Here is a 288358-nt window from a genome sequence, read left to right on the forward strand (position 1 = left end):
TCACAAATTTATTCCTCACAGTGCTGGTAAAAGGTATCCCTGGGACCCTCCTGGGGTAGGTGGGCAGGTCTTAAAATGGTGAATCCATTCCAGCATTCCAATCTCACTAAACCTTTGAATTTCCTCATCTACAGCAGGCCAGGGTAAGTCAGGAGTCTCATGCATCAGGCATTGTAGGCCATCTTTTGGTCCATGTTTCAGTCACCTACCTGAACAAGCTATTAAAGTCCTTTCTAATCCCTAAAGCTATACTGAATCCAGAATCTCTGCTCAGTGGGCCCATATCAATAAATTCAGCCTGATACAACTTTATATTCCTTCTACCATTATCCCATAACCTTAATATCCATTCCCACACGTATTTCTCTGGTTTCTATCTATATGAATTGAAAAACTCCTGCAGTTCTTTTAGACTACAGCATACTTTCTCATGGATCACATTTTAGACTTTAACTTTGGGGGCTTGTTGTGACTTTAGTTAAGGTCTAGAAGAGAAGTACAGTGGTGGAGGTTGGTAAGAATAATTAGAAATGTCTGGCAAGCAAATAACCTCAGGGAATTCCCATGCAGATTAATCCCTTCAAGTGGGGGTTGGATGGAGGACTCCTTAAGGCAGGGTGGAGGTTGGGTTATGGTTTCCTCAGTGAAGAAAGGAGGTGGAAACTCCTTGGTGTAGGCTGGAGATTGGGAAGTTCAGACTTGAGGTTGGGTGGGGTGCTGGCTGTCTGAAGTAGAGATGGCAATTGCTCTTGAATGTTGATACAACTTCTTTTAAGGCCTTCAAGTGATTGTGTGAAATGTCACTCACTGCTGATGACAATCTCCTCAGCTGACTGCAGATGTAACCAGCCGTTTCTGCAATCAATTCACTGAAGTCTAAAGTCCATGAAATACCCTTGTATTACAATTAGTCCATTGTTTGCTTGACCAAACAACTGGAACCATTGCCTGGCCTAACCATCATAGCCCCTTTTCATGCCATTCAGTTTTCCAAGGATCTTTTTCCTCAGCATGTCTCTGCATAAATTGAAAACATTTATATTTTCTTAGTTATTCTTTACATGGCAAACTATATCTCCCACTTGAGCATTTTAATTGCTTTTCTTTGGACCATCTTAATTCTTTTATTGTGGCAAAAAAGAATTACTTATAATAGGGAATAATATTTTACTTTGTCTGTAACTTTCTTCATTATGTTGACCATTGCAAGAAATCATGTTGAGAGTATTCTGAAGTCTTTTTTTCTTTCCTTTAGTTATAACACCAACATATTAAAAAGCATAGTATGTCTTATTTTCCCTGAAATTTACTTTGCCTTTGTGCACCAGGAAGTTCACCTGCTTTGTTCAGCCTCACTAAATCTTTCCATATTTTATCACAAGCTTAACATTCCTTTGCCCACTAAAACTTTGAAATCTCGGGGAGTTCAAATGTACTAACTTCTACAACATTTCTGAAAAACCAGACAGACACCTATAAGGAAACCCAGGCAATCTGCTTATACTTTTTCACTGAGAAATACCTTTGTTCCCTGTCCTTATACCAGTTCTCAATACAGGGGGAAAAAATCATTATTCTCTGCTTATAATTAAGTTACAGTCAGAGAGGAAAGCTCATTTATAACAATTATGAACTTCCTTTATCATCACCCTTTATTAGTACAGAAACTAATTTTCAAGAGTAAATTCTTTGTTCCAAGATATAGTCACAATAGGAGGATTTTATTTAAAGATAAATGTTAGCAGATAAGACATTTTATATCTTTTATTTTCCAACTACAGGTTTATAGTGTCGTTAAAGTCATTATCAAAAATTTTTATGATCAAATATAGAATCTGTGCTTACTAAAATGTATGTATCATAAACACTAGAGATGGTAATACCTGAACTAAGCTATCTGAGAAGCTGCAGAAGAAAAATTTATGTTTATAGAACTAAATGATGACATTTCTCGTTAAGTTTTAAGAAATACTAATCATACCATATGATTTGGAAAGATGGGAAGACAAATATATTAATAGAATACAATTTAAAAGACGATACTTTCATTTCTTGCATTTCAGCATCATATACTTTAATTTTTCATAACAAAAGTAAGAAAAGGATTATAAACTAATAGAAATACCATGTTACTTGTAAGTAAAATGTCTCATTAATGTGCGTGAGTCTAAGTGAGAAGGAACCCTGCATTTCTGTTTTAGAATTCAAATCCTTGAAAAAAGCTAGGCTCTATTGCAGAATTAGCACTTAATACTGACAGTAATAATATACTATCAAAATATATACAAATGGCAGCTATGTAATCTGTATTTTTAACAAGTTAAATACATGCATCTCTCAATTTAATCTCCTGATGAACTTCCTCCAATGTCAATATTAAGGAATTCTTTAATTTTGTCATATAAAACCAGCACCAAAGCACCCCCTGTACCACGAAGGATATTGGAGAAGGCACCACGAAAAAATGCACCAATTCCCTCATGCTGGTATATCTTCACAAAGCAGTCGAAGGTTCCTTTATATTGTCGTTCAGCCTCACCACTCTATATGAAGAAAGACAAACAGTTTGCTGTCATTTTACTATTTTTCTTAAGGTAGTCTTCATTCAGTCTTAAGAATAGGTAAGATTAACAGTGTATTAGGTTAATGGACATATGTTGAATATTGTACCCAATGTTCAGAGAATATTCATTATTTTCAGTAACCCTTCAAAACTAACCACACCCTAGGCTTAACAAATTTTAAAAGATGGCACCACATAGACCATGACTTATCCACGGACTACAGTGCAACTGAGAAATCAACTGCAAAAAAGGTAACTAAAAAAATCATATGATTGGATATTAATAAAAAGCTTGAGTAAATATTAAAAACAAAGGATAACCAAAAATATTCCTGTGTGAGAGATGCAGTTTGAGCAGCACTTATAAGAAAATGACCTTGAAACATCAGAAAAGGCAGAAAATAAGCAACTTAAACATTTTCAGAAAAAGAATAAACCTAAAAGAAAGTAGTAGGAATTAACCAGAATAAATAGGAGAAATAAAGGAAACTGAAAATAAACACAATAGCATAAAAAGTAAAAAGTTAGTTATTTGAAGTATTTTACTGGAAAATTTTTGGAATATTGTTTAGGAAAAAAGAGAAAATGTCCCCAAAGTATTAGAAATCACAAAGGTAACCTAACTGTAGATGACCCAGAGATTAACGTGCAAGAGGATATTATGGACAACTTTATAATGTCCAGATAGCTTTTTATGTGAGTTCTACTAAACAGTTATTTAATTCTATCATACAGAAATTACTCTAGAGAAGAGAAAAAGTGGGAAGAATCCCCAGCACATTTTATGAGGCCTCATAATGAGGTGGCCTCTGGGTGAGAGGCTGTTCGTCTCTTCATAGATAACCTAAGCTGTATGTGTCCTGAATTGTGGGTGTGGAACAGTGACAGGCTGCAGCCCTGCCCTTGGTGACCATGGCAACGACTCCAGTCCCAGGAGGCAATTTAGCAATGCAAACTCTCTAAATATTCAGGGAAAATGCATACCAAATTTGCTAAAAGCTTATCTAGAAGGTATGGAGTCCATGCTAAAAGCTTACTTAGGATATGGAAGATAATATGCTAATTCAAGCCTATTGAGTACTGAAACAAAGAACCATTTGGCCCTTCCTCTGTATAAAAGGAACTCAAAAATCTTGTTCGGGGCTCAGATTTTAGAGTGAGAAGCTCTGAGCCCGGTCGGCTGTAAATCAATCATTTTTCCTTCCCAAAAATTATTCCTGAGTCCTGGCCTTACTATACACAAATAATTGAACCTCTCAACTTCTATAATAGCAAAGCCCTGATACCAAAACCAGACTAGGGCAAAAAAGGAATGTAAAATGACAAGTCAATGTCACTGAAACAGGGATGCAAAGATCCTAAACAAAACCTAGAAAATAAAATCCATCAAAGGATACAAAATATAATAAGTATATCATGGTCAAGATGGACCCAGGGATAAAGGTTGGTTTATCAACATAAAACAGATGAATAGTATATGCTACATTCACCTTAAAAGAGAAACAAAGACATGACCACCTCAATATACACAGGGAAAACATCACTGGCATTCATGATTAAAATATGCTGTAGCCAGAGAGAAATGACATGGTAAAGGGTAATACAGTAACCCATTACAAACATTTAAGTTACACAACATTGAAGGCATTCCCTGTAATTTCAGGAATACAACACTGTCAGATATTACTTCTAAAATATAATAATCAAAGGTCTTAGCTAGTGAAGAAAGGTAAGAAAAGGATGTAAAGGTGAAAGAATGAGTAAGGAAGAAAAAAAAACTCCTGATAACATTTTATAATCATTCCTCACACCTTGGATTTGAATAACTAATAAAAAAGTTTAATTTCGAATAGTTTATTTCCAACAAAATGTTTTTAAACTATTCTTCCTACTGCCAAAATTGAAGTGAAATCCTAATGTAACTGTGCGACTAGTCTGAACGTATGCAAGCATTTGCATTTACTTTTTTTTTTTTAAGATTTTTTATTTATCCCACCCCCCCACCCCCGTGTCTGTTTTCTGTGTCCATTCTCTGTGTATTCTTCTGTGATCACTTCTATCCTTATCAGCGGCACCGGGAATCTGTTTCTTTTTGTTGTGTCATCTTGTGTCAGCTCTCCGTTTGTGCGGTGCCATCCTAGAGCAGGCTGCACTTTCTTTTGCACTGGGCGGCTCTCCTTATGGGGCGCACTCCTTGCGCGTGGGGCTCCCCTATGCGGGGGATACTCCTGCATGGCAGGGCACTCCTTGCGCCCATCAGCACTGTGCATGGGCCAGTTCCACATGAGTCAAGGAGGCCTGGGGTTTGAATTGCGGACCTCCCATGTGGTAAGCCCTATCCATTGGGCCAAGTCTGCTTCCCCATTTACTCGGTTTTAAAATGTCATTCTGTCAAGGTTTTATGGTAATCCATACATGCCTTTACAGTGGACGTAAATTAACATTACATTTCAATACTGAAAATCAGGAGGGACAATAAGAGAAAGGGAGCTGAGATCCTGCTTTCTGAATTTCTTCTAAAGCAATCATAACTTTTTAAATGTCATTGAGACTATTAATAACTGCAAGGTTGGTCAATCAGGTATTATTTCTCCTTTGCACCCAACTGTTTGAAAAAGAAAATGCAGTTATGTTGGTTTTAAGGAGCATGTTCTTTTTTAGCATTAAAAAGGCCTAAATGTTTCTTCTTATTCTGGAGAATGTAACTTTTTTAGAAAGACACATTTTTAGGCTTTAATGGTGATCCAAACCTCAGGTTTTAGCACCCTTTAAGACTGCTTTAGAAAGGGAACATAGACAGGTTTATAAGAAAAGAGAAAGACATAATAAATATTCACTGGATTTCATGTTAACTGCTCTAGGCTTGAGGAAAAATGTATAATGACATGACAAATTTACTGAAATACTATATTGGTATTGTCATTACCAATTCATACTATATTGCTACCTAACCTGGTGGATAACAGTAATGTAATAATCTTTCTCAAGACTCAAAATATTATGTATTATTTAATAATCTACTACATGCCTAAAATTGTGCTAGGTATTACAGTAGGAAACATTTAGCTTTAGTCCTATCCAGAAGGATTTTATAATTATATTTTGATTCACGAAAGGATTCACTGTCATTGGCATATTTCTAGGCTCAAAATATGTTATTTTTAAATTTTATTGATTCCATAAATAATCCATGATCACTGTAAAAACAAATGAGCAAATACAGATTAAAAAGCCCCCATAATCTTCCCTTCTTCAATTTTTTCTTTAGATTATTTGATCTGATTTCTCTAAAGATGGTTAAAAACAAATTTTAGTTTTATTACTTTTCCTTTTCTTCAACAGTTGTTTTATAATTTTTTTGGTAGTCTAATTCATATTTTTAACTTTTCCTTAAATTCTTTTACTTTCAGTTAAAGATTTCCACTTATTTTTAGTTGAATTTATAGCCTCAATTTTTACATTATTATGATTTTGTAAGGAATATGGTTTTCCTCTATTTTATTCAGGATAAGAGTTTGAACTCAGGAAGGCAAATTCCAATGCCTCTTTTACTCCCAACTCAATTATCTTCTTGTCAGCTTTACTATACCTGTGCATGAATTCAAAATAATCTGTATCCAAGTGTGCTTAGAAATCCAATTAACATAGGCCCTTTAGACTTTGAATGTTCTGAAAGGATGTGTATTCAAGGTTGCATCCAAATGGAATGTGGGCGATATGTTAATTCAAGCTTACCTGGAATGTGGGGAATACGTTAATTCAAAACCTATCTGGTACTTAGACAAACACTTAACAAAGAAAGTAATTTTATTTCATAAAAGCACCATTTAAATCCCCACCCTTACATCTTTTATGTATAAAAGGGAACCCAAAATTCTATTTGGGGCTCAGTTTTTATCAGGACAGGAGTATGGCGAGTCCGGCCAGTTGAAATAAATCATCTTCCTTCTCAGAGTTCTCTTGTCCTGGCCTTCGATACTGTGTACATCCAACTTCTCTGCTACTACAACTTCTATGTTTCTGTTTTTGGTAATGGCTTAAATCTTATTTACAGAAAAGTTACAATAGTAAAAAGAACTTCTCCATAACCTTTACCCATTGTTTCAGTTTGATTGCTCAAGCAAATACCATGCAATGGATTGACTTAAACAATAAGAATTTAATGGCTCACAGATTTGATGTTTTAAAAAAAATCCAAAACAAGGCATCATCAAAGCGATGCTTTCTCCCTAAAGATTGTGGTGGTCTGGGGCTGGCTGCTGGTGATCCTTGGTTCTTAGCTTGTCCCATGGTGTAGTAGTTCAGTAGTATTTATGAATTCCAAAACTAGATATTGGATTATGTTTGTAAACTGGACTGTTTGCACATTAGGCTGTATTGGATTCAGAGGTTTCACTTTTACTTGATTAAATAATGATTAAGGTTTTGACTGGGCCACATCAGTAGGAAGTTAGTCCCCATCCCCTTGGTGGGCATGGACTCAAGATAAAATTACATGGCAGAGCAGAGAAGCTGATGCTGGAGTTTTAATGTGGAACCTGGGGAAGTAAACACACAAAGTAGGAGGACACAAGGGAATTTTGAGCTGGAGCCTGGGAAGTAAACACACAGGAGAAGAACACAGAGGAATACAGACAGCCCCACAGACATGGCAGAGGACCCAGGAAGAGAGAAAGTCTACAGCTGACATTGTGGAGAGAAGCATGCCTGAGGCCAGAGAGAATTGAGCCCCAGGGAGAGAGACGAAGTGTAGAGAGCCGGATGGCCTACAGATGATACTGGAAGAAGCAGGGACCACAGAGTCATAAAAGTAAGAGGAAGGCTGAATGATGGCAGCTAGCTTGTTCCAACATGTGACAACAGACTTTAGTGAGGGAAGTCACTTATACTTTATGGCCTGGTAACTGTAAGCTTCTACCCAAATAAATACCCTTTATAAAAGCTAACAGATTTCTGATATTTTGCATCAGCACCCTTTTGGCTGACTAATATACATGGCAAGGCACATGACTTCTGGCTTCTCTCTTCTCTCATTGTTCTGTTGGTTTCAGCTTTTGGCAGAGTTCCCTCTGTGGTTTTCTTTTTCTCTGCCTGAATTTCATTCAGCTTATAAAGGACTCCAGTAATAGGATAAAGAACCACCCTGAATGAAGTGGCCATACCTCTTTAACTGAAGGTACCTCATCAAAAGGTCCTACTTACAATGGGTTCACACCTGCAGGAATGTATTAAGTTCAAGGGAATATTTTTTTTTGGGTACATACAGCTTCAAACCATCATATTCCACCACTGGAACCCCCAAAAGGTACATTCTTCTAACATGCAAATACATTCATTGCATAACATCTCAAAAGCCTTAAGTAATTTCTGTAACAAAGTTAAGTACAGAGTCTCATCAAAATCTGTTATGGGTGTGGTCTGTCCTGGGGCATAATGTCTCTCTATCTGTGGGTCTGTGAAACCTAAAAAACAAGTTATCTGCTCCCTATATGCAATGGAGGACATAGCATAAAATAAACATTCCCATTCCAGAAGTCAACAGGCCACAGGTCTCAAACAATTCTGAAACACAGCAGGGCAGACTCCATTAGATTCAAGGTCTGAGAGTTCTAGAGTTTGATGTTTTGCCCTCTGGGTCTGATGCAATGGCAGTGCTATCCTCTTCAAGTACTTAGGCAGCAGAGTGCTCTTCCTGAACTCTGGGGCTTTACCTCTACGTGTGTAGGGTACTGGGATGGTGGCCAAGCTCTCTGCAAACCCTGGGGCACAGCACTACTCTCTCCAAGCACTGGAGTGGCAGCCAATCTTTTCTCAAACACTGGGACACAAGCCCCACCAACTTGGAGCACTGGGATAGCAACACTTTTCCAGAACAATGGGGTGGAAGACCTGCCGTCTCTGAGTACCAGGGCAGACTTGCCCTATCCAGATATATGGGTGGGCCCTCTTTGTTAGCCCAAAGAAGTTTCTTGGGCCCAGACCTTTGCATCCACGGTTCTGCCCTTGAAATGATTCTTCCTTCAGTTCATCCCTCATCATCTCTTTCAGTCCAGGCTAGCAGTGGTACCGTTCATGTAAATCTTGCAAAAAACTTGTCAGCTTTGCATGTAGCTCACAGGGATCCAATGCATCAGACAGAAGGATTTTCCATAGCTTTTTCCTGCATAATTGCACTTGAAGTCCTCACTTGGATTCATTTTCAGTTAAACCCTCACATCAAGCCTCATTCTCCAGGGACTCCACGTCTGAAGCTCAGGGAAGTTCCAGAAGAGCCATTTCTGGCTCTAGTCTCACAGTATACTATCTGGATAGCCTCAGAATTTTCCAGTCAATTTCTGGTTTCTTTGTGCTTAAGAGTTAATTTTTTAGTTTATCCCTTTCCTTTTGCATTTCACTATAAGCTGCCAAGGAGAAACCAGACTGTACTTTTCCACACTTAGCTTGGAAATCTCCTCAGCTAAATGTCCAAGTTCATCACTTTAAAAGTTCTGCCTTCTAACCGACATCAGAATTCAATTTCACCAAGCTTTCTGCCACTTAAAAAAAAAAAAAGGATTACATTTCCTCCATTTTCCAATAATACATTCAACATTTCTTTCTAAAGCCTCATCGAAAGTACCTTTACCATCCATAGTTCCACCAAGAGCCTCTGCACAGCAATCTAGGATTTTTCTCTTAGACAGTTCACAATTCTTCCTGCCTCTACCATTACTCAATTCAAAGCAGTTTCCACATTTTTGGTATTTGCAACAGCTAAACCCTACTCTTACTGGTACCAAAATCTGTTTTGGTTTCCTATGCTGCTCAAGGTTATACAATGCAAAGGGAGAACTTAAATAATGGGAATTTATTAGCTCATAGTTTTGAGCTAAGATAGATAGACGTCCAAATAAAGGCATCATCAAGATGATGCTTTCTCCCTAAAGACTGTGGCATACTGGGGTTGGATGCCAGTGACCCTTTGTTTCGTAGCTTGTTACATGGCAAGGTACATGGCAGCACCCCTTGGTTGCTCCCTTCTTTTCTGGATTCTGTTGTTAGTCAGCTTCTGGCTGCTTACTCCGTGGCTTTCTTTGTTGGTCTGAATTTTATTCTGCTTATAAAGGACTCCAGTAATAGGATTAAGATCTATCCTGGATGGGTTGGGCCACACCATAGCCTCATCGAAAGGTCCTACTTACAATGGGTTACACCCACAAGAACAGATTAAGTTTAAGAACATGTTTTTCTTACACATCGCTCCAGACCACCACACCCATATTCAGTTAACATCTTATTGAAATTGTTTTATCATTTTCATCTCTCCCTCTCTCTCTATATGTAACACATACACATATATAGAAACACTCATTATCCCAATTTATCTTCTGAACCATTTTCAGAGTAAATTGTAGATACCATGCCTCTTTTCTTTCAACATTTTAGCGTGCTTTTTCTAAGAATAAGGACATTCTCCTACATACCCATAACACAGCTATCAAAATCAGGAAATTTAACAGTGACACAAGATCATTATCTAATTAACAATTTACATGTAAATTAATTTTACATTCTGATAAATTTCTCAATATATTAAAATTGAGATAGCTACAACAGATCCAGAGGAAATATAATGTAAAAGAGAGAAATTTAAGGGTAGTCTGTGAGTAAAATAAGGGGCTAGATACCCTTTACCCTTTTGGGTGGCCCTACTACGTTCTCCAAAGACCATTATGAAGGCATATAAAATAGCTTTGTTTTGAGCATTAAATGAGTTAAAGTGCAAAATGCTCAGGAGAGTATCTGGCACACAGTAAGCACTCTATTACTTCTCTAGTTTTCCAGCTTCATTATTTTTGCATGCCCTCATGAAATGTATGCTTCTGTTATACTGAACTGCTTCTCAAACCATACATACCTCTCAGCATGTTTTCTTCCATCTTAGAATGCATTCTCATTGTCTGAAGAAAGTCCATTCATTAAGATTTGGCTCTCCAAGAGGATATAATTTAGGCATTTGGGTACCGTTTCTCTGTGCATTCCTGGCACCATTAGCTGTATATGTATGTATTCAGTGTTAGACAGAAGTACAGGTTCTATCTTACTTTGTGTCACCATAGCTTGGCATAAATGAAGTACTAAAATTATTTCCTGAATCATGTAGCAAGTAACAGCAATGGAGATTGAATGAAGTGAAATTTTGGTTTGTGGGTTTATATTTAGAACTTAGATAATTATAAACAATCTGTCATTCTTTTGAGTTCACAATTATATACTTTTATTAAAATATACTACAACACATTGTCACATATATCAATGGCTTATTCTAATTAATCTATCATCTCAGTTAAGATAGACATATTTCTCCAATCCTGCCTGCTATCCCCTTCCATTCTCCAACCAATGTATGCTATCAAAGTGGAAGGTATTTCTGTATATTCTGATGATGGATGAGGAAGAAGCTTTGCTTTTTGATGGCTGTTTTTGGATAGGAAAGAATATAAGACAAAACATATCACATACTTATTTTAGCTAGATAAAACAAATGACCAAAATTTCTCTAAAATTTGAATGATACCTGGACATCAGATAAGTTAAAACACTCAATCAAGCTTATAAATAATAATATAAAATACCTGCATCATCATACGTCTTCTAACTGTGTCAAAGGGATAAGAGAGTATTCCAGAGCATGTAGTCACAACTTGAGCAATTAAAAAGGAGACAAGAAATGGGGTTTCCTTTGGTTTTGGTAATAAACCCTAGAAAAGAAAAATTTGTCAAGTAACCATACAATTTACAAAATGTTTTAATTTCTTAAGACAAAGGATAAGATAATTGTTATAAATATATAAAAGAGGGCTCAACTAGATTTAAAATGAAATAAAAACTGTTGCATTGAATGCAATTAAAAATTACAGGAGATAAATAAGAAAGGGGAATGCCATACATGACTACACTTCAGAAGTATATCTGCTATTACAAGGAATTTATTAATAATGGCACCTAAGATTAGGAGTTGCCCTGGATGGTGCTTCAGGGGCAATCACTGGACACTGTAAATCCTCCCAGGGCCCACTGGATGGAACGTGGGAGAGTATGGGCTATGATGTGGACCATTGACCATGAGGTGCAGAGATGTCCAGAGATGTACTTACCAAATGCAATGGATGTGTCATGACGATGGGAGTGAGTGTTGCTGGGGGGGGGGGAGTGGTGGGGTGGGGGTGGTGGGGTTGAATGGGACCTCATATTTTTTGAATGTAATATTTTTACAAAATGAATAAAATAAAAAATAAATAATGGCACCTAAAACTAAGGATAAGGGGAGCCAGTGGCCCAAAACAGTTTTTCCACGGCTCTTCTTCAGAGTTGAAAAAAATGGAAATAATGCAGCTCATTATCATCAACAGATGATATTCATCAGTTTAAAGCTCTAAGCCAACAAAGAACTACATTCCTAAATTTCACAACTACTGTAGATGACAACAGAGAAAACTCAAGGTAAAGTACACATAAATTTTTCTGTAATTAAACAAATGTAATTTCCATTACCACACCTAAAAAGTACACTACAAATAATATATCCTGGGAAGCAGACTTGGCCCAAAGGATAGGGCATCCGCCTACCACATGGGAGGTCCGCAGTTCAAACCCTGGGTCTCCTTGACCTGTGTGGAGCCGGCCCATGCAAGGTGTTGATGTGCACAAGGAGTGCTGTGCCATAGGGGTGCCTCCTGCGTAGGAGTGCACCCCGTAATGAGAGTTGCTCACTGCGAAAGAAAGTGCAGCCTGCCCAGGAATGGCGCCGCACACACGGAGAGCTGATGCAACAAAAAGAAACACAGAACCCCGGTGCCGCTGATAAGGATAGAAGTGGTCACAGAAGAACATACAGCAAATGGACACACAGAGCAGACAACTGGGGGGGGGGGGGGGAGGGAAGAGAAATAAATAAAAAAATAAATCTTAACAAAAAAAAAAAAAGCAATATATCCAGACCACACTAAAAATGACATTCAATTACATTTATGCTAATGAGGGAGGGCAATGAGACTATATAAACCTATTGTCAATTTTTTCTTGTTTTTATCTTACTTATTAACATACAATACAGATAAAAATGTCATTGTTTCTTTCTGGAAGCTTTAAGACATAGCGATTCCAGCACAGGCTTTGCCTATCACTTAATTAGCAAATTATTTAACTCTTTTTAGGTTATTTATCTTTAAATCAGATATATTAAAGCCATCTCAGAACACTATAAGAATGTAAAGCACTTAAAAGTTTCTTAAAACTGGTAACAGCTCAAAAAAATTTAACCACTATTATAATCTTTCCTGACCCTTATATAAGTACTAATAAGATCTGAAATGCCGAGGCAAACTGCAAAATAACTTAGAGAATACAAAATCTAACAGTTTCCAATAGATAATTGAGTTATGACAACATTTATTTAAAGTACCTTTCATATTTCCCCAAATGACAAGTGTAAATTACTCTTTGCATGTAAAGAAATGATAATAAAGTTAATGTAAAATCAGAAAAATTGTTAGATGATGTCTTGCTACATGGCCAAAGATTTGATCATGTCTTCCATTTACAAAGTGATACATAGTGAATATTTCTGTGTGAAACCATAAAAACCTAATATTTGGAAACATGCTTTATATCTAAAGTCAGAACCTTAATAAATTTATAATTTAATTAGGTGAAGACAAAGTAATGATTAAACAGAATTCCATAGTGTCTCTATTTCATTAATTTACCTAATTTTAAAAGTAAACCTATCTTTTGAATGAAAATGAACCATTTATTTAATAAAGCAAGTTAAAACCACAAAATTACCTTGATTGTATCATAAGCTCCAAAATAAGAGGCTCGATACACAATAATGCCCTGAACTGAAACACCAAATCCTTGGTATAAACCAACAATTCCATCGGCTTTTACTATTTTGATAATACAGTCACCTAAACCTTTGAATTGTCGCTCTGCAGGACCTAAAATAAAACCATTTAACATTCATTAGCAACATTATATATCAGATAAACACTTTAATAAAAATAAAAAATTTTATAGATTTAAATATTTCTGAACTGCAAATGAGAAATTGACACACAAATCAAAATCCTCCCATTCATTTAAAGGTTATTAAGATTTCAAGTAGTACCTTAGAATAATTCAACGGAAAATATTACTCTCTTATGAAAAGATTCTGATTCATGCAATCTGACTTAAAATATTTCAATAAAATTCCCAGAAGTTACTAGTTGGGGTTCAGAAAATACTCAGGAATGAAAAACTCCAGAACTAGCTTCAGCTGGGAGGCAAAAAGTAAAACGCCAAACTAGTAATGTTAGGGTAAATATTTTTAGATGAAGAATCATATTTTTCTATTTTTTTCCCTTGACTTAGAATTCTTAGATAACATTTTAAACTCTTTTACATAGGATGTAGTCTTTCCAACAAAAACTAAATTCTCTTAACTTTGAGAGAAAAAAATAAAACTACAGAATTTAAAACATGATACATTGAATTATTTTCACTTTCTTAGTAATTCAAATATTTGGACTTCTAGTTAAATATGACAGATGGAATTTTTTTTATCTTTGCTCAAACTGCCCACCTCTTCTCATTTTCTCTGATCACTTACCTAAACTTGGTGCCGCTCTTTTCTCTTAAATTTGTTTTCAAAGCATTTATCACTAAATGACAGTATATTTTAGTCATTTGTTTATTTACCATGTTGTATTCTTTCCTAGACTGTAAGGTACACGGGCATGAATGAGCTCCATGTCTAATATGCTTTACAAATATTACACACACACATTCAATAATTGTTGAATGAATTGCTGCTACCTGAAGAAATCTTTATTAAAATGATAGTAAAGGAGAGCAGGTGTAGCTCAGTGGTAGAGACCTGTTTCCCACGTATGAGGTCCCAGGCTTAATCCCTGGTGCCTCCTTTAAAAAAAAAAAAGAGTAAAAGAATAATACAGGGTTAAAGCCACACAGAAAAAGAAGAGTACATCACAGAAAATGAAATTCTTAAATTTTTGCAAGATGTAAAAGGTAGAAGAGTGATAATTCACTTAGTAAAGCAGAGGATAATGAGACCTATTTTCTTGCAAAGGGGATATTGTTGAGAAAAAAGCCCCTTTGCTCCCAATAACGCCGGAGAGACTTAGAAATTAGACGAAATTCTACTCCTTGGGGTAAAAGCAGAGGAGCAGCTGGATACTCAAGTCCCATCATCAGACAACTGACTTACTCTACCATTCTCAGAACTGGACACCAGGCGTCAAACTGAATAAGGCCAATCTCCATAATTATATCAAACTATATCACTGTGAAATGTCAGACTTTCAGGGACAGACAGGAACACAAAAGAAAAAAAAAATGCCACAGAAAAATGCCTCAGGAGGAAGAAAGATCCAATTTCTTAAGAGTTACATGAGAAATTAGAAGCCAGAGTAATGCTTTCAAAATTATGAAGGAAAATGACTTTAAACTCAAATTTCTATACACTGCCAAACATTAAACAAGTAAGAATAAAACAGAGACATTTTCAGACATGCAAATCTCAATTTATCTCCTATCCACTTTCTCAGAAAGTTCACAAGGAACACACTCTATCAAAAGGAATCCCTAGGATCAGAACTATAAAACTAGAGAGCAGCTTTAGCTGAGAAAGGAGTTAAGTACATGGAGAGATCTATGAGTTGGCTCTCCAGGAAAAAATGGAACTAAGTTATAAATAGTCTCTGTGTTTGCCGTTTTCTTAGAACAATGTTGACTATCCCTGCTGTCTTATAAGAAAAAAAAAAGTAATTTACTTTAGGTCCTACGATTCTTCCATTTGGTTGAGAATAAAATATTTATTCTATCTACTAACAATGTTGTTCCAGCGTAACTACAATAAATAACACATGGTTCAAAACACAAAGAAGGTAGAGATGGTAATTCTAAAAACCCCTTACCTTTTCCAATGTCAACACCTAATCGAGTTCGGGCAAAATCTAGCGGATATACTACACATAAGGATGTTGCCCCAGCAGCTCCACCAGAAGCCAGGTTTGCCAAAAACCACCTCCAGAACTGAAACATATTAATTAAAAAGTAGTTATTAAACAACAGAATCTGACTGTTTAAAACAGCTGATAATTAAAAAAAATATATTTTATTTCCCCCTTTCCCCTCTTTCTCCCCCCACCCTGTTGTTTTTGCTGTCTGTATCCATTCGCTGTGTGATCTTCTGTATCTATTTCTCTTTTTGGACTTCTCTTCTTCTTTCGCCGGTAGGATTCATGGTGATTTGATCCTGGGGAAACCTCTGATGTGGAGAGAAGTTCCCTATTAACTTTACCATCTTGGTTCCTGGTTTCTGCTACACTTCATTCACCTTGACTCTCCTCTTTGTCTCTCTATTGTTGCGTCATCATCTTGCTCCGTGACTGCCATGTGGGCCCTGGCTTACCACATGGGCTCTGGCTTGCTGCACAGGAGCCCAGGGATTGAACCTGGGTCCTCCCATATGGTAGGCTGAAGCCCTATCACTTGAGCCACATCTGCTTCCCAAATTCTTATTTCTATAAAGGTTAAAAAACCGATTTACAAACTTCTTTCATAAAATAAACACCTACTATAATACACATTATTCTTTCTCTAAAAATGGATATTAGGGAATAATTTAAGAGGGAAGAAATGAAATCTGTAGCTTTATATAGATTTTAAAATTCAAGGATGTTATCAAATATTAAAACCCAACTTCCTTTTATCAAATATTTTCACTAATATACTTTGTTATATTTCTCAATGGATACTGAACAAACTTCAATAACCATATAGAGAAAAGTTTTTATATGTATACGGAGAGAAACCCAAAATACTTCTCTTCACGTCCATTTAGCCTTTGTTTCCCACCAGACAGTACTGTACGTGCTGACATAAACACTGAAATTCCAGGACACTTTAATGGCCTCCAGTAAAAGCAGGCAAAGTTAGCAAAAGAGGCCACAAAGGATAATCATCTCTTTAAACTACAAGAATTTTGTGTTTTGTTTTTAAAATGATTTATTTATTTATTTCCCTCCCCTTCCCGCCCACTCCGGTTGTCTGTTCTGTGTCTATTTGCTGCGTCTTCTTTGTCCACTTCTGTTGTCAGCGGCATGGGAATCTGTTTCTTTTTTTTTGGCTGCATCACTTTGTGTCAGCTCTCTGTGTGGGCGGCACCATTTTGAGGCAGGCTGCACTTTCTTTCACGCTGGGCAGCTCTCCTTATGGGGCGCACTCCTTGCGCGTGGGGCTCCCCTACGCGGTGGACACCCCTGCGTGGCAGGGCACTCCTTGGGCACATCAGCCCTGCGCATGGGCCAGCTGCACACGGGTCAAGGTGGACACCCCTGCATGGCAGGGCACTCCTTGGGCACATCAGCCCTGCGCATGGGCCAGCTGCACACGGGTCAGGGAGGCCCGGGGCTTGAACCGTGGACCTCCCATGTGGTAGATGGACACCCTAACCACAGGGCCAAGTCTGCCGCCTAGAATTTTGTGTTAATAATAGTGTTAGCTTTGACTGATATGTCAGGCATATATGTACATTTTAGTGGTACCCTTTCATAATACCCAAATTCATTCTGTGATTTTACTAGAATTAAGTTAGAACAGCTCAAAAATATATTTATGTTCAAATGCTGACATGAAAATTGGCAGAAATTAATTATATTACTTGAATGGCATGTGAGTTAGGCCTTTTTTGTTCATGTGGTTAAGGAAACATAAATCTTTTTGATAACATTTAAAATGTGCCCTGTCTCAGGTCTAGCAGGCTGCTTTTGAAAACCTAGGGGTTATGAGAGAATAAATTATATAAATTGGAGTTGTTATGGAAAACCCAAGTTACATGGTTACCATAACCATTAAATACAAAAAGTGTTCTGGACAAGCTCAGCTGCTTGCACTACTGCCTGGCTCTTGCTTTTAATAATAGTTTTCAGTCTCAGATAGCTTTGGAACTTTCCATTTTCTCCTGTTGTGGAATGCCCTTCCAATCTTTAAAAAAAAAAATTATTGCTTCATTCTCTAATTCAAATTCTACCTCTTCCACACACTCTTCTCTGATCTCCAATCCATTCTAAACTATATGTAATCATACCGTCTTCCCAAATCCTTCATCTCTGTCAAAGAATTAAAGGTGAATCACATGACCAATATGTAAAATACATCAACACGTTCCAGACTCTCATCTTTAATAGCATGTCAATTGCTTTCTTTCAATTTATAATTATTTGTGTAAATTTTACCTCCTGACTATATATATCCTGTGGTCATGATTTTTAAAATTTATAACAGCTTTAGTAGGACACCATCACATACAATTCACCATGTAAAATGTACAATTTGATGGATTTTAGTATATAATAGATTTGTGTAACCATCACCATACTTTTAGAGTATTTTTTATCACCACAATAAAAGAAAAACCCCATACCCATTAGTAGTTACTTCCCACCCTTTCCTGTCTACCCTATCTGCAAGGCCTAATAACCATTAATCTACTTTCTGTTTTCTATATATTTGCCTATTCTCTATATTAAATATAAATAGAAGGGGAATGGATGTAGCTCAAGTGGTTGAATGCCTGTGGCCCATATACGTGGTCCTGGGTTTGATCCCTAGTACCTCCTAAAAACAAACATTAAAATCCAACTCTCATTGGAGAGTAGCTGTAGTTCACTGGTTGAGTACCTGATTCCCAGGTATGAGGTCCTGAGTTCAATCCCCGGTGCCTCCTTAAAAAAAACAAAAAAAAACAAAAAACAAAAAACACACACACACACACATATATCCACACAACATTTTCTGACTGGCTTCTTTCCTGTAGCATAAATATTTCAATGTTCATCCATGTTGTATTACATATCAGTAGTTCATTCATTTTTATTACTGAGTAATACTTCATTATATGGACATACCATGTTTTATTTATCTACTCATTTGTTGATGGACATTTGGGTTATTTCAGTTTTTGGAGGCCAGGATTCTTAATTCATCCTCTTAATATCAGGGACCAATATACGAGGCCTTGCTCAGAATAACACATTCAATAATTAATTAAGTATACTGGAAATGCCAAATACTGTTCCTAGACTCCCAAGCTCCTTTTAAGTGAAAGTCATATATTCTACTATGTAAGCACCCATACTTCTTAATCATACAGTGGTATTAGATAAGGAGATTACATCTGACCCAAGGGTAGGCTATCCATAGACTAGCAGATAGGTGATCTGTATGTAAGCTGGTAGAAAAAGATAGGCTGAGCCAGAGTCTCTTTCTTGTGATTCTGACTTTAGAGAAACTTCATAAATGTAAAAATTATTAGATAACTTTTTTAGGTCTCAGACTACTTTGAGACTGTTGAAAGCTCTCCACCAAATAATCACACAAATAAAAACACACTCTGAGTGTGTGTAAGGTATTCTTAAAGCATCAGTGGATCCCAGGTTAAGAACTTCTGACTCAAGAAAGACCAGAAGGGACCACCAAGATACAAATACTGAAGTTACAAGGAATAGGAAAATATAGGTAAGTAAAAGAGGTGGGTAATAATGAGAAAACAGAGCAAACACAGCAAAAAAAAAAAAAAAAAAAAAAAAAAAGTACATTATGAGACAATAAGATAGAGAGAGATAAAGAGAAATCAGGTGACATGGAAAAGAAAGACTGTCACAGGAAGTGGATATGGCTCAAATGATAGAGCATCTGCCTACCATACAGAAGGTCCAGGGTTCGGCACCCAGGGTATCCTGGCCCATGTGGTGAGCTGGCCCTGTGCAGGGCTACCGTGTACAAGGAGCGCTGTGCCCCGTAGGGGTGCTCCCCGTGCATGGAGTGCATCCCACAAGGAGAGCTGCCCTGCATGAAAAAAAAAGTGCAGCTCACCCAGGAGTGGCACCGCACACATGGAGAGCTGATATAGCAAGATGATGCAACAAAGAGACACAGATTCCCAGTACTGCCTGACAAGAATGCAAGCCGACACAGAAGAACACACAGAGAATGGATATAGAGAGCAGACAAGGGGGAGGGTACAGAGAGAAGGTGAGAGAAATGAAATAAAAATAAGTCTTTTAAAAAAAAAAAAGGACTGTCAGTATAGTTTGATCCCTAGAGTTGTCATTGCTTCAATTTCCAGTGCTAGTGTACCATTATAACAAATTTCATTTTTCCTGAGGTAATCTGAGTCAATCTCTGCTTCTTATTTGCAAATACGATGAACCAAACTTGAAATGCAACACAAAGGTTTATAAAGTAGGGTTTAAGTTCTATTTCCTTTCCAGGTAAAAGAAAGAAGAGAGATAAATGACTTTTTAGGTGGAAGAACACATAATTTTTCATTCAAACCAGGGCACTTCTAATAATGAAAATGGAAGCTGTTCAAAAATGACACAGGCAGACACAACATGTATAAATGGTTAACCTACTGAATGAAGGAAGGGTGGAAGGAAAGGGGGAAAGGAAAGATCTGTCCATGTTGACTGATGGATGATCTTCCAAGTATCTGTGTAAATAATACTTTTCCCTCCACAATTAAGCTTGTGACCCAGGAGAAGTAGTAGTGGCAGTATGAAATTTTTATGAATCCCAAAAAGAGAACTAATCTAGTCCTGTGGGTGTGATAACATTTGATTGCATTAAATTTCGTTGAGGGCCCTTTTATTAGATTACTTAGTAAGACTGCTTTAGGCTTTTGATTGAGTCAGTGAGATGGGGACTCAGACTGAATCTCCACCCTCTTGTGGGTCTTATATAAACAGAAACACAGAGGGACAGAGGAAAGGGAAGCTGGCATATTTGATTCTGAAATGAGAAGGAGGACTTCAGGAAAATAGAAGCCCATTACAGGCTCAAAGAAGCTGGGTCCACAGAACAGCTCATAGAGGTGAGCCTGAAGGAGAAGCCATCTAGCTTTGCCATGTGCTGGGACAAGAGAATCAACAGCAGCTGACTTTGGTGAGAAAGCACCTCCCATGGTGCCCTGATCTGGACTTTTCACAGCCTTGGGACTGTAAGCTTTTACCCCAAATAAATCCCCTTTATAAAAACCAACCTGTTGGTGGCAGACTTGGCCCAGTGTTTAGGGCGTCCGTCTACCACATGGGAGGTCTGCAGTTCAAACCCTGGGCCTCCTTGACCCATGTTCAGCTGGCCCATGCACAGTGCTGATGTGTGCAAGGAGTGCCCTGCCATGCAGGGGTGTCCCCTGCGTAGGGAAGTCACATGGGCAAGGAGTGCGCCCCGTAAGGAGAGCCGCCCAGCGTGAAAGAAAGTGCAGCCTGCCCAGGAATGGTGCCGCACACACGGAGAGCTGACACAACAAGATGATGCAACAAAAAGAAACACAGATTCCCGTGCCGCTGACAACAGAAGTGGACAAAGAAGACGCAGCAAATAGACACAGAGAACAGACAACCGGGGTGGGGGGGTGGGGGAAGGGGAGAGAAATAAATAAATCTTTAAAAAAAAACAAACAAAAAAAACCCAACAACCTGTGATGATTAGGCTATTGTGACAACTCGGCCAGGTAACTGTGTCCAGTTGTTGGGTCAAGCAAGCACTGGGCTAACTGTAATACAAGGTCATTTATGGACCTTAGTCACCATTGCCTTTTCTGCAGTGGTAAATCATAGACAGCTGGTTATAATTACATCAATCAGGGAGATTAACATCAGCAATGAGTGAAGCTTAACCCAATCAGCTGAATCCCTTAAAAGGGAAAGTGATTCCAGCATTGAGAGAGAATTTCCCAGCTCATCTTTGGACAGCCAACATACCCCAGAACTTGTCAAGAACCTTCATTAGACTTTCACTGCAGTCCCTGGTTGTGGCCTGCCTGCAGAACCTGGACTTGTGCATCCCCACAGCTGCGTGAGAGACTCTTATAGAATCATATACTATTCCTCTGGCAAACTGAAACAGTGGTACAGCAATATAAATTAGTTTGTTATTATAAGTTAGTAATTTTAAGTCTAATGATATTTAAAAGGAGAGGGCATGGGGAAGAATCAGGAAGGGAAAGAGGCTGAATCTGAGGATGTGAGAAAGGATATGAGTTTGGACCTGGGAAAATTACATGGACAAGTGTTACAAATTCTAAGTCTCACTTTTCTTATCTGTATATTTGGGATAAAAATAACTACCTCAAAGATAGAGGTGAAAATTCAATATATGGTAGGCATGCACCTCTTCTGCCACAGTCATTTTAAAAAACTTTTTATTTTTAGATAATTGCAGATTCACATGCAATTTTAAGAATAACAGAGATCCTGTGAACCCTTCAACCCAATTTCCCTAATGGTTAACAACACTACAGGGAAGGGACATTGATAAAAACCTGCTGTATTTGGATTTCATCAGTTTTACATACACTTATCTGTGTATGCATTTAGTTCTATCAGTCAACAGTTCCACACCTGGCAATTTTCCATTTCTATAATCTATCATATGAAGACTGTTTTATGAATGGACTCAAACAGCACATATTCTATCCAAATGCTAAGCAAACTTAGCATCCAAAAATTGCTGCATGAATAAAAAGTTCATTCCTTTTTATTCTCGAGTATTCCATGGTGTGATGTATGACAGTTTAACTATTCATCTGTTGAAGGACATCTGAACTGTTTCCAGATTTTTCCTACAAAAAAAGCTGCCATCATTGTATACATTTGTTTTTGTGTGAACATATTCCAAAAGTGCAATTGCTGGACTGTACGGTAAGCACGTGTTTAGTGTGAAAGAAACTGCTGTTCTCTTCCAGAGTGGCAGTATCATTTTGCATTTCCACCAGCAATGTAAGAGTGATTCAATTTCTCTGCATTCTTGCAAATGTTTGGTTTTCACTATTTTTTATTTTAGCCATTTTGATAGGTGTGTAGTGGATTAATGCTTTTCAAACTCACATACTATATTTTTCTATCTTCCTTGCATCTTTTAAGAACGGGTAAGAAACTACACATACTTTTTTAGTTTTTTTTTTTTTTTATGGTTTTGGGGGGATGGGGAGGGAGAGATGAGAAAAAATTCTGATGTCCAAGGGCAGAAATAAAGAGATTAATATTTAAACTTAGTAAATAAATTTAAGTATTATACTATTAAGTATTACAGTACTATTAACTATTTAAGTATTACAATGTTATGATGGAATATCTTTACATTCCAAAAACAAAAACCATGTTCATTATAGGTATAGGTAAAATGTTTTTGATTGAGGATCTACTAATTTGGAACTTATTACAGATTTCTGGCAAGGATCATTGTAAACTTTTATAAAACTTTTATAGTTGTGGCATTTACACTGTTAGGAACAGATGTTAGTAACATAAATATTCTGATTAATTCAAAAGTTAATTGCTCCATTTGGCTTAGATGTATAGGAATGATCTTTTTGAGGAAGTGGAGTGTTAAGTTTGCAGTAAAGATTAACTCAGCAGGCCTGAACTGCCCAAACCCTAAGCATGCTGTAGCAGTTTGATATGGTTATGGATTTCAAAAATAGATATTGGATTATGTTTGTAATCTGGTCTGTACCTGGGCATGATTAAGTTATGATTAGGGCTTTGATTGGGCCACATCATCAGGGCACTGACTAATACAGAATTTGGTACCAAGGAGTTGGGGAAGTGCTTTTGCAATTATCAAAATGCTGGAACAGTTTTATAAATGGGTAAGGGGTATTTTTGGAGTAATTAAGAGATGCTTGGAAGAAAAGACCTACGGTACTTTGAAGAGACTGATGATAGCAATATGGATGCTAAAGAGACTTTTTATGATGCCTTAGAAATAAATGATGAAACTATTATTGGAAACTGGAGGAAAGGCAATCTGCATTTTAAAGTTGCAGAGAACTTAGCAAGATTAACTCCTGGTGTTTTATGGAAGGCAGAATCTGAAATTGGTGAGCCTGGGCATTTAGCTGAAGAAGTTTCCAAAGTAAACCTGGACATGTGGCTTAGCTTCTGCTTACATTTTATAGCAAAATGCTAGATGAGAGAGAGATACTGAGGACTGAACTGTCAGGCACAAAGAAAACAGAAACTAATCCTGGAAATTCCAAGTCTCTGGAAATCGAGCTCCCAAATGAAAGTGCCCCACTGGAGGACTTAACTCAACTTGGAACCTGTAAATCAAGATTGAAGATGCAGTTATCTTGGAAAGACTTGTGTAAAGTCTTACTGTCTGATGGCATGGACCCCTGCTTCTTGCATGCTAAACCAACAAGGTTTCAGAACTGGATGAACGAAATCACCATCAGCCTGGAATAAAAGGGACATGGAAAGGAGAGAATGAAGGACAAACAGCTTTAAGAGGAAAACCATGGAAGTTGAGACATGGAATTAAGACATCCCTTGTGCCAAGAGGGAACCCCACCCATGTTTACAGAGAGGGTGGAGCACATTCCCCAAGGATTATGGCAGTTAAGGTTGGCACCCCACAGGTCTGAGAGGGGTGGACCTGTCCCACATGGATTAGGGAAGGCCAGGTAGTCAACTCATTGATCTGAGAGGGTTGAGCCTACATGCCAAAGGTTAGGGAAGGCCAGGTTGTCAACTCTTTGCACTGAGAGGGTTGAGCCTGTCTGCCAAAGTTTAGGGGGAATGTTGTCTTCACATCACTGTACTAGGGGGGTTAAGACTCTAACCCAAAGATTGGGTAAGGTGTGGCAATCACCCCAATATTCTTGGAGGGAGAAGTCTGGAGCTTGGTCGACACCCAGCTGCTTGATGAGGCTGGAATCAAGAAACTGGCCATTGGGCAAGAATTTGTAAAGGGTGGTTTCCCAAAGGCTCCACGGAGAAGAAACTATCATCTTCAGAATGACTCTCAAACTGAAATTGAATGGAGTTTGCCCTGCAGGTTTACTGAACTGTAGAGAACCTGTGACTCATGTTTCCCTCCCAATTTCTCCTTACTGTAATGAAAATGTTTATCCTTTCTGTCCATTAGTGTATTGGAAACAGATATTGTTCTCTAAGTTTCAGAGGTCTACAGCAGATAGGACTTTGCCCCAAGACAAACTGCATTTCTTTAAATTGATTGTGATATGATTTAGTACTTGCATTGTTACTGATTAATGTTTTTTTTCAAATACTGTAATGCCTTTTTGGAATTCAGAGGGTGGAATGTAGCAGTTTGATCTGGTTATGAATTCCAAAAATAGATATTGGATTATGTTTGTAATCCGGTCTGTACCTAGGCATGATTAAGTTATGACTAGGGCTTTGATTGGGCGACATCATTAGGGATGAGTTCCTACCCCTTAGGTGGGTGGGGACTCACAGATAAAGGGCATGGCAAAGGACAGAGGTGAGGGTTTTTGATGTTGCAGTTTGATACTGAAGCCTTAAGCTGGAGCACTGAGAAGTAAGCACACAGAGGAAAAAGCAGCAAGCTCCAGGAAAAGAGGAAATCTGAGCACAGGAAGGAAGCCCTGGGAAGAGAGGAATGCGGAACCTAGAGAGAAGCAAGACCCTGGAAGAGAGGAACCTAGGAAGCCTGAACTCTTGCAGACATCAGCAGCCATCTTGCTACAACACGTGAAAATAGACTTTGGTTAGGGAAGTAAGTTATGCTTTACGGCCTGGTATCTGTAAGCTCCTACCCTGAATAAATACCCTTTATAAAAACCAATTTCTGGTACTTTGCATCAGTACCCCTTTGGCTGACTAATACACATCCCTAAGATCTTCAGGACTGTCCTTGCTCAGTTCCTGAGAGATAACGTCTGAATCTTTGGAATATTCTGCCTGGTAAGTATCTTTGTATACCTAAGGAAGTAGGCCTCACCAAATAGTTTATGGTAATATGTGACTTATGATAAATGCCTGTTTTTGTATACCTGCAGCTCTGGGACATACTGTTTAAGTTTGACTGCTTGTGGAGCTAGAGTCTAAGCAGCTAAGATAAGTCATGTGGGCCCTCCATGCCTATATGACTGACCACCCAATAAAAACTCTGTATATCAAGACTCAGCAGGTAAGCTTCCGTCGTTGGCAATACTTTGTACAAGTTGTCACACAAAGTTACTGGAAGAAATAAGTGCTGTCCATGTGACCCCACTGGGAGAGGACAACTGAAAGCTTACGCCTGGTTTCTCCTTGACTCCATACTATATGTCTTTCCTCTTTGCCAATTTTAATTTGTATAAACCATTACTGTATGTTTAACAGATTTTCTATTTTATGTGAGAGTCCCTCCAGCGAATCACCAAAATTGATGGTAGTCTTGGGGACCAATGATCCAGCGAGAAAGTTCTGAGTCAAGGAAAGTTCAAATTAATACAGTGATCAGCTGAAGACGACAGGAACATTTTACTGCATTTTTAACGATGGCACTTAAACACTAAAACATTTAAAGTGATAAACACTTTAAGTGTTATCTTATGTAAACTTCACAATAAAACTATGAAGTAGTTATTACTATGTTCAATTTTCAGGTAGTAAACTGGGGATTGGTGAAGCACAGTGACTTCTGGAAACTCAGAGAGTTAAATAAGCAGAATGCCAGGATTCAAATCCATATCTTCTAATTCCAAGCCTAAAGAATATTCTTAGTTATCTTTTTACCAACTACCACATATAAGACAAAGTATTCAATAAACATTTGTTAAAAAAAATACATCGTCGAAAAAAAGGGAATAAGGAGTACAAAGGGAAATAAAACTCAACTGCAACAAAGAACTGTTTCACAGACAGTTACTGCTAATACAGCTTGGAAGTTTTATTTGAGGAGAAGATGAGGCAAAAAAAAGGGGGTGAGGGGAATAGAGTTTGTAAAGGTGAGAGGGAGACTTGAGAGTAATATAGGTGGTATAGTTAGTATACATGGAGGTAGTAAAATAAACGGTGTTCAGGACAAATATATAGTTCACATAAGCTGGAAATTTTGAAATTGAGATTTTGTATTCAATGGGGAAAAAAGCACTTGCAATTAATTCTTTTTTTTTTTTTTTAAAAATATGGAACGCTTCACGAATTTGCGTGTCATCCTTGCGCAGGGGCCATGCTAATCTTCTCTGTATCGTTCCAATTTTAGTATATGTGCTGCCGAAGCGAGCACATTGCAATTAATTCTTGAAAAAAAAATCACTTTTGCAATGAAAAAAAATCATTTCCTAAAAATATGTTTTGTTTGATCTTTCTATTTAATGTATGCTAAATACATGCTGAGTCATAAGGAAGAAACAGAGTTTACTCCTTTAGAGAATAAATTAACCTTGATAGTAGGAAATACATTATCTTTTGACTGCCTTTTTGCTTAAGGAAAGCAGATAATATGTCGAATTTTCTCGTTCAGGAGAAGAAATGACTCTTAAGTTGTAAATTACACCAAATTTAATATTTATTCAGAAAGAAAGACTTGAGACAAAAGATACCCCAGTTATTAAAGTTGTATTAAGAGGCTTAGAGAAACTTTAAAAATTAATATAATTCTGTGTTTTTTCATATACAATTCCTATACAATAATACATACTATGTTAACAGTTAATATGTTCTGTTTTAATTATTTTTTTCTACCACTTGAGCTTCTCCTCCCCAGGACAAATCCAATTATTTTTTAGAAAATTTTAGATGCATGAAAACATAATTACCTGCTTTTCTTTATTGACTCCAGACATGAAAATTTGTTTGTATTTGTCCTTAAAAGCAAAGTTTAGAGCTTGCGTTGGAAAATACCGGATAACATTTGCCAAATTGCCACGCCAATAGCTGAAGAAACCTGTGAAAGAAACTTTACTAATTATAAATCAATATTGCATTATTAGTAAATAATTCCCATAGTTTTAACAAATCTAGCTATTTGAACTAATTCTAAAATTTGTGTGTCTCTATTGTAGAAAAAAGCAGTGTTGACTTCATTTCAATTTTGTTAATTTCCAATAAAAAGCCTTGAATACCTAAAAACCTATGGAAAGCATTATCACTTGAATTTAGGGCTGTTTACCGCAGAAAAACAGAATTCACTAGTACTAGTCAGAGAAACTAGTAAAGTCTCATTCCTAAACCACGATGTATCATTTACTATGATAATAAGGCTGTTAGAAGTGAGTATGCTGGAAAGAAGAAATATATCCAGTTACTGGTTTATAAATATACTCCTGAGAATAAGAAAGGGGTAAAAAGTCTAAAATACCCTTATCTTAATATTCTGGAACAATTATGAATGGGGGTTTCGAATTTAGCTTCAAAAGGGAACCACTCAAGGTAATCTCTAAAGGCCTAATGGAGAAACCAGAGGTAACTTTTGCTACCAATAATCTACCTACTTCAAAGGTCTGACCAACCCAAGTGCCTTCTAGATTCTCTGTAAGCACTCTAATAATTTAGAGCTGCCCTAGATTACAGTAGGCTAGCTTGCCAGTAGCCTTGTTCTCACTATATTTTGAAATCATCAATTGGTTTGACCCTGCTACTCTGAATAGGATACCTCTAGCCTTAGCTTGGAGAATACCAATCAGTCTCTTCATTTTGGCTATTAGACATAAGTGGTAAAGTTGGAATTCAAACCCAAGCAGTGTGACTTAACAATTTAGTCCCTTAACTACAATACTTTTCTGTAACTATTTTAATCACATGAATATTTTCTGTACTAAGAAAGATTAACTTTTTAAAAATTAAGTCTTAAACCTGAGAAATGTAAGTAAATTATAAAGGAATATTTCTTGCTAGTAATCCAGGGTCACACTGAATTACTGAGGGAGGCTGGTGAATCTAATTTTTGGAGGTATTTTCACTGATTTTTAAGTTGGTAGTTAATGAAAACATTTAAAACATAGTTAATCATTTTTATCTTCTCAGAGATCAGATCTCTAGATGAAAAAGAGTACAGGAAGTGAAATATGACTATGTAAATTATGTTGAAAATAAAATTTGATTTTCTTGACCACAGTTCATAGTAACACAACGACAGTTTCTTGAAGGATAAAGTTGATCTCTGAAGGAAAAATATTTTGGCAAGAGACTTGCCCTTCTTATCAAGTGGGATTCAAATAGAAATCTTACATGGAAGGAGAGAAACATCATTTGTTTAAAACAAACAGTTTAGAAATAGTTCTATATATCAGAAAGGTATTAAGAGTTATCATTTTACACATGACTCTAAGCCACTTGGAAATGATGTAGCTGGCTGAGTATATGACATCTAGGTTTTAAACTGTGAGCTATTAGATATAATTCTGTAATTATGATTATAGTATTGAATCACTATTTCACAAAATGAATGTCATATATAAAGGAATACAAAGGTTTGTAATTTTGGGAAGCGGACTTGGCCCAGTGGATAAGGCACCTGCCTACCACATGGGAGGTCCGTGGTTCAAACCCCGGGCCTCTTTGACCCGTGTGGAGCTGGCCCATGCACAGTGCTGATGTGCGCAAGGAGTGCCTGTGCCACGCAGAGGTGTCCCTGTGTAGGGGAGTCCCATGTGCAAGGAGTGCACCCCGTAAGGAGAGCCGTCCAGCGTGAATGAAAGTGCAGCCTGACCAAGAATGGCGCCGCACACACAGAGAGCTGACGCAGAAAGATGACGCAACAAAGAGAAACACAGATTCCCCTGCCGCTGACAACAATAGAAACAGACAAAGAACATACAGCAAATGGGCACAGAGAACAGACAACTGGGCAGAAGGGAAGAGAAATAAATAAAATAAATCTTAAAAAAAAAAAAAAGGTTTATAATTTTGAATTATGTATTAAATATAAATGGAAGGTTTTGATGAAAAAGTTATCTGGTAATTACCACAAGACCATAACAGAGTTCGAGATCTGTGACTAAAGGAGCCTGTTAGCTAAGAATGCGTTCCTTTTAGCAAAATTGCATTTGCATTAGGAAAAAAAAAAGTAAATTCTTACTTTAACAAGAATTTGTTAAACAAGAAACAAGAAAAACTGCCCATCTTAATGGGTTATATCTAAAAAAAAAAAAAAAATCTCACACACACAAAGTATTTCCTAGAATCCATGAACTTCTGGAAGCTATGGATCCCAGGTTAAGAATTATGTTCTAACTTCTTTTTCCATAGATCATACTAAACATTTTTGCTTATTCCCTTCTTTGGCTCTTACTGCTGGAACATGCTGCTAGAAACTCTAACCTTGCTGCTACAAGTATAAAGGGGAGGATTTCCAAAGTGGAACTCTGAATGCATTTCTTTCTCACTATTATTGGGGATCGTGTTTCAGGGTTTTATTTAATTATAGTTTAGGTACACAATGCACTATAGTTAAACTATTCTTTTAAAATAAATGACATAACTTTGCAATTCTTCTACCATATTACGCTTATTTGAAAGACAAACCCCAAATAGAAATTAAAGGAGAGATATAGATTCTTCATTTTAAAACCTTGCATTGGTTACCTACTACATAACCATACATATTCTACCTGCTGAAGACAGCAGTAGGAACAAAGGTCTTGATCTTACGGAGCTAACATTTTTGAAGGGTTTTGTCCAGAGAGATAGATAAGGAACAAATAAATGTCAGGTAGTTAAATGAACGAGGAAGAAAAAATACTATATGGAGACAGAGAATGATAAAGGGCTATTTTAGATAGGGTGATAAAGGAAAGCTTATATGATTATGTGACATAACAAAATCGAGCATTTATTTGAACAGGTGAATATAGTTTTCTAGGAAATTTTAAATATTTAAATAGTCTCGTCTTAGGTCCGATTAGATCATCCTTTCTATACTGCAATGTCTTGTGACCAGTGAAATAATTCTAGGTGTAAATGTTATTGACTACATCATTTTCTTGTGGTTCATTTGTTATTAGTAGTAGTATCCTCAATTTGGTTTTTATAAGAGAAACTTATAAATTTTTTTCCCATGCTTTGAGGGCTTAATTAAAGCTTGATAATACAATCTATAAATACATTTAATTGGGAAATAGTTTAAACTATGTTTGCTATATAATAATTAAGAAAGGGTGCCTTTATCATTCCCTCTAGTGTTAACTCCCACTCTTTTCTCAGGATATCTGTGTCCTTTATATGAGACTCACATAAGGCCCAAGCATAGGTGCCAATGCTGATCCATACATTAAATGTTTACTTTCCCAATTTAGATACAATAATTATAAATTATGCTTAATATTTTCATTCCATAACCCAAAGTACTGTCTTCAAGGTAGAACCTAAAAAACTTCACTGTTTTAGCCTTCAGAAAAACAATTTTGGAAAAATTCAAATTAAAGATAGCTGATGAACTCATGGTCAGGGACTCCTAAAAGAAAAAAAGGCGCTCTGGATGGCTCTTATAAATGAAGACTGCAAATGATCTTAATGGAAGGAAAGGTTCCTAAAAGAAACCCTTAAGGTAAAGGGACCTCACAGATAAGAACTTTAAGGACCTATGTTTACAATATACTAAATAAAACAGCCTTCATTAAAAATGTTTATGTATACATATTTTCCTTAGTGAAAAACGTAGGATTTATTTTAGCAGCGATTTTTTCCCCCTCTTCTGTATATTTTCTAATTTTCTATACTAAACACTTCATTATTTGTGTAATGAGTTTAAACAGTATTAAAAGTATATGCACAAAACTGGAAGGTCATAAATCTTCAAAGAGTAAATCTTTAAGATTAGTATTAGGCTAACTATAGAATGAGCCGAGAAAAGCTTATAAAAATACCAAGGACACTCAGACATTTAAAGCTATGTTCAGAGCAAGAATGAAAGTATCTACACTTAGGGTGGAGGGAAAGCAGAGATAGCATAGTGAAAGAGCATTTAGTTGTACCTTCGTAATTTATGTCTCAGACTCATTCCCTATTACCTAAAGAATGGAAAAGGTGTCAGTAAAATTAGAGAAATTATGAAAAATAAGGGAATCTTTGGAAAACTTGAGACAGGTATATGTCTTAACTTCCAAAAAAGGTAAAGAAGACAAATTCCAGAAAATATAATTTCAGAGTCTGATTGCCCAGTTAAGTTACAAAATGATCTGGAATGGTGATTCTCAACCCTATCAGACTCAAGTCCTCAACATAAATAAATATTTTACAATGTCCCCTTTACTACCCAGAAAAAAAATTCAAAGACAATTATCTCTCGCAACTCTTGAAGTCATTATAATGCCCTCACATATAAAAGTAATGAAAAGAATTTATAATAAGCTATATACTTTAAAAAAATTAAAATTTAAGATTGCATTCCTCTATCTTCATGGTACACAAAAATTTCTTTCGCGTATTTTTAAAAATGCCCCTAGAGGGCAATGTTATCCCTGTTGAGAATTATTGATCACTTAGCATAGGATATACCAGGATGCATTCCTAACAGCACCTTGTACATAAGAATAGGCAACACAAAAGTTCTGATTGTGTTGCTAGAACAAAGGAAAGTTCTGCTTGTGATAATCTTGTCTTAGAAGATAAGGAAAGCAGGGATTAGAATACTATTTACAATGATATCAGTTTACAAGAGCCTTCTTGAATATGTTTAGGTTTAAATATTGCAAAAAAAAAACCACCCCAAAACAACCTGCCCCATTTAAATAATAAAATAAATTAGCATTGGTCAGCACAATTTGACCATAAAAAGTGTTTTGACTCTTACATTTAACTTTACACAACAAAATTTATAAAGTATAAGAGCAAATAATAAAGAGGCCTCTACTTCTTTAAGAAGGCCTCAGAATATAAACCAAGGGAGAGGTTCCTTCTTTTCCTGTTAAAAAAACTTGCTGGAATTGGAAACTTGCTCTGATAAAGGGAATGGGAGTGGGTTGAAGTGGGCTACTCACTGTGAAAGATCTGAGCTCAGCTCCCAGATTGCCATTCTAAATTCACGATATAGATAATGCCTTAAAATTCTACCCCTAACCCCATAAACTCCATCCAACAGGTCAGGAAGAGTTGTAACCACATCCCTAGGAAGAGAGTGCTTCTTGTATGGGAGACTAACTTGCCCTAGGCCTATGAGAGGAAGAAAAAAGGGCACTGAAGTTCAAGTCACTTTATTTTTGTTCAGAATGCACAATGAATAGGCTATTTCCTTGTTAAAGCTCACACAGTTTCAAAAATTGAATCCAACCATATGGTGGATTTTTTATAAACTTTTCCTTCTAGCTAACGTAGAGGACATTTGCTACACGAGAGAATTTAATGATTCACAAAATACTTTCAGTATCTATTTCTTCAAATAATTTATACATTAATGGAAAAAATTCCACCAAGAACAAAATAAAATTTTAAATAAATCAGTTAACAGGGCAGTTCTAAGCCATATTGGAGACTGAGGCAAAAAGAAAAATCCTGTCTTTACATAAAATTTTGATATTTTTGTTCAGCATGGATTTTGCATCAATTTTGAATTTTAAAAATACTACACATAAATATTATTTATCTTGATCACTAAGTGTTCTGTTGCACCCTTAAATTTTGTACATTGGTCAGTGCCTCACCCACCTTACTAGAGTCAAACAAGCCCTGATCTTTAATAGTTCTCAAAAATAAGTAGAACCTCTTCTTACTGCATAGGTCCTCGAGTACTGGGAAGATCCAATGCTTTCATATTTGTATTTATCTTAGGAAAACACTCTTTCAACAGACTTTAACTACAGCACCTGTTATCAAACATCAGCGTGTCTAATGGCATCTCCCTCAATCCTGGCAGGTCAACCACTTTCCTTCTGAGCCAGGCACAGGTGCACAAAGGTGTTTTAAGTGCTGCTGCGGCAGAGTAAGTTTCCTTGTACCAGGACTGGTCACATGTAGGCCTTCTGTCCTGGGAAAGCAGAGTCCCTTAGACTAGTTAAGAAACTTAATTCTCAAACGTGAAAAAACACACGGCACTAAAAGACATGGCCTTGGTGCCAACAATACTCTTCCTGTGAACCCCCGCCCCCAATCCTCCATCCCTGGGAAGCTAGTGGGGAGCTGGGAGAGGTTGGCGCGGTGCCCACCCCTTCTTACGCACCCTGCTCGCGGGGTATCCGCACCAAACAGTCCACCATGCCTTTGTACTGTGCTTCCGGGCTTATCTGCTTGGACGATGCCTGCACCTGCAGCAGCAGCTTCACCCGCTCGATGGGCGCAACCGCGGTCTTGGATACCGCTGCTGCGACCCCGCCAGCCATCAAGTCCTTCGCAAAGGACTTGGGGTCAAACAGCTTTTCTGCCACTTTCTTCTCTGGCTTCTTCTTCGCAGGGTGCATAGTAAAAGGGGTCCAGATGAACGCGTGAAAGACGACCAAGATAAGGACTAAACCACTAATGCGTCGCACAGGCGGGAAAGCCGCGCTCTGAACTCTGGGAGACCAATGCGCAAGGGCAGAAGGGGAATGAGGAGCTGCGCAGGCGCCTCCAACGGCCTCCCGCCACCCGCTCACAGCACGTGACTTCCGACACGTGTCTCCTCGGCGCGTGCGTGCTCTGTCAGATCTCCGAGCGGTGGGTGTGGGGCCTTTTGCTCAGTGCTAGGAGTTCTGAGCGGGAAAATTGCAGGAAAGAACGCGAGAGAGTTCTGCACAAGGGAACTATACTAAGCAAAAGAAACAAGGACAGAATAATTGCATTACGCCAACAGCGTGAGACTATTTAGACTTAGTTTCCAGTATTACCCCTATACTCTCCCTTTGAAATATCTTTATTTCTTTCATTTAGCAAGTGTCGTTCGTCTGGTTAGTTTCTCGTCTGGCTTTGCTCATTACATCCACATAGCACAATTTAACATGTCCCTCATTCTGTTATATTTTATTTAAATTGGTAGTTCTGTCCACAGTAGTGATTCTCAACTCAGACTGCACATTGAAACGAGGGGGTGGGTAGGGTGGGGGCGGTATGGAGGGGGAAGTCGCGGTTTTAAAAAACTGTTTGGGCTTAGGCTCTAGGGTGTAGGCCCTGATCCACTTAAATCAATCTGTCAGCGAGGCCTGGCATCATTTTTATTTTATTTTTAAAAAGATTATTTATTTCTTTCCCCTCCCCGGCCCCAGGTGTCTGTTCTGTGTCCACTAGCTGTACATTCCTCCCGGTGCATTTCTGTCGTCAGCGACAGGGGAATCTGTGTTTCCCCCTGGGGCGTCATCCTGCTGTGTCAGCTCTCCAATGCGTGCTGTCCCTTCCTGGGCAGGCTGGACCCTCCTTCGTGCTGGGCGGCTCTCCTTCGGGGCGCACCCCTGGTGCGTGGGGCTCCCCCCTCGCTGGGGACACCCCTGCGTGGCAGGGCACTCCCTGGGGGCATCAGCGCTGTGTGGGGGCCAGCTCCACATGGGTCAAGGAGGCCCGGGGTTTGAACTGGGGACCCCCCCCATGCGGTAGATAGATGCCCCAACCACTGGGCCAAGTCCACTTCCAGTGGCATCAGTTTTAAATTCCCTAGGTAATTCAAGTGTGCAGGGTTGAGAATCAATGACCCATTCCAGACCCAGCAGTTCTCTTACTTTTTCCTCTCCTTCCCCTTTTCACTCCTAAAAATTAGTGAAGCTACAACGTTTCTATCTTAAACATCCATATTTTTGTATCAGAAATTAAGAGATTGAAATAAAGTATTAATTAAAATCACAAGCCCTTTACGTGAGAACATAAACAATTTTTAAATTAAAAATTATTTTTGAAAAAAAAATGTACTGAGAGGAGTGGCATTCTGTATTTTTGAAAATCTTTTTGACTTAAAAGACAGCTGGAGTTACATAACTGCTTTTGCATATAACCTAATGCTGTATCACAAGTCTGCAGCTTATCCAAAACTCCACTATACATTCATAAGGGGATGAGAGTGAAAAGGCAGATAACGTCTTTGCATCATTAAGAAAATAGTTATGACCTCACAGATTTCCTGAAAGCATCTTGGATTCACCTAGGGATCATCCCAGACTACACTTTGAGAACCCAGTTCAGAGACTCGTAAGATTCATGTTTGATTTATTTTGGCAAGAAAACTCTGTAGATGCATTACTATTCAGTACATATTTTGTGTTTGTCTATATTTTCTATCTAGCCTTTTTCATTTAATATATCCTGGAGATTCTTGTATAGTAGCACTTAATATATATCACTGAATCCTTTTAACAGCTTGTTTGCTGGTTTTTAATAAATGGAGACTTCAACTTATCTCATACTCTATAGGACCTACAGAACGTCAGCCTTGAAACATCTAAAAAAATGTAAATTTGTAGGTTGAGTTATTGGCATTTTTTGAAATTTGAGATTATAATTTTTTCCTTCTTAGGCATATTGTAGCACTTGTAAAACTTTTTGCTGCTTGTAAAAAAATCATTTAGGCCAGAAGTATTCCACACTCGGAATCTTGTTAATGGTTTTTTTTTTTTTTTGTTTCTTTTTAGGTACAAGGACCAGAGATTGAAACCTGGACCTGGTATGGGGGAAACCGGGGCTCAACCACTGAGCCACATCAGTTCCCCTGAGTTATTTTTTTTTTTTTGTTTGCTTGCTTGTTGTTTTGTTTTTATTAGGCACCGGAGACTGTACCCTCACATAACACAAGCTGTCAAGTCCTATTGCTTCCACATATTTTGTGCTACCTTCCTCTTCATAGTCATTTATTCAAATATTAATTTTTCAGTCTGAGTCTCTCCATTTTTTTCCCCCTTAGGAGACTGAACCCAGGACCTCATATGTGGCAAGCAGGTGCTTAGCCACTGAGCTACACCTACTCCCCATAAGTCCATTTTACAGCTGCTACCAGATTAATCTTTCTGAAGCTATTAATCATTATTTCTAAATGTAAAAAACTCAGTACATTGACTTAAAAATCTTTTGTAAAATCCTTTGCAAGTTCAAGAAATGATTTTTTTTTCCTGCAAAAATCTAAAAATGAAAGATTCAGTTAACTTTAAGGGATTTTGAAGTATTAACAAGAACTCAAGGGAGAACTATAAGAAGGGGAGGGGAGCAGGGAATTACTTAAGTCACACTCCAGGCAAAACTGAAATTTTCAGGGGCCAGTAGAAGTAAGAGAAACCATCTCTAGTCTTAAGGGGGAATGTAAATATTTTAGAGGATAGAAAAGTAGATGTCCTGATGCACCCCAGGACATTTTTCTCTTCCTTCCCTCTGTCTCCCATTTAAGCATATTTGACTCAGATAGTTGACAATGTTTATGGCATATCCATTTCTGATATAGAGCTCATTTCCAACATGTATTCATTTATAGAAGACAGGCAAAAATTAAAGTATCTACTTAGAAATGTAGCTTTTTAACTTTATTAAGAACTCTGAATCTACTCTTTTCATTAGATGGGAGCTGCAAATATTTATTTTAATCTGCATTGTATTTTATTTACTGATGTAGGGAAGAAAAATTTTCCCTATTTCTATGTGGATATTAAATGTAGTCTTAGGGCCTTTGCAGTGTTCACTCTCCTTGTCTTAGAATTCAGCATGTTTACTCACTCATTTCAGGTTTGTAGTCACCTTAATGAGTCTTTCCCTGGTTACCCTATCTAAAACACCATCCTACTTCCCATACTTCACATCTCATTTTTTCTTGTTTTAATATTTGTTTGTCTTACCATTCATAAAACATTTATTATTTATCTTTTTGAGTGTGTGTGGTCTGTCTTTCCCTCTGTAACATAAATTCTTTGAGGGCAGGGATTTAGAACTGTATCCTCAACACCCAGGACAGTGCTTGGCACAGAGTAGAAATTCAATAAATATTTGATAGATGAATGCACGAAAAGGAAACACAACTACAAACAAACCTCCAGAACGTCTTTATTAAAAATAATCAATATAGTATAAAAATATCTTCAAATATATAGAGTACAGAAATACAATCTGCCAAATTAAACTATTTCACACAGTTTGTTGTATAAAGTTTAAATAACATTTAACTTATTTAAAATATCCAGAGCAAATATGCTTGTTTTAAAAAGTGTTTAGTGATGAATGAATTTTCCAAACATCTTTCTAACATTTTATACAGTAGCAAGTATAATTCAGCTAGCTTCTTAGTTTTCAACCAACAGATATTTAATTTTATAAATAATAATGATAAATGGTGGTGGTAGTAGCACTTAACATTTTTATAGCACTTAAAATGTGCCCGTCACTATTTAGAAGGAACTCACATATATAACAACTAATGTTATTTACAATATTATTTTCAAGAATGTTCAAAGAAGAAGACAAACCTAGTAAATTAGTTTCATAGTTTTTCCCATTTGTATTAGAAATACAGAAAAAAACAGATATTGCAAATTTACTATCTTACCAGCATGCATTTATCATCAACAGTCCCTTGACACAGAGAAGAAACATTTCCTTGCTAGGTACAGTTCTTTAACTTCACCAAAAAAAAGATACACAAAGGAGAGAGAGGGAGATGGAAAGAGAGGGTAAAGTGTAATTTTTTGGGGTATGTTTTGGGGCTAAAATATAATAAAGCAAATACTTGATATTTTTAAAAAATGCTAGTTATATAGTCTTTCACATTAATAATAGCCTAAGGTGAAAAGGAACATTTGTTGGGTGCTAATAAAACCCAACTTAAGAATATTTCTATATCTGCTAAAGCATACCCCTGGGTATCTGCACTGTTACTTTGTCCCTCTTTATTTAATAAAGAGGCATATAGGCATATTATCCCATAATTAGATTGGCTTACTTTCAGATGTGACTCTGAACATACTTGGAAAAGCAGGAAGCTAAGCTTACTTAAAATGCCAACTTTAATATCCTGTTAGAGATGGAAATCAAGATGTTTAGTTTTCTTAAAAATGCAGTATTCTGCAACATGGACATTATAGTACACATCTGCAATCGAGTAAATGATTTTTCCTTTTATAAGAGCAGCAGTCTGCTTTGTTTTTTGATTTCAACTCATTTATTTGAGCAGTGGTTTTCTTACAGGAAAGAAGTCTGATACTAAATTTAAATTATAAGAAATAGTCTTTTATGATAAAATTACAAATCTTAGGTGAACAATAGCTACATTTATTAATAATTCATAAATAATTCCCAGTATTAAAAATAGCTCACTTTTTTTTGGGGAAATGTATCTGGAAAGTTAAGATATTTCATAAATTTTTAAAGTGCCTTAATATAATATATGTACACAAACAATCATAAGACAGAGTTAAGAGTCTAAATTTAACTCAATATTGAAATCGTAAGGGAAGGACAGTTTAAGCCATTTTTTACATTTCAAGAACTGAGGTTTCTTGCATTGATTCCAATGTCAGAATTAAGGCCCATAAGTTGCTAATGGACCGTTATTTTGCATTTAAATGCCTGGGTGAAAATCTTTTAAGCTGGCATGGATAACAGTGTTTCTTTTATGACCTAATGGTTCAAATGGTACACCCATTATGCTTTGCAATTAGTCCTGACTAAGTCAGAGAGCTCATATTTGAGGCAGCAAAAATGATTTTAGATGTGCTGGTATAACTTGTCTTCAAAAGCTTAAGTCCTTTGGAGTAATGAAAATGTTCTAAAATTAACTGAGGTGATGACAGCACAATTCTGTGAAGAAAATAAGAACCACTGGCTATACAATTTTAATGAATTGTATAAAATATGGGACTGCATAACATGGACTCCAGTGGTGGACGATGGACTGTGGTTAACAGAACGAATATGAGAACATTCTCTCGTAAACTATAACAAATATATAATACTATTATAGGGTGTTAATAATCAGGTGGGTTGGGGGAAAAATACAAAAATGTAAGATATGAGCTATAGTTAGTAGTAATATTTTGACAATGCTATTTCATAGTTTGTAACAAATGTTTCACAACAATACAAGGTGTTGTTGGGGTGATGTATGGGAGCCCTGTATGACGTTATGCATGTTTGTTTTGTAAGTTCACAACTTTTACTATATGCTTATTCTTTATGTATGTTCATGTATGAATGATATACTTTAAAAAAATTTTATAAAAATGAATTTAAAAAAGCTTAAATCCTGAAGAAGGAAAAAAACCCAGGATCATAGTTCTCTGGGAGCATCTGATCCTCCACGAGGAGTTAATAGGTTATGTTAATTAAAAATGCAGTATTTATTATGTTCTTCCTATCTTTCAATCCCCCAAATTTTCACAGTCAAAGGAAATTCTCATCCCGTTTTCTTGCCCTTCTAAGGGCCAAGTAAACTATGATCATTAAAATATCCCCCTATGGGAAAACCCAATACATAGTCACCTATATTTGTAAGATAAAAATTAGGATTTACAAAATAAGTCACTATAGGATTTCTTTTGTCAGCCTTTTCTATGTTTTTAACATGATTTGGTTTTTTAAAAAAATTTACATACAACTTTCCTAGAATTAACTAACTGTATAAAATGTGTATATACCTGAAGGTATTTCAACAAAAAGAGAAACAATGAAAGTTCATGGACAAATAGCGTAAAAAATACATCTTCATCAAAATAGAACTTACCTAAAAGAGTAAAGGAAATCAAATAAATTTAAAAAACATTTAATTTTTATCCCTCCTTTCCTTCCCCATATTGAGGTATCTACTGAAATACGTAAATTAAGAAAGAGTATTTGATCTGGTAAATAATCAGTACTTGGACATTATACATTTAGGTGCTATCAATAGGTAAGAGGGGGAAAAGGCACATTTTACCTAGAAAGGGCTTAGAAACCTCAGTGTAATCATATCTTTTTGTATATGGACACTCTGAGCTCAGAGAGGTAAAAAGATTTGCTCATGGTCATAGTGCTAATTCATTACAGAACCTGATTACCTCCTTCCAATTTAATGATTCATTCACCAGATATCAATATTAGTATTCAGAAAAACACACAATTGAATATTTTTCCAAAATAAACATTTCCTATGTTAATTCTACAAGTAACACTTCACATTATTTCAATATAGTCAATAAATTAAGGATCTATACCAAAAACAGAAATAAGTTAACAATTTCCACATCATATATTTTTAACAAGTATCTTTTCAAGTCTCACAATGCCACATAAGATTTAGTGCATCAACTCCAACAAAATTGAAATGGGAAAGGGATGGTGGGAAGACGGCAGAGTAGGAAGCCCCACAAATCAATCCCTTTACCACAACAATTAAACAGGCAGGGACTGTCTGAGTCAACTATTTGGAAACGTTCGAGTCCTGGAGAACCCTGTATAGCATCCAGGGGAGAGTGGGAGGCAGAAGCCAGAAAATTACAGTAAGTATGAGTAAATTGGTCTCTCTGTACCAGTTACTATTGAGCAGAATGGGGTCTGGTCCCTCATGTAGCTTGCAAGTGCCAGAGAGGGACATAAAAATCCAGTTCTCCAAGATCTGGGGTGAGGCACAGATTGCATATCACTGCTTTTTATTAGCTACTTCAGATCACTGTGGACCTGGCTCTGAGGGCATCCATTATTCTAACCGGCCAGGGCAAAGGTGGTGGGGGAGACCTAAAGATGGTAGTCTTCCTCAGAACTGAGGAGGACAGTTTAAAAGGCTGCATTTATGGAGCAGGTGCAGAAGAAATAAAGTGCATTTTGGGAAGCCATTGAAGAAGTTCCTTGCACCCTTCCTGGATGCCTTTATTCCCTCCTAAGGGAAGTTTTGAGCTGATGGAATCTCTCATTGTGGATCCCTGGCCTTGTTGCAGCTGGGCCAGAATGACATAGGAAACTCCTCTCTAGCATGAACCCCACTCCCAGAATTTGTTCTCCAGGCAAAAGCAGTTCAAGATGATGAAAGCAGTGTAAGAAAAACTGAGTTGGATGGCCCAAGGTAAAGGCTTACCTGCTCTAAGTCCTGCAATGGGATACCCCAAGAGGGAAAATGTATGTTTTCTGGGAAGTAGAGAAGACATTCAAATTCCCCCTTAGGGGAACTTCCAAGGCCACTAGCAAGCACAATGCCAGGGCAAGATACAGGTCGAAAAAGATAGGGAGTACCCTGCATTTTGCAATTGCCTAGCATTGACAATATGAGGGCTGAGCTCTAACAGAGAGCAATAGCCAATGCAAAACCAATTTGCAAGGATGGTGAAAGATGTTTCTATTTAGGTTTGCTTGGTTTTATTAGTTCCTGACACTCAGGAAAATTTCTGTCATATCACGAGCTGGATATAAACTCAAGAAAAAGACATCTCAGGGAATAAATCCAAGAGTTAACATGTTAAAATATTAAAGTGCACAACTAACGATTACAAGACAAAGAATAACAAAACAATGACCTATCCAAAGGAAGAGGATAAAAATCCAGAAACTACCAATGAAGAAGACCAGACTGTGGACGTACTAGAAAGACTTAAAAAAAAAAAAGGTCTTCAATATGTTCGAGGTGATGAAAGAAAATACAGAGAAAGTACTAAAGGATATCAGGAAAACAGTGAATGAACAATATGACAAACTCAATAAAGAGACAATTTTTAAAAAGGGACCAAATAGAATAAATAGAGTTTAAGACCACAATAACTGAAATGAAAATATCTAGGAGGGTTTCAACAGCAGGTTGGAAATAGCAGACAAAAGAAAAGTAAATGTGAAAACAAGACAATTGAAATGAGACAGGCTGAGGAGCAGAAAGAAAAAGCAAAAATAGCCTAAAAGACCTCTAGGACACCATCAAGCATACCAATATATACATTATGGGAGTCCCAGAAGGATAAAAAAGAGAGAAAGAGACGTAAAGAATATTCAAAGAAATAATGACAAGAAACATCCTAAAACTTAGCAAAAGATGTGAATATGCAAATCCAAGAAGCCCAGAGAACAACAAACAGGATAAACCTGAAGAAAATTATGCCCAGTCATGTACTTATCAAATTGTCAAATGCAAAGTACAATGAGAGAGTTCCGATAAGATTAAGTGTTAACTCATCATCAGAAACCACGGAGGCAAGAAAAATGTGGGTTGAAATACTTAAAATGCTAAAGGAAGACAATTGCCAACCAAGAATTTTATATCTAGTGATACTGTCTTTCAAAAATAAGGGAGAGATGAACACATTCCCAGATAAACAAAAAATGAAGGAGTTCATCACCACTAGACCTGCCCTACAGGCAATGCTAAAGGGAGTTCTTCAGAGCAAAAGGAAAGGACACTAGACAGGGTTTCAGAGTGTCATAAGGAAATAAAGAGCTCTGGTAAAGATAACAATTTGGATAGTTATAAATGCCAGTCCTATTGCATTGTATTTTTTGGTATGCAACTCTGCTTCTTACTTCCTACAAGTGCAAAAAGGCAAATGCATAAAAAATAATGATAAATCCATGATTTTGGACATAACAGTATACAAAGATATAATTTGTAAGCAGTACAAAAAAAGGTGAGGGGTTGGAGAGGTACAGGAACAATTTATACATGGTATTGAAGTCAAGCTGGTATCAAATCAAGTATGAATGCTAAGTATTTAGGATGTTAAATTTTAACCCCATTGTTACTAGGAGAAAAATACATGAAAAATATATCCAGGTAGAAATGAGAAGGGACTCAATATGGTACAAAACAAAAATCAAATAAATATGGAAGTAGGCATTACCAGAAAAATTGAGGGACAAAAAAGGTATTCTACTTACAATGACTAAAGAGTAAAAGGGCTGAAGAAAGTTCAGCATTATCATCAGTAACTTTAAATGTAAATGGATTAGTTTCCAGTCAAAAAGCAGAGATCGGGAGAACAGGTAAAAAAGCATGACCTAACTATAACTGTTTACAAGAGACTCAAATTCAAAGACATAAATAGGTTGAAAGTGAAAGGATAGAAAAAAATATACCATGCAAGCAGTAACCAAAAGAGAGCTGCGGTAGCTATACTAATATCAGATAAAATACACTTTATGTCAAAAACTGTCACGAAGAACAAAGATGTACTGATAAAAAAGATCAATTCAACAAGGTGTTAACAATGATAAATATATATGCCTAACAGCAGAGTCCCAAAATATAATGAAGAAAATACGAACAGATTTAAAGGGAGAAATAGACAGTTCTACATTAGTAGTAGGAGACTAAAGCACCACTATCAATAATGGATGGAACATCTAGATGGGAGATCAATAAGGAAACACAAACTTAAATGGTACTCTAGAACAACTAGAACACACATATTTAGAACACTTCATCCAACAACAACAGAATACATGTTTTTCTCCAGTACAAATGGATCATTCTCCAGGATAGATTATATTGTAGGTCACAAAAAGTCTCAGTAAATTTAAAAAAAATTGAAATCATTCAATATATCTTCTCCAATCACAATGGAATGAAGCTAGAAATCAGCAACAGAAGAAATAGAAATTTCACAGATATGTGTAATTAAACAATGTACTCTTAAACAAACACTGAGTAAAAGGGGAAATCACAAGGGAAATTAGGAAATACCTTGAGGTGAATGAAAATGAAAATACAAGATACCAAAACTTATGGAATGCAGCAAAGGAAGTTCTGGGAGGGACATTTATAATAGCTCTAAATGCCTATATTTGAAAAGAAGAAAGGTTTCTTCTTTTTGACACCTAACCTCAAAACTGGAAGAACTAGAAAAGGAATAGGAAATTAAACCCAAAATGAGCAGAGGGAAGCAAACAACAAAGATTAGAGTGGAGATAAATGAAATAGAGAACAAAAAAACAAGAGAGAATCAACAAAACCAAAAGATGATTCTTTGAAAAGATTGATAAAATTGACAAACCTTTAGCTAGATTGATGAAGAAAAAAAGAGAACACAAATAATTGAAATTAGAAGTGTAAAGGGGACATTACTACTGACCCCACTGAAATAAAAAGGACTATAAGAGGATACTATGAACAACTGTACAGCAACAATTTAGATAACCTAGATGAAATGGATAAATCCCTAGAAACACACAAACTACCTACACTGACTCAAGAAATAAAAGATATCAACAATTGAATAATTCGGAAAGAGTTTCAATCAGTAAACAAAAATCTCCCAACAAAGAAACACCAAGGAACAGATGGCTTCACAGGGGAATTTTACTAAGCATTCCAAGAATTAACCTCAATCCTTCTTGAACGCTCCCAAAAAATTCAACAGGAGGGAACACTTCCTAATTTGTTTTATGAGGTCAACATCATCCTCAGACTAAAGCTGGAGTAAGAAATCACAAGAAAAGAAAAATACAGATCATTATCTCTTATGAATATAGATTCAAAAGTCCTTAACAGAATACTAACAAGCCATATCCAGCAGCACATTAAAAAAATTATATACCATTATCAAATGGGATTTATCCCAGATATATAATGGTGGTTCAACATAAGAAAATAAATTAATGTTATATATCACATTACCAGAATGAAGGTAAGAAAACGACAACACATCATCATCTCAATTGATGCTCAAAAGGCAGTTAACAAAATACATTATCTGTTTTTGATAAAACATTTAGAAAACTATGAAAAGAAGGGAATTTCCTCATGGTGACTGTGCATCCTTATCTTGTCCCTCTAAGAAAAGCCCCTAGAGCTAACAAATGATTTCAGCAAAGTGGCAGAGTACAAGAATAACACCCCAAAACCAGTAGTGTTTCTATTTACTGGTAAGGAATAATCTGAATAGGAAATTAAGAAAAAAAATCAATTTACTATACCATCTAAAAGAATCAAATATCTAGGGATAAATCTAAATAAAGAGGTAAAGGACTTGTACAGGGAAAACTACAAAACAATGTTGAGAGAAATAAAAGAAGATGTAAATAAATGGAAGAATATTCTGTGTTCAATGACTGAAAGACTAAATATTTTTAGGTTTCAATCCTATCCAAAGCAATTTACGGATTCAATACAATCCCAATAAAATTTCAATAGCATTCTTTGCAGAAATGGAAAAGCCAATTATCACACTTATATGTAAGAGTAAGAGACCCCAAATAGCCAACACCATCTTGAGGAGGAAGAATAAAGTTGGAGGACTCCCACTTCCTGATTTTAAAACTTATTACGAAGCCACAGTAATTTAAACATTATGGTACAGGAACAAGTACAGACATATAGACCAATGGTATCCAATTGAGAGCTCAGAAATCAATCCTGACATTTATGGCCAGCTGACTTGACAAGGGGGCAAAGACCACTTAATTTGGAAAGAATAGTTTCTTCAACAAATGGTAATCCACATGCAAAAGAGAGAACATAGTTCCCTATCTCTTAACATATATAAAAATCAACTGAAAATGGATCAAGACCTAAATAAAAGAGACAGAATTATGTAACTCCTAGAAGAAAATGTAGAGAAACACCTTCAGGACTTTGTGTCAGGCAATGGTTTTTACACTCAAAGCACACGCTATACCAGAAAAACACAGATAAATGGGACCTAATAAAAATTAAAAACTTTCGTTCTGCAAAGGACTTTATCAGTAAAGTAAAAAGACAACCTACATAATGGGAGAAAATATTTGGAAATCACATATGCAATAAGGGTTTAATATCCAGAATGTGTGAAGAAATCCTACAACTTCACAACTAAAGACAAACAACCCAATTAAAAAACTGGCAAAAGATTTGAATTGACATTTCTATAAAGAAGATGTACAAACGGTTCAACCTCTTTAGCCATTAGGGAAATGGAAACCAACACCACAATGAGATATCATTTTACACTCACTTGAATGGTTACTATTAAAAAAAAAACCAAAATTATAAGTGTTGGAGAGGAGGTGGAGAAATAGGAACACTCATTCATTGCTGGTGGCAATATAAAATGGTGCAACCATTGTGTTGGCAGTTATTCAGAAAGATAAGTATAGAATTACCATATTACCTGGCAATCTCACTTCTAGGAATATACCTAAAAGAACTGAAAGCAGAGACTAGAATAGGTATTTGCACACCAATGTTCATAGTGGCATTATCCACAACTGCACAAAGGTGGAAGCAACCCAACTGTTCCTCAACTGATGAACAGATAAAGAAAATGTGGTATACATAAACAGTACAATATGATACAGCTCTGAAAAGTTACATGCAACACGGATGCAACCTCAGGGACATCATGTTGAATTTAATAAGCTAGACACAAAAGAATAAATATTATATGATCTCATTGATATGAAATAATTAGCATAAGCAAACTCATTGAATCTGGAATATAGCTTACCTGGGAATGTGGTGAGACTAGAATACAGGAAGTTAAAGCTTAAAAATACATAGAGTTTCTATTTAGGATTTATGGAAAATTCTGGTAATGGATGGTAGTGACAGCACAATAGCACAACATTGCTAACATAATTAACAGTAGTGAATTATAGATTTGAATGTGGTTAAAAGGAAAAAATTTAGGTAGTATTATGTTACTAGAATAAAAATTTTTTAAAAATCCATGGAACTGCACAAAACAGTAAACCCTAATTTAAACCATGTAATATAATTAATAGTGCAATTATAAAAATTGTAGCAAATGTACCACACCAATGTAAGGTGTTAATAATAGGGTGGTATATGGGAACCCTCTATCTGGTGCACGCTTTTTCTGTAAATCCACAACTTTCCTAATAAATAAAAAAAGGAACACATGAGCTACATTAAAAAATAAATAAGTCTAATGAGAAAAAAATATTCAATAGCATTTATCTTATTATTTAATAATAATAAGATTATTTAATAATGAACTGTGGAAAGAAGCTAAAACTTAACCCTTTTGTGATCGTTTTCATCAAGTCTAACACTTTTCGATGCTCCATGTTTGGTGTTGCTGTGTATTAAGAAAACACAGTTACAAAGTTAATCCAAAGAACAGTTTAAAAGCCAATTCAATGGCAATTTCTGTGACTGAGTCATGGAAACAGACATAAAGTTCTTGAGGTTTGGGATGAAGAAAGAGTCTCCTGTAGAGAGAAGAACACAGTTCAGAAATTCAAAATATAAAAACACAGAAATACCAAAAAACCTCTTCTATTTACTTTACTTTGTTTCTGAAGAATCAGTGATAAATTGAGAAAACACTAATCTAAATTTATAGTAGAGGGACTAGAGCTAGATTTATTTCTGAATAAATCTGTACATGCCTTAGGTCATTATTTTTATTGTTCTGAAGTATAAAAATTCTGTTTTATCAATAAGTATTAACGTATCTGTTTTTTTAATAATATTCAATTTAGTCATTATTACAATAAGGACAACAGTATTAGTTATTGTAAGTGAATTAGTTATTAAATATTTTGTTGTTTTAGTTTCATTTTAAAGGTTAATTATCAAAATGTTAAATGTATGATAGCACTTTTTGAGATAGTATTTAATTGGTTTTAATTTTGTTTTTTAAAGAGTTAAAATTTTAAACTACTTAATCAATATTAATGTATATAAATCAAACTATTTAGATTTGGGGGTCGTTCTTTCTGACTTCCTTAAATTTCTCTATTTTACATAGATCTGCATCCTCATAATCCAATACCTTTGGATTCTTTCTATTCCAACTGCTGCAAATGTAGTTGAGGCTCCACTGCCCATCTGTGTGTGGCCTATCTCTACAGCCTGTGTTCACACCTTTCCATTTGCTGCTATCAGATTCATCTTCTAATAGCACAGCTCTAATCACACTACATGGGGTTGGAATTGAACTTATGCTGATGTTCCCAGGCCTGGTTGGTTACACATAATAATTACAAGGAAGCTTACTAAGAGTACAGATGGCCACGCCCATAGGTTTTGATTCAGTAGGTCTGCAGTGGGGCCAAGCATCTCTGACTTAAGCAAATTACTCAGGTGATTCTCAATTTGATGGACCTGCACACAAACCTACTGCTTTGAATAACATTTGTAAAGCAATTTTCATACAGCTTAGTTCTTCATGGTAGGTATCCAATAATATTAGTCTTACCTAATTCTGGGCTCCTTCCCTAACCAATTCTTTACCCCAACTCAAAGAACCTTCAGTGGTTCAATATTTCCCTCAAAATTCAATTCCTTTGTCAGCCACTGAAGGCTCTCTTCCTAACTGAGCTTTCCAATTTGATCTTTCACCTTATTCTCTTACATCACAGTCCTCTTCAATCCTGGCAAACCAGTCTACTCACTGCCATATCTTATGATTTCCTTTGTTTGGGTCTTTGTTCATCTCATCCTCTTTTCCCAGAATGTTTTATCCAAATCTAACCTATTTGCTAAGGTCCGGCTCCAATGAAATTGCCAGCTGAATTTCTTTGAAATTTCAGCTTAGATTCCAGAACCCTCTCCCCAGAAGTCCTATAAAATTTTACTTGTTTAAATAACACTTATCACATATGGCTTTGTATTATAGATATTTCAGCATATTTCGTATTTCTTTTGCTAGCTGTAAGATGCTTGGAGGCCAGACTGAGTTTTTATCTTCTGTTTTTGCCACACCACCCACCCACCACCATATTTGCCAAGCACAGCTTCATTTAGTAAATTATCACACAATAAGCAAGTGACTGTTATGGCCCAGGCACCTGTTACAGGCACGAGTGGAGGACATGACATATACAATTCCTGACCTCAAGAAATTGACATTCTAGTAAGGAGAGGGAAAAAAATTAAAGAGTAATATAATAGAGAATAATTGGGTAGCCACTTTAATGGGGGAAACAGATCTGAGGAGATGATCTGTTAGTCCTGGTCTGAACATCAAGGAGCCAGATATGCAAAGAGTAAAAGGCAGAACATCCCAGGGAGAAGGAACAGGAGAAACGAGATTCCACTGGTGGCAGTGTAGGGGGTGCATAATGAATGGAGACAGAGTGGCAGGAGACAGAGACGTGGGCAGGGACAAGATAGGCAAGGGTCTGGTATTGAGGGGAGGAAGGAAAGAGGCAAAGAAAGGAGAGAAGAAAACAAGAAATGAGGGAATTAGGCAAGAAAGGAAGGAAATCAGAACAAAATTTTGGAATTACTGTTTTTTAGTGTATCACCAATGTCATTTTGTAAGATATGTGGCCAAACTTTTTTTTTTTTCCTGATAGGAAAATACTTGGGAGGGATTTAAATGGGGATATTTAACAAGTAAAAGAAAAAATTTAAATTTGTCCAAATATTATAGGTAGATTAGTAATTCATGCTCAAATTTTAAAATATTTGTTTCCTTCACCATATTTACTTTTCTAACATTTTACTTCAGTTTCAAATACATTTTTCCTCACTTACCCTACTACCCAGTAAGCCATAACTGGTGGTGCTTTTTTCTGATCCGTCCAGTTTTCAGGTGAGCACTCAAATAACACACCATGTTCTTTCACAGGGTTAAGAGAGGACACTGAATTTGCAGAATCTGAATGATCTCCCTTATTTAGTGATTTCTTTTTCTGTAAATTAATGGATATTATTGTATTAAGACATATTAATAGTATCATTTAAAATTGTTTTCACATACAGATTTGAATTTACTGGTTCTCATAATTATATGCATACAATGATATTCTTCTCCTTACCTGTCTACTTTTCCTCAATACTAAGTTTAAATTCCACCCTCTGGAAGAGACTTCATAGGTAAAGTGTTCCTTGACTCCACCAGGGAATACTTTGTTTACAGCCCTATCTTAGTACTTACGTTATATTACATTACATTATTAGTTTATTGGTCTGTTTTTCCAGTAGAATCTGAGTTTTCCCAGGGCAGAGACAAGGTACTAGTTGTCTTTGCATTTTCTGAAAGAAACAGTGTCTGGCACATAGTAATTGCTTAATAAATGTGTATTCAATGACTGGATCATTCTGTGATATATTTAAAGTATTTTGTATCTTCTTTCCATGCATAATCTCTAACTTTCCCATTAATTAAAGTGTTAGCAAAATAATGACTCATTTGTAATGATAAAGAATAAGTGAATAAATTCCCATTGTTTAAGCCAAACCATTTCACGGTATTTTCTTTAAGCAGTCTAGGAAACTAAAATACCATCATTAAAACAATCTAGTTGATATTTTAATTGTATACGGCAAGACTACTTAAGCAGCAGACACAATTTTAAATGGATTGAAAAGCAAGCAGGCAACCAATCAAGTGATTAAAACATTTATAATACTATTTTTATCTATTGCTCTACCTTAACCCAATTGTGTTCTTAAAATACCTTACAGTTTTTGTGGAATACTTGAATTATCAAAGTTATTATATCTACCCAACTTGCTGATATTACTGAACAATAGCTGAATCATAAATATCAAATATGGGAGGTTAATTATATGACAAACTACTGTATTCTACTTTTGCTATAGAAAAACTAGGGTCTTCCATTTCCTGAGACAGAAATCCAGGACCTCAAATTTAAATAAGAAACAAAGGTTTGAAGATAAATATTGTGTGTATAATCCTTTTGGAACCCAAGCTGGATTAGGTAATTGTTTAAAAAATTTAAACGGTAACAATAACTGCTGAAACATATTGATTAGAGATCTAGAGAGAGTGTTTAGAGATCTGGAAATGAAACTGGCAGAAAACTATAATTATAGTAGTGTTGTACCTCTTCCACCAATGTCTGTTGGAAAACAGCACGAATGGAAAGACAACACTGATGGAAATTCTTTATTAGTTGAGTGTGGATAGAGCCGCTTAGCTGTGCCACCTCTTCATGGGTAGGAGTAATAAAGATTCCTTGCACTGTTTCTAAGGCAACATAGTGGAAAAGTGTATTCTCAGGACCAGATGTCAATCTTGAAAAGACAAAATAAAAAGAGAAATTTAAGTAAACTGAAAAAATATTGTTTCATTTTGCAGACTTCTTATAGGCCTTTATCTATAATATATTATTAGTAATATAATCACAGAAGAGGAACTGGGCCAAACATTTATTGCCCTCTTCCTCCTTTACTGAACAGGCTAGGGTTATTATTAATTCCCTTAACAGTGGCAAACACTACATGTTGTGAAAGTATAAATAAACAATTCATTTGTAAGTCACTCTTCCCTTTGCTACACAACCCAAATTGGCTAAACCTCTCTTTTTTCAGGGTTGGTAATTAGTAACTCAGCCCATGTCTGGCCCAGATATCTAGAAACCATAACAAAGTATCTGTTTAGGTGGACCACATATAAAAACAAACCAAGCCAAACACACTTAAGATAGTAGCAGTAAAGTCTTTTACCACCATAGGCACACTGATGATATTAAACAAAGACAAAATTATTATTACCAAGTACAAAGTTGGATTAATATTCTATAATACCAAGGCAATTACTGGTAGCATCCTACCACTTAACATTATAATCTTCCTTCTCTCCTATTTTTTTCTGTTCATGTTCTCTTAACTATTTTCATTTCTCCTTTTTCCCTCTTCCCCATCCTTTCCTTCCCCATTCAGGCCTTAGAACTTTAAAACCTATAAATACTGCTCATTTCTATCAGTAGTAAACAGAGCTAAAGAACAACAATAATAGTAGCAACAAAATAACAATAATAATAGTTACCACATACTGAATTTGTGCCAGGATAGGAGCTTAGCCTTAATTCTCATAACCTTGGAAGGTATTAAATACTACTATCCTCATTTTAACCTTAAGGAAAACAACTTTCAGAGGACAGTAAATGACTTATGAGGACTTTTTCTTTCTATTATTGACTTCTGATTGGCAATTTTTAAATATATGGATAGCAGTTCCCCATCTATATCTCAAATACTCAAGTTGCTCCATTCTAATGCTTCTATAATTAAGGCTGTCATACTAAAATTTTCTTTCAGTTGATTTTTTTGGCTATAAGCACAGAGACAAGACAAATGCATATTTCAGCTCTTAGCCTAGATATTGCTTCAATCTCCCATGCTAGTTAAATTCCTGATAAACTATTAGCTGGGCAGCATGATTAGAAAAAATTTCTCCTTCTTATCAGTGATTTGTGGCCATGGGTTCTCTTTCAAGGCCAGGGATAGGGAAGGAAGAAGAATATCTACAAATTCTTCTTAAATTTCTCCATGGGGAGGCTGGCACTAAAGGATTCCTTAACTGCAGGTATTTTAATAAACAGTATTTAATAAAAGCTTAAATAATCAAGATGAAAGAAATTATGATTATTGAAAAAGGAAAATAATATGAAATATTCACTTTAATCTGAAGATCTTCAAATTCAAGAAAAAGTACAAAAGAAATTATTCTGTAAAAAGGAGCCATTAGTAAAATTCATTTTTGGGGTTTAGAATTAACATTTTTGTAATCTTTTAAAATTTTTTTCCAAAAAATAAACTACATCACAATGAGCAAGTTTGAATCTCAAAACCCATAAACTGTTCTGCCCGAGCTGGGTGGGTTTGACAAGCTTGTCAAAAATCACTTTATCCTCAGATATAAGGGTCTGTTTCTGAACCATCAATTCAGTTTCATTGGTCTATTTGTCTGTCTCTATGCCAGCACCATGCTGTTTTTACCACTGTAGCTAAGGTAATATGATTTAAGGTCTGGAGGTGAGAGTCCTCCAATGACATGCTTCCTTTTCAAGGTGTTTCTGGCTATTTGGTACACCTTACCCTTCCAACTAAATTTGATAATCATGTTTTCCATTTATTTAAAAAATGCAGGTGCAATTTTTTAAATGGGATTGTATCGAATCTGTCTATCAATTTGGGTAGAATTGACATCTTAATGATATTTTAGTCTTCCAGTGTGTGAGCATGGAATGTTCTTCCAATTACTTAGGTCTTTTAAAAAAAGATTTATTTTACTTTTATTTTTCTTTATCACTCTCCCCCGTTCCCCTAGATGGTTCTCTTGTTTGTTTACTCATTGTTTGCTCACCTTCTCCAGGAGGCACTGCGAACTGAACCTGGGACCTCCCATATGAGAGCCGAGTGTCCAACAGCCTGAGCCACATGCATTCCCAATGGGCTGTGGCATCTGTTGGCTTGTGGTAGCATCTAGCTCATTGCAGTGGGGTGAGGGTGTCATTTAGCTTATTTGTGTAGGGGCATTATCTCCTTGTCCCCTCCCATGTGGTAAGTAGGTGGCCAAGTGATTAAGCCACGTCTGCTTCCCAGGTCTTTTTAAAATTTTTTTAACAAGAATTGTAGTTTTCTGAATACAGGTGCTTTACATGTTGGTTAAGTTTATTCCTAAATATTTTATTCTTTTAGTCACTATTGTAAATGGAATTTTCCCCGGACTTTCTCCTCAGATCACACATTACTAGAGTATCTTAAAGTCTATTTCATGTGATGTAAGTATAGCTTCTCCAGCTTTTTTTTTTTTTTTTTACTGTACATGTGGAATATCTTTTTCCAGGCTTTCACTCTCAATCTATTAGTATCCTTGGGTCTACGGTGAGTCTCTTACAGACAGCATATAGGTGGCTCATATTTTCTTTTCACAGTCTGTGTCTTTTGATTGGGGAGTTTAATCCATTAACATTCAATGTGATTACTGTAAAGGCAGTTCTTATTTCACCCATTTTGACCTTTGGGTTTTGTCATATTTTATTTTCACCACTCTTTTGAGACTTTGTTACTTTTACTGATATCATCTTCATTTCAAGATTCTCTTCCAAGACTCTCTCTCCTGTCTTTTCTTTTTCAGACTATAGCACACCCTTTAGTATTTCCTGCAAGGCTAGTCTCATGGTTACAAACTCTTTTGGTGTCTGCTTATCTGTGAATATTCTAAACTCACCCTCATTTTTGAAAGACAGTCTTGCTGGACATAAGATTCTTGGCTGGAAGTTTTTCTCTTGCAGTATCTTAAATATATCATACTAGCTTGGGCAGAACAGTCCATTCAATAAATGGTGCTGAGAGAACTGGATAGCCATAGCCAAAAGAAGGAAAAGAAGACTCCTAATTCCCATTTTATGCAAAAATTAACTCAAAATAGATCAAATATAAAAGCAAGAACCATAAAGCTTCTAAAATAAAATGTAGAAAAATATCTTCAAGATCTGGTAAGTCAGTGGTGGATTCTTAAAGGAGATAAGAGGAGGACTGAGATGGACTACTGATGCTTAACGTATGTAGAAGTTTTAATTAACTTTACTATAAAAGCATGGAAATATATAGCTTTGATGATAATACATTACAGTGAGTATTATAAATGGGAATGTGGCTGGAAAGCATAGTCTAGGGATGTAAATGTCATTAGAAAGAAAGCTAAAGAATAATCTAGGGACTGAATAACACAGTAAACCCAGAGGTGGATGAGAATTGTGGTTGATGGTACAGGATGCAAGAGTGTCCTTTGTGAGCTAGAGCAGATGTACATCACTATTGCAGGGTGATGGGAATGTGGAGAAGCATAGGAAAAATACAACTGGAATGACTTATGGACTGTTGTTAACAGTAATGTAATATTCATGCATCCATGCCCAAGATGTACTGTGTTGATAATGGGGGAGTATGGTGAAAGTTTTATGGTGAAAGTGTGCCAAATGTACACTATGAACTTGGTAATAGTCTGAAGATATTATCTAATAATCTGCAAAAAAACTTCCACCATGGTTTGGTGTGTTGAGAGAGGGATGTTATATGGGTATTCTGCACATGTGTTTAAGTTCCCAACTTCTATAATAAAAATATTTTTAAGAAATAATAATAGTGTGGGCTTGGAGGAAAATATACCAAATGTAAGATATGGACTATAGTAAGATTTTGAAGATATTCTTTCATAATTTGTAACAAATATCTTACAACAAATGCAAGGTGGGTGGTGGATTTATGTATGGGACCCCGGTATGATGTTATTCATGTTTGCTTTGTAAGTTCACAACTTTTACTATGTACTTATTGTTTATGCATGTTCATGTATATATAATAATAATAATAGTAATAATAGTATAATAATAATGTGGGTTTGGGGAAAATACACCAAATATAAGATACTTTAGTTAGTAATTGAGGGTACTCTTTCATCATTAGTTAAAAATGTTTTACAACAATGCAAGGTATTGGTGGTAGGGTGAGGTAGAGAGTCGTATATGATGTTATGTATGTTTGTTTTGTAAGTTCACAACTATTACTGTACACTTTTGCTTACATATGTTTATGTAAGAGTGATACACTTCAATAAACAAAATAAAAAAACCCTCGTAAACTCAGAGTACAGTAATGGAAAGTCTTAAAGTTTTCAAACAAGGAATTATCCATTGTAAAGACAAAAGATCTGAACAAAAAAGGAGATAAAATCAGATTGGTTCTTCAGAAAGGTCACTCCTGTAATGGCTGAGAACATGCTTTGTACATATGAGACTGTTCCAGTAAAACCAGGTGGGAGAAATGGGAGCCTGAACTCAGGTAGTATCAATAGGGGTTAGATGGATTCAAGAACTATTAGATGGTGGCGGACTTGGCCCAGTGGTTAGGGCGTCCGTCTACCACATGGGAGGTCTGTGGTTCAAACCCTGGGCCTCCCTGACCTGGAGAGCTGACAACACAATATGATGCAACAAAAAGAAACACAGATTCCCATGCTGCTGACAACAGAAGTAGACAAAGAACACGCAGCAAAATAGACAAAGAGAACAGACAACTGGGAACAGACAACCAGGGTGGGGGGGGAGGGAAGAGAAATAAATAAATAAAAATAAATCTTAAAAAAAAAAAGAACTATTAGATATAGAATGGATAGAACTTGGTTACTGATTGAAATGTTTTAATATACTGTATATTTATATTTTAAAAGAAGATGTACATACAAAAACATTACTTATTGTTTTATGTTTTTAAAGTTAAGCACATAGGATGAATATTGGTCTATGTCAATAATGAGAATAAATATAATACACATCATTAGCTTTTTTTTTTTTTCCCCAAGGAGGTACCAGGAAATGAAGATGGGACCTCATACGTGGGATGTAGGTGCTCAACCATTGGGCTATATCCATTCCCCAAGGATTATGATCTTGTTGTTATTGTTCTTTAGGAGGTACGGGGATTGAACCTGGAACCTCATACATGGGAAGGAGGCACTCAAACCACTGAGCTACAGCTGTTCCTTTAGCATCTTTTTAACAGAAGAGCCTATAATTTACACATGTGAATTTATATGTTTAAACCATTGATCTTGAGAAAAGAGTTCTTCTTATTAGAGATTAGGCCAAAATAACACACATTTAAAAATTAATATATGGAGGTAATAAAAACTGCAGAGCATTAGCTTTTGTTAAATGGAAGGTTATGGGTCTATAAAAGGTTTGATTCAAATTTGTTTAAAAAACGTTAAATATTTTAAAAATTCACATCAGATATATTACATAGTAGATTTTAAAATATGAGACCTTTGTGAAGTCTAGTTACCTTGCTTTTGTCACCTCAAAAAATAAAAATAAAAAAAATAAAAAATAAAAAATAGTTTCCAGACATATATATTTGACCTTCTTGTAAAATGTTTCAATAATTAAGAAGGTAGTAGCTCTGCACTGCTTGTGTGTGTGAATTTCTATTCATGCATGTCCACTTGTTGAAATAAAAGTGTACATTAATTGATCCCATACATGACTTCCTATTTAATTAAATACCAGGCATGGCTCAGGCAGAGTTGCTTGTCACACAAAATAGTAGCACAGCAAGAAGTAACTATATAGCATTTCATATGTTAACAGTTATAGACAGTTTATGGTGCTAAACATGTTTCCCTCATCTAGTTCTTTTTAACTTAGGATTCCCTATTTTGTGGTTTTACCCATTTTCTTAAAAGAGGGTGTTTATGATCAGTTACTTGGAACCAGACTTGAAGAGGGAGATATGCATGGAGTAAATTTATTAGGGAGTACTCTTATCATCCTTATATCTTAAAACACCTCTGTGTGGAGAAATTAAGGAAGACAGAGAAGTTGAACTGCACTGAAGTTGCGAGAGGTTTTGGTGGATCCTGGGAACTTCGAAGTGTGGATTGTCTTTCAGAGTTGTCCTGAATTTAGGCCAGGTGCTGAGCCTTTGTCTTCTCTTACCTATCCATCACTTGTAAAAGAGGTGTGTGTGGCCTTGGCTGAATCTGCAAACTTCCATGGAGGGCAAGTCCAGGAGAGGAATTTGGCCAGAGCTGGTGGAATGAGTACCCTGGGCTCAGGGGTATCGGGGAAGCACACGATAGCATCCACCAGAAGGTCTAACAATAATAAACTTTAAAATAAAAATTACGTTAGGGAAGTGGACTTGGCCCAGGGGTTAGGGCATCCTACCACATGGGAGGTCCACGGTTCAAACCCCGGGCCTCCTTGACCCTTGTGCAGCTGGACTATGCACAGTGCTGATGCACGCAAGGAGTGCCATGCTATGCAGGGGTGTCCCCCGCGTAGGGGAGCCCCACGCGCAAGGAGTGCACCCCATAAGGAGAGCCGCCCAGCATGAAAGAAAGTTCAGCCTGCCCAGGAATGGCACTTCACACACAGGGGGCTGACACAACAAGATGATGCAACAAAAAGAAACACAGATTCCCGTGCCGCTGACAACAACAGAAGCGGACAAAGACGACGCAGCAAATAGACACAGAGAACAGACAACTGGTGTGGGAGGGAAGGGGAGAGAAATAAATAAATAAATAAAATTAAAAAAAAAAATTACGTTGGACACACAAAGGACTGTTTACCTGTGGAAGTGAGATAAATGAGGGCTTTCATATTTTGAAATATTATTTTGTATTTTTAAATTTTTTATAATATGAATATATTATTTTCCTAAATGTGTAATGAAAACCATTAGAGAAATAGAATAAACATTACCTTTAATATGTAAGAGATATCAGAATTACAGATGTTGAATAAAATCTCTTGTGTTTTGGAATTATACTTTCTCACTATAAATCTTTCTCAAAGGCACAGAATCTAAATGAAAAAGCATACTCTAAGGAAGTTTCTTACTTCATTTTATTATATATTTCCAATTCTTTTTCTGAAAGGTCCTTTTTCAAGTTCCCCAAATGAAATGGATTTGGAAGAGTAGACTTCTTTTTAGTGATCTGAAAAATACAGTTAAGGAGAGAAGTTTAGATTTAAGAACGGAATCAAACACATACAAAAAAGATTAAAACTCAAAGTTTTTCTAAAAGAACTACGCACTACGTTGCCATGTTTCCTTTAAAACATTAAAGGAAATGAGAGAGTGATATTTCCCTCGGAAACATCCACCAAAGTCATTATGAGCCATCAGCAAGTTCTGTTATTATTTAAATGTAATCAGGGGCTGTATTTTTTTCATCTTTGTATCTCCTTTGTATAGCATGGTCCTTTGTGCATAGTAGGTACTCAACCAACATTTGTTGAGTGGTTGAATCTGAGAGGTTATTTAATTTCCCTTAGGAACTATTCATATTTTTGTCATTCTTAAATTTATCCAAATCCTCATAGACTACAAATATTTTCTACAATTTCACCAATTGGGATAATGAGTTCAGTACCATTGTGAATACTTCTTAAACACCTCCCGCTTTTGGTTCCAAGAGTTCTCTATTGTTTGGGATTAGGAGATCAAGCCTATGGGCATTTATGCCATGCCACTCAGAATCTCCTATTGCATTTGTGTGCCTCTCAGACTTCCTTTTCCATGCCTCCTCTAACATCTCCATCCATCCAAATGATAAGTTCCAACATATTTTGAAAGACAGTGGCATCTTTTAAATAAGTCCAAGGTCTGCCACAGTGACTACTGTGATAATCATCCAGCTATGTTACAGTACTTTCATGAGGAAAAAGTACTGAAAAACAACATAAATAAATAGTCTGAAAAAAAGTTACATTCTGTTTATATTAGAGTCACATCTTGAATCCTTAAATATAGAGACCAGACCTTCATAGATGCAGATAAAAAAAATAGTTATCTATAACAAATAGGATAACATACATGTGCATACACACACACATTTAAGTTTCTGACGAACATTTCATGGGCTATTTAGCCAAATCAGCCCGTCAAATACCCGACAGTTAGGATTTTTCCTATCATCACATTGAGTAGAGTAGAAATTGATGAGCATAGAAAGCAGGATTAAAGAGTTTCTCTACTTGTAAGTACTGTTAGGCAGATATTCCTGGATGTCAAGGTGCTCCTGCTTTAGTATTTATTTCTTTCTAAAGGCTCTTTTTGGTTTTCAATCATTAGTTTGTCAACAGTGATTTAAATAAGTACCAGTTCAAAGGAAGAATGATCTATCATTAAACTTTCTCTTGCAGTTATAAAATAAGGACTGCAGTGAGAGCTTAGTTTCCAGGATGCACACAGCTGAATCAACACACACCTTAAGCAAGGCCCCACTTTCTTCTGAGCCATCAGAGCTCTGAGATTCCCTCTGTTTTCGTACCACATCAGGCGTAGCGTGGAGGCTGAGGCCAACACCTTCTCCACCTTCAGAACCATTGTCAGATCCTCCGCTGCTTCTGGAAGGACTAGGTTTTCGTGTCTTTAAGGAATAATCGCCAAAAAGGGTTCTTCTGCATGTTGGAGAATTTGGTACTTTGGAAGTGCCTTGTAGCCTACTGAGAATAGGTGAAACTGTCAGACTGTCTGGTTTGTCAAGTGATCCAGCAAGGAACCAGTCAGCACAAGACAAAAAGGGGCATGGAGGAGATGCTAGCCGTTCATCTATGCGGGAATGTATTCCTTCCATTTGGTGAAGAGTAGTTTTGACCTGATCCACATATATACAGTCTGGTCCAGGATTCCCAATAGCTTTGGATGCACAGCCGCCAGCTTCTAATAGTACACATAACATATAATGTCTCTATAGTAAAAAAATTATTAATACAGCTTTACTAAGAAAATATTTACATAAAATATAGATAGTAAAAGTAAAGACACAGAGACATAAGGTATAATTATACGATGATTAGAAACTCCTCCCTCCCTTTCCTCTCTTGGTTATTCTCAATGCTTCTTAATCAATCTTGAAAGGAAAGCTCATATTGTCTTTTCCTGATATACCATCAACCACTCCTTTTGGTACATGGGACTCCCTAACTAGACTAATTCAGAAAGCCTCAATTATTGGAAGTCCTTTCTTTATAGTAACATATTTATTCTGTTTCTGATTCTATATCTTTTTCACTTCTCCTTCTATTTCCTAAAGCAAATCAGAGGATAAAACTTCTACAGAAATTACAGCAAAGTATCTTAAAACCTTGTTAAACTCTATTTTCTAGATTTCATTAATATTCTTCTATGAGTATTAAATAGGCAAAAGGAAAAGGAATAGGGGTGTAAAATATTTTCTTCAATATTAGTATTTGACATGCTCAAAAATTTTAAATGACCATAGTTTTTGAGTATTTATTTAAGACAGTCAATCAATGGCAGGGAAAAAAAACCACCAACCGACCAACCAACCAAAAAACCCAAGGGGGAAAAAAATCCAAGGTAAACTCACCAAGCCAACAATCAGTAAAAAATATCTCCCTACAGGTTCCTGAAAGACTTCAGTGCTTGAGTCTGCAGAAGGTTGGAGGTGATGTTGAGGAAACACTTCTCTCCATATTACCAACTGACCAATTCTTTGTTTTGCTGCTAAAGGCAGAAGGCAATAGTGGCGACAGTATACAGCAATATCAATAAGATCATCCTTAGGCAAATGACTGCATATCAAATAACCCTTGAATCAAACCACAAGAAGCAAAAGTCAAATAATGACATAAAACAATGATTCCATAATATATTTCTAAGAGTTTTATATAGACACTTCTTCAGTTGGTTTAAATTATTCTACTTTTGAATGGAAGAAAGTAAACATAACAAAGATAAATAATTTCTCCAAGTCAAACTAGAGATTAAGTATTAATAACTTTAGGGACCGAACAGATAGATTCTAGTGTAAAGCAAAATCACTTTTGAGTAGTATTAATCTGTTTGGCAAAATTAGGAAAGAATTGAACTCTGAGGAAGGGAAGAGGGCAACTGAACAAGGTAGGGAGAGATTGACTTTTCATTGTCTATTCTTCTGTACTTTCTGATTCTTTTTTAAAGATGTGTTTAATATGGAATTTTAAAATGTTTTTCAAAAGCAAAAAAGTGAAAACACTTTAATCTTCAATTTACTTTACATTGAAGTTAACTATTTAATGTTAGAAGATTTACTAAAAAGATGCATGGTTATCTTTGAAGATAAGATTGAAAGCTCACTTCTGCAAAAGAAATTCAAGAAACTACTGCTCTTTTCTCTTATATACTTGGTTTTTTGAATATTGCTTCTTCTTTACAAACTTACAAGTGGTTTAGAATGTAATGACATCAGAAATATTTATTGCATTTGTATATATGTAAGTACAAATTTTGTTTTAAGATATTAATTATACAGTATCTATATTCAGAGGCAAAGAGATAAATATGTATTTCACTTTTGTAAAAGTTTGAGAAAATGTAATTTGGGCCTGTTCATAAAAATTTATAAAATTTTTTAGCCAACTTACCTTGTAAAATAGAGATGACCCCAAAATCGTATACAGCCGCCTCATGTCATAGTAATCTTCAGACTGGGGGGAAAAAACCCACAGTGGACTTAAATATTTTGGTTTTCTATGATTTAAAAAATCTTAGTTTAGCTAAAACAGTTAAAGTAGAAATTATATTCATTAGTAACTAAATTTTTCATAGTGCCTTTAGAAAGCAACATACCAGAGTAGTAGTGTGAAATATATATGTAAATATATTTATTTTTGACTGCAAAAAACCTTATTTTTGATTCTTATAAGATGCAGTTGATTAGAGACACCCAAGAATAGAAAATATACGATTTGTTACCCCAAGAAGGATTTCTTGAAACGAAGTTATTAACGCAAAAAACTTCTATTGTATATCATCTAAAATACCCAATATTACCATATACTATTTTGAGAGTACAAATTGGTACAACCTTATTTGGAAGCAACTGAGCTGTATGCCAAAAAAATCGGATACACAAATCCTTTGAATAATGCCACTTCTAGAAATCTCCAGAAAATCAGGAGTTTTGTATAAATTATTCATAGGATTATTTGTAATATGGGAAAAAGGATATAAAGTTTAGTTCAATAAGGGAGAAATGGTTAACTAAATGAGATTTATTTATACCATAGCATATCTACAGCTGTTAAAAAATTAAGGTTGATCTATACGCACAGATGTAAAAGTTTTTAGGACATAGTGCTCAGCAAAGAACGTAAGATGTGAACATAGTATTTACTATGATCTGATTTTTTTAAAAAAAGCAACTCACTACCCACCCATCGCCCCCCAAAAAAACCAACTATACACATGTATGTATATGTATGATTCTATTGGTTTGTTTGTGGTTATGTATATGCAGAGAAAAAGGTCTGGAAGGATATATTCCAAACTCTAAGAGCAGTTATAGCTGGGGATGGAATTGGGAGAGAAGGATGAGGAGGGAGGGCATTTACGTTTAGTAAATATGCTTGCATTTTCACTGAGTATATATGTATTTCTTTTATAACTTAAAAAACAACAATAAAATGTAAAGAAACCTAAAAACTGTAAATGACCTAAATATCCTTCAATTGGGGAAAGATAAAAGGTGACACATCCATACAATGGAATACTACTCAGCAATAAAAAGGATCAGGCTACTGACACACACTATCAAGGATGAATCTCAAATGCTTTATGCAAAATGAAAGAAGTCAGACACAAAAAGCTGTCTACTGTATGATTCTACTTATATTACATTCCAGAAATGGCAAAAATCATGGGGACAGAAAACAGATCAGTGGTTGCCAGGACCTGACTAGTAAAGAGACAGGAGATGGGCTGACTATAAAGGTGCTGAGGAGAATTTACTAAATGTAAATATGGCTTAATTTTTTAAAAACTAAAGAAAAGCACACAAAATTAAATCTAATTTTACAAAAGTTTAGAAACGAACAGATCTCATTGTACTAGTGTCCTAGGGCTGCTGTAAAAATGGGTAGCTTAAAACAACAGAAATATGCTCCCTCACAGGTCTGGAGGCTTGCAGTCTGGAATCAAGGCATCGGCAGCGTGCTTTCTCTGATGGCTCTAGGAAGAATCCTTCCTTGCTTCTTTCTAGTTTCTGGTGGTGGCTGGCAATCCTTGGTGTTCCTTGACTTGTAGCAGCATAACTCCAGTCTGCCTATGTCCTTACATGGCCTTCTCTCCTGTGCCTCTTCTCCTCTTCTTATAAGGCCATCAGTCACATTGGATTAGGACACCCCTACACCACCCCCACTAACTCAGGACAACCTCCTCTTAACTTGACGACATCTGCAAAGACCCTATTTCCACATAAGGTCACATTTCATAGGTACCTTATGAATGTGCTGCTATGAATATCCTGTACAGATTTTTGTGTGGACATATGCTTTCATTTCTTTTGGGTTGAAGGATAGGAATAGAATTGCACAGTCACATGGTAGGTATATGTTTAATTTCTTAAGAAACAATCAAACTGTCTTCCAAACCTGTATCATTTTATATTTCCAAATTATTAATTTTTATTTTTTATGGATAGTGTTTTTGATGTCATATCTAGGAATCCCAATAGATCTTTTTCTTTTCTTGTTTTTTAACTAAAGTTTTATTGAAGTGTATCATTCATACATGAACATACATAAACAATAATTGTATATTAAAGTTGTGAACTTACAAAACAAACATGAATATCATAATACAGGGCGCCCTTACATCACTTCAACACCACCAGCTTGCATTGCTGTGGAACGTTTGTTACAAACTATAAAATGGAATCGTCAAAATATTACTACTAACTACAGCTCATATCTTATAGTTGTTCTATTTTCCCCCAGTCTACCCAATTATTAACACATTGTATCAGCATTATACATTTCTTAGAGTTCATGAGTGAACGTTCTCGTATTTCTTCTATTAAAGCACAGTCCATCTTCTACCACTGGATTCCCTGTGTTATAATGCCCCATGTTTCATACAATCCATTCAAATTGTACACCCAATGGTTCTCATTTTCATCAGAGAGTTGTGCTGTTATCACCTTACTCAATTTTAGAATATTTTCATGACTCTAAGAGGAAAAATCCTATACCCCTTCATAACCCTTACAGTTGTCTCTTAGAAGTAATATCTTCTTTGCCACTGCTGCAAAAATATCGTCCATAGGTTACATTAGTTGTAATTTTCATATTTATGACCTATTCTTAACACTTTGTAAAAGAACATTCTTATATTTAAAGTATCAGCCACAATCTCCATCAACCACCAAAAGCATTACATTTTACATGCTCTAGATTATTTTTTAGTTTCCTTTCAATCAACATTTATATCCACTGACCAGGGAAGCAGACTTGGACCAATGGATAGGGCGTCTGCCAACCACATGGGAGGTCTGCAGTTCAAACCCCGGGCCTCCTTGATCCATGTGGAGCTGGCCCTTGTGCAGTGCTGATGTGTGCAAGGAGTGCCGTGCCACACAGGGGTGTCCCCCACGTAGGGGAGCCCCATGCGCAGGGAGTGCACCCGTAAAGAGAGCTGCCCAGTGTGAAAGAAAGTGCTGCCTACTCAAAAATTGTGCTGCACACATGGAGAGCTGACATAAGATGATGCAACAAAAAGAAACACAGATTCCTGGTGCCTCTGACAAGGATAGAAGTGGTCACAAAAGAACACATAGCAAATGGACACAGAGCAGACAACTGGGGGGTGAGCACTGAGAAGGGGAGAGAAATAAATTAAAAAAAATTTTTTTTTAAATCTTAAAAAAAATCTTGTATCCACAGACCACCCCTTTCAAAAACCACATTCTCATATATAAATCAGTAGTGTCATACTCACTATAATGTGTTACCATCTCTATTCATTTCTACACTTCTACAATAAACCTTATTAAAAATTCTACATACATTGAACATCAGATCCCATTTTTAACCCACTTTCTACTTCTTAGTAATCCATCCTTCAGTGAATTTACTCATTATATTTAGTTCATATCAGTGAGAACATACAATAATGGTCCTTTTGTTCCTGGCTTATTTCATTTAACATAATATCCTCAAAGTTCATCCATGTTGTCATATACATCCTGATTTCATTTCTTCTTACAGCCGATTAGTATTCCATTGTATGTATATTCCACATTTTGTTCACCCACTCATTAGTTGATGAACACTTGGGCTGGTTTTATATTTTAGTAATTGTGAATAATGCTGCTATGAACATCGGTTTGCAAATGTCAGTTCGTATCCTTGCTTTCAGTTTTTCTGAATATATTCTTAGTAACAGGACTGCTGGGTCACATGGCAGTTTTATATTCAGCTTCTTGAGACATTGGCAAACTGTCTTCCATGGATGCTGCATCATTCTACATTCCCACCAACAGTGAAGGAGTGTTCCTATTTCTCCACATCCTCTTCTAGCACTTGTAGTTTTCTGGTTTTTTTGTTTTTGTTTTTTTTGATGATGGCCATTCTACGAGGTGTGAGATGGTATCTCTCACTGTAGTTTTCATATGCATTTCCTTAATAGGTAGTGATGTTGAACATTTTTTCCTGTGCTTTTTGGCATCTGTATTTCCTCTTCGGAGAAATGTGTATTCAAATCTTTTAAATTGGGCTGCTTGCCTGTCTATCGTTGAGATATATGACCTCTTTATATAACATGGATATCAAGCTCTTGTTGGAAACATGGTTTACAAATGTTTTCTCCCATTGAGATAGGCTGCTTTTTTACTTTCTTGACAAAGTCTTTGGAAAAACACAATGTTTAATTTTGAGGAGATCCCATTTTTCCTTTTACTGCTGTGTTTTGGGTATAAGGTTTAAGAAACTACCGCTTACCAAAAGATCTTGAAGACATTTTCTAGAAGTTTTAGGACTGTAGCTTTTATATTTAGGTTCTTGATATGTTTTCGGTTAATTTTTCTATAAGGTGTGGGATAGAGGTCCTCTTTCTTTCTTTTGCATATGGATATCCAGTTCTCCGAGCACCATTTGTTGAATAAACTGTTCTGGCCCAGCTGGGTGGGCTTGACAGCATTGTTAAAAATCACTTGATTGTAGTAGATATGAAGGTTTTTTTCTAAGCTCTCAATTCAGTTCCATTGGTCAGTATGTCTATCTTTATGCTGGTACCATGCTGTTTTTCCCACTGTAGCTAAGCAATATGCTTCAAAGTCAGGAAGTGAGTGTCCTCTAACTTTGTTCTTTTTTTTCTCTTTTCACCATTTTTTAAAAAAGATACATAGATCACACAAAATATCACATTAAAAAATATAAGAGGTTCCCATATATCCCACTCCCCACAGTCCCCACTCCTCCCACATCAACTTCCTTCATTAGTGTGGTACATTCATTACATTTGATGAATATATTTTGGAGTACTGCTACATAGCATGGATTATAGTTTACATATCCATTCCATTCAGTGGGTTGTGGAAGAATATATAATGTCCTGCATCTGTCCCTGCAGTATCATTCAGGACAACTCCAAGTCCTGGAAATGTCACCATATCATACCTCTTTTTCCCACTGCCCGACTTCAGCAACTCCCGTAGCCACTGTCTCCACATCAATGATAAAATGTCTACCATTGCTAGAGTCACAATAATTCTATAGTAGAATACCAATAAGTCCACTCTTATACATATTTTATTCCTTCATCCTGAAGACCCTGGGATGGCAATGTCCACTCCACCTCTAAACTGAGAGGAAGCTTGGATCCCACATGGCTGAAGGATGTGGTTCTCCTGCTTGCAGTTGTAGACTCTCTTGGTTCCTTGGTGTGGTGGCTGATCATCCTCACCTCCTTGTTACCTGACTTGGGTAAGTCCAATGAACTGGAGAGCAGGTGCTACAACTCTGCTGAGGCTCAGGACCCAGCTAGTATATGGACAGTCCAGAGATTTAAGTCTCTTGAGCATATACCAACCCCAGTACCAACCACGAGTTCATTAAAAGTGACAGAAGAGGCATGTATAGAGAAGTTACATCTGAGTCCAATTCCATCACATTCAGGAGCACAAATTGCAAAGTAGGGCTCACTGGCAAGGCACTGAACTCCAAGGCACTGAACTCCAGAGTCATGTCTCCGCAGCCCTCAGGAGCACCACTACCTGGGGTTGTATCTACTTTGGCTGACTCTGAGATCCTGTTGAGATGTGCATAAGTGCTACCCCTCTGATGACCTCCTGACTCATTTTGAAGTGTCTTTTTAAAGACGTTTTTGGCTACTCATGATCCCTTATCCTTCCAAATAAATTTGGTAATTGGCTTTTCCATTTCTGAAAAAAGGTTGTTAGGATTTTTATTGGGATTGCACTGAATCTGTAAATCAGTTTGGGTGAAATTGACATCTTAATCATATTTAGTCTTCTAATCCATGTACATGGAATGTCCTTCCATTTATTTAGGTCTTCTTTGGTTTCCTTTAGCTTTGTACTTACTTGAATATAGGTCCTTTATGTCCTTGTTTAAGTTTACTCTCAAATATTTCACTCTTTTAGTTGCTATTATAAATGGAACTTTTTAATTGGAAGTTTTTTTCTGACATAATCCTCAGATTGCTCATCAGTAATGTATAGAAATGCTACTTATTTTGCGTATTAATTTTGTATCCCATCACTTTGCTGAATTCATCTGTTAGGTCTAGTAGCTTTTTTGGTGGATTTTTCAGGATTATCTAGATATAGGATCATATCATTAGAATAGTGACAGTTTTACTTCTTCCTTTCTTATTTGGGTGCCTTTTATATGTCTAACTTTTAGCACAATTCTGAAAAACAGTGGTGACAGTGGGCATCCTTATCTTTTTCCTGACCTCAGGGGGAAACCTTTCAATGTTTTACTGTTGAGGACAATGCTAACTGTAGGTTTTTTATATATGCATGGTAGGATTTTAAGAAATCTTCCCTTTATTCCTACCTTTTGGAGTGTTTTTATAAAGAAAGGATGCTGTATTTTGACAAACACCTTTTCTGCATCAATAAAGAGGATCATGTGATTTTTCCTCTTAAATTTATTAATGTGGTTTATTACACTGATTTCCTTGTTTTGAGCCATCCTTGCATACCTGGGATAAAACCCACTTGACCATGGTGTATTATCTTTTAATGTGCTTTTGGATTTGGTTTGCTAGTATTTTGTTGAGGATTTTTGCACCTAGATTAGAGAAATTGGTCTGTAGTATCTTCATGTAGTTTTGGTATTATGGCGATGTTTGCTTCATAGAAAGAGTTTTACAGTGTTCCTTCCTGTTCAATATTTTGGAAGAGCTTGAGTAAGATTGGTATTAGATCGTCTTTGAATGATTGGTAGAATTCACCTGTGAAGGCATGCAGTCTTGTGCTTTCACCTTTGGGAGGTTTCTTATGACTGTTTTGATCCCTTCACTTGTGATTGGTTTGTTGAGGTCTTCTTTTTCTTCTAGGGTCAGAGTAGGTATTTTTCATGTGTTTCTAGGAATTTTTCCATCTCAGATACATTGTCTAGTTTGTTGGTGTACAGTTGTTCATAGGATCCTCTTATGAGCTCTCTTATTTCTGTGGGGTTAGTGGTAATGTACCCCCTCTCATTTCTGATTTTATTTATTTGCATCTTTCTCTTTTTTTACTTTGTTGTCCAGCTAAGGAATTGTAGATTCTGTTAATCTTTTCAAAGAAGCAACGTTTGGTTTTGTTGACTATGGATTTTATGTTCTCAGTTTCATTTATTTCTGCTGATTTTTATTATTCCTTTTCTTCAGCATGATTTGAGATTAGTTTGCTGTTTTTTTTTCTAGTTCCTCCAGGTGTGCAGTTAGTCCTTTGATTTTAGCTCTTTCTTTTTCTTTTAATGTAAGAATTGAGGACTATAAATTTCCTCTCACACTATCTCTGCCAAACCCCCTAAGGCTGATATGCTTTTGTGTTCTCATTTTCATTCATCTCAAGGTATTTTTCTTGAAACTTCTTCTTTGACCTACTGATTATTTAAGAGTGTTGTCTAATTTCCATATATCTGTGAATTTTCCATTTTTCCATCCATTCTTGATTTCCAGCTTCATTCAATTATTGTCAGAGAAAATGTTTTGTGTAATTTCAATATTCTACACTTATAGAGATTTATGTTGTTACCCAACATATAACCAATCCTGGAGAAGGATCCATGAATAATTGAAAAGAATGTATATACTGCTGTTTTGGGGCATATACTCTATAAATATTTCTTACGTCTAGTTCATTTATCATTTTATTCATGCTCTCAGTTTCCTTATTGATCCTCTGTCCATATGTTCTAGCTAATCCTGAGAGTGGTGTATTGAAGTCTCCAACTATACTTTAGAGATGTTTATTTCTTCCTTCAGTTTTGTCAGTGTGTGCCTCATGTATCTTGGGGCATCCAGGTTAGGTGCATAAATATTATAGCTTTTTTTCTTGGTAAATTGACCCTTCTTAAATTTATAATTAATATTAATAGAAAATGACCTGTTTCATCTCCTATAACAGTTTTACATATAGTTTGTCTGATATTAGTTTTGCTACTCCAGATCATTTTTGATTGCTATTTGCCTGGCATATCATTTTCCATCCTTTCTCTTTCAATCTGGTTGTGTGCTTACATCTGAGGTGAGTCTCTTAGAGGCAGTATATAGATGGCTCATGTTTTTTTATCCATTATGTCAGTCTATGTTTTTTTGATTGGGTTACTCAATCCATTAACATTCAATGTTATTACTTTAAAAGCATTACTTCTTCCATTTTATCTTTGGCTTTCTGTTGTCATATACTACTACTGTCTTTTTATCCTTCATTTCCATACTCTTCTCTAACTCTCTTGCCCTTGTATTTTTGCTTTCAGGCTATAGCACTCCCTTTAGTATCTCTTGTAATTCTGGTCTTTTGATAACATACTCTCAGTTTTTATCTGTGAAGACTTTAAACTTACCCTCATTTTTTTTCAAAGGCCCTTGTTTTTTTTTAAAAAATATGTAAAAAAGAAGTTCTCCTTTTACAAGTTCAAATAAAGACTAATATATGAGGGTATACAATTGGCATATTTGCAAACTGTATCTACCCCAAAACTCACTGCAGACACAATCTATAATTACATTCATCTTCATATTTACTTGATAACTACTGCCAAATAAATAAAAGATGAACTCCCACCATTTTCTTTCAGTGTATATATCATACAGTTTCAAAACAAAGGCAATTTTTTTCAACCCCAAACCAAAAGTCATCCAAGTACCAATTCACTTTTTATTCAAAAATACAGAAGACTAATTATAAGGGATCTCATTTAGACTTGGCCAGTTACATGTGCTTCTATATTAATGAAATTCAGCTAATTTTAAAGTTTGGCTACCAAGATAAGAGTATTCTGATTTAAAATTGACCTTAAAATAGTGGATACTAATATATATATACCCGTTTAGATATTTTTAAAAGTCATCAAACTTTATATAGTGTAATTACAAAAGCGTGTGTGCCTCACCTTTCATTCAATAAATATTTATTTTAATATAGGTCACAAAGTTCATTTAACTAACTAGAATTCTACATCTATTTCCTGCTTGCTACTGGGGTTCGGTCTCAAGTTTAACTTTGTATCAAAAGCAGTAGCTTAGAATTTATTTCATTAGATTAATCGCAAGAGTTACTAGGAAGTTTTAAAATTATTTCACTGTTTATAAATAAAATTCACCAGATAGTCGAGACCAGTGGTTCCTTGCATTAGAATTACCTGGGGAGCACTTTAAAAAAATACAGATTTTAGGCTCCAATTCATAATTACTGAGTAAAAATGCCCAAGAGTAGCTGTATTTTTTTTCACAAGTTCCCGAGGTGATAATGATATGTAGCCTAGGGAGGAATCCTCTGACCTAGACCAGTGGCTCTCAACCTTTTGGGTACTTCAATAATACTTGAGGAAACTTTAAGAACAAGCAAACAAATAAAAAAGAGATTTGATTCAGCAGATTTAGAATGATGTCCAGGATTTTAAATACTCATTGCAGCTGGTCCACAAACCACCATGAGACACAATGCACAGACTTAGACTTTATCATGTTAAAAATGAGTACATTCAGCTCTCTTGAGATTCAGAGCCCAAATGGCACACAGAAAGTCCAAAGATTTAAGTCTTTGGGACATAAAACTATCAACTATAGTACTAACTATAGGTTCAAATAGAAGGGGCAGAAGAGCCATGTATAGGGAAACTACAACTGAATCCAACTATGTCACACTGGGGAGCATAAATTCCACAGTAGGGCCCACTGGCAGGGTACCAAACTCCTGACCTGTCAGCCCTCTCTATAGTGTCTGGTTGTCTCCAGAACCCTCAGGGGCCTACTTTTTGAGGCAATATTTACTGAGGCAGTCAATGAGATCCTGCTGGGAAGTGTATAAACATAATCTCTGGAATGACCTCCCGACTCACTTTGAAGTCTCTTAGCCATATACACTCATTTGTCGTTACCCTTTCTCCCTTTTGGTAAGGGTCTTTTTCCAGTTGCATTGCCAGTTGCTAGGGTAGTTCATCACAGGAGTTGTAATACCTACTCTTCAGTTCACTAGACTCACCCAGGACAACCATACCAAGGAACACAGAGTCTGTAACTGTAAGCAAGATAGTCCCATCCATCTGCCCCATGGGATCCAAGCCCCCTCTCAGTTAGAGGCAGAGTGATCATCACGATCCCTGAATCCTCAGGACTGGGGAATGAATGAAGAACTAGAGTATACTTACTGTTACTATACAATAGACTGTTATTCTAGCAATGGAAGAACTTTTTGACTGATGTGGAGGCAGTGGCCTTTGGAGGTTCTGAGGGGAGGGAGAGGGAAAAATAGATGAATATGGGGGTATTTTTGGGATACTGGGATTGTCCTGAATGATGTTTCAATGACAGATACAGGCCATTATATATCTTGTCACAACTTACAAAATTGTGTGGGAGAGAGTGTAAACTACAATGTAAACTATAATCCACACTTAGTGGCAATGCTCCAAAATATGTTCATCAATTTTAACAAATGTACCACACTAATGAAGGATGCTGTTAATGTGGGAAAGTGTGGGAGGGGTAGGGAGTGGGGCATATGGGAATCCCCTACATTTTTAATGTAACATTTATGTAATCTAAGTATCTTTAAAAAATTTTTTTTCAAAGTATATTAAAAAAACAAAAAAAAACAGTCAAATCCCACGATTGAGGGGAAGGTAATGTATTTATGTGCTGTGTTCGGCTAAGAAATAGGCCACATTTGAGCAAAAAGGAGGCTCCCAGAAGGCAACTCTTAGGTACCCAATATACTAGGCTAAGTTTCAATTTCAAGAGTGAAGATTCATACGCGCAGTCATCAATATCAAGGGCCCGTCAACAGACTGTCCTCCTTCGTTAGTCATTGCCCCTGTACTCAGGGGATTCTTGCTGATCAGTTGGAGAATGTGGCAGAACTTCCCAGGATGGGAATTTGATATTCCTTTGGTTATTGTGTGAATCTCCACCCACTGTGACTGCCCCATGAACATCTGCACTCATCTATATGCCTTATATGTATGCCCAGGTGAGCTTCCTACCATGTATCTCCCCATCATTGACACCCTACACCAATGATCCTTCCCTGTCACGGTTGTAACCCTTCTGTGATCTGAAAATTCTTAAAAACCAAAGCCAGGTGGCGGACTTGGCCCAGTGGTTAGGGCGTCCGTCTACCACATGGGAAGTCTCCGGTTCAAACCCCAGGCTTCCTTGACCCATGTGCAGCCGGCCCATGCGCAGTGTTGATGGCGCAAGGAGTGCCGTGCCACGCAGGGGTGTCCCCCGTGTAGGGGAGCCCCACACACAAGGAGTGCACCCCGTAAGGACAGCTGCCCAGCGTGAAAGACCCAGCGCGAAAGAAAGTGCAGCCTGCCCAGGAATGGTGCCGCACACACAGAGAGCTGACACAACAAGATGACGCAACAAAAAGAAACACAGATTCCCGTGCCGCTGACAACAGAAGCAGACAAAGAAGACGTAGCAAATAGACACAGAGAACAGACAACCAGGGTCGGGGGGGGGGGGGAAGGGGAGAGAAATAAATAAAAATCTGTAATAAAAAAAAGTAAAATTTATTTAAAAAAAACCGAAGCCAATAAAATAGCCAAATACAATAAGAATATGAAATAATAATAATAGTTTTAAAAATAAATAAAATACAAAAAAAATTTTAAAAATAAAAATACAAAAATTTGGGATAACAAAAATAATGAAATATTAAAATTTTTAAAACATTTTGCCTTTCATCACTGTAAGATCTGTTGTCCTATATGTACAGTGACATTTTCTTCCTTTTATTCCCCCAGCATCTTACTTTTTTTTTCATTTTGTCTTCAAAGAAGTTTTAGAACAGAAAACAGACTTTTACAGAAAAGTCAAGGACTGAATACAGGGGACTCGGGGATGAGCCTCCCTGGCACTATGGGATTACTATCAAACACCAACTAGCAATGCAATTGGAAAAAGACCTTGACCAAAAGGGTGAAAAGGTAAAGACAAATGAGTTTATATGGCTAAGAGACTTCAAAGTGACTCGGGAGTCACTGCAGAGGTTATGCTTATTACATCTCAGCAGCATCTCATTGACTGCCACAATAAATATTGCCTCAAAGAGTGGAGCTCCTGAAGACTCTGGAGACATCCAGACACTATAGGAAGGGGTGAGAGCTCAGGAGTTTGGTACCCTGTCAGTGGCCCTACTTTGAAATTCATGCTCCCCAGTGTGACAGAGTTGGACTCAGTTGTGGCTTCCTACACATGGTTCTTCTGTCCTTCTATGTGAACCTATAATTAGTACTAGAGTTGACAGGTTTATGTCCAAGAGACTTAAATCTCTGGGCTGTCCATGTGCCAGCTGGGCCCTGAATCTCAATGGAGTTGCAACACCTACTTTCCAGTTCATTGGTCTCAAACAGGACAACTAACAAGGAGGTAATGATGACAACTACCATACCAGGGAACTGAGAGAGTCTACAACTGCAAGCAAGAGAGTCCCATCCATCAGGCCTATGGGATCACAGCCCCATCTCAATTAGAGGTAGAGTGGACATGGACATCACCATTCCAGAATCCTCAGGATTGGGGTATGAACTATGAACTAAAGTAGACTTATTGGTATTCCACTCTAGACTTATTGTGATTCTAGCAATGGAAGAAATTATATAATTGACGTGGAGGTAGTGACTACTTAGAGGTTTCAAGGGCATGGAGAGGGGAAAACAGGTGTAATTCCGGGGGGGAGTGGGGGGCGGGGAGGGGGGTATTTTCGGGACTTGGGAATTGTCCTGAATGACACTGCAACAACAGATGCAGGCCATTATATATCTTGCCATAACCTACAGAATTGGGTGAGAGAGAGTGGAAACTACAATGTAAACTTTTTTATTTTTTTAATTTTTATTTATTTCTCTCCCCTTCCCCCCGACCCAGTTGTCTGTTCTCTGTGTCTTTTTTGTCTGCTTCTGTTGTTGTCAGCAGCAAGGGAATCTGTGTTTCTTTTTGTTGCATCATCTTGCTGTGTCTGCTCTCCATGTGTGCCGCGCCATTCCTGGGCAGGCTGCACTTTCTTTAGCGCTGGGTGGCTCTCCTCACGGGGCACGCTCCTTGCACGTGGGGCTCCCCTACACGGGGGACACCCTTGCATGGCACGGCATTCCTTGCACACATCAGCACTGCACATGGGCCAGCTGCACACGGGTCAAGGAGGCCCAGGGTTTGAACCGTGGACCTCCCATGTGGTAGACGGACGCCCTAACCACTGGGCGAAGTCTGCTTCCCTACAATGTAAACTTTAACCCACACTTAGTGGCAACGATCCAAAATGTGTCCATCAATTGCAATGAATGTACCACACTAATGAGGGAGGTTGTTAATGTGGGAAAGTGTGGGAGATGTGGGGAGCGGGGCATGTAGGAATCTCCTATATTTTTTATGTAACCCTTATGTAATCTAAGTATCTTTAAAAAAAAAGAAGAGTACATTAGCAATTTAGGTGACCTTGTCTTGCAGGCCCTAAGGAATCCTGCCCTGGGCAGTTTTATCAAGTGTTTGAAGGCAACACTTAGCCTTTTTAAGTAAATGTATTTATATTCTTAAATACAAGATTAAAATCATGGGGATTGTCAGACCATTTTCATTCATTAAAGGAAAATGCTCTTTCAAACAAATCATAAACCTTTAAACAGACCAGTTTTTTAGCACTCAACTGAAATCTAATGCTTTCTCAATCATTAGCCTGATACGAGATAGAGGTAGTGATTCCAGCTTATCAAAAATGTAATGTAGATTAAAAAAGATACAGATTCTAATCTTAACTCTTTATAAATTCTGCATATTCCCTGTGCAATAGAAATTGGGGACCGGTGAATATTAAATAATACTGAAACAGTGAATAATGTGCTTTGAGTTTTAAACAATGAAATTTCCTATCTCCCTCACATAATAGGTTGCTACATTTGATACTGGGGGGAAAAGTTCTAGAAAACATTAAAGGTATCATGCTGTCTGAAGAAGCTATTTACAAATTTTCTATCATTCCTGTCATTATCTAGAAAGTTGGTAGTTGGTATAGATCATTCCACTTCTGAATTTTTAGAAAGCACTCAAAAAGTAACTACCTGAAGGCCACACAGCAAATCAGAGGAGAGAAAGATAGTGCATAGGCCTTCACACTGGAAAACTGGGTCCATCACCTTATCTGTGTGTCATGAATGTTACTAAGTATTATAAATATTTAAGTGTGTATGAGGATGTGACAGCTCCACAAGCCCAGGCAAACTTCAGGAGCATATGTAATCTACTCTGAATGGAGAAGCTACAAAAGAACTAAATAACAACAAGAAAGGTGAATTGTGGTTTCAGAGTCCAAGAAGCAGATAGAGCATATGGTTAGTGAAATCTGTCTGGCATCTTGCTCCCTTATTCTACATCTGAGATGCTGTCATTTCATATCTACCCACCTTCCCTTAATGTTCTTCACAAGGGTTTGTACCATCTCTGTTCCAGTGGCATATGTGATTAAATACTTGTTTTTTTTTTAAACCAAGCAATGAAAAGGCAATTGCCAAAAACCAGCATTGTAGTACCGGAAAAGCAAGTCAACTCCTAAAATGAGAAACTGGAAATTTAAAAATATAGACCTGTTAAGAAGTTAAAAATTTCATACTAATTATTAACAATGTAGAGTGTAGGCTATTATAACAATCAAACCATTTTCCAGTTGATAAATGATTCAAGACCAAAATAATGAAATTTAAAATTAAAACAAGTTGAAAAAAATTACAATTAGTAGCAAAACCAAGTAATGTCATGTCTGCTACTTAGAAAAGAGGCTTGTTGGATGGTTGAAATGTAGATATAGAGACCCAGCAATGCTGAGAAATGGGTTTCAAAATGTAACACAATTGGGGAGCAGGTGTAGCTCAGTGGCTAAGGACCTCCTTTGCATGTACAAGACCCCGGGTTCAATCCTCGGTACTACCTTAAAAAAAAAAAGTCACACCATGTGTATAAGGTACTACTTTAACATCGCTGTACACTTGAGTCATCTCATGTCCAAAAAATATGGGGTAGGGAAAGGAAACAGTCAACTTTTCATGTCTTTTTAGTTGGTTTGGCAGTTAATTGCTTTTCTCTTTCAATTTCCTTTCTTGTTGCTGCTCTTTTTCCAACCCTCCTTCCTGCCTCTTCTGCTGCAGTTTGGATACCCTTCTTTTTTTTTTTTTTTTTTTTAAGCTTTGATGTCTTTTCATGAAGCATCAGCATCTCTTTTCTTATATTCACCAACTTGTATGATAGTACCTAACTTCAGGGAACAAAGCATTAAGAGCCAACATAGAATGACATTCTTTAAATTTTGAAACCTCTTGTTCCGGTGTGTCTAATAATACAATCTGGTTGTGAGTTCCTAGAGGGCTTGTTTTATCTCTGCAGATCCAGCAAATAGTGGGAAAGCAGTCCTTCTGCCCGTTGCTCCACAGCTTAGTCTTCTACAGTCCTCTATTAACCCTTCACCTGGAGAACTGTTGCTTACGCCCAGTGGCATCTTCCCAGTCCCCAGGCTGTGAAGGGGCCCTGTCAGGACCCCAGCTGGGGGTGGCAGCCAGGGGCATTCATGTCCACTCCGCTGAGAACAAGGAAGGGACAGGCCGCTGGACTGTCCGAAGCTCACCCTTAGTTCTGAAGGACAGTTTTGAAGAAGTCTTGGCTGGCAGTTTCTCTTATTCCTTAAATACATCATACCACTTTCTTCTTCCTTCCATGGTTTTTAATGAGAGGTCAGCATTTGATCTACCAAGGTTCCCCTGTATGTGATGCATTACTTTTCTCTTGCTGCTTTCAGAATCCTTCCTTTATCTCTGGTATTTTTTGTTCTGAGTATAGGTGTCTTGGGATTGGTCTGTTAGGTTTTACTCTGTTTTGGGTGTATTCTCTTTCTTGGATATTGATATTTATTTCTTTCATAAGGACTGGGAAGCTTTTGGTCATTATTTCCTCAAATATTCTTTCTGCCCCTTTCCCTTTATCTTCCCCTTCTGGGACACCAATAACACATGCATTTGTATTTTTGTGTTGTCATTTAATTTGCTGAGACCCTGCTCCATTTCTTCCATTCTTTTCTCTTTCTGCTCTATCTTTTCAAGTTCAGATGTTTTGTCCTTGATTTCACAAATTCTGTTCTCCATCAATTCAAACCTGTTGCTACATATATCTAATGCATTTTAATCTCAGCCATTGTGTCTTTCATTGCCAATAAGCTCTTTACTTTTCTTCATAGGCATTCAAGTAGTTTTTCATGCTCACCCTGTGTCTTCTTTTTTTTTTAAAGATTTATTTTATTTCTGTCCGTCTCCCCCCCCCCCACCCCCCATTGTCTGTTCTCTGTGTCCATTTGCTGCACATTCTTGTCCACTTCTGTTGTTGTCAGTGGCACGGGAATCTGTGACCCTGTGTCTTCTCAATATTCTTTATCTCTTTAGTCATATTTTCTTTTAATTCAGTCAATTGTTTTAGGAGATTTGTGTGATTATCATTGATTAGTTGTCTTAATTCCTATGTCATGTCATGATATTTGGTTAGTTTCTTTGGCTGGGCTATCTCTTCCTGTTTCCTAGTATGGCTTGTAATTTTTTGCTGATGTCTAAAAGGCATCTGATTATGTTGGTGAATTTATTCTGATGGTTGATTTCTCTCCCTTGCCTAGTGATTTTGTTTCATGGCTCTTTGATTTTTTGGTTCAACATATTCTAAGTCTTTAAAATTGCCCAGTTAAAATGATCAAAATAAGGTCAGGGCCTCAATAATGGGGTACAGACTAGATCAAGGGGACAAGAAGCACCTAAAAGTGTTTTTTCTCCTTTCAGTTTCCTGACCAGCCAGTCAGCAGATGGTGTTCAATGGCAAGGAGGGGACTTTCAATCTCCACTTGCCTGTGTTTCTGGTCTAGCCGGGGACAAGATTCAAAGTGCACTCTGCTGGTCAAACCACTGAAGAGAAAACACTCTCCTCTGCTGCACCCCCCTCTTCCCAGGGAGGAAGATTTCTGTTCCTCTCAGTTGGTTGCCTTGAGTCACTGGTTTTATCGAGGCTGTCTGCCTTGAGGTGGGTGATGGTTACCATTCTTGGCTGCAGCATCTAGTAACTCAAGGTTTTTGTTTCACCTTCTTTGTCTCTCTGGCCCTTTCCCTCCTGGGGGTGCACAGCACTCTCCTGGTCTGCCGAGCCCCAACGCAGGTCCCCTGGGCAGCTTTTTGCCCTTCCTTCAATTTTTTTGTGAAAGAGTTGAGCTCTGCCTACCTAATCAGATGCCATCTTCCTGGAAGTCCTCCCAATAGATCCTTTCCTAATCATAGAAAAGTATTGTTAATTTTATTGCTCATCAAAAGTACATTGTGTAAAAGCAGGAATCAGATTTTCAACTTAACCTATTGGATGTAAGTTTCTAAAACCCCAATATTTTAACACTTTAGATCTAAACTGCTCCTATTGATTAGTATCAACCTAAATATTCTGTCAGCGAAAAAATTGACTATCTATGAATAATTTACCATGCTTAAATTTCTGTTATTCTTACAAACAAAATACTCTTCTACTGACTCAGGATCTTAGTTAAGAAACAGCTATTCTCTTAAACCAATATCCTCTCCTCAATTTCACCATTAATTTTCTTGAGAATGATCTTCCCTCACTGTTCTACTTATTCATTTTTTAAAAAAAGATATTTTATCACTGGAAATTTTAAGTATATATAAAAATAGAACAGTATAATTAGCCCCCATGTACCTATTTTCAACCAACTTCAACTAATACTAGTGCATGTCTTATCCTATTTCACCTCTACTCTTCACCTTTTCCCCTCTCACCAACTACATTATTTCAAAACCAACCCCATATATTATATAATTTTATCTGTACAAACCTCAAAATACATCTCTAAAATAGAAGGATTCTTAAAAATATATAACCATAATACCATTTCCACAGGCAAAGGCAAAGAATTATTATCATTTAGTAGCCACTCATCAGTGTTTATATTTCCTGGATTGTCTCAGATGGTTTTTTTAAATTGTTTGTTTGAATCAGAATCCAAATAAGGTCCATATACTGCAATTGGTTGATATGTCTCTTAAGTGTCTTGTAACCAATGGATTCTTCTCCACTTCTTCCACTTCACTATATTCGCCTCACCCCCACTTATCTTTCTAATGTACTGTTGGAGAAACTGTCCTGTAAGTGTCTCTCAGTCTGGATTTTGCTGATTGCATCATCCTCCATCATGGAATCATTTAACATGTCCTTTCTTCCCTGTATTTCCTATAAATTGGTAGTTGGATCCTGAGGTCTAATCAAGTATATATTACATAGGTGCTTTGTGTACTTCCAGCTGAAGGCACAAACTATGTGGTTGTCTCTTTCTCTTTTTTTTTAAAAGATTTATCTCTCTCCCTTTCCCTGCTCCCCACTCCCCCCAAGTTGTCTGCTCTCTGTGTCCATTCGCTGTGTGTTCTTCCATGTCTGCTTGTATTCTTGTCAGTGGCATTGGGAGTCAGTGTCTCTTTTTGTTGTGTCATCTTGCTGCGTCAGCTCTCCATCTGTGTGGTTCCACCCTGGGCAGGCTGCACATTTTTCATGCTGGGCAGCTCTCCTTATGGGGCGCACTCCTTGCGTGTGGGGCTTCCCTACATGGGGGACACCCCTGCGTGGCACGGCACTCCTGTGCACAGCAGCACTGCATGTGGGCCAGCTCATCACATGGGTCAGAAGACCCTGGGTTTGAACCCTGGACCTCCCATGTGATAGGCGGACACGCTATCCGTTGAGCCAAATCCACTTCCCTCTCTTTTTATGATATTAACAGATGATGATCATTGCATAGATCTATTAATTCGTTCGGGGAGGGGGGGATTGCAAAATGGTGATATTCCAATCCTGTTATTCTCTCCTCATGTGTGAGGTAGAATACTTCTATAAAGAGAAATTCTCTTATCTCTGTTTGGTAATGTTGAGATATTGTTCAGATAGGAAAGGCAAAATACATCTTTGATTCCCCCGCCCCCCCCCCCCCCTTGTTATCAGTTTTCACAATAACCAGTTAGTTTCTTAGCATCCTCCATTGACTGAAGAGTTTATTTTCAATTATTATTAGTTTTAAGTGTCATTATGAACTCATGGACTTAAAACATATCTGATATGTTTCAATCCATTGCTGTTCTTATTCTTTTCGATGCTCAAGTGGTGGCCTCTTCAAGTTATCTCCTAACAATCTGACTCCTACTATAGCTCTAATATTTTTGAAACTTCTAGACTTCTGATAGGACAAGATGTTCCTAGGCTTAAGTTAAACATTTCTAGCCCTAATCTGTAATCAGCCATTTCTCTTGGGGAGTCCTGATTCCTTTTAGTGACAAATGTTATTTAGAATCCATGGCCTGGGTGCTAAGAGTGCTCATTTCTACAGGGATAGTCATTATTTCAGTGGGCTAGAAAATTTACATATTTTAAGCAAAAAAACCCAAAAAAACAAAAATGGATACTTCTAATTTGATTCAGACCTACAAAGTTTTTACTTCACTTAATCAATCTTACAACTTTATCTCCTTTCTCTAAAAAGTCCAGTTCATAATGACACCAATGAATTAATATTTTTTTATCCTGAATTAAATATTTTTTATCCTGTAATAGACATTGTGTAACAAACATTTTCAACCAAGGAGAAAAATCTTAAGGCAAGCAAAACAGATTTTGTCTTATGTAGTAACAAACAAAACAGAAACCTAATTTTGTATATTTAAGTATTATTCATTTAACTTGTAGACAATCAGAATAAAGATTGACTTATAAAATAAGAAATCAATATTGATCCTTTCCTAAACTCCATTCCTTCTCTTACCAGTTCTGCAAAATCTGAGGCCTCCAAATCACTCAATGCTGTGTCTAACTCCATCTATGTAAAAAAAAAAAAAAAAAAAAAAAAGAGAGAAAACAAACGTTTGACATACTTTACTTTTTAGTAATGGCTATATAAAAAGTCTTTAATAACTATTTGAAGGATTGAATTAGTTTCTTTCTCCTTCATGTTTCTTGAGAATTATTACAAATGGAACATTGTTTTTAAGCTTTGCAATTATATAAAAAAATATTTATTTAACAAAGAGGCATTTTTCAATTAAACTTCAACTGTTTTGAAATGGGTTTTCATCCTGTATTCAAAGCACAATAATTTATGAGGTTAAAAATTGCTTTTCCAGTTTTTGATTTTTAAAAATCCCCCTTTTAAAGTTAAAAACTCATGAAACTCCCTAGCGGAAAATAAAAATCAGTCTTAATATAGTCAACCTATTTCCAGTTTTTACTTTTGTTTTTCCATCTCCTGCATCTTTCTCAACAACTAGATTCTTGGAAAATATTAACATTCTTCCCTGTATCTCTCCTAGACACAATGTTTTGTATAAAAGGCTGTCAGTGTTTATTCATGGATTAAAACATGAAGGCAAGTGGTCCCCTGGAATCTGGCACAGTTTAACTATCCTACAGAGTTATTAGAAAAATATCTTACTTTGGATTTGGCTTTTGTTTCTATGGAAATTACCCAAACTCTTTCATATATTATCTTCGTTCTTCCCTGAAGCAATTCAAAATTTTAAAACACAATAAATTTAATGTTCAATTTAATCTTTTATGCATATATAAGTTGAAAACTATTAACAATTGAAGCTTTTGAAACTTTAGCACACATGCTGCTTACTTGTGGAAAAGAATTTCCCTCTTTTTTTTTTTTTTAAAGGCCAAGGCATTCTCTACAGGACTATGTTTCACAATCAGTGTCTTACTGAGATGACAAAAGCTTTTGAAACAGCTTTTCAATAGTTTTCACACAGTAAGACTTATTACTCACTTGTGGTCTACATTTTCCACTATCTAGCAAATACTGCATGTTCTCCTTTTGTGACTACAGTTTCTCTTGTGAAAAATTACAAACAGAAATGACTCATTCATGATTTTTGATCTCCAAAACTATTTAACAAGTTGCTTATACTTGCTACTAAATTCTATGACTAATGTACAAGCTTATTATAATTGTCCCTTCACGTTTCTTTAGAGAAAAAGTAAAGTATCTTTTCTCTTAATTATCTCAGTGTACTCTAGGAAAAATGGTTAAAAAGAACAATGACAAACAAAAGGGCAAATTCTCAAATACCTGGAGAAAGACTCCATCAAATACTAAACTCAGAGTAAATTAGCTTTTTTTCCAAGTTAAAGGTAACTATTTCCACCTAAAATTCACCTCACACACACGTTTTTAACTTTAAATTTCTTAAGGCATAAAATTCCTTAACCTTTCCATTTGAAGAAATACAGTCAATAAATCCTACTATCTATAGTACAATAGCAAACTGCTAAAAAAGAAAAAGTATGTAAGTTCTGCTAAAACAAAAGCAACCACTTTAAGGATTATGATGTTATTCAAATATATATTTGCTAAAAAGATCTTTAAACCACTTCATAGAAGGTATATGTTTCTCTTTCCAAAAATATTGTTCTTAAATCTCCTAACCAGGCTACAAAATGAAGAAACCATCTAAGTTATTGTTTCCTGTGTGTTAGTCTTACCTACTCAACTAGACGGAGAATTCAGAGGAATTTTTTGGATTCCACAAAATGTAACACAAATCTCAGTACCTGGTACAATGAAGACTTATCTCCACTCAGTAGTGGTTAAAATGAACAAGGATAAAAGCAACTACAGCTTTGGTGAGATAAGTAACAGGTGTAATCTGAGGTAACTAATTAAAAATATATACCAGAATTCAGACAGTATTCTTTTAGGTTAAAATAAAGAAAAGCATAGAATCTTTTTAATTAAATATATGCTAAATTTAAGAAAAATTCCCTATAAAAAAGAAATCTGAATACAAGAGTTGGTTTTCATTATGGAATTCATAAAACCAAAAATAGGCTATATTTTAAACAATTGAAACTTATTAGGGGGAAGATAATACTTAATCTTTTTTTTTTTTTTTTTTTTTAAAGATTTATTTATTTATTAAATTTCTCCCCCTCCCCTGGTTGTCTGTTCTTGGTGTCTATTTGCTGCGTCTTGTTTCTTTGTCCGCTTCTGTTGTCGTCAGCGGCACGGAAAGTGTGGGCGGCGCCATTCCTGGGCAGGCTGCTCTTTCTTTTCACGCTGGGCGGCTTTCCTCACGGGCGCACTCCTTGCGCGTGGGGCTCCCCCACGCGGGGGACACCCTTGCGTGGCACGGCACTCCTTGCGCACATCAGCACTGCGCATGGCCAGCTGCACACGGGTCAAGGAGGTCCGGGGTTTGAACCGCGGACCTCCCATATGGTAGACGGACGCCCTAACCACTGGGCCAAAGTCCGTTTCCCAATACTTAATCTTAAATGTACCCAAAGTTTGAAGGTGTTGCCCCTAGCAGTATCAAGTTTATCTATTAACACAGAGAGAGGAGTCTACGTATTTTTAGGGAAGAAGTTTCTTTAATGGAGAGATTCTGAGACAGGAAGAAGAACTTGGGCAACTAACTACAAGACCAGAATGACAGGTCTCATGACATGGTGTGTCTTCTGGCTCACAAAGTGGGCTCTGTGACTTGTGGAGGGTAAAAGGACCCAGAATGGGCATGAGACAGGGTTTAGAGCCAGGGGTCTTTTTATTTTAAAGTTATTTAATTACTATCTATATTGAATGCTTGTATTTTCTTAAGAAAACTCTGGTGAGGGTAGAATTAACATCACATACTTTTTAGTTTTTACACGATTTAGGAAAATGTTAAACCAGGGACCTGAGGTTATCAAAAGATACACCATCGGACAATTGGCAGATGTAAGGACAAAATAAAAATAGCAGAAGGTGGGAAGTGCACCTGGCTCAGTGGATAGGGTGACCGTCTACCACATGGGAAGTCCACGGTTCAAACCCCGGGCCTCCTTGACCCGTGTGGAGCAGGCCCATGTGCAGTGCTGATGCGAGCAAGGAGTGCCATGCTACGCAGGGGTGCCCCCTGCATAGGGGGGCCCCATGCGCAAGGGGTGCGCCCCATAAGGACAGCTGCCCAGTGCGAAAGAAAGCGCAGCCTGCCCAGGAATGGCATCACACATACGGAGAGTTGACGCAGCAAAATGACGCAACAAAAAGACACACAGATTCCTTGCCGCTGATAACAACAGAAGCGGACAAAAAGAACACGCAGCAAATGGACACACAACAGACAACTGGGATGCAGGGGTCGGGGGGGGGGGGGAGAAGTGGAGAAAAATAAATAAAATAAATCTTTAAAAAAAAATAGCAGAAGGTAATGATTCCTTTTAACATGCTTTAACAATATCTAGCACCTTTCATATAATTACACAGCAATACTACAACCATAGCTATTAAATCCCAGGAATGACTGTAAGTACTTCATGTGTAAAAACTCATAAAACCATGAATCAGTTACTATTACTATTCATTTTACAGATGTGGAAACTGAGCAAAGAGATTGACATGAATTTAAATCATTAAATGGTCAAAAAGGCATTTATTTGATTGTATATTATAGAATTTCATGAAGAGTAGAATCTTGATGTGCGTTTTTACTATGACACAGCCTGTGTTTCTTCATGGGTAAGGAATTGTGGCACAGTGCTTCATTTGGTACTAATGCAAATGCTGAGGCTAAATAGAATATATGTTAATATACATTAATGAAAATATCTGAAATGATCTTGTCAATCACACAACTGTAAATTTATACTGGGTATACAGATATGACTAAAATCATATTATTAATCCTCAACCATCATGAAATATGACTCTTGGTAAGATTTCTATGGGACAAACCAATAACTAATTATAAATGCTCATATAAAGAAAGATTTTGTTAATATCAGTGTAGTATTTTAATTAGGAATATTGTTTCTTCCCATCATTCTATACAATTTAATCTGTATATAAGCATAATCCCAACTTGTTGACTTTGAGTTATAAAGTCAAAGTCAAAAAATTAAAAAATAAGCCGCACCATGTAATTATGATTTCTGAAAAATATTCCAAGTTTGTACAAAACTTAAATGTTAAAGAAAGATGAAAGCTGATTTCTGTTTAGAAAGAATCATCGACCTTTCTAAGCTCACTGCACTGGAATTCCCTCTTCATCAACCAATTGCCTAATTCTTACCCATAATCCAAAAAATAACAAAAAGCCTATGAGAAAAAGAGAGAAGATAAAGGATTATAAGGCAACCTGTGCTGATTTTTATTTCTGAGACCTAAAACTACCTTGATTTCCTGTGGAAGCGTGAGCCACCGAACTCCAGGAAGATTGTCCAAAAGCACTGCACTGGAGGCATCATACTGCTGTGTGCTGGGGCTAGCTCCTGAATGTAGTTTAGTTGGCTGAAGTGTTCTTTGAAAGAACAAGTTGAAAAAATGATCCAAACGTGGAATATTTTCAACATGGCAGAATGCACTGAAGAAATAAGAACTGTAAGTTAGAACAACATATGGAACTGGTGGTCATTTTTGTATGTTCCTAAGAGGACAGGATCTTACCCACCTACACGCGCGCTCTTTCCCATTCCTCTCCTTTAATAAGATCCATTACTATAATATTACTTATGGAGTGTGTTAAGAAATTTACCATGACAGCAAACCTGAGAGGTGCCAAGGGCTGGATCACAGAAGAACATAATAGACTGGATGGAAAAATGTAAGCAAACGCAAGAAACTTGAATATTTGAATTTAGCTTTAAACAACATTGAAAAAATAGAAAATTTGGAAGGATTTGAAGGGCTGATAAAACCTGACAATAAATTTCATTGGAAAGAGCAGCAGCATTAAAACCCTGCAGCACCTAACCCTGCAATATCATTTAGGACAACTCAAAATCCCAAAAATGCCTCTACATCACATCTCTTCTTCCCTCTCCCTGCCCTCAGCAACTACTGTGGTACTGGGGGAGAGTGTGAACTACAGGTAAACTATTATCTGTGTAGGGCAGCAGTGCCCCCAAATGTGTTCCTCGAGTGCGATGAGTGTACCACAATGATGCGGAGGTTGTTGGTGTGGGAGGAGCGGGATGGGGGAGTGAGGGGTATACAGGAACCTTGTATTTTTTCATGTAACATTTTTTATGTGATGTATATATCTTAAAAAAAAATACAATTTATAAAAATGATGTAGTGGGGGTGGGGAGTGGGTTATATGGGAAAATAAATAAATAAACAAACAAATAAATAAATAAAACAAAAAACCTGCAGCACAATATTCATCTGAAGGAGCTCTTTTTCATGGGTAACCCATGTGCTGACTTAGAAGACAATCAGCAGTTGGTGGTGGCAACTCTTCAACAATGAAAAGTACTCTTATTTTAATAATGCAAAAAATACAGAAAAATGAAAATGAGCAACCACGTTAATTCCTGATTTTTTCATGGCATTGTTAGGGAACGTGTTGTTTCAGAGAACAGAATAGTCCGAAGAATTAAAACGAAGGGAAGGGGAAGGGGGAGGGGAGGGAAGGGAGGGAGGAAGGGAGGGAGGGAGGGAGGGAGGAAGGAAGGAAAAGAAAGAAAAGAAAGAAAATAAAGAAATTTACCCTGTCCATATTTTTTACCCTAAAATCTCTCCACTGTGTTGAGGAGAGGGTACTATGAAAGAACCACAGGGAAACGGACTTGGCCCAGTGGTTAGGGCGTCCGTCTACCACATGGGAGGTCCGTGGTTCAAACCCCGGGCCTCCTTGACCCGTGTGGAGCTGGCCATGCGCAGTGCTGATGCGCGCAAGGAGTGCCCCCCCACGCAGGGGTGTCCCCCACGTAGGGGAGCCCCACGGGGAAGGAGTGCGCCCCATAAGGAGAGCCGCCCAGCGCGAAAGAAAGTGCAGCCTGCCCAGGAATGGCGCCGCCCACACTTCCCGTGCCGCTGACGACAACAGAAGCAGACAAAGAAACAAGACCCAGCAAAATGGACACAGAGAAGAGACAACTGGGGGGGGGGGGGGGGAATTAAATAAATAAATAAATCTTTAAAAAAAAAAAAAAAAAAAAAAAAAGAACCACAGGGCTATCATGAGTGGCATGTCTATACCAGAAAGGGCTAGAGTACCCTTTTGGCAAAACAAACAAACAACAACAAAAACAAACAAAAAAAACCCACAATGCATTTGCTTTTACCTCTATCTCCAAACATTTACAACTCCCAATATTGTTCAAGCAATGTGAGTTAATAAGGAGATTTTGAGTTTTATAATAGAACAGATTTGGGTTTGAACCTTACCATTGCTCTTATTAGATAAAGACAAATCATCTAATCTCTCTGAACTTTGGTTTCCAACTCTGTATAGATGGGGATAATATACTCTAAGTCACAAGCAAAGTACCTAGTATGTAACTAGTATTAAGTACTGCAATCTTGGAAATCTCATTGCATAACCCAAGAAATGGTACCCAAGAATAATCATCACTGATTCATTCAACAAATATCTGAGCATCTATTATGTTCCAGGCACTGTTCTCATGCCTAGGTAAAAGACAAGGTCTCTGCTGTCATAGAGTTTAAAATCTAGTGGAGAAAGACAACAAAAAAACCCAAAAAACAAGACTTCATAAAAAGGACTATGCAGAGAAAAGGACAATATGAATGGATGGTGTGACAGATCAGATGGTTTGGGAAGTTTCTGATATTTGAGATCTAAGAGTTAAGATGATCCGAGAGATGCACACCCCAGGAAAGAGTGCAGAAGTCCTAGCATGGTGTGGTGGTTTGAAGCTGTGTATGTACCCCAGAAAAAAATGTTCTTAAATCTAATCTATCTCACAGGTGTGAACCCACTGTAACTAGAACCTTTTGATTAGTCCATGTCAGTTAAGGTGTGGCCCATCTCATTCAGAAAGGGTCTTAATACATTCCTTGATTCCTTATAAGAATATGAAATTAAGATGGAGAGAGAGAGTGCAAGCATGAACCATGGAAGCAAGAAGCTGAAATCAATGAAACCCAGAAGAGAAGGGAGAGACCAGGAGCCGCCCCCATGTGCCTTGCCATGGGACAGAGGAGGCCAAGGTCTTCAGGAAGAAAGCAGCACCTAGATGATGCCTTGATTTGGACATTTTACTGGCCTTAAAACCCTGAGTAAGTAAATTCTCATTGTTTAAAACCTGCCCCATTTCATGGTGTCTGCTTTGAGCCGCTAGCAAACAGACTTTAGGAGACTGGAGTGCTGCAATTGCAAATACCAAAAAAGGTGGAAAAGGCTTTGAAATTGGGTAATGGGGAGAGGCTGGAAAAACTGTGAGCTGTTTGTGAGAAAAGGCATAGACTGCTTTGAAGAGACTGTAGAAATAAGGATGCTAAAGGTTCTTCTGATGAGGCTTAGAAGAAAAAGATAAATGTGTTATTGGAAACAGGAGGACAGGTGATTATCATGTTCATGTGGCAGAGAACCTGGTGAAATGGGGTTCTTTTTTTTTTTTTTTTGAAATTGGATTCTGATGTCAGATGGAAGGAATGAACTTAGCTATGAAGCTGAGGAGATTTCAAAGCTATATGTGGAAAGTGCAGACTCTTTTCTACTTGGCAGCTTACAGTGAAATGTGAGAGGAAAGGGATAAACTGAGAACTGAACTACAGGACACAAATAAACCAGAAATTGATGGTTTGGAAAATTCTGAGTTTCTGGAAAGTGAGTTCCCAGAGAATAGTGCCCAAAATGAGGGTTTAACTGAACATGGACCCAGTCAGTCATCTCAGTGAAGTGAGGATGAGAAGTGCAGTTATCTAGGAAGGAACTGTGGAAAGCCGTACCACAGTTCTGATGGTTTGGACCCCTATGTACTACATAAAAAAAACACCAAGTTTTTTCGCGAGCTATATGAATGGAACCACTGCCAGCCTGGACAGAAAACAGACAGGCTGAAAGAAAAATCACTTCAAGGGCAGAATCATGGAAGATGAGGTTTGGACCAAAGACATCTTCTTGGGCCAAGAAAGTGGGCCCACCCATGTGTGCCAAAAGTATGAGTCTCTAAAAGTGGACATAATGGACAAAGGGTATGGGGAAAGGCAGGAAGAGATGAGAGGTGGAGGCGTCTTCGGGGGGACATGGAGCTGCCCTGGATGGTGCTTCAGAGGTAATCACCGGACATTGTAAATCCTCACAGGGCCTACATGATGGAATAGAGGAGAGTATGGGCCATGATGTTAACCAATGTATATGAGGTGCAGAGGTGCCCAAAGATGTACTTACCAAATCCAATGGATGTGTCATGATGATGGGAACGAGTGTTGTTGGGGGGAGGGAGAGGGGGGGTGGGGGGGTGGGGTTGAATGGGACCTCACATATATATTTTTAATGTAATATTATTACAAAGTCAATAAAAAATAAAAAAAATTAAAAAAACAAAAAAACAAAACAAAACAAAACAAAACAAAACAAAAAAAAAAAAGTATGAGTCTGCCCCAGTGCTTGGAGAGGGTGGGCCTTCCACTCTGTTTGTTCAAGAAGACTGCTACCACCCACTGTTCTTAAAGACTGGATCCTGGGCCCTGGAGATTGCGAAGAGTCTGGATGCCACCCCAATGTCCTAAGAAGGTAGAGTCTTCACCCTAGTGTTTGGGGAGAGCATGGGCTTGGAAGGAATGCATTTGCTCATCTATCAGGCCGGGAGAGCAAAACATTGTTGCATAGATGACTCGCTGATCTTGAAATCTAATGGAGTATGGCTGGCAGGGTTTTGGAGTTTGTTTGGGATCCTTCCAATATCTCCTATGGGAATGGGAATGTTCATCCTATGCCAGGCCCTCCATTGTATGTCAGAAGTGGATGACTTGTTCTCTAGGTTTCAGAGATCCACAGATGGAAGGGAGCTGTGCCTCAGGACAGACCACACCTTTAACCAATTTTGATGAGACTTTGTACTAAGCATTGCTTCTGAAATGACTTAAGGCTTTTGGGATATTGTGATGGAATGAATGTATTTTGTATGCAGAAAGAACATGTCTTTTGGGGGGACAGAGGGTGGAGTGTGGTGGTTTGAAGCTATATGCAACTGACAAAAACATGTTCTTAAGTCTAATCTTTTCCTGTAGGTATAAACCAGCATAAGTGGGACCTTTTGATGAGGCTATTTCAGTTAAGGTGTGACCCACCTTATTTGGAATGGGTCTTAATCCTTATTACTGGAGTCCTTTATAAAAGAATGAAATTCAGAGGGAGAGAGAGAAAGATACAGAAGCAAGAAGCTGAAATCAAGGAAACCCAGAAGAGAAGGTAGAGACCAAGAGATGTAGACATGTGCCTTGCCATGTGACACCAGAGCCAAAGATCACTGAGGTCTTCGGGGAGAAAGTATCACCTTAATGATGACTTGATTTGGACATTTTTCCAGTCTCAAATCCATGAGTGAATAAATTCCCACTGTTTAAACACAACCCAGTTCATGGTATTTACTTTGAGAAGTCTAGGAAACTAAAACATTTGTATGACAATTTGAAACTTTTTGTGGATCCCCAAAAGATCATTTTCTTGAAGCTAATACATTCCTATGGGTGTGGGACCCTTTGATTGGATGGACTGGATTCCGTTGTGGTGTCTTTGATTAGATTGCTTCAGTGAGGCATGTTCAGGGTGGGTCTTGGTCCTTTTGCTGCAGTCCTTTATAAATGGAGAACTGAAAACAGACACACAGAAAAAAGTGGAAGAGACAGAGAAACACACAAGAGACTGAGAGAGAGGCCTGGAGGAGAGATGAGAGACGAGCCATATGCCTGATTGCCCACAGCTGGGCTCAGGGACAGATTCATTTTTCATGCCTTCATTTGAGCAGAGCTGCATTATGCCCTGCCATGTGCCTGATTGCCCACAGTTACAAATTGGTGAGACAGCATCTCTGATGTTATCTGCTTCTGACAGCATCTCTATGCTGTCTTGATTTGGACATTTTCACAGCCTCAGAACTGTAGGCTTTTAATCTAATAAACTCCCATTATAAAAGCCAAACTATTTCTGGTATAATGTTCCCCTAACTTTTATCAAACTAAAACAAGGTGGGAACAAGCTTCGCCAGTGTGCCTGCAGTACAGTACAGAGAGATGGGAATGATTTGAGATCCGAAGTCAAAAAGGTAGGTAGGAGCCAGATGACAATGTAGAAAGAAAGATCACTCTTTGAATTAGAAGTGGCAAGAACAGAGGCCAAGAGACCAGGTAGGAGGCCACTGTAGTAGTGAGAGATGAAGGTGGCCAGATAGGGTGAAAATAAAGTTGGAGAGAAATGGATGAATATGAGATAAATTTTGGAGACAGCCTGATCAGGGCTTGCTGATAGATTGGGTTGGAAATGGTGAAGGAAACTGTTATACCTTTAATTTGATCAGAACACTAAATTCTGTGCTTGTATAATATGTGGTTCAAGGAACTAATAAAGAAGAAAAAAGAAACTATACAGGAAACTGTATTGATTCCAACCGGGTATTCCTGCATTATTTTTCAATGTATCTATTTTAGCAGGGTATATAATTAAGTCTTTGGACTATTTGGTCTGCCCTAAATTTTTCACAATAGGTCTATTTCTTTTTTCCTGATTAACATTTTTTTCTTTATTCGTAAATTCCAGATTACATAAAAGTTACCTAGAAAATGAATAGAGGGAAGCAGACTTGGCCCAATGGATAGGGCATCTGTCTACCACATGGAAGGTCCACAGTTCAAACCCCGGGCCTCCTTGACCTGTGTGGAGCTGGCCCATGCACAGTGCTGATGCGCACAAGGAGTGCTCTGCCACGCAGGGGTGTCCCCCACGTAGGGGAGTCCCACATGCAAGGAATGTGCCCCATAAGGAGAGCCGCCCAGCACGAAAGAAAGTGCAGCCTGCCCAGAAATGGCGCCGCACACATGGAAAGCTGATGCAGCAAGACGACGCAACAAAAAGAGACACAGATTCCCGTGCTGCTGACAACAATAAAAGCGGACAAAAGAACATGCAGCAAATGGACACAGAGAACAGACAACTGGGGCGGGGAGAAGGGGAGAGAAATAAATAAAAATAAATCTTAAAAAAAAAGAAAAAAAAATGAATAGAAAATTCTCCCCTCCTATCTTCCCCTATTAATAACATCTTAGTGTGGCACATTTGTTACAATTGATGAACAAATACTGAAGTCACAATGGACCTTTAATATCTTTCATAATCAGAAAAAAACCCTGTTATTAAACATTGACTATTAACAATACCTTGGATTTGAACTGCTTTTTTCCCCTAAGAACTCAAAGGGTCTTTACATTTATTATCTTAGTTTGCTCTTCAAATACCTCTTTTTTTTCAAAAACGTATTTTTTTTAAAAATCTATGATGGTTTTTTTTTTTAAAGATTTATTTATTTCTCTCCCCTTCCCCCCGCCCCTGCCCTGGTTGTCTATTCTCTGTCTTGCTGAAATCTTCTTTGTCTACTTCTGTTGTTGTCAGCGGCACAGGAATCTGTGTTGTGTCATCTTGTTGTGTCATCTCCATGTGGGTGGCGCCATTCTTGGGCAGGTTGCACTTTCTTTCCCACTGGGTGGCTCTCCTTACAGGGCGCACTCCTTGCGCGTGGGGTTCCCCTCCGCGGGGGACACCCCTGCGTGGCAGGGCACTCCTTGCGTGCATCAGCACTGTGCATGGGCCAGCTCCACATGGGTCAAGGAGGCCTGGGGTTTGAACCGCGGACCTCCCATGTGGTAGACGGATGCCCTAACCACTGGGCCAAGTCCGCTTCCCTCAAATACCTCTTGAACAAGTTGAAAATATTTAAATTTCCTGCCATTTAGGAATACTTCCAGATCCATGGGAGCTAAATTCTGTGACAAAATTCAGAGAAATTAAAAGTCCTTCTTGCACCCTACCCTATCCCACTGGAATCTGCAGAGCAATTCTAATTGATTGTTTTTGTATATGAAATTCACTGAAGGAATTTAATCCTTTGATAATTTCTGGTTTTATGGAAACAAAGTTTCAACCAGGGCAAAATGTAGCAAGGTTTGCTCATCTAGTAAAAATTTAAGGATGTAGTTTGTAACCAATCCTTACTCTACATTGGTTAAACATTTCCTTCTCAGTAAAATGTAAAACACTGTTTATGGAAGCTCGGCCTTTTGTAGCCCACTTACACATTTGACAAGTGTTGGTAACTAACCTTGTTTTAGGAGGAAGTGTCTCCTAAGAGGCATCTCTATGGGGAATACTGCAGATTAGACAATTTTCTCACCTGGCACAATCACAAAAAATTCCTTCATAGTGCTTTGAGAAGAGCAACAACAAAGACCTACTACAGTTGTACAGACAGCTGATCCATCGTGATATGCAAATATGTACTCAATATACTTAAGAGTATATTGTTATACTCTTAAGGGTTTGAAAGCAAAATGTACCTTTGAGGTAATGGGGTTTACAAAAATCCCACTAAGAGAAAAATCTGTTTTCCATCCAAAATTTTGTTTGCTCAACTGTTGAACAGTTACCGCAAATTTCTTCCTTCAGATAAAGAATGATGCCTTGCATTACATGGTGAAGTTAAAGAAGCATGATGTAAAAGAAAATACACTGGCCCAAGGGTGTGAAAAAAGACAACAAATGGAAGGATATACAAGAAATTAAGTAGTCAATACTTTCTGTACTGTCTTTTATCATTATTTTCTTACAATGATAGTATATAAATATTTTTACTCAAAAGATATTAAGAAAGAAGCATTACAATTTTAGGATAGTGAGTTTGCTAATGGTCATGAGCAGAGAAAAACACAAAAACTTTTAAAAAATATCCTTACTCTTTTCTGTATCTTTTATGAAGAACTGCTCTCACATTTTCACCTATAGAAATATGTCAAATCAGAATACAGCTGTGGTTATATTACTATTTCAATAAAGTAACATATAAGTCCAAAAAAAAATGATGGATTGAATAAAAAAGAGCTGTAAAATGAAAGCACAGATGGGAAAATAGGAAAAAAAAAACAAACACAAAAAATGAACAAATGACTCTCTTGCCAAGCAAGGACTAGGATGAAGTGGAAAAGGAGATTTAGAATCAGATACTTGAAGCTTGCAGTTCAATTACAAGAGGCACTTACCTTTCTAAAGAACCATACATAAATCTTAAGGTTTGGGCAACATCTTCTATCCTATTCCGTAGGTGAGGAAGAGGGATCCTAAAAAAACCAAAACCATATTTATTTATTTATAACACAATCTAAAGATATATATTTAAAAGAAGAACATCTTTACATTTTATATGTAAAGAATGTGAAAAGTACATTTGTCAACTGTGAGTACAGCTGTCTAAAAATATGTTTACTGCATTAGCAATTAATATGTCCAGATTTGGGGTGTTGTAGCATGGGTCAAACAGGGACTTTTTATGTGACCATTTATAGGTCAGTTATTTAACTCTTTTTAATGCTCAGTTTCCTCATTTGTAAAATGGGGACAATAATCACTAAATACTTCTCAGGTTGATTAAATGAAATTATTGCATATGAAGTACTTAGTTCCTTACTACAGCTCACACAAAAATGCTAAATTTTTGACACTTTCCAGTATTATCCAGATCTCAACTGAACCAAAAACTCTTATGTGTCTTTGTGACAAAAAGTCATCCTTAAGTAAAATGGAGAAAGGGAAGAAAATAGGCCATGGATTTTTATTTTCTCACTGAAGTCTTACAAAAATCCTACAAAGTAGGTCTTTTTAATTCCTATTATATCGATGGGTAAACTTAAGTCCAAGAAAAAGTAACCTGTGCAAGGCCACAAAGGGAATAGAGCCTGCCAGTGCATATGCATCTTCTTAGCTCCAAATTTACTCTCTTCACTACCCCTTCTTCCTCCCCGTTTAGCTGTGCTCTTTTCACTGTGGCCATCACGGAATGTGCCCCACACTATCCTCTCCAGGCAGCAGTTTTCTAACCTTGCCTGTAAAAGGCGAAGTGGTGAAGAGGAAAACACAGACCTGGTAGTATAAGACAGACAAGGGGAAAGTCCCAGGGCTGCCAATTCAGAAACAATAAGCACAATGTTGGGGACGCAGGCAGATAAACTGACACTGAGGAGTGCTTCTGTGTGACTTCTCAGTACTCCATTACCCAGGTGAACAAAAAAGAATAATAGTACTTACCTCTCATGGTTATGGGAAATGAGATGGTCTAAAGAAAAGAATCTGGAACAGAGTGGTTGGTGTGAGCATTAAGAGAGCTGTGTACAGAGGTGGCTGGTTAGGGCTTATACTTGACACGAAACTTGGGATAGTGAACAAGGAGGATCTTCAAATTCATTCTAATTTATCAAGCCAAGTTCTCTAGGACAGGAATGACATAAATATTGTGGGAACGCCCCTCCAGTAATAAAGATGGAGAAACTGGCTAGAGTATTCCCTCTGTGGCACAACCTTAGAATTCACCAATGAGATTCCTTTTTTGGCTTCAGGATAAAACCTCTCCTGGAAACTGTCTCTCTCTGCCTAATTTGGCTGGTGGCAGAGTGTGGTTGAGCAGCCCCTGCTCAGTTCTGTGGCTGGACCTTCTTGTCCCTTCTCTAACTGCCTATGCAGCCTTTATCTTACCATTATATTTTCTATTTCTACTCTTTTGTCTTTTGGTTATTACAAAAATTTTAGACAAATGATTTACCCTGCCTCTACATCCTAAAATACCTTATTTCGGATGTTCTCCAGTTCTTATAACCCATATTTGAAAAAAAAAAACCTACCAAAAGCACAAGTTCTTCAGAATTCCACCCACTGGCATATAGCAACTTCACTATCATACCTTTTTAAATTAAAAACCACACATTTGTTGGGTAAAGACAGCCACCATCTAGTATATGTCATAGCACCATTGTTCCTTCACGTTAAAATTTGAACTCTATTTTTATGATACATCTTATCTCCTTCTGTCCAAAATTAAAGTCACCCTCAAAAAATAATCATTTTGATATTTTTCACTACATCCTTCTTTGGAGTTCTTGTTCATGGTGCTAAAACATGTCCACAAATTCTTTGATACTCCTCTCTTTAGGTGGAACTTAAATGCCCTTCGAGTATGGGCTGGATTTAGTAACTTGCTTCTAACAAACAGTATACTCTGGAACTGACAATTTGTCACTTTGAAGACTGGGTCATAGAAGGCATTATAGTTTCCTCCTTATTCTTTCTTTTGGGTCAGTTGCCCTGTGGGGAAGCTGGCTGACATGTTGTGAGGACACTCCAGCATCTCTATGGGAAGGAACTAAAGCCAACTGAAAAGTCAGTGAAGAACTGAGACCCCCTGACACCAGCCAGGTAGGTAAGCCAAATCAGAAGCAGATCCTCCAGTTCAGTCTTCAGCTGTCTGCAAGTCAAGAAGACCCAAAGCCCAGATCACCCAGCTAGATCGTTCCTGAATTCCTGGCCCACAAAATCTCCCATGGGATAATAGTTTTCTGTTTTAAACCCCAAGTTTTGGGGTAATCCAATATGCAGTAATGGACAGTTAATATGCTGCTGTATAATGAAAGAAATCTGGTAAACAGAATCATTTGTAGTAGAAGATAGTGATTATTTGTGTTCAAATTGAAATTTGGCTAGATACTGGATTTTTTGGTCTAACTTTCTCTTCCTTGGTAAGATTAATGAAGCATGAAAAGAAAATTGATCTGAATTGGTATTCTCTAAAGTTGTACTAGTTGCTTTTCAAGCAGTGAAGAGTCTACATTACATGATTTAACAATCATAAGAACTAGTCTAACAGTTGTTAAATCCATCTCCCTAGGGCTATTCTCTATATTCAAGCACCATCCCCAACCTGCCCACCCACCTCCCCTCCACCTCAGTTTTTAATGTACTACTATGTTAGGGAAACAATGTAAAAAAAAAAAAAGGAATCAGACAGACTGTCCATTCAATTTCCAACTTGGCTACCTGTTGATTATGTGATCTTTGGAAAGTTATTTAACCCTGTGTTGGTTTTAATTTTCTCATCAGTAAAATAGGGCCAGTAATTGCTAAATATATCTTAGAATGATTTTCAAGATTAAATGAGATAAATGAATGTAGAGTAGTACTTAATCTCTGGGCTCAGGGTCAGCTCATTAAAACTGTCAATCATGCTCACACCTCCAATTACTGAAACAAGATAAATTTCAAAATACTTGCAAAGAAGAGGGAGACCATGCTAATCTACAGATGTACTATTAGAGAAGTCACTTCAGAGTTAAATATTCATTATTTCCTCAAATGTGCTTAACATCAGGACAAAATAACCCTCTCCTGACCCTTAATCATCAAATTTTCTAAAAGTAAAAAACTGTAAGAGCTGGAAAGCAAGCTATGATATCGTCCAAAGTTTGAGCGGAGGACAAGCTCATCTCTCAGCTACTTCTGCACGGGCCATCTCAGAGGAAAACGTGTGGACAGCCCCACCCTTCCTAATTGGTCCAGGTAGGTCTTCTTGTACTTTTCTGCAGTATTTATACCAAATGAACAAAGGTAGCTTTTTCATAGTGTACCAGACCTTTAAATCCTAAAACTCTTTAAGGAGTTTGACCTTTGATGAAAATGTCATAATTTTAATGAAACAGACTTGGTTAAGAATATTTTAGAAATGGTTTTAAAAAAAAATCTCAACTTACTCTTCTGCTGGTAGGCCAATTAACAACAACTTATCAGATTCTTTCCAATAAGCCACATGAACTTGTTTCCCATTTAAAAGAAGGGATGAGCTAAGAATAAAATAAGGGCAAAATAAGGTTAAAATATTCTTAAATGTCATGAAATTATAAAAAGCCATTCATAAAAGATTATATATGGTATGATCTAAGAGCCATATATTTAATAAGCAAATTTCTTGGTACATATCTAATTGCTACACAGAGAATGCAAGGAATTATATGACAAGAAAAATATTATTATGAAATATTAATAAAAACAACTCTAGGTCAAAGAAAAGCAGACTGCTGAAATGCTTTTGCTAACATCAAATGAGTAATTATACAAATTTTTTTTTTCCAAAAAGAAAGGTTCCATCCCAATTTGTTAGTTTAAAAAATCTTTTGATTGTGTTTATAACACCCAATTTTCCAAAAAAGATTGCAAAGAAATTAAGATGTGCTCCTAGCTTTCGAGAAGATAATTCTATATATGGGAAGCAGATACAGGAACAAATGACCAAAACATAAATCACATTTTACTGTATTCTCAAGGAAACTTTTGGGAAAGATGGATATATTTATTACCTTGTTAGTGGTGATGGTTTCAAGGTATAATACCTACATCAAAATTGACAAAATTGTACATTTTAAATATATGCAGTTGATTGTCCTTCAATTATCAAGTTGGAAACAAATGTGTTTTAAAAGAGAAAAAATTATAAACTATGGCGACAGAAAATAACGATTCCTTTTGGTGGTGCGGTAGGGGGTGGGAAGAAAGTCAGTTAAAATATACTTAGATTTTTCCTTTCCTTAAATGAAATTACATAGGCATTATCTGCTGAGTTCTTAGGATATAGAGTGCCTTCTACATTGCATTAGATCAGTGTGTGAGATTTAAATTATTAAAACATTTTTAGTATATGTGCTGCTGAAGTGAGCACTATTAAAACATTTTTAAGAGATACTTTGTCTTAATAGAGTTTACAAAATTAATATACTTTTTGATGAATTAGAGTCATAGTCATACATCAATATCACTTATGGTTTAAAAAAAGGAGTATGTAACAAATGGAAGACACACATTGCTAAAAAATCCTGAAATAAAAACTTTGATATTTATTTTGTTTTTCAAAAAGTTTTTCTATTAATATCTATATTTACACGTTCCTACATGTTTAACACATTTTATCATTAATATCAAGATCTTATTATTAAGTAAAATAATATCTATTCTTTACAATAAAATAAAAAAGAAAACCCACATGGAGAAACACATCTAGTAAGATGAAAAAAAAGGCCTGCCACATACTTTTATGAGTATAAATGTATACACTGAACAGAGCCTCAGTTACTACTGCAACAGAGGAACTAATCTTTTCTACAAACACTGTATTAAATGTCCCAGAATTAAAAGTAACTTTTTCTCAAAAAAAAAAACCAAGGAAATTCCTTTGTTGTTCTGCTATCTTGCAGATCCATCTCTTTTAAAATCATAGGGGTATCACTTTTTTACCAGAAGATGAGAAACAAGAAAAGAAAAGTCAAATTTTAGAAAATTCAGCTTGATATTTTATTAGAACTGCTGTGGCTGCTATGAATTGAATTGTGTGCCCCAAAAAGATATTTTTATGTTCTAATCCCCAGTACCTCAGAATGTGATGCTAGTCATCACAGATGGATTAGGCAAGTTAAGATAAAGGCCTACTGACTGGTGTCCTTACTAGAAGGGGATATTTGGATAGTCAGAGATATTCAGAGAGAGGACGGCCATGTGGAAACTGAGGTAGAGAATGCCATGGATTCCAGCAAACAACCAGAAACTCGAAGTGGTATGGAATAGATTCTTTCCTATGGACTCAGTTGAAGCATAGCCCTGATTTTGGACTTGCAGCCTTCAGAACTGTGAGACAATAAATTTCTGCTGTCTTTTTTTCAAGCCACTCAGTCTGTGGTACTTGGTTACAGCAGTCCTAGAAATTAAGACAATGGGATAATTTGCGATAAACTCTCACTGTAATATCTTCAATTGTTGAAATTTTTAAAACTGTTTATAATCCTTAGATTTCTTTTATGGATGGGGGCGCTTTGAAACTACTGCTCTCTTCCCCTGACCTAAAGAGGTAACTATGGCACTTCGGAGTCAGAGCTAGATAACTTACATGACGTGTTTTCTTTAATTTTCAAAAAATTATTGACTTCAACAAGTTTTGCTACCCATGACCAAATAAATTTGTACAGGTGACACTGCATTCTGAACATTCCTCTTAAAGTATATGATTGATTCTGTATTTTTCTGGTTATAAGAACAGAGCATTTTCTAACTATATGAAAAATTCAACATTTAGTCATTTTTACCCATCACAAAGTTACTGCCTAGCAACAAGCTAACAATTAAAAAAAAAAAGCCAAGACTCACTTAAGAGATGTCACCTTTAAGAAGAAATTCATTAGCACAACTATGTTCTATCAAGTGTGCAAAACACCCAGATATACAGCTATATTCTATGAATTATTCAGATATGGCTTTAATAAAGGAAATGTGAAAATGAAGAAATAAAAAGTTGACTAGGATGTGGTTTTCTCTTACCCAGCAATCTGAAACCAGAGCATCTAAGCGTTCTTGCCTCACTAAACCCCTGCAATCCTGATTCCCATTAACTTTTGTCACATACACACAACCTCAGATACATAACTAAATAATCCATTTGGTAAACCTGAATCTGCTACCCAGGAAAAAAAATCAGCTACTCTTTCCCTCTCCTACAACCTCCAATTCAAAAACATAATTGCTGCCTCATTTTGGAGCCGGAAGATACTCCTCTTCTCTCCCAAAGACAATAGACTGTATCTTAAGGTTTCAAAGAAAAATTAGCTCATGAAAATTTAAATAATACACATATTTTCCCATCCTTATCAATGGTAAGAAGGGCTGTTAGGTAGGAGGTAAATTGTGAAGAAAAAATATGATTATGTTTTATGTTTGTCAAGTCTGGGTGGTGAATGCAGTTTGTTATATTAGTCTCTGCTCTTTTGTGTGTTTGAAATATTTCAAAATAGAAATAAAAGTATTTTTTAAAAATAAGAAAAAATGTTCTAAAGGTAGGAGTGTGTGGTGGGAGTTCATGTTTCTTTATGGAGTATTTAAACATATAAGGTGAAAAATACCGGGTGGGAGATTTATTTTTGTGGCACTAGGAATTGAGGGAGAACCTACATTTTAAATTAGACCACTGCTAGAAACAGCTACAGTGAAATGAAATATGCAGAAATAAAATACCTGCAGGTATTATATCTGCCCATACAGATATCTATATAATAGATGCAATCATATTTGAATAATAAATATGATTATTAGCCTTTTGATTGTTAGAATCAAGGAAAATAACTTGAAAGGAACAGAATTAAAGTTAAATAAAAATCAATTATTACCTAGTTACTTGGGTCCCAGTTACATTTTCCAGCATGTCACAGAGTGTGAGAAATATCCCTCTCACACTTTTAAGTTTCTGAGAGACTTCAGACATTGGATAATGATAAAGAATTTCCTGCTGTTAAATGAAGAGAAACAGAAATGATCAAACTCCCTAAATTTTCCAACCATTATTTCTGCTATGTAAAGTTCATACTTCATAATAAGAAAGAAACAAGAAGTAAATCCTTTTGGCTTCAGTGTGGAGAGAACTATGACTGGAATTTTAACCCTTTACTAGCACTTAAAACATTACATTTGGAAGTAAGTTAGAGACTGTCAAAATTGGTTATGATGCCAAAATATGTAATGAGTAGGATCCTGATTAGCTGGAAAAATTAAAATTAATTTCAAGAAATGTTTAATTTCCTTTACAATAATTTTCAATATGAATATTTTATTATATTCTGGTTTATAGATATTCTCACATCTTATGGTAACATATATACCATATATCCTCATACAACACATGTAATTTTTGAGGCACATTATGTCTCTAATTATTTTCATACTGATTTTTATAGGATAATTTTTGACATTTTTGGGTGAAAGAAGCAAATTTTTATTTAGATACAAGAAAAACTGCAATTAAACTTATGAAGTGACAATTTAAACTAAATTAAGAACAGCATATTCTGAGGAAACAATTTTTTCAAAATAAAATAACAGATTACAAAATCTAAGCGTGCACTGTGCTAGAACTTTTGCACAAAATACCTTGCTTTTTTGCTTTTACTTAAAACAATATGCTATTTATCTCACAAAGAGAAATTAAAAGCAGGCAAAATGAACATTTTTGGATAGAAACCATGGCAAATTCAGAGTAGCTTTCAGCTGTGCTGCTTAATGACTATATCCACATATATTAATATATCTAGTACTGAAAACCCAAACCCCTTAAATGTTATCATACCTTATTTTCCTTGATTCTCTACCTCTTTAAAAACTGTTCAATTCCTGGCTTTAGTCTTTCTATGTAAGAAATAATTATGTGAAATAGTGTCCAGGTTATGGAAATTTTTACATAATGACATATAAATATAATGATAAAGTGGACACACCTACTTCATTCTTATTCAGCACACCCAATATATGCAAAATGCCATGCAATATGTTGGTTAAATATGTTCTACCAAACAACTCATGTTTTCTTGCAATATTTTAGAGTAATAACAATAACTAAATAATCTACATTTTGAAGTAAAATCAAACATGAGCTAAGATATTCTATTCTAGTTACGTCTAGGTAATAAATTTATTTATTTTTAAAGATTTATTTTTTAAATTTATTTCTTCCCCTGGCCCCAGTTGTCTGTTCTCTGTGTCCATTTGCTGTATGTTCTTCTTTTTGTCCGCTTCTGTTGTCAGCGGCACGGGAATCTGTGTTTCCTTTTGTTGCGTCATCTTGCTGCGTCAACTCTCCGTGTGTGCGGCACCATTCCTGGGCAGGCTGCACTTTCTTTCGTGCTGGGCGGCTCTCCTTACAGGGTGCACTCCTTGCACATGGGGCTCCCCTACGCGAGAGGCACCCCTGTGTGGCACGGCACTCCTTGCGCTCATCAGCACTGCACATGGGCCAGCTCCACACGGGTCAAGGAGGCCCAGGGTTTGAACCATGAACCTCCCATGTGGTAGACAGACGCCCTATCCACTGGGCCAAGTCTGCTTCCCAGGTAATAAATTTAAATCATGGTAAAAAAATAATTATATTGTATTTTGCCAAAATACCAAACACTGCTTTACAAATAACCCTATACTCTTTGATTAGTGCTTTGAAATCTTTAGTTACCAGCTCATAGTTCTTTCATAGCCAAATTCTGTAACCTGAAGAAGTCAAGTTTTTATTAAATATGTAATTAAGAGGAAAACAAAATAACTCTAGGATATTTTCTAGTAAAACAAGTCATGGTAGTATAAAACATCACTTGAGAAAGTCTCTATTCAAATCATAAAAGCTCACTATAAAAGACCTGGCAAGGCCCACAGTTTCTAACCAATTTAATTAGCTGTATTTTTAAGCCCTTGTGAGCAGCTTGTACTGCAGTAGCTTCTGCTCTATTCAATAAGAATAAAAAGCCTCTCCTAATTACAAGGTTGATACAGGGCTGGCAACAGACAGAAATCTGTTCATTTAAGAAACATCGACACATTTTCCCATGGAAAGAAAGGCAAGGATGACAAAAGGGCTTAGCAGTAGCCTACTCCAAAATGACCTAGAAAGACTCAGGGTGTAACCATCCCAGAAAATTGTGTGTTTTATTTAATAAATGCTTAAATGCTAATTTGTCTAAAAAGATAAGAGATCTGTAGCACAAGCAGGAAATTAGAATTATTAACCCTAGGTCTCAATGTGTTTTTCAGAACACAGAAAATTACAAAAATATGTATAAGTAAAACCCTTCTTTTCCATTTCAATAACTGACTAAATTTTGGCATATTTAGCAGCATCAGGAAATGCAAACCTTGCTTTGGCATTAAAAATACTGGCTGAAAGGATTTCAAAAGGAAAGAAATTATAAAGCATTATAGTAGACTAGATGCTCTGAGAGACCCTTGTACTATAAAACAAGTAGATCCATGGATAAAACATATTTGTTGTTGAAATGCTGGAAATGTAAGAAATAGGGAAGGTTTCCAAGGACATCATCCTCATACAAGCCTCCTCTTCCCTGCCTCCCCAATTGCCAAAGCAAGCTAGAGCCTCAGCTGGGAGTGTTGAATGGTAGGCAGAGGAGAGAGGCTGGGTTGTTTTGAAGGCTGATACCTATAAAAGCTTCAGTCAGAACACCAGTCATTGGGCTAGTGGTAAGGCTAAGCTGAGACCCCAGACCCTCAAGTAACAATGAAATGTCCTAGGTCAGTGGCACCCTTGTCTCTGACAGAAGTAGAAGCAGCATATTTCTCTGGAGAAAGCCATTCCCACTTTAGAACTATAGGATTCTTAAAGATATGATTGGGAAACGGACTTGGCCAAGTGGTTAGGGTGTCTGTCTACCACATGGGAGATCCGCAGTTCAAACCCTAGGCCTCCTTGACCCGTGTGGAGCTGTCCCATGTGCAGTGCTGATGTGCGCAAGGAGTGCCGTGCCATGCAGGGGTGTCCCCCGCATAGGGAAGCCCCACATGCAAGGAGTGCGCCCCGTAAGGAGAGCCTCCCAGCGCGAAAGAAAGTGTAGCCTGCCTGAGAATGGCGCCACCCACACAGAGAGCTGACACAACAAGATAACACAACAAAAAGAGACAAAGATTCCCATGCCGCTGACAACAACAGAAGCAGACAAAGAAACAAGACACAGCAAATAGACACGGAGAACAGACAACCGGGGTGGGGGGGAGGGGAGAGAAATAAATAAATAAATAAATCTTAAAAAAAAAAAAAGATATGATCAAGCAAATAAAGTCACAGTCAAAGATTCCCAAGCACATAAAGAAGAAAGTCAGCATAAGTGAGAGAGTCCTCCTAGGACTAGAGATAGTGGAATGGAAGATACACAATAGAGAAGAACTATGCACGGAATGTTCAGAAAATTAAAATATAGAATCACAAAAATGAATAAGCAGTAAGAGACCATCAAAATATCACAGCAGGTTTGAAATGTATATGAGTTAAAAACTTTTCAGAATCTGTAACAAGAGTTCCACAACTGTGTGGTATGTTGGTGAAGGGGTGTTGTATGGGAATTCCACACTCGTGCATGACTTTTTTGTAAGTTTGCAACTTCTGTAATAAAAATATGTTTAAAAAAAGTTTTCAGGTACTTCTAAAAATGAAAATATATTGATCTAAATAGAAAACACAACAAAAAGGCTAAACAACAATTTAGATAAAGATAAAAGAAACTGAAGAGAAAGGAAGAGATTTCTTACGAAGGAATGACAGACAGTAGACTTCTTAAGAGCAATAATGGAAGTTAGAAGACAGTAGAATTATATCTTCAAACAGATTAGAGAAAATAACTAGGACCTAAGTGATAGAAGCAATGCCACATGTTCATTTCACCTTCTTCCTGTCCATACAGGAAGTTTATATTTCTTATCTCCTTACTCTGAAAAGACCATGTAACCAGTTTGAGACAATGGAATGTGGGCAGAAATTATGTTCTTACTGTCAGGTTGGGCCCCAAATACGTTCCATGTGATATTGCATGCTCTCTCTCTTCTCTCAATGGCTGACTAAATGCAAAAGATTCAAGAGAAGGTTCTGGGACCTTGGGGATAATGGAAGCACTAAATGAAGGGCCTGAATCATGGAACTATATGACCAAGTACATTTATATGGAAATGAGAACTAAACTTTTATGAAGTCAAGTCACTGAAATTTAAGGCTTGTTATAGCAGTCTACCCTGACTAATAAAATCTTATTAATGCAATCTAGAATTAAATGGCCAATAAAGTTCTCTTTTTTTAAGGTAAAAAGGCATTATCAGATAAATAACTTAAATAATTTATCACCAACAGATGTTCACCAAATAGAAATATCTGAAGCAAAACTGTTAAGAAGAAAAACTGATCCAAGAAAGATAGTATGAGATGTAAGAAAAAATGAGTAAAGAAAATTGTATGTACATATGTAAATTTAAATAATATTTATCTGTATAAAATACAGCAATATAAAAATTGAACAAAACAGCATAGAAACATCTACGTTGAAGGGCAACTTGGTATCATAGAAAGGGCACAAAATTTGGAAAGCAAAACACCTTGCTTTAGGTATAAATTCTGTTAGTTACTAGCTTTGTGAACTTAGGCGTTTTATCTTTACTGGGATTATTTTCTTACTTGCAAGTAAAAACATAACTAATACCTAATATAAAGCCAGGCACAAAATAGATGTTCAATAAATAATAAGTGAATGAATGAAAAAAGAATATGTACTATTAGTAACCTATGAAAGAAAGTTAATTATATCACCTGTATTAGTCAGGGTTCTCCCGAGAAACAGAACTGACAGGACATATATGAATACATAGGGGTGTGTGTGTGTGTATACACACACAGAAAAAGAGGTTAAGATATTTATTACAGAAATTGGCTCACTCAGTCATGGGGATTGGCAAGTTTGAATTTTGTAGGGAAGGCTGTAAGATGGGAACTCAGTGGTGATGGTGAGTTCCCCAGAAGTTGGCTGGCTAAAGGAGAGAGAGAAATTCTGACTGCTGAAATCATCAGTTCTCCCTTTAATAAAAGGTCTTCAACTGATTGGATGAATCATCTCCCATTGCTGAAGGTAAGCTCCTTTGTCGATTGGAGATATAATCAACCACAGATGCAATCACTTGACTAATGATTTAACTCCATGAAATACCTCTGCTGTAACAAGCCAATGCTTGTTTCACTAAACAAATGGACACCATAACCTAGTCAAGTTGACACAAGAAAATAACCATCATATCAACCTACATTAAAGGATAGCAGGAGGGGAATGACTGGAAAAGGGCATGAAGGTGGAGGAAATGTTCTATATATCATGACTGTGATGCTGATTACACAACTGTACACACTTGTCAAAACTCATCAAATTGTCCCCTAAAACTGTTGAGTTTTCTTATATATAAATATTCCCTCAATAAAGCTGACCATGAAAAAGCTAACAGGACCTTCTTTTGCAGTACATGACACAGAATATTAAAAAAAAAAAAAGCAGCTTTAATTGAAAGCACATATATAGAGAAATTAACAGTGATCTATAAAAAGTGTTTCTGCGATTTAGGAAATATTGCATCAATATTCCCTACTACTTACAATAACTCTGCGGTTCTTTTAACAAGGGATCCATGAGCTTGAATTGAAATTCAAAAAAATATTATTCTTGTGGGGACATGTTGGCGTGGGTGTGATATATTTATTAAACAATACACAGTATAGTGTGGACTTAGTCAGGGGTCTGTGGTTTTCACTGGACTGGCAAAGGGGTCCGTGGAACAAAAAAGGTTAAGAACCCCTGCAATAACTGAATAGTTTGTTTTTATTTTTAAAACATTTGTATTATAAAATATTCATATCTACAATGGACCATAAAATATATGGGTACTTTTAAAGAATAACAATAGAAGTTATTTCATCTTTGTTTCTTCCTTAAATCAAAAGTGCTTATTAGATACTCAGAAGACTACAATAGGCCCTTAATTTTTCCCTTGTCCTTTTGAGAACACACTCACCTCTTCCTTTGATGCTTCTGAGTCAAGCTGAAGGGTGAGATACATAACAATATGAGGAGTGTTGAGAATATTCTGCTGGATATCGTCAATCTCTTCTCCCCACAGAAGTTTGACGAAATCACTTGTATTCGACTGTGCCTTTTTCTGCTTTGGTTGGGTTGTTTCCTTTTTCACAGCATATGCATTTTCAAATGTCAGTTTCACCTTTAAAAATGAAAACAAGGTGTTGATTTTTCAACAAGAGAAAATCAGCTGCAATTTTTACAAAAAAAGGATGTGCAATACATATACACTCAGGTATGCACAGTAAAATGATCCTGAAGTATGGGCTCCTTGACAGCAAGGACTGTGTTCTATTGCTATTTGCATCTCTAGCTCCTTGCACACTGTCTGGCCTGCACTATTACAAATATTTATTAAGTAAGAACATATAATGTCTGTACAAACATTCTTTTGTTTAAACTTAATCCCTGTAAGTTAAGTTAATGACTACAAAAACAAAAAATACCATGGAAAAACCCAGAAATTAGTATGCTCTGATAGTGTAATAAAGAGTAACACTACATGATATATGCTCATGGAACTGACTCATCTGAGGAGGGTAAAAGGAAGATTCAAGATTAAGTAGAGGCACCTCATACAACCAGAGTTCTCTCTCCTTTCAAATGTCATGATATGAAAATAGTCCCTCAGATAATCTTTGTGGTCCTTACAAAAAAGGCCAACGATGGTAAACAAAACAAAACAAAACAAAACAAAGCAAAACAAAACACTTACAAAGCAGATCTTGAAACATAACCCTAAGAAGATTATCTATCTCAGGAGCTTATGTGGCTCAGTGGCTGACCACCTGTTTCCCACACACAAGGTTCCAGGTTCAATCCCTGGCCCCCATACAAAGGAAAAAAAAAAAGAAAGAAGATGATTATCTATCAGTTTTCCAAAATGGGTTTTAATTTCATGGCCTGATGTCAAACAAGATCAGTAAGACAAAATGTGACAATCTTCCAGTTGTTGAAAGATAGCTTCCACTACTCAACGTTTTCTTGAAAAGGGAGATACATGTCTAGATGCCAGTTGGCAAATGATAACGTGCTCGTTTCAATGAAGCACTTGCATGCATCCTGACTAAAAGAAGTTTTCAGTAAGTACAGTTAATTTTGTGCAACAAGGACATCATCAAAAGGTATAAGAGAACAAAGTTATAGTAATGTTTAAAACTTTATCAGAACACAGATGAGTAAAATAGGACATTCTAATTGTCATAATCTATAAAGTTTTAAATTTAAACATTAAGGTGCAATTGAAACAAATTCATGCTTGCTAAAGAATAAGGTCTAGTCAATATTTACAAACAGATAAAATTTTTTCTATGCAATAAATCACATTTTGGGAGAAAGTATTTAAAAATTATTTGTATTCTCATGACAAGAGTAATAAACAATCCCTATCTTAATAATTTATTCTAAGAGGAACCATGTTTAAGTTCAACTTTAAATATACAATAAATACTAACATATCATAGCCACTCTTTTTAAAAAATGAGCCTTCTATATTTATACATTTTCACTGAAAATGTTAAGTACATTAGTTTTTCAAAAACCACCCATAATTCCACCAATTTTTCTTGATGACTTAAACTTCCCAAAAGAAAAAAATCTAGATATTCCTTTTTTGTTGGCAAGGAATAATTGTTTATAGTTGTAGCCAAGTATGTTTATCTCTAGCAGATTGTGGCATCCAGAGGCACTAAGTTATCACTGTCTACCTAAAATGAATTAATTACACAACTTTCTAACTCGGGTTTTATTTTATAAAAAAAGTAGAAAGGAAAAAGAGACATGGGATCCAAACTCATCAATATATATATATTCAGAGTGAATATAAATTAGCTCAAGGCTAGCACAATCAGTTTCAAATTAAATAAGAGTAGATTAATTTGTAGAGGGTAGGTGGGGAGATGTTTGTCATGAAATTTTTCTGACTTACGGCATTCTGAAAATCTGTACTTGCTTGGCCTTCTCTGAGGCCTGCTCATCACGTTTCTTTACAAAACACTGAAAAAGATCAATATTAACTTAACTTCTTACTTGCTTTCTGTAAACCTTCTGTTGAAAAATGAGTTCTTAATATGCCACAGTATCAAGAAGGCTCAGTATAAAATTAGAGTATTTGGGATATAAAAACATAATAAACTAAATAAATGTATTTAACAAATGGAGAGTGTTTATGAAAACAATCAAGAATTGGCATTTTGATAAAAATTAATGTAAGCTTAAAGTAAGGGAGAGTTGAAGAGACATTAGGTTAGAAGGGTGTGAAACAGAATATTTGGTGTGAGGTTTTGACCCAAACAAACTACATGTAAACATCATATAACCTGAAAAACTACAGTTCTAAGTATGGCATCTGATCTAGTGGGGATGGTTCAATATTTCTTTTTTTTAAAAAATTAATTAATTACTTTTTATTTCTCTCCCCTTCCCCCACCCACCCCAGTTGTCTGTTCTCTGTGTCTATTTGCTGCATGTTCTTCTTTGTCCGCTTCTGTTGTTGTCAGCGGCATGGGAATCTGTGTTTCTTTTTTGTCGCGTCATCTTGTTGTGTCAGCTCTACATGTGTGTGGTGCCATTCCTGGGCAGGCTGAACTTTCTTTCACACTGGGCGGCTCTCCTTACGGGGTGCACTCCTTATGTGTGGGGCTCCCCTATGTGGGGACACCCCTGTGTGGCACGGCACTCCTTGCATCAGCACTGCGTGTGGGCCAGCTCCACACGAGTCAAGGAGGCCCGGGGTTTGAACCGCAGACCTCCCATGTGGTAGATGGATGCCCTAACCACTGGGCCAAGTCCGCTTCCCAATATATATCTTAATTACAAATTTAAATATAAACATAAGCATAAACAAACAAAATATTCGAAAACTAGTCTGATGAACTGAATTAACTTGGTAACCAAGGCTGTTTTTACCTGGGGATGAGAATTTACAAGTGTGCAAGAAAAAATAGACGGGTTGTGTTCCCTTCAGATGTGAGAAATCTTTAGAATGTGGCAAAATCCTGAGTACAAACTTTGTGCCAGGATAGATGGGAGTTTTTAAGATTGCCCCCTGGCAATGGGCTCTGGAGAGGAGCTAGGTATGTGAATGAAGGGAAAGAAATCTGATCAGAGGGAGAATGTGATGTCTGACCAAACTGCATCTCCTTGAGTGTCTGTGAGGGCTGGACACAGCCAGAGGAAAAGATGGGTCACCAGAGGGAGACCTCAGTACAGTACAGGCAGAGCATCTTTCCAACCGGGATTCTTATGGGTGGAGATGTCAAAAGACAGGGTGGGACTCACCAGAAAATGACATAAGGAAATGAGTTGTTAGGCTTAAAAATAAAAATTCACTAATTTTACTTAATGTAGCAACAACAACCTAAAATTTAAGATTGGTTTGCTATGCTTAGTGAACAACAACATACTTGAAAACTAACTTTAATGTTTTACTTGGCAAACAGCACTTCCTTTCTGTGGTTACAAGGGCTTTTCCTCCTCACTATTATAAAAACCCAAACAAAAACACACACCATGGAACTGTCCATTAAAATTCTTTAAGTAACTATTTTAGCCACCATTCTTCTGATTTAAATAAAGTTGGTTCCATAAAGCAAAGAAAATGAACACTTTACAAGACATATTGTAATGCATACACGTTAAGTAGCTATAAAGTCAAGAAGTCTGTTTGCCTTGACAAAATGATAAAGGATGAGTTAGATGGCCAAATTAAGAGTTAAATGCTCTTTTTAACAAGTGGTTGATGCACACAAATATTAGGGATATTAGGTATTTTGTAGAAAAATTTTAAATTAAAACATATCTGATAAAAGATAGTTTACATGAATCTTCGTATAAAGAGTTTTCTGTTGTTATTCCACAGACTTCAGTCTGTGACAAGTTTCATCACTGCTGTTTTCTCCAAAGACTGATCTTCATTTCACTGTAAGGCTTGAAATGGCCTTGTTCCCATGATCCATCATTGCAGCAACTCTCTGGCAACTCTCACCTCATCACCATTCCAAATCCCCAAGCTCATTTATTCACCCAGCATTCCCACTCAGCAAACCTCAAAACCAATTTTGAGGGAAAACGGACTTTGGCCCAGTGGTTAGGGCGTCCGTCTACCACATGGAGGTCCGCGGTTCAAACCCCGGACCTCCTTGACCCGTGTGGAGCTGGCCATGCGCAGTGCTGATGCACGCAAGGAGTGCCGTGCCACGCAAGGGTGTCCCCCGCGTGGGGGAGCCCCACGCGCAAGGAGTGTGCCCCATAAGGAGAGCCGCCCAGCGCGAAAAAGCGCAGCCTGCCCAGGAATGGCGCCGCCCACACTTCCCGTGCCACTGACGACAACAGAAGTGGACAAAGAAACAAGATGCAGCAAACAGACACCAAGAACAGACAACCAGGGGAGGGGGGGAAATTAAATAAATAAATAAATCTTTAAAAAAAAAAACAAACCAATTTTGAGGTCTCATAGGTAGGGGGATGGCAGAGTAGGGAGCTCCAGGACTCAGTCCTTCCACCAAATCAACTATTAAACAGACAGGGACTGCCTGAAACAGCTATTTTGAAACTCCAAAGGCCAGAAGGACACAGAAGACCATCCAAGGAAGGGTGGGAGGAAAAGGCTGATAAATAGTGGTAAAGAGCACAAACACGCTCTCTCCGTGGGGTGGCTACTGGTGCGCACTGGGGCCCATCCCTGGCTCTGACGGCAGGCCTCCAAGGCGTCGAGCCCCCGGCTAGCTTGTTGGTGACAAAAAGGAACATAAAAATCCTCTTGTCCAAGAGCAGAGGTGGGCACAACTGATCACACTGATCACAGCTTTGGAGCAGCAACTTCAGATCACTGGAGGCCCAGTTCTGAGGGCAGTTATTGTTCAACCCATCCTGGACAAAGGAAGTGGCAGCAATTGTTTCAACCCTCTGGACAGATGCTGTGGCACGGGGGGAGACATAAAGATGCTGTACTTCCTCAGGCCTGCAGGAGACAGTTAATTGAAGGACTGCATTTGTTGGGCAGGCCAGGAAAGCTCACTTTGGGGAGCTGTCAGAGAAGCTCTTTGCACCCTTCCCAGTCCTCTACCAGAAGCACATTGGAGGTGGTCTGCACCCCTTTTGTTGGCCCTGGCCTAGTTTAGTATGGAAATACTGACATGGGACAGTGCTTTACAGTGTGACCCTCCTCCCAGAATTTGCCCTCCAGGCAAAAGAAGCTTGAGACAAGGAAAAGAATGTAAAAAACTATAAAGGTAGACAGTCTGGGGCAAAAGATGCCCACTATTACCACGGTTATTTAACACTGTACTGGAAGTTATAGCCATAACAATAGGCTCGAAAAAGAAATAAAAGGCATCCAAGTTGCAGATGACATGATCCTATACATAGAAAATCCTGAAAAATCTACAACAAAGCTCCTAGAGCTAAAAAATAAGTTCAGCAAAGTGATGGGGTACAAGATCAACACCCCAAAATCAGTAATCTTTCTTCTATGCACAAGCAAGGAACAACTGGAACAAGGAATAAATGAAAAAAGTTCATTCACAATAGCACCTAAAAGAATCAATTATCTAGGCATAAATCTAACCAAGGATGTGAAGGACTTGCACACAGAAAAGTACAAAACTATAAGAAGGAAAAGATGTAAAAAAAATAGAAGGACATTCTGTGTTCATGCATTGGGGAACTAAATATCATTAAGATAGCAATCCTACCCAAAGTAATTTATAGCTTCAATGCCCAGTCAAAATGTGAACAATCTTCTTAGAGAAATGGAAAAGCTAACCATCAAATTTATGTGGAGGGGTAAGGGGCCTGGAATAGCTAAAGCCATCTTGATAAAGAAGAATGAGGCTGGAAGACTCATACTTTCCAATCTTAAAACTTATTATACAGCCACAGTAATCAAAACAGCATGGTACTTGCACAGGGACACACATGCAGGAATGGAATCAAACTGAGAGCTCAGAAATCAACCCTCACATTTATGGCCAAATGCTTTTTGACAAGGGGGTGAAGACCATTCTATTGGGAAAGAATAGTCTCTTCATCCTACCTCACACCTTATACAAAAATCAGCTAAAAGTAGATCAAAGAACTAAATATAAGAGGTAGAACTATCAAACTTCTAGAAGAAAATGTAGGGAAGCTTCTCCAGGACCTCGTGTTAGGCAAAGATTTTTGTACTTTACACCTAAAACAGAAGCAATAAAAGAAACAATTGATAAATGGGACCTCACCAAAATTAAAAAACAAACAACTTTTGTGCCTCAAAGGACTTTAACATGAAATTAAAAGGACAACCTATGCAATGGGAGAAAATATTTGGAAACCACAAAGAATTCCTCTACTTAACAACAAAAAGACAAATGACACAATTGAAAAACAGGCAAAAGATATGAATAGACATCTCTCCAAAGAAAGTATACAAATACTCAGACAGCCCATGAAATGATGCTTAACATCATTAGCCATCAGGGAAACTTAAATCAAAACCACATGAGATACCATTTCATAACCACTATAATGGCTATTTAAAAAATGGAAAATAACAAGTGTTGGAGAGGGTGAGGAGCAATAGGAACATTTATTCACTGTTGGTGGCAAGGTAGAATGGTACAGCTGCTGTGGAAGACTGTTTGGTAGTTCCTAAGGAAGTTGAATATAGACTTGCCATGTGATCTGGAAGAAGCCTCTCGTACTTACTAATTTTAATTTTCTCATATGCACTTCCTTAGCCAGCCAGCAGATGGTGCTCCTTGGTAACCCTCTCAGTTCAATGCCTGGTTGGTGTGTGTGTGCTGCAACACAGACCAGATCAATGTATATAGGTTCCTGCTCGGAAGATAAGCCTTGTCACTCAAACTTTCTCAAGAGACAGTTCTCCAACATGTGCTGGAAGCCCCCTCCCTTTTCCTGGGTAGGAAATCATTCCACTCCCTTCTGCGTCCTCAACAATCAGACCAGATTGGTAGAGAGGGAGATTGAGAAGGGTGGATCTCTTTGGTCATGGATCTCTTTAGTCTCAAGCTGGCTCCCAAGGCAAACAATGGGACAGCCCCCACTGGCCTGGAAGGGCTCATGGGACACAGCAGACCAAATCTGTGGGCCAAAAGTTGAGTCAGCTTAGGCTGTGTCCCTCTCCCTCCCCTTTCCTGGGGAGGGATGGTGGTCCTCAATAATCATCCTGGTTAGTAGAGAAGGCGATCGGGAGGGTTGGATCTCTTTAGTCCCATGCTGGCATCAGGGCAAACAATGGCGTGGTCCTACCCAGCCTGGAGGATTTAGTATACTAAAATGAAATCCAGAGTGAGGTTCAAAAAGGCGCAAAAAGCTCAAACCATTTCTTTTAAAATCAATTTTTAATGTTCTGCAAAACAGTTGTCCTAGGTTATTAAAAAATATCAATATCATGAAAGATGAAAAAGGCAGGCGGACTGTTCTGGATAAAATGGACTGAAGTAACAATCCCTTGACTGGTTTTTGATCATGGTGGGGAACATATATTGGGACAATTGAGGAAATTAGGAGAGGACTGAAATAGATAATAGTATTGCGTTAATGTTAAAATTCCTAGGTGGGATATTTATATTGCAGTTGTGAGGAGGATGTCCTTGCTCTTGAGAGATACATGCTGAAGTACTTAGGGATGAAGTATCAAAATATCTGAAAATAACTCTCAAATGGTTCAGTAAAAAAAAATAAGTATATTTAGAGAGGGGGTAGGGAGGGGAGGGAGGGAAGAGAAGGAGAAAGTAAATGTAGCAAAACGTTAAAAATTGGTGATTCTGGGTGGGGATATATGGATGTTCGTTTTACTTTTCTTGCAACTTTTTAGAAGGTTTGAAAACTTCTTAAAATAAAAAGATGGGAATTTAATAAAAGATTTTAAATTTAAAATGACAAGTATGAAGAAGCGCAAGTACACTTCTAATAGTTGACATTTGTGACCTTGATTTATATCACGGCTCCTTGCACTCATTTATCCACCAAGCACCTAATTATCCTTGTAGTATACCATCCCCTCCCCTGGCTTGATCAGGGAGCTTGGGTCCAAACTCTGAAGCTGATGAGATTGCTTGCATTAAGCACTGAGCCATAGGTGGTTTTCTAGGAGCTTTGCAGGAAGCCAACTCCATTTCTAGGAGAATTGGAGAAATTAACTCTTACCACTCAGGTACTTAAGACTTATGCTTGAGGGAGGGGGCAAAGGAATGTTTTAACTTTTATTATTCCCTTGTTACACAAAAGTGATACATATACCACAGGAAAACTATATGAAACAGGAACAGACTAGCAAACATTTCTTACAAATATTTTAAAATCTCTATTTTCACATTTTTTATCAACTGTGAATAATGGCACTATAAACACTGATGTGCAAATATGTGTTCGAGTCACTGCTTTCAGATCTTTGGGTATATACCTCATGGTAGGATTGCTGGGTCTTTGTGTAGTTTTGTACTTAGCTTTCTGAGGAACCACCAAACTGTCTTCCACAGAGGCCGTACTATTTTACACTGTAATCAGCAATGAGTAAGTGTCCCTATGACATTACACTGTCTCCTAGGCTATCTCGTATTTGATGACAAGAAGCTGTCAGACCCTTTTTATACCAAGTATAAGTTTAAATTGTTATAATTAGATTTCTACAAATTTAAATGTTAAAACCTCTCATGTGGTATTTCTTTTCAAATCGACATTCTTCTTCTCTTACTGCTATTTCAAAAACAACTCTTCCTGGGGCAGGTTCACCTCAATTACTTCTAGCCAAGCAAGAAAATGGTTGCAGACACAAAGATCCACACAAGCTGTATGTTGATATGTAAAGGATCATCCTTTGGAGACAGTTTGAGTTTCAGCTTTTTTTTTTTAATCCTTCCCCATGATGAAAGAATGGGACTTTATTCAGATTTCCTCTGACACTTTATTTAGAAGAAAGAAATGAAGAAAGCATACAGGGACTAGAGAATTGACATCTTAATGATATTTAGTTTTCCAATCCATGAACGTGGAACGTGCTTCCATTTATTTAAGTCTTCTTTGGTTAATTTTACCAATGTTTTGTAGTTTTCTGAATATAGGTCCTATACATCCTTGGTTAAGTTTATTCCTAAAAATTTGATTCTTTTAGTTGCTAATAAAAACAGAATTTTTTTTTCTGATTTCCTCCTGAGATTGTTCATCAGTAGTGTATAGACATGCTACTGATTTTTGCATATTAACCTGGTATCCTGCCACTTTTCTCAACTTGTGTATTAATTGTAATAGCTTTGCTGTGGATTTTTCAGGATTTTCTACAAATAGATCATAGCATCAGCAAATAGTGAGTTTTACTTTTTCTTTTCCTATGTGTCTTTTATTTCTTTATCTAGCCTAACTGCCCTAGATAGAACTTCTAGCACAATACTGAATAACAGTGGTGACAGTGGTATCCTTGTCTTGTTTCTGATGTCAGCGGGAAAGCTTTCAGTCTTTTGCCATTGAGTAAAATGCTAGCTATAGGTTTTTCATATATGCACATTATGGTACTGAGAAACCTTCTGTATATTCGTATCTTTTAAAGTGTTTTATGTCAAAAAAGGATGCTGTATTTTGTCAAAACATCTTTTCTGCATCAATCAAGAGGATCATATGATTTTTCTTCTTCCATTTATTAATGTGGTTTATCACACTAATTCATTTTCTTATGTTGAACCATCCTTGCTTATCTGGGATAAATCCACTTGATTGTGATGCATAATTCTTTTAATGTGGTTTGGATTAGGTTTATAACTATTTTGTTGAGGATTTTTGCATCTACATTTATTAGCTATAATGGTCTGTAATTTTTTTCCCCCATACTATTTTTATCTGGTTTTGGTATTAGGGTGATGTTGGTCTCATAGAATGAGTTTGATAGTATTCTTTCTCCTTCAACTTTTTTGAAGAACTTGAGCAAGATTGGTATTAGATTGTCTTTGAATGATTGTCAGAATTCATCAGTGAAGCCATCCGGCCCAGGTTCTTCATCTTGGGGAGGTTTTGGATGACTGTTTCAATCTCTTCACTTGTGATTGGTTTGTTCAGGTCTTCTATTTCATCTAAGGTCAGTGGAGGTTGTTCATGTGTTTCTAGGAATTTGTCAATGTGGTACATATGGTCAAGTTTTTTGGCACACAGTTGTTCACAGTATCCTCTTAGGATCTCTCTTATTTTTGCAAGGTCAGTGGTAATGTCCCCCCTCTCATTTCTGATTTTATTTGCATATTCTTTCTGTTTTTCTTTGTCAGTCTAGCTATGGGTTTGTTGATTTTATTCATCTTCTAAAAGTACCAACTTTTAGTTTTGTTGATTCTCTCTAATGTATTTTTTGTTCTCAATTTCAGTTATTTCTGCTCTGATCTTTAATATTTCTTTCCTTCAGCTTGGTGTGGGATTAGTTTGTTGTTCTTTTTATAGTTCCTCCAGGTGTGCAGTTAGGTCTTCAAATTTAGGTCTTTTTAATTTTTTTAATACAAGCATTGAGGGTTATAAATTTCCCTCTCAGCCCTGCCTTTGTGGTGTTCCATAGATTTTGATTTATTGTGTTCTCATATTCATTCATCTCAAGATATTTATTGAATTCGTTTGCAATTTCTTCTTTGCCCTGCTGATTATTTAAGAATGTGTTGTTTAATTTCCATGTATTTATGTATTTTTCCTTTTTCTGTTCATTATTGATTTCCAGCTTCTTTCTGTTAAGATCACAGTTTTGTATAATATCAATCTTTTAAGTTTATTGAGGATAGTCTTGTGACCCAACATATGGTCCTGGAGAAGGATCCTTGTGCACTTAAAAAGAATATATACCTTCTATTTGGGGGTGCAATGCTCTATAAATGTTAGGTTTAGTTTATTTATTATATTATTCAAGCTCTCTGTTTCTTTATTTATTCTCTGTTCAGATTTCTACCCAATACTGAGTGGCGTATTGAAGTCTTCAACTATTACTATTGAGACATCTATTTCTCCCTTCATTTTTGCCAGTGTGTGTTTCATGTATCTTGGGGCCCTCAGTTAAGATGCATAAATATTTAGTTATTTCTTCTTGGTGTATTGCCTTTTTTATTAATATATAATGATCTTCTTCATCGCTTATAATAGTTTTGTAAAATCTATTTTGTCTGATATTAGTATCACTACTCCAACTCTTTTTTGATTACTATTTCTGTAGAATATTGTTTTCCAATCTTTCACTTTCACCCTAGTTGTGTCCTTTTGTCTGAGGTGAGGCTCTTGTAAACAGTATATAGACTGCTTACATTTTTAAAATCCATTCTATGAGTCTGTGTCTTTTGATTGGGGAGTTCAAGCCACTACTACTCAATGTTATTACTGTAAAGGCATTACTTTCATTTTATAGTTTGGCTTTCTATTGTCATATCTTATTATTGTTTGTCTGTTTACCCTTTAATTTACCCTTCCTACCCTAATTTATCTTACTATTGTCTGTTTACCCTTTGATTTAACCTTCATTTCCACATTCTTCTCCAAGCCTCTCATCCTTGTTCTTCCTTTCATGCTGCAGCACTCCCTTCAGTATCTCTTGTAATTATGGTCTTTTGGAAACATACTCTCTGTTTTTGTTGGTCTGTGAAGACTTTAAACTCACCCTCATTTTTGAAGGATAGCATTGCTGGATATAGAATTCTTGACTGGCAGTTTTTCTCTTTCAGTACCACTTTCTTCTTGCATCTATGGTTTCTGATGAGAAGTCAGCACTTAATCTTGAGGTTCCCTTGTATATGATGCTTTGCTTTTCTCTTGCTGCTTTCAGAATCCTTTCTTTATCTCTGATATTTCTCATTCTGAATAGTAGGTGTCTTGTAGTAAGTCTACTCGGATTTATTATGTTTAGGGTGTGTTGTCTTTCTTGATATTGATATTTATGTCTTTCATAAAGCTTGGGAAATTTTTGGTCATTATTTCTTCATATTCTTTCTGCCTCTTTTCTATTTTCTTCTCCTTCTGGGACACCAAAAACACATGTATTTGTGCATTCCATGTTGTCATTCAAATACCTGAGACCCTGTTCCATTTTTCCATTCTTTCTCTTTGTTCTGTCTTTTCCAGTTGAAATGTTGTTTGATATCACTAATTTTGCCCTCCATCAATTCAAATCTGTTATGTGCTGTTGCAGTTTGATATTATTTATGAATTCCAAAAAAGAGATATTATGTTTGTAAACTGTTCTGTTCCTCCAGGCTTGATCCCCTTTGACTGTATTAGATTCAGCTGAGATGCCTTTGATTAAATTATGTTAAGATTAGGCTTTGAAGCCCTGAGCCTCAACAGACTTGCAACTTCTACACTCTGGTTTATTGGACTTACCCCACTCATCTAACATGGAGGTGAAGAAGGTCAACCACCACACCAGGGAGCCAAGAGTGCCTTCAACTGAAAGCAGGAGAATTGCATCCAGCATCCATGTGGAATCTAAGACCCCTCTTGATATAGATGTGGAGTGGACACAACCATTCTAAGGTCCACAGGATGGAGGAATAGAGTATGGGTTAGAGTGGACTTACTGCTATTCTATTCATGAACTACTGTGATTAGTAATCGAAGAAAATGTGGCATTGGTGTGGAGAAAGTGGCCATGGTGGCTGCTGGGGGTAGGGAGTGGGAAGAAGAGATGAGATGTGGGGGTGTTTTTGGGACTTGGAGTTGTCCTGGGTGGTGCTGCAGGGACAGTTACTGGACATTGTATGTCCTCCCATGGCCCACTGGGTGCACTTTGGGAGAGTGTGGGCTATGATGTGGACCATTGACCATGAGGTACAACAGTGCTCAGAGATGTATTCACCAAATGCAATGAATGTCTCATGATGATGGAGGAGGTTGTTGTTATGGGGAGAGGAGTGGGGTTAGGGGGGTGGGAGGGTATATGGGGAACTCATATTTTTTTAATGTAACATTAAAAAAATAAAGACAAAAAATAAAAAAAAATCACAGATGTACATCATTAAAAAAAAAAAGGATTAGGCTTTGATTTGACCACATCATTAGGGTGTGGAGGGTTGAGTCCCTGCCCCCTTGGTGGGCTATATAAATGGATGCTCAACCAAGAGCTCACTTTGGGTGAAAAAGTAACTCTTATGGTATCTTGAGTTGAATTCTTTAGGGTCTTGTAACTGTAAGCTTTTACCCCAAATAAATACCCTTTTAAAAAGTCAATAAAGGGAAGTGGCTGTGGGTCAATCAGTTGGGCTCCCATCTACCATATGGGGGGCCCTGGGTTCACATCCTGGGGCCTCCTTGTGAAGGCAGGCTCACCCATACACTGCTGAAGGCTACCAGCCCGGGCGCCATGGAGTGCCGCCGGCCTGCAAAGCACCGCGGAGAGCCGATTCAGCAAGGTGACACAACAAAAAGGGAGAAAAGTAAAAACAAAGAAGAGAGCACAACGCAGGCAACAAGCAAGCCGCAAAGGTGTGTGTGTGGGAGGTAAATAAAAAATAAAAAAAAACAGACACAGAAAAACGCACAGTGAATGGACACAGAGAGCAGATAGCAAGCAAGCCACAAGGTGGGGGGTGGAATAAAAAAAAAGTCAATAGATTTTTGGTACTTTGCATCAGCACCCCTTTGGCTAAGTAATACATGTGCCTCTAATGTATTTTTTTAAATTTATTAATTTATTTTTTAATTGTATTTTTTGAAAATACATAGATCACAAAAAATGTTATGTTACATTAAAAAATATAAGAGGTTCCTATATACCCCACCCTCACCCCCTCAAGCCTCCCACATCAACAACCTCTTTCATCATTGTGGCACATTCATTGCATTTGGTGAATACATTTTGGGGCACTGCTGCACTGCATGGATTATAGTTGACATTGTAGTTTACACTCTTCCCCAGTACATTCAGTGGGTTATGGCAGGATATATAATGTCCAGCATGTATTGCTGCCATATCATTTAGGACAACTTCAAGTCTGGAAAATGCCCACACATCACATCTCTATGTATTTTTAATCTCGTCCCTTGTGTCTTTCATTCCCATAACCTGTGTTACTTTTCTTTGTGGGCTTTCAACAGAGAGCCAGGCTTTCAACAGAGAGCCAGGGGTTTTATTTAGGCTTAAAGTCCTGTGAGTAGGGGAAGGGCCCATTCCTGGCTGCTGCAGGGGTTTAATAACTCATGTTTGTTGTTTCACATTCTTTGTGTCTGTCCCTTGCCCTCCTGGGGATTGTGCAGCACTGTTCTGGTCTGCTGACCCCAAAGCAGGGACCTTGGACAGCTTTTGGCCCTTTCTCCATTGATTTTGTGAGAGAGTTGAATCCTGCTTGTCTTCTCTGATGCCATCTTCCTGGAACTCCTCAGCGCTTTCATTTTTTAATTCTGCAACTTTGGACAAGTCAATAAATCTCTCTTTGATTCTTTTTCTTCATGTATAAAATACAAATAATAGCCACCAATATTTTATAGATTGTTATGAGAAATAAATGAAATTATTAAATGAAGCAAGATAAGCAAAGCACCTGACATACTATCTGGCACATAGGATCACTAGTTTCCTTCCCAAGTCTACCCCCACCCACCCAATTTATATACCCTCAGGGAAAATGGCTGGGAATGAAGAGCTTATAATTTCCTCCCCTTTCTAAGAAAAATGTGGTTTACTAATTATTCTTTTAAAGCATTATTAAAGATGTATTTCCCTGGTTTCAGCACAAGTATTGGTTCCCCCGGCTGCAGGCTGCCTGGACGACGTGTTCTCCTGGGAGTTGCTCACTTCATAGTAGAGCCTGATGCTACCATCGCCAATTGCACCACTGTAGCCCCTTGCCCTACAGCCACCATCACTGCCTCTTTTGCCACTGTCTTGGGACCAGCTTTATGAATAGGCCCTACAGTCTTTAATGAGAAAACATATTCCTCAGTTCTGTGGTGTTTTTGGTCACTCATTTATGGAGTTTCTGAAAGGCAATGGAAATTACTGCCAGGCACAGCATAACCTCTATGGAGACAAGTGAACTGCAGAAACTCATTACCACTCCACCAAGAAACCCCTATTAGAGTAGTTAACTTGGACAGAGAAGTGTTGAATTGAAATTTGCATAGTCTCGTAAAAGAGTTCTGACCTGGACGGAGTAAAACTCAGTGCCCTTCTTATTACTTCAGTGTTACTGAATTGAAGAATCACTGCTTCTTGTTAGGTTCATTTCATTTCCCATTACTCCCAACTTCATATGCAATGCATTGAGAATTTCAAGTAGGTTATACTGAAGTAGACTTCAGCCTCTTTACATCATTTCTGTATTCAATTAAAATTTTTTTTTTCATAACTCCATTGAGTGTTCTTTAACTAAATTAAAATGGCTCAAATGAACCACCCAGCTCTTGTGTCACATATAAGCACAAGAGATTTCTTATCACACACCATCCATTCAATGCAACCTTAAGCAAATTTATAGAGGAACTTAAGAAGTATGGAGTTTACCACAATAGTAAGAGTATGTGAAGTAATTTACAACACAGCTCTTATGGAGACAGAAGGCATCCATGTTCTTGACTGGCCTTTTGATGATGGTGTACCAGCATCCGATCTGATAGTTAATGATTGGTTAAACCTCGTAAAAATTAAGTTACATGAAGAACCTGGTTGCTGTGTTGCTGCTCATTGTGTTGCAGGTCTTGGGAGAACTCCAGAGCTTGTTGCCCTAGCAATGACTGAAGGTGGAATGAAATATGAAGATGCAGTACAGTTCATAAGGCAAAAGCGGTGTGGAGTTTTAAACAGTGAGCAACTTTTGTATTTGGAGATGTATCATCCTAAAATGTGGCTATATTTCAATGGCTCCAGTGGCCTTTGAAACAACTGTTTCATTCAGTAAAATTGGTGTGCCTGATGCTATTGCCTTGGAAGTTGAACTTGAGGGAGGACCTAATTTGTCAAACATATTGGCCAACATCTTGGTGAGTGAGTCTAATGAAGTTTCCAGGAGCACTGAAAAGCAGTTTTACCATACTACAAATTTGATAAAATTGCAACCTGTATAGGTCACAATTGACCTATTTGGACACTTAGCAAAAGACCCTTGCTGTTCAGCATTTAAAACTGGCTTCTGTTGGGAAGCAGATGTAGCTCAAACGGTTAAGTGCCTGTTTCCCATGTATGGGATCCTGGGTTTGATCCCCAGTACCTCCTAAAAAAACATAAAAAATAAAAAATAAAAGAAAACTAGCTTGTCATTTGTAACAACTGGGCTTTCTGGAAGTCATGCAGTATTGAGTTATAAGTCTTCTTTAAATCTATTACCATGCCAGGATCTTATCAATATATAAAAATTTTAGAGGGATTAGGTACCATGAGCCCAGCACAATACTTGTATATTTTAATATCACACAGAACTTAAAATTCCAGGAACTATGAACACTCCAGACCTCAAACACTATAGACCTTATGTGATTTATTTCTTCAGTCATTTCAAACATTGAAAGTAGGGCCTTTATGGTTATTTGCCTGTTCACTTTATATCTCCCACATTCGTACCAGTATATATCAGTTTGTGCAACCATGGATTTGTTGGGATTTTTACTGACTCTTATAGTGATTAATTAATATCTGTCTATAAATCTCATTTTGTGACTTTAGAGAAAAACTCCATTTTGAAAATTGGCTTTGTACAGAAACACATGTCTTTAACGTCTCTGGACAAAAAAAGCCTTACAGTTAATTTAACATTTGCACTTTGGGGAGCAACTTAACTGGGAGGGCTGACAAACTTGTGGAAGGAGGTTATTAAATATTTTTAGTGAAATGTTGCTTATGTCTTATGCAGAATATGTAGAATATGCTCTTTAACTGAATACATTTTTTTAAAAGGTAAAGATGCTTTGTTATGGTAGCTACAGTAATTCTTAATCATAAAATTTCTGAAATTCTTGTAACTTTTTCCTTATCTCTTAGAAGCTGTTTACCAGTTATTATTTTTGTTTGACATGAGATTTTTCCCTTCTCTTTCCATCCTCTTGCAAAAAAAAGTAGGTTTCTGCTAATGAATTCAGCAGACATCTAATACTTTATATGCCTTTTGAGCTGTGTAACTTAATGTAATTTAGTCAGCTAAAGGGGTGCTGATGCAAAATACCAGAAATTGGTTGGTTTTTATAAAGGGTATTTATTTGGGGTAGGAGCTTACAGATACCAGGTCATAAGCATAAGTTATTTCCCTCACCAAAGTCTATTTTCACATGTTGGAGCAAGATAACTGCCGATGTCTGTGAGGGTTCAGGTTTCCTGGGTTCCTCTCTTCCAGGGTCTTGCTTCTCTCTGGGTTCAGGATTTCTCTCTTCCCAGGGCTTACTTCTTCCTGGGCTCAAGGTTCCGCTCTTCCTGGGGCTTGCTTCTGTTTCCTCTGTGAGCTTACTTCCCAGGACTCCAGCTTAAGGCTTCAGCATCAAACTCCAACATCAAAAACCCTCAACTCTGTCATTTGCCATGCCTTTTATCTGTGAGTCCCCACCCCCCGAGGGGGGACCCTAATGACATGGCCCAATCAAAGCCCTAATCATAACTTAATCATGCCCAGGTACAGACCAGATTACAAACATAATCCAATATCTATTTTTGGAAATCATAACCATATCAAACTGCTACACTTAATATTTGGCTATTTGATAATTTGTTTTACTATGTAATTGATAAAATGGTGATATGTATTAATGTTAGTTCAACCATACATTTATATTCTCTGGGGAAGTGTGGTTATAGTTCTGTGGGAAAAATAATTGCAGTGTTCACCAGCTTGTAAAAACATAGCGTGAGAGCTTAAACAACTAAATAAATAATGAAATAAAAAAAAAAAAGCATTCCCCCAAAATATATATATATAGAAAGTAGATTGTAGGTCACCAGGGACTAAGGAGAGGGGTGATGAAGAGTTAATGCTTTGCGGGTACTGAGTTTCTGGTTCGGATAATGAAAAGTTTTGTGAATGGGTGGCAGTGATAGTAGTACGATATTGTGAATGTAATTAATACCACTGACTGTATACAGGAAAATGGTTAAAATGGGAAATTTTATGTTATATATATGTTATTGCAATAAATAAAAATTTTAAAAAAGATGCATTGCCCTGGCTGGTGCTTACTTTTGAGTAATTAACAGGTATGATATCAAATTCTGCTAGTAATACAAACAAACCAAATAAAAAAAAATAAACAAAACAACACATATTTATACTCAGGGTGAAAACTAGAATGAAATATTTCCAGATGTTAGTAGTAGATAGGTTCACGTGGTGAGATTCAGGAGATTTTATCCTACTTTTCTGTATTTTCCAAAATTTCTACAGTGAACATGCATTACTTTCATAATAAGGGTAAAAGTTATTTCTTAATAAAATGATTTTAAGAATATATAGTGCATAAAGGGAGTCCATTCTAAAATTATGTATAGTAAAAAATATCTTGCAATTATATCAGAAAAGCAAAGCTGTGCTGGAGATCAACATCCTCTATACAATAAATGAAACAACAGTTTTTCTTCTACCTTTGGAACAAACTGTTTCTTCATTCTGGCATCAGGTGTTAACTATTGGCATTTTTTTTTTCAGGTACTGGGGCCGGAGATTGAACCCCGACCTTGTATGCTGGAAGCCGGCGGTCAACCACTGAGCCACATTGGCTCCCCTAAGTATGGGCATTTAAGAGCCAGTTGTACAAAAAAAAAATGTATTTTTAAACTCAGAACCACATTTAATGCAGCAAGATGCTTCTGCTGTAAAGAGGGAAATGGGACAAACAGCAGAAATATGAGTAGTATTTCATGCTCAGCAAGGACATGGTGGGTGGAATTGGTCTGAAATATTTAAATCATTTCTTACTCTTCTTTTTTCTGCCAAGTATGCATATGTCAGTTGGCCCTTCTTTGGAGTTTGTGTTTCTGTGTGATGGAGCTGGACTCAGATGTGATCTTTTCTCACAAGCCTCTCCTGTTACTTTTACCAGAACTATAGTTGGTGCTGGGGTTTAATATATACCCAGGGGACCTGAATCTCTGGATTGACCATATGATAGCCAGGCCCTGAGCCTCAACAGACTTCAGCTCCTACACTCTGGTTTATTGGACTTACCCCAAACAGCTAAGATGGAGTTGAAGAAGGTCAACCACCACACCATGGAGCCTAGAGTGCTTACAACTGAAAGCAGGAGGATTGCATCCAGCATCCATGTGGAATCTAAGACCCCTCTTGATATAGATGTGGTGTGGACACAACCATTCCAAGGTCCACAGGATGGAGGAATAGAATATGGATTAGAGTGGACTTACTGCTATTCTATTCATGAACTATTATGATTAGTAATCAAAGAAAATGTAGCATTGGTGTGGAGAAAGTGGCCATGGTGGCTGCTGGGGGTGGGGAATGGGAGGAAGAGATGAGATGTGGAGGCGTTTTTGGGACTTGGAGTTGTCCTGGGTGATGCTACAGGGACAGTTACCGGACATTGTATGTCCTCCCATGGCCCACTGGGTGGAACGTGGGAGAGTGTGAGCTGTGATGTGGACTGTTGACCATGAGGTACAGCGGTGCTCAGAGATGTATTCACCAAATGCAATGAATGTCCCATGATGATGGAGGAGATTGTTGTTTTGGGGGGAGGAGTGGGGTGAGGGGGGTGAGGGGTATATGGGGACCTCATATTTTTTGAATGTAATATTAAAAAAAACAAAGACAAAAAAAGAATTAAAAAAATAAATTTGCAAATGATTATTAAACTTAGGTATACTGTGACTCCACTATAAACACCATCTTTCTTTTTTTGATGATAGAAGAGACGTGGCTGAACTCTGGCAATATTGACAACACACCTGTAGTAGATGGGAAAGGGGGGCTCTCACTCAGGGCCGATGTGCAGCCATTTACTTGTTTCAGTTGTTAAAATACTGCAATTCTTCATTTCTGCTAGGTAAATAGCAGCTATTTGAGCCCCATAAGGTGCCCCAGTACCCAGCCCATCCTAGAATTTGCCCACATCTAGTAATAACTAAAGGGCTAATAGCATACCTTCCTCAAGCACTACAACTGACATCCATGTGATTGTTAAAATATTTTGACCACCACGCCAGTTTCATCTCTCTATCCATTCCCAGACATGTGCTGGTCACTGTCTATCATAGTTATTCCAACATATTCATTTTACATTTCCAATGATAGGTAAGTTTACAGAGCATCATTGTTTCTCTCGCTCTTTTTTTTTTTTTTTTTTTTTTAAGAGAAGGAAGTGAGCATAAGGAGAATCTTAAATCTTAGAAGATCAGGGGAATTTTACCTCTACTATTTCACAATCTTAAATCAGATGGAGGTAAGATTCTGGTTTATCAGGGATTCTGTTCTTCCTGGTCAATCCAAAAACTGCCTCACCCTCTCATTGCTGATTGATATTCTCACCTATCTAAAGCATGTTGTTATCCCTAACTCCCAAAAGAAAGAAAGTTAATTCTGGATACCAACAAGGGTAGAACATTCATAAATAGAAGGTATAGCACTTTCAAAATGTACCTAGTGACCTAAAAATATCAACCCTTAGACTATCAAAAGAACTTATTATGCAAGAGATTGAATTTTATCCACAAGGAATAGACATTAATTTATTAAGTGGGGAAACTGATCTGAGACTTGCCTCCACTCTCCTTGCTGGCCAACCATGCAATAAATACTTTCTTTCCTCAGAAAAAAAAATTTATTAAGTGGCAAGTGAAAATCAAAAGTAAGGCTAAACTAGGTAACAGTAAAATCAAGGAAATAATATGTCATTAAAATTATTTTTAAAAATTCTTTATTTTTAATTGTGGTAAAATATGTATAATATAAAAATTATATATTTATATACAAAATATATATGTACATATAAAAATATAAAATATGTATAATATAAAATTAAATTATTTTAAGTGGATAATTCTGACATTAAATACATTGACAATACTGTGTAACTTTTACTACTATCTCTTTCCAGACCATTTTCATCAGCCCAAACCAAAACTCATATTCATTTAATAATAATTCCACATTCCCCTTTCTCCCACCCCTATAACGACTATTTTGTTTTCTCTCTCTATGAATTTGCTCTACATATTTCACATTAGAGAAACCATCAATACTTTGTGCCTGGCTTATTTCACTCAAAATATCTTCAAGGTTTGTTCAATTTGAGCATATACAGCCTTTCATTTCTTTTTATGGCTTAACAATATTCCACTGTATAGATAGACCACATTTTGTTTATTCATTCATCTACTGACGGACACTTGAGTTGCTTCCACTTTCGGCTATTGTGAATAATGCTGCAATGAACATTGGTGTACAAATATATTTGAATCTCTGCTTTCAATTCTCCAGGGTATATTCCTAAGAGTGTGACTGACAGGTTATATGGTAATTCTATGTTTAATTTTCTGAGGATCCGTCAAACTATTTTCCACAGCTGTTAAACTATTTTACATTCTCACCAACAATGTATAATGGTTCCTATTTCTCTGCATCCTCACCAACAGTTATCTTCAGTTTTTAAAGTAATAGCTGTACTAGTGAGCGTGAAATGATTTATCATTGTAGTTCTAGTTTTCATTTCTTAATGGCTAATAATGTTGAGAATCTTTTGGCCAGCTGAATATTCTTTTGGAGAAATGGCTATTCAAATGGTCCATTTTTTAGTTGTTGTCCTTTTGTTGTTGAGTTGTAAGTTTTTCTTACATATATTCTGGATATTAAACCCTTATCAGATACATAGCTTCCAAATATTTTCCCCCATTCTGTAGGTTGTTTTTATCACTTTCTTGATAATGTCCTTGATGAACAAAAGTTTTTGATTTTGATGAAATCTATTTTAACTATTTTTCTTTGGCCGCTTATGCTTATAGTACAAAATCCTTTTCCTTGATTCACTGCTCACCCTGTTACAGTAGTCCTTTAACTTTTCTGGAGCTTTGAAAAAGATGCTTCTGTGGGTGTACAGAGCCTGGGAGCCTGAAGCTCCACCACCTTGAACAGGGCAGGGGATGGTTTCTCTTAATCTTGATTAGGTTGAGGAAGTATCTCAGGTACTAATGCGTTTTCACACCTTTAATAACACCTCTTTAACTTCCCCACTTCAGGAGTAGCTCCCAGAATTTGTGCAGCCTCTCTTCAGGCTTCTGGGCACAGCTCTTCACCCCAATGAGGGGCTGGCTCCTCTTCCATGATGAATACTGGCACCTCAGCCTTAGTGTCTGCCACCATCACCCAGTAGCAGTATTTTCCTGGGACTTCTGGCAAAAACAAATAACTTTTCCCATGTCATTTTAGTTGCTTTTTTGTAGTATACCATTTTGATTTCCTTCTTTCCTTTTTTCTCTGTATTTTTTAGTTACATTCTTAGTGTTTACCTCTGTAATTACCATTAACATCTTAAACTAATAACAAACTAGTTTAACTTGTACCAACCTAATTTCAGCAGCTCACAACCTCTCCTTTATATTTTTACCCCATCCCCTTTATATTGTTATTATCTTCATTTATAACTTTATACACTGTATGCCCATTAACATAGATTTTAGATTTTTTTTTTTTACACATTTGCCTGTTAAGTCATATGGGGGAAAAGCAGATACAAACCAAAAATGCAGTAATACAGGATTTTATATTTACTTACATAGTTACCTTTACTGATTTTTTCTTTTTTCTTTTTATGACTTCAATGTCTAGAGTCATTTTATTTCAGCTCAAAGACTCCCTTTATCATTTCTGGTAGGACAGATTTTCTGGTAATGAATTCTTTCAGCTTTTGATTATCTGTAAATATCTTAATTATATCTTCACTTTTGTTTACTATTTTTTTTTTATTCGCCTTTACTTTTGAAGGATAATTTTGCTGGATATAGAATTCATCCTTGACAGTTTTTTTTTTTTTTTTAATTTACTCCCGCCCCGCCCCCCTCATTTTTTTTTTCCTTTAAGGACTTGAAATATGTTATCTCACTGCTTTCTGGTTTCTAACATTTCTGATGAGAAATCTTCACTGTTACTCTTATCGGAGATGCCTTGTATGTGACAAGGGATATAAAGTGTCTATCCTGCTTCAAGTTCTCTGAGCTTCCTGGATGTGTATATTCATGTCTTTCATCAGATTTGGGAAGTTTTTGGCCATTATTCTACAAATACTTTTTCTGTTCCTTTTTCCCTTTCTTGTCCTTCTGAGACTTCAGTGTTGCCTATGTTGGTACAAATGATGGTGTCCCACAGTACTCTCAGGCTCTGTTTATTTTGCTTCATTATTTTTTCTTCTGGCTTCTCACACTGAATAACTTTCAATTGTTTTGTCCTCATGTTTGCTGATCCTTTCTTCTTGTCCACATCTGCTCTTGAATCCTTCTAATGAGTTCTGCATTTCAATTACTGTAATCTGCAGCTTCAAAATTTGTTTAGTTCTTTTTTTTAAAATAATTTCTAGCTCTTTATTATATTCAAAAGACAGTTTCCTAATTTCCTTTAGTTCTTTGTGCATGGATTCCTTTAGCTCATTGTTCATATTTAAGACAGTTAATTTAAAGTCTTTGACTAATAATCCCAATGCATGAGCTTCCTCAAGAATGGTTTTGGAAAAAAATTTTTTTATGAATGGGCAATACTTTACTGGTTTTGTGTAAATTTTTTTTTTTTTAGAATTAGATATGCTGAGTACTGTCTTGTTATAACCCTGGAAATCTAGTTCTCACACTCCTCTGGGACTGCCAAGTTTTTCTGTTGTTCTTGTTTTTGAGGACTAGAGCCATCAATTTGTGACTTTTCCAAACTTTTTTTGCTCCTAAATTGGGAATAGAAAGAGAAAAGGTGGGGGAGGTGACTGCCTCTTTAAGACTCCTCTGTTGATTTTGCATGAGGGGGGTTGGAACAACATCTGCCATGAAAGTTGGCTGCCCAGGAATCTGAAGTATAGCTGATCAAAAGCTGAGATAAACAGTCAGACCACACACACCTGAAATTTGGAAGCTTAGATCCTTAGAGCTCACCCTGGCACCAGCCAACTGCCCCAGGAGCTTAGGCTACAGTCCCAACTGCTGCCTGACGTGCGGTTGGGGGATGGAAGCTGCTGCACAGAACATGAAGTTCACCAATATTTACCACAATTTACCAGTTTCTTTGTTCAGCTCTTCCCTGTAATGCTACATGGTATTCCACTAGACCTGAGAATTCCAAAGTAGTTTATTTAGGCAGTTCCTGCAAGTTTAATAGTTGTTCTGGCAGAGGGACTGATATTTGGGGCTTCCTATTCCACCACCTTCCCATAATCCTCTCTATAATTAATTTTTAAAATAGAAAAAAAACATGTTTAAAAACAATTTTAATAAGACAGTGAATAGAAACTCCTATAACTTTTAAAAATGGAACTGGATTTTCATAAATATATGGTAATTATAATGGCAAGTTGGTCATTATATAAGTTTTTATTATTGTTGTTGTTTCCTGCTTAACTTAGGTTTAGTTTTATTTGTATATATTTATCTCTATTTTTAGAATAATCTCCAAGAGGCAAAAAAGTTTGCAAGAGCAAATTTTTAAAACTATCCAAATATAAAAGTTAAGTGTAACTCACCCATTATACATGACCACTCTCAGAACCTTAAAAAAAATTATGATAGTTTATGTAATTCATCATAAAAGAAAGTCCACACCTGCATAGGTCCAGGAATGCAAGACAGAACTCTCTCTATGTTCTCAGAGGTCACATCAACATCATTTACAGCAATGAGGACATCACCTAAAAACAGAGCAAAAATAAAAGTGTATGAAGGTCCAAAAATGAAAGAGATCTAGAATTTGGAACATTAAAAAGCATCTACTGTGACTCCTTCAAAGTACAATGGAAAATGTGGTCGGATATTCTGGGACTTGTCCAAAGTTATACAGCTTATTAGTGGTACAGCTAATCTCTCAAAACCATTCTATTTGTAAACCATGATGCAGCCCAACACTGTACCCAAACTAAATACAATCTTTGGCCATTTAAAGAGATGAATATTCCTATTTTTGACACAAGTGGGAGACACAAAGGACAAATGGAAAATGAGTAGCATAAACCAAGTATCGCACTTAACAAAACTGAATCTGGAAAAAACAAACAGACAATAAGCAAAAATTCAGTAGACAAGGAGCAGACAATGAGTGCAAACAATGAGCAAACAGACGAGGGAGCCATGGGGATGGTGGGGGTGGGGACCGAAAAAACACAACCAACCTGAAGCTAACCACTTGAACCAGTGAATCTTAACCTTCTTAGTTTCAAGGACCCTTTGCCAGTCAAGTGAAAACCACAGAATCCTTACTAAGTCCACAATATACTGTTTATTATTTAATAAATGTATTACATCTGCACCAACATATCCCCACAAGAATAATGTTTCTTTGAATTTCAATTCAAGCTCACAGATACCTTGTGAAGAACCCCTGACTTAGACCCACAATAAAAAAAGTTCAGAAGTAAAACTTGAGGTTGTAATTTAATCAATGTGGTACATCATAACTCAGTATGCTCGGGTAATCTCTGTTGTTATTGATTTGTGTCTACATGCAGCATTTTGTTTCAAAGGCCCCAACCTTTTTAAAACCCACAGCAAGTTTCAATAAAAAATCTCTTTTTCCATGGCTTTTCTTTAAATGTATATGGATATGGTGGCTTTAATAAAATAATTATCAATATTAAACTGGGGTGGCGGACTTGTCCCAGTGGTTAGGGCATCCATCTACCACATGGAGGTCCGCGGTTCAAACCCCGGGCCTCCTTGACCCATGTGGAGCTGGCCCATGCGCAGTGCTGATGCATGCAAGGAGTGCCCTGCCATGCAGAGATGTCCCACCCCCCGTGGGAACCCCATGGGCAAGGAATGCGCCCCGTAAGGAGAGCCACCCATCGCAAAAGAAAGTGCAGCCTGCCCAGGAATGGCGTCGCACACACGGAGAGCTGACACAACAAGATGACGCAACCAAAAGAAACACAGATTCCCGTGCCACTGACAACAGAAGCGGACAAAGAAGACGCACCAAAGAGACACAGAGAACAGACAACCGGGGTGGGGGGGGGGAAAGGGCAGAGAAATAAATACATTTTTTAAAATAAATAAATAAATAAAAAATAAACTGGAAATTTACTTTCACAATGTAATTAAAGGTCATGTTAAAGCATCATTGAACTATATTAATAGAAATATATATATATATCGAGGTTATTTTTTTTTTCATTGCTTCTAAAACTATCATTAGGAAATGAAGGAAATAGCTCATAGGCATTCATTCATTCATTCAACAAATATTTATGGAATATTTACTGTGTTCTCAGTGCTGTTCTAGGCATTGTAGATACAAAATCAAACAAAACAGACAAATATCTATCCTTGTGAAGTTGAATCTTCATTGGGAAAGACAGATAATAAAAATATAAATATGTAAAATAATGTTGGGAAGTAATTCTCTATGAGTCTCTCATATTTCTGCACATTTTGCAAGCCGAGGTACTCTGTCCCAGGTTATCTTTTCAAGGATGTTTGTAGAATGAATAGTCTTAGATGACAAGATTGTCTCCCTCTGCAGCAAAGGTCAAGTTTGCTTAAGGTACAATATAATAAGGCTAAGATCTTGCTCATTATCTAATTATTAACTTTTTTATTTTAAAAAAATCCATATTCCTTAAGCACAAGGTTCCTCTCATTTAATGAAACTCACTATGTATGGAGGCTTCATCTGGCCCTCTTCCTGTAGCCTGTGGAATTGGGGTTGGAAAACAGGTGCAAATGCTAATACTCCACCTACTGCTATTGCTGTAATAAAGTCTTTCATCTCTGAACCAGGAATCTCATGCCTTCTGTGAGTACCCACAAAACTGTGGCAGACTAATATGTTAGCTTGCAAGCAGGGCAAAAATCTCAGACACATGACAGTTCTTGACAAAAATATAGAAAATTGGATAGTGATAAGTGCCAAGTGGAGTTCTGTGGTGGCTGGATTTAAATTTTAGATAGGGTGGTCAGGAAAATCTTCCCCAACAAGGTGATATTTGAGCCAAGAACTACATGAAGTGAAAATACATGCCATGTGATCTGGGGAAAGAACTTTCCAGTGATTGGGAATGGCAAGTATAAGAAGATGATTCCAAGATTTTTGCCCTAAGCAAATGGAAGGATGCCATTGCAAGAACTGAAATAGAGAAACAGAGAAACTGGTTTGAGGGAGAAGCTCAGGAGTTCAGTTCTGGACAGGTTGAGTTTGAGATGTCTATTAGACATCCAAGTGGAGATGTTGAGGAAGCAGTTGGATACATGGACTTGAAGTACAGAGAAGTCAGACTGGAAGACAAATTTAGGGATCATCAGGATATAGATGATATTTAAAGTCATGATACTGGATAGATTATCCTATATTCTCATGTTCTTCCTTCAAAGAAGGTAATTCAGGACTTCACCAGACATTAATATACTCTATGTGCCTGCATAAAACACAGTAAACAAAACAACAAATGCATATAATATGGGATAGCGATCACACCAGTAACTTTAACCTCTGACAACCCAGAATATAATAAATTAGAGGTAAGACTGTCCCAATCTATACTCTCTGGTATCAAGAACCACATGGATTCTTTCTTTCCTTCTTCCCTCTTGCACTCCCCAACTCCAATTTCTTTTTTTTTTTTTTTAAACCACGAGCTACTAGAAATAGCCTGAACATACCATAGCCTTTAAAACACAGATTTGCAAAGAATGTCTTTGCTTTCCTTGATAATATTTCATATGAGGAAGGAACTAAGTGCAGAGTAAGCAGAAGTTTCTTAGGATATCCCATGAAGAGAAGCATGCAGTAGGCTTAGATGCTTGAGAGATGCCAACTGAGCTGAGAATTCTCCAAATAGGGGCACCAAATCATTATGCTTGTCAACTGCTGGGGCACTTTGGGCACCCTACTAACTTATCTTAAAATAAAGAATTTACAGACGAAAACTTCCAAATTCAGTTCAATTAAAAAAAAAAAAAGCAACATTTTCCCTAATGTCCTCTTAAAGAAGAGGTTAAACAAAACAACTGTGTCAAATTATTTACAATTGCAGTGATTAAGAAAAAAAAAGAAATGGAACAATGTATACAATATAGGAGTATCAGTGTAAAACAAGTCCTGGACCATTCTAACTATGGGTTCTGTTGTTTGTGAATTTATACTATCCTCATGGCCTTTTAAGGAAAGCACCTTAAATAGGGAAATCATTTTAAACTTGTTCCTCCAAACAAAATATCCATGGAATGAGGTCCCAAATGACCTTTTTTCTCCAAACCCTTAGGAATCCAGTTCTATAGTTGAGAGTATAGGGAGTATCAGCTTTAAGTGTCAAGTCTATTAGCCCTCTAAAAGTAGAAGACATATATCACCATGAAAGGTGAAAATAAATTTTAAAGCAATATGTATACAGTATACCTGATATTTAAAAATATTTAGGGAAGCGGACTTGGCCCAGTGGTTAGGTCTACCACATGGGAGGTCCGCGGTTCAAACCCCAGGCCTCCTTGACCTGTGCGGAGCTGGCCCACGTGCAGCGCTGATATGTGCAAGGAGTGCCCTGCCACGCAGGCATGTCCCCTGCGTAGGGGAGCCCCACACGCAAGGACTGCGACCCTAAGGAGAGCTGCCCAGTGGGAAAGAAAGTACAGCTGCCCAGGAATGGCGCCGCACACACGGAGAGCTGACAGGGATGACAGGATGACGCAACAGGGAGAAACACAGATTCCCTTGCTGGTGACAACAACAGAAGCGGACAAAGAAAAACACGAGCAAATAGACACAGAGAGCAGACAACGGGGGGTGGGGAGGGAGGGGGGAAGGGGAGAGAATTAAATAAAATAAATAAATCTTTTAAAAAAATAAAAAAATTTAGCAGCAAGTTTCTCCCCATTCTATAAAATAAGTACTATTTCTACTTATTTCCCTAGATATTTGTCTTGCCCACATTTTTATCAGGACCCCTTGAAGTGACTCTGAGATGGACCAATGAAATGATATGTACCTTCCAGGTAAAAGATGGAATTCCATTTGCTCTGATCTGGGTGGGTGGGCTAGTTTTGGATAGCCCAAGAACTATAAGCTGACTGTCAAACTTTAAAAGAAAACTCAGAAATAGAAAGATAAAAAATAAAGATGCAAGCCTTTGGCAGAAGGGATAGCAAAAATGACACCAAAAAGGCAGCAAAACCCCTAAAATCCCTGCAAAGATAAAACAGAATACAGTTCTGCTGTTTTGAGGGGGAAAAAGGAAGAGTCACCAGTGTCATTGGACTAATGTTTCAAGGCACATTAGTCAAAGGAGGATCATTCTCCTGCTACGAAATGGCCGAATTCACCCCAGGAAAACACATTACACAGGGTAAAGTTTTCATGTTCCTCCTGCCTAGGGGGTTACCTCACTGTTCAACCACAGACCACTGCGGGAAATGTAACTAGGAAACATTTGAGAAATTTCCATCACAGGAGTAATTTATAGGATTAGCTGAGTTCATTATGGAATAAAAATTGTCCAGTCTTTCTTTCTAAAATATACCACTTAAAAAAATATAAAACATATTCATAAAATCTTAAGAATTGCAAAAGTAGAGAAACCAGTCACCCACAATGCCACCACACTAACCCAGCACTCAGCATTTTCCTGTAATTATATTTACTTCAAATTGTTTTCTCTGTATATATTGCTACATTGTTCATTCATTCACTTATTAAATAAATGCTTTTTTTTTGTTTGTTTTTTGTTTTTATTTTATTTATTTAATTCCCCTCCCCCGGTTGTCTGTTTTCTGTGTCTTTTTGCTGCGTCTTGTTTCTTTGTCCGCTTCTGTTGTCGTCAGCGGCACGGGAAGTGTGGGCGGCGCCATTCCTCGGCAGGCTGCTCCCTCCTTCGCGCTGGGCGGCTCTCCTTACGGGTGCACTCCTTGCGCATGGGGCTCCCCTACGCGGGGGACACCCTTGCGTGGCACAGCACTCCTTGCGCGCATCAGCACTGCGCATGGGCCAGCTCCACACGGGTCAAGGAGGCCCGGGGCTCGAACCGCGGGCCTCCCATGTGGTAGACGGACGCCCTAACCACTGGGCCAAAGTCCGTTTCCCTTAAATAAATGCTTTTTGAGGACTTATCTTGAGCCAAGCATTTTGCTATGTACCAAGGATGAAATAATCATTTTATTTTGACAAATGATTTTTTTTCACTTACTAATAAATCATAAACTTTTTTTCCATTGCAAAGTTGACATCATTGGTCTCATTTTTCAAAAATTTTATTGCTATTTAATACACCTGTAGAAAACTGCAAAGCATAGGAATACAGTAAAATGAATAATCACAAAGTCAACACACGGATGTAACCACATGCAGGTCAAAAAATAACTACCAGCATCCCAAGATCCTGCTTGTGCCCCCTCCCAACCCCTCCCTACCCAACCCTTTCCCCAAAGATAAAACTATTCTGACTTCTAACTTCTTAGATTTTTTTTCCTGTTTGTACCTGGCTTTTGCTTAACATTATGTTTCTGAGAAACATCCGTATTGCAGCATGAAGTTACAGTTCATTTTTGTTGCTATATAAGATTCTATTGCACAAATATTTCACACATAATTTATCCACTCTCTTGTTTAGCAATATGGGTTGTTTCCAAATTTCAGTTATTACAAATAATACTGCTAAGAACATTCACATACACACCTGAAGTAGAACTGCTAAATTGTAGGCAATGACATATTCAGCTTTGGAAGATACTGACAAAATAGTTTTCCAAAGAGGGTTTCTCAATTGCAGTGTATCAGAGTTTCCATTGCTCTACCTCCTCTCCAGCTCTTGGTATTATCAGTTTCATTTAAACAGCTCTGGGGTCTGTGGAGTGGGAATCTTATGGTTTTAATTAGTATTGCTCTGATGAATAATGAGGCTGGAAAGCCTTTTGTATATGGATTGGTCATTTGGATATCCTCTTTTGTGAAGTACCCGTCAGGTTTCTTATCCATTATTTAACTGAATTGTCTATATTTTTGTTATTGATTAGCAGTTCTTTTTATAAAAGTCCTAAATCAGTTATATAAGGTCTGCCTTTACGCTTCTCTTTCTGATGTACTCAAGTTCTTAATTTTAATGTATACCAACTTCATCTTATATTTTTGATTAGTGCTGTTTAATAAATCTTTCCCCCACATTCTAGAAATTTCATTCTTTTATATTTTATATTAAGATGTGCAATCTACTCAGAATTGCTTTTTATGTATGCTGTGAGATAGGGTCAAATTTCTTTTTTTTCCCCATAGGGATACTTTCTAAGACTTTCCATGGTTTATTTATTATATATTGTTCCTTAACTGTAAGTTTCTTGTGTGAATCATAGATTCATACATGTGTGTTCCTGGAGGAAAATATGGATATGGTGCTTGGTACATAGTAGGCATTTAATATATATTGTTGAATGAATGAATGACATCTATTTGGAGGTACTCATCTCCTACTCTAACATTTATTTACAGGAAACTATAAGGCCTCTGTTTGTCTTTCCTTCACTATCAGCCAGGAAGTGAACTAACATTTGCCAAAGAAAATTAGAGAGTTCTAAGGATAAACAGTAGAACTACCACTGTAGATCTCTTCTCCCTATGGTTTATTCTTTCCCTCCATACAATTGGTGTAAAAAGATCGGGCCTAGAGGTAGCCCTCATTCCTAGAAAGTTCAGTAACTAGAGTGAAGATCAGGGGAAAGGAAACATGGAATAGGAGGCTCAGGTTTCAAGAGATAATTCTAAAAAGAATTTGGAGTTTTGTAACCTGTATGGACTGGGTTATACAAAACTCTAAAAATTCTTTTTAGATTGTGGAGATCTTGTTATGACCACTTTGGAACACATACTTTGCCACAGATGCTCTGCCTACATGGGTCCATAAGACCTTTGTTGTAAATCCACACCTGGCACTTGTCACACTATGTGAAACTATCTGCCTATTTGGAACCCAGCCCTTCCATTTAATTTTGTATTCCTGGCACTTAGCAGATACTAAAAAAAAATTTATCTGTTGAATCAATGAACAAAGGAAATTCAGTCTTTAGGTAAGACATATTTTTAAATGTTTCTTTTTTTTTTTATTTATATATTTATTTTTATTGACTTTGTAATAATATTACATTAAAAATATATATGTGAGGTCCCATTCAACCCCCCCCCCCCCACCCCCCCTCTCCCCCCCCCCAACAACACTTGTTCCCATCATCATGACACATCCATTGGATTTGGTAAGTACATCTTTGGGCACCTCTGCACCTCATAGACAATGGTTCACATCATGGCCCATACTCTCCTCCATTCCATCCAGTGGGCCCTGTGAGGATTTACAATGTCCGGTGATTACCTCTGAAGCACCATCCAGGGCAGCTCCATGTCCCAAAGACGCCTCCACCTCTCATCTCTTCCTGCCTTTCCCCATACCCATCGTCCACCATGTCCACTTTTCCCAATCCAATGCCACCTCTTCTATGTGGACATTGGATTGGTTGTGTCCATTGCACCTCTATGTCAAGAGGAGGCTTCAGATTCCACATGGATGCTGGATGCAATCCTCCCATTTTCAGTTGTAATCACTCTAGGCTCCATGGTGTGGTGGTTGTCCTTCTTCAACTCCATCTTAGCTGAGTGTTAAAATGTTTCTAAAGTATCAATGAAAGTTCCTATATCTAAATCTCTTAAGCTACTGCAACTTAGACTGTCAACTTTCAAAACTGTTAAAGCTTTTAAATTTCATTAATAAAATAGTCTCACATTTGGATTAATGGTAGTTTGAAGCTTTATGGACCCCAGAAAAGATAATGTCCTTAGAGCTAATCTACTCGTGTGGGATGAACCTATCGTAGTTGGGACCTTCTAATCAGAAGTAAGGCATGACCCAGGGTGGGTCTTAATCCTCTCACTGGAGTCCTTTATAAATAGGATGAAAACAGAGAGAGATTATAAACAGGATGGATATGGAGAAAGAGAACAGAGTTTCTCAGTTTTTCAGTTTCCCAGAAACTGAGAAAGTCCTGGAAGCCAGAAGCTGATATCAAAGGAACCTGGGAGAGAGAAAGCCAGAAGCTGAAAGCAACCAGACCCAGAGGAGAAGGGATATACTGCTATGTGCCTTCCTATTTGACAGAGGAGTGCAGGATCACTAGATGTGGGTATTCGGAGAGAAGGTCACCTGATATCTTGATCTGGACATTTTTCCCAGCCTTGGAACTGTAAGCTTAATAAATTAATCCCCATTATAAAAGTCAACCCATTTCTGGTACATTGTTTCTGGTAGCTTTTAGCAAACTAAAACAATTTATCTTTAATTGAATAATAAGGTTGTTAGTAACTCAAACATGTCTGTCAGCTTAAAATTTATCAGCAAAACAAAATGTTCATCTTAAATATTTAGAATAACTTATGGATTTTTCCCTCATAACTCTGGGATAGTTTATGACAAGCAACCTTAAAAGAAAATTTATGTATGACACTATTATTGCTAAATATGCCAAATGAAACAGCTTAAAACCACTCCAAGAATGTAGAGTACTCAAGTGCAAACATATAATTTAAAAGTAGTTTTAGTCATAAATTATATAATTTTATCATGTCATTGGACATAGACCATTTAAACCCAAATTATCACTGTACAATCAATATATTTTCTTTTTCTTGTCAGCAAATACAGCCAAGATAAAATAAAATTATATAATTCAAAACTCAAAAAGACAATTAGTTAAGCTATTCCCTGGCCTTAATGACACAGACACATATTCAACACATTAAGTGCTTATTTTAAGAACACTTGCCTTGTAGTACATCATCCTGAATAATTTCACTACTTCAAATATCATCAATTCGTCCATAACCTGTTGGGGTTCTGTATATAGTTCTGTTTGTATCGTGTCCCTCGCAAGGCACCATCATTCACCATTTATTTCTGAAAACAAGGACTGCTGCTGAGCAGCAACACTTACCAATTAATACCTGACCACTTTTCAGAGCAGATCCTCCTGGCAGCAAGCCATGGACCACAAGCCTCTCTCCACCTCCCTGTTTTCCAGTTCTTCTCCAGTTCCACTTGGTCTGATGGATAATCCCAATTAGTACTTCCAGAAGCTTGAATGGCTCTTTGGCTTTGGTGACAGTCAGCTTTTTGGGGTTAACATAAATATTCACATCTTTGTATCGCTGCTGAACAATGATTCCGGTTTTCTGATGGGACTGATGCTTCAGAATGGATACTGGCCCGTTGTCACTGCCATTTTTTTTATTATAGCGCTTGGGTAAAAGTCTTTTACTTTTCAAAATTTTGGTAAAGCGCTTGAGTTTGGGTTCATATTTTTTCCCTTCTTTGTAATCATCATCTTCAATAATAATCTCATTTTCACTGAACCTAACGTGATTCACTGTAGGTGTCTCAGGAAGGACACTTTCTTCTTCACTCTCACTCAATTCCAAATAAAAGAGCTCTCCATTTTTCTGCACACTGTCCAACCATTCAGGCTCAAGGTCACTATGAAAGAGAGAAAAGATCATCTGAAGGGCAGCCCAAGGTAAGAAAAACAGTTATGTCTTCCTGGGAGGGAGGCATGAATTTGGGAGGGGTGAAAGTTGTTTATTTCAAAGACAATTTACTATTTCTATTTTATTATAAATATAAGCCTAATTTCCTGAAGGTTTTTTGCAGAGCCTTGAAGAATGGGTGTTGGGGAAGACATACCACAAAGGTATAATTACAGAAATGAAACAAATAAAGAGATGGCACTCTTCTAGAATCTGAAGTTGTTGTTGTGTGTGTGTGCTATTGTGCACTTTAGACAATTTCAGTGCACGATAATTTAAGTTAGCAGTTCATTATGGAATTATAGCCACAGAAGCAAGCCATTTGGAAGCTGTACATGAAAACATCCTATTTACATAGAAATTATTCTGCAATCATAGAAATTATCATGCTAAAATAAAAGCCAAGGCCTACTGGCTTTATTAGTCTTTGTTTATACAATAAATACATTTTCAAACAAGAAAATGTCACTTCACCATGAACCAAAATCTTTGCTGAAAACAACCAACTTATAATTATAGCTAATCATGATCTACAGCCTTTAATTTCAGTAAAATTCCTTATGAATAACTGTAGTAGGAAAAGTAAACCATGTTATATAATTCATCACATGATTGTAAAAAATCTTTTACCTAGAAATAAGCCATGAAAAATCAAACTTTTTGCTATTGAAATGATTGAAAGAGCATTAAAGAACAAAAATATGCATCTTCTGGTAAGAAATCTAATTATGAACTCTACTCTGTTCAATGTTATGAACAGTTTATCTTTCAAACTACCATTCTATAAAACAAGAAAAACTGGTTACAGTGGAAAAACTAACATCTGGAAAGAGTCTTTTCAGAAACATGAGCTGTAATATCCTGGCATGAAAGAACATAATTTGTGTTCTAATCATTCAATCAGATAGAAGACATGACTATGTTTATTAGCAACTCGGTTTGTTTAGCTTAAAAGTCAAATGTCTCTCTCTAAAATACTATGAAAATTAGCTCAAAAACTGCCCTAGTCTATTACTCAACTCTGAACCTAATCATTTCCCTGGTCTGTGGATGTTCTCAGCAGAATTTTCAACTACATACAAATGGTTTAAAAAAGAAAAAGCACAACCAGCCCAAAATACTAAAATAATATTTCTTTGGCGTTTGTTGGTCCCCGGTTTTGGCATCATTTCAGGCACTCAGCACCACTTACTACAGGTTATTAAGCATAATCAGTTTTTTTCAACCATACCCATTTGCACCCACATGAATAAATATTTAATAACTGCAGTTCTATTCTGAAAATAGTCTAAAAGTCTGTGTGCTCCTATAAAAATTTTGGCATAATTTAAAATGGCACAATGTAAATATCATAAACACTGCAGAAATTATACATTAATTATTTATCAAGATCTATATCAATTTTAACACTGAATGAAATTTATCTGCTTTATCTCTCTCACCCTTGTAATCTGGTATATTATTTGAATCAGAGATATGTGATTCCAAAGAAACATTTTTTCCCACACTGCTATGAATGAAGAGTTAATTTCTAAAATTTAACATGAAACCACTTTTTGGTTAGGATTCATGAGGGGGGGCAGTGGAGAAGGCTGGGGGAGAGACAAAGGTGGTGGAATTTAATTGTCAAGCAAATAAACAGTACTATGCATAGTGGTTAAGCACCAGAGTTACAATGAGGAAAATGGTGGTTCCTGCCCTTGTCTGGTGAGGGAGAGAAACCAAGAAGGAATTCATGACATGACAAGTGGTGAGTGCAAGAGAGAAGCATGTTGGAGGGGTGCCTATCTTAGCCTAGGGCTGACAGTAAGGTTAGGGAAGGCCTTCTGGTAAAGGAGACTCCAGAACTGAGTTCTAAAAGGACAAGTAGCTGGGGTGAAAGAGGGGATAGGGGAATGAGAGATGATGAATGGGAAGAGAAGATAATTATGAGTAGAAGCAATAGGATAAGCAAAGGCCTTGAGAGACAGACTCTATGAACTACTTCAAAAGCTACAGTCTGCAGTTTCCAGAGCAATGTAGGAGATGGGGAATGCAGAAGTAGTAGTCAAGCCCTGATTTTGTAAGGTCTTTTAGACAGGGCAAGGGGTTTAGACTTTGTACTGTAAATAATGGGATATAATTAAAGAATTTTAGGTAGAGTTTACATGTTAGATATTCCTATATAGCAAGGGAATGGGAGATGATAAGTGACTAAAATTAAGCAATGGCAAAAGAGATGGAAAGTAGGAAAAACATTGGAATAGTGCTTGAAAATCACTAAAACTTTACTTGACTAGGTGAGAAGGTGAGAGAGGAGTTAATGTTGACCAGATTTCTAACTGGTGAACTATATTTTCTCTCATGTTTTAATGCATACACACATACAGATTCATTTTACATGAATGCTTATCTCTCGCTGAAATAAACTATGTTAAAATCTATGTTCTTATGATTGTTTAAAAAGACATTTTTTCTCATTGTTTTTTTGCAGAAATGGAGAATAAAATTTTAAAAAGAAGAAGAAATTAAAAAAAGGGGAGGGCAGATCCAAGATGACAGAGTAGAGTGGTAGGGTGCACTCATCCTCCAGAAGTGGCAGGAAGACAGGCAGACTTGCCAGCATGGCGGAAGTCGCATGGGGGTTGCAGGGGGAGGGCTGCATGAGTGGCCCTGCCAGTCATGGGGGAAGCATGCGGGAAGCCCATGTGGGTGCCCCAGGCAGTTGTGGGGGCATCAGTAGGGAAGGCCCCTGAAGGTAGTGGACCTGCCAGGTATAGGGTGAGTGGTGAGGGGAATGCAATGGGCAGCCTGTGAGGACAGCTTTACTAGGTCAGGAGAGTGGCATGGGAGGTCTCACTGGGCACATATGTGTGCAGGAGGAAGTCAGACAGTGGTGCTTGGATTCCAGTGGGCAGGCGACTACAGTACAACATCAAGGAAGGAAAAGAATGGAGAGATTGAGAGAGGCAGCCTCAAAGGAAAAGGCTCTTTGGAACTGGTCTGCACCCCCTTTGTGGATCTCTGGCCTAGTTACGATCAGTTAAACACAGGTAATTAAAAATGTGGGAAAGATTAAAATATTTATAAATAAACAGAACCAGAGAGAATTCGTCAGCAAGAGGTACATCCTACAGGAAATACTAAAGGGAGTTAGTTCTATAGGATGAAAGGAAAAAACAAGTGAGAACGGTTTGGATAAGACTGTAGACATAAAAATTATTAGGAAGGATACATAAAAGGGTAAAAAGAGACAAAAATAAAACATGAAATATAAAAACCTAAGGATAAAATAGTTGAACTACTGCCTTTACAGTAATAACATTGAATGTTAATGGATTAAACTCCCTAATTAAGAGGCAAAGATTGGCAGAATGGATAAAAGTGTATGATACATCTATATGTTGTCTACAAGAGAATTACCTTAGACCCCAGGACACAAATAGGGTGAAGTAAAAGGCTGGAAGATGATACTCCATGCAAACAATGATGACAACAAAAAAAGATCTAGGGTAGCTATACTAATACCAGACAAAACAGACGCTAAATGAAAAACTGTTATAAGAGACAAAGAAGGACATTATATTTTAATAACAGGCTCAATCAACCAAGAAGAAAAAACAATAATAAATATTTATGCACCTAACCACGGTGTCCCAAAATACATGAGGCAAACACTGGCAAAACTAAGGGAAGAAGGAAGTGGATGTGGCTCAGGCTATTGAGTTCCCATCTACCACATGGGAGGTCCGTGGTTCAGTCCTAGTAAGCTGGAGTGATGGGCAAATGCAGCAAGACGATGCAACAAGACGATGCAATAAGAGAAACAAGAAGAAAAAAAATGAGAGACACAACAAAAGCAGGGAATGAAGGCAGTTCAAGCAATAGGAGCCTCCTTCCCACATTGGTGGTCCCAGGTTCGGTTCCTGGTGCCTCCTAAAGACACAGCACAAGCAAGTGCAAATAATAAGGGGGGGGGGAATAAATAAAAAAATAAATATTAAAAAAAAAAACAAAAGGAAGAAATAGACACCTCTACAAGAATAGTGAGAGACTTCAATATACCACTCTCAGTAATAGAATATCTAGACAGAGGATCAATAAGGAAAGAGAGATATTGTATAATATGATAAATGAATATATGATACACAGATCACTGCACCCCAAATCAGCAGGATATATATTATTCTCAAGTGTTTGTGGATCATTCTCCAGAACAGACAATATGTTAGGTCACAGAACAAGTCTCAATGAATAAAGAAAGATTGAAATAATACAGAACACTTTCTCTGACCACATTGAAAAGAAGCTGGAAATCAATTAAGGGCAGAGAATAGGAAAATTCACAAATATATGGAAGTTAAACAAAAACTCTTAAATTAATGAGTCAAAAAAAAAAAATTGGCAAGATAAATCAGTACAGATCTCGAGGCAAATGAAAACAAATCATATAAAAACTTATGGGATGGGACACCCAGCAAGATAGCAGTGGAGTAAGGAGCTCCTAGAGTCAGCTCCTGCTACAGGGCAGTTAGGAAATACCCAGAGCTATCCAGAGCTAGCTGAAGCACCTGTTTGGGAGTTCCAAGAGACCAGAAGAGCATCCTGCCACGTCCTTGAAGGAATGGAAGGAGGAGATTGCCCATCTGCAGAGAAGAGTCCTAAGTAGAGTGCTCTATGCCACAGAGGCCAGTGTCCATCCTCCACTGGAGGTACAAGCTGCCTCGGGAGCTGTTCCATGGCTAGAATTGAAAGATCCAGTTCCCAAAAATGCGGGAAGAAGAGACAGTTGGGACCCAACTTCAGCTACTGATGAGTAAATTCAGTGGGCTAAAGTATAATCCTGAGAACAGCTAATGTTTGAGCCTGTCCAAGCCAGAAAGAGGCTGGAAGCTACCATCTTAACTCCACACCAGGCAAAAGGGGAAATGGGGAGGACTGAAAATCCCAGTGATCGTGGGGACCAGCTTCTTTCCCTCCAGACTGGATTGCAGCTCTAGCCTTGGCCCCAGCCCTACATCTTGCAGGGAGGAAGCTGGGGAGCCTGCACCAGCCTCTCTGGGAAATTACTGACCAGGTCATGGAGGCCGGTGATTATCCTACTCTGGCAGCACAAGCCACCCCAGTAGCTATTCTGAGTCTGGATTTGGAAGCTCCATTTCCCAAAACAAGGAAGGAGGAGATAGTTGGCTGCCGATTTCGGTTCCTGATTGGTAGACTCGGCTGGTTAAGATATAACTGTGGGAACAGCTAGGGTGTGAATCTGCCAGAGTAGGAAAGAGGATGCTGCCTGCCATTTTGACTCTGCCCCCAGCCTGAGGGGAAGCCAGGCTGACTGAAAATCACAGTGATGGTAGGGACCAGTTTTGTTCACCCAAATTGGCCTATAGCCCTAGACAAGGATTCAGCCCCACCTCTGGCAGGGAGGAGGCTGGAGAGCCCTGCACCAGCCTATCCATGTAACTGCAGGTACCTCTGGCTGGCACAGACTGAAAACCAGAAGTCTTTCAGGGCAACTGTGGTCATCTTGGACCCACACAGCATAGATTGTTGCCACACCTGCAGCCCCATCCCTGCTCCAGGCAGGGGAGGGAGGGACGTGAAGCTTTATCAGTCTCTCTGGGCAACAACAGTCTAGGCCTGCACGACTTGGATTATTCCACACAGATGTGGCTCTGTCCCTACCCCTGCCAAAGGAGAAAGTTGGGAGAAGCTTTATTGGTCCCTGGCGTAATGAGGACAGCTTGAGCCTACACTGCTTATAGCACCAACTACAACCTTGGCTCCTACTGCACAACCAGCAAGAGAAAGTGCAGAAAGTCCTAAACTAAAGAGAAAAACTGCACCCAGAATAAATACTCTAGTAATCCAGATGCCAAGGCACCAACAAAAAATTACAGTCCTCATCAAGAAATAGGAAGATAAGGCCCAGTTAAAGGAACCAGTTAAGTCTCCAGATGACATAAAGGAGTTGAGACAACTAATCATAGATGTTCAAACAAATCTCTTTAATAAATTCAATGAGATGGCTAAAGAGACTAAGGATATTAAGAAACACTGGATAAGCACAAAGAAGAATTTGAAAGCACACATAGAAAAATAGCAGATCTTATGGGTATGAAAGGGGCAATAAATGATATTTTAAAAATAATGGGATCATATAATTGCAGATTTGAGGAGGCAGAAGAAAGGATTGGTGAGCTGAAGAAATGGCCTCTGAAAGTGAACATGCAAAAGAACAGAAGAAGAAAAGAATGGAAAACATAGAACAAGGTCTCAGGGAACTAAATGACAGCAAAAGGTGTGCAAACATATGTGTCATGGGTGTTCCAGAAGGAGAAGAGAAGGGAAAAGGGGCAGAAGGAATATTTGAAGAAATAATGGTGGAAAATTTCCCAACTCAATTGAAGGCCATAGATATCCATGTCCAAGAAGCACAATGTACTCCCATCTGAAAAAATCCTAATAGACCAACTCCGAGACACATACTCATCAGAATGTCAAATGCCAAAGATAAAGAGAAAATTCTGAGAACAGCAAGAGAAAAGCAATGCATAACATATAAGGGATATCTAATAAGATAAATGCTAATATCTCACCAGAAACCATGGAGGCAAGAAGACAGTGGTCTGATATATTTAAGATGCTACAAGAGAAAAACTTCCAGCCAGGAATCACATATCCAGCAAGACTGTCTTTCAAAAATGAGGGCGAGATTAGAATACTCACAGGTAAACAGAAACTGAGAGAATTTCTAAGCAAAAGATCAGATTTTCAGGAAATACTAGAGGGTGTGCTCGATCTGAAAAGAAAAGACAGGAGAAAGAGGCCTGGAAGAGAGTCTAGAAATGAAGATTATACCAATGAAAGTAATTAAAAGTGTCAAAAGAGTGGTGAAAATAAAATATGACAGATAAAACTCAAATAGTCAGGAATAAACTTAACCAACGATGTAGAGCACTTTTATTCAGAAAATTGCAACCCAATGTTAAAAGAAATCAAAAAAGGCCTAAATAAGTGGAAGAACATTGTATGCTCATGGATTAGAAGACTAAATAGCATTAAAATGTCAATTCTACTCAATTTCATATACAGATTCAATAAAATCCGATAAAAATTCTACGAGCATTAAAAAAAATTGAAATCACAATCATCAAATTTATTTGGAAGGGTAAGGGGTCCTGAATAGCCAGAAACATCATAAAAAGGAAAAGTGAACCCTCATATCCAGACTCTAAATCATATTACCTAGCTGTAGTGGTAAAAATAGCATGGGACTGGCATAAAGACAGACTCATAGATGAATGGAACCAAACTGATGGTTCAGAAACAGACCCTCACATGTACGGTCAAGTGATTTTTGACTAGCCTGTCAAACTCACATAGTTTGGGTAGAACAGTCCATTCAACAAATGGTGGACCTAGTGGTAGGTGGTGGATTCTTAAAGAAGATAAGAGGAGGACTGAGATGGACTACTGATGTTTAATGTATGTAGAAGTTTTAATTAGCTTTACTGTAACTTTCATGCTAATGTGCTGGAGGTGCAGTTAATGTTGGGGTTTAAGATATATTTAGGGGATTTGAATCTCTGGACTGACAATGTGATAGCCAGATCCTGAGCCTCAACAGACTCCAGCACCTACAATCTGATTTATTGGACTTACCACACTCAGCTAAGATGGAGGTGAAGAAGGACAACCACCACACCATGGAGCCTAGAGTGATTACAACTGAAAATGGGAGGATTGCATCCAGCATCCAGGTGGAATCTGAGCCTCCTCTTGACATAAAGGTGCAATGGACACAACCAATCCAGTGTCCACATAGAAGAGGTGGCATTGGATTGGGAAAAGTGGACATAATGGACAAAGGGTATGGGGAAAGGCAGGAAGAGATGAGAGGTGGAGGCGTCTTCGGGACATGGAGCTGCCCTGGATGGTGCTTCAGAGGTAATCACCGGACATTGTAAATCCTCACAGGGCCTACATGATGGAATAGAGGAGAGTATGGGCCATGATGTGAACCAATGTATATGAGGTGCAGAGGTGCCCAAAGATGTACTTACCAAATCCAATGGATGTGTCATGATGATGGGAACGAGTGTTGTTGGGGGGGGGGAGAGGGGGGGGTGGGGGGGTGGGGTTGAATGGGACCTCACATATATATTTTTAATGTAATATTATTACAAAGTCAATAAAAAATTAAAAAATTAAAAAAAAAATAATTAGCTTTACTGTAAAAGTCTGGAAATGTATAGAGTGGATGGTAACATACAGTGAGTAACAGCTACGTTATAAATGGGGATGTGGCTGAAAATGGTAGTCTAGGTATGTAAATGCCAATTGACAGAATGTTAGAGAATATACTAGGAACTGAACAGCACAGTAAACCAAGAGATGGATGAGAATTGTGGTTGATGGTACAGATGCAAGACTGTCCTTTGTGAGCTACAGCAAAGGTACATCACTACTGCAGGGTGCTGGGAATGTAGAAAAGCATGTGAAAAATACAGGTGGAGTGGCCTATGTGTGGTTAGCAGTAATAATATAATATAATTGCATCTATGTGAAAGATATACTGTGTTGGTAAGGAGGCAGTGTGGAAAATGTGAGCCAAATGTACACTTTGGACATGATAAGAATCAGATGATATTATCTTATCTGGTGCAAATGTTCCATTGCAGTGTGTTGTGGTGTGCTAATGGAGGGGTGTTGTTTTCGAATTCTGCATATGTCCATGATTGTTTTATAAGTTTACAACTTCTGTCATAAAAAATATATTTAAAAAATAATAATAGGGTGGGTTGGGGGAAAAACACACCAAATGTAAGATAAGGGCTATGATGAGTAATAAGATTTTGACAATATTCTTTCATAATTTGTAATAAACATCTCACGACAATGCAAGGTGTTGGCAGAGGGTCAATGTATGGGTCCCCTGTATGATGCTATGCATGTTTGCTTTACAAGTTCACAACTCTTACTAGATACTTAATTGTGTATGTATATTCATATATAAATGACATAAAAATAATAATACGGTTGCTTGGGGAAAATACTTTGGTTAGTAGTAATATATTCACAATGCTCTTTAATCATTAGTTAAAAAGGTTTAATAACAATGCAAGTTATTGGTAGTAGGGTGAGTTATGAGAGTCTTGTATGATGTTATATATGTTTGTTTTGTAAGTCCAATACTATTATAATACACTTATTGTTTATGTATGTTTATGTATGAGTGATATACTTCAATAAATTAATTTAAAAAAACTTATGGGATGCAGGGGAATGGAAGTGGTTTAAATGGTTGAGTGCCCACCTCCCACATGGGAGGTCCTGGGTTTGGTTCTGGTGCCATTTGAAAAAACAAAAACAAACAGCAAGCAAAACAAACAGCAACAACAAAAAACCAACTCAGAGAAGCTGATGTGGCTCAGTGGTTGAGTGCCAGCTTCCCACATATGAGGTCCCAGGTTCAATCCCTGACCCCCGGTACCTCAAAACAAAGAAACAAACAAACAAACAAAACTTATGGGCTGTAGCAAAGGCAGTTAAAATAAGGAAAATTTATACCCATAAATGCCTACATTAAAAAAAAAGAACTAAAATCAGAGACATAACTGCACATCTGTAGGACCCAGAAACAGAAAAGGAAAACTAATTCCAGAAAAGAAGAAGGAACAAAATAACAAAGATTAGAACAGAAATAAATGGAGTTGAAAATTTAAAAAAAAGAGAATAAACAAAAAGATTAAAAGAGAGAGGGGACATCATCACAGACTCCACAGATATAAAAAGGATCATAAGAGGATACTATGAACAGCTGTATTCCTATAATTTAAAATAATTTAGAAGAAATGGATAAGTTCTTAAAAACACATGAACAATCTACACTGACTCTTGAAATAGAAGACCTCAACAGACCAATCACAAGTAAATAGATTGAATCAGTCATCAAAAACCTCCCAAAAAAGAAGGGCCCAGGATCAGGATGTTATAGACCAGCAATATCGACCAACTCAGACTCTGAATAAAGTTCCAATTGACAGCTTTATTAGCTGCGTGGCGACTGCCCCATCCTACACAAAGGAGAGAGCAGCCCCGGGTGGCGGGGGGGCGGGGGGGGGGGGGGAGTTTGCTTATATAGGCCTTTAGGTTCAGGGCGGGGGTGGGGGGGTGGGGGGGCAATAGCTCAGCAAGCAAGCACGTACAGAAGCAGATGTTTGCAGTTAATTAAGTGCTGGGGATTCTATCAGGGGAGACAAGCAGTTGGGGAGTTCTTGTTATTTACAAGGGTCTGGGTCAGGTTGGTCTTTTGGCAGGGGCTGACAAGACTTTCTATAGGAGGAGGCTTTCAGATAAGGTTTTACAGTCGAGCAAGCTTGTTACAGAAGCGAGATATATGCGGTTAGGGGCTGTGGAATTTTTCTCTCTGGTGGGGTGGTCACAGGCTCCTACTTCTCCACAAGATGGCTTCACAGATTAATTCTACCAATCATTCAAAGATTAATACTGATCCTGCCCAAACTCTTCAAAAAAACTGAAGAAGAAATGTTACATGACTCTTTCTATGAAGCCAACATCAACCTAATATCAAAGCCAGATAATGATGCTATAAGAAAAGAAAATTACAGACCAATCTCTAATGAATTTAAATGTAAAATTCCCCAACAAAATAATGGCAAACAGACTCCAACAATGCACCATGATCAGGGTTTTTATCCCAGGTATGCAAGGGTGGTTCAAGACAAGAAAATCAATTAATGTAATATACCTCATTAACAAAATTGAGGGACAAAAAGCTCATGATCATCTGATGTAGAAAAGGCATTTGACAAAATTCAGCATCCTCTCGATAAAAACATTCATAATACAGGAAAAGAAGGAAACTTCCTTAACACGATAAAGGGTATATAGGAAAAACCCACAGCTAACATCATACTCAGTGGTGAAAGACTGAAATCTTTCCCTCTAAGATCTAGAACAAGATTAGTATGCCCACTGGTATTCAAAACTGTGTAAGAAGTTCTTCTACAACAGTTAGGCAAGAAAAATAAAAGGGATCCAAATCAGAAGAGAAGAAGTAAAACATTCATTATTTACAGATGACATAGTCCCATATAATCTACCATAAAGCTACTAGAGCGAATAAAACAAGTTTAGCAAAGTGGCAGGACACAAGATGAATATGCAAAAATTAGTAGTGTTTCTATATACCAGTAATGCTCAAGGTGAGGAGGAATTCAAGAAAAAAATTCCATTTACAATAGCAGCTAAAAAATCAAATATCTAGGAATATATTTAACCAAGGATGTAAATGACCTATACACAGAACACTACACGACATTGCTAAATGAAATGAAAACAGACCTAAATAAATGGAAGGACATTCCACTTTAATGGAATGGAAGACTAAATATTGTTAAGACGTCATATTCTACCTAAATTGATACACAGATTAAACACAATCCCAAAAAAACTCCATTAGCCCTTTTTTTGCAGAAATGGAAAAGCCAAATTATCAAATTTATTTGCAAGGGAAAGGGTCTCTGAACAGTGAACATCTTGAAAAACAATGAAGTTGGAGTCACACTACCTGACTTTAAAACATATTAAAAAGCTACAATGGTCAAAACATCATGGTACTGGCAAAAAGACAAATATATTGACTAATGGACTTGAGTAGAGAGTTCAGAAATAGACCCACAGTCTACGGCCAACTAATATTTGACAAACCTGCCAAGTCCACTCAACTGGGACAGAGCAGTCTCTTCAACAAATGGAGTTGGGAGAACAGGATATACATATTCAAAAGAATAAAAGAGCATCCCTATCTCACACTCTAAACAAAACTTAACTCAGGATGGATCAAAGATCTAAATATAAGAACGAGGACCGTAAAACTCAGAAGAAAATGTAGGGAAGCATCTTTGAGATCTTGTGGTAGGCAACAATTTCATCAATTTTACACACAAAGCACAAGCAACAAAAGAAAAAATAGATAAATGGGACCTCCTCAAAATTAAAAACTTTTGTGTTTCAAAGGACATTGTCAAGGAAATGAAATGGCAACCTACTGAATGGGAGAACATATTTGGAAACTACATATCTGAAAAGGGTTTTAATATGTAGCGTATAAAAAGAGACCGTACAACTCAACCATAAAAAGACAAAGAACCCAAATAAAAAATGGGCAAAGGACTTGAATAGACAGTTTTCCAAAGAGGAGATACAAATGGCTAAAAAGCCCATGAAAAGATATTCAACATCACTAGCTGTCAGGGGAATGCAAATCAAAACCACAATGAGCTGTCATTTCACACCTACTAGACTGGTCGCTATTTTTTTTTAAATCCAGAAAACTACAAGTGTTAAAAATGATATGGAGAATTAGGAACACTCATTAACTGCTGGTGGGAATGTAGAGTAGTGCAGCTGTTGTGGAAGACAGCGTTTCAGTTCCTTAGGAAGCTAAACAGAGAATTGCCAATTGATCCAGCAATCTACTAGGTATATACCCAGCAGAATTGAAAGTAGGGACATGAACAAATATACCTAAACCAATGTTCATAGTGACATTATTCACAATTGCAAAAGGATGGGAGCAATGCAAATGACCATCAACAAATGAATGGATAAACAAAATGCGGCATATACATACAATAGAATATTCATTAAATGTACAAAGGAATGAAATACTGATGCATACAACAACATGGATCAACCTTGAGGACATTTTACACACAATTAAAAATTCCTGAGAGGCCTTTGTTTCAGTTTGCAAAAGGGCTGCTAATGCAAAGTACCAGAAATGGGTTTGCTTTTATAAAGGGGATTTATTTGGAGTAAAAGCTTACAGTTCCAAGGCTGTGAAAAGTTCAATTCAAGGTACCATTGGAGGTGCTTTCTCACCAAAGTCAGCCGCCATGTGGTGAAGCAAGGTAGTCACTGATCTCTGCCAAGGTCTCTGCCTTTCCGCAGCTGTAGGCAAACCTGGCATAGGGTTTGTTTCTTATTGGGTCTCCTTTCTTAGTCTTGGCAATTCCATTTTCTTCCTGAGTTGTGCAAATTATCAGGCATATGACTCTTTCTCCCTGGGCCTCAGTTTGTTGAGCCTCTCAGGGTATTCTCTCTTTGCAGCTCAGTTATGGGCAAAACTGGAATCCTTTTTCTCACATTGCAGGACCAAATATGGTGGCTTCCTTTATCTGTACCTGCATTTTTATCAGACCCAGCAAATGGATGGAGACTCAACCTGAGTCAAACCTCATTGACAAGGGCCAATTGAAAGGGTCTCAATGTAATAGAAAAATAAAGGAAAAAAAAAAAAAAAAGAAGGGTCTCACCCACAGGAATGGATTAGTTCACAAACATAATCTTTCTCTTTTTGGGATTCATAAAATAATTTCAAATTGTCACAAGTTTCAACAACAAATTGGAGGAGGCAGAAAAAGGAATCAGTGAATATGAAAATAAGACAACCGAAATCATCCAGTCTGAGGAGGAGTGGAGAATAAAGAAACATGAACAGAGCCTGAGGCACCTGTTGGACACTATCAAGCATACCAATTTATGTATTGTGGGACTCCCAGAAGGGGAAGAGAGAGAGAGATAGGGGCAGAGAGAAAATTTTTAAAAGAATTTGCTGAAAACTTCCCCAATATAAGGAAAGGCATGAATACAGAAATCCAAAATGCTTAATGAACTACAAACAGGATAAACTCAAGTAGAGCTACACCACAACATATCATAATCAAACTGTGGAATGCCGAAGATAAAGAATTCTGAAAGCCACAAGAGATAAGTCATGTATCACATACAAGGGAGCCTCAAGAACATCAAGTGCTAATTTATTATCAGACACCATAGAGTCATGATGGCAGTGGGATGAAATATTTAAAGTGCTGAAAGTAAAAAATTACCAACCAAGAATTCAATATCTAGCACAACTGTTTTTCAAAAATTAGGGAGAGATTAAGACTCTTTCACATAAACAAAAGTTGAGGGTGTTCATCACTACTAGACTGGCCCTAAAAGAGATGGTAAAGAGAGTACAGGTTGAAAGTAAAGGACACTAGACAACAGATTTAAGATGCATGAAAAATTAAGGATCTTGGTAAAGGTAAGAAATAAGTACTATTGTATTTTTGTTTTGTAGCTCCACTCTTTACTTCCTACAGAATCTAAATGATAAAGCATTAAATACAGGACAAATCAGTGGTTTCTGGACTTATAATGTATAAACATGCTATTTGAAATAAGAACTACATCAAGGTAGGGGAGACAGACAGGTATGGGAACTTAGTTTGTGTATATAATTGAAATTAGTTGGTATCTAAGAAAATTAGAGAGTTACAGATTTAGGATGTTAAATCTAAGCCTCTTGGTAACTACATAGAAAATACTGGAGAATATGCAAGCTCATAGGGACAGAAATTAGAATATAGGTTGCCAGGGGTGGCAAGCAAGGGGAATGAGGAGTTAATACACAGTAGGTGTAGGGTTTCTATTTGGGGAGATGGTAAAGTTTAAGTAATGGAAGGTGGTGAGGGTACCACAATATTGTGAATGTGAACAACCGATCGAATGCTATGCTTATAAGGGGTTCAAAAAGGGAAATTTACGTAGTATTTATGTTCCCACAATTTAAAAAAAAAGAAAAGAGCAACTAAAGAGAAAGTGACAATTAAACACAATACATTATCTTGGACTGGATCTAATAAAGGAGGAGAAAGTATTTTTTTAAAAAAGGACATTATTTGGACATATGAAAATACTGGAATATAGACTGCAAAGTTTATAGCAATGTTAAATTTCTTGAACTTGATAACTACACTTAAGGTGGTTATATAAGTGACTACCCTTTTTCTTAGGAAATGTACATGGTAGCATTAAGTGTACAAGAAGCATGATGTATACAACTTACACTCAAGTATTCAGAAAATGGACTAATAAATTAGACAGGCAGACAGAGAGAAGGATGGAAAGGCAGAATGATACGGCAAATGTGGCAAAATGTTAACATTGATGCATCTGGGTATCTGGAAGGGTAGTTGTATGTTGGAGGTCTCAGTATGGGATTTGTATTATTTTTGTTACTATCCTGCAGGCTTGAAAGTATTCAAAATAAGTTAAAAAATAAAAAAGTTCATTAAAATAGACCCTAAATTTATTTTATAAAAGTGTATTACGTTATAGTGAGTAGCAACTGGTTTATAAATGGGATTGTGCCTGGTGGCTGAAAAAGGTAGTCTGGGGAAATAGATGTCAACAGAAAGAAAGCTAAAGAATAATCTAGGGACTGAATAACGCGATGAACCCAGAGGCAGTTGAGAATTGTGGTTAAAGGTACAAATGCAAGAGAGTCCTTCTGTGAGCTAGAGCAGATGTACATCACTATTGCAGGGTGATAGGAATATGGAGAAGCATGGGAAAACTACAATTGGTGTGACCTATAGACTGTGGTTAACAGCAGTACTGAAATATTCTTGCATCAATGCCAAAGCTGTATTGTGTTGATAACGGAGGTGCATGGAAAAAGTGTGCCAAATGTATGCTATGGACCATGATTGTTGGAAACAGTCTGATGATACTGTCTCATAATTAGTAACAAATGTTCCACCAGTGTGTGGAGTTGTATGGGAAATTTATGATTGTTTTGCAAGTTCACAATATCGGTAACAAAAATAGATAAAAAAAAATAGTATGGGTTGGGGGAGAAATACACCAAATGGTAGCATAAAGACTACAGTTGGGGGAAACGGACTTTGGCCCAGTGGTTAGGGCGTCCGTCTACCATATGGGAGGTCCGCGGTTCAAACCCCGGGCCTCCTTGACCCGTGTGGAGCTGGCCATGCGCAGTGCTGATGCGCGCAAGGAGTGCCCTGCCACACAAGGGTGTCCCCCGCGTGGGGGAGCCCCACACGCAAGGAGTGCGCCCATGAGGAAAGCCGCCCAGCGTGAAAAGAAAGAGCAGCCTGCCCAAGAATGGCGCCGCCCACACTTCCCGTGCCGCTGACGACAACAGAAGCGGACAAAGAAACAAGACGCAGCAAATAGACACCAAGAACAGACAACCAGGGGAGGGGGGGGATTAAATAAATAAATAAAATCTTTAAATAAAATAAAAGACAAAAATAAATTAAAAAAAAAAAAAAAAAAAGACTACAGTTGGTAGTAATATTTAGACGATGCTCTTGTGTAGTTTGTAACAAATGTTTCATTCACAAGAATGCAAAGAGTTGGTGGAGGGGTGATGCATGAGACCCCTGTGTGATGTTATATGGTTGTTTTGTAAGTTCATAATCTTTACTATACACTTACTGTTTATGCATGTTCATGTATGAATGATATACTTCAATAAAAAATTAAAAACAAAAAAATAAGTGTATGAATTTTAAAAAAATTATTTTGAAATTTTTATTTATTTCTCTCCCCTCCCCCCCCACCCTGGTTGTCTGTTCTCTGTGTCTATTTGCTGCGTGTTCTTCTTTGTCTGCTTCTATTGTTGTCAGCGGCTCAGGAATCTGTGTTTATTTTTTTGTTGTTGTTGTGTCATCTTTGTTGTGTCAGCTCTCTGTGTGTGCGGCACCGTTCTTAGGCAGGCTGCACTTTCACGCTGGGCAGCTCTCCTTATGGGGCGCACTCCTTGTGCGTGGGGCTCCCCTATGCGGGGGACACCCCTGCGTGGCACGGCACTCCTTGCGTGCATCAGCGCTGCGCGTGGGCCAGCTCCACACGGGTCAAGGAGGATCGGGGTTTGAACTGCGGACCTCCCATGTGGTAGACAGACGTCCTAACCACTGGGCCAAGTCTGCCGCCCTGAATTTTTTATCGATAGTCACATGCAGCAGTAACTGGTGTTCAGTTACAAAACATGCATGGAATAATGATAACTTCCAAAAGGAACATGCAGATAATTAATTAATTAGAACCCTGAAAACTCAGAATATTTTATACGGATCAGTATATGGTATAACTTCCTTAATACCCTTCACGTAGGGGATGAGAAACAATAGGCAATTCATATCTCTTTTCTTTGAAGGGAAAGATTAAGTTTGCATCCCTCTGCCTTTGATCAAAAAGTGGTCCTCCCTCTGCTGGGAAGATTGTCTTTTACAGTGCTGCCTTGAGCGTGGAAAAAGACAGCAGCCTATCTGGTCAGGTCAGCAAATTGACCCTCACATCCTACATATCAAAAAGGAACAGACAGGGAAGTGTACTTGGCCCAGTGGACAGGGCATCTGTCTACCACATGGGAGTTCTGCAGTTCAAACCCCGGGCCTCCTTGACCCGTGTGGAGCTGGCCCACGGGTGGTGCTGATGCACGCAGGGAGTACCGTGCCATGCAGGGGTGTCCCCCGCATAGGGGAGCCCCACGCGCAGGGAGTGCACCCTGTGGGGAGAGCCACTCAGCGTGAAAGAGAGTTCAGCCTGCCCAGGAATGGTGCCACACACAAAGAGAGCTGACACACAAGATGATGCAACAAAAAGAAACACAGATTCCCATGCCACTGACAACAACAGAAGCAGACAAAGAAGAACACACAGCAAATGGATGCAGAGAGCAGACAATGGGGAGATTGGGGGAGAGGGGAGAGGAGAGAAATAAATAAATAAATAAAGGAACAGACATAAAATCTCAATCCTGGTAGAATTCTAAATATAGACAAGCAAACCATTTTACAACACAGTTTAACTGAACTTTTACTAATAGGAGGATAAAGACATTAAAACATTTGGAGTAATCAGCTAATGACTAATGTAGAAAGTTTAATGATCATTTTGAAAAAAACTAAGTATTGATTTGTATATATGTATTCTGAATCACAATATACTTTAAGTACAGGTTTTCCTATCAAAAGTTCTCAGATTGCTCATTTCTTGGGTATTGATCATCTACTTTTAATGAATGTGAACAAAAGTCAATAAAAATATGTGATATAGGACAACCAGCAAGATGGTGGCAGAGTAAGGAGCTCTGAGAATCAGCTCATGCTACAGGGCAGTTAGTAATCATCCAGCAGTATCTAAAGCACCTGTTTAAGGGCTCCAGGAGACCAGAAGAGCATCCTGCAACATCCTTGAAAGAATAGAAGGAGCAGACTATCCATCTGCAAAGATGATTAGTTAGTAAACACACCATGCCACGGAGGCCAGTGTCCATATTCCACTAGTGGTGCAAGCTGCCTTGGGAGCTATTCCGTGGCTGGAATTGGAAGTTCCATTTCCCAAACACAGGGGCACCAAGAGAGGGCATCAACTTCAGGTACTGATTAGTAAATTCAGCAGGGTAAAGTATAATTTTAAGAACAGCTAAAGTTTGAACCCATGGCTCTTCTGTCCTTTTATTAAACCTATAATTAGTAGTAGAGTTGGAAGGTGTACATCCAAGAGACTTAAATCTTTGGGCTGTCCATGTGGCAACTGGGCCCTGAATTTCAACAGAGTTGCAACACCTACTCTGCAGTTCAATAGTCTCACCCAGAAAAACTAATAAGGAGGTAATACTGGATAATCACCATACCAAGGAACTGAGAGAGTCTATAACTGCAAGCAAGAAAGTCCCATCCATCAGCCATATGGGATCAAAGTTCCCTCCCAATAAGAGGTGGAGTGGACATCATCATCCCAGAATCCTCAGGAACAGGAAACGAACTACAGGCTACAGTCGACTTACTGGTATTCTATTATAGAATTATTGTGATTCTAACAATGGAAGAAATTATATCATTGAATGGAGGCAGGGCCACTGGGGGTTCTGAGGGAAGGAAGAGGGAAAAACAGGTGTAACACAAGGGCATTTTTGGGACTTGGGAATTGTCTTGAATGATTCTGCAATGACAGATACAGGCCATTATATATCTTGCCATAACCTACAGAAATGGATGGGAGAGAGTGTAAACTACAATGTAAACTGTAATTCATGATTACTGGCAATGCTCCAAAAGGTGTTCATCAATTGCAATGAACGTACCACACTAATGAGGGATATTGTTAATGTGGGAAAGTATGGGAGATGTGGGGAGCAGGGTATGTAGGAATCCCTTATATTTTTTATGTAACACTTACGTAATCTAAGCATCTTTTAAAAACTAAAACTTAAATTTTAAAATTTTAAAATGAAAAAACTAAGTAGATAAAGTTTGAATCTGTCCAAGTCAGAAAGAGGCCAGTAGGTGCAATTTTGACTCTGCCTCTGGAATGAAGGGAAACCAGACTGAATGAAAATCACAGTGATGGTAGGGACTGGCTTTTTCTACCCAGATCAGACTGCAGCCCTAGCCTAGGCTAGCCTTACCTCTGGCAAGGAGGAAGCTGGCGGGTCCTGCCCTAGCCTCTCCGGGTAACTGCAAGTACATTTGGCTGGCAGAGACTGTATAGTCTGAAGTCTACCAGGGCAACTGCAGTCATTTTGGAAACACATGGCATAGATTGCTGCCCATACCTGTAGCTCCATCCCCGTCCCAGGCAGGAGAGGAAGGGTGTGAAGCTTCATCAGTCTCTCCAGACAACAAGTCTAGGGCTGTACTACTTGGATTATTACTTACGGCTCTCATGGCTGTGGCTCTGACCCTACCCCTGGCAAAGAAGAAAGGTGGGAGAAGATTCATTGGTCCCTGGGGCAATAAGGGCAGCTTGAGCCTCTACAGCTTACAGCACCAACTACATCCTTGGCTCCTACTACACAACCAGTTAGGGAGAAAAGTCAAGAAAGCTCTAAACTAAAGAGAGAAACTACACTCTGAATAAACTCATTTAGTAAACCAGATGCCAAGACTACAACAAACTACAGTCCATACCAAGAAACAGGAAGATATGGCCCAGTTAAAGGAACAAGATAAGGCTCCAGATGATATAAAGGAGTTGAGACAACTAATCAATTCAATGAGATGGCTAAAGAGATTAAGGATATTAAGAAGACATTGGATGAGCACAAAGAAGTATATGAAAGCATACATAGAAAAATAACAGATCTTAAGGGAATGAAAGGTGCAATAAATGAAATTAAAAATTAAAAATACACTGAAATCATGTAACAGCAGATTTGAGAAAGTAGAAGAAAGGATTGGTAAGCTGGAAGAAAGGGCTTCCAAAAGCAAACATACAAAAGAACAAATGAAAAGAACGGAAAAAAATTTATTTCTTAGGGAAATAAATGACAGCAAAAGACGTGCAAACATACATGTCATGGGTCTCCCAGGAGAAGAGAAGGGAAAAGGGAAAGAAGGAATATTTGAAGAAATACTGATAGAAAATTTCCCAACCCTATTGAAGGACATATGTAACCTTGTCCAAAAAGGATAATGTACTGTCATCAGAATAAATCTGAACAGATCTACTCTGAAACACATACTAATCAGAATGTCAAGTGCCAAAGACAGAGAATTTTGAGAGCTGCAAGAGAAAAGCAATGTGTAACATATAAGGGACACCCAATAAGATTAAGCGCTGATTTCTCACCAGAAACCACGGAGGCAAGAAGACAGTCATATGATATATTCAAGGTACTGCAAAAGAAAATCTTCTAGCTAAGAATCTTATATCTGGCAAGATGGTCTTTCAAAAATGAGGATGAGTTTAGAATATTCACAAGTAAAAACTGAGAGAGTTTATAACAAAGACACTGACCTTGCAGGAAATGCTAAAGGGTGTCTACAGATAGAGAGGCTTGGAAGAGAATCTCAAAATGAGGATTATATTAGTAAAAGTAACTGAAAGTCGCAAAAGAGTGGTGAAAATAAAATATGACAAACAAAGCCCAAAGGTCAAAATGGCTGAAATAAGAACTGCCTTTACAATAATAATATTGAGTGTTAATAGATTAAACTCCCCAATCAAAAGACACAGACTGGCATAGGATAAGAAAATATGAGCCGTCTATATGTTGTCTGCAAGAGACCCATCTTAGATCTAAGGATACCAAAAGATTGAAAGGGAAAGGCTGGAAAAAGATATTCCACACATATAGTAACCAAAACAAACAAATAAACAAACAAACTGGAGAAGCTCTACTTATGTCAGATGAAATAGACTTTAAAAGACACTACTAATGTGCAATCTGAGGAGGAAGTCAGGTAAAAATTTCAATTCCAATAGCAACTGGAAGAATCAAATATTTAGGAATAAACTTAACCAAGGATGTAAAGCACTTGTATTCAGAAAACTACAATGCATTGTTAAAAGAAATTTAAAAAGACCTAAATAATTGGAAGAACATTCCATGCTCATGGATTGGAAGACTAAATATCATTAAGATGTCAATTCTACCCAAGTTGATATACAGATTCAATTGCATCCTGATAAAAATTCCACCAGCATTTAAAAAAAATAAATGGGAAACATAATGGTCAAATTTACTTGGAAGGATAAGGGGTCCCAAATAGCCAGAAAAATCTTAAAAAGGAAAAGCAAAGATGGAGGACTCTCACTTCCACACTTTAAATTATATTACCTAGCTACAGCAGTAAAAACAGCATGGTACTAGCATAAAGACAGATACATAGACCAAGGGAACCATACTGATGGTTCAGAAACAGATCCTCCCATCTATGATCAAGTGGTTTTTGACAAGTCTGTGAAACACACCCATCTAGTACAGAAGAGTTCATTCAACAAATGGTGCTGGGAGAACTGGATATCGATAGCCAAAAGAAAGAAAGAGAACCCCTATCTCACACATTATACAAAAATTAACTCAAAATGGATCAAAGACTTAAATATTAAAGTAAGAGCCATAAAACTCCAAGAAGAAAATGTAGGCAAACATCTTCATGATTTGGTGGTCAGCAGTGGATTCTTAAATAAGAGGAGGGCTGAGAAGGACTACGGTGTTTAATATATATAGTAGTTTTCATTAGCTTTACTGAAAAAGTGTGGAAATATAAGAGTTGATGGGAACACATTATAGTGAGTAACAGCTAGTTTATAAATGAGAATTTAGCTGGAAAGGGTAGTTTAGAGATGTAAATGTCATTTGAAAGAAAGCTAGAAAATAATCTAGAGACTGAATAACACAGTAAACCCAGAGTAGGTGAGAATTGTGGTTGATGCAAGAATGTCCTTTGTGAGCTAGAGCAGATGTATATCACTGTTGCAAGGTGGTGTGAATGTGGAGAAGCATGGGGAAAATACAACTGGAGTAACCTATGGACTATGGTTAACAGCAAAAATGTAATATTCATACATCTATGCCAAAGATGTACTATTGATAACGGGGGAGTATGGCAAAAGTGTGCCACATGTACACTATGGATCATGGTTAGTGATAACAATTTGATGATATTATCTCATAATCTGTAACAAATGTTCCACCACAGTGTGGTGTATTGATGGAGGAGTGTTGTATGGGAATTCTGCACTTGTGCATGATTGTTTTGTAAGTAAAATATATATAAAAATATATTTTAAAAATAGGGTGGGTTGGGGAAAAAATACACCAAATGTAAGATATGGACTACAAATAGTAGTAATATTTTGATGGTTTTCTTTCATAATTTGTAACAAATGTCTCACAGCAATGTAAGGTATTAGTGGTGGGTTGATGTACTGGACCCCTGTATGATGTTATGCATGTCTGTTGTGTAAGTTCACAACTTTAACTATACAGTTATTGTTTATGTATGTTTATGTGAGAGTGATATGCTTTAATAAAGTTTTTAAATGAAGAAAAAATAATATATATATATGGTATACCCTGGACTTGTTCGTTACTATCCCCTATCTACTTGACGTTAAGTATTTAATGAATTAGTCATCACAATATCTGAGAGAGATTCCAAATACCAATGACCTCAATCACCTGAAACATAACAGAGATGAAAAGAAAAATATGTTGACATGCAAAGGGAGAGTCTCCTTGGCTGGACCAAATAGTACTGGCATTCACATTCTAGAAAGATCCAAAAAGCACCTACTAAATGCTATGCAATGTGCTAAATTTCATTATATTTTATTTTCTAGTCATCATAATACTGAAAAGCAGGAATAATCATCCCCATAATATAAAAACAGAAATGGAAATTCAAAGCGATTTAGTAACTTTCTTTAAGGCACAGAACTCGGTTTGAAGCTGGTCTGTCAGCTTCCTTTTTCAAAGTTAATGGATGATGTTATCATGCTACCTATGGAACACCCTAACTCAGCCAATCGTCTATTTGCTACATTGATTAGTACCTTTTAGTCTGACATGAAGTTCTCAGGGCTGGGAGTGGAAAGCAGGGAACTGACGACAAAATCTTTAAGAAGTGATTAATTGATTCAACCCCAAAACGGTCCTCATAGTAATGGAGAGCAAGAAAAAAAGACACAAAAGCAATTTATTAGAAATTAAGGAATGCTTGATTAAGGGAAGGAAATGGAGAGTCTTGAAGGGGATAAGGCCAGAGGCAGAGTACTCCTAAAGGAAAAGTTCTAATAATTTTATCAAATAAAACTACAGTTTTTATTCATTCATAAATACCGTATTATGCACTTTCCTGGCAAATGGGCCAATTACACTTTCTACTGAACAGCACCAGAACCTTACCTTGGTCAACTGCCTGTTTGGGTTTCAGGTGTCATTTCCTAAGTGAAAGCCTCCTAACTGGTCTCCCTGCCATCTGTCTCTTAAGACTCCAGCCCATCAACTTTTGCCAGGGACAAATTCCTAAAAGCCAAATTGAATCACATTGTTCCCACATTTAAAGACTTCAGCTCCCCATTCCCTATGTGGTAATACTCAAATTCCTCATCTCGGCATAAAAAATATTTTCCAATCTGATTCAGCTCTACTAAGCTTTCCCCATTCTTTAAATTTACCCAGCTCTTTTATAACTCCAAGCTTTTGCCTTAGCAACATAGACCACAATGTCCATGAGGGAAGTGACCTCCTCTGTTTATATCTCCAGCACATGCAATAGTGTCTTTATACACAGTGGATCTCAGTAAAATATTTATGAATGAATAAATGGACGGAAACATCTTTTCTCAGATTTCCATGGGAAATCCTATCAGATAAGATTACTCCCCAGGAGATATTTGGTCATTTTTCCTAAGTTCAGTTTAATTCAACCAATATTAATAAAGTATCCCTAGATGTACCAAGGGACCATGCTAAGTCTGAGGTTAAAGAAAATGAAACAGGTAAAGACAAAGAAGCGAAAACAAAACAGAAAAATGGACAGCTGCTTGGAGCAGCTTGGAGCAGCTTAAGAGTCCAGTGAAGAATCTAGAAGAATTTGAAGTTGCAGAAGACTACAGAAAGGCTGCGAGAATTAATTCTCAAGTGGTGCAGAGGAAGAGTGAGGAGGTGAAAAAGGCAGAGGCAAAGAGGATCTAAGATGAATGTGACAGACGTGGCAGTTTGAAGCTACATCCTTAGATCATTGTCCTTAGAACGAATCCACTCCTATGCATGTAAACCTACTGTAGATGTTACCTTTTTATTATATTAAGTTAATGGACCTTCTTTTTGATTAAGTCACTTCAGTAGGGCATGACCCAGGATAGGTCTTAAGCCTTGTATTGTGGTCCTTTACAAATGGGAAAAACAGGCAGAGACACAGAAAAAAGCAGCAGAGACAGAGAAACCCCAAGAGGCTGAGAGAGGTTCCAGAGGCCAAAACCTGGAATCAGAGGAACACAGAGGCATAGAAAGTGGCCCCAGAGAAGCTGAAAGAGACAAGGCCTGGAGGAGAGGGGAGAGAAGATCCATATCTTCATGGCCCATAGATAAGTTTGAAGAGAAAGCATTTTTAGATGGCAGGACATTTGCCTGATCACCCACAGCTGACCTGCAACTTGGTGAGCTAGCATCTCTTGATGATGCATTGATATGGACATTTCCAAGGCCTCAGAACGTTAAGCTTTTGCCTTAATAACTTCCCATTATAAAAGCCAACCCATTTCTGGAATATTGCTCCCAGCAGCTTTTAGCAAACTAAAACAACAAGCAACTCACTAGTTAATACAGCACACAAATTCTAGGAATTGTGGACATGATGAAGACTTCCTGATGAAAATATCCAGTATTACAGAAAAAATGTAAGCGTGTGTATGGCAGACACTACACAAAAACACTAAATAATAAGGTCTTCATTATGTGAAAAGTAGAAACCAAGGATCACTTCCGATCCTAGAAACATAAAAGACCTTCAGATGGCCCTTTTGGGAAAGTAATGGATCAATAAATATTAAGAGTCATAAAGACATTCATACCCTTGGTCCTAATGATTTCCTTCCCTCTTATGAATTTATCGTAAGAAAATAATTCATAAGTAGGGGAAGAAAAAAATGTAAAAACTCCTCTCATCCCGTCTTATGTTTCCTGGGAAATACCTAGACAAGGGCTAGCTCATTTATCTTCATCTCTCCAAAATCAGGGTGCCCCATTAAAATTCACATTTCCTGAGTTCCTACATTCAAGCTGTGTTCCCATAAGCAAATTATAGGTTTTCTCTGGGTTAAAAGTCTGTGATTCTGAAATGTGGAAGAAAACAAGAATTTGAGGCTCACACTGAGTTCCTATGTTTGGAGCGTAAACCAAGAAATAAGGTTCCATGTAATCCATACTTCTGTCCAGTAGCCTGATGTGATAGCCATGAATTTTGTAAATATTTTTAATAACTACAAGAGCAGCAGATTACACAATATATTTAAATTTCTTCAAGACTTCAAGAATAGAATCAATTCTTTCCCGTCACACTTTTAAAGATGACAAAATGTTTTACATACCTAAAAGTGAAAATAAAATAATTGCCAAGTAACTTTTACTTCTAGATACATACAAAATGTCAGCCCACAACTGACAGCATCTGGCAGTCCAATATGGAGTTGGTTGATGTTTTGGGAGCTAAGCCTTTTCAATGCTGGCCATTCACCAACGATCACTATTGTGTTTTCCCCAAAATTATAATCCGTAGCCGTGAGGGACAGATTCGAGTTCCTTTAAAACTAAAGTTAGCATTGGGCACTGTGAATCAAACTTCTTCATGATATTATTAAGAATATAAGAATAAAAAAGTGGAAAATAACACTTATTCTGTATTTTAAAAATTATATTATGACATAAAATAGAAAACAAAACAAAAAACACACAAGGATGTATAGGAAAATATGACAAATACCCCAACATGCTCAAAGGTTGTTTTCTGTGGCGAGACTACGGGTGGATTTTCCTTCTTTTATACATCTATCATTTTTACAACAGAAAAAAAAATCTTGATAATTTTAAAAATTGCCTTAACAAACATGTAGGGTGTACCTTCATTCTAAATACTAATTAAGTTAAAGTCACAAAGATAATGACACCCGAGAAACACGCAAGCACTACGACAGGAAGAGAGTTTTACGCACAATCTAAGAGATAACCTTCATTTAGGATAGAATCCACCAAAATGGAAAGGAGAAAACCATACAAGACCTACAGTACAGTACATAGACTGACACTGTCATTTCGGCTCAATCAATATCACACAGCCCAAATAGGCAGCAATAAATAAACTTAATATACAACTTCGAAGAGTCAATCTGCTATGCAGTAACCCCAGCCACGTGTACCCTCACCCGACTGACAGGACGGATTTAATTGTCCCTCTTCGATAGCCTTACTTGTAATCGCCACTCGCAGAAGATGAGGAACCCGAGTCGCTAGCCCAATCTTCAGAATCACAATCCTCATCTTCTAATAAAGAGGGGTCTCGAGGGAGCTCATCTGGGCTCCAACGTGAATCGCACAAAGCCCGAGCCGCCATGGGCAGGGATTAGGTAGCTACAGATAGAACAGTTCAAATTTCGCAGCCGCGGCTTGCCGGGGCCGCCATCTTGCCTCCACTTGGGCAGTAGCAGACGCCGCGTGACCACCAATCCTTTGTTGCAATTGGTGGCGGCTCGGGTTGCCACGGAGACGGGGAAGCGTCCCAGGTCGAAGAAGGAGCACAGGAAACAGCCAAAGGGCTGAATACCCAGGAGGGCGTTTTAGCTGGAGGAGGCGTGGAGATGGCTAAAACTTCACAGTTTATGCTCCCCTAAGTGTACTCCCTTGGAGCAACATAATATATTAAGACAGGTGGAGATCCACTAGGCATTTCTGTCTTTTCTTTCCTTGTTGGATATTCCAGCTTGCGCTTTGTCCCGGGTTTCTACGCTGAAGAGTTACCCAAAGCATGAGACGCTTAGCCTGGGTTTCTCTTCAGGCAAAGGAAACTACCCTTTACCTTTTCTCAGGCCTCAGGGCAACTGCAGAAGCTTAAGAAACGACATTTTTAAATTTCAAAGCCTTGTAGGTGTTAATGTAAATACCCCCGATTGCTTCTTTGCTTTTCACCGCTGTTTCGCAGTTATAGTTATTTCGACAGTTCTCCCAAATAGGTATTGTAGAGTGCTTCAAATGGATGGCAATATTGTGAAATGAACTGCATGTTCGTTTTCTATTCAGAATTTTACAAGTGAAACGCTCTTCATCATTGCAGTTGGAAGTGTAGAATGGTAAATCTTACCTGCCATTTTCGAGTACCTATTAATACATCAAGTATTTTTTCTAAGTACAAAATAATAGCATTTATTGTCAGTCACTGCAATAATCATTTGCTCTATTTATATACTATGCTGTGGCATTCACATATTATGAAGTAGATATTACCCCATACTAAAACAAGGAAACAGGGTTAGGAAGGTTTAGCGGCTTGCTAATGGTCACACAGCTAGCAGACAACAAAGCCAACCAAGAGATGAACCTAAGTTATTAATCACTACATTAAACTTTGTCCTCCCAACCCAATAATTCAACTATTAGGGATTTATTCTAAGAAAATTAGGGATGTAAACAAAATTTATAAAATTCGTAAGTGATAAATGAAGCAATCTAAATGTCTACCAACGTGGACACAATTAAATACATGCATGTATTATGTGTATGTATATGTATGCCAAATATTATGGTGTTAATAGAAAAGTTTTCAAAGAGTATTGCATAGGGGAAATGCTCATGTTATAGCAAAGGATATAATGTTACTTTATGAACTCAACGCATGGATGCTGAAGATATTTAAACTAGATGGGCAAATGCTGGAGACTGAAAGGCAAGCGGGTGATTATAACATAGAGTGATAGGTATTTTAAGTACAAGGTTCTAAAGAATATGCAGAGAAAACCAAACTAGGATATGTGGGGCCACAGCAAAACTGTGAGACTCTACAACTTAGAGAAAGTCTTATTATGGGATGGTTCCAGAAGCAATGAGTAGTGGGAGATGAGCCATCACATGACCCACTGTGGTATTTGCATGGGGAACTCAAAAGAACTTGGCAGCAGCAAATGCAAGAATATTCACACTTTCAAGCTGCAATTTAGTTTCATTTGCCACATTAAACTATGTATATTTAAATTTTCTAGGTTTTTTCATTTTATTGTATTTATTTATAAATGTGTTTATAGTTGTATAGAAGTTGAATTTTATTTGTATTAATTTATAAAGAGTGTTTCATTATAATTTAAAAAATTAAAATCAACCCTTGAGGTCTGCAAGAGTTTTGTCTTTAAAAGTTATTCATATATTACTCAAGTTGGAGAACACAGGACTAATGAGTAAAGGGATAATGGGCAAAGGGAGGTTGTTGAGGCAGCAGAGAAGATGGCAGCCAAACCACAGATGGAGGGATATGACTTCAATACCTCTTCCCTTGGAAGTGAATTGAAGAACCAAATAAGAGTATAGGTGTACATGCTGATTTGCCAGTCTGAGGCAGGAAATGGAGGCAGTCCCCACATGATGGTGTGTAGTTTCTCTGGGAAGTAGGAGGCAACATCACCCTGCCTCCTTCAAGTGAGGGAGGAAATGATGGGGTCAGAAGTTTGAGGAGAGTGGAAAAGAAAACAATTATTTCCATCAGCATTGAGGTTCAATCGAAGTGTATTCCTTTTTAAATCAGAGAAACAATATTATTAAAAAAAAGTTGGAATCACTGTAATAATTATGTTTTGTGTTAAAACATACATACTCATTCTCACCCCAATCCCAAAAGTTAGAAATTACATAAACTTCCATCCCAAAATGAAACACTTTAAGCATCTCCTTAATAAGTTAGACTTTCCTGATTTTACAAAGTAATTTATTCGAAGTGAAAAAACGAGAGGGGGCATTTTAAATTGAAAAAAAAAAAAACAACAAATATCTTCCTACAACTAATACTCCATTATTACAGTAATTCCAACTTTTTCAATAATATCGTTTCTCTTCTTTGGACAAATGTCTAAAGTGATTTTTAAGGCAATCTTGGCAAACCCTGCCCTAAGCCGTCCCTCAGTTTTGTGTTCCATGTCCATAGCCCCACAGTTCACAGTTCATTTCCTGAATAGGCCAGCAACCCTTCCCACCTTCTTCTATTTGGGAACCTAGTAAACAGCTCCCTTCCTGTTCCAGAAACTGTCACCCATATAACCTTGAGCAAATTCTGTTGGGCAGCCATAAGCTGGGAATTACGAAGACAATTTTTTATGAATTCCTCAGGAGAAGCTAGCAGGCCGGCCGAAGTTGAGATGGAAGTTTTCTTCTCACTGCTAGAATCATTACTTCTCCTTTTAAGGTCTTCAACTTCCCATTCCACATTCCCTTTACCCTCAGCAAGCACCTCAGTTGACTTTCATTCTTGGCTTCGTAGGGTGACCCAAACCTTCATTCCTAATGGGTCTGAGCCATTAGTAGTGTGGTCTGGATTGGGTTGTTGCAGTTTTCCATTGAATTTAATCACAGGGCATGGTAGTACTAAGAGATGTCCTGTATTCCAGGCAAACACTTCTTTACCTCCATTGTTTAGTAGCAGTCCTAGTTCCCCTTGATAATCAGGACCAATCACCCCAGCCAGTACAGTGATTCCCTTCTTTGCTTGTTGATTCAGAGGTACGAGGAGCCCAAAGTGGCCAGGTGGCACTCTTAACTTCCAGTTCAATGGAATCATGTTTGTGTGTTCTGGTGGGAGCACTCTCCCTTCAGAATTAAGGTCTGTAAACTAGCAAAGCTTAAGGCTGCAAGGACAGGAAGCAAACATTTTTCTAGTGAATCACTAGGGATAATAGTGAGTGGTGCCACTCCCATTTCCAACCCTTGATTCCTGGACTCCTGAATCCTGGCTATGGCATAAACAGCATCATAGTGTGGATGCTGATTAGGAGCAAATATACACTGGAGAACACTGCCCCACCCAGTTGATGTCATATCGAGTCTTCAAATGGCCATTTCACCGTTCTATCAATCCAGGATGATGAGGAACATGGTAAGATCAGTGAATTCCATGAGCATGTTTCCATTTCCAACTTAAAGTGTGAGTTCCTTGACTAGAAGCAATGTATGTGGAATACCATGATGATGGATAAAGCATTCTCGAAGTCCATGGATGGTGGTTTTGCCAGGAGCATTTCATGCAGGGAAGGCAAACCCATAGCTGGAGTATGTTTCTATTCCAGTTAGAGCAAAACATTGCCCCTTCCATGATGGAAGTGATCCAAAGTAATCAACCTATCACCAGCTAGCAGGCTGATCACCTCGGAGAATGGTGCCATATTGAGAACTGAGTATTGGTCTCTGCTGCTGGAAGATTAGGCACTGAGCAGTGGTAGTAGCCAGGTCAGCCTTAGTGAGTGGAAGTGCATGTTCCTGAGACAATAACTTCCATCCCTACCACCATGGCAACTTTGTTCATGAGCCCACAGGAGTGGCTGGGGAAAGAGGCCAACTGGTATCCATAGAATGGATCATTCACTTGATTCTTAAAATCTTCCTGTGCTGAAGTCACCCTCTGGTGAACATTCATGAGACATAAATATCGTCATGTTTTTGTCCATGCAGAAAGGTCTCCCAGACTTCTTTGTCACCAATTTCCAGTCAAGTTCCCCCTTCCTTCCTAGTCCCTGACCATCCAGGTAAACCATTGTTGACCACCCATGAATTAATATATGACTGCACCACTGACCATTTCTCCTTCCAAGCAAAATGAACCAACTAGATACACATCTTGAAGTTCCACCACTGGGAGGATTTCCCTTTACCACCATCCTTTAAGGATGGCCTAGAAAGGGGTTATAGTGTTGCAGCTGTCCAATTTCAGGTGGTACCTGTATATTGTGCAGAACCATCTGTAAATCAGGCTAGAGTTTTCTCTTCCACAGTCAAATGATTGTAAGGAACTGCCCAAGAGGTCATAGCTGAGGGCTTGGAAAGAGAAGGTAATGTGGTAGAAGTAGGAGTCATGGGCATTTGAACTACATCCTCCTGTAACTTTCTTGTGCCTTCAGGGCCTTCTTTTTTTTTTTTTTTTTTAAAGATTTATTTATTTATTTAATTTCCCCCCCTCCCCTGGTTGTCTGTTCTTGGTGTCTATTTGCTGCGTCTTGTTTCTTTGTCTGCTTTTGTTTCTTTGTCCGCTTCTGTTGTCGTCAGAGGCACGGGAAGTGTGGGCAGCGCCATTCCTGGGCAGGCTGCTCTTTCTTTTCACACTGGGCGGCTTTCCTCATGGGCGCACTCCTTGCGCGTGGGGGCTGCCCCACGCGGGGGACACCCTTGCGTGGCACGGCACTTTCAGGGCCTTCTTGAGCCTTATCTTGTATATATTAATACCACTTCCATTTTATGATGGAGTGCTGCTTGCGCACTCAATTTATGGCTTGATGGGTCAGACAACACCCAGCTTATGCTAGGCAACTCAGATCACATGGTAACTTGGTGGCCTGTAGTTAAGCATTCCATCTCTATGAAGGCCCAGCAGCAGGGAAAAAACTGTTTCTCAAAAGGAGAGTAGTTATCTTCAGAAGATGGCAAGACTTTGCTCCAAAATCCTCAAGGTCTGCAAGACAGCATTTGTATTTGTCACTGACACTTCCAGCACCATTGAATTTGTGGATCATATGGCCTAAGTTGCAGAGAAGCTTGCACAGCAACCTGGACCTATAGCAGAGCCTCCTCTTCTTCCAGTCCCCAATAAAAGCTAGCATCTTTTCAGGTCCTTTGGTAAATGTGCTGGAGTGGCACACCAAATGAGGAGTATGTTGTCTTCAAAATCTAAAGCAGCCAACTAGATGTTGTGCATTTTTTTCTTGGATGTTAGATGGTTTATATGTAACAGCTTCTCCTTCACCTTAGAAGAGATATCACAACACGCCCCTACCACTGGGCATCTAGAAATTTCATTGAAGTAGAAAGACCCTGAATTTTTATTTATTTATTTATCTTCCACCCTACATTATCAATAAATGTAGAGGATTACTACTTCTTGTTCACTCGGTCTAATCAACACATGACATCACCAATATAATGGACCACTGTGATATCATGTGGGAGAGAGAGATGATCAAGGTTCCTGTTGATTAGATTATACCCCTGAGGCAGAACAGTGAAGGTGAAGGTATATTGCTGGCCTTGCCAGCTGAAAGCAAACTATTTCTGGTGATCTTTATTAACAGCAATTGAGAAAAAAGCATTTGCCAGGTAAATAGCTGCATACCAGCTACCAGGTGAAGTGCTGATTTGCTCAAGCAATGATATAACTTCTAGAAAAGTCATTGCAATTGGAGTCACCACCTAGTTAAGTTTACAATAATCCACTGTCATCCTCTAAGATTCATCTGTTTTTGGAACAGGCCAAATAGGAGAGTTGCTGGTGGCAAAAGAATCCCTCCAGGAATGCAGAATTGCTTTTGATTTACTATTTTGCTAGGTAGAGGCAGTTCTAGAGGCTTCCACTTGGCCTTTCCTACCATAATAGCCCTCACCCCCCAAGTCAGGGAACTAATATGGGGAATCTGTCACATACTAAGTAGGTCTATTCCAATTATGCATTCTGAAACTGTGGAAATACCCCCAGAATGTATCTGGGGATCAACTAACCCCACTTTGAGACAGACCTGAGCTGAAATTCCATTGATCATCTGACCTCCACAAGCCCCTACTCTGATTGGTAGACTTCAGTGATGTTTTGGGTCTCCCGGAATTATGTTACTTCTGTGCCAGTGCCTAATAATTCCTGAAATATCAGACCATTCCCTTTCCCACAAAGCAGTTACACTGGCAAAAGGCCATAGGTCTCTTTGGGGAAGGTTGGGAGAAAGATTAACAATATAAATTTTTGGCAGTGTAGCAGGGTCTTTCCCTAAGGCCAACCAGTCTTATCTTCATTCATGGGATTCTGACTCTGTAAACAATCTTAAGTCTGGGAATTGATCAACGGGCCATGGCTCTTTATTTTTTTAATTTACAATGACCTAGAAATCTTCTGCTTATATAGATCAAGTAATTTACTTCTAGGTATTCCATGATCTACTAACCAATACCCTAGGCCTGCACAAGTCAAACTATTTTGATTACTGCTTTGAATTTGCTGGCCATTATGGTAGCCCTGCCCACCTTGTCTTTGTCAATTAAGTGCTGCTACTTGGCTTCTACCAACCCCAGGATCCAATCATAACCATTGTGTTTAAAAAAGTCTGGTGATAGCAGTTCCCACAGTAATAACTCATCTACAGTGAAGAGCAACTACAGAGCTCTTCGGGGATGATGGAGATAGCCTCACAAATAATTCCTTACAGTCCTGATGAAAGGTTTGTCCTCTGGACATTCCTGGTATGGGTGAGCAGGCCTTACATGAAAAATTCACTCTAACATTCCAATTTCTCTAAGCCTTTAGGGCTCTTCACCTATATTATACCAGGGCACTTCTGGCACTTCATCTTCAGGTAATAAGGCCACCTTTTGATCCATGCTTCAGCCAACCACTCAAACAAACCGTTAGAACCTTTTCTAATTCCTTGAGCTTCAACACTGAATCTAGAATCTCTATTTAGTGGGTCCATATTAATAAATTCACCCTGATTCGTTGTTTATGTTCCTTCTATCATTATCCCACATCCTTATCATCCATTCCCAAACATATACCAGATTTCTGTCTATATACTGGAAAAGCCATGCAGTTATTCTGGAGTATATTATACCTCCTTATGGGTCACACTTAGTACCTCACTTTTTGGGGCCTGTTGGGACTTAAGTCTGGAAGAAAAGAGAGGTAGTTGGGGGTGGGGGGCAGTTCATGAGAAGAGTTACAAGTGTTTTGCAAGTCAACTACCACAGGGTATTCCATCACAATTTCATCTGGTGAAATAGTATTAATCTCCTCAGACAGAAGTGTGAGGGCTGTTTCCTCAGAGAAGGTGGTTACAGGCTTATCAGGCACAGCAGGATTCATCTCTTTAAGTGGAGGTTGGATGTATGATTCCTCAGGGCAGAATGGAAACTGGGTTGCTGATTCCACAGGCAGACCATCACAGGTTTATCTTGTAGAGAAAACTCAGCAGAATCTAGGGTTGCAATGTCCCCACCACTATTATTATAACCCATTCCAATTATCAGGGTCTCATTTCTTTCCAGTCAATGCCCTCATTTTTAACAGCAGACACCCTGCAAGGTTTAGAATTCAATTTATGTTGTAATTCTGCCCCTCCACAATGAGATTCAGGATCTGGTTTTTAGAAATCTCAAGTCTGTGGCTACAAAAATGTTAGATTATCTTTAAAAGCACACAAGAAAGTTCATGTCCTTCATTCAATGCTTAAGCTGGAAATTTGAAGCTATGAGCTCATTACTTTGTTTCACAACTGTATGCAGCATACTTAGGAGTGACCAGCCAACATGTTATACTTTTTAGCTCCACAAAACTCTGTTAAGGTGTCAAAAACACTTTTACCCAAAGCCTTGCCTCTTATAAGCACTGAAGTAATTGTATCCAGGGGTGATACTTTGCATATCTCTATTGGGAACCATGAATTTTCAGGGCCATCTTGATGTGCCTTTGAATCTAATCAGGTTAGAGATCCAAGTAAAAAATCCCTAGAACCAACTAGGAAATATCATCCTCAAGATTCTGTTTCTCAGGAAATATTCCTGATCCCAAAACCTGTATTAGTCAGATTCTTTAGATTCTCTAGGGAAACAGAACCAACAGATTTTATATACATGTAGCAGTTTAATATTATTGATGAACTCCAAAAAGAAATATTGGATTATGTTTATAAACTGGTCTTTTCCTCTAAAGACATATGAGATTACACTGGATTCAGAGGTTTACTTGATTAAGTAATTGTGTCCACATCCCTTAATGTGTGTCCACATTAAGGCATTGACTCCACATCACTTGGTGGGTGGGGACTCACAGATAAAAGGCATGGCAAAGGACCGAGTTAAGGCGTTTAGCTGTTGGAGTTTTGATGTTGGAGTTTGATGCTGAAGCCTTAAGCTGGAACCCCAGGAAGAGAGGAACCTGAAACCCAGAGAGAAGGGAGGAACTCAGGAAGCCTAAACCATTGCAGATGTGGGCAGCTATCTTGCTCCAACACATGAAAATAGACTTTGATGAGGGAAGTAACTTATACTTTATGGTCTGCTATCTGTAATCTCCTACCCCAAATAAACACCCTTTAAAAAAACCAACCAATTTCTGGTATTTTGCATCAGCACCCCTTTGGCCGACTAATACAATATATATAAAGAATACTATGAGATTTTTAAATAGGAATTGGCTCACGTGACTGTGGCATGGACAAGTCCAAATTCTGCAGGGCAGGCTGCAGGGTGGGAACTCTGATGAAGGTCTTTGATGAAATCCCCAGGAGAAGCTGGCTGGCTAAAGTACACACGGAAGTTCTCCCTTCTGACTGCTGAAAGCATCACTTCTTTTAAGACCTTCAACTGATTGGATGAGACTTCTCTTAGTGTTGAAAACAATCTCCTCAGTTGCTTGTAGATTTAATCAGTTATAGATGCAATCAACTACTGATGATTTAAACTTTTGAAATATCCTCACAATAACAATCAGGCCAGCCTGCTTGACCAAACAACTGGACACCATCACCTAGCCAAGGTGACACATGAATTTAACCATCACACCAATCTTGAATTTCTTTGTTTGTAAATTCAAATATTGGTACTTATTTCATGGGACTGTTTGAGGATCCAATGAGCTAATGCATGTAAAATATGTAGTACACAATGTGTCAAGCAAGCCAGGCAATTTACATATTATTTACATAAATAGTTTTCTCACCGTGTAATACTTTTTATGCCAAATTCACTTGTTGAAATACCACATTTTCCCTCAAGACCTAAATCAAATAGCACCTTTTCCAGAAAGCTTTCCCAGACACTCAGTAAAAATTCCTCTTCTTGACTTACCCTCATGATACATCTCTACACTTGTGTTACAACATGTATCAGTATATTGTATCTGATTATTTATTTATATATTTTTAAAGATTTATTTTTATTTATTTCTCCCTCCCTTGTTGTTTACACTTGCTGTCTGCTCTCTATGTCTGCTTGTTGTGTTCTCTCAATGTCTGCTCATCTTTTTAGGAGGCACCAGAATTGGCCCCGGGACCTCCCACATAGGAGAGAGGTGCCCAATTGCTTGAGCCATCTTTGTTCCCTGCTTGTTGTGTCTCCTTGTTACATCATCTTGTTTCATCCTCTTGTTGTATCAGCTCACTGGGCTAGCCCAGCCACTGTATTGCTCATCTTCTTTAGGAGGCAACAAGAACTGAACCTGGGACCCCCCATGTGGTAGGTGGGTGCTTGAGCCACATTCGCTTCCTTGTATCTGAATTATTTAGGAATGTTTCTGTCTTTGCTACATAATGACAAACTCTTGGAGGGAGTGGCTGGTCTTCTTTATTTTATCTCCTGGATCTGTAACGGTTCAACAAGGTTGACTTGGAGGAAGAAATGCTGCGAAAAAGTATATCTTTTAAGAAATGATTTTCTCACTAGACATTTCCCTGAATTACGGCAACTTACTTGGCAAATTTATTTCCATGTATTAGACAAAGGGGAGAAAAGTTACCACTTGCTTGATCTTTCACAAAAGAAAAAATAATAGCATTGGGTTTTATTCTTATTTTAATTTTTAGGCCATGGTATTAGTTAATCAAATTTCTAATTTTATATTTAATATTTACACAAAGTATATTACTATTTAACAACTTTAAATACATTGGAGATGGTGAAAAAAAGAAAAGAACAAGGTGCCATTTTCAGGAGCCTTATAAGAATATTGCTTCTGTTTGTTTCATAATTAACAAATGTAAGAACACTTAAAAGATTTAGACTGGGGCATATTCTCATTTTCCATTTTCCACTACACAAATGGATAGCCATCTTCTAAAGCCCAAATATGATTAGTTAAATACATATGAAACATAAGGTCCTTACTCTCAGAGATTACCATCTCTATTAGGCAAATAATACAATTCTGACATAAAATCCACCAGATAAGAGCATCATTAAATATTTAGTATCTTGAGCAGGTTCAAGAGCTCTTCCCTAGTAGTAATAGAAGATGCAATAAGAAGTAACTGAATATAGGACCACAGGAGGTCATGCTCATTTAAAATTTTCTAACTGGAATATAAAATTCTTGTAACAAAGTTTGGTTAGGCAATAATATCACCATAATTGTGAACATGGAAATAATAATTCATGAACCATGTGGTAATACTGACAACCATAGCCATTTTTGAAATCATGAATAAACATCATGGTAGGCCAAGCAAATTAGCATTTTTAAATCATAAGAGTTTATAATATGTAATTTTTCAAATTTGGGATAGAGTCATAATATAAAAAAGTAACATTCAACACTCCTATGTTTATAGAATTTTATCATGATTTAAAATTCCAATTTTCCTATATATAATTCAAATTACCTAAAAAATGTAATGGAGCTTACTTGTTCTAAGATCATGCATTATTCACTTGAACAATACGGAATGCAGGTAAGAATCTAGAAGTAATAATAAAAGTAACTAAGGTAGTTGGCACAAAGCTCAAGCTCAAAACCCAATTCATTTACTCCTACTTATCTGCCTTTTACATCCCCATTTACAAATTATAAAAATTTGGTGAACTGATCTACCACCACAGTTGAAGGGAGGCTGCTTTGCAGCAGAAGTACAACAGCAGAAACTGTCAGAGGCTGACAAGCTGAAGATAAAGAGGAAAGTAGGAAACAAAAACCGGACACAGGAATTATGAAAAACCATAGCATACGAATGAGTGCCAGCTGCCCTCTGTAGAACCTTAAAAAAAACTGTATTGTTAAACTCTACAGTATTTTGATGAGATTTCTGTGAAAATGGGTGATAATCTATAAATGTAATATATCTCCCATTCACAGCCTATATCATAGCAGCCAGGTACTCCTTACTCAGGCACTGATTACCAATATGGGCAGTCAATTAATAATTCCTGCCTATTATATAGGGTTGCTGAAAATCAAACGAGATAACCCTGGAAATCGAATGCCTAGAACATTAAGAAGTAGTGCAGTATGTGCTATATGAGAGATTTTGAAAAGATTTTGATATTATTAATTTAATGTTTAGTTTTGGAGTTTTAAGGAATATTTTATTTGTCAGGAATATTACTTAAAGAGGCACAGATTTATCTCAGAGAGTTCTGGATAGTTGACATGTTTTTAATATACATGTTTTTGCTGTTAGCAAAAGAATAAAATTTGGGTCATCATTTTCAGGCACTTGTCACTAGCTCACTCTCTTGCAGGCTTAGGCGTCTAAAGCACTGTTTGTTAGCCATAAGGCCTTGGGCAAAGTCCTCAATCTTCAAGAATAGTTTTGTGGTTTTTTTTTTTTTTAGGATAGTTGTTAACGTTATTCCTTGTATATGACAAGACTTTAGGTTTACAAAGCATTTCTACATCATCTGAAATTCACACCACCACCAGTGTGGTGGGTATTACCTACCGTCTATATTACAGAAAAGGAAAGGAAGATAGGGAGAAGTTAAAAATCTTGACAAGTCACACAACTAGTATGTAACAGAAATGGGACTTCAAGGAAATGATTACATTGCAATAGCCTTGTGCATAAGTTGTTTTGGTTTTTAAAAATTCTTTGTGAAATATTAATGTGATTATTTGGGTACTTCTTATAAAGAAGAGGACATAGAAATAAGTTTATTTACTTAAGAAATGTAACTGAGAAACACAGTACTGAAGCTTTTCCCTGACTCAGATAACCTATGTGTAGCTTTTTATCAAAAGCAGAAGAGTAGAATACTTTTTCCTGAGCTATCATTATTTTAGTATTGACATATTTTGAAGCTAATACCTCATGCATTGCAACTTTGCTTCAATTTTGGTTTGGCTGAAATATCATTTTCAAAAGCACAGCAATTTAATATTTTACATTTTGAAAACCATATTTGCAGTGGAAAATATACAAATAACTAACAAAATAAACACTCAGAGAACTTACTCTTTAAAATAAAATGTAAAGATAAAATAGAAGTTTGCTCTTTACTCTTGTCTATGAATTTTCTGCAGTTCAAGGCTACTGGTATCTTTAAAGCAATTGCCAAAATTTTGCAGATGGCTTATAAGGGATGTTTTATAAAACATAAACATTTTGAAAACTGGTATGTAAAAGAAGTTGTGTACTGGTCTGTTCTATGAGAACTAGGATAAGTAGTTGCATATGATTTAAAGATTATCTGATTTCTCTAATACTAACTGTGCCTAAACAAATCGTTACATATACAAGCAAAAAGACATTTGATTAAATATGATATTGTGTGAAAATACAAGTTCCTTAAATGAAAGAAAAACCTTTACAGATATATCATCATGTCCCCAATTTTTAATGTGTTGGGATATATTAAATAACTACTAGTAAAATTAATGCATTGTGAAAGCAAAAGATTTTCATATAATGTTAAAAAGAATGCATTTTTAGCCCTATACTGACACATTTATAGTTTCAGATTCCATTGGTTTCTAAAGCATATGGGAGTAGTTATTTGTAACTCAAATTAAGTAGCTTTTCATTCTAATTCTGAGAAGCAGACTTATTCCAGAAATGCTCTGCTACTCCCTTAATCACCTTGGTTTTGATGACTATAGCTTAAACAAGTTCTTTTTGTCATAGTTCATTCAGATAGGTTTGTGCCTTTCATCTTAAAATCTGTAGTTTTAATAATCAGTTTGGAATGTTTGTGACTTGACATGTAAAAAGAAGAAAATATGAAGAAATTCTGTTGTTGTAGGATCTTAAGAAACTTAAGCATTTAAAACAAACTTTACCAAAGTCATGCTGTGAATGAATTTCTAACTTAATGTTTCTAAGGATTATCATTAATGGACTGTAATTTTATTAATAATTCAGGAAACTATAGGAATCTAACAGAATACCCTTTTAGCTGCTCATTTGATAATATTTTATTGTAAATGGCAAAAGTTCTCTTTAGGGGAAAAAAAGTGGAAAATTGAGGTTTTCTGAAGACAGTCTTTCTGTCTTGCAGTCTTTCTCTTGTACTCACACCTCCAACAGAACAGAATTTCTACAGCTCATGTGGTTTTGTACAAAGACTTGAAAGGGTCATTTGAAGCGTTTACAGATGAGAGAACTCACATAAACCTCCCTCCAATAGATATTTGCTAAGCGTCACTTACCCTTTCTCACCACAAATGTATTCAAAACCTACTTTTGATTTATTCCTAAAAGAAATTTTCCCTTATCACGTGAAAGTTACAGCAACGTTAACAGCCCAACATTTTATCCATCCTCTCAATCTTAAAATGGAAAGAGAACTTGCTCTCTGCTAATTCTAATTTCTTTCTAGTCTATAAAGCCATCACTGTTACGATGGGATCTAATATTGTTAGTCTATTTTGCATAAAGTATAAGGTTGAACAAAGATAATGGCAGTAAATTAATACACTAGCAGTTTATGGAAAGTTTGGGGTTGTCATCCTTCCCAGAAGAACTCAAGTTTCTCTTTAATGAAGTTGTACGTGTGGACGCGCGAGTACGCGCGTCTTCTTGGAGGAAAGAGAGTGAGGCGAAATAAGATTTGTTAAAAAAAAAGTCTCTTAGTTCCAATCACAACCAAAGTACAAACCAAACTTTCAGCTTCTTTCCCTGGAGAAACTAGAGGTGTTTAAAGGACAGCTTTGCTAAATCACTTCCCGCTTCTTTACGAAGTAGTGTTTTCTGGAGGGAGTGTGGGTAAGCCGGGTGCGCGCGGCAGCGGTGCCCCAGAGCCTAGACCGGTGGGTTCAGGAGTCCTTGATTCTGAAAAGGGTGGGGAGAAAGTCCCAGCGCCCTTCTTGCCGCGAGCACTGCACCTTGGAGAATCCCAAATCAGACGCTGCCTTCTGGACCCCCGGAAGAGAAGTTGCCTAGCCCCTCACCAAAATCTTCCAGCTGTCGAGGGCGTCTTTTCCCCTGGCACCCCGACCCCGCACTGACCTGTGTAACAGGATGCGCTGCACAGAGTCCAGGTCCTCCAGGTTCCGGGGGACAGGTTTGGCGATGTTGGACCTGCCCACCTGAAACATGCTTATCTGAGACTTGCTGCAAATGCGGACAACAGGTAACAGCCGAGCGGCGGAGGCGGCGGCGAGGTCTCACCTCGGCATTCGCAGCGTCGCCAGCCTCGGGCACAAATCCGGCAGCCGCTGAGAAACGAAGGCAGAAGGAAAAGGCTGCCAGACTTCGGCCGCGCGAAGACCAGGGGCTGAAGGGCGGCGGCGTCAGCGGCGGTGGCCCGTCGCCTTTGCCCGCCTGCGAACCCGCGCGGAGTTTGGCGCCCAGTCCCTCTCGCCACCGCGCGAGGAAGACGTGCCCGGAGACCCGGGGGGCAAGTAGGGGCTCTGCTGGCCGCCACCCCCACTGGCGTTCCTCTGGTCCAGGGTGCTTTTCTTCCACGTCTGGGTTCTCCCGCCTCTCCTGGTCGCCAGCCACACGAGTGGGGCCCTTGCGCCCCGGGCGAGCTGTCCGCTGCCTCTCGCACTGATCGCGCAGAGCTGTGCTCTCTCGCCGCCTAGTGAGGGCTCAGCTCTTTACCCTTCTTTCCTGGACAGCAAGGCGCCTGGGGCTAGGGTCACGGGTGACCAGACACCGCCCACAGCAGAGAAAGCTACCACCTGTAGCCCGGAGGGGCCAGAATGCACCAACAGAGGGGGAAGCGGGGGCGGGAGGCAGAGGGGAGCTGGAGGAGGGACCTGAAAGGGGCTCCGTGGTCCTAGCTGTTCCGAGGAAGATCGGAAAATGAGTAAGAAAGAGAGGCCAGTGAGGTGACTTTTCTTGGGTGGAATCTAAATTCTACCTAGTTATACGTATTCAATCATCCATTTAAACAGGTATTGATCACCTGCTATGCGCCAGGCTGAGTTCAAGCCTTTGAAAATACAAGGATGAATAAAAGGTGGATGCTGGCCTGTGTGGCCTTTATTCCTGGAGGGGGGGAGGGGGCGGGGAGACGGGTTCTATTTGCTTTAAAATATGATTGGCCCCAAGGAGATGGTCTCTGGACTCCAGAGCATTAGATACTTCGATGGACTCTTTCGTGACCTGTTGCCGAAGGCAAAAAAAAGCGTGCAAATGAAGACAAAGAGCTGCGTGGTGTTTCAGTCAGTGTTTCAAATTGACCCATGTATGATTTACTGTCTTAACGGCTCCCAAGTCAGAATCATCCAGGATGTAATCCTAGATAGGAGGTATTACTGATTATGGATTATGGTTTAATTAAGAACAGTAATAGATTATTTTTTTCTTTAATTTTATTGATACATATTAATAAAGCTTAAATTCATACAAACTGTACAATCAGTAGTATCTGGTATATTCACATAGTTTGCATTTGTCACTTCAATCATTATTACAGCATTTTCATTATTCCAAAAATAATTTTAAAAAAAGAAAAAAACTCATCACCTCTCAATCTCTGCTTCCCCTACTGTACATTGCTGCTATTGTTTCTGCCTCTCTAGTTTATTTGTATTTATATTTTGTAAAAACAGTCATATATATGCAATATTACTCATATTCATATTTCACATACAGTCCTATGTTACATTTTTAAGCTTTCCTTCTTGTAATATAGATATCCTTAGACTTTCCCTTTCAACCACTGCCATTCCCATGTAATAGCACTGCTAGTTATAAACGCTATAATGTGCTTTCACCATTTCTAGTCATTTCCAAAGATTTACAATCTTTTTTACCAGTTCTGCACAGATTATCCCTCAGCTTTCCATTCTCTAACTTCATTCTATTTCTGGTGAACAATATTCTAATTATTAACTCCATGCATTTATACAATATATTTAGTTCATAATAGTGCAATCATACATTATTTGTCCTTTTATGTCTGGCTTGCCTCACTCAACATAATGTCCTCCAGGTTCTATGTTGTCATATGCTTCACGACTTCATTTCTTTTTCTTACAACTGCATAATATTCTACGTGTGTATATACCACACTTTGTCCATTTTTTGGTTGATGGACACCTGTGTTATTTCCATCTTTTGCCAATTGTGAGTAATGCTGGTCTTTGTCTCTGCTCTCAGCTCTTCTGGGTATATGCCTAGTAGCGGTATTGCCAGGTCACATGGCAAGTCTATATTCAACTTCCTTAGGAACTGCCAAAGAGTCCCCCACAGTAACTATACCATTCTACATTCCTACAAACAGTGAATAAGCATTCCTTTCTCTGTATATCCTCTCCAACACTTGTAATTATCTGCCTTTTTAATAGTGGCCATTCTAATAGGTGTCAAATGATATCTCCTTGTAGTTTTGATTAGCAGTTCCCCTAATCACTAGTGATGTTGAACATTTTTTTCATGTGTTTTTTTTGCCATTTTTATTTTTACTTTGGACAAATGTCTGTTCAAGTCCTTTGTCCATTTTTAAATTGGGTCATTTGTTGAGTTGTAGTGTCTCTTTATATACCAGGGATATTAAACCCTTATAGAATATGTGATTTCTAAATATTTTCTCCCATTGAGTCAGCTGCATTTTCACCCTTTTGAAAAAGTCCTTTAAGGTGCAGAAATGTTTAATTTTGAGGAGGTCCCATTTATCTATATTTTCTTTTGTTGCTTGTGCTTTGAGTGTAAGGTTTAAGAAACTATCGCCTACCACAAGATTTTGGAGATGTTTTCCTACATTTTCTTCTAGGTGTTTTATGGTTGTCGCTTTCATATTTAGGTTCTTGATAACATTTTTAGTTAGTTTTTGTAAAAGGTGTGAGATAGGTGTCCTCTTTCTTTCTTTTGGATATATCTATCCAGTTCTTCCAGAACCTTTTGTTGAATAGACTCTTCTGACCTGGCTGGAAGGGCTTGACAGTCTTGTTAAAAATCACGTAATTGTAAATGTGAGGGACTATTTCTCACTTCTCAGTTTGGTTCCATTGGTCAATCCGTCTATCTTTATGACAGCACCATGCTGTTTTTCCCACTGTAGCTAAGTAATATGCTTTAAAGTCAGGAAGCTGAGAGTACTCCAGCTTCATTCTTCTTTCTAAAGACATTTTTGGCTATTTGGGGCCCCTTATTCTTCCAAATAAATTTGATAATTGGCTTTTCCATTTTCTGCAAAAAAGCTATTGGGATTTTTATTGGGATTGCATTGAATCTGTAAATCAGTCTGGGTAAGAATTGACATCTTAACAATATTTAGTATTCCAATTCATGAACATGGAATGTCTTTCCATTTATTTAAGACTTCTTTGGTTACTTATACCAATGTTTTATAGTTTTCTGAATACAGGTACTTTATGTCTTTGGTTAAGTTTATTCCTAAATTTTTGCTTTTTAGCAAAATTTTACACATGGAATTTTTTTTCTGATTTCTTCCTCAGATTGCACATAGGTAGTATATAGAAACACTATTAAATTTTGCACATTAATCTGGTATCCTGCCACTTTGCTGTACTCATCTATTAATTCTAGTAGCTTTGGTGTGGATTTTTCAGGAGATTCTACATATAGGATCATATCATCAGTGAATCAAATTTTACTTCTTCCTTTCTTAATTGAGTGCCTTTTATTTCTTTAGGTAGCCTAATTGTTCTAGCTGGAATTCTAGCACAATATTGAATTACAGTGGTAACGGTGTGCTTTCTTTTATTTTCCTGATCTTAGTGGGAAAGCTTTCAGTCTTTCACTGTCGAGTAAAATGCTACTTGTAGGTTTTTCAAATTTGCACATTACAATATTGAGGAACCTTCCTTCTATTCCTATCTTTTGGAGTTTTTTTTTTAGGAAGTAGTAAGAATTTTTATTGACAAGACAAGTAAGAGAAACAAGCATAAAAGAAGACACAAATAAATTAATTATTCTAGTCATCCTAGACTTCAGGGTCTCTCTATGTGAAGATCAGTGCCCCTAATGTAGGTAAGATAATATCTAAAACATAAAACAGCAGGTATTTGAGACAGGTTCAAGATAATGAATGAACATGTAACAATGGGAAGAAATAAAAAGGCAGTTTCCCTCTTTCTTTCCTCAGTAAGGTATGTATGTATATAAAGGTACGAGGCTCATTTTGGGGAAAAATACTTTTCCCCAAAATCTTAATAAGAATAAGAAAATCTTAATTCCTTCCATGCCCCCAGAAAAATGGTTTCAGGTCTTGGGCTGAACAAGGAAATGAAAATAGGGTGACAACAGTTTCATACAAACCTCAAGACTATAATCTAACTGTGGTTACCATCTTTTTGACTTTAAGAAAGCTTAAATATCCATTGTTCTGTACCAACCAGTACACTGAATTTTTTGCCTCTGGAAGTTTTCAACCAAATTGGAATTAAATTAAAATTAACCTCACTTTATAGTGCAAGAAACGATATGCAAGACCTCGTGTTTGCTCTGAGACACATCAAAGGGGAGCATCCCTCCAATAGCACTGACCCTGGAGGTACTGCATGAAGCACTGGCTACAGGAGGCAGTGATCTCTTGGGTCTCCCAAAAAGGCCAGGAGAGTCCAGTTCAGCAATAGGAAGAGAAGTCCCTGCCAAGACTGGCTTTTAACTGTACCAATATCTCAAACAGATCTTAGTTTTCCCCTTCACCAATAAGGCCAGGCCACAGCAGCAGCACAACATCAGAGGACTAGGGTTGTTTAAACTAGTCAGTGAGCACCACTGCTCCATAATTTGTCAATGATCACTTGTAGTGGTAAAGGAATCAAGAAACTCGGGCTTTGGAACAGTGCAAACATTATTTACCTAGTAAGCAATAATTAAAGTTCTTGTCTAGGTTAAATGATAGAAAAAAAAATAGATAATGAGAGCCCTGATATATCACTGCTGTGATCAGTTCATCTAACTTTAAACTAAAATAGTACAAAATGGTTTCTTCTATACAATAAAGAGACTTTGCACTAACGTTTCTCAAAAGCCAGTTGCATCTCCAACTCTAGCCTCAGTTTAACAGGTTTTTAAGAAAATATACCTTTCCTATGTCAGAGCCAAGGTAAAATGGGGGCGGGGAGCAAGATACCCTTTATCCAGAGGCCCTGGAATAGAAAGCACTCTAGAACACAGTGGGCATGAGCACACTCAAGTCACAGAGTTTGAGATAATGGTCTGTGCTGATGGTTTCCTCCCTTCCATCACTGGCATATCCATCTTGGGTGCCTTGAAGACTGCTGGGTCCTCAGCCACATGGGTGGCCTGGATGCAGATCAGTTCCATTGAAGAGGGTTCTGCACTCCTCAATGGGCTTGGGTGGCAAAGCCTCTTGAATCAGATTTCTGGAGGGATCTTGAGCCTAAGAGGCTCCATTTTTCTGATGAGTTTCCGTATCCTCACATCTGGAATTCCTGATGCTAGAATTTGGGCCAGGTAATGTTGAGGAAGAGCCAGAAGTGAACCAGCCTCTGGGTTTCCTCTTAGGGGAAGAGTGGGGGTTGCTGCTTGGAGTAGTCTGGACTGATGCTAGCTGCTTTTCTTATTATCTCTCTGCTCTGTAACTTTAGTTTGTGGAATGCTTCCACCATTCAAAGATACTTGGTGTCCTCGGTGGTAAGGCTCTTGTGGGTGTGTGGCCAGCATCTCTTAGCCCTGCCTGTTGCTCAAAATGCTGAATGCTCTCCTGGGTCTGTTTGTCATCAGAGAACTCATGATGACATGGGTAGCTTTAGCTTTCACCACTGGGACCTTGTCCATACCACCAGAGGCAGGTGACAGGGTCACAGCAGGGGAGGATAGACTGGTTTTCCTTCCTTCACCTTAGCAAGGTCCTGACACTTCTGCTCTAGAATCATAGGCTTTCAGGGGATGCTGCCCATGTCTGATGGAGGAGGAGTCATGGGCGTAGGGTCCTCGAGGGCCTCATCGTAGCTGAACGCCCAGTGGTATATCCTGATGGGCAGGAACATCTTGCCCAGAGGCTCACTAGGTTTAAGAGCAGATACTTCTGGTTGTCTTGAAGCCATTGAAAGCTTGGGATCCATGCTTTTTCTAAACAGAATTCCAGAGCTGAGTCCTTGCCACCACAGTGAAATATTGTGACAGTTATACTGACAGGCAAATATTAATGAGGAACATTGTCCTGCTGCTGCAAATTAGCAAAGCTTCCCAGGAAGAGTCCATCCTGAGGTTCTGTTTCTTTGCTACCATGTGGCTGCATGTGGACCAAGCTGTGACACTAAAGAAATCCTGAGCACCCACATTGCTCTAGACCCTGTGGTGCAGTCCATACTGAAGCCATGTTGTGGGTTGTCTTGTGCTGTTGGCATCACAGAAGTTCTCAGGTAACAACTAGGAGCACAGGTTGCCGCCTTTTGGAGTGTTTTTTGTTTTTTTTAAATTAAGTAAAGATGCTGTACTTTGTCATAAACCTTTTCTATATCAATCGAGAGGATCATGAGATTTTTTTTCTTCTTCAACTTAGTAATGTGGTTTATTACACTAATTGATTTTCTTGTGTTGAACCACCCATTGCTTACCTGGGATAAAACCTATTTGATAGTGGTGTATAATTCTTTTAATGTACTTTTGTATTTGGTTTGCAAGAATTTTGTTGAGGACTTTTGCATATCTATTCATCAGAGATACTGATCTGTAATTTTCTTTTTTCTTGTATCTTTATCTGGCTTTGGTATTAGAGTGATGTTGGCTTCATGGAATGATTTTGGTAGCATTCTTTCCTGTTCAATGTTTTGGAAGAGCTTGAGCAAGAGTGGTATTAGATCATCTTTGTTTTTTTTTTTTTAAGATTTATTTATTTATTTTTAAATTTATTTCTCTCCCCTTCCCTTCCCCCCAGTTGTCTGCTCTCTGTGTCCATCCGCTGTGTGTTCTTCTGTGACCACTTCTATCCTTATCAGCGGCACCAGGAATCTGTGTTTCTTTTCGTTGGGTCATCTTGTTGTGTCAGCTCTCCGTGTGGGCGGCGCCATTCTTGGGCAGGCTGCACTTTCTTTTTGCGCTAGGCGGCTCTCCTTATGGGGCTCACGCCTTGCGCGTGGGGCTCCCCTACGCGGAGGACAGCCCTTCGTGGCAGGGTACTCCTTGCCACGCATCAGCACTGCTCATGGACCAGCTCCACACAGTCAAGGAGGCCCGGGGTTTGAACTGTGGACCTCCTATGTGGTAGGTGGATGCCCTATCCTTTGGGCCAAGTCTGCTTCCCTAGATTCGTCTTTGAATGATTGGTAGAATTCACCTGTGAAGCTCTCTGGTCCTGGGCTTTTCATCTTTGGGAGATTTTTGATGACTGTTTCATTCTCTTTACTTATGATCAGTTTGTTCAGGTGTTCTATTTCTTCTAGGATCAGTGTAGATTTTTCCTGTATTTCTAGGAACCTATTTGTCCATCTAGGCTACATTGCCTAGTTTGTTGGTGTACAGTTGTTCATAGTATGATCGCTCTTATTTCTGCGGGGTCAGTGGTAATGTCCCCCCACTCATTTCTGATTTATTTGCATCTTCTCTCTTCTTTCTTTGTCAGTCTAGCTAAGTAAGGGTTTGTTGAATTTGTTGATCTTCTCAAAGTACTAACTTTTGGTTTTTTTGATTCTCTCTATTGTTTTTTGTTCTCAATTTCATTTATTTCTGCTCTGATCTTTACTATTTCTTTCCTTCAAGTTCGTTTGGGATTAGTTTGTTGTTCTTTTTCTAGTTTCTCCAGGTGTGCAGTTATATAATCAATTTTACCTCTTTTTTCTTTTTTAATATGAACATTGAAGGATATAAATTTTCCTCTCAGCACTGTCTTTGTGGTTTCACATAGGTTTCGATATGTTTTCTCATTTTCATTTGTCTCAAGATATTTACCAAATTCTCCTGTAGTTTCTTCTTTGTCTCACTCATTATTTAAGTGTCATTTAATTTCCATATATTTGTGAATATTCCCTTTTTCCATCCATTATTGGTTTCCCGCTTCATTCTTTTATGATCAGAGGAGGTGTTTTGTATAATTTCAATCTTTTTAAACTTATTGAGACCTGTCTTGTGACCCAAAATATGAGTCTGTCCTGGAGAAGGATCCATGAGCACTTGAAGAGGATGTATATCCTGCTGTTTTGGGATGTAATGCTCTGTAAATGTCTGTAAGGTCTAGTTCTTTTATCATATTATTTGAGCTCTCTGTTTCTTTATTTATCCTCTGTCCAAATTTCTATCTAATACTGAGTGATGTATTGAAGTCTCCAAATATTATTATGGAGACATCTATTTCTCCCTTTGTTTTTGCCAGCTTGTGCCACCTAAATTGTAGACAGGAGCCCAGTGGCTTGAGCCACATCCACTTCCCTCATATTTAAAAAAATCCATTCCATCATTCTATGTCTTTTGATAAGGGAGTTCAATCCATTAACATTCAATGTTATTACTGTAAAGGCATTACTTACTTCATCCATTTTATCCTTTGGCATTCTGTTGTCATATCTTACTTTTGTCTGTCTTTTCACCCTTTAATTTACCCTTCCTAATAATCTTCATTTTTATACTCTCCTCCTAGTCTCTCTCTCTTATTTTTTCCTCTCAGACTGTAGCACTCCCTTTAGTATCTCTTGTAAGTCTGGTTTTTTGGTAACTACTCCTCAGTTTTTGTTTGTCTATGAGGACTTTAAACTCACACCCATTTCTGAAGTACAGTTTTGCCAGATACAGAATTCTTGGCTGGCAGTTTTTCTCTTTCAGTTCCTTAAACATGTCATAGCACTTTCTTCTCTCCTCCATGGCTTCTGATGAAAGGTCAGCAGTTAGTCATATTGAGGTTCCATTGTATGTGATGCTTTTCCTTTCTCTTGCTATTTTCAGGATCCTCTCTTTTTCTTTGTTGTCATTTTGAGTAGTAGGTGTCTCAGAGTAGGTCTATTTGGATTTATTTGTTTGGAGTGCAGTATCTTCCTTGGATATCGACATTTATGTTTTTCATAAGGGTTGGCAGTATTGGGTCATTATTTCCTCAAATATTCTTTCTGCTACTTTTCCATTTTCTTATCCTTTTGGGACAGTGATAATTAACAAGTATGTTTGTGTGTTTCACATTATATTCAATTCCCTGAGACCCTGTTCCATTTTTATCATTCTTTTCTCTTTCTGTTCTCCTGTCTTTTCCAGTTCAGATATTCTGTTCTTGATATCACTAATTCTGTCTTTGAGCAATTCAAATTTGCTGTTATGTGCCTCTAGTGAACTTTTTTTTAACAAATCAATTTTATTGATACACATACAATACATCCAAAGGGTACAATCAATGGTGTTTGGTATAATCACATAGTTGTGTGTTCATCGCTTCAGTCATTATTACAGCATTTTCATTATTTCAATAATAATAATAATAAACAAAAAAAAAAAAAGACAAGCAAACAAGGAAGAAAATTCCTCACCTCAGTCTCTATGCTTTTCCCATTGTACAAAGCTGTTCTTTCTGGCTATTCTATCCAAAATGTATAATCAATGGGTTTAGTATAATCATAATGTCATACATTCATCATCTCAAAAATTTTAGAACAATTTCATTACTCCAAAAAAAAAAAAAAGACTCCACACCCCACAGCATTCCTTCCTCAGGCATATTCACTTTTAAGCACTAAACAAAGTTTGAGTGACTTTACTAATACCTGAAAGGAAGGGGAGTCAATTCCAAGGTGTGGATTGCCAGCTCAGGGCAAATGTTTTCAATTTTGGTTTCCACATGTTTTTTGTTAGTGTGTGTGTGTATACATGAATGTGATTGAATTTGTATTGATATTGAATCTACAATTCCCTTATTTTCTTTTTTTAAATATATTTTCAATTTATTTTTAAAAGATACATAGATAACAAAAAATGCTACATTAAAAAAAATAGGGGATTCCCACATGCCCCACTCTCCACACCTCCCACTTTTCCCACATTAATAATTCCTTTCATTAGTATGATACATTCATTATAATTGATGAACACAATTTGGAGCATTGCTGCACAGCATGGATTATAGTTTACGTTGTAGTTTACACTCTCTCCTACTCCATTCTATAGGTTATGGCAGGATATATAATGTCCTGTATCTGTCTTTGCAATGTCACTCAGGACAATTCCAAGGCTGAAAATTCTCCCACATTACACCTCTTTTCCCCTCTCCCTGCCTTCAGCACCTCCAGTGGCCACTGTCTCCATATCAATGATATAATTTCTTCCATTATTAAAATCATAATAAGTCCATAGTAGAAAACCAGTAAGTCCACTCTAGTCTGTATTTTATTCCCCAATCCTGAGGATTCTGGGATGGTGATGCCCACTCCACCCCTAATTGAAATCATATGGCTAATGGATGGGACTCTCTTGCTTGCAGTTGTAGATTCTCTCAATTCCTTGGTGTGGTGGTTGACCATCTTCACCTCCTTGTTAGCTGTCCTGGGTGAGTCCAATGAACTGGAAGATAGGGTTAACTCCGTTGAGGCTCAGGGCCCAGCTAGTACATGGACAGCCCAGAGATTTAAGTTTTTTGGACATACACCTACCAGGTCCAGTGCCAACTATAGGTTCAAATAAAAGGGATAGAAGAGGCATGTGTAGAGTAGTCACATTTGAGTCCAACTCTGTCACACTAGGGAGTGCAAACTCCAAAGTAGGGCCCACCAGCGAGGTACCAAACTCTGCCATGACCATAGGACCTGGGTGTCTCCTGAGTCCTCAGGAGCCCCACTATTTGGGGTAGTATCTACTTTGGCTATCTATGAGATCCTGCTGAGACGTGCAGAAGTGCTACCACTCTGATGACCTCCTGACTCATTATGAAGTCTCTTAGCCAATAAACTCATTTGTCTTTACCATTTCCCCCCTTTTTTTCAAGGTTTTTCTCCAGTTGCATCACCAGCTGGTACTTGGTAGTCATCTCTCAGTGCTATGGAGGATCATCCCCAGGAATAATGTTCCATGCTCGGGGAAGGGTAATATGTTTTTATGCTGAGTTTGGCTCAGAGAATGGCCACATTTGAGCAATGTGGAGGCTTTCAGGAGGTAACTTTTAGGCACCCTGGAACACTAGGCTAAGTTGAAATTTCAAGAGCAAAAAGCTCATAAGCATAGTCATCAGTTTCAAGGGCCCATCAGTGGACCATCCTTCTTCATTGGTCATTGCCCTGTACTTGGGGATTGTTGTTTTTCTGTTAGAGAATGTGGCAGAGCTCCCTTGTACTTTTAATTTCATCCATTGTGTCTTTCATTCCCATAAGCTGTTATTTTCTTTGCAGACTTTCAAATTGTTCTTTACGCTCACCCTGTGTATGCTTAATATCCTTTATCTCTTTAGTCATATTTTCCTCCAATTCCTTGAATTGATTTAGGAGATTTGTGTGATTATCATTGATTAATTGTTTAAATCCTTTATCTCTTCAGGATATTTGGTTTGTTCCATTGACTGGGCTATCTCTTCCTGTTTCCTAGTATGGCTTGTAATTTTTTGGTGATATCTCGGCCTCTGAATATGTTGGTGAATTTTACTCTGATGGTCAATTTCTCTCTCTTGTCTAGTGTGTTGTTGTTCCTCCCCTCCCCCCCACCAGCTCTTCTCTGATCTTTTGGTTCCACTTATTATGAGTCTTTAAAATTTCCTAGCTTAAGTTATCAAAATTGGGCCAGGGATACACTAATGCGCCTTAGATTTTATCCTAGAGTTGGGACTAAAAAGAGACATAAAAACAGTTTTTCTCATTTCAGTTTCCTGGCCAGCCAGCAGTGGTGCTCTTTGTCCAGCTTTCATTGAGGCATTTCTTTCTGTCTCTGCTTTTCAGTGTTTCTGGTCTGACCAGAGCAAAGATTCAAAGCAGGCTCTGCTGGTCAGCTTCACTGAAGAGAAACTACTCTCCAGCCTCTGGCACTCCCCCGTTCCCTTGTAACAGCTGACAGGGAGGAAGATGTCTGTTCCCCTCTCAGTCAGCTTCAGTGAGTCAGTAGTTTATACGGGCTTAATGTATTGAGGGTGGAGGGTGGGTATCATTCCTGGCCACCACCGGGGTTTAGTAACCCACATTTGTTTTTTTGGGATCTTTGTCTCTCTGTCTCTCACCCCCCTTCTGAAGGTTGCCCAGCACTGTTTTGGTCCCGTGACCCATAATGTAGGTTTCTTGGAAAGTTTTTGGCCCTTTTTCCATTGTTTTCTGACAGAGTTGAGTGTTGCCTGACTACTCCAATGACATCTTCCCTGGAATTCCTCTATATTAATTTTAAGATCTAGGGTTATTAGATGTGAATTTGACATTAATTATAGGATCTTCAAATGTCATTTTCTATAGGTCTTTCTTCTTGGGTCATTTTCTTCACTTTTGACTGCCAGTGTTCCAGGATCCAAGTGAGTGAAGAGGGTGAGTGATGGGAGTATCATTTTGCAGCATATAGATTAACTTAATCCTTTCGTTTTAATAAATTGCTTGCTCTACACTCTGTCTGATGTTCTTACGTCCAGTGCATCAAGAGTCTGACAATTTCTGTGTCTTTTAATTCAGAAATTAATCCCTAGGAAATGATAAAAAATGAAATTCATTATGTTCATCACAATATGTTATCATAGCATATATGAGTTATAAATATACTTAAATAGGTTAAAATTATTTATATAGTGAACTACAATGTATTTATTAAAATGAAATTTAAGTAGAATGCTTAATGACATGAGAAAATATTGATGGTTTAAATTTTAGTAAAAATTTAAACTAACTGTATTCAGTGTTTTGTAAACTATGTAAAAATTAAGAAATTGTTGTTTGTATAGATATTCTTGAAATATTAAAAATGATTATCTGTGGTAGTAGAACTATGAGTGTTTTTTTCTTTATGCTTTTCTGTATCTTTCATTTTTTTGCAGTAAATATATATTACTTTTAAAATCAGTATCTATTCAATATAAGTATGTAAAAATGATTTGAAAAATAGTTGGCAATTGATTTCTGCAGGTAGAAATTTCTGAAATTACTTACTTTAGATTATAATTCTAAGATATACATAAGTGGTTTTGCAAAATATTTAACCATTTAAAGATGCATGGGTAGCTGCCTTTTCAAGAAGACCCATTACAAATCTTTTATATAAGGAAGTCATTTTATAAATCAGAGAATTGCTGCTTTATCTTAAGGTTTTTACTAAGTTATCTTTTTAAAATTATTAGATAACTTTGTCTTCTGTCTTTATATTTTGTGAAAAATCCATCTGGTTGTATATTACTATTCAATTATGTTTCCATAAGAAATATTGGTTTACGTATGTATATTTTCTTAAAGTAAGATATATATAGCTACTCATTGACAAAAAAATATTCTATAGGTTAGGATTTGTTCTAGATAATAAAACTTATACCTAATAGCAGTTAGCTTTAATACAATAATTCAGTTTACATGGAAATTTTTACCACTAAAGATCTTTGCTGTGTTTTTATATTTGTATATTGATTGGATTGTTTCATTTGTAACCATCTTATACTTACTCCCAGGGGAAATCTTTAACGCATTGCAAAATGTATGTTAGGGTGAGAATTCTGTAGAAAGGGAGAAGTTGACAGTACAGTAGAGAAACAGGATCATTGGCGGTGCAAAGCCCCAGAGGAGAGAGGAGAGAATGGAATCTGAGTGTACCAATGGAGATTGTATCTTTGGCTGGAAGAAGCTCCCTCATGTTATCATAATCCTCTCCACTTCAAAGCAGAAGTCTTTAACAAAAATTAACAGCTGCCAAGAAATCAGGTTCAGTATAAAACTATATCTTTTGTCTACTTTAGGTTTCCTTATCCTTTTTAACTTGCATCAATAATAATTATCATAGACAATTTCAGACTTTTTTTTTGTTGGAGAAAGAAACACCTTTCTAACCTAGTTCTAGGCTCTTAGCTTACTGGTATTATTTTTTAATGTATTGTATATTGTCTCCCCTAGTTCTATTTTTTAATAGTTTCATCTGGTCCTATCAAACAATATCCATGCTTGCCTCTTAAGCATGTCAACTCATTGTTGGTTTGAGTTGGAATTTGAGAGAACTGTTTCTAATGGCTTATCACAGGGTTCTGTACTTGACCTAGTTCTATTCAATAATTTTATTTGTGATTTGGATGAAGACAGAGAAGACATGCCTGCCAAAATTGCAGTTAATGCAAAACTGTAAATGTGTTGACTGTCCAAAATATTCTTGTAATCTGTAAAACCTGAATCAAACAGGAAGAAAATTGCACTTATTTAAAAAAGAATTATAAGAGATCAGGAAGGAAAAGAATCAATTTAAAAGCAATTTAAGTGAAAAAGGTACAGATAAATTAGTGAACTCACAGGTCATTGTGAACAATAATGTAATGCTGTTACCACAATACATTATATCGCTCCCACTTCATCTAAATTTCTGCTTTCTGGGCACCAGATGTCAACAGACACCCTCACAAATTGTGTGGCTGGAGGAGTGGGTTAGGATCCTTTGAACCTACCAATCTTTCAGTCTTCTTCTATTTTTGCTTTACTTTATGGTCCATCATCACTGTCTTGCAAATACTCTGAAGCATTGCTACCTGTCAAGTGGTTAAGAAAAAAAAAGAACTGCTTCAGCAGGATTGTGCCAAGGATTCCTGGCATATCTTTAAAAATCCTTTTCTTGACTACACTTCTGCATCTACTTGTGCCAAGCAGGGGTCAAGTCATGCACACCATATTAAGGATGTTGGCTTTGACCTTAAGCGCAATGACAAGAAGCCATTGAAGTATTTTAAATAGGGATCTGCTATCGTTTTGAAAAATTCACCCCAGTTGCTTTGTGAAGAATGGATGGCCAAGGATGAGTCTTAGTTGTTTTTGCTCTTGTTGTTATTACCTCTCTGCATGGAGTGAGTCTTGAAAAGCACCAATGTTTAATGACAGTAAAAGAAAATATGCTTGTAAAGGAGACAGAGAAGCAGAGGGTTGGAATCCTGGAAGTCAAGGTAAGTTAGTTTTTTTGCTGGGAAGTCAAATGGACGAAGATTGAAATACATGCTTTAAATTTATGCCAGGAAGGTTACTGATGAAAGTTGATCATGTGGAGCAGTGGTGATGGTAAGCTATTTTGGGATAGATGGAAGAATTAGTGGGAGGGGAGAAAGGAAGGCAGAGAGTAGAGAGAACTCTTTTGCAATGGTGAACTCAGAAGAGAATTAGGTAGGAGGGGATGTGGCATTGAGACAGATTCCTCCCTCCTTCCTTCCCTCACAGAATTGTCTATGGAACCCATGATAGTTAATTTATGTATTAACCTAGCTAGGTTATTATGTCCATTTGTTTGGTCAAGCAAGCACTGGTGTAATTGTTACTGTGAGGGTGTTTGGAGATGGATTTAAATCACTAGTCAGTCGATTGCATTTTTGGATAATTGTATTTACAATCAACAAAGGAGTTCGTCTTCCACAATGAGACGTGTATCCTTATCCAATCAGTTGAAACCTTAATAGATTTCAGCAGTCAGAAAGAATTTCTATCTCTACTTTTTGTCAGCCAGCTTCTCCTGGGAAATTCAACTTTACCTTCCTTAAGTTTTCAACTTGCATCCTGCTCTACGGAATTCAAACTTGCCTATACCCATGGACATGTGAGCCACTTACTATAATAAATCTCAAATATATCTCCTGTTGCTTCTGTTGCTCTGGAGAACCCTGACTAATACAGAACCAGTGGACCCTGTGGTGTGTCTCTCTAGCAGTGCTTGGTGGTTCTGATGCAGGCTTGGTTTCCAACTTGGCCTACTTTCCTTGCTTTAGTCTTTCCTACATCACTTTCTGTTTCCTTATCCTTCTCTCAAACTCTAAATGTTGGAAATATCCCCTTGTTATGGGTTGAATTATGTCCTCCCCCAAAATTTGTTGAAGTCATAACCTCTGGTACCAGTGAATGTGACCTTATTTGGAAATAGAGTCTTTGCAGATGTAATCAAGTAAAAATGAGATCATTCTGAATTAGTCTGTGCCCTAATTTCAATATGATTTGTGTCCTTATAGGAAGAGAAGAGATGCAGAGAAACACTGAGGGTAGATCAACATGTGAAGATGGAGGCAGAGATTGGAGGTATGCTGGCATAAGCCAAGGAACGTTTGAGACTATCAGAAGCTAGAAGAGGGAAGGAAAAATTCTCCCCTGGGAGATTCAGAGGGTGTATGGTCCTACTAACAACTTGATTTCAGACTTCTAGCCTCCAAGACTGTGAGAAAATAAATATCTGTTACTTTAAGCCACCCAGTTTGTGGTACTTTGCTATTGAAGCCCCAGGAAAGGAATATATCCCTAAGGCATTTATATGTATATGTCATGTAGAACAGAGATTGTCTTATTCAGTATAGCTTCTGAGGTTAGAAATAGGAAAAGTAGATGTTATAAGATGGAAGAGTTATACTTAATAGATACTGCAAGTTGAGTCCCTTGGGAAGCAGACTCTGAAATGGAGATTTGGTGTTTGAAGTTATTGGGGAATGATTTCAGGATCAACAAATATGAGGAAATAAAGGAGCAGAATCGGGCAGAGACTGCAAGCAATTCAACAAAGGCCTTAGCCAATGCCATAGACTTGAGTTGGTATGGTCCTGTAGAGTTGTCCTGAACTGAGTCAAGAGGGGAAAGCCTTAGTATCATCTTATCAACCTATAATTCAATGAAGCCTGCTCCAGAAAACAGGCCTCACCTTGGGCAAAATGATTCTTTTCAGTTAAGTGCAATTCATACGGAGGGATTCAGCTGTCAACATTCCTAGGAGGGTGGGGAATGAATGCCTCACTGCTAAAAGGAAGGAAGTGGGATCTGGGCAGGGCATCGCAACATCCAGTATTATATTTAACAAAGCTCACTCATGGGAGTTTATCAACAGAGATTGCAGGACCCCTTGCTGGGATATTGTGTGGTGGAATCTAGTATTGAACAGAAAAATGAAGTGGAGTATGAGAGTGCTTGGAGAGTTTCCAAAAACCTTTTCCTTCTTTTGCACTTCCGGTTACTTAAGGCCTTCTTCCCAACACTCCCTTGCCCTTGCAGCTTTGAGGTTGTAATCACTTGTGTACTCTCTGCCTTAGGAAGAGGACACACATAGGTCAAGGCATAGAATGGAGTCTTAATAATTGACTGCCCTTAACACATGGGTCTTAGCAGGGGCATCTATGCCTTCAACACCTGATATTCAATTGTTATACCCTTGTTATTTCCTAGACCATGGTACCCACATTCAGGTCTTTTCATCCTAAACATTTCTTAAATGTATGGAGTGGGAGCTAGCTAGCTAGCAAGCTAGATGAAATGATGGATAAAGTTTTATCTGCTTGGATCCAAATCCTGTGTTCAAATCTTCAGAACAAAATAAATGGGAAGGATTCTTTCTTCTCCCTTCTCTACTTCCTGTGGTCTGGCATCTACCCACCTCCCTCCTCAAAAGCCGTGGATGGTTGAGTGGCATAGAGGACAATTGGCAACAACCTTAAGTTCTTGAGCTGGAAGAAACAGTCCAGACTTAGAATATAAGAATGTTTTTTTTAATACTCTTTTGGATATTGTGTTTGTGTGACCTGCTAACAGTAGTGCTATTTCATAATGGACTCTGCCATTCTTCACTCTATTTTTTTTTTTTTTTTTTAGGTACTGGGGACTGGAGATTGAACCCGGAGCCTGATATGTGGGAAGCCAATGATCAACTGCTGAGCCACATCAGCTTCCCTGAGTTGGTTTTATTGTTTGTTTTGCTTGTTGTTTTTTTTTTCTTTTCAGGAGGTACTGGGTACCGAATCACGAACTCCCTTGTGGGAGGCAGATGATCAACTGCTTGAGCCACATCTGTTCCCCTCACTCTCCTTTTAAGGGCATCACACAGATGAAAATGAGGTAAGCCATAAAAATATCTAAGAACCTGTGTGGGAGGTTAGAATAAACAGAGGAGTGCTGAAAACCCCTGTGCCTTTGTTAAGTAGCTTCTACTTTGTCATGGTCCAAAAATAATTAATGACATGTTGGTGAAATGATAAAAATAAGGATGATATGTCCACATTTTCAAGAATTAAGACTATAAGATGAAACTTCAAAGGAAATAAGGCAATTCTGCAAAGTAATTCAGTGTTTTTACCTTTGGAGAAATAAATGGATTTTAGAACACTGGAGATGTTTTTTATGAAGGGAAAGATAGTACTGTTTGTTCAGGGTTATCACATATGACTCATATTTATTTTTTCAGGAGACATATATGAATGAGGATACATAGAAATAATTTGATTTATCATTCAAGAAGCCTTTGATGAATGAAATTTCCAATCACTGTTAAAATAGGATAAGGAGATTGGGGTAAAGGTGGAAAATTTTAAATGTTACATAGCCTTAGAGACATAAAAAATAATCTTAGAGACATAAAATGTCCTTGAGAAGAGAATTGTGAAGAATAAGGACCTCCAAAAGCAAAGGTAGGCCTTGATGTGTTTAACTATTTATAAATGACAGAAAACGGGCATAGGCAGTGACATTTTAATACTTCATACTTAATAATTAGTGACTTCATTTGTCACTAAGCTATTTCAGAAATTCTAAAGACTATGAAATAAATTTAGGAATATCTTGTGAGCTACATGAAGAGACAAAAAAAGGCAGATTAATTCAGAGATGGAAAATACATGGAAAATTAATCCAAAACTAGATTTATCCACGTGTATCAGTTACAAACCAGGAGAAGAGCTTAAGAGCCAATGAAGATATAATTTAATTGTGTATAGTCTAGAAATTCAAGAAATTCAAGAGTTTTAACAAAATGTTGGTATTACATACATAGTAAAGGCAGTTATCTATCTAGGTTGAGAACATCATACATGAACAGTTGAATAATATTCCATAATAAAATTATAAGGAAACCATCACATATTTCCAAAGAGGCTATTTAAATGATCCTAAAAATGGATCATTTGTATTTCCAAAGAAAAAAGTCATTTTCTTGCATAACCACAATACCATCATCACAATATTACATCATACATTAGTATTATCTAAAAATGGTTTATGTTTTTAAATTTCAAAATTGCTCCGTAATATTTTATAGCTTTAAAAAAACAGGAATCAATCAATAATCATTTGTTATATGTAGTTCTTAAGTCTCTTGAATCTTCTTCCATTTGGAACATACTATCATTCTTTTTATTTATTTATTTACTTATTTTATTGACAATTTAAAAAGTCTAGGCCAGTAATTGTGTAGTATGGTCCACAATTTGGACTTATCATTTCCTCATGACTGTGTTCAGAATTAAACATTTTTTTTTCTTACAAGCACACTCCATAGGTGACATTCCTCTCAGTGCTTTGCTGCAGAAGGCATATAATGCCAGTTTGCCTCATCTTTCATGATGTTTAGTTTAATCATTGGATAAGGTGGAGCCTGTCAGATTTCTCCACTGTAAAATTTCCTCTTCCCCTTTGTAATCAATAACTAATGTGTGGAGTGATATATTTGAGGATATATTCTCCAACAACCAAGAGTTTTAGCATCTGTTGATGATCCATACCTATGTTCCCAGTCTTTCATTGCTTCTGCACTTATTAGCTGGCACCCTTAATTAAAGATGAGCTCCCTCCACCCATTTTTAGGATCTATGGCAATGTGGGTTCTTTTTATATTTGATGTGTTATATTCCATTACCATCATTATTCTTTTTGATGCTCAAATTGTTCTAAATTTGACCAGTAGGGTGCTATTTTAGTTTGCTAGGCTGCCAAAATGCAAATACCAGAAATATGTTGGCTTTTACAATGGGGATTTATTAACTTGGAGTTCTGAGGCCATGAAAGTATCCAAATCAAGCATCTTCAGGTGATGGTTTCTCCCTGAAGACTGGCTGCTGGCAGTCCTGGACTCCTCTGTCACATGACAAGGCACATGGTGGCATCTGCTGGTTTCTCCCTTCTCTCTAGGTTTCATTGCATCAGGTTCTTGCTTCTGGCTTTCTCTTTCTGTCTCCTCTGTCTTAATTCTGTTTATAAAGGACTCTAGTCAGAGGATTACTCCCTAGGCCACAATTTACTGAAGTAACCTAATCAAAAAGTCCCACCTATAATAGGTCCATATCCACAGTAATGGATTAACTTTATGAATGTAATTTTCTGGGGCCCATCTAGCATCAAACCATCACAGAAACCCCTTTTATCTGGCTTCTGTGTTCCTTTGAATGTCTTCCTCAAATTTTCAGGATTTCCTTGCATTCTTTTTTTATATCAATTTTATTGAAATATATTCATAAGCGATACATTCCATCTAAAGTATACACTCAATGGCATTTGCTATAATAACAGAGTTATGCATTCATTGCTGCAATCAATATTAGAGCACTTTCATTATTTCGAAAAAAAAATCTTCAACCCCTTGGTAGTCACCACCCAGTCCTTCTGTCCTCCTCCTGTCATACATAACTGCTAATTTATTTCAATCTCTATAGATTTCTTTATATTTACTGTTTGTATAGATGAAATCTAACAATATGTAGTACCTTGAGTAATTTCTTTCACTTAGTATACTTCCTATTTTTTTTAACCACTGATATAATAATGTTAGTATCTTGCTATACCCTATATTCCATAGTTTGCTTTCATTGTATTTTTACCCATATATCACCCTATTATTAATTACTTGTAACATTAATGTACATTTGTTCTGTTTCAGAGAAAACTCTTCTTATATATGCACTATTAACCAAACTTATTTTCCACAAAAGGGTTTGCTATGCAACACAGTCCCATGTTTCATTTTTTAGCTTTCATTCTAGTGATATTTGTGACCTTAGACTTTCCCTTTCAAGCCTTACCATACCTAAATATAGCACTTCCAGTTACAAACACTATAATGTGCTTTGCAATTTCTATCCATTCCCAAACATTTACAAACAACCTTCTGCCAATTCTGCACAGATTAACCTTCAGCTTTCTATACTTTGTCATCATTCTATTTTCTGGTGGCCTATATCTAGTTATTAACTGTGAGTTTGCTCATTACATTTAGTTAATAATAGCAAAATCATACACTATTTGTCCTTTTGTGTCTGGCTTGCTTCACTCAACATAATGTCTTCCAGGTTCATCCATGTTGTCATATGCTTCATCACTTCATTTCTTCTTACAGCTGAATAATATTCCATTTTATGCATACACCAAAATTTATCTATGCTTTCATCGGTTGTTGGACACCTGGGTTATTTCCATCTTTTGGCAATTGTGAATAATGCCGCTGTGAATATTGGTGTGCAGATGTCTGTTTCTGTCACTGCTCTCCTTCTTCTGAACATATACCTAGTAGTGGTATTGCTGGGTCACATTGCAGATCTATGTTTAAATTCCTTAGGAACTACCAAAAAGTATTCTACAGTGGCTGTATCATTCTACACGCCCACCAACAGTGAATGAGCATTTCTTCACAACCTCTTTGACACATGTAGTTTTCTGTTTTTGTTGTTTGTTTTTTAAATAGTGGCCATCTAATAGGTGTGAAATAATATCTCGTAGTTTTGATTTGCATTTCCTTAATAGGTAGTGATTTGAAAACCCTTTCATGTGATTTTTCAACATTTGTATTTCCTCTTTGGAAAAATGTCTATTCAGGTCCTTTGCACATATTTATTCAGGTTTGATTTTTAATTGTTGAGTTTTAGGGTCTCTTTATATTTAATCGTGGATATTAAACTCTTGTCAGTTATATGATTTCCAAACATTTTCTGCCGTTGAGTAGGCTGCTTTTTCAGGTGTGAAGTCTAAGAACCACCTCCTACTACCAAATCTTGAAAATGTTTTCCTACATTATCTTCTAGGAGTTTTATGGTCCTGGTTTTTACATTTAGGTCTTTTATCCATTTTGAGTTGATTCATGTAAAGGGAGTGAGATAGGGGCCCTCTTTGATTTTTTTTTTTTTTTTTTTTTTTGGCTATGACTATCCAGTTCTTCTAGTACCATTTGTTGAAGTGACTGTTCTGTCCCAATAAAGTAGATTTGGTAGGCTTGTCAAAGAACAGTTCAGGATATGGGGAGTAGGGTATATGGAAACCTCTTCTATTTTTAATGTAACATTTTTTGAGATCTATGTATCTTTTAAAAAAAAGATAATAAAAAAATAGGTGAGGGTCTATTTCTGAACTCTTGATTTGATTTCATTGATCAATATGTCTTTCTTTATGTTAATACCATGCGGTTTATATTTTTTAAATTTTTTTAAAAATTTAATTTAATTGTATTTTTAATAAAAATATTACATTCAAAAAATATGAGGTCCCATTCAACCCCACCGCCCCCACCCCCACTCCCCCCACTGCAACACTCTCTCCCATCATCATGACACATCCATTGCACCTGGTAAGTACATCTCTGAGCATCGCTGCACCCCATAGTCAATGGTCCACATCATAGCCCACACTCTCCCACGTTCCATCCAGTGGGCCCTGGGGGGATCTACAATGTCCCGTAGTTGTCTGTGAAGCACCACCCAGGACAACTCCACGTCCCGAAAACGCCTCCCCATCTCATCTCTTCCTCCCATTCCCCGCACCCAGCAGCCACCATGGCCACCCTTCCCAGACCAATGCCACATTTTCTCTGTGGACATTGGATTGGTTGTGTCCATTGCACATCTATGTCAAGTGGGGGCTTAGATTCCACATTGATACTGGATGCACTTCTCCTGCTTTCAGTTGTAGGCACTCTAGGCTCCATGGTGTGGTGGTTGACCTTCTTCAACTCCATGTTAGCTGAGTGGGGTAAGTCCAATAAATCAGAGTGTAGGAGCTGAAGTCTGTTGAGGCTCAGGGCCTGGCTATCATATTGTCAGTCCAGAGATTCAAATCCCCTAAATATGTCTTAAACCCCAGCACCAACTACAATTCCAGTAAAGTAGCATGAAAGTCTTGTGAAAAGAGATCCCATCTGAGTCCAGTTTCATCACGCAGAAACACCAGCTCCAAAGAAGGGCCTTCTGATATGGCAGTGAACCCCATCTGACATGACCATAGAACCCGTGGGTCTCTTTATCCCTCAAAAGAACCAATAACTGGGGTTTGTATCTACTTTATCTGTCTCTGAGACTCTGCTCAGTTATGCATAAGGGCAATCCTTCTGACAACCTCCAGACTCTTTTTTAGAGACTCGTAGCCATTTAAACTCATTTCTCCTTTCCATTTCCCCCTTACATTAGATCAAACAGCATTTTGAAGTCATGTTATTATATGTAGACAGGGATATTCTGCTGATCCGCATTGAACCTTTAATTTGAGGTCATTTTCTAGTTGCATCTTCAGCTGGTATTTGGTAGTGATCCCTCGGTGCCAGGGAGGCTCATCCCTGGGTGTCCTGTCCCATGCTGGGGGGAATGCACTGCATCTACATGCTGAGTTTGGCTTTGAGAGTGGCCACATTTAAGTAACATGAAGGCTGTCAGGAGGAAACTCCCAGGCACAATGCTACTGTACGCCTTGTTCTTATTGCAGGTGTATAGGCTCACAAGCATAGCCATTAGTATCAGGAGCCCACTGTTGGACACTCATTCCTTCCTGGTTCTTACCGTTGCACCTGGGGGACTGCTGCTGCTCCCCTAGGGACCACGACAGAGCCCCCCCAGCCAGGAACCCAGTACCCCCCCAGCTGTTGTTTTTAATTGTTTCCACTATGAGTATATCTAAACATTACCATGCACCCTGGACATATGCCCTGTATAACTCCCTGTCAACCATATATAGCCCGTCAATAACATCCCATACCAGTATTCCTCTGCTGCCATTGTTGAACCACTCTGTGATCCAAAACTTCCTGTAAAGTGAATCCCAATATAATGTCAGTTTCCCTTACTAGTAAAATGGAATATAGTGATGAGTTTAAAGGTTAGCTCTAGAGTACATATTGATTTGGAAAAATTTCTACATCCTATCTTTTTCTTTTCTTTTTTCCTAATTATTGAGCTTCTCTTCACAAGAGTCTTAGATCACAGTAATTCATACATACAATATACAGTACTCCCGCAGATCCACCATAAAACCTTTTCCCTTCCACAGTGATAATCTTTTAACTTATTCATATCATATTTCCTGAAACTGATGTACAGACTCTGAAACAATAACTTTCAAACAAGGTGACATCTGTGCTTACAATGTGGTCCATACTTTAGGATATACAGTTTTCTAAATTTTTTAGTTATCCTATGTTTTACATTATGGTTTACATTATTAGTCTGTCATCCCCTATATGTTTTTGGTGTAATATTACATGTTTTATATTCATCCTCGTGTACTCTCGCGAAACGCCTCCCTTGCCCCCACATTTACCTTGGTTCCATCCATTCAACATCCATTTTCCCCTCCCCTTGGGGCCCACAGCGATAGCCAATCTCCATTTCCCGAGAAGCCACGTCCAGAGATACTTGCAGCAGTGTTCAGGGCCTGACTTTCTCAACTGCCCTAATGACCTGGGAGCTACCCTTTCTCTCGAGAGATACAGTTTCTCTCTATTTGATGGCATTAGTCCTCCCCAGGATGTGGGTCCACCCCAACTCTCACTTCTTGGGTCTCTACCCAATGGTACAACCCACCCTGGCAAAATGAGCCTTCAGCCATTCCCCAGGAGTCCGTCCCACATCAGACCATTGCCTCTGAGCATCCTAAACAGGTAACCCTCTTAATTATATTTTGATACGATTTTCTCAGCATTTTACTCTCAACCAACACCTGACACTCTCCTATGTTCATATGTTGCCCCTCCCTCCCTCCAATTTTTCGGGCAATATTACCCCTCCGCCCGTCCCCAACCCCCCTCAAACCCGCAAAGCCGCACCCAAAGGCAACCTCTTGCCCCCATTTTATCCCTTCTTTGTGCTCATACTTACCGCCAGCTCATCATAGATTCCACCCCTGCATATGTCGGCTCACATCCTTCCTCCACCCCCCGATTTCCTGTAAGCCTATTTTCCAGTCTCTAGCTCTCTGAGGCAGGTTGCTTATTTCATATCATTGAGGTCATGTAGTATTTGTCCTTCAGTTCCTGGGTTGCTTCACTCAACATAAGGTTCTCAAGATTCATCCATGTTATCACATGTGTTTGTAGTGTATTTGTTCTTACAGCTGAGTAGTATTCCATTGTGTGTATATACCACATTTTATTGATCCACTCGTCTGTTGATGGGCATTTGGAGTGATTCCAACTTTTGGCGATAGTGAACAATGCTGCTATGAACATTGGTGTACATATATCGGTTTGTGTCCTTGTTTTCATTTCTGATGGGTATATACCCAGCAGTGGTATTGCTGGGTCATATGGCAAATCTATGGTTAGTTTTTTGAGAAACCACCAAACTGTCCTCCAGAATGGTTGGATCCTTCTACATTCCCACCAGCAGTGGATGAGTGTTCCCCTTTCTTCACATCCTCTCCAGCATTTGTATTCTTCTGTTTTTTTTCATAGCTGCCAATCTTATGGGAGTAAGATGGTATCTCATTGTAGTTTTGATTTGCATTTCCCTGATAGCTAGAGATTTGGAGCATTTTTTCATGTGCTTTTTAGCCATTTGTATTTCTTCTTTGGAGAAGTGTCTTTTTAAATCTTTTTCCATTTTTTAAAATGGATTGTTTATCTTTTTATTTTCAAGATATATGAGTTCTTTATATATGCAAGTTATAAGTCTCTTATCAGATATATGGTTGCCAAATATTTTCTCCCATTGTGTGGGTTCCCTTTTTACTTTCTTGACAAACTCCTTTGAGGTGCAGAAGGCTTTAATTTTGAGGAAGTCCCATTTATCTATTTGTTCTTTTGCTGCTCGTGCTTTTGGTGTGATATTCATGAAGCCATTTCCTATTACAAGGTCCTGTAGATGTTTCCCTACACTGCTTTCCAAGATCTTTATGGTCTTGGCTCTTATATTTAGGTCTTTGATCCATCTTGAGTTGATCTTTGTATAAGGTGTGAGATGGTAATCCTCTTTCATTCTTCTACATATGGCTATCCAGTTCTCCAGGCACCATTTGTTGAATAGGCCATTCTCTCCCAGTTGAGAGGGTTTGGTGGCTTTATCGAATATTATATGGCTATATATATGAGGTTCTATATCAGGACTTTCAATTCGATTCCATTGGTCTGTGTGTCTCTCCTTATGCCAATACCATACTGCTTTCACTACTGTAGCTTTGGAGTATGTTTTGAAGTCAGGAAGTGTGATTCCTCCAATTTCATTTTTCTTTTTCAATATGTCTTTGGCTATTCGGGACCTCTTTCCTTTCCAAATAAATTTCATAGTTAGTTTTTCTAGTTCCTTAAAGAAGGCTGTGTTGATTTTTATTGGGATTGCATTGAATGTGTAGATCAGTTTTGGTAGCATAGACATCTTAATATTCAGTCTTCCTATCCATGAACAAGGAATATTCTTCCATTTATTTAGGTCTTCTTTGATTTCCTTGAACAGTCTTGTATAGTTCTCGGTGTATAAGTTTTTTACCTCTTTAGTTAAATTTATTCCTAAGTATTTGATTTTTTAATTTACTACTGTGAATGGTATTTGTTTCTTGATTTCCTCCTGATCTTGCTCATTATTGGTGTACAGAAATGCTACTGATTTTTGCGCATTGATCTTATAACCTGTGACTTTACTGAACTCATTTATGAGTTCTAGAAGCTTTGTTGTAGATCTCTCAGGGTTTTCTATGTATAGGATCATGTCATCTGCAAATAATGAAATTTTGACTTCTTCCTTTCTGATTTGAATGCCTTTTATATCTGGTTCTTGCCTCAGTGCTCGAGCAAGTACTTCTAAGACAATGTTAAATAGGAGCGGGGACAATGGGCATCCTTGTCTTGTTCCTGAGTTTAGAGGGAAGGATTTTAGGATTTCTCCATTGTAAACAATGTTGGCTGTAGGTTTTTCATATATACTCTTTATCATGTTCAAAAAGTTTCCTTGTATTCTGATTTTTTGGAGTGTTTTTATCAAAAAGGGGTGCTGTATTTTGTCAAATGCTTTTTCTGCATCTATAGATAGAATCATGTGATTTTTTTCCTTCTATCTGTTTATATGGTGTATTACATTGATTGATTTTCTTATGTTGAACCATCCTTGCATACCTGGAATAAATCCCACTTGGTCGTGGTGTATAATTCGTTTAATGTGTTGTTGAATACGATTAGGAAGTATTTTGTTAAGTATTTTTGTGTCTATGTTCATTAGAGAAATTGATCTGTAATTTTCCTTTCTTGTGGTGTCTTTGTTTGGCTTTGGTACTAGGGTAATGTTGGCATCATAGAAGGAGTTCGGCAATGTTCCTTCTGTTTTAAATTTTTGGAATAGTTTCAGCAGGATTGGTGTTAGTTCTTTCCAGAATGTTTTGTAGAATTCACCTGTGAAGCTGTCTGGCCCTGGGCTCTTCTTAGTTGGGAGATTTTTAATGACTGATTCTATCTTTTTGCTTGTGATTGGTTTGTTAAGATCATTAATTTCTTCTTTCGTCAATATGGGCTGCTTATGTGTTTCTAGGAATTTGTCCATTTCCTCTAAATTGTCATTTTTGTTGGAATATAGTTTTTCAAAGTATCCTCTTATGATAGTCTTTATTTCTGTGGGGTCAGTGGTGATATTGCCTTTCTCATTTCTTGTTTTGTGTATTTGCATCTTCTCTCTTTTATCTTTGTTAGTCTCACTAAAGGTTTGTCAATTTTGTTGATCTTCTCAAAAAATCAGCTCTTGGTCTTGTTTATCTTTTCAAGTGCTTTCTTATTTTCTATTTAATTTAGTTCTGCTCTTATCTTTGTTATTTCCTTCCTTCTTCTTCCTGTTGGGTTACTTTGTTGTTGTTTTTCTAATTCCTTCAAAAGTGCAGTTAGTTCTTCAATTTTTGCTCTTTCTTCTTTTTTTTATTGATTTTGTAATAATATTACATTAAAAATATATATGTGAGGTTCCATTCAACCCCACCCCCCCACTCCACCCCCCCCCCCCCCCAGCAACACTCGTTCCCATCATCATGACACATCCATTGGATTTGGTAAGTACATCTTTGGTCACCTCTGCACCTCATAGTCAATGGTCCACATCATGGCCCATACTCTCCTCCATTCCATCCAGTGGGCCCTGTGAGGATTTACAATGTCCGGTGATTGCCTCTGAAGCACCATCCAGGGCAGCTCCATGTCCCAAAGACGCCTTCACCTCTCATCTCTTCCTGCCTTTCCCCATACACATCAGCCACCATGTCCACTTTTCCCAATCCAATGCCACCTCTTCTATGTGGACATTGGATTGGTTGTGTCCATTGCACCTCTATGTCAAGAGGAGGCTCAGATTCCACATGGATGTTGGATGCAATCCTCCCACTTTCAGTTGTGATCACTCTAGGCTCCATGGTGTGGTGGTTGTCCTTCTTCAACTCCATCTTAGCTGAGTGTGATAAGTCCAATAAATCATATTGTAGGTGCTGGAGTCTGTTGAGGCTCAGGACCTGGCTATCACATTGTCAGTCCAGAGATTCAAATCCGCTAAATATATCTTAAACCCCAACATTAACTGCACCTCCATCACCTTAGCATGAAAGTCTTATGAAGGAAGATCCCATCTGAGTCCAGATTCATCACACATAAACACCAGTTCCAAAAAGGGGCCATCTGACCTGGTAGTTAACCCCATCGGCCATGACCATAACTCCCATGGGTCTCTTTAGCCCTCGAAGGAACCGATATCTGGGGGTTGTATCTGCTTTATCTGTCTCTCTGACTCTGCTCAGTTGTGCATGAGGGCAATCCATCTGCCAGCCTCCAGACTCTTTTTTAGAAACTCGTAGCCATATAAACTCATTTATCTTTTCCATTTCCCCCTTACTTTAGGTCAAACAGCATTTTAAAGTCATGTTATTTTATGTAGACAGGGATATTCTGCTGATCCACATTGAACCTTCCATATAAGGTCATTTTCCAGTTGCATCATCAGTTGGTAGTTGATAGTGGTCCCTCGGTGCCAGGGAGGCTCATCCCCGGGTGTCATGTCCCACGCTGGGGGGAAGGCATTGCATTTACATGCTGAGTTTGGCTTCGAGACTGGCCACATTTGAGTAACATGAAGGCTGACAGGAGGAAATTCCCAGGCACAATGTTGCTCTAGGCCTTGTTTTTATTTTAGGCTTATCAGCTCACAAGCATAGTCATTAGCATCAGGGGCTCACTGTTGAACCCTCACTCCCTCCCGGTCCCCGCCACTGTACCTGGGAGACTGTCGCTGCTCCCCTAGGGACCACGACAGAGCACCACTGGCCAGGAACCCAGTACCCCCCCTACTGTGGTTTTTAATTGTTGCCACTATGAGTATATCCAAACATTACCCTGGACATATATTCTGTACAGCTCCCTGTCAGCCATATATTACCTGTCATTGGTATCCCATACCAGTATCCCTCCATTGCCATTGTTGAAACACTCTGTGATCCAGAACTCCCCGAAATTTGAAGCTCAATATAATGTCATGGTCCCTTACTAGGGAATGGCATATAGCGATGGATTTAAAGGTTAGATAAAGAACTTGGATAAAGTTAGGTAAAGAACTTACATAAAGAATGTTGACTTGAAAAAATTCTACACCATATCTTTTTTTTTTTTCCCCCCCCCCCCCCTAATTATTCAGCTTCTCTTCACAGGAGTCCTAGACCACAGCAATGCATATATATAATATACAGCACTCCCATATATCCACCACAAAACCTTTTTCCTTCCACAGCGATACTCTTACACCCTATTCATATCATATTTACTTAACGTGATGTACAGAGTCTGAGACATTAGCTTTCTAACAAGGTGACATCTGTGCTTACATTATGGTGCATACTTTAGGATATACAGTTCTTTACATTCTTAGTTATCCTATGTTTTACATTATGGTTTACATTATCAGTCTGTCATCTCCTATATGTTATGGTGTAATATTACATGTTTTATATCCATCCTTATGTACTCTCAAGAAACTCCTCTCTTATGCCCCATTTACCTTGGTTCCACACATTTAACGTCCATTTTCCCTTCCACCTTGGTGCCCACAGTGACAGCCAACCTCCGTTTCCTGAGGAGCCACTTCCAGAGATAGATGGAATAGTGTTCAGGACCTAACTTGCTCAACTGCCCCAATGCCCTGGGAGCCACCCTTTCTCTCGAGGGATACAGTTCCCTCTATTTGGTGGCATTAGTCCTCCCCAGGATGTGGGTCCACCCCCACTCTCACTACTTGGGTTTCTACCCCATGGTGACACCCACTCTGGCAGAATGAGCATTTAGACATTCCCCAGGAGCCCGTCCTGCATCAGACCCTCCCCTCCGAGCATTCTAAACAGGTAACCCTCTTTATTATATTTTGATATGATTTTCTCGGCATTTTACTCTCCACCAACACCTGACCCTCTCCTGTGTTCGTATGCTACCCCTCCCTCCCCCCACTTTTGGGCAATGTTACCCATCCGTCCCTCCCCAGCCACCCTCAAACCCCCAAAGCCCCAACCAAAGGCAACCCCTTGCCCCCCTTTTATCTCTTCTTTGTGTTCATACTTACCACCATCTCGTCTTAAATTCCACCCCTGCAGACATCAGCTCATATCCTTCCTCCACCCTCCGATTTCCTGTAAGCCTATCGTTCAGTCTCTTACTATCTAAGGCAGCTTGTTTATTTCATATCATTGAGGTCATGTAGTATTTGTCCTTCAATGTCTGGGTTGCTTCACTCAACATAAGGTTCTCAAGATTCATCCATGTTATCACATGTGTTTGTAGTGTGCTTGTTCTTACAGCCGAGTAGTATTCCATTGTGTGTATATACCACATTTTATTGATCCACTCATCTGTTGATGGGCATTTGGGTTGATTCCAACTTTTGGCAATAGTGAACAATGCTGCTATGAACATTGGTGTACATATATCTGTTTGTGTCCTTGTTTTCAGTTCTGCTGGGTATATACCCAGCAGTGGTATTGCTGGGTCATATGGCAAATCTATGGCTAGTTTTTTGAGAAACCGCCATACTGTCCTCCAGAACAGTTGGATCCTTCTGCATTCCCACCAGCAGTGGATGAGTGTTCCCCTTCCTTCACATCCTCTCCAGCACTTGTATTCTTCTGTTTTTTTCATAGCTGCCAATCTTATGGGTGTAAGATGGTATCTCATTGTAGTTTTGATTTGCATTTCCCTGATAGCTAGAGATTTGGAACATTTTTTCATGTGCTTTCTTGCCATTTGTATTTCTTCTTCGGAGAAGTGTCTGTTTAAGTCTTTTTCCCATTTTTTAAATGGGTTGTTTATCTTTTTATTTTCAAGATACAGAAGTTCTTTATATATGCATGTTATAAGTTTCTTATCAGATATATGATTGCCAAATATTTTCTCCCACTGTGTGGGCTCCCTTTTTACTTTCTTGACAAACTCCTTTGAGGTGCAGAAGGCTTTAATTTTGAGGTAGTCCCATTTATCTATTAGTTCTTTTGCTGCTCGTGCTTTTGGTGAGATATTCATAAATCCATTTCCTATTACAAGGTCCTGTAGATGTTTCCCTACACTGCTTTCTAAGGTTTTTATGGTCTTGGCTCTTATATTTAGGTCTTTGATCCATCTTGAGTTGATCTTTGTATAAGGTGTGAGATGGTAATCCTCTTTCATTCTTCTACATATGGCTATCCAGTTCTCCAGACACCATTTGTTGAATAGGCCACTCTCTCCCAGTTGAGAGGGTTTGGTGGCTTTATCGAATATTATGTGGCTGTATATGTGAGGTTCTATATCAGAGCTTTCAATTCGATTCCATTGGTCTATGTGTCTCTCCTTATGCCAATACCATGCTGTTTTCACCACTGTAGCTTTGTAGTATGTTTTGAAGTCAGGTAGTGTGATTCCTCCAATTTCATTTTTCTTTTTCAGTATGTCTTTGGCTATTCGGGGTCTCTTTCCTTTCCAAATAAATTTCATAGTTAGTTTTTCTAGTTCCTTAAAGAAGGCTGCGTTGATTTTTATTGGGATTGCATTGAATGTGTAGATCAGTTTTGGTAGGATAGACATCTTAATAATGTTCAGTCTTCCTATCCGTGAACAAGGAATAGTCTTCCATTTATTTAGGTCTTCTTTGATTTCCTTGAACGATCTTGTATAGTTCTCGGTGTATAAGTTCTTTACCTCTTTAGTTAAATTTATTCCTAAGTATTTGATTTTTTTATTTACTATTGTGAATTGTATTTGTTTCTTGATTTCCTCCTGATCTTGCTCATTATTGGTGTACAGAAATGCTACTGATTTTTGCGCATTGATCTTATAACCTGTGACTTTACTGAACTCATTTATGAGTTCTAGAAGCTTTGTTGTAGATCTCTCAGGGTTTTCTATGTATAGGATCATGTCATCTGCAAATAATGAAATTTTGACTTCTTCCTTTCCAATTTGAATGCCTTTTATTTCTGGTTCTTGCCTCAGTGCTCGAGCAAGTACTTCTAAGACAATGTTAAATAGGAGCGGAGACAGTGGGCATCCTTGTCTTGTTCCTGAGTTTAGAGGGAAGGAGTCTAGGATTTCTCCATTGTAAACAATATTGGCTTTAGGTTTTTCATATATACTCTTTATCATGTTCAAAAAATTTCCTTGTATTCCAATCTTTTGGAGTGTTTTTATCAAGAAAGGGTGCTGTATTTTGTCAAATGCTTTTTCTGCATCAATAGATATAATCATGTGATTTTTTTCCTTCAATCTGTTTATATGGTGTATTACATTGATTGATTTTCTTATGTTAAACCATCCTTGCATACCTGGGATGAATCCCACTTGGTCGTGGTGTATAATACGTTTAATGTGTTGTTGAATACGATTAGCAAGTATTTTGTTAAGTATTTTTGCGTCTAGATTCATTAGAGAAATTGGTCTGTAATTTTCCTTTCTTGTGATGTCTTTGTTTGGCTTTGGTAGTAGGGTAATGTTGGCATCGTAGAAGGAGTTGGGTAATGTTCTTTCTGTTTCGATTTTTTGGAATAGTTTCAGCAGGATTGGTGTCAGTTCTTTCCGGAATGTTTTGTAGAATTCACCTGTGAAGCCATCTGGCCCTGGGCTCTTCTTAGTTGGGAGATTTTTAATAACTGATTCTATCTCTCTGCTTGTGATTGGTTTGTTAAGATCATCAATTTCTTCTTTTGTCAATATGGGCTGCTTATGTGTTTCTAGGAATTTGTCCATTTCCTCTAGATTGTCATTTTTGTTGGAATATAGTTTTTCAAAATATCCTCTTATGATAGTCTTTATTTCTGTGGGGTCAGTGGTGATATCGCCTTTCTCATTTCTTATTTTGTGTATTTGCATCTTCTCTCTTTTTTTCTTTGTTAGTGTTGCTAAAGGTTTGTCAATTTTGTTAATCTTCTCAAAAAACCAGCTCTTGGTCTTGTTTATCTGTTCAAGTGCTTTCTTATTTTCTATTTCATTTAGTTCTGCTCTTATCTTTGTTATTTCCTTCCTTCTTCTTCCTGTTGGGTTACTTTGTTGTTGTTTTTCTAATTCCTTCAAATGTGCAGTTAGTTCTTCAATTTTTGCCCTTTCTTCTTTTTTGATATATGAATTTATGGCTATAAACTTCCCTCTCAGTACTGCTTTTGCTGCATCCCATAAATTTTGGTATGTTGTGTTATCATTATCATTTGTTTCTAGGTAGTCATTGATTTCTTTTGAGATTTCCTCTTTGACCCACTGTTTTTCTAAGAGTGTGCTGTTTAATTTCCAAATTGTGGGGTGAAATCTGGGCTTCTGTCCCTTGCAAATCTCCAGCTTGACTCCACTGTGGTCAGAGATAATGTTTTGTATGATTTCAATCTTTCTGAATTCGTTCAGCCTTTCTTTGTGGCCTAGCATATGATCTATCTTGGAGAATGATCCATGTGCGCTTGAGAAAAATGTATATCCTGCTGTGTTTGGGTGTAGCGATCTATATATATCTATTAGATCCAGCTCCTCTAATATACTATTCAGATGTTTTGTTTCTTTGGTGATTCTCTTTTGAGATGTTCTGTCCAGAGTTGATAGTGGTGTATTAAAATCTCCCACTATAATTGTAGATGTATCTATTCTTTCACTTATTTTTTCCAGCATTTGCCTGACGTATTTAGAGGCACCCTTGTTAGGGGCATAGATATTTATGATTGTTCGATCTTCTTGACAGATTTTTCCTTTCACTAAAATGTAGTATCCTTCTTTGTCTCTCACTATTGTTTCACATTTAAAGTCTATTTTGTCTGATATTAATATAGCTACTCCTGCCTTTTTTTGGTTATTGTTAGCTTGTATGATTGTTTTCCAGCCATTCACTTTCAATCTCCATGCGTCTCTGGGTCTAAGATGTGTCTCTTGTAGACAGCATATGGATGGGTCATATTTCCTTATCCAATGTCCCAGTCTGAATCTTTTGATAGGTGAGTTTAATCCATTGACATTCAGTGTTATTACTGTCAAGGAATTAATTGTGCTAGCCATATTTTGATTGGATTTGTGTTTGTCATATTTTGTTTGTATATTTTTTCTTGTCTTTTTTGTTATTGTTGTTGGTCTTATACTCTCCTCCAACTCTGCCTTTCCTGTTTTTTCCTTTCTTCCTGTAGAACTCCCTTTAGAATTTCTTGAAGGGGAGGTTTCTTGTTGGTATACTCTTTCAGTTTCTGTTTGTCTGCGAATATTTTGAACTCTCCATCATGTTTGAATGCTAATTTAGCTGGATAGAGTATTCTTGGTTGGAAATTTCTTTCCTTTAATACCTTGACTATATCATACCACTGCCTTCTTGCCTCCATGGTTTCAGAAGAGAAATCAGCACTTAATCTAATTGAGCTTCCCTTGTATGTGATGGTTTTCTTTTCTCTTGCTGCTTTTAGGATTTTCTCTTTGTCTTGAGCATTGGATAATTTGACAAGTATATGTCTTGGGGTGGGCCTGTTGGGGTTTATGACTTGTGGAGTGTGCTGTGCTTCTTGTATATGTACATCTGTCTCTTTCAGTAGATTTGGGAAGTTTTCAGCCATTATTTCCTGCAGCATTCCTTCTGACCCCTTTCCCTTCTCTTCACCTTCTGGAATGCCTATAATACGTATGTTTGAGCGTTTTGCATTGTCATTCAGGTCCCTAAATCCTAATTGGATTTTTTCTATCTTCTTATTGACCCCTTCTACTATCTGTTTGATTTCTGAAGTACTGTCTTCCACATCACTAATTCTCTGCTCTGTCTCTTCTAGTCTGCTGATATTTGCTGCAAGTGTATTTTTGATTTCTTGAACTGTGGTGTTCATTCCCATCATATCTGTTATGTTTTTTCGTATGTCTGCAATTTCCCCTCCAAGTGATGTCTTCATGTTGTTAACCTCTTTCATTACTTCGTCAAATTTGTCGGTGATAAATGTTCTGAGATCTTTCATTGCTTGTGCCAAGTTTTGCTCCCCTTCGTGATTATTGGTTTGTTGATTGGATTCAGCCATGTTTTCCTGATTACTGGTTTGGTTTGTAGATTTTTGTTGCTTTCTGGTCATCTCTTTATCTTGACGGATTTAATCAGTTCCTTAGCTTCTTTGTCTGCTCTTGGAGGTTAATTAGCTGTTATTTTTGCATAGGTGTTATATCTTCTCTTTGTCACTTTTTTCTTCTTATTCTAGTTTCTTGTTGTTGGTTAAGTTCACTTTAAAGGAAAGTATTAGTGTTGGGGGAAGGCAATTGTGTAAGCAAGGGAAAAGTGTAAAGTAATATTGGTGATATATGTTAGCAAAGCAAGAATATGAGATCTGGGAGGATGGAGGTTAGATTTATGTAAATTGTGTAAAGTTATAGCAGTAGGTAGAGTACCTATTATGAGGTAGGTGATTGAATATGGGAGGATTATGGTATGAGCTAAAAAGCTATTGATTTCGTGAGAGAGGGAAAGAGAAAAAAAAATGGTAATAGTTTCAAGAGTGGATAACAGACAGAAAACAAAACATAGGTATTAGAAGTTAAGACTTAGACCCTTCGTGGATCGAAGAAAGGGAGGTGGGAGGTGGAATATGGGAGAGCCAGTAGATGGTGGCGGGTATCAAGATGTAGGGGGAAGAGGATAGTGCAGGTAGGCTAAATCAGTTCACACAGAAATGAGGCAGTGGAGGATGAGAAAACCCCAGCGAATGTGAGGTGTTTCCTGCCGCACCTATTTTATAATTGAGTTAAAATAAACTAAGTAGAATATGAGGGACAAGAGGGAGAGAGACAACAGAAAAAAAGAAAGAAAGAAAAAAAAAGAAAGTGGGGGGGGAAGGGACGAGAGGAAGAAAGTAGAAGGGGATGGGTAAGGGGTGGGGAACAGATAGGGGAAAGAAAAAAAAACAGATATGCACGACCCAGAATTAAAACACCCACTTCACAGCACCTACCACGAAAAAAAGCCTTAAATAACTGAGTAAAAGAAAGACTTTGGGGGATACGCTGTGAGAGAAGACTAGGGGATAATGTGGTGTTAGCAATCAGGAAATTGAAAAAAGTAAAGAATAAGTCAAAATGAAAATAAAAACAAAACAAAATGAAACGATAAGGAAAGAATGCCAACGTTGAAGGCTAGGGCATTTAAGGACCTCAGATGGACCTCAGTGCGTGATGGATTCAGGGATGGAAAGTCTGAGGTATTGAGGTCTCAAGAGATGTGAGTCTCTGTGGTGTGGGCCACCAGATTTTAGGGAATTCAGACTTGGCACCCTCCAATCTGGTCTACAGGAAGCCTGGGAGCCCCGCAGTGTAATACAGCCCTCTGGGATCCCCTCAGCTGGGTGCCAGCCTTAAGGGGGAAGTCAGATCCATAAACTTTATATTATGACTGAACCCTGCAATTCATTTACTTAGTTGGGCTCATTAGTATATTTCACTTCAGCTTTTAGACAGCTCCCGTCCTGTGATTCCAAACCTCTGCCACTAGAGGGCGCCTCTACACCGCAGCCACTTTGCTAGTTCAGATCTGAAGCCTGGCCTGTGACGCCGAAAACAGATTCGAAAATCGGATTTCCCAAGCTTCGCAAAATATTCCCTAATCTGCTTCCAGATGTATCCCCCTCCCTTGCCGCAGCCTAATACAACTTTCCGATTACGTCTCTTTATTGCCTACAGCCTATTTGGGTCGGAGACCGGCTGCCGGGCTTTTGGGGGCGGGGCTTCAGGCGGAAGCACTATTGTTTATTTTCGCAATCACAAGTTTCTCCCGCTTCAAAACAAAGCACCGTCTATCTTCCCAAATCCCACTGCAAAGGCGACCCATCGCATCAACCCGTGCACAGCTCGCCCAGAGCTCGTGAACTCCTCGACAGCTCAGAGCCGTGTAAAAGCAGTGCCGCTGGGCTGAACCGCGACGCGACTCCCCCCACCCCCAGCAGGGAGGAGCCCGCGCGGGTCTCACCCACAGGCAATAGAACCCAAACTATATCTACTAGACCAATCCTCTCCGTTACCTTTCCACCCAATCGATGTCCAGGCACTTCTGCCCTACAAAAATCCTGAAAAAGCCCGGCTTTGGAGAGCCTGCAGCCGCGCCCAACCGTCTCCTCCCGGGACCTACCGCAAAGGCAAGTTCACTCAGCGACCATCTTCTGATATGTTCGGGCAGGGAATTCTTGAGGCTCAGTTTGTTAATTAGCAAGCAGGATCTCTTTCTTCTTTTTTGATATATGAATTTATGGCTATCAATTTCCCTCTCAGTACTCCTTTTGCTGCATCCCATAAATTTTGGTATGTTGTGTTATCATTATCATTTGTTTCAAGGTAGTCATTGATTTCTTTTGAGATTTCCTCTTTGACCCACCATTTTTCTAAGAGTGTGCTGTTTAATTTCCAAATCGTGGTGTGAAATCTGGGCCTCTGGCCCTTGCAAATTTCCAGCTTCACTCCACTGTGGTCAGAGATATTGTTTTGTATGATTTCGATCTTTCTGAATTCATTAAGCCTTTCTTTGTGGCCTAGCATATGGTCTGTCTTGGAGAATGATCCATGTGCGCTTGAGAAAAATGTATATCCTGCTGTGTTTGGGTGTAATAATCTATATATGTCTATTAGATCCAGCTCCTCTAATATACTGTTCAAATGTTTTGTTTCTTTAGTGATTCTCTTTTGAGATGTTCTGTCCAGAGTTGATAGTGGTGTATTAAAATCCCCCACTATAATTGTAGATGCATCTATTTTTTCACTTAGTTTTTCCAGCATTTGCCTCACGTATTTAGAGGCACCCTTGTTAGGAGCATAAATATTTATGATTGTTCAATCTTCTTGACAGATTGTCCCTTTCACTAAAATGTAGTATCCTTCTTTGCCTCTCACAATTGTTTCACATTTAAAGTCTATTTTGTCTGATATTAATATAGCTATTCCTGCTTTTTTTTTGATTATTGTTAGCTTGTATGATTGTTTTCCAGCCATTCACTTTCAACCTCCATGAGTCTCTGGGTCTAAGGTGTGTCTCTTGTAGACAGCATATAGATGGGTCATATTTCCTTATCCAATGTCCCAGTCTGAATCTTTTGATAGGTGAGTTTAATCCGTTGACATTCAGTGTTATTACTTTCAAGGAATTATTTGTGTTAGCCATATTTTGATTGGATTTGTGTTTGTCATATTTTGTTTGTATTTTTTTCCCTTCTATTTTTGTCTTTTTTGTTGCTCTTACACTCTCCTCCAACTCTGCCTGTCCTGTTTTTTCCTTTCTTCCTGCAGAACTCCCTTTAGAATTTCTTGAAGGGGAGGTTTCTTGTTGGTATACTCTTTCAGTTTCTGTTTATCTGTGAATATTTTGAACTCTCCATCATTTTTGAATGCTAGTTTAGCTGGATAGAGTATTCTTGGTTGGAAATTTTTTTCCTTTAGTACATTGACTATATCATACCACTGCCTTCTTGCCTCCATGGTTTCAGATGAGAAATCAGCATTTAATCTTATGGAGCCTCCCTTGTATGTGATGGTTCTCTTTTCTCTTGCTGCTTTTAGAATTTTCTCTTTGTCTTGAGCATTGGATAATTTGACAAGTATATGTCTTGGGGTGGGCCTGTTGGGGTTTATGACCAGTGGAGTGCTCTGTGCTTCTTGGATATGTACATCTGTCTCTTTCAGTAGATTTGGGAAGTTTTCAGCCATTATTTCCTGCAACACTCCTTCTGACCCCTTTCCCTTCTCTTCTCCTTCTGTAATGCCTATAATATGTATGTTTGAGCATTTTGCATTATCATTCAGGTCCCTAAGTCCTAGCTGGATTTTTTCTATCTTTTTATCGACCACTTCTACTATCTGTTTGATTTCCGATGCACTGTCTTCCACATCACTGCGAAGTTCTGCTCCCCTTCCTGATTTTTAGTTTGTTGATTGGATTCAGCCATGTTTTCCTGATTACTGGTTTGGTTTGTAGATTTTTGTTGCTGTCTGGTCATCATTTTTTTCTTTGACGGATTTAATCAGTTCCTTAGCTTCTTTGTCTAGTCTCAGAGATTAATTAGCTGTTGTTTTTGCGTAAATGTTATATCTTCTCTTTGTCACTTTGTTCTTCTTATTCTAATTTCTTATTGCTGGTTAAGTTCACTTTAAAGGAAAGTATTAGTGACGGGGAAAGGCAATTGTGTAAGCAAGGAAAAAGTGTAAAGTAGTATTGGTGACATATGTTAACAAAGCAACAATATGAGTTCTGGGAGGATGGAGGTTAGATTCATGTAAATTGTGTAGAGTTATAGCAGTAGATAGAGTACCTATAATGAGGTAGATGACTGAATATGGGAGGAATATGGTATGAACTAAAAAGCTGTTGTTTTCGTGAGATAGGGAAAGAGAAAAGAAAGGTAATAGTTTCAAGAGTGGATACCAGACAGAAAACAAAATAAAGGTATTAGAATTTAAGAGTTAGACACTTTGTGGATCAAAGAAAGGGAGGTGGAATATAGGAGAGATAGCAGATGATGGAGGATATCAAGATGTAGGGGCAAGGGGATAGTGTAGGTAGCCAAAATCTATTCACACAGGGATGAGGCAGTGGAGGATGAGGAAACCCAGCAAATGTGAGGTGTTTCCTGCAGCACCTATTGTATAGTTAAGTTAGAATAGAATAAGAAGAAGATGGGGGGCAAGAGAGAGAGGAAAAAAAAAAAAGACTTTGGGGGATACACTGGGAGAAAAGACTAGGGGATAATGCCATGCCAGGAATCAGAACATTAAAAAAATAGAATAAAAACCAAAACAAAACAAAACAAAAAAGAATAAACACAAACGTTGAGGGTTAGGACATTCAAGGACCTCAGATGGACCTCAGGGCATGGTGGATTCAGGGATGGAAAGTCTGAGATATTGAGGACTCAAGAGGTGTGAGTCTCTGGGGTGTGGGCCACCAGGGTCCAGGGGACTCAGACCTGGCAACCTGAAGTACGGTTAACAGGAAGCCCGGGAGCACCACAGTGCATCACAGCCTTCAGGGATCCCTGCAACTGGGTGCCAGCCCTATGGGTGAGGTCACATCCACAAGCTCTATCCTGTGTTCTGTACCCTACAATTCACTCATTCACTAGGGTCTATTGTGTGGATATATCACCAATTGACTTCAGGAACCCTCCCACCCTGTGATGCCCCAGAATAGCCACCTGGAGGCACCTCTAGGCTGCAGCCAATTTAATGACTCAGATCAATATCCAGGTCCGGGGGAGGGGCTCCAGCCGGAAATGCTAATAACAGAGTCCAAACCCGAAATTCCCACACTTCGCAAAATATTCCCCTAATCAGCTTCCCAATGTCTCCCACCCTACCAGACCCTGGTGGCGTCTCTTTATTGCTATTACTTTAAGACCACTGTAGATCAGCAGCTGGGCTTGGGGGGGCCGTGGCTCTAGGCAGAAGTGCTATTGTTTGTGTCCGCAATCAAAAATTCCCTCTGCTTTGCCATAAAACTCCCGTCTGTCTGCCCAAATCGGTCTGCAAGCGCCTCCCGTCCTATCAACCCCCCAATAGGCTGCCCAGGGCCCACAAATTCCCCATTACTGCAGAACCTCCAAAAAAAAAGATAAAAAAACCACGGCGGCGGCCCGATGCCATGGCTCCGCCCACCCAAGGAGGGAACTTTCCGCGCGCGCAGCTGGGATCTCCGTGTATATTTTATAGACGTATCCTCTCTGTTACCTTCCCACCAAATCGATGTCCAGACACCTCCCGACCAGCAAAAATCCCGAAACAGCCTGGTCCGGAAGAACCTCCAATGCCGCCCAGCCACCTCCCTGCAGGAGATACTATCAGGCAAGTTCACTCAGCCACCATCTTGCCCCCCTCTCTGTTTTTTTTTTTAAGATTTTATTTTTTATTTATTTCTCCTCCCCCTCCCCACCCCCCACCCCCAGTTTTCTGTTTTCTGTGTCTGCTTGTATTCTTGTCAGCTGCACCAGGAATCTGTGTCTCTTTTTGTTGCATCATCTTGCTACATCACCTCTCCATGTGTGCGGCCCCATTGCTGGGCAGGCTGCACTTTTTTCACGCAGAGTGGCTCTCCTTATGGGGTGTACTTCTTGTGCATGGGGCTTCCCTATGTGGGGGATGCCCCTGAATGGCACGGCACTCCTTGTGTACATCAGCACTGTGCATGGGCCAGCTTCACCACACGGGTCAGGAGGCTCTGGGTTTGAAACTTGGACCTCCCATGTGGTAGGCAGATGCTCTAGCCACTGAGCCAAATCTGCTTCCCCTATGCTGTTTTGACCACTGTAGTTTTGTAATATGTTTTAAAGTCAGGAAGCATGAGTCCTCCAACTTTGCTCTTCTTTTTAGGATGTTTTTAGCTATCCTTACTCTTCCAAATATATTCTGTAAAGTAGATTGATGGAATTTTGATTGGAATTGCATTGAATCTATAAATCAATTTGGGCAGAATTGAGATCTTTAATGATATCCAGTCTTCCAATCCATGAATACAGAATGTACTTCCATTTGTTTAGGTTTTCCATGATTTCATGTAGCACTGTTTTGTAGTTTTATGAGTGTAGGTCTTATACATCTCTGGTTAAATTAATTCCTGGATATTTGATTTTTTTTGTTGCTATTGTAAATGGAACTTTTTCTTGATTTCCTCCTCAGATTTTTCATTACTAGTGTATAAAAATGATGCTGAGTTTTGTGTATTGATCTTGTATCCTGCCACTTTGCCGAACTAATTTATTAGCTCTAGTAGTTTTGTCATAGATATATAAGAATTTTCAAAAAATAACACATTAAAAATTTGAAGGGAATCTACCAATAGTGAGACTTATACTTCTTTTCCAGTTTGGGTATCTTTTATTTCTTTTTCTTGTCTAATTACTCTAGCTAGAACTTCTAGCACAGTATTGAATAACAGTGGCAACAGTGGGTATACCTGTCTTGGTCCTGTTCTTAAAGGTACAGATAAGATAATATCATCTGATTCTTATCATGTCCAAAGTGTATATTTGGCTCACATTTTCCATACTGCCTCCTTATCAACACAGTACATCTTTCACATAGATGCAATTATATTATATTATTACTGCTAACCACACATAGGCCACTCCACCTGTATTTTTCACATGCTTTTCTACATTCCCAGCACCCTGCAGTAGTGATGTACCTTTGCTGTAGCTCACAAAGGACAGTCTGGCATCTGTACCATCAACCACAATTCTCATCCATCTCTTGGTTTACTGTGCTGTTCAGTTCCTAGTATATTCTCTAACATTCTGTCAATTGGCATTTACATACCTAGACTACCATTTTCAGCCACATCCCCATTTATAACGTAGCTGTTACTCACTGTATGTTACCATCCACTCTATACATTTCCAGACTTTTACAGTAAAGCTAATTAAAACTTCTACATACATTAAACATCAGTAGTCCATCTCAGTCCTCCTCTTATCTCCTTTAAGAATTCACCACCTACCACTAGGTCCACCATTTGTTGAATGGACTGTTCTACCCAAACTATGTGAGTTTGACAGGCTAGTCAAAAATCACTTGACCGTACATGTGAGGGTCTGTTTCTGAACCATCAGTTTGGTTCCATTCATCTATGAGTCTGTCTTTATGCCAGTCCCATGCTATTTTTACCACTACAGCTAGGTAATATGATTTAGAGACTGGATATGAGGGTTCACTTTTCCTTTTTATGATGTTTCTGGCTCTACAGGACCACTTACCCTTCTGAATAAATTTGATAATCGTGTATTCAATTTATTTAAAAATTGATGATGGAATTTTTATTGGGATTGCATTGAATCTGTATATCAATATTAGTAGAATTGACATCTTGATGATATTTAGTCTTCTAATCCATGAGCATGGAATGTTCTTCCAGTAATTTAGGCCTTTTTTGATTTCTTTTAACATTGAGTTGCAGTTTTCTGAATACAAGTGCTTTATATTTTTGGTTAAGTTTATTTCTGATTATTCGAGTTTTATCTGTCATATTTTGTTTTTGCCACTCTTTTGACACTTTTATTGATATAATCTTAATTTCCAGTCTCTCTTCTAGGCCTCTCTCTCTTTTCTTTTCTTTTCAGGTTTTAGCACACTCTTTAGAATTTCCTGAAAATCTGGTCTCTTGGTTAGAAATTCTCTCAGTTTCTGTTTATCTGTGAATATTCTAAACTTGCCCTCTTTTCTGAAAGACAATCTTGCTGGCTATAAGACGCTTGACTGGAAGTTTTTCTCTTGTAGGATCTTAAATATAGCACACCACTGTCTTCTTGCATTCATGGTTTCTGGTGAGAAATCAGCACTTAATCTTATTGGGTATCCCTTATATGTTATGCATTACTTTTCTCTTGCTGTTCTCAGAATTCTATCTTTGTCTTTGGCATTTGACATTCTGATGAGCATGTGTCTTGGAGTTGGTCTATTTGGATTTTTCAGATGGGAGTATGTTGTGCTTTTTGGACATGGATGTCTGTCCTTCAATAGGGTAGGGAAATTTTCTACCATTATTTCTTCAAATATTCTTTCTGCCCCTTTTCCCTTCTCTTCTTCTGGGACACCCATGATATGTATGTTTGCATGTCTTTCGCTATCATTTATTTCCCTGAAACCATGTTCAACTTTTTCCATTCTTTTCTTCATCTGTTCTTTTATATGTTTACTTTCAGACGCCATTTCTTTAAGCTCACCAATTCTTTCTCCTGCCTCTTCTCACCAATTCTTTCTCCTGCCTCTTCAAATCTGCTATTCTATGATTCCAATTTTTAAAAATTCCATTTACTGTAACTTTCACTCCCATAAGATCTGCTATTTTTCTATGTATGCTTTCAAATTCTTCTTTTTGTTCATCCAATATCTTCTAAATATCCTTAATCTCTTTAGCCATCTGTAGCAGTTCGATATGGTTATGAATTCCAACAATTGATACTGGGTTATATTTGTAATCTCATCTGTACCTGGAAGTGAGGATATTTTGTGAAAAATAAATGCATATGCAGTTTTGTTAGATGCTGCCAAAATTCTCTTCCAATGGATTATACCATTTTGTACTACCATCTAGAAAGTTTGAGAATGCTTATTTCCCCATAGCTTCATTAATAATGTGTATTGAAAAGCTTCTGAACTTTTGCTAAGCCAAAAGGTAAGAAATGGTATCATTATTTCACACTGATCTTATTATAAGGAAAATTATGCACCTCTTCGTGCATTTCAAGGTATTTATATATTTAAAAAGTTTTTTTTATTTTTTAGGAGGTACCAGGTATTGGACCCAGGACTTCATACATGGGAAGCAGGTGCCCAACCACTGAATTACATCTGCTCCCCAATGAGAGTTGGTTTTGTCATTTGTTTGTTTGTTTGTTTTCAGGAGGTACCGGAGCTCAAACCTGGGACTTGTACCTGGGAGGCAGGTGCTCAACCACTTGAGCTACATCAGTTCTTCTGTTATTGTTTTATTTTAAAACTGTCTGCTCCTGTCTTCCTGTTTTCTAGTGGGTTTTGGTGTCTTTTCTCTCTCCCTCACTTTTTCTTTTAAGATTTATTTTATTTATTTACTTCTCCCACCCCCCATTGTTTGCTTTTGCTGTGTCTGTTTGTTGTGTGCTGGTCTCCATGGGACCGCCCATGTGGATGGGAGGTGCCTAATCTCTGGAACCACCTCTGCTCCCTGCTTTGTTGGGTCTCTCATTATGTTTTCCTCTGTGTGTCTCTTGTTGTGTCATCTTGTTGTACCAGCTCACTGCACTAGCCCATTGTGTCAGTTTGCTGTCTTGCTTGTTTTCTTTAGGAGGCACTGGGAACCAAACCTGGACCTCCCATGTAGTAGGCAGGGGCTCATTTACATGAGCCACATCTGCTTCCCAACCTTTAATTTTTTTTTACTGTTTTATAGAGGTATAATTAGCATAATAAAATGCACATACTTCAAGTATACAATTTTATTAACTTTGGTATATGTATATACCTATGAAAACATCACCACAGTCAATATAATGAACATATTCATTACTCACCTAAGTTTCCTCATGCCCGTTGTAATTTATGTCTCCCTTCTTCCTCCCATCTATCCACGGCTATCCTCTCCTTCCTAAAACTATGGGTTCCTATTCTACCAGATTCTCCATCTATTAGGAGGTTTTTTATTCAGACTGGTAACTTAAAAAATCTCTAGTTGGTTCTGATGTTTGTTCTGTCTCTTCAGATTGTGTTTTTTCATACCCTTTAGCATGCCTTATATTTTTTGTTGCAAGCTGGACTTGATGTACTGATAATAGGAAGCGAGGTAAATCGGCCTTTTAGTGTGAGGCTTTAGTGTGAGGCTAGGAGTTAGACATGTTTAATGTTTGCTGTAGCTTTATATGCCAGAGGCTTCAACTTCCTCTAGTGCCCTTTTTTTTTCCCCTGTTGTCTTTGGGTTTCCCTAGAAACAGCTTCTTCTTAAATAGAGTCTGTATCTTGCAGCTCTCTAAGTTGTAATCCACTGTTTCTATGATGGAGCCTTGTTGATGTGTTGATGTCATTTGGGGAGGGGAAGTGTTGTATAATCTTATGATTAAATCTCTTTTGTTTTTGTTTTTCTTTTTCTCTTTGGTGGGTCAGAGTCCCTGGGCTATAATCTTAAAAGAGTTTCATAGCCTTTTTCCCTCTCCCTTTATGTAAGACAGTGTGATGATTAGGCTAATGTGTCAACTCAGCCAGGTAATGGTGCCCAGTTGTTTGGTCAAGCAAGTCCTGGGCTAATTGTAATACAAAGGCATTTCATGGACTTTAATCATCAGTGAGTTGATTGCCTAGATGGTGGTTACAATCAACCAAGGAGATTGCCATCAGCAACAAGTCTCATCCAATCAGTTGAAGGCCTTAAAAGAAGTGATTTCAGCATTCAGAGAGATTTCCCATATCTACTTCATACAGACTGTGTCTCCTGGGAAACTCATCAAGGACCTTCATTGGAGCACTTGGTTTGCAGCCTGCCCTACAGAATTTGGATTTGTGCATCCCCATGGTCGTGTGGAACAATTATCTCATACTATTTACAGATATCTCCCGTTGGTTTTGTTTCCCTAGAGAGCCCTGACTAATACAGACAACAAGACTGGAATGGGCTGGAATTGGCCCTGGTCAGATAAGGCTTTGGTAAAGTAATTTCTCTTGAAGACTGGAATTTGTTAGAGAGAACAGGATGAAGAAGAGTATGCTCTGGGCATGTTTCAAAGTGGTTGCTTTTCTCCCTCAGAAGCTCAAGAGGATTTTCCTCCTAAGTCACAGTGGGACCCTGGTGAAGCTCTTAGAGGTAAAGCCCTTGAAAGTGTAGGGGCCCTCCTAAGACGGTGTCCACCAGCATTTTAAACTATCAAGCTAGTCCAAGTTGAGTCTCCAGCAATTTGTCAGTTACAGTTTAAGGGTTCCTACTGCTACTGGCTCTAGTGGCAGACTTCTGCTGGTAGTAAGCTTTGATTCTCTGTACTTCCCTTCTCTCCAGGTATTGTAGCAGTGATTTATTCTGTGACCTCATTTCTCTGATGGATATTAGAAGAGTTGTTGCTTTTCAGTTTGTTCAGCTTTTTTCTTGTTCTGAGGATGGGAGTGATGACTTTCAGGTCCTTTACAAAAGGCACACCCAGATTTTAAAGGCATTTACCCGTATTTTTCCTTCTACTTATGGTTTCTGTTCTTTTCCTTTTTTCTTTTTACATTTGGTTTGATCTTTCATCCATTTGGAGTTTATTCTGGTGGATCTAAGTTAATCTTCTTCCAAATGACTATCCATGGTTCCAACACTATTTATTAAAAACCCATCCTTTCTCAGTGATTTGAGGTGCCACCTGTTATGGATTGAATTAGTCCCCCCAAAATATGTTCAAATCCTAACCCCTGGCTCTATGGATGACAACCTATTAGTAAACAGGATCTGTGAAGGTTATATTGAGATGAAGCCAAATTGATTAGGGGTGGGCCTTAATCAAATATGACTGCTGTTCTTATAAAGTGAGGGAATTTGGATACAGAAGTGAGAATGAGACAGAAGGAGACAGATTGCCATGTGATGGAGGTAAAGATGGATTGTTGGCAAGCCACCAGAACACTCTAGACTTCGGAGAAAGTATGACTTGCAAATGCCTTAATTATGGACTTCTACCTTCCAAAACTGTGAGACAGTAAATCCCTGTTGTTTAAGCCAACCAGTCTGTTGTTATAGCAGCCCTAGCAAACTAAGATACCACCTTTGTCATATTGTAACCTCCACGTACACTTGGTTCTATTTCTGGGCTTTCTGTTCTATCCCAGCAGTCTGCCACTAGCATCCTGCTCTCTTAATAATGAAGTGTTATAGTATGTTTTAATTTCTGATAGGGCTATTCTTTTCTTAGTGGTCTTACTTTTCAGGGTTTTTTGCTATTCTTCCATGTTTATTTTTCCATATAAACTTTAGCATTACATTTCCTAGCTCTGAAGAAAAGAATATTTGTACTATTTTTATTGGGATCCCTTACATTTATATATTCAACTTGAGTTGAGTGAACTCTTTATTATGTTGATAGTCCTTTCTATTAGTTCAGATCTATTTTTGTGCCCTTCATGAGTGTTTAAAAGTTTTCCTTAAATAGGTGATGTGGGTTGAATTGTGTTTCCTCCAAAGGATATGTTAAAGTTCTAACCCTCATTTTCTCAGAATGTGACCTTATTTGGAAATATGGTCATTACCTATGGAATTAGTTAAGATGAGGCTATACTGGATTAAGGTGGTTCTTAATCCTGTAGGACCTGTGTTCTTACAAGAAGAGACATGGGACAACACCATGTGATAATGCAGGCCGAGATTGGGGTGCTGCAAGCCAAGGACTCCCAGGGATTATCAGCAAACCACTAGAAGCTAGGAAGGAGTAAGGAAGGGTTGTCCTCTGTGGGTTTGAGATGGAGCACAGCCCTGCTGACCTTGATTTTGGACATCAGGCCTCCAGACGTCCAGAACTGTGAGACAATATGTTTCTGCTGATGTAAACCACTCAGTTTGTGATACTTGGTTACAGCAGCCCTAGGAAACTAAGACAGTAGGTTTATTACTAGTATTTTTTAAATTTTTTGTTGCCTTTGTAAATGGGATTTCCTCACCCATTATATCTTTTAACTGTTCATTGTTCAAATAAATAAAGCCTATTGATTTTTTTAAGCCTATTGATTTTTATGTTAATTTTATATCCTACTATGTTGTTAGATACTTTTCTTGTTTTAGTTAGTTATATTAGTGATTCTCTTGAGTGAGCAGGTACACCATCATATCATTCGCGTATAGAAACGGTTTTACTTCTCTTCCAAATATTATGACTCTGTTTTCTCTTGTCTAATTTCATTGCAATACAACGTTAAATAGTGGGAGAGATTGTGGGCACCCTTGCTTTTGCTGGCCTTTGTGGAATACCTGCATGTTCTCCTATTAGGTACTGGCTTTAAGAAGTCGGTGTGTGAAATCATACCATATTTATTTTGGAACAGGGGGTTATCAGCAATGGGTGTAAACTTTGTCAAAGGCTTTTTCTCACCCCAGGCCTTTGAAGAAACTGTTTCCTCCCCTCTAACACTCTGCCTCCTGTTCTTTACTCTATCCTACTGATGTGTCTACAGCTTAAATTTCTCTTTTTGCAAAGGCATTTGCTGTAGCCTAGATGAGGTCAGCGGTTAGGTTACCTTGCTATGTTTTCTACAGGTTCTCTCCATTTCCTTAATTACAGTAGCCTGTCCTGTAATTTATTGCTTCATTGTATGTATTCTGAACTCAAGCTCCAAGAAGGCAGGCATTATGGTTGTCACGTTCATCTCCGTCTTTCCAGGACCTCGCTGATTACTCAGCATATAAGGAAGTTCTTTCTGTAAGTATTTCTAAATGGATGACCGAATAAATATGCATACAAACTATCCTTTTAAATATAGTCCTTTAAGGTTTGTCAGCCCTATCATTAAAAACTGTTTTGATTACAAAATTCATTTATTTGCAACTGTACTTGTCTTCCTGTAGTGAGAATGAGAGAACTCTGAAGCACAGACACAGAATAAATAATGCCTCCTTGCTATCGCAATTTAACTTGTAAAACAGCGTGTGTATATTATAAACATTGATTTAATCATTTACCATTTGAGGATTGGTATAGAAAAGCTGTTAAAAATATCTGTTCTTTATCTTCATAATTTGAAAGCAGGTTTAAAGCAGTACCTTTCCTATAGAAAAAATGTTTTAGATAAAAAGAGACTGATTATTTGGGGCAAACTGGAGACTTGGGAAGGCTTTTCAGTAGTTATTGATTTGCTTAAGGAATGAATATTAGATTCAAATTAAAATTTTAATACTTTCCTTTGGAAGAATGTAGAGAAGTTGTAGGTTTACAGAAATATCATGCAAAATACAGAGATTCCAGCACACACACTGTTCTCTATTATTAACACTGCATTAGTGTGGTAGCTTTGTTACAACTGATGAAACAATATTATTATAATTATGCTATTGTGTTGTACAGTTCTTTGGTTTTTTTAACTTTATTCTAGCAACATATATCCAACCTAAAATTTCCCCTTCTAATCACATTCAAATATATCATTCAATGGTATTAATTACATTTATAGTGTTATGCTACCATCACCATCATCTGTTACCAATAAATACTTTTTCTTCATCATCCTAAACAGAAACTCTGTACCAATTGCATATTAACTCCCCATTACCTACTCCCACTCCTGGTAACCTGCATTCTAGTTTCTGAGGATGAATATATACACACTAATTATTTCATACTGTCTTTTTGTGTCTGGTTCATTTTACGCTATATGATATCTTCAAGGTTTGCCCAGATCAACATTTTTATGGTTGATTAATATTCCATTGTATGTATATACTACATTTGTTTATCCATCTGTTGATGGACATTTGAGTTGAGTCCATCCTTTGACAATTATGAATAATGCTTCTGTAAACATTGGTGTACAAATATGTTTGAGTCCCTGTTTTCAATTCTTTTGGGTATATTACCTAGAAGTGGACTTGCAATATAATATGGTATATCTATACATAACTTTCTGACGAACTATTAAACTGTCTTCTACCACTGCTGCATCATTTTTTTTTATATTCCCACTGTAGCCATTTGACATAGTTATGAATTCCCAAAATATTGGGTTATGTTTGTAAACTGATCTGAACCTGGGCATGATTAAGTTATGTTTAGGGCTTTGATTGGGCCATGTCATTAAGGCTTTGATTGGTCCACATCATTAGGGCTAAGTCATGACAAAGGACAGATTTGAGGGGTTTTGATGTTGGAGTTTTGATGCTGGAGTTTGATGCTGAAGCCTTAAACTGGAGCCCCGGGAAGTAAGCACACAGAGGAAAGAGAAGCAGCCCTGGGAAGAAAGGAACCCTTAACCCAGAGAGAAGAAAGACCCTGGAAGGAGGGAACCCAGGAAGCCTGAACCCTGACAGCTGTCGGCAGCCATCTTGCTCCAAGAAAATAGACTTTGGTGAGGGAAGTAACTTATGCTTATGACCTGGTATCTGTAAATAAATGCCTTTATGAAAACCAACCAATTTCTGATATTTTGCATTAGCACCCTTTTGGTTGACTAATACACCCACCAACAATGAACAAGTGTTCCTATTTTTCCACATCCTCTCTAATACTTATTTTCCATATTTTAAATCGTAGCTATTTTGGTGGGTATGAAATGGTATCTCATTGTGGTTTTCATGTGCATTTCTCTGATGGATAGTGATATTTAGCATCTTTCCATGTGGTTTTTGGCTAGTAGTTTATCTTATTTAGAGACTGGTCTATTCAAATCTTTTGCCCCACTTTTAATTGGGTTGTTTGTCTTTTTGTTGTTGAGTTGTAGGGTTTCTTTTCCTTTTCTTTCTCTTATTTGAGAAGTTGTGGGTTTACAGAACAATCATATATAAAATACAGGATTCCCATACACTGCTGCACCACCAAAACCTTGCATTGGTTTGGACTTTGTTATAATTGATGACAGCACTTTAAAAAAATAATGGTATTTTTTTAAAAATAACAGTTACCTTTGTTACAATTGTTATAATTGATGAAAGATTATCCATGGTCTAAATTAAGTGTATTTCCCCTCATATATCACCTATTCTAACACCTTATATTAGTGTTATACATTTGTTGTAATCCATGAAAGAACATTCTTATACTTGTGCTATTAACTACAGTACATCATCTATAATAGGGTTCACTGTGTTACATCTTTTAATTTTTTTCTGTTTTATCTTTTAGTTTTTACTCTAGTAACATATATGACCTGAAGTTTCCCTTTTTTAAAAAATTTGCTTAATATGTTTTTTCTATTTTATTGATAACTCTTAATAAGGCATAAATCCATCCATAGAGGTACAATCAATGCTATTTGATGCAATCATGTGCTGTGCAATTATCACTTCAATCACTCCCAGAGCACTTTCATTATTCCAATAACAATAATTTTTAAAAAAGCAAACAAACAAAACCATTACCTCTCAATCTCTCTATGCCTCACCTGGTGTACATAGCTGCTATTCTTTCTCCTGCCTAGTATATTTGTATTGATACTTTGTAAAAACTGTCTTATGTATGTAATATCATACCTATTTCAGTTTTACTTTCTTATACTGTCTCATGTTACAATTGTCAGCTTTCTTTCTAGTAATATGCCTGACCATAGAATTTCCTTTACAGCCACTGTCATACCCACACACTGCTAGTTACAAACACTGTGGTATGCTTCAACAATTTCTATTTAACTCCAAAGATTTACAAACAACCTTTTCAACAATTTTGCATAGATTACCCTCAGCTTTTCTTTTTCCCTCCCTCTTTTTTCTCTTGGCCTATATTCTAATTATTAGCTCCATGAGTTTATGCAGTATATTTAGTTCATAATAGCATAATCATACAGTATTTGTTGTTTTTGGTTTGATTTGCTTCACTCAACATTATGTTGTCCAGGTTCATCCATGTTGTCATATGCTCCATGAATTTATTTCTTCTTACTACTGCATAATATTCCATCTTGTGCATACACCACAATTTGTTTATTCATTCATAAGTAGATGGATGCCTATGTTATTTCCAACTTTTGGCAATCATGAATAATGCCACTATGAACATTGGTGTGCAGATGTCTGTTGGTGTCTCTGCTCTCATTTCCTCTGGATATATACCTAGTAATGGTATTGCTGGGTTGCACAGCAAGTCTCTATTCAACTTCCTTAGGAGCTGCTAAACAGTCCTCTACAGTGGCTGCACAATTCTACATTCCCACCAGCAGTGAATAAATATTTCTGTCTCTCCACATCTTCTCCAACATTTAGTTTTCCAAGTTTTTAATAGCAGCCAATCTAATAGGTGTGAAATGATATCTTGTACTTTTGATCTGTGTTTCCAGAATTGCTAGTGTTGTTGAACATTTTTTTCATGTGTTTCTTTACCATTTGTATTTCTTCTTTGGACAATTGTCTTTTCAAGTCTTTGGCCTAGTTTTTAATTGGGTAGTATGTCCTTTTATTGTTGGGTTGTATGATCTCCTTGTTTATCATAGATACTAAGCCCTTATCAGATATCTGATTGCCAAATAATTTTCCCCATTGGGTTGCCTGCCTTTGCACCCTTTTGACAATGTCTTTTGTGGTGCAAAAGTGTTTAATTTTGAGGAGCACCCATTTATCTTTTTTCTTTTGTTGCTCATGCTTTGGTGTAAGATTTAAGAAACTACCACCTACCTTAAGATGTTTTCCTATGTTTTCTTTTGGGGGTTTTATGGTAGTCACTTTTCTATTTAGGTTCTTTTTTTTTATAACAAATTTTCTTTTTTAATTGTCTTTTTTTTGTTTTTAAAGATACATAGATCACAAATAATGTTACATTAAAAAAATATAAGGGAAGTTGCTGTGGCTCAATCAGTTGGGCTCCCATCTAGCATATGGGAGGCCCTGGGTTTGTGTCCTGGGGTCCCCTTGTGAAGGCAGGCTTGCTTGCATGCTGTGGAGCGCTGCCCGACCTGCAGGTGCCATGGAGAGCTGACTGAGCAAGGTGATGCAACAAAAAAAGGGAGACAGGCAAAAAAGCACAGAAGAGCACATAGCAAATGGACACAGAGAACAGACAGCAAGCAAGCTGCAAGGAGGGAGGGGAAGTAAATAAGTACAAACACAGAAGAATGCACAGCGAATGGACACAGAGAGCAGACAGCACGCAAAAAGCCACAAGGGGGAGACAAAAAATATATATATATATATATACACACAAAAGAGGTTTCCATAACACCCCCCCCCCGCAGACACACACACTTCTCCCACATCAACAACCTCTTTCATCATTGTGGCACATTCTTTGCATTTGGTAAATACATTTGGGAGCACTGCTACACTGCGTGGATTATAGTTTGCATTGTATTTTACACTCTCCCCCAGTCCATTCAGTGGGTAATGGCAGGATATAAAATGTCCTGCATCTGTCCCTGCAATATCATTCAGGACAACTGCAAGTCCTGAAAATGACCCTACCTCACACCTCTTCTTCCCTCTCCCTGCCCTCAGCAACTCCTATGGCCACTGTCTCCACATCAATGATAGAATTTCTTCCACTGCTAGAGTCACAATAGTTCTATAGTAGAATACCAGTAAGTCCATTCTAATACATATTTTATCCTGCCCATGAAAAGATGCTCAACATCACTAGCTAGGGAAATGCAAATCAAAACTAAAATGAGATACCATCTTATACCCGTTAGACTGGTGGCTATTAAAAAAACAAGACTACAAGTTTTGGAGAGAATGTGGAGGAATGGAAACCCTCATGCAATGCAGGTGGGAATGCAGAAGGATCCAGCCATTCTGGAGGACAGTTTTGCAGTTCCTCAAAAAATTAGCTATAGATTTGCCATATGACTCAGCAATTCCACTGCTGGGTATATACCCAGAAGAACTGAAAACAAGGGCATGAACTGATATATGCACACCAATGTTCATAGCGGCATTATTCACTATTTCCAAAAGTTGGAATCAACCCAAATGCCCATCAACAGATGAATGGATAAGCAAAATGTGGTATATACATACAATGGAATACTACTCAGCTATAAGAAGGAATACAGTACTAACATATGGGATAATGTGGATGAATCTTAAGGACCTTATGTTGAGTAAAGCAAGCCAGGCATTGAAGGACGAATACTACATGACCTCTCTGATATGAAATAAGCAAATCAAGCTGTCTCAGAGAGCTAGAGACTGGATGATAGGCTGAAGTTTCCCTTTTTAACTATACTTGCTTTTACAATTTGGTGCTGTTAATTACACTCACAATATTGTGCTACCATAACCACCATTCATTTCCAAACCTTTACAATAAACCTAAATAGAAATTTTGTACCAATTAGCATTATTTCCCCATTCTCTAAACCCTATCTATCGTGGGTGGGGGTGTGTGTGTTATATAAGAATCTCCATACTTAAAAAAATTTTTTTTTTAGATACTGGAACTGCGGATTGAAACTGGGATCTCATCTGTGGAAGACCAGTGCTTGGCCACTGAGCTACACTGGCTCCCTCCTCATCCTTTTTTAATAAGATTTATTTTTTTATTCCTCCTCCACCCCTTCTTATGCTCCCACTGTCTGCTCTCTGTGTCCATTCGCTGTGTGCTCTCTGTGTCTGCTTGTCTTCTCTTTAGGAGGCACTGGGAACTGAACCTGGGACCTCCCAAGTGGGAAAGAGGTGTTCAATCACCTGAGCCACATTCACTTTGTTGTCTCTCTCATTGTGTTTCCTCTTTGTGTCTCCTTGTTGCATCATCTTGTTATGTGAGCTCGCTGTACCATCGTGTTGTGGCAGCTTGCTGTCTTGCTTGTCTTCTCCAGGAGGCGCTAGGAACCAAACTGGGACCTCCCATGTAGCAGGCAGGAGCTCACTCTCTTGAGCCACATCCATTCCCCATAATTTTTTAAAATTTATTTTTTAACTTTGTTTCTCCTTTCTACCCCCACCCCCACCCTGCTCCCCCTGTTGTCTGCTCTCTGTGTCCATTTGCTGTGTGTTCTTCTGTGCCTGCTTGTATTCTCATTAGCAGCTCCAGAACTGATCCTGGGACCTTCCAGAGTGGGAGAGAGGTGATTACTCTCTTGCGCCACTGCATCTCCCTGTCTGCTATGTCTTCTTATTTTCTCTCTTCTGTGCCTCTTGTTGCATCATCTGCTATGCCAGCTCTTGGCGTCGGCTGGCACTCCTGTGCAGGGTGGCTTTCCTGCACTAGGCAACATTCCCATGCAGAGCAGCACTCCTGCGCAGGGCCGCATTTCTGTGCCAGGCCACACTTCTGTGTGGGGCTGGCACTCTGTGTAGGCCAGATTGCCCTCACCAGGAGGGCTTGGGCATCGAACCCTGGACCTCCTCTATGGTAGATGGGAGCCCAATTGGTTGAGTCACATCCGTTTCCCTCCCCATAATTTTGATTTAACTTTTCTGCCATCTAAAACTTGTATAAAAATAAAGTTTATTATGAATAAAAAGCATTAATATACTGGAATTCTAGTGAAAACTGGTAGCATTTTTATTAGGTGACATTTTAACTAGAAGGGAGAGTCTCCATGAGTAGGGAGATTTAATACATAGCATGACTGGGGACAGTGACTGGAGGAAAAATCTTCTTGTTAACTTACTGGGGTATAACTTTGCAATAACCAGTTAAAATCATTTGGAGGTTTAGAAAAGAGATGGATTAGTCAGTTCAAAGTAAGTAGGGTTTGGGACTAATATGCTGATTTTAATTTTTTAATTGAAATATAACACACATACAGAAAAGTACACATCATTAAGTAGAGAACTCAAATTCTCACAAACTGAGCACAGCTGTGTAAACAGCACACAGGACTAAATGAATTGCTAACTTTTAAATTTAGAACCAAAGAATTGTATAACTGTACCCCAATAATGGATTTCTTAAAAAAAAAACTAGCTTCTGGTAAACTGTAATCTAGATTATAACTTTAAGAATATGTTTATTATAATAAGTAAATATCAGTGAGATCATAAAATATTTGTCCTTTTGTGTCTGGCCTATTCCACTAAGCATAATGTCCACAAGGCTCATTCATGCTGTTTCATGCATCAGGACTTCATTCCTTTTTATGGCTGAATAATATTCAATTGTATGTATATACCACATATTGTTTATCCATTCATCACTTGATGGACACATGGGTTGCTTCCATTTTTTGGCAATTGTGCATAAAGCTGCTATGAACAACAGTTCATAGCAGAAATATCTGTTCAAGTCCCTACTTTAAATTCTTCTGGGTATATGCCTAGTCACAGAATTGCTGGGTCATATGGTAATTCTACGCATAGCTTTCTGAGAAACTGCCAAACTCTCTTCCACAGAGGATGCACCATTTAAAATTCCCATCAGTAATGAATGAGTGTTCTATTTCACCACATCCCCTTCAACACTTGTTTTCTTTTTTTTTAAATAGTAGCATTCTAGTGTGTGTAAAATGATATCTCATTGTGGGTTTGATTTGCATTCCCTAATATCTAGTGGTATTGAGCATCTTTCCATGTGCTTTTAGTCATTTATATATCCTCTTTGGAGAAAAGCCTATTCAAATCTTATGGCCATTTAATAATTGGGTTGTCTTTTTATTGTTGAGTTTTAGGATTTATTTATATTTTCTGCATATTAAACCCTGACCAGATACATGGTTTCCAAATACTTTCTCCAATTGAATAGGTTATACTTCACTTTCATTACAAAGTTCTCTGAGGCTCAAAAGTTATTTATTTTGAGGAGGTCTTTATCCATTGTTTTCTTTTGTTGCTACATTTTCTTCTAGGGGATTTTTTAGACCTAGTTCTTATATTTAGGACTGTGATCAATTTCTATTTAATTTTTGTATATAGCATCTGAAGGGGTCTTCTTTCATTCTTTTGAATACACATATCTAGTTCTCCCAGCACTATTTGTTGCAGAGACTATTCTTTCCCAGTGGAGTGGACTTTTTAGCCTTGTCAAAAATCAACTGGCCAAGAGTGAGGGTGTATTTCTGATCTCTCAATTAGAGTCCATTGGTCAATATTTCTATCCTCATGGCAGTACCATGCTGTTTTGACCACTGTAGTGTTATGTTTTAAAGTCAAGAAGCGTGAGTCCTTCAACTTCATTTTCTTTTTCAAGTTGTTTTGGATACCCTTACTGTTCCAAATAAATTTGTTAATTGGCTTTTCCATTTCTGCAAAGTAGGCAGTTGGAATTTTGATTGGGATTGCTTTGAATCTGTTAAACATTTTGGGTAGAATTGACATCTTAACGGTATTTAGCCTTCCAATCCCTGAACATGGAATGTCTTTCTATTTACTTAAGTCTTCTTTGTTTCTTTTAGCTATGTTTTGTAGTTTTCTGGGGACAAATCCTTTACATCCTTAGTTAAATTTCTTCCTAAATTTGCTTCCACTAGCTGCCATTGTAAATGGAATTTTTCCCCTTTATTTCCTCCTCAGACTGCTCTTTCCCAATGTATAGAAACACTACTAATTTTTGCATGTTAATCTTGTACACTGCCACTTTACCGAATTCATTTATTAACTCTAGAAGTTTGGTTGTAGATTTTTTGGTACTTTGTATAGGCTCATATCATCTGAAATAATGAAAGTGTTACTTCTTCCTTTCCAATTTGAATGCTCTTTATTTCTTTTTCTTGACTAATTGCTCTGGCTAGAACATTCAGTACAATTTTGAATAACAGTGGTGTCAGTGGGCAAACTTGATTGTTCCAGATCTTAGGGGGAAAGATTTCAGTCTTTCACCATTGAGTATGATATTAGCTGTGGGTTTTTATATATGCCCTTTATCATGTTGAGGAAGTTTCCTTCTAGTCCTATTTTTCTAATTTTTTTTTTAAATCAAGAAAGGATGCTGTATTTAGTCAAAATCCCTTTCTGCATTAATGGAGATGCTTCTATAGTTTTTTTCCCTTCATTTTGTTAATGTGGTGTACTATATTAATTGGTTTTCTTATTGAGCCATCCTTGCATAACTAGGATAAAATCCATTTGGTCATGATGTATAATTCTTTCAATGTGCTGTTAGATTCAATTTGCGAGTATTTTATTGAGGAATTTTGCATCTATACTCATGAGAGAAATTGATCTGAAATTTTCTTATCATGTAGTGTCTTTATCATACTTTGGTATATGGGTGATTTAAGCATCATAGAATGGGTTTGCTAGTGTTCCATCCTCTTCAATTTTTTTGAAGGGTTTGAATAGGAGTGGTATTAATTATTTTGGAGTAATTGGTGGAATCCACCTGAGAAGCCATCTGGTCTGGGGCATTTCTTTGTTGAGAGGTTTTTGCTGACTTTGGTCTGTTGAGATCTGTTTCTTCTAGAGTCAGTGTAGGTTGTCACGTGTTTCTAGGAATTTGTCTGTTTCATCTAGGTGGTCTAATTTGTTGGCATACAGTTGTTCATATTATCCTCTTATGAGTCTTTTTACTTCTCTAGGGTCAGTAGTAATGTCCCCCCTCTCATTTCTGATTTTATTTTTTGTGTGTCTTCTTTCTTTTTCCTTTGTTAGTCTAGTTAAGGGTTTGTCAATTTTATTGATCTCAAAGAACTGACTTTTGGTTTTGTTGATTCTCAATTTCATTTTGTTTTTGTTTTTTTTTTCTCAATTTCATTTATTTTTACTCTAATCTGTGTTATTTCTTTCCTTCTGCTTAATTTGAGATTAGTTTGCTATTCTTTTTCTAGTTCCTCCAGGTGTGTTTTAGCTCTTTCTTCTTTTGTATGAAATCATTCAAGGCTATCAGTTTCCCTCTCAGCACTGTTTTTGCTGCATCCCGTGAGTTTTGGTATGTTATTTTCCTCTTTTTGTTTGTCTCAAGGTATTTAATGATTTCCCTTGCGATTTCTTCTTTGACCAATTGATTATTTAAGAATGTGTTATTTCACTGAAATATATTTGTTGATTTTCCAGTTTTCAGTCTGTTATTTTATTTTTTTAAAAGATTTATTTATTTATCTCCCTTCCCCCCCCCCCATTTGTCTGCTCTCTGTGTCCATTTTGCTGAGTGTTCTTCTTTGTCCGCATCTATTGTCAGCAGCACGGGAATCTGTGTTTCTTTTTGTTGTGTCATCTTGCTATATCAGCTCTCTGTGTGTGTGGCACCATTCCTGGGCAAGCTGCACTTTGTTTCGCGCTGGGCGCCTCTCCTTATGGGTGCACTCCTTGCGCGTGGGGCTCCCCTACGCGGGGACACCCCTGCGTGGCAGGGCACTCCTTGCGCGCATCAGCGCTGCGCATGGGCCAGCTCCACACGGGTCAAGGAGGCCCGGGGTTTGAACCGCGGACCTCCCATGTGGTAGACGGACGCCCTAACCACTGGGCGAAGTCCGCCGCCCAGTCTGTTATTGATTTCTAAGTTTATTCCATTATAGGTAGAGAAGATGCGTTGTATAATTTCAGTCTTTTTCATTTATTGAGACCTGTTTTGTGACCCAACATGTGATCTATCTAGGAAAAAGATCAGTGAGCACTTGAGAAGATTGTATATCCTGCTGTTTTGGTTACAATGTTCTGTATATGTCTGTTAGATCTAATTAGTTTATCATATTATTCAAATTCTTTGTTTCCTTATTGATCTGCCTAGATGTTCTATCTATTGATGAGAGTATTGTGTTGATATCTCCAGCTATTATTGTAGAAGTGTCTATTTCTTTCTTCACTTTCATCATCATGTATTTCAGGACACCATGGTTAAGTGCATAAATATTTATGATTTTTATTTCTTCTTGAGGAATTGCCATTTCAATAGTATACAGTGTCCTTCTTTGTCACTTATAATAACTTTTGAGTTATTTTGCTTGACATTAGTATAGCTAATGTCACTTTCAACCTATTTATGTCTTTTAGTCTAAACAACATTTAGTTGAATCATGCTTTTATCCATTCTGCCACTCTGTGTCTTTTGACTGGATGATTTATTCCATTAACATTCATTGTTATTTCTGTATAGCCAGTACTTAATTCAGCCATTTTGTCCTTTGGTTTTTAATGTCATATTTTTCTATTTTGTCTCTCTTTTATTTTATTGCAACCTCCTTGTCTGTATAGTACATCTTTTGTGATATATCTCACTGATCCCTTTCTCATTTGTTCCTGTATAATTTAAAAATACTTCTTTTGTGGTTACCCTGGGGTTTATATTGTATAACCTTTATTTATAACCTAGTAATTTGAAAAGACACCAACTTAGCTATAATAGTATACATATTCTCTGAATCTTCATTTCTTCACACTACTTCAAGGCACTTTCTCCTGTCTTTTCCTTTCAACCTACAGAACTCATTTAGTAATTCTTACAAGACAGGACTTTTGCTGATACACATTCTCAGTTTCTGTTCATCTGTGACCATTTTAAATTTTCCCTCATCTTTGAAGGACAGTGTGGTAGTCTGAAGGTTTTGTGGACCCCAAAAAATCCTATTGTTAAAGGTAATCCATTCCTGTACATACAAAATTATCGTAGGTGGGATTTTTTGCTTAAATTAATTTAGTTAAGGGCCTTACTGAAGTACTTTATAAAGTGAGGGACAAACCTGCTAGACACTGAAAGAAGGTGGCAGAGACAGAGAGGAACGCAGAAGCTGTGAGAGAAAGCCCTGGAGCCAGAAGCTGAGATGAAGCGACTGTAGACAGACTCTGAAAACAGTGAGGCCTGGAGGAGAGGGGTGAGATGAGCCAATACCACCATTGTTCCCTGCCATGTGCCTGATTGCCCACAGCTGCAGGTCTGGGAAAAGGATCTCCTGATAATGCCTTGATTTGGACACTTTCATTGCCTTCGAACAGTTAACACCAATTCATTTCTGGTATATTGCTCCCAGAAGTTTTTAGCAAACTTTAAAACATACAGTTTTGTCAGATAAAGTATTTTGGGCTGGCAGTTTTTTTTCCTTTCCATATCTTAAATATATCATATACTGTCTTCTCACCTCCATGGTTTCTGATGAGAAATTGACGCTAGTCTTATTGAGGATCCCTTGTATGTAACGAATTACTTTTCTCTTGCAGTATTCCGAGTCTCCCTTTATTTTTGGCATTTCATTTTCTGATTAGTATGTGTCTCGAAGTAGGTCTACTAGAATTTTTAAAAAAGATTTTATTATTTATTTCCCCTCCCCCCATCCTGTTTTCTGGTCTCTGTGTCCATTTGCTGTGTGTTCTTCTGTGTCCACTCACATTCGTGTCAGTGGCACTGGGAATCTGTGTCTCTTTTTGTTGTGTCATCTTGCTGCATCAGCTCTCTGTGTGTGCAGCACCACTCCTGGGCAGGCTGCGTTTTTTTCACGTGGGGCAGCTCTCCTTGCAGGGTGCACTCCTTGCGAATGGGGCTCCCCTACACAGGGGACACCCCTGCATGGCAGGACATTCCTTGTGCATGTCAGCATTGTGCATGGGCCAGCTCACCACGCAGATCAGGAGGCCCTGAGTTTGAACCCTGAACCTCCTATATGGTAGGCAAAAGCTCTATCAGTTGAGCCAAATCTGCTTCCCAAGAATTTATTCTGTTTGGAGTACATTGTACTTCTTGGATGTGTATATTTATGTCTTTCGTAAGAATTGTGAAATTTTCAACCATTATTTCTTCAAGTATTCTTTCTGCCCCTTTCCTCTTCTCTTCCTTCTGGAGCACCCATGCATGTATGCTTGTGTGCATCATACTGTCATGTAAATTTCTGAGACAATGTTGATTTTTTCTATTTTTTTCTTTATTTGTTCTTCTGCTTGTATTGATTTTGATTGTTCTATCACTTATTTCACTGCTTCTTCCTTCTGCCTGTTGAAATCTGCTGTTGTATGCCACTAGTGTATTTTAATCTCTACTATTGGTGACTTTTATGCCCAAGATTTGTCATGATTCTTTTTAAACTTATAAATCCTTCCTTATCCTCACACATTGTCTTCTTAATATCCTTTATCTCTTTATGCATATTTTCCTTCATGTTCTTGAATTGATTTAGGAGATTTGTTTGAACTTCTTTAATTAGTTGTTTCAAATTCTGTGTCTTTTCTTCATCTTTTTTTTTTTTTTTTTAGAAGGTACTGGGGATTGAACCTGGGACCTCATATGTGTGAAGCAAGTGCTCAACCCTGAGCTACACCTCCTCCCCTCTTCTAAATTTTTTATTTGTTTCTTGACAGAGCCATAATTTCTGTTTTTTAAGTATGGCTTGTAAATTTTTGTTGATGTCTAGGCATCTGATTATCTCGATGCATTAACTCTGAAGGTCAGTTTCTTCCTCTTGTCTATGGTTTTATTGTTGGTTGGCTTTGTGTTAAGGTTCTTATTTGATGCTTTGTCCAACTTATCCTGGACCTTTTGAATAGCCTTAGTTTAACTAATCTGATTTTCTCAGCTCTTCCTCCAATTCCTGCTCTTGATATGTGGTACAATATTTAAAACAACTTTTTGTGTAATTTTTTGACCTCCAAGCGAGTGCTTCCTTTCCTCTGTTCCTTCTCTGGGAATCTTGATCTGTTTGTTTGTGTCACATTTTCTCCCCAGCAACTATGATTGTTTTAGTTCTCTCCCTCACTCACCGTCCTGTGTTCCTTTCACTTTTCAGTCCTGGGATGCTCCATTCTTAGAGCAGTTCAGTTTTACACCTTTAATTTTTGTTTTCTTTGTGAGGCTTTTCTCTCTCTGGTTCCTTCCCTATTAGGGTATTCCATCCTGGGGAGCTAGAAAGGGTCAATCCAGAGAGGTGCATCCTCCAGAAAGGTGTTTAGGGAATCCACCCAACAGTAACTGGCCTGAGTGAGTGCAGCACTTGGTTTCTACTGTGGTTTCTTCCCCCACCACCCCACCCTAGGTCCCTTTTGTATGCAATACTCCTCAGAGTCTAGTGCTCTGTTGGGATCTTTGCAGACTTGGGGCTCTGTGCCTAGTGTGTGTGTGATTCTATCATACTGTTATGAATCCTCTATATTTTGTGTCCCCCTTGAGAGGGATCCAGGCGGCAGCCTCTGGTGAACTCCCAGCTGCTTGGGACTGAGTGAGGGTGAGGAGAGAGGACGGGCTGGTCCAGGATAGGAGTTTCCTAGCTAATCTTTGTCTCTTTGTTTAATTAAGCATTTGTGGAGTCCTTGTCCATTCTTTTCCATTCTCCAGAGTTCTAAGCAAGTGGAATTTGTCCTATATTCTCTGAATCTCTAGGGTGATTTTTTAAGGCTGTATCTTATCTTGCCATGTTGATATCATCTGTAAGTTTTCTTTATATTTTCTGGATATTAAACCTTATTAGATATGCGGTTCCAAGTATTTTCTCCCATTGAGTAGGTTCTCTTTTTATTATACTTTCATAATGAAGTCCTTTGATGCACACAAGTATTTTTATTTTGATGAGGCACCCACCCTTTTTATTCCTGCTTGTGATTTTGATGTAAAGTCTAAGTAATCATTCCATATCACAAGATCCTAAAGATGTTTTCCTGTTTTCTTCTAGAATTTTTATAATTTTGGCTCTTTTATTTAGGTCTTTGATCCATTTTAGTTAATTTTTATATGGTGTGATGTAGGGCCCATCTTCATTCTTTTGCACAAAGATATCCAGATTTCCCAACACTATTTATTAAAGAGATTATTCTTTCTCCATTGAGAGGACTTGAAACACTTGTCAAAAATCAATTGACCATAGATGTGAGGCTTGATTTCTGAACTATCAATTTGATTTCATTAGTCTATAAGACTGCCGTTGTGTGAATATAGAGCTGTTTTGATTACGTATTTCTGTAATAAGTTTTAAAATCAGGAAGAGTGAGTCCTTCCAAATTTATTCTTTCTCAGGCTGGTTTTGTCTATTTTGGGTCTCTTATCCTTCTGTGTAAATTTGATGATTAGCTTTTCCATTTTTGTAAAAAAGGTTGTTGGAATTTTGGTTGGGATTGGGTTGAATCTGTAAATAGCTTTGGGTAGAATTGACATCTTAATGATATTTATTCTTCCAATCCCTGCACATAGAATTCCCTTCTATTTATGTCGGTCTTCTTTGGTTTCTTTTGGCAGCCTTTTTTAGTTTCTATGTACAAGTCCTTTACATCCCTTGTTAAATTTATTCTTAGATATTTGGTTCTTTTAGTTGCTATTGTAAATGGAATTTCCCCCCCCCCATATTGTTTATTACTAGGGTATAAAAAACCCTGACTTTTACATGTTAATCTTGTACCCTGTCACTCTGCTGAATCTGCTTAATTAGCTCTATAGCTTTGTTGTAAAGTTTTCAGGATTTTATGTATAATCATGTCGACTACAAATAGGGAACATTTTACTCTTTCCTTTCCAATTCTCTCATGCATTTTCATCACTTTTGATATCATTTTCAAAGTTCCTATTTACAAATGGATTCACACCCACAGGACCAGGGATTGGGACCTAAATGTGCCTTTTGTGGGCAACATGATTGAAGCCCCCAAATTGAGCCAGAGATGAGTTTCTCAGTTAAGACTTTCAGGCAGCCACTCAGTAAATTGGCACTAATATACAGGCACCCCAGTATGTGCCTAGGGGTTACTCTGCTCCCTCCAGAATTAGGCCAAGAAACCACAGCTGGCTCCCCACTGCACTGGAGAGGGCATAAGAGGAAGTCCAACAGGGTGCCAGGAACTTCTCTTACTGTTTTTAAAGCTGTATTTTCTTGATTTGGCACTTGCCCAGTTCTGCAACCCTTTTAACTCTTTTCTGGAGCTTTGAGGAAGACAGTTCTGCCAGTTTTTGCTAGTTGTTCAAAGATTCTATCAGGGGATGGCACCCTGGAGCCTCTTATGCTGCCGTCTTGGTCAACTGGAAATCTAAAGCCCTATGTTTTTTAAAACTTTAATTTAGAAGTTTAACTATTTTTTATTCTCAGTGCTTTTATATTGTTAACATTGCCATTTGATCTAGTATGTGATATTTGGAAAAAAATATCAGGTTTACAACAGTGACAAAAATGGTGTGAAAGCACGAAAGTGATTTTAGATGATTTGAGAGTTATAAAATAGTCTAAACCTGGATTAAATTAAGGAAAAAAAAAACCCTATTTCATTGTTTCAAAGTAAAAGAGCGCCACCTGGTGTTAAAATATTTGTTAATTTTTTATTTCCTTCAGAATTGTGCGTTTTCTAAAAAATTTAATCCAGAATGCTTTCCTTGGTATTATATTTTATTTATCATTAAACTATTGATATTGTTCCCAAATTGTATGGGGTTAACTGTTTTATGAAATAACTGAGGCATTTCTGATAAAAACAGACCTTTCCTTTAAAATTTAAAGGGTTTTGGAAAAGTTTCTTTACTATACATTCCCTTCATGCTATCTGTGACAGCTATGAGAATAGACCTCAACGACTGAGGACTCCACCTGCAGTGCTTTGAAACCCATCCATCCCTTGGTTTTAACCAAGGCCATGCTCCTCAATGGCTAGTCCTGCCAATGGCTGAATGCAATGGGGATAATGAGGTCTTAGAAGATGGGTAGAACTCATTTGTCTGTTCACTTTAGTTTGAGAACTTCCCCACAGCTTTGCCAAACCTTCCTCAGACTGCAGAGCAGAATAGGATGCTTCCACCCTCCCTCCTCTCTGGTTAGAAATCCACACATTAAATGGATTCATCCATTAGATTGAATTAGACACTCAATACAATCTGACTGCTCTCCTGCCTTGTCCAGATCCTTTCCTATTTCATTTCCCACAAGTAAAATCCATGCATATTTAAGTCTATTTTGGCATCTGCTTCTCTAAGATCCTGGACTAATACACTATCTCTTTTGAAAGGCTTATGAAAAATGAAAAAAGTGGAAACATTTGTATTCTTTTCTATTATCTGGGTTTTTATGGTAGTTTTATGTATTAAATTAGATCTTGACATCTCAGACTCAGGTGCTAGATCTCTCCTAGCTTTGATGATTAGTACAAAGTGTGGAAAAGAGCATGCATCTGTGTAGGCCCCTTGGCTCTTTGATGGTTTGTGGCCACAGATTGGACTCCTAATTTAGCTGATTGTGGTGGTCGTGCACTCTATGCACCCAGAAAATCATGTACTTATATTTAATCCACTCCTTGTTGGTATAAACCTATTTTAAGACCTTTTGGTGAGTTTACTTCAGTTAAGGCATGACCCAGGGTAGATCTTAATTCTCTTACTGGAGTCCTTTATAATTGGGATGAATACAGAGAAAAAGAATGAGGATGCAAGAAACTGAAATTAACGAAACCTGGAAGAGAAGGGAGATACCAGCAGACACTGCCATGTGCCTTGCCATGTGGCAGAGAACCCAAGGATTATGGGCAGCCAGTTTTCAGAATGAAAGAATAGCCTTGAAGATTCTTTAATTTGGACATTCTTATGACCTCAAAACTGAAAGCTTGTAAGCTAATACATTCCCATTATGAAAGCCAACCCATTTTATGGTATCTGCTTTCAGTAACCTATTAAACTGAAATATCGACAATCTTAGTACTTTCATTGTTAGTCACAAGTAGGATGGGCAAAAGTGATAATGAGTCAGTACAAATCCAACACTTCTAGAAAAATATCTTCATGGGTTTTTTTTATGTATGGAGGGAGGGACTTTAGTGTCATCTTTGTACATGAACAACAAATCATATTTAGTATTTCATTGCTGTATCAAGTGTTCCTGATAAGTCAAATACAGATTTAGATTTCTTTGACTTGTTCATTGAAATGGCACATTTATTATTTGAATATTCCAGATAATAATTAATGTCATGGAGTGAAAGACATGTTGCAGTTCCTGATGGAAAGGCAGTGAGCACTCCTGGAAACTGCTTAGGTTTCTTGTGTCACGGTCATGCTCTTGATTTGCTTCCAACTCACTGACACAGTACACTAATAAGTACAATATTAGGAAATAAAACTTGACATTACTTTGTAGTATAGTATGGTAGAAAGAACTGTAGCTTTGGAAGCAGAATATTTGCATTTGAACCTTGGTTTATTATATAACTCTCAAGATTTTTGAGTAAGCCACTTACATTCTTTTAACCTCAGTTTTTTTATCTGTCAAATGTAGTTATACATTTCTGACCCACAAGGCATAAATGAAGTACTCCATTGTAAACACTCTGTTGGAGAAAATACGGCTCTTACTGGGACACGGAGACTGATTGACCATAATAAGCAAAGAATTTATTTATTGAGAAGCTCTCCCAATGGAGGAGGTCTGAAGAACAGACTTTAGCCCCCCCCACCAGAATGGTGGGGGTCTGAAGAGAGACTTCAGCCCACTCCTGGAAGGGGAGGACTTGAATTTATACAGAAGTTTCCTAGGTGGGGGAAAGTTAGTGGGAGGGGGATTGAGGGTTTGAGTGAGATAGGGGGAGGGGGTTGAAGGAGTTTATGATTTCTTGGAATTCTGCAGGAGCAGATGTTTCTTTTCATCTGTAGAGTTTTAAAGGGTTTCTTTATTTCCTCTGATATTTCCCTCTGATATGCAGGTAGAGGTAGTAAAGATCTCCATCTCTCTCTGATATGCAGATGGTGAAGATCTCTATCTCCCTTTACTCCTGTCTGGTTCCTTTGTTTAACCTGTGGGAAAGTGTGGTGCCCTCAGGCACACGGGAGGGGGTTTACCTTTTTCCCACTGCTTATCAGGGGAAACTGAGGTACAGCTTGTTAATTATTGCAAACCTCTAACATACTCTATAAATTAAAACACCTTGCATATGTAGGTTATATTTTCATTGTTTAACCATATTTCTAAAAAAATTATCTGCTAAAAATGGTAAATAGGTGTTCTGACTTTTATAAGGATTTTGGCCTTTATAATCTATGCTAAGAAATTTCTTAAGTAAACGTTTTTACTGAGACACTATTTAAAAAAACAAATATGGTTTAAAATAGGCTTTATTTTGCTTTACTTTTTTCATCTAAATGATATGGATTATTTAATAAAGAAAACATTTTTATCATTTAACCACCCATTGAAAGGTAAAAATGAAAAGGAAAAACAATGGAAATAACTTTAAATTGAGTGGAATACTGGATGAGATAGAGAAGTAATTCTCTCCCTTTAATTTTGGGAGACAGGGTGAGTGGAGAGGAAACCTATTTACATTTACCGGGCTAAGTAAAGAATGAAAGAAGACACTTTTGTCTGTAAACATGAGCAATAAACAAGTTTTGTTCCAATGCTTTTTTTTCCTTGTTATTTTCTAATACTTCCAAACACACAGGGCAGTAACGAAACTAATACTAACCCCATTCGGAGAAGTTAAACATACCACGACCCTTCCAGATACCCAGACCCACTAATTTTAACATTTTGTGATATTTACCATATCATTCTTTCTATCATCTCTCTCTCTGTCATTTATCTTCTTCTTTGTCACCTTTATATTGATCTATCAGTGTATTTATCCATCTATTTTCTGAACACTTGAGTGAGTTGTGTGCACCATACTCCTTGAACACATAATACTGCCATGTACATTTGCTAAGAATATTCACTTATGTACCTAATTATACTAATTAAGTATAGTAATTAAGTTCAAGCCATTTAATATAAGTAATATAAGTGTACAGCTTATATTTCAATTTTTAAAATAAGTTCCAATAATGTCCCTTGGAACCGTTTCTACTTCCTTGCTAGATCCCATCCAGGATCAATGTATTTTATTAATTGTACTTGTCTCTCTCTTTTTTAAAGATTTATTTTTAAAATTTATTTCTCCCCTCCTCCCCATCCCCTTTCCTCCCATTGTCTGCTCTCTGTGTCCACATGCTGTGTGTTCTTCTGTGTCTGCTTGTATTTTCATCAGGCGGCTGCAGGAACCGATCCTGGGACCTTCCGGACTGGAAGAGAGGCGATTACTCTTTTTCACCACCTCAACTCCCTGTTCTGCTACATCTTCTTATTTTCTCTCCTCTGTGTCTTTTGTTGCATCATCTTGCTGTGCCAGCTCTGTGTTGGCTGGCATTCCTGCGTGGGGTGGTTTTCCCACACTGGGCAGCATTCCCACGCAGAGCGGCACTCCTGCACATGGTGATATTCCCACGTGGGCCAGCACATTGCATGGGCCAGCTTGTCCTCACCAGGAGGCCCTGGGCATCGAACCCTGGACCTCCTATATGGTAGATAGGAGCCCAATTGGTTGAGCCACATCCATTCCCCGTCATTGTCTCTTTAGTTGCTATATATATTTTTTAAATTGTGGGAACATATATATAACAAACTTCCCCATCTTAACCACTCTAAAGCATACCATTCAATGGAATGAATCACATTTGCATTATTTTGGTACCCTTACCACCTTCCATTACTCAAACTTTCCTATCCCCCCAAACATAAATCCCATACCTATTACAAATTAACTTCCCATTTTTACTCCCCCCAACCCTGGTAAACTGTTCTCTAATTTCTCTCTCTATGAACTTGCATATTCTCCAATATTTTCTTTGTAGTTAGCATGGGACTTAAATTTAAGGTCTTAAATCCATAAAAACCTCATTTGCTTTGATACCAACTTAACTTCAGCAACATACATAAACTCTGCTCTTATACCCTTCCATCCCCCCACATTTATGTAGTTCTTGTCACAAATTAAATGTTTATACATTATGAGTTCCATACTACTGATTTATCATTACATTTTATGTATTTGTGTTTTATATCCTGTAGGAAGTTAAAAGTGGAGTTATAAAACAAAAATACAATAATAGTGGGTTCATATTTACCCATGTCATTACTCTCACCAGCGATCTTTATTTCTTCATGCAGCTTTGATCTCCTATCTAGCGTCCTTTCCTTTCAACTTGAAGAAGTCTCTATAGCACTTTCTGTAAGGCAAGTCTAGTGGTGATGAAATCCTTCAGCTTTTGTTTATCTGGGAATGTCTTATTCTCTTAGTCATTTTTTTTTTAAAGATTTATTTTATTTATTTCTCCGCCGCCTCCCCCCCGTTGTCTGCTCTCTGTGTCCATTCACTGTGTATTCTTCTGTGTCTTCTTGTATTTTCATCAGGCAGCTCTGGGAACTGATCATGGGAACTTCCATAGTGGGAGAGGGGTCATTCCTCTCTTGCTCCACCTCAATTCCCTGTTCTGCTACATCTTCTTATTTTCTCTCTTCTGTGTCTCCTTTTTTTTTTAAAGATTTATTATTTATTTATTTATCTCCCCTCCCCTCCCCCACCTAGTCGTCTGCTCTCTGTGTCCATTTGCTGTTTATTCTTCTGTAACCGCTTCTAGCCTTATCAGTAGCACCAGGAATCTGTTTCTTTTTGGTGCGTCATCTTGCTGTGTCAGCTCTCCATGTGTGTGGCACCATTCTTGGGCAGGCTGCACTTTCTTTTGTGCTGGGTGGCTCTTCTTACGGGGTGCACTCCTTGCACATGGGGCTCCCCTATGTGGGGGACACCCCCGCGTGGCACAGCACTCCTTGCGTGCATCAGCACTGCACATGGGCCAGCTCCACATGGGTCAAAGAGTCCGGGGTTTGAACCACAGACCTCCCATGTGGTAGGCAGATGCCCTATTCATTGGGCCAAGTCTGCTTCCATCTTCTGTGTCTCTTGTTGCATCATCTTGCTGTGCCAGCTTTCTGTGTCATCTGGCACTCCTGTGCAGTGTGGCTTTCCTGCACTGGGCAGCATTCCCACTTGGGCTGGCACTCTGTGTGGGCCAACTTGCCCTCACCAGGAGGCCCTGGGCATTGAACCCTGGACCTCCTATATGGTAGATGGGAGCCCAGTTGGTTGAACCACATCTGCTTCACAGGACCTTTTTTAAAAAGCATTTTTCTGGTACGTGCCAGGTGTGGTCCTCCTCATTGATGGGTTTCTAATACTTTAATCTTTTCTTTGCATGGGCCATTGTTTCTTGTTTCTTTGTAATCTTTAGTTGAAACCAGGACGTTTTGATATTTTAATGTGCTATTGCTGGAATTTTGACTTTGAGGTTTCTGTTGCTTAAGGTTTATCCACCTAGCGTTATAATAGAGCTTTCCTTGAATGTCAGGAGCTGACAATAGCAACAAAAAAGAGTGAAAAGAAAACACTTTTCTCTGTCTTTGCAGACCCACCCCTGGGAATGCTCTTCTTCAGGGCTTACTCATGCAGTGAGTTTAGTGAATAGCTGTAGTGCTCTAGTTCAACATGTAAAAGGGCCTCCCAGATCTTTTCTGCATGCCTCTTGTCTCGGTCATGTGTATGTGATCCGAAGATTTCCTCCATTTATATGGATACATCTGTCCCCTCTTTTCTTCAAGGTCTTGGGCACTGTCCTATATGTTCCACAGTCAGCCATACCTTGTCTCAGGCAACTTGACTTGATTGTTCTTGCACAGTGTTCTGTAGCTCCATGACCTGCCTTCTCCATGCAGGGAAAGTTTTGGGATGGCAAGTCCCTTAGGTCTCTAGCAGTAGATTGGGCCAGACATATATTCTCCCAGTATGTGTGCAAGGTTTACTCTGCTTCCTCCAGAATCAGGACCAGAATCCTCACTAGAAATGTAGGCCAGCTCCATGCCAAGCTGATGAGGGGATGGAGAGGGGACAGCCAGGGCACCAGGATACCACTTTTAAGCAGCCGTTCTCTTGATCCTGTGCTCGCCCTATTGCTGCAGTTGTTAAGCTGCTTTCTGGAGCTTTGAGAAAGATGTTTCTGCCAGTTCTTACTGGTTGTTCAAAGCTGCTGTGGAGAGACAGAACCCTGAAGCATCTCTACTATCTTGATTAGTCTTAATACTTTTTTATTTTGCCTTTTTTTTTGGGAGGTTTTATGAAAGTACATTAATAATGTTATCTTATCCCCATAAATTCTGCTTTAAAATGATAGCTAACAATGTTATTGTCATGATAATAAAATATTGTCTATAAATTATCCATTTATAGTTAAAATACAAAATAATTATACCATTTAACTTTGTTCCTTATATTTTGTACACCCCTTACTCTGATTTTAATATACCATTTTTGTTATGAAGTAGTTCAGCCCTTATTCTGGTTAACTTAAACAAAAAGAAAAAATTAAAGTACGGGAAACTCACACAGATTCTAGGTTGGGAAGCATAGGATCAGCCATCTCTTGGACTCTTTGGAGCAACTTTTCATCTACTTTCACTCTGCCCAAGAATCAAATTCCTCAGATTGAAGTCTGGCCACTGTGGGATTCTGTGCCCATCACTTGGTTCTGTGGAGATAAAATGCCTTCCATGCAATACCAGTTCCATGTATTGGTAGAGGGGTGGTGAAGGGATGCTGGGCAAGAAAAAATAATAGGTGCCTACTCTTTGTTATATTCGACTCAACCAGTTTTTATGGACTTGTTGATAGTTATGTCATGATCCTTAGTTAATGAGAAGACAAGAAGTAATCTGTGAAGTCATGACAAGTTCAGGTATCCACTAACATGCTTTTCCATGCTCTTGCTTTCTCTCTCTAAGCTAATGTCTGATTAGATGGACCAGGCATTGGTCACTTAGGCATTGGCATTTCTTATTCTTGATATTATATATTTTTGGAACGATTGCCATTGTTTAAAGTTAAACATGCATGGCACATGTCTAAGTAATTTGTTTCCCCTTACTATACTCTGCCTTTGCTGTGGCCAATACCAACAGGGGCACCCACTCAAAGGAAGCAGCTATCCATGGAAATAGTGTTTCATCTTCCAGGGGGTGTAAGCTCTGAATATGCGTGTCAACGGACAGATAGTGCACAGGCATGATTTCTGAGGATGATTGCTTTCTTGTATATTGCTGTTTTAAGAATGACTCTTATTACTATTTTAGTTTGGAGTTAGCTAGAGTAGTAGTACTAGAAAGGCAAGATATGCATTCCACGAGGGTCAGTTGCTCTGAGTAACTCTATTTCTATCACCATTGTGTATACATTACAAAAATATGTATTTTATAGGACAACAACACTTAGTCAAATGTCTTTCTATTCCCATTTTTTGGGTTTAAAACACATTCACATTCTACTGTTTATGAGTTTACCTTTTAAATAGTTATGAAAATATCATTTAAATACACAATATTTCTTACCCGTATTAAAACTGATATTCTAACAAGAAACACTAGAGGGCATTCATTGCTCTACTCAAAGACATTTCTATAATTTATTTTTAAACTTTCCAAAGCAATCTGTTCATATGCTTACAAGATAAAATGTGAAAATTTTCGTTTCTTAAAATATCTCAGAATATCACTGACTGCTCATAAAAACTAAAGCAAAACCAAAGCAAAATAGTGAAAAAGTAGCCACAGGGGACATGAATAACCAAAATGTGCTGAAGATACACTGGAAACAGGCTTACATAAATTTTTTATTGTGACTTAATTTCCTTTAAAATATTTAAGCAAAATATTAAGTTTTTAGAATTTCTATTATGAAATGAACAAGCATAACTTTAGGTTTCTCTTTATTTTAAAATGAAAATGGAATTTTAAAATACCGAAATAAATATGATATAGAAGTAGCATCAATAGGCTGAATGAATCAGTACATTGCCCAGTTGTAATTTTATTATAAATTGTCACTGAAATCACCCCATTTTTATTTCCATTCTCAATCTTTTTTATTGCAGTAACCTGTCCTTTTTCTCCCAAACAAAACACAACTTGTTCATTTATGTATTCAACTCTTTTTTATGGGACACATTCCCAATGTATAAGGTACAGTATAGTGTTGGATATTGCAATTCAAGAAATATTATGTGTCTGGCACAACAAAATATGCTAAACTAATTTGTGACTAAGTAGAAATCCTCGTAATTCTTCTATGGAGATGATAGAAGAAGCAGTCTAAGTTTCTTTTGGTCTCAATTTCTTTTGGATAGGTTTACTTTGGACTGGACATTTTGATAAAAGCTTATTTGCTTAACTTTAGACCACAATATGTAAAATCATGCTAACAATTTTATAGATATATAACTTTATGAAATCACACGACTTAATAAAAATCTGAGAAAGCAATTCTTTTCTTAGCATTTACCCCTACTTTTTTAATGTATTGTGAAATGTTTATTTATTTGAGTATCATAAACATGGATCTTAACATACCCCTACCCTGCTCTAATAGTAAGCAAAGAAATATAATTAACCCATTTTCCAGATCAAGAAACAGTCTAATGAAAGTTAAATACGTTTAAATAATACGTATAAAATCCTTTAAAAAGTTGTCATTTTGGGGGTTAGATTTTTTAACTTTGATATTTATCAGGTATATGAAACTCAGTGTTTTCATCTGTAAAAATGGGAGTGGCAACTCATTTTATGACTTCCACACTCCTTTTTTTGCTTTAGTACTTTCCTGAGTGATGACAATCTAGTTGATGAGTAGTGACTAGGTTCTTCAGAAGGTAGGAGACCATCTGAGGAAAAAGAAAGGTAAAAATATGTCAAATAAGAAAAGCATAGAATAAGGATGAAGTTTTCAGTTGTATTGTCATAAAATACCATCACCCAAAAAGATGAGAAAAAAATTCAGAAGAACATTTGCATCTCTTTTAAGTCACTAACCTGACAATTTGTTGATTCTCACATTTTTTTAATGTGGGTTTATCTGTTTCATGGATTTTTCCAACAGATTTTGGCATATCCACTGGCTCCTTCAATTGGTCTGTCTCTATGTTATAAGTCAGTGTGGGTTAAGAAATGCAAAAATAGATTAAATTAAACATAATTAGAAAAGTAAATCTGTTACCATTACAAAATAAAAAATACATGACTTTTGGATTATTCACTTTTTTCTTTCTGCTTTTAATTGCTTCCTTTAGATAAGTAGAAAGTTTAACTAATAAAGTTGCCCTCTTTTGAATGTATACCCTTTGCTCTGAGACAGCAAAGCACAAATAGTGTATCTTTTTTTGGTAAATGATAGCTTATTTTTACAGTCATTCTTTTTGTTCTGATATTGTATAGCTGTTCAGGTGATCAAAAGTGTATTCTGGTAGGTAGCTGGTGCTATGAAGGAGCAAATGTAGTTTTAAAAACCATATTTAATAGTATAATTATGTCCAGCTTCCCTCCCCAAACAATAACTCTCTTATCAGGCATAGATTTCATCCCAGAACCCGAAGGTAAAGGCTAGAACCTTTGGCAAGACCAAGTTCTTTATTACATAATTATAGTTCTGGAAACTATTATCAGAGCAATTACTACGAAGTATAATAGATCATGCTTTTGCATTGGGGGAATATAATTCTTAGGAACTCACCATATGCCTAATTAAGGTCTTTGGCACAAAGTTTAAGAGTATGTTGTTAAATTTTCACGATTTATGGATTTTCCATTTCTCCCTCTGTTTTTGTTTTCTAGCTTTATTCCATTGTGATCACAGAGGATACACTGTATGATTTCAATAGTTTTGAATTTATTGAGACTTGTTTCGTGACCTAAGATATGGTCTGGGGACACAGATGTGGCTCAAGTGATCAGGCTTCCACCTACCATTTAGGAGGACTTGCGTTCAATCCCTGGGGCCTCCTGGTGAAAAAGAAGAGAATGTGTTTCTGTGCAGCGAGCCAGTGCTCACGTGGTAAGCCAGTGCCTGTGAGCCAGGGCCCATGCAAGTGAGTCGTGCAGCAAGATGATGATGCAACAAAAGTGAGACAAAGGGGAATCAAGGTGAAGTGCAGCAGAAACCAGAAATTGAGGCAGCGCAGCTAACAGGGAACCTCTCTCCACATCAGAGGTCACCCAGATAGAATCTTGGAGAATCCTAGAGGAGAAAAAATGAGAAGAGAAGACCAAAAAGAGAAATAGCTACAGAAGATCACACAGCGAATGGACACAGACAGCAAAAACAGCAGGTTGGGGGCAGTGGGGAAGGGGAGAAATATTTTAAAAAATCTTAAAAAAAAAGATATAGTCTATTCTGGTGAATAATATATGTGCACTTGAGAAGAATGTATGTTTTAGTTTGCTAGGCTGCTGAAATGCAATATACCAGAAATGTGTTGTCTTTGCAGTGGGGATTTATTAGGTTATAAATGTAAGGTTTTAGGCTGAAAAAAATGTCCAAATCAAGGCATCATCAGGTGATGCTTCTTCCCTGAAGACAGGCTGCTGGTGATCCTGGATTCCTCTCACACATCAAGGTGGTGTCAGGTGAGGTCTCCCTTTGGGGTTTCTTTGCCTTCAGCTCTTGGCTTTCTCTGGCTTTTTCTCCCTTTCTTGGCTTTTTCTCTGTGTCTCTGCCTTTGCTCATCCCATGTATTAAGGACTCCAGTGAGGGAATTAAAATCACCCTGGGTCATGCCCTATTGAAGTAACTTAATCAAAAAGCTTCTAACCTAAGTAACCTAATCAAAAGATCCTACCTAGTTGGTTTATACACAGTGGAGTGAACTAGCTTTAAGAATATAATTTTCTGGGGGTCCGTTCAGCTTTAAATTATCACAATGTGTATTCTGTTTTTGTTGGGTGAAGTGTTTTATATAAATCTGGTTTCCTAGGTTTAGGTTATCATCAAGTCTTGTATTTCCTTACTGACCTTCTGAAGAGATGTTCTATCCATTATTGAAAGTGGTGTACTAAAATCTTCTACAGTTAATGTAGAACTGTCAATTTCTCCCTTCATATCTGTCAGTATTTGCTTAAAAATTTTTAGTCTCTGCTGTTGGGCACATGTATATTTATAATTTTTACATTTTCTTGTAGAATTGTGCCCTTTATATATTGATATATAATGACCATCTATGTTTCTTATAACTGTTTTTGACCAAAAGTATATATAATCTGATATTAGTATAGCTACCTTTTGGTTATTACTTGCATGGCATATTTTTCCATCCTTTTACCCTCAGTCTACTTTTATCTTTGATTGTAAAGTGAGTCTCTTGCAGACAGTATAAAGTTGGGTCATGCTTGTTTATCCATTCTGCCACTCTTTGCCTTTTCACTGGAGATTTAAACTATTTACATTTAAAGACACTACTGATAATATGGGGCTTTTTTCTATTATTTTGCTATTCAGCCTTTGTGGGTTTTAAGCCTTTTTGTCCTTCACTTCCATTAATGCTTACTTTTATGTTTATTTGATTTTTGTGTTGTACCATATGGAGTGTCTTTTTATTCTATGTGCATACATTTTCCATCTGTTTTTCTTGTGGTTACCTTAGGATTGAAATTTAGCATCCTAAATATATAACAATCATGTTTGGTTTGATTCCAATTTAGCTTTAATAGCACGAACACATACTTTTCCTATATCCTATATCCTCTATCCCTTACCTTTTTTATACTTGTTACCACAAAGATACAGTACATCTTTGTGTACTGTATATCCCAAAATGTAGATATATCATTAATTTTTATTCATTTTAACACCTGTAAAAAGTAAGCAGTAGAATTACATCCCAAACAATACACTACAATAATATTGGCATTTGTAATTATCCCAATGGTTACCTTCCCTACAGGTCTTTGTTTCTTTATGCTACTCAAAGTAGCATATTCATGTCTTTTGCTGAGTTTGGGAGGTTCAAAACCTCAGTCAAAAGAACTGCCACTGACATTGTTTGTAGGGCAGGTCTAGTAACGATAAACTCCCTCAGCTCTTGTTTATCTGAGAATGTTTTAATCTCTCCTTCATTTTTGAAAGAAAGTCTCACTGGATATAAAATTCTTGGCTGAAATCCAATGTCCACAGAGAAAATGTGGAATGGGTGTGGGAAGGGTGGCCATGGTGGCTGCTGGGTTTGGGGAATGGGAGGAAGAGATGAGATGGGGAGGCGTTTTCGGGACATGGAGTTGTCCTGGGTGGTGCTTCATGGACAATTACGGGACACTGTAGATCCCCCCAGGGCCCACTGGATGGAATGTGAGAGAGTCTGGGCTATGATGTGGACCATTGACTATGGGGTGCAGTGATGCTCAGAGATGTACTTACCAGGTGCAATGGATGTGTCACGATGATGGGAGAGAGTGTTGCTGTGGGGGGAGTGGGGGGTGGGGGCGGTGGGGTTGAATGGGACCTCATATTTTTTGAATGTAATTTTTAAAAATAAATAAATAATTAAAAAAAAATTCTTGGCTGGGAGTTGTTTTCATTCAGCACTTTAAGTATTTCAACCGACTGCCTTCCTGCCTCCATGGTTTCTGATGGGAAAAAAGCACTCAATCTAGTTGTGACTCCCTTATATGTAATGTGCTGTTTTTCTCTTATGGCTTTTATAGTTCTTTCCTTGTCTTTTCCATTTGACAGTGTAATCAATATATGATGGGATGTGTTTTATTCATGTTTATTCTGTTTGGTGTTCTCTGAGCTTCTTGGATGTGCGTATTCATGTCTTTTGCTGAGTTTGGGAGGTTTTCTGTCATTATTACTTTGACTCTTCTTTCTTCTCCCTTGGAGCTCCCATAATGTGTATATTGATGCCCTTGATGGTGTCCCAGAGGCTTCTTAGGCTACTTTTTTACTTTCAATAATTTTTTTTTCCTTTCTGCTCCTCAGCCTGTCTCATTTCAAGTGTCTTGTCTTCAAGTTCAGTGACTATTTCTTTTGCCAACTACAGTCTTCTCTTGAAACCCTTCTGAGCATTTTAATTTTGGTTACTGAGGCTGTCAACTCCTGTTTGGTTCCTTTTAAATTTTCTATATCTTCACCAAGACTCTTATATTGCTCATTCATTGTTTTCCTGATATCCTTTATTTCTTTCTCTGTATGTTCCTTCATCTCCTTGAACATTTTTAAGATCATTTTTAAAAGGTTTTGTTCAGTATGCTCATATTCTCATTTTCTTCTTTGGCATTTTCTGTATTTTTATCCTTTTCCTTTGGATGGTCCATCATTTCCTATTCTTTGTTTGTCCTTTACTCTTGTTACACAATGTACATTGTAATATTTTAAAATGTTAACTTTGGGATTCACTTTCTGGGTTGTGTGTTTCTTGATTTTGCAACCAGCTGGTGATGAGAGATATTTTCTTCAGTTTCAGCCCTCCTATCAACAATATCTCCCAAGACAAATGCAAAGTGCAGGATTTTCCCTGTCTTTCTGGGCCTCTGTCTTGTCCTGGGCATTTGCTTGTTAGTTACTTTGGAGTTCTCCTGTTTACAGGAGTTTGGTTGTCCCCTCCTTTTCCCAGAAGACAGACTTTTATTGTTTCCAGGAGAAAACCTGCCTTTGTTGTGTCAGGTTGAAACAATGGCTGCCCTGACAGCCAGGGCCCCAGCCATGCAAATTTGCTAATCAGTAGCTGATCAATGTATTCAGCCATGTCCACCCTTGTTCCGGAGAAGAGGATTTTTAAGTCCCTTTCTGTTACCAGTGTGCCAGCCAGGGGCTGCACCCCACAGTGTGGCCTTCCATGAGGATGGGGGATGGACACTGATAGTCATCTATGCAGAAATAGCTGTTCGGTATCATAATTTATTAACCTCTTTCTCCTTCTGTACCCTGGATGCTGTACAGTTTCTCTGGCCTTCAGAGTTTCAAAATAGTTGTTTCAGACAGTTCTTGCCCATTTTGTTGTTTTGGTGGAAGGACTAGGTCCTGCCTGGAGTTCCTTACTCTGTCATCTTCCCATTCTCTCTCTCTCTCTTCCTCTTCTTTCTGAGGAATTGGGGTAGAAATAAGGAAGAATAATATTATTTACTAGTTTCGTTTTATTGTAACAAGACAGTCTTGAACTCTCTGGCTAAGCACAGAGTATAGGTATATTTCCACGTTTGTCACTACCTTAGAAAGGTCAGGCAGTTCTGGGCAACTCTCCTTTCAGCAATGCCTCAGCGATGTGATCTCTTTTCTTCATATGGTTCTATCCTCTTGGAATCCTATGCCCAACCCCATAGATTGTGGAAAATGGGGGCACTTGTGGGAGAGAGGGAAGAGAGAGAGAGAGGAAGATTTATAGGATCTTTCAAGGAGCAGATTTAGAAGTGATGTGCATCATTCCTACTCACACAGGCATACTTTGGCAATACTGTAAGTTTGGTTTCAGACTACCGGAACAAAATGAATATCACAATAAAGTGAGTCACATGAATTTTTTGGTTTCCCTTTGCACATAAAAGTTATATTTATACTATACTGTGGTCTATTAAGTGGGCAGTAGCTTTATGTCAGAGCTCTTGGGTGACCAGGTACTTTGTCAATGAGCAGTCATATTTTGAAAGGAATCTTTTTTCTGAACAGTAGATCTTGACAGTGGGCTTTAAATATCCAGTAAACCATGTTATAAATAGATGTGCTGTCATCCAGGCTATGTTTTTCCATTTATAGAGCACAGGCAGAGTAGATTTAGCCTAATTCATAAGGGCCCTAGGATTTTCAGAATAGTAAATGAGCTTTGGTTTCAACTTCAAGTCACCAGCTTCATTAGCCCTTAATAAGACAGACAGCCTGTCCTTTGAAGATTTGAAGTCAGACATTCATTTCTCCTTTCTAGCTACGACAGTCCTAATGACATCTTTCAATATAAGATGCTTCTTCTATATTGAAAACCTGTTGTTTAGTGTAGCCACTTTCATTATCTTAGCTAGTTCTTCTGGATAACTTGCTGAAGCTTCTACATCAGCTCTTGCTACTTCACCTTGCACTCCTTTATTACAGAGATGGCTTCTTAAAGCTCGTGAACCAACCTCTGCTAGCTTCCCACTTTTCTTCTGCAGTTTCCTCACCTCTCTCAGCCTTCAAAGAATTGAAGAGAGGCAGGGCCTTTCTCTGGATTAGACTTTGTCTTAAGGGAATGTTGTGACTGATTTCATCTTCCATCTAGACCCCTAAACTTCCTCTGTATCAGCAGTAAGGCTGTTTTGCTTTCTTATTATCCTGTTCACTGGAATAGCATTTTTAATTTCCTTCAAGGACTCTTCCTTTGCATTCACAACTTGGTTAACCGTTTGGCTCAAGCGGCCTAGCTTTTGGCTTCTCTTGGCTTGCTTTCAGCAAGCCTTCATCACTAAACTTAATCACATCTAGCTTTTGATTTAAAGCGAGGGGAGTACAACTCTTCCTTTCACTGGAACACTTAGAGGCCATTGTAGCGTTATTTATTGGCTTAATTTTAATACTGTTAATTTTAATATTGTCTCAGGGATAGAGAAGCCCCAGAGAGAGGGAGAGAGACCTGGATGGTGGGTCAGTGGAGCAGTCAGAACACACACAACATTTAAGTTCATTTTCTTATATGGGTGCAGTTCATGGTACCCAAAAACAATTACAATAGTGACATTAAAGATCATTGATCACAGAACACCATAACAAATATAATAACAATGAAAATCTTTGAAATATTGCAAGAATTACCAAAACTGTAACACAGAGGCACAAAGTGAGCATATGCTGTTGTAAAAATGGCATTGATAGACTTGCTCAATGCAGGTTTGCCACAAACTTTCAATTTTTTAAAAAAGCAATATCTACGAAGTGCAATATAGCAAAACCCAGTAAACCGAGGTACCCTTGTATTTCTTAGGCCAGAACTAGTCATATGGCCCACTCAGATGCAAGAATGTTAGGAAATGTAACCTTCTGATATACCCGGAAGAAAAATGCACACAGTTTGCTATGCATACACATATCCCTGTCATAGTATATAAATAGATAGAGATAGCTAGCTACATAGAGATAGAGCAGAGAGATTTGGGCTTTAAAAAAATACTTGCAGATCTTTAATAGTCTTACTATTTCCTACTCCCTCCTTGAGTGACTGTCTATAGATTTCTGGTATATAAAACCATTGAGTGAATAAAGACTTTGAGAAATGAAATGCTGCTTGTTATTAGGCAGGATGAAGGAGAAGGATATGCAAAGGCAGGGTTTGCCATTAGCTTTCATTTGGAGCAAACTATCAATTAAGCTTTAATTGCATACAATAAAAAAATTCACTGAAATTTGTAGTCACAAGAGTAATATGAGGTTAGGCAAGTTTCTTAAATAAATAAACTCCATAGAACAAAACTTAAAACCAGTGGTGTGCTAGTAAACTGGCTGGGATGGAGCCTGGGATGGAAGGAAGTAAGCCTGGATTGTAGCATTTGCCAATTTTCATGGTGTAGATGCTTCTACTACTGCAGATTTTAAACTACTAACAGTTTAATGACTGGCTTCAAAAATTAATGACTATTGGGCAGCAGACTTGGCCCAGTGGTTAGGGCATCCGTCTACCACATGGGAGGTTCACAGTCAAACCCCGGGCCTCCTTGACCTGTGTGGAGCTGGCCCACACGCAGTGCTGATGCGCGCAAGGAGTGCTCCCCCCACTCAGGGGTGTCCCTCGTGTAGGGGAGCCTCACATGCAAGGAGTGAGCCCCCTAAGGAGAGTCGCCCACTGCAAGAGAAAGTGTAGCCTGCCCAGGAATGGCGCCGCACACACGGAGAGCTGACACAAGATGATGCAATGAAAAGAAACACAGATTCCCATGCCACTGACAACAACAGAAGCGGACAAAGAAGACGCAACAAATAGACACAGAGAACAGACAACTGGGGTGAGGGGGGGAAAAGGGGAGAGAAATAAATAAATAAATAAATAAATCTTTAAAAAAAAAAATTAGTGACTATTTAACAATTGACACTCCTAGCCAGAATATGCTAGCTGCTGCATACTTAAAGCCCTACTCCCACACTCAATTAGTGAAGCCCAGGAAATACTTCTGAGTTTTTTTGTGCAATCATCAACCACCACCACCCCTTCTCCTTCAACACCTCAACTGCTTAGAATGGACCAGGTGCTGTGCTAGGCACTTTAGGTTTATTGTCTCTTCAAATCCTCACAACAATGCTGAGTTAGGTATTAGTATTTCCTTTCACAAATGAGTAAACTAAGGCTTTAACTTGCCCAGTTAAACAGTGAGTAAAGTAGCAAAGTCAGGATAAAATACATAAATTTCAATGTAGATTAAAATCAGGAAGCCTTTGAGCTAAAATCTGTATCAAAATCTTACCACCTGAGAAATGAGTCAGATTTATAAAAGTTCTTAAGAATTTTTGAGAAAATTTCAAAGACCAAGTAACATTTATTTAAGACCCATAATAGGCCTTCTATAACTTTTAAACCTTAGCTGGCATTGAAGTATTACAAATAGTCTTAATATATCATCTAATATTTAAAATTTTGAAACTACTTTTTCCCTTTCCTTATTTTCTCTAGGTATGATTTTTTCTCTAGGTATGAATTTGAGGAATATATGTAGAGAAATGTCTGATGTAGTTAATGTATTTAAAATAAATGATATATTATTTTTATATAATTAACATAACTTTAGAAAAGGAGTTTTTTTTTGAGATAAGTCGGTAACTAATTAGAAATAGATGCTGATGAAGAGATGAGATTTCATTTGTTTAGGTAATTCAATATAAGGAAATCAGAGTATTTAATCATATGTTACTTGACTTTTCCTATTCATTCACTTATAATGATTAATTTTTCAAAACGGATGCATTTAATGAGCTATCCTTAAATCAATGAGTTATATAATTTCCAGTGCAACTTTTTTTTAAAAGATTAATTTATTTATTTCTGCCTACTCTCTTCTTGTTTGCACTTGCTGTGTCTGTTGTTTTCCCTGTTTCCTTAGGAGACACCAGGGACTGAACCCAGGACGTCTGAAGTGGGAGGGAGGCACCTAATTGCTTGAGCCACAGCTTTGTTGTGTCTCTTATTATACTTTTTCTTCTTGTGTCTCTTGTCACCTTGTTGTATCATCTTGCCATGCCTGCCCATTGTGGCAGCTTGCTATCTTGCTTGTCTTCTTTAGGAGGCACTGGGAACCTCTGCTCCCTGCTTTCTGGTGTCTCTCATTATGTTCTTCTTCTTGTGTCTCTTGTTGTGTCATCTTATTCTGTCAGCTTGCCATGCCTGCCCATCATGTCAGCTCTCTGTCTTCTTTAAGAGGCATTGGGAACCAAACCGTGGACCTTCTGTGTGGTAGGCAGGAGCTCAGTCATTTGAACCACATCTGCTTCCCTCCAGTGCATCTTTAAGTACAAGTCTATAGATAGATCAGAGCCATGTTGGGGTAACAATGCTTCAATTAAAGTAATCCTTAAAATATATACATACTATGTGTTTGTGGTTTGACCTGGAATCAATTTTTACCATAAAATAGCATCTGGTATTTAAAAAAAAATTAAGACCATTACAAAATATCTTCTTTATTTTTAGAATTTGGGAAATTACATAAATGCTAAGTCTAATTTTTAGATTTTCCATTTATTTTCGTGGTATAAAGTTGCTTAATCAAAGAATGGGTTTAGTCATCTGTGGCTTTCAGTCATAACCCTGTTGTTCCATTCCAAATGTAGAACTGTCCTGAAAGTCAGTTATTTGTTTATCTCATACAAAGTCATTTTGTTTTGCCTTAAACTTGATCTTTACCACTTATTCAACATAATGAAGTGGATATTTATCAATATAGTAATTTAAGTTCAATCTACCTGGTTTCTCTGTTGGTTCTAGATAAACTTACTTTTTAAGAGTATCTGCATATAAAGAAGTCTGAACCCCAAATTTCAGATAGTAGCTTATGCTCCTTGATACTGAAACGATTTTGGCTGCTCTTTCTCCCATGATACCCACCTGGTACATAGCTATTTTGTATATTTAATGGTAATACATTTATCAATTGTTCAACATGGAATTTTGTTGTTGCTACTATTGAGAAACTTCCAGAATGTAAAGGTCACCACAAGTCTCTTCTACCTTCTTTCTTTCCTTCCTTCCATAATTTCTTATTGAACCTCTACCATGCGGATACATAGATAAAATAAAATGAATTCCCCATCTTTCCAGAAGTCCAGAGTCTAGCACTCAATGAATTTTGAGTTCTTTGGCTCATCTGTGAAGAATGGAAAGAACCCTGGACTAGAACCCAAGGTTTGGAACCCAAATATGTAGTTGTTTTCATGCATGGTAATAGGTATTTAATAGTGTACCTCATCAAATATATAGCCAATTGCATATACACTATGGAAAAACAATGAATTGATTAAGTTTTACTGTGATATTATTATCCTGTTACATTTTACAAAATAAAAATGATACATATAGCATCATAAATATTCTGTTACACACTTCATTGGTGTGCAATTATTATTTGTTGTATTATTTTCTTATAAAATTATTTAAACAATTCTTTATTTATAAAATTAGATGAAAGGAAGCGACCATGGCTCAATCCACTGGTCTCCCATCTACCGTATGGGAGGCCCTGGGTTCATGTCCTGGGGCCTCCTTATGAAGGCAGGCTGGCCCATGCCCACGGAGAGCTGATGGCCCATGCACCTGTGGAGAGCCGATGGCCCGGGCACCTGCAGAGAGCTGGCCCTTCAAGATGATGCAACAAAAAGCAAGACAGACAGACACAGAAGAACGCACAGCAAATGGACACAGAGAGCAGACAGCAAGCAAGCTGCAAGGGGGAAGAGGGAATAAATAAATAAAAATTAAAAAAAAAATCTTTGAAAAAATTAGATGAAGTCTGCAGAGAGATAGTAAAAAATAATTGAATAGGTATCACTGACCATATGGGATAAGCTGGATAAGGAACACTTAGAAGTAAAATATGTTGGGGGGGAGTATTTTGTATATGCCAGAGAAAGCACTGGTGGGCCCCCCCCCCCCCCCCGCCATTCCAGTTTCTCCCATGGAACAGTACCAGGCAAGGTCAGATGATGTGCAGTACGGACAGGGACAGGGGAAATCTCACTGCTGAGGATCCCTGAACAAAAGACTCCTGTCTTTTATGGCCTAAGGGGCAGGGTTTGAGGTGGCATGGGTTGGATCTGAGATGGAAGAAGGGGAAGCCCTAGGAGTGGAAAGTCACTGAGTCAAAGTGGAGAAAACTGCCTCAGCCCAAATCCCCTATAAGTAGATCTCAGAGATGCCTGGGAAGTGCCTCAGCTGAGCCTCAGTCCCCAAAACAGACCTCCAAATGGAGACACCAAGGGTAGGAATACAAATATGCGTATGAGCCGGACTGGTGTGTGAGACGGCAGTAGGGTGGGGGGAAGGGATTGGGGAGACTGAGTCCTTGACTACAGCTCCCTTCCAAAGACTTCAGTGCACTGGCTCGCTGGTGTGAGGAGGGGCTGGCAAAGCATTGTAATTGCATAGGATTGGGTCTGAAAGATCACAAATAGGATGTTGCCCTGGAGTCTTATTCCTCAATAAGTAAGTGGCTAAATTAGAATGCAATTATATGAGAGATGTACTATTAAAATGATATTTTAAAAACAATATGGAATAGTTTTTATTTCACGATGTTAAATAAATAATCAGGATACAGAATGTGATATAACTTTTTAAATAATCATTTGAATGGAACTAAATGAATAGTAAGCAAAACGTTAAAAATACTAAGTCTGGATGATAACATTATCGCCATATTTTTCTTTCTACACTTTACATTTTTCATATTATCTCTAAGAAGCATATATTATATTTATAACAGGAAAAATTGATGTTCTTAAAATGATAGTTTTGAACTTTCAAAATATGTTGGATTAAGGAAATTTTCATTCCCTTTGGTTAATTTTCTCATTGTTTTGCTAATACATTTGTAAAGTATTTATTACTGATGTCTAAGTGTCTATTACCATGTTTTCTACCATGACTGCTGTCATAAGTTAGGGCAGGGATATGTAACTTGTCTGGTGCCTTAAAAGAAAGGATTAGGGAAGGGAAGGGGAAGGGGAGGGGGAGGGGGACGATTAGAGGCCTCAGAATCATAGGGATTCCTTATTTCAAGTGAAAACAAGAATTTCTCAAGGTAAATTGTTTGTATAAATGTATTTTGCTTTAATAAAACCCACTGGGGAATAGTTCTAAGTCATAACAGATGAAAAACTTAAGCATATTATACTTTATTAAAATTTGCCAAAGAATTCTTTGAAATGGGTTATATTATTACAGACATGATTACATGGAAAGATGCATGTACCCCTCTAAGAGATTTCATATTTCATTTTTAAGTGAAAAAAACATAATACAAAACTGTATACTCTGTATGATCCCAACTGCATATAAAATGTGCTTGTATGTGTGTGTAATTCACTGAATTGTTAGCAGGGGTTGTGTCTAGGTGGTGAAATTATTGTTATATATTTTTTCTGTATTTTCCAAAAATTTTACAATGTATTGCTGTTATAATTGCATAAATGTTACTTAAACATAGTCTTTAAAAATTCACATAACTTAAAATATGTACACATGACCTTTTAGATATGCATTGGGAATGTAAAAAGAATTTATAAAGCATTGCATCAAAAAGCAAGTGAGCTTGTGTCTACCTTTTAAGGGGGACTCAGGATTTTTGTAACAATTAAGAAGACTATTTGGTCTAGAACAATGTCTTGTAGATAGTAAGTATTCAATAAATATTCAATGAATGAATGATCTTCACATGCCCCTGCATGTGTGACATGCCACTTCCTTCCAACCTTATATGCTAACTTCCAATATCCTGCACTTCCCTCTATCACTCTGCTCCTCTATTCTCTCACCTCAAGCTGAAAACTTCCTGTGGGTAAGCACTGTTTTAGATTTATCATATGTCTAGCCCCAAACTTAGGACATAGTAAAGAGTTGGTGACACAACCTGTTGTGTTTCTCATTGACAAAATGATAATGATAAATATGAAAGTATCTATAAATTTGAACATTCCTCCTTATAACTGTTTTATTATTTGTTTTTGACATCAAAAGAATCTTAATTTTTTGTTGGAGTAATAATTGGGAGAAATAATAAAGGAAGATATAAGAACTATGGGACTATTCCATAGTGCTGGGGGTTCTTTGGGAAGGAGTTTTCTGTCAGATTCTCACTCCTTCTTAGGTCCCCAAGGTAAATAATAAGTTCATTTTCTGTTTGGGGGCGCACTTGAAAATAATTCTTTTTGCATATTTTCCTTTGGCCTCCAGAATTAAATTTACAACACAGGCTTGGACTCTTAGGGCAAAATTCCTGTATTTCAACTTAAAAAAAAAAAAAGTAATCAGAAATTTTTGTTGTGAATAAAGCAAGAATGATTATATTCCTATGTTTTGGGTTAGTTCTTATTTTCATGTGGTTTGGGTGACGAAGACTGAGAAGGAATATCAAAATACATTTTTCCCTTGCTTTCCATTTCAAAGAGGAACACACTCTTTAAAAAGAAGATGTTAGGAGGTACCCAAGCAAGCAGAACGGAGGGTTTCCACATCTTACTAATGGCCCACAGCTCACATTTTCCTCTTCTTTACTCCATAGCTGAATGTAGGACCTCTTGAGTTGGGAGTCTTCACAGAACTTCCTGCCCAGTCTAAAATCTTCTCCCCTCCTACTGTTTCTATAACCAGTCAAACATATGGCTGAAGTATAATTGTTCCTTTCAGTTCAAATAATTAAAGCTCTTACTAAATTTTATCAGTTTCTTAGAAAAGGAGTAACAGATTATTCTTCTATTCTTTAACACATTCCTCATGGGTATTTCATTCATTTATTTATTCATTCATTCAACTGTTAAAAATTTACCAAATACCTACTATGTGTCAGGCAGAGTTCTCAACTCCAGGATTCAGGTGGGATAAGGAGCAAGTCTCTCCCATCATATATTTTATAGTGAGGGGCATAAACGTGAACCAACTCATATATAATATACAGGGCACTGGAAACCAAACATATGGGGATAGAGAGCGGTAGGATTGTGGTCAGGGAAAACCTTTCTGATCAGAGGGTTGAATGAAGTGAAGGACCAAGCCATGTGACTATCTAAGGAAATTTGCCAATAAATTTGTAAGGTTTTTATTACTGATGTCTAAATGTCTGTTACTGTGTTTTCTACCATGACCGCTATCATAAGTTGGGGCAGGGATATGTAACTTGCCTGGTACCTTACTTATAAGAAAGGGAAGGGAAGGAAAAGGAGAGGAATTTAGAAAGAGAGAGTAGAAAGTATAAAGATCCTAAAGTTGGATTGTGTCAAGGTATATTCAATGGAATATCAAGGAGACTAATAAGGCTTGAGAGGGCTGAGAGGAGATGGGAGAGAGGAAGGGGCAGATTGTGTGTGTTCTATACTTCATAGTGTAGCAAGTGGAAGTTGACGGCTCAGTCGGATATGGTGACATACATTTAACTGTGATGATCTCAGCCATCCAAGGATCATTCAAGCATGGAAACTATGTTTAAAATCTAAAGAACTATAAATTAAAAGTAGGTAAAGATATTGTGGTGCATGGTATTTTAAATGTGAAAATTTGAGATTATAAGCAACTTTGGTAATCAAGTACTATCGTATTATATAGATGAGTCAGTTGAGGTCTTGAAAATGTAAATAATCACAGTAACATCATAACTGTAGCATTCTGTGCCAGGCACTAGGCTGAGTTCTTTACATATGGGGTCAAATTTAATACTTGTGGAGTGAGTTGTATGGTGTATCATGGGAACACAGTCTCAGACACAACAGATATTTTCAATAGATGATCACTTTATTACTTATACGCCAAAAAGAGCAGGGGAAGAGTCCCACTGTGGCTAGTCTCCTGGGGAGGCCAACTGCTCCGGTCAGTGTCAGTGGTTGGTGGCTCTGTCCACTCCACTTTGTGTCAAAAATGAGGGACTCCTGTGCTTTCTGAGATAAGGGTGTTTATATACCTCAGGGGTCTCTTGCCCTACCAAGTAAAAAGACAAAAACCAAACAGGTAACAAACAACCTTTATGCAGAGTTACCGCCTTGATAAGCACCTGAAACTTCTCTCTCTTAGTTTCAGGTTCAAGATACAGTCAGGCTATCCCAATAGATATACCACCACCACTCCACCCCCCAACACCCACACCCAGCTTCCGGGCTGAAGGATGAAAAACATATTGAAACATCTGCACACAATCAAGCAGGGTGGTAAAGGAAGAAGGTAGGAGAGGGCTGGGAGATGGCCGCTGGGCATGTCCATAACCTTCTCAGCAATACTCAAAGCAATCACGTGGAGTAGGCATTATTATTCCCACTTTAAAGACTGGAATGGCCAGGCTGAGAGAGGTTAACTAACTTACCCAAGACCAGAGCCCTAATAATTGGCAGAGCCATGATTCAAAGGTGCCTGACAGTGTGACTACTTTTAAGAGCTTTCTGAATACTAATGTTTTAGTTGTAGACATTAAAAAATTCTAATATACAGGCTCCTTGAGTTTTGGAACAAGTTTTTCTGCTTTCTTTTCACTTGACTATTGACCACTTTATTGTGTCTATGTGGCAACGTATTCCAAATCCTATTGAGTGTGTTGGGTTGTTATTCTCAGTTTGATGTTCTTTACAGGACACCACCCCATGCCTTGAATACCACCAGCAAGCAGGGAGGTAATGATATGGTAGAGCCTCTCTCTTAGTTGCTTCTGCTGCCATGGCCCTACCTTCAGATCAGCAGTCTCTGTGAGAGAGAGTGATTGCCTGAATTTTGCTCAATGTCAACTTCATCCTTCTCACTTGCCTTAAATTATTTTTCCATGCTAGTTTAGGAATGTTTCCAAATTAAACTACATAGGGATTAAAGATAATAATTCTATCAGTAAATTTTTTTTTCTTAAGAGTTATTAACTAGGGGACAAACTGAGGAAAGACAGAGCACATTTGCTGATCATACTGTTCTGCCAGAAATTCTTCCTTGTTTTTAATTCTTTTCGTTACTCCAGAGACTGACATTTTAAAGAACATTCAGAATGAAGACTAAAGAGCTAACATCTTCAGAGAAGAGAAATATGTGTTATCTGAGCAGAATAATCTGGATCATTGTTCTCAAATGACATAATAATCATTGTGAAATGCTGAAACCAAAGAATAGCAGGTTAGAGACTTCCAAAGTTTTCTTTGAATTTTTGCTGTATCTTCATTTTGTTTTCCTTTGGGAAAAGATCATTATGCGTATGTCCCAAAGGATTCTGTATAGTTAGCTTGTCCTTTCTCTGTCCATACCTGGCTAAATACTCTTTGGCATTATATAGCTTGGGTAATACTTAAATTTATTGACAATAGGGTGGGGTAACTGTGTAAAAACAGTATATTTGATCATTTTCAGAAATTAAAAATGATCAAAAAGATTCTATAGAATTAGGAATCTTGAAAATTTGAAAATTAACATAACAATGCACATCTATAAATTTATACCAAGGAATTAATAGAACAAGTAAACAAAGTTATGAATGCAAAGTTGTTCATTGAACAGTTGGTTTATAATAGCAAAAATAGGTAACAACTTAAATGTATAGGGGAATAATAAATTAAAAAAATAAAGTTATGGCTTATTTTATTAGTGGACTATTACGTAGTCATGAAAAATTAATATAGATACATATTTGTTTAGATTAAAAATTCATGATTTATTGTTAAAGGTCAGAGCTAATTTTATATATACTGTATATTTAGGTACAGTGTTTCTTTGGAAAATTAAGATATAATTTTTCTTTCTGATTAACTTTTCTATTAAAAACATGGATTGAAAATATTTAATCATCATGAAACACATACTTAAAATATTTAAAATGGAAGATACATGAGATTTCCACATCTTCTTTTATTCAAGTAAGATGCATTTGTATCTGTGAATGTGTCAAAATATGATATTGTTTTTAATGGAAACTTTACTAATATGTTAGCATTTAAACTAAAGGAGAGGTCTTTTAAAACAAGAGTCAGCTTATGTCACTCCTCTGCTCAAAACTCTCTCCAAACCAGGAGTAGATGTTACTCAAGTAGTTGAGAACCCAACTCCCACTTAGGAGGCCCTGGGTTTGGTTCCTGGGTTCTCTCAAAGAAAAACAGAAAAAGAGCAAAAGCAATGAGTAGACAACAAACAAAAAACAATGAGCAGACAATGAGCAAAAACCATGAGCAAAAACAAATGAGCAAACAATGAGCAACAGTGAATAAAAAGACAAGGGAGCTAACTCAGAGGAGTCAATGGGGTTCAGTAGTTGAGTGCCGATCTCCCACACACGAGGTTCTGGGTTCAATCCTGGTCCCAGTACCTCAAAAAGAACAAAAAACAAAAAACTGTCCTCAAACCTCATAACATATACAAAAATTAAGACAAAATGAATCATTGATATAAGAGTTAAAAACTGTAAAACTCTTAGAAGAGAACATAGGGACCTTGTATTAGCCAATGGATTCTTAGACTTTACACCAAAAACATGAGCAGCAAAAGAAAAAATAGATAAATGGGACTTCTTAAAAATGAAAAAATGTTGTGCATCAAAGGACATTATCAAGAAAGTGAAAAGACAACCTAAAGAATGGAAGAAAATTTGTGGAAACCATGTTTCTAAAGAAGAGTTTAATATCCAGAATATATAAAGAACTCCCACAACACAACAACAAAAAGACAAAATGCAATTAAAGAATGGGCAAAGGACTTGAATCCAGAGATACAAAAGGCCAGTAAGGAATGAAAAGATGCTCAACCTCATTACGTATTAGAGAAATGCAAATCAAAACCATAATGTGATATGATTTCACACCCTCTAGGATGGCTATTATTTAAAAAGCAGAAAGTAAGTGTTGGTGAGGATGTGGAGAAATAGGATGCTCATACATTGTTGGTGAGAATGTAAAATGGTGTAGCTGCTGTGGAAAACAGTTTGGCAGTTCCTCAGAAAGTTAAAATAGAATTAACATATGTACTGGCAATTCCACTTCTAGATATATACCCCAAAGAATTGAAAGCGGGGACTTGAATAGATACTTGCACACCAATGCTCATAGGGGTATTATTCACAATAAACAAAAGGTAGAAGCAACCCAAGTGTCTATCAACAGATAAACTGATAAACAAAATATACATACCACATAAAAATGAATGATGTCCTGATACATGCTACATCATGGACGAACCTTTAGGACATCAGATTGAGTAAAATAAGTCAGATACAAAAGCACAGTTTTTTTGTAATCCAAAGGGGTTCTGATGCAAAATACCAGAAACTGGTTGGTTTTTATAAAGGGTATTTATTTAGGGTAGGAGCTTACAGATACTAGGCCCTAAAGCATAAGTTACTTCTCTCACCAAAGTGTATTTGGAGCAAGATGGCTGCCCACGACTGTGAGGGTTCAGGTTTCCTGGGGCTCCTATGTTCCTGGGGCTTGCTTTTCTCTGGGTTCAAGGTTCCTTCCTTCCTGGTGCTGGCTTCTCTTTCCTCTGGGTGCTGACTTCCCGGGTCTTTAGCATCAAACTCTAACATCAGAAACCCCCAACTCTGTTCTTTGCCTTGCCCTAATCATAACTCAATAATGCCCAGGTACAAGATCATATTACAAGCATAACCCAATATTTCTTTTTGGAATTCACCAATTATATCAAACTGCTACACACAGATATTACATAACTTCATTTATATGAAATGACTAGAATATACAAATTCATAGAGACAAAAAGTAGACTACAAATTACCAGGAACAGGGAGGGTGGAGAGAAGGGAAATGAGGAGTCAATGCATAATAAGTACTGAGTTTCTGTTTGGGGTGATGAATAAGTTTTGGTAATGGATGGTGGTGATGATAGCACATTGTGAATGCAATCAACATCATTGAATTGTGCATTTGAAAATGTTGAAATGGGAAATTTTATGTCATATGTATATTAACACAATTAAAAAAAAAACCTCCAGAAGCTCCACATTTTATTCTGAGGAAAAGTCACACATCTTCACAATGTCCTACAAAGTCCACGCAAGCTGGCGCTTCATTGCTTCTTTTACTCCATTTCCTAGCATTCCCCCCTGACTCACTTTGCTCCAGTCACAAGGACCTTCTCACTATTCCTAGATCCCTTCAGGCTTATTTCTTCCTTAGGGCTTTTGTACTTCCTGATTCTTTGGTGTGACACATTCTTTCCCCAGCTTCTGCAGGACTTCCACCACCTCCTTTAAATCTTTGCTGTAACATCTCCTCAGTGAGGATTACACTGACTATATATTTTAAATTGCAACCTGCCCCATTCTTCTCAGCACTCCAGACCCCCTTTCTCTGCTCTATTTTTTCTACTAGGAAATACAAAATTACATCATATGTAAAGCACTCCAAATGCCATGTATTGTTTCGGTGACCGTAGAGATATTAATTAATCTTGCATTTTGTTAAATATATATGTTAAGTTTCTGGGTTGGCATAAGAATTGAAATAGAGTATATATATATATATATATATTCCCAGTTGTTAGAGGAGAATAAATGAAATAAGGGAAAAAATTCAATTGATCCAAATGAAGGTGAAAAGAAAGAAATAGAGAAAGAGAGAGAGAGAAAGGAAAAGGAAAGAAAGAAAAGAAGCAGAAAAAGCAGGATATGATGAAAGCAAAAAAAAACACAACAAAACAACACAGAACCCACACATAAGAAATAAATCCAGATGTATCATGTTTTCAATAAATAGATGTGTTTTTAATAATATAAATTATCTAAACTCTCCAATTAAAAGCAAACATTGCCACACTAGATAAAAACAACACACATACTGAGAGCATAAGAATAACAGAAAACTGAAAGTAAAAGGACAGAAAAAGACAAATACTTATCAAATGAAAGCTGGTATAACCATATTATTATTGGACAAAATAGACTTTAAAGTTAAACAGGGTTAAGGAAGATGACTGCAAAGTTAGTTTTTAAAAGTTCAATTTATCTTTCTAAGTTTAAATGCATATAATAACATAGCTTTAAGTATATTTAGCAAAAATGAACAGAACTGCAAAGAGAAATTGATTTATTTACTATATATCCAACATTTATCAGATTGATAAGTATCACTATTGGTAATTTCAAAAATCTTCTCAGAGCAATTTATAAATCAAGTCAACCTAAAAATCGGTTAAGAAAAACAATAGCAAAATAACTCCTCTATATTAGGAAATTTCAAAAATATGTGGTTTGCAAATACTTTCTCCTGGTCTGTAACTTGTCTTTTCATCCTGTTCACATGGTCTTTTGCAAAGTAAAAGTTTTTAGTTTTGATGAGGTCCAAAATGATAAAATTTTTTCCTCTTATAGATTGTGCTTTTGGCGTCAAGTCTAAGACTCTTTGCCTAGCCCTATATCATGAAGATTTTTCTCCCATATTTTTTCTAAAAGTTTTATGTTTTACATGTAATTCCTTGATCCATTTTAAGTTAATTTTTGTATAAGATATAAGGTCAAGTCTAGGTTCTTTTTTTTTGCCTATGATGCCTTAGTTTGTCAGGGCTGTGGTAATTAAGTATCATAGATTATCTGGCTTGAACAACAGGAATTTATTATCTCACAGTTGTGGAGGCTAGAAGTTTTTATCAAGATGTTGACAAGGCCATGTTTCCACTGAAGTCTGTAGAGTCTGGTGATGGCCAGCAATCTATGATGATCCTTGGTTTGTGATAACCCAAACTCGGTCTCAGTCACATGGTCTTCTCTCTCCATCTATGAATAACTGTTTACAAATTTCCTCTGCTTATAAAGACCCAGTTATACTGGATTAAGGGCCCACCTTAATCCTGTATGGGTTACTGAGGATGTGGAGAAAACCAAACTCTTATACAATGATGATCAAGGTAGAGACTGGTAGAAAACTTTGGAAAACAATTTGACATTATATAGTAATATTGAAAATGTGCAAACCTGACAACCTAATAATTCCACTCTTACTTAAAGAGAAATCCTTATACCAGTGGGCCCAGAGACATGTACAAGACTATTCCTGGCTGCATTGTTTATGATAGCCCCATTCTGGATGCCACTCAAATGTTCATTGGCAGGAGACTAGACAAATTGTGGTGATTGCATACCGTGAAATACTATACTGCTCTGGAAAATGAACTGTAGCTACTCACATCAACATAGATGCATCTCACATGCAAAATATGGAGTGAAAAAGCAAGTGTAGAAGACTATGAACGATATGATTTTGCTTATGCAATTAAAAAAACCAGGCAAAATTAAACAATCTGTTTTTTAGAGTAATACAGATATATTAAAAATAACAAGAAAATCCATATTCAGGATTGGAGAGGGATAGGTGAGATGGGGGCTGCCAGGCACACAACTCCAGGGGGGCATCCTTCACATTATATTCCATGTGAATGATCTCTGGAGTTGAAAACACAGTGGCCTTTGGGAGGGGCACACAGGGACCTCAATGTTAATGGTCATGTTCAGATTCTTAGGCTGGGTGATCAGTCATACTATATATCCTTTTGTATATAAAAAACATAGCATAAAAGAAAACAAATAAGAGAAAGTGTAAAACCTGAAGATAGAGAATGTGAGTTCTTGTTCCAGCTCCACCTCTAATATAAAACTATGTCATTCTTGGCAAGTCACTAAGCCTCTGCAAGGCTCATTTTTCTCATTTTAATAAATTGTAATAACAAATCCAGCCCTACCTATTTTATAGGATTGTGAGAGGATCAAGTGTACTTGAAAGCATTTTGTGTGTTATTAATGAAATGAGGTATTCATATGCAACATGATTTTCTTACATATGACCTCAAAGATTTATCCCTCCAAACTAGTATTTAAAATCCACATGATGAAAGGTGAGAATGATCAATTTAATCATACAATTTTTCTTCTGCCAGTTATAGCATTCTATATAGCGTTAGCAAATACTCTCCATAGCTGGAGCAGCCATGGCGTTGTGGGCCTTGGAGAGAGTAAAGGCCTTAGAATTAGAAAACTTGGTTTTGAATCTTGGCTTTGTCGTTTACTACCTCTGAGATGTTGGCAATTCACTTCCCACCTCTTCCCTTAAGTAGTCTTTTTATAAAATGGTGACTTTATTACTATGGTTCTAAAGAAGGAATTGTAATATTCCCTTACGAGACAGCGGTACTTGTTGACTACATCAGCATCAGCGGCAGCAGCAGCATGATTTCTTTGTACAACCCAGTCGAACTTAGTGTGTGTTTTTGTAATGGTGAACGACACACACAACCTGATTGTTTTCTTCTGTGTTGGTGGTCTATCCTCAGATGGTAGCCTCTTCTGCCTGTCAGTTTTGACTCTGGACCATTGTGCGATGCTGAACACATGTTCTTATGAGACGCTGCCTCCTTCCCTCTTGCCCTTGTCCACCTTAAGCTAGTCAGTAGCTAGCAGTCCAAACCAGATGATTGCTAGTACTTCAAAAAAACCTTTTAAAATGTTATTTCAACTTCAAAAAATAAAATAACATACAAAAGGCAGCTTAACAAATTATGGAAACATTATTATAAAACATCCTGTCCAGGCACATTTATTTTATTTAATTCTAAAAACAAACTCAATTGTTTCGTCATTATTCCCGAAAGATGAATAAATGGTTAAGTGACATGTCCAAAGTCTTCTTGTTAATGAAGAAAATGAAAAAAAAAAAAAAAAAAAAGCTTGGCCATATTCACATCTCATAAAATCAAACCCCAAATTCTTTTTTTAGTACTTCTAACTGTAGTCCTATAAAGGCTGCACTGAGTGAGGAGGCAGAGTTAATGAGGCTGGGATCTTTGACTCTATGTGAGCAACCAGGGGTTAAGGTTAGTAGTTTAGATTGCATTATTTTCACTTTTAAAAAACTTTTTAATTTTGAAATACTTTCAAATTTACAGGCAGTTGTAAAAAAATATAAACTCTATACATAGAACTCCAAAATACCCCTAAACCCACTCTCACATACCCAGAAAAACCAATTTTAACATTTTGTTACATTGCCATCTCTCTCTCTGTTCTCTCTCTCTTTCTCAATAGATTGGCCTGTTTTCTGAACACTTGAATGTGGATTATATACATCATGCTCCCTGAACACTTAATACTGCTATGTACATTTCCTAAGCACAAGGAAATCCACTAATGTAAGCACCTTAAGTATAGTAATCAAGTTCAAGCAATTTAACATTGATATAAAGCTTGCAGTTCATATTCCAGTTTTTTCATATGACCCAGTAACGTCTCTTTGAGCCTTTTCTCTTCTCTTGCTAGATTCCATCCAGGATCATTTATTGCATTTATTTGTCATTGTCTCTTTAGTTGCTTTTTTGTTTTTGGTAATTGTGAGAACATATATACAACATAAATATTCCATCTTAACCACTCTCAACCATATCATACAATGGGATTAATTACATTTACAATATTGAGGAACTGTCACCACCTTCCATTACTCAAACTTTCCATCTGCCCAAACAGAAAGCTGACACCGATTATAGATTAATTCCCCATTCCTACTGCCCCCCATCCTTGGTCACCTATTCTCTAATTTCTGTCTTTTTGAGTCTGCGTATTCTCTGATATTTTCTTTGTAGTTGCCATGGGACTTAAATTTAATATCTTAAATCCATAATAATCTCAGTTACTTTGATACCAACTTAACTCCAATAACTTATATACTATGTTCCATTCCTATACCCTTCTATCTCCCTACTTTTGCTTAGTTCTTTTCACTATTAAATATTTATATATTATGCATTCCAAACCACTGGTTTATTATTTCTTCTATGCATTTGTGTTTCAGATCCTGTAGGGAATAAAAAGTGGCGTTTCCAAGCAAAAATACAATAGTGCTGGCATATATATTTACCCTTGTCATTACCCTCACCAGAGAGCTAGCTATATTTATTCATGCATCTTTGATTTACTATCTAGCATCATTTTCTTTCAACTCTGCAGAAGTCACTATAACATTTCTTATAGGGCTGGTTTAGTGGTGATGAACTCCCTCAACTTCTGTTTATCTTGGAATATCTTAATCTCTCTCTCATTTTTGAAAGAGCTTTGCCAGATAGAGAATTCTTGGTTGGCAAATTTTTGTTTTCAGCACTTTAAATATATCATCCCACTACCCTCTTACCTCCATGGTTTCCAATGAGAAATTGGCACATAATCTTTTGACACTCACTTGTATAAGGCACATTATTTCTCTCTTGTGGTTTTCAGAATTCTCTATGTATCTTTGGCATTTGACAGTTTGATTTTATTATGCTCCAGTGGAGGTCTATTTGGGTTATGCTCTTTGAAGTTTATTAAGCATCTTGGATGTATATGTTCATGTCTTTTGTTATATTTGGAGTTTTCAACCATTATTTCTTTGAATATTTCCTTTTCTCCTTTCTCTCTTTCTTCTCCTCCTGGTACTCCACAATGCGTATATGGGTATGTTTGATGGAGTTCCATTGGTTTGTCAGGATCTATGCACTTTTCTTCATTCTTTCTTCTTTGTGCTCCTCTAACTGGATGATTACAATCATCTTACTTTCAAGTTCTCAGTTTCTTTCTTCTGCAAGCTCCAATCTGCTGTTGAATGCCTCTAAGGAATTTTCAATTTCTGTTACTATGGTCTTCTGCTCTGTTTGCCTCCTTTTCATAATTTCCTTCTCCACTGACATTTTCTTTGTATTCATCTATTGTTTTCCTGATTTCTTTTCATTCATTGTCCATGTTTTCCTTTAGCTCTTTGAGCATATTTAGGACCATTTTTAAAAAGTCTATCCCATGTATGATCCTCCTCATTGATGATTTCTAATGCTTTCATTTTTTCTTTGCCTGTATCATTGCTTCTTTGTAATATTTTGTTGAAACCAGGACATTTTTATATTTTAATGTACTATTGCTGGAATTTTGACTCTGAGGGGTCTGTTCCTTAAGTTTGTATCCAGCTAGTGTATGACAAAGCTTTCCTTCAATGACAGAAGCTAACAAAAACAACAATAAAAGAAGCTGAAAAAGAAAACACCTTTCTCTATTCTTGCAGATTGACCTGTACAAGTACTCTCAGGGTTTATCCATACAATGAGTTTAGAGAGTAACTCCAGGTCAAAGTGTGTAGGTGCCTCCTTGTCCTTCCTGCATATGCATCTTATCTTGCATCTGCCTGTGTGATCCTGGAGATTTCCCTGTTTACATGGTTCTGAATGTTCTCTTTCCACAGGACCAGATTGCATTATTTAAAAAAAATTATTTTTTATTTTTTATTTGTAAGGAAGCTTTAGATTATGTAAATGTTACATAAAAAATATAGGGGATTCCCGTATTCCCTGTCCCCTTCCCACACTTTCCCACATTCCTTCTCCCACACTTTCCCACATTAACATCCTTCATTAGTGTGGTATATGTTACATTTGATGAACACATGTTGAAGCATTGCTACTAACCATGGACTATAGTTTACATTATAGTGTATACTCTGTCCCACACAATTTTGTAGCTTATAACAAAATACACAATGGCCTGTATCTGTTATTGCAATGTCATACAGGACTATTCCAATGTTCTGAAAATGCCCCTATATTACAACTATTCTTCCCTCTCCTATCCCTCAGAATCTCTGGTGGCCACTATGTTTATATCAATGATAAAAGTTCTTCCAATGCTAAAATAATAATATCTATAATAGAATAATAATTAGCCTACTTTAGTCCATTGTTCATTTCTCAATCTTGAGAATTTTGAGATGGGGATGCCCACTCTGTTTCTAATTGAGAGGGGGCTTAGATCCCATGGGGCAGATGGATCTGTCTTGCTTGCAGTTGCAGACACTGCATTATTTTGATTACTAAATTCTAGAGGGATTTAAAAAATTAAGTTTCTTATTTTGAGATAATTATAGATGTACATGCAGTTTAGGAAATGATGCAGAGATCCCAGGTACCCTCTCCACAGTTCCCCATAATGATTACATCTTACAAGTATAGAACTCTATTTCAACCAGTTTCAACTCTCTCATTAGGATTTATCCAGCTTTACTTGTGTTCCTATGTATGTGTATGTGTATGTTTTGTTTTATGCAGTTTATTATCACATTTATAGGTTTGTGTATCTGCATCATTGTCAAGATAAAGATATCTCCTTCACTACAAGGATTCCTCAGGTTGCCCTTGTATAGCAACATCCACATCTTCTCCCTGCCTATACCTGTTCTTTGTAACCACTAATCTGCTCTCCATTTCTATAATTTTGTCATTTCAAAGGAGTTAAATAAATGGAATCATACAGTATGTAATCTTTTGGGTTTGTTATTATTATTTTTTAAATTCAGCATCATTCACTGGAGATTCACCAGGTTTTTGCATGTATCAGTAATTCCTTACTTTTTTTGTGGAGTGGTATTCCATGGTAAGGATATATGACAGTTTGTTTAAAATTTGTCCGTTGAATGACATCTGAGTTGTTTCCATTTTTTAACTATTCTGAATAAAGCTTTTATAAGTATCAATTTTTTTCTGTATACCAATTTTTCTATGAACACAAGTTGTTATTTCCCACAAGTTTTGTAAGAAACTGCAAACTGTTTTTCAAAGTAGCTGTACCATTTTGCATTCCTATTAGCAGTGCATGATCAATCCAGTTTCTCCCATCCTTGCCAGCATTTGCTGTTGTCACTATTTTTTTTATTGGAACCTTTCTGATATGCATGTAGAAATATCTCATTATGGCTTTAATTTGCATTTCACTAATGATTCTTGATGTCAAACATATTTTCATGTGCTTGTTAGTCATTTGTATATACTTTCCAGTGATCTGTCTGGCCACATACTTTGCCTATCTTCTATTGAATTATTTTTTACAGTTAAGCTTTGAGAGTTCTTTGCATATTCTGGTTACTGGTTCTTTGTTGTTTATGGAATTTGCAAATACTTTCTCCCAACCTGTCAGTTTCTTTTCATCCTCTTCACAGCTGAAATTTTTACTCAGGCTTTATCAGAGTGATGTTCATGGAGGGCAAAAGTTTTTAATTTCAGAGGTGGGGCAAGAAGACGTTGGAGTGAGTGCACCCACATCATCACTCCTACAAAAAAAGAATGGCTGAATGGGGACAAAATCCTGCCTGAGTGAGCTGTTTTTGGGGACCCACAAAGCAGGAGGCTTCTGCACATCAATCTGGAGAGAGTGCAACAAAAAGAGTGATTGCTCAAGGGAACTTAGACAACAAGAAGGAAATAGAATAAAAACAAAGTATCAAAGAGAAAATTTAACACACACACACACAACAGCACCTAAATAAAGCCCAAGACTAGATGGAGAAGCTAATCAACTGAACAAACACACCAAGATAAAATGATGACCAGACAGCAACAAAAAATTACAAACCATGCCAATAATCAGGAAGACATGGCCCAATCCAATGAACAAAATAAAAACCAGGGAGAGGAGCAGAACATCAAACAACTAATCAAAGCTCTCAAACAAATATCATGGACCGACTTAATGAAGTGAAGGAAAAGATTAAGGTTATTAAGAAAATGCTTGGAGAGCATACTGAAGAAATTGTAAACAAAGATAAGATAATGGATATGATGGTGATGAATGGCACAATCCAAGAGATAAAAAATATACTTTCAGCAAATAACAGCAGATTTGAGGAGGCAGAGGAAAGAATTAGTGGTGTGGAAGACAGTACATTTGAAATCAAACACACAGTAGAATTGATAGATAAAAGGATAGAAAAAAATCCAGCAGGGACTTAGGGATCTGAATGACAACACAAAATGCACAAACATATACATTATAGGCATCCCAGAAGGAGAAGAGAAAGGAAAAGGACAGAAGAGGTATTGGAGGAAATAATGGCTGAAAACTTCCCAAACCTATTGAGGGAGATGGATGTACATGTCCAGGAAGCACAATGCACCCCAAACAGTATAAATCACAATAGGCCTACTCCAAGACATATACTTGTCAAATTATCCAATGCTCAAGACAAAGAGAAAATACTGAAGGCTGCAAGAGAAAAGGGAACCATCCCATATAAGGGAAATTCAATAAGATTAAGTGCTGATTTCTCATCTGAAACCACGGAGGCAAGAAGGCAGAGGTATGACATAGTCAAGGTACTAAAAGAAAAAAATTTCCAGCCAAGAATACTATATCCAGCAAAGCTGGCATTCAAAAATGAGGGAGAGTTCAAAATATTCACAGATAAACAGAAACTAAGAGAGTATGCTAAAAAGAAACCTGCCCTTCAAGAAATAGTAAAGGAAGTTCTACAGGAGGAAAGAAAAAAACAGGAGAGACAGAGTTGGAAGAGAGTGTAAGAACAAGAAAAAGACAAAAAGAGAAACAAAAACAACATATGACATACACAAATCCAAAGAAAATATGGCTAATGTAAATAATTCCTTGAGATAATAACACTGAATGTTAATGGATTAAACTCACCTGTCAAGAGACACAGAATGGCAGAATGGATAAGGAAGTATGACCTGTCCACAAGAAACACATCTTAGACCCAGGGATTCAAGGAGGTTGAAAGTGAATGGCTGGAAAACAATCTTACAAGCAAACAATAACCAAAAATGGGCATGAGTAGCTACACTAATATCAGAAAAAATAGACTTTAAATGCAAAACTATTGTGAGAGACAAAGATGGACACTACATATTAGTAAAAGGTGTAATGTTTCATGAAGAAAGAACAATCATAAACATTTATGTTCCTAACCAGGGTGCCTCAAAATACATAAGGCAAACACTGGAAAACCTAAGTGGAGGAATAAATGCCTCTACAATTATAATGGGAAGCTTTAATACACCATTATCTCCATTAGAACATCTTAACAGAGAATCAATAAAGAAACAAAGATGTTTAATAATGCATTAGAGGATCTGGACCTAAGAGACATAAATAGAACACTACACCCAAACACAGCATGATATACATTCTTCTCAAGTGCACATGGATCATTCTCCAAGATAGACCACATGCTAGGCCACAGAGAAAGTTTCAATGAATTCAGAAAAATAGAAATCATACAAAATAATTTCACTGACCACAGTGAAATGAAGCTGGAAATCTGTAAGGGCCAGAGAACCATATTAGGCATGAAGATATGGAAGTGAAGCAACATATTCTTAAACAAACAGTGGGTCAAGGATGAAATCTCAAAAGAACTCATAACCACCTTGAAACTAATGAAAATGACAACACAACATATCAAAACTTATGGGATGCAGCAAAAGCAGTACTGAGAGGGAAATTTAT

General features: G+C 37.6%; 2 protein-coding genes, 1 non-coding gene and 1 pseudogene across 4 annotated transcripts; all 4 read right to left on the bottom strand.

The window, feature by feature from the left end:
- Positions 1–1700: 1700 nt before the first annotated feature.
- On the bottom strand, positions 1701–33861 carry SLC25A31 (solute carrier family 25 member 31). 2 transcript variants are annotated; one of them, XM_058292768.2, is made up of 7 exons: positions 33527–33861; positions 27192–27319; positions 15526–15643; positions 13391–13545; positions 11179–11304; positions 10461–10597; positions 2371–2543 (listed from the first exon to the last, which is right to left on the bottom strand). In XM_058292768.2, the coding sequence occupies exons 1-6, from the start codon at positions 33762–33764 to the stop codon at positions 10484–10486; spliced, it is 879 nt and encodes a 292-aa protein (XP_058148751.1). In that variant the 5' UTR covers positions 33765–33861; the 3' UTR covers positions 2371–2543; positions 10461–10483. The 2 variants fall into 2 exon arrangements, with proteins under 2 accessions (XP_004466302.1, XP_058148751.1); XM_004466245.4 differs by lacking the exon at positions 10461–10597 and having other exon boundaries at positions 1701–2543.
- LOC131279848 (U6 spliceosomal RNA) lies at positions 26553–26659 on the bottom strand. Its single transcript, XR_009187340.1, has one exon. It is a non-coding gene; the product is annotated as a U6 spliceosomal RNA (small nuclear RNA).
- A 12729-nt stretch (positions 33862–46590) lies between the features above and the next one.
- INTU (inturned planar cell polarity protein) lies at positions 46591–169544 on the bottom strand. The gene is made up of 16 exons (XM_058292844.2): positions 169316–169544; positions 142159–142697; positions 132814–132899; positions 108088–108291; positions 101889–102007; positions 98439–98528; positions 94908–94985; positions 86085–86274; positions 81696–81749; positions 61771–61833; positions 60735–60956; positions 59610–60092; positions 58237–58334; positions 50929–51118; positions 49613–49770; positions 46591–47337 (listed from the first exon to the last, which is right to left on the bottom strand). Exons 1-16 carry the CDS (start codon positions 169456–169458, stop codon positions 47226–47228), a joined length of 2829 nt encoding a protein of 942 aa, XP_058148827.1. The 5' UTR covers positions 169459–169544; the 3' UTR covers positions 46591–47225.
- A 19536-nt stretch (positions 169545–189080) lies between these two features.
- Positions 189081–189984, bottom strand: LOC101425264 (putative monooxygenase p33MONOX pseudogene; annotated as a pseudogene).
- Positions 189985–288358: the final 98374 nt, after the last annotated feature.

The sequence above is a fragment of the Dasypus novemcinctus genome, chromosome 1, assembly GCF_030445035.2.
Source record: "Dasypus novemcinctus isolate mDasNov1 chromosome 1, mDasNov1.1.hap2, whole genome shotgun sequence".
Classification (NCBI taxonomy): domain Eukaryota; kingdom Metazoa; phylum Chordata; class Mammalia; order Cingulata; family Dasypodidae; genus Dasypus; species Dasypus novemcinctus.

Coding starts and splice junctions, on each gene's coding strand:
- SLC25A31 (XM_004466245.4), bottom strand. CDS start 33,764: ATGCACCCTGCGAAGAAGAAGCCAGAGAAGAAAGTGGCAGAAAAGCTG. Junction 27,320..33,526: donor GCGGATACCCCGCGAGCAGG/GTGCGTAAGAAG, acceptor TTTCTTTCACAG/GTTTCTTCAGCTATTGGCGT. Junction 11,305..13,390: donor GAGCTTATGATACAATCAAG/GTAATTTTGTGG, acceptor TTTCTTTTCTAG/GGTTTATTACCAAAACCAAA.
- INTU (XM_058292844.2), bottom strand. CDS start 169,458: ATGGCGGCTCGGGCTTTGTGCGATTCACGTTGGAGCCCAGATGAGCTC. Junction 94,986..98,438: donor ATTGGCCTACCAGCAGAAGA/GTAAGTTGAGAT, acceptor TGGTTTTTTTAG/GATCCCTCTTCCTCACCTAC. Junction 60,957..61,770: donor GGTCATCTCTATTTTACAAG/GTAAGTTGGCTA, acceptor GTTTGATTCAAG/GGTTATTTGATATGCAGTCA.